This window comes from Acanthochromis polyacanthus, chromosome 17 (assembly GCF_021347895.1).
Source record: "Acanthochromis polyacanthus isolate Apoly-LR-REF ecotype Palm Island chromosome 17, KAUST_Apoly_ChrSc, whole genome shotgun sequence".
NCBI classification, from domain to species: Eukaryota; Metazoa; Chordata; class Actinopteri; family Pomacentridae; genus Acanthochromis; species Acanthochromis polyacanthus.
The window spans coordinates 14,531,431-14,818,568 of record NC_067129.1 but is presented as its reverse complement, the minus strand read 5'-3'; the positions used below and the strand labels follow the sequence as shown (position 1 = coordinate 14,818,568).

The 287,138-nt window shown below is 40.5% G+C and overlaps 14 protein-coding genes and 1 long non-coding RNA gene across 31 annotated transcripts in view; 8 read left to right on the top strand and 7 right to left on the bottom strand.

Moving 5' to 3' along the window:
* The window catches only part of LOC110947434 (sorting nexin-19-like), an 8,443-nt gene extending 5,187 nt beyond the window's left edge, over positions 1–3,256 (top strand). The window contains exons 9-12 of the mRNA XM_022188840.2: positions 1–91; positions 1,399–1,583; positions 1,676–1,763; positions 1,968–3,256. The exon at positions 1–91 is cut by the window's left edge and continues 33 nt beyond it. Coding sequence (XP_022044532.2) covers positions 1–91; positions 1,399–1,583; positions 1,676–1,763; positions 1,968–2,097 — 494 coding nt within the window. The 3' untranslated portion in view covers positions 2,098–3,256. The remainder of the gene's footprint in view (positions 92–1,398; positions 1,584–1,675; positions 1,764–1,967) is intronic.
* Positions 3,257–68,305: 65,049 nt separating this feature from the next.
* Positions 68,306–71,509, bottom strand: LOC127530533 (uncharacterized). Its single transcript, XR_007937117.1, has 4 exons — positions 71,385–71,509; positions 70,466–70,621; positions 69,866–69,955; positions 68,306–69,039 (listed from the first exon to the last, which is right to left on the bottom strand). It is a non-coding gene; the product is annotated as an uncharacterized LOC127530533 (long non-coding RNA).
* An 18,549-nt stretch (positions 71,510–90,058) lies between these two features.
* On the bottom strand, positions 90,059–103,178 carry LOC110947455 (A disintegrin and metalloproteinase with thrombospondin motifs 15-like). The gene is made up of 8 exons (XM_022188857.2): positions 101,956–103,178; positions 96,762–96,894; positions 96,503–96,670; positions 94,439–94,722; positions 94,166–94,343; positions 93,903–94,075; positions 92,867–93,042; positions 90,059–92,286 (listed from the first exon to the last, which is right to left on the bottom strand). The coding sequence occupies exons 1-8, from the start codon at positions 102,883–102,885 to the stop codon at positions 91,500–91,502; spliced, it is 2,829 nt and encodes a 942-aa protein (XP_022044549.1). The 5' UTR covers positions 102,886–103,178; the 3' UTR covers positions 90,059–91,499.
* A 1,586-nt stretch (positions 103,179–104,764) lies between these two features.
* stk36 (serine/threonine kinase 36 (fused homolog, Drosophila)) lies at positions 104,765–130,261 on the top strand. 5 transcript variants are annotated; one of them, XM_051938068.1, is made up of 22 exons: positions 104,765–105,054; positions 105,141–105,281; positions 105,409–105,486; positions 105,568–105,698; positions 105,793–106,042; positions 106,456–106,549; positions 106,653–106,840; positions 106,931–107,112; positions 107,202–107,265; positions 107,440–107,571; positions 107,662–107,838; positions 107,925–108,016; positions 108,133–108,196; positions 108,323–108,433; positions 108,514–108,588; positions 108,690–108,807; positions 108,905–109,031; positions 109,142–109,322; positions 109,530–110,447; positions 110,765–110,833; positions 128,459–128,535; positions 129,358–130,261. In XM_051938068.1, exons 1-21 carry the CDS (start codon positions 104,971–104,973, stop codon positions 128,513–128,515), a joined length of 3,333 nt encoding a protein of 1,110 aa, XP_051794028.1. In that variant the 5' UTR covers positions 104,765–104,970; the 3' UTR covers positions 128,516–128,535; positions 129,358–130,261. The 5 variants fall into 5 exon arrangements, with proteins under 5 accessions (XP_051794028.1, XP_051794029.1, XP_051794030.1 ...); XM_051938069.1 differs by lacking the exon at positions 129,358–130,261 and adding an exon at positions 128,960–129,336; XM_051938070.1 differs by lacking the exon at positions 110,765–110,833.
* atf5a (activating transcription factor 5a) lies at positions 111,794–116,753 on the bottom strand. 2 transcript variants are annotated; one of them, XM_051938072.1, is made up of 4 exons: positions 116,499–116,753; positions 115,298–115,630; positions 113,910–115,098; positions 111,794–113,824 (listed from the first exon to the last, which is right to left on the bottom strand). In XM_051938072.1, the coding sequence occupies exons 2-4, from the start codon at positions 115,521–115,523 to the stop codon at positions 113,638–113,640; spliced, it is 1,602 nt and encodes a 533-aa protein (XP_051794032.1). In that variant the 5' UTR covers positions 115,524–115,630; positions 116,499–116,753; the 3' UTR covers positions 111,794–113,637. The 2 variants fall into 2 exon arrangements, with proteins under 2 accessions (XP_051794032.1, XP_022044579.1); XM_022188887.2 differs by having other exon boundaries at positions 115,382–115,630; positions 116,499–116,749.
* On the bottom strand, positions 122,230–150,300 carry phldb1a (pleckstrin homology-like domain, family B, member 1a). 2 transcript variants are annotated; one of them, XM_051938066.1, is made up of 25 exons: positions 150,159–150,300; positions 147,384–147,482; positions 146,487–146,610; positions 145,340–145,510; positions 143,787–143,912; positions 141,678–142,747; positions 137,087–137,314; positions 136,874–137,005; positions 136,574–136,711; positions 135,889–136,017; positions 134,722–134,877; positions 134,533–134,643; positions 134,336–134,425; positions 134,096–134,230; positions 133,708–133,830; positions 133,380–133,538; positions 133,023–133,163; positions 131,873–131,983; positions 131,720–131,798; positions 131,319–131,463; positions 130,894–130,984; positions 129,495–129,641; positions 127,954–128,173; positions 123,942–124,027; positions 122,230–123,228 (listed from the first exon to the last, which is right to left on the bottom strand). In XM_051938066.1, the coding sequence occupies exons 1-25, from the start codon at positions 150,159–150,161 to the stop codon at positions 123,088–123,090; spliced, it is 4,155 nt and encodes a 1,384-aa protein (XP_051794026.1). In that variant the 5' UTR covers positions 150,162–150,300; the 3' UTR covers positions 122,230–123,087. The 2 variants fall into 2 exon arrangements, with proteins under 2 accessions (XP_051794026.1, XP_051794027.1); XM_051938067.1 differs by lacking the exon at positions 135,889–136,017 and having other exon boundaries at positions 150,159–150,299.
* Positions 150,301–156,082: 5,782 nt separating this feature from the next.
* LOC110963787 (histone H2AX) lies at positions 156,083–157,948 on the bottom strand. The gene has a single exon (XM_022212275.2). The coding sequence runs from the start codon at positions 157,831–157,833 to the stop codon at positions 157,405–157,407; it is 429 nt and encodes a 142-aa protein (XP_022067967.1). The 5' UTR covers positions 157,834–157,948; the 3' UTR covers positions 156,083–157,404.
* Positions 157,949–160,950: 3,002 nt separating this feature from the next.
* Positions 160,951–184,440, bottom strand: c2cd2l (c2cd2 like). 2 transcript variants are annotated; one of them, XM_022212273.2, is made up of 15 exons: positions 184,149–184,440; positions 183,473–183,904; positions 172,053–172,148; positions 171,804–171,923; positions 168,402–168,512; positions 167,657–167,770; positions 167,427–167,526; positions 167,207–167,339; positions 166,101–166,165; positions 165,735–165,856; positions 165,013–165,184; positions 164,802–164,900; positions 164,356–164,444; positions 163,552–163,765; positions 160,951–162,941 (listed from the first exon to the last, which is right to left on the bottom strand). In XM_022212273.2, the coding sequence occupies exons 2-15, from the start codon at positions 183,827–183,829 to the stop codon at positions 162,691–162,693; spliced, it is 2,043 nt and encodes a 680-aa protein (XP_022067965.2). In that variant the 5' UTR covers positions 183,830–183,904; positions 184,149–184,440; the 3' UTR covers positions 160,951–162,690. The 2 variants fall into 2 exon arrangements, with proteins under 2 accessions (XP_022067965.2, XP_022067964.2); XM_022212272.2 differs by having other exon boundaries at positions 164,356–164,483; positions 184,149–184,439.
* Positions 184,441–185,664: 1,224 nt separating this feature from the next.
* Positions 185,665–190,909, top strand: dpagt1 (dolichyl-phosphate (UDP-N-acetylglucosamine) N-acetylglucosaminephosphotransferase 1 (GlcNAc-1-P transferase)). Its single transcript, XM_022212274.2, has 9 exons — positions 185,665–186,236; positions 186,345–186,465; positions 186,549–186,762; positions 187,425–187,571; positions 187,997–188,081; positions 188,155–188,343; positions 188,460–188,547; positions 189,541–189,696; positions 189,784–190,909. Exons 1-9 carry the CDS (start codon positions 186,082–186,084, stop codon positions 189,847–189,849), a joined length of 1,221 nt encoding a protein of 406 aa, XP_022067966.1. The 5' UTR covers positions 185,665–186,081; the 3' UTR covers positions 189,850–190,909.
* Positions 190,910–191,907: 998 nt separating this feature from the next.
* Positions 191,908–198,216, top strand: hinfp (histone H4 transcription factor). The gene is made up of 9 exons (XM_051937613.1): positions 191,908–192,393; positions 193,278–193,504; positions 193,861–193,972; positions 194,058–194,210; positions 194,342–194,419; positions 196,373–196,493; positions 196,580–196,718; positions 196,811–196,935; positions 197,015–198,216. The coding sequence occupies exons 1-9, from the start codon at positions 192,234–192,236 to the stop codon at positions 197,388–197,390; spliced, it is 1,491 nt and encodes a 496-aa protein (XP_051793573.1). The 5' UTR covers positions 191,908–192,233; the 3' UTR covers positions 197,391–198,216.
* Positions 198,217–198,339: 123 nt separating this feature from the next.
* si:ch211-117m20.4 (CUB and sushi domain-containing protein 1) lies at positions 198,340–201,632 on the top strand. 2 transcript variants are annotated; one of them, XM_022212281.2, is made up of 5 exons: positions 198,340–199,577; positions 199,839–200,003; positions 200,128–200,295; positions 200,374–200,574; positions 200,771–201,632. In XM_022212281.2, the coding sequence occupies exons 1-5, from the start codon at positions 199,469–199,471 to the stop codon at positions 200,782–200,784; spliced, it is 657 nt and encodes a 218-aa protein (XP_022067973.1). In that variant the 5' UTR covers positions 198,340–199,468; the 3' UTR covers positions 200,785–201,632. The 2 variants fall into 2 exon arrangements, with proteins under 2 accessions (XP_022067973.1, XP_022067972.1); XM_022212280.2 differs by having other exon boundaries at positions 198,340–199,583.
* Positions 201,633–201,694: 62 nt separating this feature from the next.
* On the bottom strand, positions 201,695–203,044 carry tcnba (transcobalamin beta a). The gene is made up of 4 exons (XM_051937614.1): positions 202,938–203,044; positions 202,715–202,856; positions 202,458–202,591; positions 201,695–202,152 (listed from the first exon to the last, which is right to left on the bottom strand). The coding sequence occupies exons 1-4, from the start codon at positions 203,014–203,016 to the stop codon at positions 202,073–202,075; spliced, it is 435 nt and encodes a 144-aa protein (XP_051793574.1). The 5' UTR covers positions 203,017–203,044; the 3' UTR covers positions 201,695–202,072.
* A 1,335-nt stretch (positions 203,045–204,379) lies between these two features.
* Positions 204,380–224,648, top strand: abcg4a (ATP-binding cassette, sub-family G (WHITE), member 4a). 2 transcript variants are annotated; one of them, XM_022212267.2, is made up of 15 exons: positions 204,380–204,952; positions 208,018–208,255; positions 213,340–213,457; positions 213,610–213,742; positions 213,837–213,887; positions 214,987–215,132; positions 215,224–215,347; positions 215,565–215,679; positions 215,778–215,917; positions 217,381–217,479; positions 217,591–217,759; positions 217,863–217,963; positions 218,051–218,209; positions 220,892–221,010; positions 221,109–224,648. In XM_022212267.2, the coding sequence occupies exons 1-15, from the start codon at positions 204,851–204,853 to the stop codon at positions 221,332–221,334; spliced, it is 2,040 nt and encodes a 679-aa protein (XP_022067959.1). In that variant the 5' UTR covers positions 204,380–204,850; the 3' UTR covers positions 221,335–224,648. The 2 variants fall into 2 exon arrangements, with proteins under 2 accessions (XP_022067959.1, XP_022067960.1); XM_022212268.2 differs by having other exon boundaries at positions 204,381–205,133.
* A 2,858-nt stretch (positions 224,649–227,506) lies between these two features.
* Positions 227,507–237,333, top strand: LOC110963781 (histone acetyltransferase KAT5). Of its 5 annotated transcripts, none has more exons than XM_022212263.2 (15): positions 227,507–227,568; positions 227,649–227,715; positions 228,808–228,876; positions 229,211–229,347; positions 230,114–230,182; positions 231,024–231,194; positions 231,288–231,362; positions 232,815–232,877; positions 233,172–233,420; positions 233,524–233,613; positions 233,713–233,853; positions 233,981–234,074; positions 234,180–234,339; positions 234,421–234,502; positions 235,697–237,333. In XM_022212263.2, exons 1-15 carry the CDS (start codon positions 227,539–227,541, stop codon positions 235,829–235,831), a joined length of 1,632 nt encoding a protein of 543 aa, XP_022067955.1. In that variant the 5' UTR covers positions 227,507–227,538; the 3' UTR covers positions 235,832–237,333. The 5 variants fall into 5 exon arrangements, with proteins under 5 accessions (XP_022067955.1, XP_022067954.1, XP_022067957.1 ...); XM_022212262.2 differs by having other exon boundaries at positions 230,114–230,188; XM_022212265.2 differs by lacking the exon at positions 230,114–230,182.
* Positions 237,334–239,542: 2,209 nt separating this feature from the next.
* zmp:0000001168 (signal-induced proliferation-associated 1-like protein 2) lies at positions 239,543–279,272 on the top strand. Of its 4 annotated transcripts, none has more exons than XM_022212284.2 (16): positions 239,543–239,679; positions 257,809–259,448; positions 260,175–260,299; positions 260,397–260,585; positions 261,891–262,065; positions 262,397–262,500; positions 264,104–264,261; positions 265,163–265,769; positions 265,855–266,129; positions 266,749–267,144; positions 268,810–268,933; positions 269,039–269,171; positions 270,805–270,903; positions 272,337–272,409; positions 274,884–274,962; positions 276,327–279,272. In XM_022212284.2, exons 2-16 carry the CDS (start codon positions 258,335–258,337, stop codon positions 276,468–276,470), a joined length of 3,795 nt encoding a protein of 1,264 aa, XP_022067976.1. In that variant the 5' UTR covers positions 239,543–239,679; positions 257,809–258,334; the 3' UTR covers positions 276,471–279,272. The 4 variants fall into 4 exon arrangements, with proteins under 4 accessions (XP_022067976.1, XP_022067977.1, XP_022067978.1 ...); XM_022212285.2 differs by lacking the exon at positions 239,543–239,679 and adding an exon at positions 240,312–240,649 and having other exon boundaries at positions 274,895–274,962; positions 276,327–276,451; XM_022212283.2 differs by lacking the exon at positions 239,543–239,679 and adding an exon at positions 240,313–240,649.
* Positions 279,273–287,138: the final 7,866 nt, after the last annotated feature.

Below are 287,138 nucleotides of genomic sequence, written 5' to 3'. Positions count from 1 at the left end.
TGTGTCTGCTGATGAAGGACCAGTGGAGCTGGCTGTGCACTGAGAACATACAGAAAACCATCAGACTGCTCTTTGGCACTTTCATTGAAAGGTAAAAGAGTTCTGCACCCTCTGTTGCTTTCTCCATACGGTATATGTTAACAAGGAAGCAGTTACTCAGACACCCTATGGGCAAAGTGTATGCTCACGGGAGCTTGTTATTCTTTTTTAAGATTAAGTATAATCCTCAAGTTTGGATTGCAACTGTTACGGCTTTTTATTCTTGAATATCTATTTCTTTTAAATGTCTGTGATTTATTGGTTATGAAGAAAAAGGCAAAGACAAAGTAGTGCCACAACAGTTAAGTGTACTGCTCAGTGGTGGAAGACATATTCAGATCATACACAAAGATGCTCCATTACAGATAAAAATTCTGTATTTGAACCACTTTATTGTTTTCTATACAGAGACAGCAGATTAATTATCAGATTAGATGAAAAATGGGAGAAAAAAATAGAAAAAAACAAGGTTCTTTTCCACAGGGGAAAGTAACACTATTTGATTGAGCTTTTTACAATCACAGACCTCTGAAATGTGACTCACACTACACACTGCTTTTAGGAAAACACCAGGAGACTGGAAATCACTGGTTTAATCTTTACCAATGTGTCATATTTGTCACAAAGATAAAATAATTTTGATGTAAACATCTGCATTAATTGTAAATGTTCAAGAGATGCACAAGTACCTCGAAACTATACTTGACTACAGTATATGAGTAAATGTATTTAGTTACTAGTGCTGTTGCAGCTACAATTACAAATCTATTTTGCTAATATGTAACATTGTTGCATGCAATATTTGTCCTCCATTCAGCTGGACATCCAGACACCATAGCCTTCTCTAGTATGAAGGACAGTTTTATGAGGTATTAAGTGGTTGGTTGCATGTGACTGCTGCATTTCTGTCTTGAAATTCAATACTTAGGCCTTACTGGGTACACAGATTTAAACAAAGGCTTTTTTTAAAATTAGCTCTGGACTCCCTTTACCATATTGTCTGTGAGAACTGGGCTTTTCTACTCTCTGCTGTCCTGCTCTCATGAGCTGATTACACTGGCCTTCAGTTTTCAACTTTACGTTTTCCTGTGAGACTTAATTTAGGGTTTAAGGTTTACTTAGTTTGTCAGTAAAGGATCTTCATTCTTTGCGCTGGCTTACAGAATGCTTATTTGGCTTTCTCTTGTGTGCATGTTTTTCTCCTCTCCTAGTCAAATGAAGCATGTTTGCATATCTATGTGCTTTTGTTCACTTGTTTATTATCTTCACTGGCTGATAACTTGCAGATAAATATAATAAGTGTAGTTAAAGGATGCACAGATGAACACTGTTGCACTAAACTACAGATTTGTGTCTCAGATGGTTGGATGTCGGGGTTGCCCATCTGACCAGTGCCCCCTGCTGGGTGATTTACCTCCAAGTGCTGCAGGAGGCTGTCTGGCCAGGCGGCACGCTGCCTACTCAGCCACGGCCAGAGCGAAGTGTCGCAGAAAGAGAGGAAACGAAGGGGCGATGTTTGGATTGTCTAACGCAGCTGTTACCAGGTGTGCAGCAGCTGTTTCATTCAGATTAAAACTGTCCAACACTGTTCCGATTTGCTTGGCTTCTTCTGAAGATCTTTCTTGTCCCTGAACAGAACTCATCACTGACATGCTGGGCAGCGAGAAGTACAGACTGAGCTTAGAGACCTTGCTGGAGTCTTTACAGGACCATCAGATAAACAAGTGAGTCAGCAACCAAGCTGCTGAGTAAATCTGTCTGAGCTCAGAAACTAGCAGTAGTCATCTCACTAAACAGTAGAACTCTACCAGGTCGGTGTTTTAGATAGATCTGAACACTGTGTTTGCTGCATTTCATCCATATAATCAGCTGCCTTAAAGTTAATGTCAGTTTCTTGATGTCTTAACCCTGTTTGTGATGATCTGCAGACATCTGCTTTACTGCATCTGTGACCTGCTGCTGGAGTTTCTGATCCCTGAGTCGTGTGACGAGGTCTTCCAGAAGTCTCTCCTGCAGAGTTTGGCTAAAAACACAGAGAGAGACAGTCCTCACATGTGATCTACACATAATATACTTACAGATGGATGCACAATGTGCAGTATACTGTATGTGTGACCTGGAGTTCACAGCATAATAGCACTAAATAGTAGCAGTCACTTCTTTTGATTAGCAGGAGAAATGTCTTCTCTTAGCTTCACGCATTTTTAATAAGCTTCCCTTCCTTGTGATCAACTGTAGCACAAAGAAGTGGGAATGTGAGAAATGTGTGTGTATCAGAAGGTAACTACTATGGTGTCATATAAAATATGAGTTGAGGAATATTTATTACTAAAGTAATATTGTGAGTGAGTATTGGTGGGACCTTCCCAGCCACATTAAAAAAGTATTTTGGCCACATTATGGTTTGGATCTTTGCCTTGGCTGGCGAGTCTCCCCTTGTGATTTTACTGCATTTCTGGCTGATACACTTCCCAAGAGAGGCAGGTCTAGTGGTCAGAAAACCCACAACTATAGCCAGAGCTGCTTCGATCCATGACGCTTTCTTTCAAAGTATAAATTATGATTGATGTCCATGTTTGAGCTGAGAATATGGGAACGGTCCCTGGAGTCAAGGTCGTGACACAGTGGGCTGGGAAACGGTTTTGGGGAATGGATTTGCTTAATTAAAAACTCTGAATTCCAATAAACAACATTCCAGCTACATGGTCTGGCTTGCCACAAGGACCAGTGTGCCGTTTGCAGACCCAAGTGCACAAGAGATGTAGCAACTGTATCAAAAAAGCTAGTTTTACAATTAGAAACATGATTTTTGTATTACTTGAAGAATTGGCGTGACTGTCAAACATGGCTTAATGGCATTTAAAGCGACTGTTTACCTCATGAATTTATTCTGGTACATTTTGGTGGCTTATGGGTTTTAAAGCCTGTCCAAAGAAATCAACAAGATTTCTGATATTCACTGTATTCGTCACAGAAATGATGAGTGTCCACCGATAACAATCTGTTTTGTTTCCTCCCAGCCTGTGTTATATTATAAGAAATGAAGCAGAAGGTTGTATATACTGTTCCTGCTGTGCTGTGGAAATACTGTGATAAATTAGATTTCAGTGGCCTTAACCCAGAAATAAATTAAAGTTCCTTGTTATTGCATTTTTTCTCAATAATACTAATGTAATTGTATTGACATAAGAGGAATGAATACAACTACTTAATTAGATTTTGCTGATTTCTTTTTAATTATTTGCAAATTTCAACACAGAATATTTTCATGTTGTGCACATTGATAGAAAATGCGAAAGGTTATATTTGTGAGTTGATCTATGAATCTACCCTGTGCTGAATTGAACACAAATGACTGATAATCACAACTAAACACTGAACAGCATGTCATTAACTTCTTAATTACATCAAATGTCGTTAAAAGTCATCACATGCTTATGAATAAAGTTCTTGTTTCAGATAAAAATATATAAAAAAATGTTTCTTTCTAGCATGAAATCTTTCAAAAAAAAGACTCCCTTTGCAGTGCAGGTCTGTTTAGTTATAGAAAAGAGAAACATTTTTCAACTTTGACTAGAATCCTCAAGGACTAAATATCAGTCAACACAACCTTTTTCTGATTTGCCCTGTTGAACTTCACCCCACATAAAAGCTAAACTGGATGCCACGATGTCTCTTCTGCCGCTCACCCAAGAAAACACAGACAGGAGGAGCAGAAATGAACTAAAGTATTGTTACAGTAAGTGAGGACTGTCTGTGGAGGAGGTCTGCGGCTCTGGATTTCATCAGTTCCTGAAAGAGAAATGCTGAAATGTAGAGCGCAGGGAGACCTGACTCACAGTGATCAATGATCAACGTCTTCCTCCTCTTCCTCCTCGTGAAAGCATGCTGGACTGTAGCTTGATTAATATGAATTCTTACTCAGGCAGCCAGAAAAATCAGCAAGAAAAATCGAGCATAACAGTAAGATAGTGTAGTTATGCTGCATTTTGTCCCATTAGGAAAAATGGGTTCAATATTATTGGGGTCTGCACATTTACAGCTCCGTAAGGAAAAATATACTTACTGGCCTGTGGATACTTTTCTATTAGTACTTCATTTTTAGTACAGCATGAAAAGGCTTTCATTTTTTTAATCTAGTGCCAACCTATTCCTGCTTTACCCCTTACAGCTGTGGAGGCATCAACCAGTAGTAGCTTTGTAGGTTTATACGCGTTTTGCATAAAATATGAACCAGAAAAGAAATAACTGAAATAGAGTATATGATCATAGTTGTACTTGTTTATTGGTTTGACTCAGAAACCTTCTTCAGGATCACTTATAGAGCAACAAGTATTCTCAGTATTTTCATTTTATTTAGTACAGAGACCTTAGAGATAGGGTGAGAAGCTTGGACATCTGTAGAGAGCTCGGAGTAGAGTCACTGCTCTTTCGCATTGAAAGAAACCAGTTCAGAAGGTTCGGACATCTGATTCTGAGGTTTTCTGAGCCCGTCTGCCTGGGAGGAGACCGTAGGGTCGAACCAGAATTCATGTGGAGGGATTATATATCTCACTTGGCCTGGGAACGCCTTGGGATCCCCAAGGAAAAAGTGGAAAGCATCGCCGTGAGGAGTGGGGGCGTCTGGAATGACCTGCTTCGTCTGCTGCCTCTGCAACCTGACCCCAGATAAACGGAAGAAAATGGACGGATGGATGGACTATTACAGAGGTAGTCTTTCCAAAATAACTACAAAGAAAGTCACATCTGTGGGCAGGCTTCTCTGTTTCAAACACAAAACAGGCACCACACGTGCGAGAGGTGTCGTCACTATAGTGGGGTTGAAGCAGACTGTGTTTGTATAGCTTTACCTTTATAACACAATCTGGCTTAATGTTAGTTGATTTGAAATGGGATTTCATGTGGCCAATGCACACATGAACAGTACTTCATTTCATTGTTTTGGTTGTGGCTGCATGTAGCAACCTTACTTATTCAGAAATGCTGTCATCTAAAGGCATCAGGGTAACCACAGTAGAAAGGGAGGATAGTAAAGCTAATCTGTGACGTTTCAGACAAAGCTGGCATTTGGAATCAGCAGAGTAACAGTGAGAAAAAACAGATCTGAGTATAAAGGCAACCTTGTATGAATTTGTCTGGATACAGTCAAGTGGTAGCGGAAAAAAAAAAAAAAAGATGCCTTAATGAGGAGATGATATTGTGCATAAGTGAGACTATTTACACTGACATGACCACAGCTTCAGTGCTGCTCCTGAACTACTGCCACATAAAGCCCCATTACATCCTCACAAATAAATTAGGATCAAGCATCACTCAGTGGAGCTGCTGCCCCACTTCTCAGATTGTGAAACAGACCAGACTACAAACATGTCTGTCAATTGCAAAAGCTGCTTTCTGAAAATATGGACCCACATAAATACTGCATGTTACCTCAACTTTTCCCAAATTTGTCATACCAGGCAGGAGTTACTGAAAAAAATCTCTCCTTAAACACATTTTTTTTTCTTAGTTTTCAGGATATTCTTCAGTTAACCATGAACTCATCAACTATAAAAATATCCTTTAATCATCATATTAAAACATAAAAACATCGATGAAAAGCTGCATGCTGTGTCCTTTAGAAGTGTAAATTACAGAGCAGGCCAGTTGAAACACCTTATCAAGTGCAGACATGTCTGGCAGGATATTCATCTCTTTTGTGTCCTTCACTCGACACCTCTGCAGCACCTTGACCCACAGGCTCTGCTCTGCCAGAGGCGTCAGTCAGAAAGATTCGGCTTCATCCAAAACGGATGTGGATGTCTTCATTACGGCTGTCACAGCAGCTCAGGGCCCACCAACTATTTGGTCTTCTTCCTTAATGCAGGTGTGATTCTGGGTCTGAGCCAATGTGCCACATAAAGGGATGATGTCAGGGTATGAGTTCATGTCAACACAGGAAGTCTCGGTCTTCACTGACTCTCAATATCTGATATTCTCTGATTGGATTTTCTGTGCTCATTCAGTTCTTTGCTGTCAGTTGTTTTGTTTAAATACAGTAGGTATATGATGCTTTTATATGAACCATGTGGTGGAGGTGGTGGACAGATGAACTAGAAGGTCTTTGCCTGGAAGCTCAAGAAGAATACATCCAAGAGTATTAACAATAAGCCAGAATTACATGTTTAAAAGTAAACCTGACAAAGGTAGACAGGGTAGATATGGAAAGCAATAGAGAACTTCAATAATTTAATGTATTGTTCAAGATGGTAATCTCACTTACACATTGTGTTGTCAATTCTTATGCAAGTGAAATGTCAGTAGGATTTTAAATAAACACTTTGTTTTCAGTGAGAGCTCCATGCAGACAAATCAATAACACAAAAACACAAAAGAGCAGCTACAGTATAAAAAAGCCACTGCTGACCACCAAACAGGTAAACAGCTGTTATCTATGGAGTCCCAAGAACCTCTCAATAAAGAGCCCGGTCACTGTGCATAAAACTGAATTTCATCACTTCCTAGCTGGAAATGTTTGCAGTGAACTCAGAAATACAGGAAGTCAAATGTTCAGACTGTTTCGTCTATCTATGAGCGCTCTGCTGAATGCTGCAGATGGATCTAGATCTGAATGACCCAGGCGTAAACTAACCGTGACGTCACCCGTTGGTTTCAACGCCGAGAAAATGAAGCCCGGATTTTGCTACTTCCTGGTCGCCGTTTTGGATTTTTTGGAGCCAGTGACGTAAAAAGCGTCATCAAACAGACTGGACCGGAGAGCAACTAGGGGCAGGATTGGCTGAGGACTCTCTTATCCCGCCCACGTTTTACCGCAGAGGCTTCTGTTGCTGTCCATCAAGTATAGCCACGCCCCCTGGCTCCGCCAACTTTAATGATTTATTTAAAATTCAGTATTGATTTATTTTAAGATCGGCCACCTGATCTCTTATTTTGACCATGAAAACTAACGGGACAAAAATCCTGAGCTGTAGAAAATCAGTCTATCAAATTTTATTTTCTCCAAAAATGAATTGGGGTCTATGGAGAAAAAGCTTCTTGGAGCCAACCCTAGCGGACGGCGTGATATTGCAAGTTTTTGACACTTCCGGGTTGGCTTCAATTCTGGAGCCAGATGCTACGTCTACTATATATACAGTCTATGGAATGACCGTCCTGTTACAAAAAACTGCAACATCAGCAAGGAGGTGACTGAGGGGTGGTCTGTGTTGGAATATTCAAAAGTGACATAACAGGTGCCCCTGAGGGGAAAAAATGAGTTTCACATGATATAATGAGCTCCTAATGTTGGGCGAACACTATTTTCAGACTGATTTACCCTAGTTTCACCCCTCTCAACCACTGGAGGTAAAATCTGGTGCAGTATCATGGTCTGAACAAATATACAGCGCAGATTGTTTGGTAACGTGAAGGGTTTATAGATTCAGTCCAAAACCTTTCAAATTGCTTGCAAACTCATCGGAGCAGATGCCATAATGTCAAACATGTTGGATATTAGCAAGTTAAAATTGGGATGGTTACAATTATCATGGAAGCACCCGGAGCAGTGGACACTGTGCCAAGCAACACTAAGCATTCCAGCCTTTGATGCTGAAATTAGCTACAGACATTAAACCTGACAACTGAAATTTTACCTTCAGTATTCACTGAAGAATAGACAATCCATGTTGACCACACCTTGCCAACCATTTTCTCATTATTTAGCCTTCTGATTTTGTTTTTTCCCCCTTCACTGCTAAGTGTTGTTAGCATGCAAACAAGTCGGTTCTCCACACTCTGCATTTTGTTCAGATCTGCCTCCTGTACTGCTTCCTGTAGGCATCAATCTTGCACCAAAATCTATATAGCAGAACCTCATGTAAACCACAGACAGATGAAATGAAAAACTAACTAATAATGGGGCATGTCAAAAAGCAGGGTGTGTGGTCAACAAATGAAGACTGCTGCAACTGATGTGCTGAAGAGGAAAATGGACAAATGTAAGGATTTGTGTGTGATTCTGACAAGGGCTAGTTTGTGATGGGTATAGATGACTGGGTGAGAACATCTACAAAACAGCAGGTGTTGTGGGGCATTCCTAGCCTCGCCACGCTAGACAACCCACGGCAACGAATTTAATTCTCTGCCAGGGTCGGTCTAGTTACCCTCGGTAAGCCTCAAGGTTGGATGCTCCTAAAACTGGCCAATGAATCACCATGAAGTGTAGAGTCACTAAGTGACTAAGTGACGACAGAGGCGCGACGATTCTGACAGAAACAACCGGAAACAACCATAGAAACAAGGATAGACAAGAAGATGACTGTGCACAATAAACAGTTATCTTTAGACTTGGCTTTGGCAACAGCCCTTAAAGATTTGAAGCTAACATGTCTGTAATATACTTGAGCTTCACCCATTGACTGTATAAATAAGGCTTCACCGAACTCCCGCATCCTCTGATTTCCAGCGCTCTAGGAACTACGTCAGCCTATTCGTAGCGCTGATTGGTTGTATACCTACCCAATTGCTGCAGAGTGATTTGAAAGACAACCTTTTAGCCCGCCTCCCTACCTGTCGAGAGTTCCTAGACCCTTGCGTCTTCAGACCTGGGTCTAGTGCGGCTAGGCTAGGGCATTCCTAGTATGCAGTGGGTATCAGAAACACTCCAAGGACGGAGAATCAACAGAGACAAGGTCAGGGCACCAAGGTCTCAGTGATGCACCTGGGAAACAAAGGCTGGACTGTTTGATTCGATCATACAGAGACTACTGTAGCACAAACTGCTGAAAACTAGCTTTGATAGTAAGATAGAATTTGATGGAAGCAATGGTTTTCTGGGTATACCATTTACGAGGACGTTACTCTGACGTTTACCACCTATCAAAACTAGAGCTGGACCCGAATATCCCGAATATCTGAATATTCGTTCGCTACGGCGGTATCCGGATATTAATTTTGAAATCCGAATATTCACGCCCGTGCGGAAAGAATATGCAGCGTTACTGTCTTCCCTCCGCCTTTCCTCCGGCTCATCCTGTCGTGTGATCACATAAACATATACACATATGTCTATGTGATCACCCCTTCCTCCCCCAGACAAAAATAGGAATATTCGGAGCTCGTGTCTTCCCTTCGCCTTCGGCCCACTGTGTTCGGCTCATCTCGGCTCATTCATTCGTGTTTGTTACCACCACCCGAATGGCCGGGTGGCTGCCGACTCTGACGTCACGCTTCACTTCGTTGCATAAACACAAGAGAAGATGCTGAAGACCTCCGCTGTTTGGGAATTTTTCAGTTTAACTGAAGACAAAACGAAGGCAAAATTTGGACCCGGGAGACCAGATGAACGGATCCGAATATTCGGGTCGTCTCCGCCACAAGCCTCGAAAGACAGTGATTATGGCAGTTCAAGAGAAAGTCATTGATTTAGTCTTCGAGGCGAATTAGTTACACATGTTAGCTTTGGTTTTAGGTGATATGTAGCAATTCACTTCATCCAAAAGTCCTAAAGAATAGCTGTTTGATACCTGCACTGTAAGACAGAGTTGAACACTCCTGCAAACTGAAGTATAGCTGAGCAGAAGACTGAGTAAACTGTAGTGACAGTTGGTAGCTGGTTCTCTGTTTAGCAAATATTCAGTTTCAGCCAGGTGTGACGACATTATTTGCAAATTTTCTGCAAGAGGAAAATCAGTTCAAACCGGAGCCAGATGAAGAAGAAAGAGGTCAATCCAGGCAACAGTTGAAGTACGGCAATTAGGAGTAGAGTAGCAATGGAATTTAAAGGCAACGGCGGGACAGAGATTAGGATGTCATCGGGCTTCCTCTCAAAGATGACAAGAGGATTTAAGCAGAAAGAGAGCAGAGTAAAGTGGTTAAGGGGTTTGAGAGGCTGAAAACCAAGTTCTTGTGGGTAGAAACAAACTGTTCCTGGTTGTTTTACAGAGTTCCTTACCACATTTGAAAAGAAGTGGGTCACTTGAGAAGTGACTCATTGACTACACTTGCAGTGGGACCTCAAAATGAATTAACCATTCAAACCCACAATAGCATAAAAAACATGATATTGTTCTAGGTCTTGTTTTGGCAGTCGTCTCTATGCCTACAGCACAATTACCACCTTGGAGGATATCCTGCTTTTAGTGTCTTCCTTTTAGTCATTGATAGCAAATAGTAACGCCCAATGTTCATGCTGCCAACAGTACGTGATGTTTTGATGTGTTTGAATTTGTTCTGTGGTTTGGTTTTATATCGTCAGTCATTTTTTGGATTAGCTCTTTTCAACAGAACTCCAATATTCACGGTATGAAAATGATAGCTAAGTCACCACACTACCGTGCAACAAGTTTATGAAATGCAGCTGTTTTATTGACCTGGTTCACAGAGGGGATTTTTCCTCAGCTGAGATGTAGTGTTTCTGTAAAAGGTTTTTTAATCTGGTTTGGGTCTCGTGTTTCAGAGAAAATGTTAAACAGACAATGATGGATTTCACAGATTTACTTCCTCTTGCATCCTCGGGCCACACGGACCACAATATGTGTCCACAGAGATTAATACGAGTGTCAGAGTTTGAACCAGGTGCTTCTGATTATGAAGACTGCTACTGATTTTGAGCTGTTTGGCTTTTCTTCTGTTTGGCTACCTGTCTAGTGCAGCATAAACGCTGCCTGATGACAATCTCTTTTATGCATGCAAATCCTGAGAGTCAAAATTGACTTTCTGTGCTGCTCCAGATCTGTCTTCAGAAATTGTGCTCCTATACAACTAAACTGCCTTGTCAGTTTCAAACAATTATATTTTCTCCCAGTAAGGTAGAAATGTTTCCACTTCAAATTCAACCCAGAGCTTTTACCCAGCAGACTTGGGTCTCTGTCTTGTATAGGACCATGATTCATAGACTGAAGTTTAGTTTTTACTAGCAGTTGGGTTAGGTGTAGCCACAGGAAGTACTTGGTTGTGTTAAGGAAAATATCATGGTTTGGGTTAAAATGAAATCGTTTACAAGTCAATAACCTACTTTAAAAATGTGCTACTCCGCCTCCATACAGCCACCACTTCCTATCCAACTCTGTCTCCACAGATTACATTCCTTTCCAGCTAAGCTGCAATCTCATTCCTGTTTTAAAAGAAGTCTTAGGTCATTCTGAAACAAAAGTAATTTTAAGAGCCACAAAGTCTGTGTAAGGAGGCGGTAGGAGAGAATGGAGGTATAGGTCAGTGACCAAAACAAGAGATCTGGTTTATATGATGGATCATTTCCTGAGGTTTCATTTTCACTTGTGCACTTTTGCTTGTGACTCACCACGACTACGTGGTTAGGTTTAGGAACCAACTGGTTGGTTGGTTGGTTGGTTGGTGCTTTCACAATGATAGTTGCTTGTTAAAAGCATGGTTGAGTTTAGGCACAAACCCTTTCTAAAAACAGTTATACACACATAAAACAGGAGGTAAAGGCTTTTCAACGTAGTTTTGTGTAGTGTCTAAATTTTGACACTAAGATTTTCAGTTTTACTGCAAGTTTATATCCTTTCCAAATATCCTTGATTACTCATAATGGGTATCGGCTGTGAAATAACCATATTGGCTAACCTGTAATTGTGACCAATTTAAAATAATTTCTTGTACACAGACAAATGATCCTCCAGGGACAGGTTTCACATGTTGCACACTCTTGGTTTTTAACAGTTACTGTATTTACTTAATGCTTACCAACTAGCATTTCCCTTCATAGTCCCTGTCACACCAGTAGCCAGGTATAAATAACTTATCAACTGTTAACTTATTAACTAAATATATAATTTGCAGAATTAAATGTACAATTTGTGGAATAGTTGTATAGTTCAGCAGCTCTGCAGAGCTTTAAGCTGCTTTTAGCCCATTTTATAGACATCACTTTCTTAATAATAGTGTTTTTGTTCAGTCTCCCATCAACCTGAATGCAGTGGCAGGAACACAGCTGTTTTCAGAATGAATACCTCCAACAAACCAACCGTACACTTCCTGCCCTGTTGGTGAAAACCAATCCAGAGTTAAACATAGAAGTAAGTCTAGAGAGTACCAGTCCTCCACCAAGGCCAATTTTCTGTCTTGCAATGTTAGAGAAAGTAATCAAGATCAACAACTAAATTTAATGGGCTCTTCTCTTCCCTATGGTCCACCCCTACGCCAATTTAGATGAAATGCACTCAGGTTGTTTTAGTGTAATCTTGCTGACAGATGGACAGACAAACTGAAAACATACCTCCACTTCAACTCCATCTGGCAGAGGGACATTTTGAAAATTAGACTCTAAATGTATCTTGTCTGCTCCGTCTCTGCTATTGTGTAAATGGACAGTTGTTTGCTAAAACATGTTCAAAGATTGTCAGGTTTCATCAGTAAAACTACCAGCTACACCTGAGTTTTTCCTGCCATGACAACCTGCAGACACAGAAAAATCACAAGTGAGCCACTTACTGTTGGGATGTTAAGTCAGTGTTACAGCAGCAGATTTATATGTTTTTGCCATCTTGATTTTTATAGGACATCGATAAATGTGTCAGTATCATTAACTGGACCGACGTGCTCTCTGTTTGCTCTCCTGCCAGTAAACTGACATTCTCCACTTTATAAACACACAGATCTGCATCAGCTGAAATGAACTTATTTGAGGCTAAAAGGGAAAAAAAACACACAGATTTTTTTCCTGAAACGTCCTTAAAATCTGATAGTCTAGAAGTTAAACTGGTCCTCACAAAGATTGCTGGAAAAGGCACACACTGACACATATACATGGTGATGCCAGAGCTGTAATTTATTCTGCAACTTCCTGAACAGTTGAATTACCCATCAGGCATCTGGCTGAGCCGCCCTCAGCCAGCTGACACCAAGCCACAGTTGGACATGAATTTCAGTCAAGCAAAGTCAGAAAAAAAGCACTTTCCCTGCGCACCTCAAGACAGTGTTAAAGAGTGCCTTTGAATTAAACGAAATGTATTTTGACAGGAGTGCAGCGCTGACGGTGTGCGTTACAACAAGCTCATATGTGAGAGCGCTGTGGCTTTGACATGATTCGTTTCCACACAGTTTAACCTACTAACGAGGAGCTGCACATGATTTATGGTGGGTGGTCTTCTCTAAACATTTATCACAGTATACAGCAGTGATGTAGTTACAGATATATTAAAAGTAAATGAAGGACAGATCTGTTTAATCAGGGGGAGCATTGTAATCAGGGTCCGCTCATTTGTTACGGTGAGGAGTGACCCCAGACTGAGGACAAATGAAGCTGTGCAGTCTGCAGATGACGACAAACGAGCTCCAAAAAGCGAGTGCAGTTCATTTCATTTTATTCTTTACGAGCATGCATGAGGTTGTTGTGTGCATGCATGTGTGTCGGCCCGTTTTCAGAACAACAGCTTGGGTCCAGAAGGCCCCAGTGATCCTCACGGTGCCCCTCCACCCTCCACCCCCAACAAACACACACTGTCTCTCAGCTGTGAAGACTGGGCCGGCATCACTCCGCCCTTCACCCAGTGACTCATCTGCAGAATATTCTATTTTCCCCTTCTTATTTCTCTTCTCTCTCCCCAAGGCTGAAGCTATCCATTTTATTTTGCAATGGCTCTCCAACAGCTGTGGTGTAACCTAATTTTTTTCATCAGAAACGTCACAGTTGCAGTTTATCACTCGTGTGCATATATAAAACACTGTTCAGACATTATATTTCTACTGTATCCAGCTGCTGTAATATACAGACAGAGACAGCAGCAGTGTTTCTCTTCAAACTCAGGATTCTTGTTAAAATTCAACATCGCTAATGAAATTTGGATGCAAATGAAAATATCACACGTGTGATGTTTAGTTTTCAGCACCTGCTCCCAACAGGGAGTTTAAAGAAAACATCTGATCGTAAAAATTGTCATCAAAAGTAAACAACCTAATACGCCTGTGTCCTCAGTAACAACACAGGCAACGGTTACCTCAGCCAAACTACACTATCTGCTCTCTGTTTCCGACTACAGTGTAGCACGCAACAAGTCCAGCCACCTGTGAAACTCATTAGCTCACAGCAAATTGGTTCCACATGTAGAGATTCTCTCCCACAAATGGTGTGTCACATAAAATGGAAATCTTGGCATGAAATTGTGTAAAGGGAAAAAAAAGCTGTGAGAAACATAGTTAGACAGAAGCTCAGTGAAAAGAGCTAGTTTGGTAGGCTTGGTTGTGGTAGTTTTGTAGCTTTTCTGTGGAGATTTCCTGAAATATCATAGGAAACATGGTAAAACACGATCTACACCAGCCTTCAATGCAGCATTTTGATCTATGGGATCAGTGGCTCAACAACCAGCCTTTGGAAAAAAAAATAATGAAGTGTTTCTACTCATCGGCACATATTGTACGGTACAGGTGTGGTAGCTACACTGAGTTGTCCTCTAATTTTTCCTATAGAGAAACCTGCAATTACCTCAATAAAGTCATTCTATAGACCTTTCTTAAATCTTTCATCTGTCTATGTGGGAGGTTTGTCCTACTCAAGATGACAGCCTCGATTGCAGTTAAAGACTTCCAAGCTGCTGACTGGTTTTGGGGTCTGGGGAAAGTTTCACCTCCACTATCTATTTATCTGCAGGTGTGGATTTACCGTCAGGTCCTACGAGCTTCTTTAAGCGAAAATTCAGGCTGAAAACAGCACGAGCAGCAGGCTGCAGAGGTTTGGAAACCACACTTCTTGCTAGCAACAGAACACCAGATTTTCTTCGTCAAACTTGTAGTTTTCAGCCCCGACAAGGTGACATCACTTTAGGCAATTTATCAGACTTCGTTCAGCTCCAGCTGGAAGCATAAAAGACTAAATACTGTATGATTTTTTTTCTTTACATATGCACCTGTAAACAGACAGAGTTCCCCTCTAACTGACCAAATCTTCTGGTTCATTATTTACCTCATCTTTGTTAGGTTATATTGTATTATTTTCCATCCAAACACCCGCACGGCCCACAGAAACTGTTGACACACAGCTACATTTATTCTCCGACTAATGAACGTTTGGCAGCGAACAGCCTCCACAGATGATGTTAGTATGATCAACAATGTCTATGGTAACTGTTCTTAGTCAGGATGTGACACATCAGCACAGATAAATAATGAACTTCTTGTGGTTGGAAAGAAAATTATATTCCAACAGCTGCAGCAAATTCTTCCTTTTACACAAACATTAAGTAAAACAGTCACACTAAGTTTATCCTCAGACAAGTTAGGGAAAATATGAATGACAAAGTAGATGATAATACATTCTTCATGTGATGTTTATGCTGTTTTCTTGTTCAATTTTAGACTTAATTGTTTCTCTTATTAATGTTTTCATGACTTTTAAGTGAGGTGAAGTCTGCTGTATTGCATTGTGTAACTGTGTGTGTGAGGGCAGTAACTTTAAACCATATGGAAATGACTGTTAACAGCAGGGATGGTTGTGCCAAATGTAACCCAGCAGGGCTTTTAAAAATGTAAATTACATCAAGTTTGTTTGAAAGAGCGACTCTCCTCACCTGGGAAACTGTAAATGTTACAGTTTGTGTAAAGTGTTTTTACTGTTTTCTTTTTCTTTTTTTTTTTTTTTTTGGGGGGGGGGGGGGGGGGGGGGGGGGGGGGGGGGGGGGGGGGGGGGGGTTAGCCTACAGAGCCAAACTTTAGCTCCTGCCTGCAAATCATTAACAGAAAGCTTACAGCCTTAAAATGAAATTATGCACAAAGGGGAATGGGTACCAAGTTAGTTTTGACTTTATTCTAGTTTATTCATTTAACCTTTACGTAACGAGATAAAAGACCTCTTTCACAAAGGTGGCCTGGCCAAGAGAGGCAGCAACAAACGTCAAAGTAAACAAATAACAGGCAGATAACAATAACAACAAACATTAAAATATTAAATACAAGCAATTACATAGATAAAATACAGAAGTTATTTTAACAATTTAAGAACACAGGCACTGTTTGAAGGATTTCTGTTGTCGATATCTTAAGATAGAGTGGAAGGCTTCCAAAGAAACAAATTTTAATATTTTCAGTTCAGATTGGAGGGCATTCCAGGCAGAGGGGGCAGAGTAACTGAAAGCTTTTTTACCCGTTTCGGTTCGAACATGAGGAGCAGAGAGATACAAAATGTCGTGTAATCGTAGGGCATAACGACTTCCAGTTCTCTGAAGAAAAGTGCATCTTATAATGTGGCACTTTAGGAGTTTTCTGCCTACAGTGTACAAATGCACTGCAAATGCAATGTACACACAAGGCGCTTAACCCTCGTGATGTCCTGCGAGTCAAAACTGACCCGTTTCAAAGTTTGAAAAAGTGAGGGAAAAAAATATATTTTCACAGTAAAAATTCTGATGTCCACATTTTCAAAATTTTGGGAAATCTTTGAACATTTTTTTGGTGGAAAACAGAAATGTTAAAAATGTTTCTTAAGAACATTCACAAAAAAATCAAACAAAATCCAGTGAATTTTGATGGATTTTGGTTGATTTTTTTTGTGAATGTTCTTAAAGAAAATATTAGAAGTTTTACTGATATATATGTAATCACTTTAGATATTTTTAGAATTTTTTTGGAAGATTTTTACTCATTTTTTAAAAAATATTTACAAGAATTTTCTTGCCAAATTTGGGGGATATTTTTAAAATAAAACTTTTAAGGAATTATTGGAATTTTCTTACTGAAGGTTTTGCAAATTTTCAGAAATTTGGGGAATTTTGTTTTTGCTGAATTTTTGGATTTTTTCAGGCAAAGAAACACTATTTTTTGTTGCCCGTAAATGAGGACGACAGGAGGGTTAAAATGGAGTTTAAAAAAATCTCCACTACCTCCAGAAGAATCACAGCAGCTTCGTAAAAATACTAGATTCGGTCACTTTCCCAGTCATCGGTCCATGTAACTACATTTAGAAAACAGAGCTGACAGTAAGCTGACAGATGTTGCTCTTCATCCTTCTTAGGAGACATCATCTTTTCTCTTTCTTTGTGGTCTTGCACAGAGCAGAGCTCGGATGGTAACTGAACTCTTTCCCATTAATCCCAATTCCCACATCAGAATACGCCTCTGGATGGCGGTGACACTGACCACAGCTGTAACGAGAACAGCTGTACCGAACAGACCTCTCTCTCTCTCTCTCACAAAGATTCTTCCACTGAAGTAAAACCACATCTAGGGATGATCTGGATAGGAGAAACATGGGTAATGTCAGATGCAAAGGAGGCCTGAACTCATCACCATCAGCAGCAATCAGTCAGAGTCGACCGTAATCATTTTCTGGTTGCTTCCTTTCGGGCAGAGCGGATGCAGAAACATGTGGTACACTAGGTGGTGACTTGCTCTGGTATTATTATTGATATTCATGTCAAATAAATGTAAAGTGTCCAACGTTTCCACACACTCTGCTGTCCTGGAGTTCAAATGTTTTCTCTGAGGAGTATTCCTGGGTTTATTAGTTCATAATGCGGAATTACACTCCCTGCAAACAGCCCAATCTGCAGAGCTGGCAGAAAATAATAGATGTGGAGCTTTTCCAAGAATCTCTATTCTGATATATCCCAGAGCAATGGTTAAAGCAGCGAGAAAGTTTTACAATATGAAGGATAGCTGTGAGGCACAATGAAGGGAAGGCCCCGAGAACATGAAGTGAGGCAGCAAACATTTTAATAAGTCCATGTTGGATATTCTAACCAGGGAGAAGCTGCTGTTGTCTTGATGGCTCTGTGTGTTGCTTACGCTGATCTAAAACAGGCAACATTTTGAAAAGCTTTTCAAGGTAAGAAGATGTATGAAGAATAGCATCTACAATATGAAGCTACAGCCAGCAGCTATTTAGTGTAACATAAACGCTGGAAACAGAAGGAACTGCTGTTGCTGGTTGTGCAAAAATTCTGAAAAGTGAGACAAAACCAGAAGTAACTTATACCTGCATTTTCTTTACCGAACATTAGAGGGCGACTGAACTGATTACAAAAACAAGTTTCATCATATAGTGTTTTCATCAAAGTTTTTTTAAGAAAAAGTTCACAGAAACAGCAAGATTTTTTGGGGGGGAAATGTAATTTCACAAAAACGTTTTCAAGAGTTAATTTGCTTCATAGCTGATCAGTTGCGTCGTCTTCTTCACCATGAAACCCACTTGCCGTATTTTGTTTTGTTTGTTTATTTTTTTGAGTTTTTTTTGGCAGTTGGCAAGGAATTGGTTTTGTTTCTGGCTTCTTCTACTGTGTCAAAAGTGCGTAATATAACTTATACTACAATACAATACTTTATTAATCCCCGAAGGGAAATTCAATTGTCTGGTCTCATCTGTTTACTTTTGAATTAAATAGTCTGATTGCTGATGGCAAGAAAGACTTTCTGAATCCTTCAGTCCTGCAGCGCAGGGATAGGAGCCGTCCACTGATGTTTTGTTGTTCACTGAGGCAGATGTGAAGTGGATGATCCAGGTTTGTCAGAATGACCTCCATCTTTCTAAATGCCTGACTATCTAACATCTTGTTGGTTTAGATACTATCACCTTCTGACAATACTGTGAAACCTAATTTCAAAGCTTACTCCAAAGCTTGTGTTTTTCATTTTTTGGAAGATTTTAAAAGGTTGAATCAAATTTGCTTGATAATCACGAGGTAACGCAGCTTATTAGAAAGTGATCCTGACCTTCACTTGATTGGCTTGCTTAGTAAACACTTTCTATTGAGTTCATGGTCTCAGTCCGTAGTTTCAAGTCCTTTCAATAGAGCAGAACGCTCACTTTGTAAATATGTTTCCATTTAGAGTAATTTAGAATAATTTCAGGACAAGGCTACATATGCGTGTGTGTGTTGTCTTCAGGTTCTCAGTGTCACTCTTGTGACGTACGGTTTCAAAAGACCAAGATGCCAAATTCCAAACTTGAGGCCCTCAAATGGTAGTCCACAAAGCTGTGGGTAATGTTACGGGGACTATTCCTTCTTTTATATACACTCTATGGTTACTTTCACTGGAGTTGTTTATATGGTGTGGATGGTTTCTTAGCTGGCAGCAATGACTTCTTAAGTCTCATTCTTTTGGTATAAAAAAGTCTTCATTAAAAATATTTCAGTTTGTTAAATGAGCAGTTCCATGTAAATTCCTGAGTCTTTTGTATAAGTGGTTTGAATGCATGAAAGCTGTGCAAATGAAGTTTTTATGGTCATTTAACCTTAAGCGTAAACCACATTTAACTCCAGTTTAAGTACCAAATCCACAAATATAAAACCCTACTTGCCTCTTTAATGTGGACGGATCAAAAATGATGTCCTGAATCCGAAGCATGTTTTCGGTTTGGACTGGGATGGTTTTATAGTCATGTTTATAGAAAAACACATTTGTAATTGAAATTGAACAATAATTACGGTTTTTGCATATGTGTCTTTCGAGATGTGGTTGTTGAATGCTCCAATGGCAGTGAAGCAGCGGGAGGATTTTCAGTCTTTGGAAGATTTGTATGAAGAGCAGTTGGGTTGGGGTAAACATTCACACTTAGACAAGCAACAGACTGCGTGCCTCAAGGTCAGAGACTCCATGTCGGATGACGGAGCCAAGTTACAGCTCCGATAACGAAGCTGAAGAGGTTGGAGGCATGTAAACAGAAATGATGGACATCAGCTCTATTTGGCTCAAACACCACCGGAAATACTGTAAGCAGCAACAACCAGTGACATCCAAACGATGGTATATATCAGAGACTGTTTTGTTTGTTTTTACCGTTTCCACTAAGCTCGAAATACATGCATATGACATTTATCTTCTGCATAATCTAATGAGGCTCTGTAAACAACTTCTCATGCTGACAGACCAACAGCAGCTGCAATCAGCAACTTAAACAGTGTAGTTTATTTAAGACAGATCCAGAGTAAATTCAGTCAGAGGATGCAAAGCTGCAAGAGGTCCAAATGTCCCCAAAGAACCTGATAGAACAGAGGTTTGTCACGGAAAACACACCAGAGCCAGCAGAGTTCACTGAAAATGCCCTCGAGCCTTGGAACAATAAAATACCCTTAAGCTGTGGATATAAAACAGTGTTTGGACATGAAAGCCAGAAATACCTGATGCTGTTCTTCAGAATCAGGGAGGACTACAGTGACCTTAAATGACTGAGGGTTGACGACTGCCAAGTCTTCCTAAAAAGCTTTCTGGAGATCTTCAAGGCAGCTTCATGGGACTAATTTGTTTCATAGCTTTATTATTCTCTGGAACATCATGTCATGAAGCCACGAAATTGATTTTACACCATGTGCTAATAAAACATCAGGTATGACAGTGAATGACGGGAATTTGACTGGTAAAGATAGATTCGTCTTTGGTGCCTCATTTTAAAGTTCCACACAAACTCAGAGCAGTTGGAGCTGTTTGATCCGGCATTTCATTTCGTATATAATCAGACATGGTTCTATATTTTGACCGATCTAGCCGATGTAAAGAGGATTACATCTGGCAGCAATACCACAGAGATGACTGTATGTCTTTTTACTTCTCTGCAAACTGCTGCCACAAATGATAATCAGCTATAAAACATGTAAAAAAAAATAAGAAAAAAGCACTAAAAACAAATGATCTACTCCATGCTCTATATTAAAAGCTGCTGGTTCTTGATAATGTGACGACCACGCTTACGTCGGCATTTGATGATTTGTGTAATTGTGCATGTTTTGTAGACGTGTCCAATGATGCCTCCAGCATTAACTGGAGAAGCCTGCATTCAATATTGTGCACTATCAAACTACATCTTCCCTTCCTGATTTCATTTGTGTCGAAATAAAAACACGTTTCGCAACTGGCATCATGGAGGTACAAAAACATATATTCACAATCAGATCTTGTTTTCTGAAATCACAGACTGTTCTCTTCCAGTTCTGAGAAACACGGTCTGCTATCAAGATGCAATTTCAAAAACAATGTTGAACAGAACGATTATAAAACAGAACACTTTGTCATATGGAGAGCTTAAGACCCAACGAAGCAGAGGCATGATTTATCGCTGTCGTTCTGAGACATTGGGCAATAATTGTCACTACTCTATCAGCACTGTGGAGAAGAGATAAGGCTTCCCAATCTGTGTAATTCACTAACACAAACTGCGAAAAGGCCCAGGAGTGGAGACCACCGACATGGAGCGTACTTGATGATTTAAGTAGAAACACCTGATGGTATTTGTACAGATTTTTAAAAAAAACTTGCATTTTACAGCTTTCTAGGTCGCAGCCATGCTGAATCAGGAAAGATGGGGGATTTGTTTACAAAGGAAGAGGAGTTCAAGCTGTAAACAAACATGTCTTAGGTCACCACATGGTGCTTCAATGAAACCATATGATACAATGAGGCAACACTCATTCATAAAGCCGTCGCATTCTTTCACTTAGGAAAAACATGGGATACTTTTTCTGCCAACATCCCCAACGCAATGTCAGTGTCGTCTTCCAGTACGATCATTCATATTACTGTAAATCTACATTCTTTGCCTCTGATTAACACATATACAGGTACTAAGGCTTCAGTGATTTATACCTCCAAAGAAGCTTTGACATAAATCGACGTGGTGTCCGTCCTGAGAGCAGAGTGGCTTTAATTAGAACCAAAAGGCTTGAAAGCTGCCAGTGTTGTAAAGCTCTGGCTTGCCAAACCTTGGCGCCTGTGAGCTCAGCACAGCCCTGCAATTTGTGTTTTATCTGCACCATCAGAGCAAAATGAAAAACATCAGTTCAGGCATGTCACATGAAGAAAATATAAAAGCTGGCTAGTAAAAAAAAAAAAAAGCTCCACTTGAAAAGGCGTGCAAAAGGTGGAGTGATGACTCAATCAAGTTCCACAGTGGATCCTTTGGATAGCGTGTAATTAATCCTCCGAATGAAAATTAGATCTTTCTTATGGATGTATAACGTACATGCACGTGCAGTGTGTCATTAAAGTGCAATAATGTCATTTTAAGAGCGGTTAAAGCACATAATGGTGCAGTTTATAATCATGCAACTTTCAAGAGTATTCATGACTCATATTCAACACATGGCTTCTATTAACACAGGTGGGGGGTCCAGCTCTTTTTCTCTGATCCTGCTGGTTTTTCAGAGGTGTAACACAAAAACAAATATCCTAAAACAACTAATCTGCAAGTCTTAACTCCCCAAATCAACAGGAAAATGCATTTCCTGTCATAAACAAGCGCATCATGGTGATGTTGGAGGATTTGGGATAATGTCGTATGTATAACAAATAAACTGCAACAACGTATTTATACAGTGTAAAGCGGCGGTCACGGTGTGTCAAAATGTTTTCATTCACTGCAGGATGAAGCTGTTTTGGATACAGTGCGATACAGAAACGGCACAAACATCAGCCAGATTGGCACATAGTCATGTTTCATATATGGACTTTTCTGTTTGATAAACTGTCAAACTAACTGTTCACTTGAGGCCTTAAACAACAGATGACGGCTGACGCTGCCTTAAGCTTTGGCTTCATTTAGTTTTCGTAAATCATGAACGAGGATACACATATTTTTAGTTCAAGCATTGCAAAATTGTTTTGTCTTGAGGTATTTACCATTAAGGTGCAAAAGGTCGACCCGCTGAGTCCGAGTCCTAACATGTTGTCTGAAATATGTTCTGCAGCGACTGACCCCTCGGCCTGCGCAAAGCTTCCTGCTTTGTAAAGGGCAACACCACACATGTCTGAGTCAGTTTTACTGTGTATGAGAGCAAGCCCCTCAGGTGATGCTCTGGAGGTGACCTGATGGAGCCAGTGGAAATTTACTCTGTGGACATGCTGGCTCACCGCTGACTACTGACACCGCTGATCCTGCTTTGAATTTGGGATTTAAAAAGACAACGATAGACATGCTGAGGAGGCTTCTGCAATCAGTTTAAAACGAAAAGCAGCGAATTTTGCTGGATTTTGGTTGATTCTTTGTAAATTTTCTAAAAGAAAATATTAGAATTTTTACAGATATGTATGTAATCATTTTAGATAGTTTAAGGATTTTTTGGAAGATTCTGATTCATTTTTGAAACAAAGAATTCTGTTGCCAAATTTGGTGGATTTTTTTAAACAAAACTTTTAAGGAATTATTGGAATTTTCTTCCTGAACGTTTTGCAAATTTTCAGAAATTTTGGGAATTTGTTTTGCTGGATTTTTGGATTTTTTTCGGACTAGGAAACAATATTTTTTGATGCCCATAAATGAAGACAACAAGAGGGTTAAAAACTTCATATTAGTTTTTATTCTAGAGTCTGGATTACATTTAGGTCTGTTGCAGCAAAGCTTGATATGATCCAGTATTAACTTACACTTGAGGAGATTAAACTCGTTAAAAGGCCTCCACTTTAAGGTGGATTTAGCAAAAATAATAAACCATTTATCAGAGTAAGAAACTGTAAAAACAGAAAAAACAAGTCAATTTTCTAATAATCCTTGAACTAATCATCTCTGATGGGAAGTTTCAAATTGTGATGTTTCATCAAAAGCACTTTATTCTACACGTCTCAATTAAATTCCCTAAAAACAAACCATTTGCTCCAAACAAAAATTCAGTAAAAGACAAAAAAATAAAAACAATGCACCCCTCAACACAACCCCGAAACTATTCAAAGTAACCATGAGTCACATGGCAAAAATTCAGGGATTTCAGGGTTGAACTGGGTTGAACTGCACGCTGTGTTTAGACAAAGCAGACAAGTACACAAACAACTAGAAAATGTAAGAAATAAAACAATATGTACGGTATGTAGAGTCTCTATTTATTTTTACAGTGTCAATAACATCACTGGACAATTGAAAAAAAATGTTGCATATGTTGATTCCAGGCTTTTTCACTTTCTGTAAAATAAATAATCAGAGATTCAACTTGATTTTTTCTTTAATTTATAGCATTAAAACTATGTCATATTGCAAAGAAGACCTCTAGCCATGATTATGCTGCTTCTATGGCGGTGCAGGATTTAATATTGCAGTGACAGATGAGCCAATAGCAGACAAAAGGTGACAGAAGCAGAAAACATTTAACCTAGTTTTACAAAACTGTGGTAGAACGAACCCCAGACTGAATAAATCTTTGTTGATGCAGCTCCTGCTTAGAGTTTGTTAACAAAAGAAACGCAGTATGTCATCATTCATTTTTAGTATTTTAGTCTGACATTTGAATCCAAACAAACGATGCCTCACTTCAGTAGATTATCGCCTGAAATAAATCACAAGACTCTGCTCTCATTCACAACAACTCCGTGTGTGTTTGTGCAGCAGCTCAAACCCAACAGACGACCAACGCTGCCAGTTTTTATCCCAAACACAGCCACCACCCTGCATGCCATTTCCTGAATTACCTTGGTAACCGAGTCAAGTGTGTAAAATCTGCTGCCAACCTCTGGCACTAATTGATCCCTGACAGTCAGGAAGAAGAGAAAGCCAGCGAGGCCCTTCATGTGCGGAAACCTGCAGCATCTGAGCCACTTGTTGACACCGTTTTGAATTTCTTTTAACAGCCATTGTGCGGTCTATGAATGCAGCTCATGCGTGTTTAGCCGCGGTTGCTCCACTTACAGATATAACTTGAGCAATGGAAAATATAAACGCCTGCAGTGGTGCTCCCTGACCTACATCCTCTCCCTCCTACACGTCCTGTGAGGAAAAGCGAGCGAGCAGCCAGACTCAGCTGCAGGAGGGAAGTGAACGCTCTCACAGGTGTTGACAGAGCTTTGTGCGGGGATTACATGAGACAGAAAAAACAGAGCGCTTCGCACTTTATTGCGGAACCTCAGCGTCGCAGTGTGACGAGTTCATGAGCTCAGGAAAAGGAGAGCAAACTGTGTTAAGAGCTTTCAAATTTAGATTAAGCTTTTGATGACATATATAGTTAAAATAAGGAAGAACAGGATGCAGACAAGGTGAGAAGTGGAAGATTTTTTGATGTTATTGGTGTTGTAAGGGGCCCAGAAATCACGGTAGCAGGAAATAGGAGGCCTCAAAGATAAAGACCATGGCAGGTGTGATCTCAATAGCCCACCCACAATGGATTCACTTCTCTAGGTCAGAGTGTAGAGCAAAACAATGGCAACCCTTCACGCAGGCATGTTGTTGTAAGGAAACAGCTGTAAAATCCATTAAATTACACTCAATGACTCAAGCTGAAGTTGTCTGAATGTCAATTATAAAAAGGAAAAATTCACTGCTGACAGTTTAAGCACAAGAAAAAACTAAAATATTACATTTTTCATCATTTGAATGAAAATAGGAACTAGAAAAGTGCTTGTAAGATCTTTGAAAACTGGAAACTGTAGGCCTGAAATAAAGATCAGACAAGTAATTCATTCAAAATGTGGTTTTCTGAAGTCCTCTACGTGGGTTTAATGGGTTTGTGTAAGCAAAAGAAATCGCTGTGCTTCTGTGGGTGATGCAGTGCAGCGGTGGGAAAGATTTTTTAAGGTCAGTGCCACTGTGAAACAAGATTTATACACTCGTGTTGGTGGAAATCATGGAGCGTATGACAACCGAACAATAGGCCTTAAGGACTTGTACAAACACAGTAATTCCTAAGTGGCACAAACTACATTTTCAAGTGGTCCAGACATGTGCAAGTGATGTAAAAATAGTTTGCTTCTCACTACAGGAGGAAAAAACACTTGTTTGATGTCAGAAATACAACATCAGGCTGTGAAAAATTTACATTCTGTTCACTATATCATCTTAATAATGGCTTGCCGATCATTTTTAATGTTTATTAGTTTATTCCGGTACAACTGCTATATTTCCATTTCAACATGTCAAGTACTGATGCTTGGTTCCAACCTCTTTATGTCATTTTCCTCCAAAAGACTTGTAAAGGACTTCATTAATGTCACAAAGAGACAAAATAGTGATTATATAAAGAGTCACTCATCAGAATATATTTTAACTGTAATTATCTGGTGTTTGTATCTGTACGCTTGTGTCTTTACTCGGCTGTTCCTTTCTAGTCATTTCTGTGGTAGTAATAGAGATATAGTTGAGATTTATTGGGATTTTTATATGCAAACTCTCAAAACCCAAAGAGCTAAAGTGAATAATGGAAACTATGATTTGTTTTTTGCTTTTGCTCTGAAATGAAATTGTGACTCGTGTAAATCTATATAAAAAAAAAAGCTCTTCTTTTCTTTGGTAAACCTTTATTCAGCAATTGTCTGATAACATCAATCTACTTAAAGGTAAATTGAGGAAAATGGTGCATATCAATGAAAGCAAAGTCTTATTGTGCAGTAAATTTATCCCAAAATCCATAGAATTCTTACTAGGTTTTATTATCATTATTTTACCTTTTTAAGGAAGACATTGTGAACAGAAACTTGAAGTTGCTTCTAAATGTTTGGCCTGTAGCAGACATGGTTAACATTTAAATCAAACCAGGATCTTTTCCTAACCAAGTACTTTTGGTGCATAAATTTAATCCAAATCGTGACTAATAATGGAAATAATGGGATTATTATGAAAAAAAAAGCCAAGTAATAAGTAAAAGAAATAATAGTCCCACATGGGATGTGAAGCCTGTTATCCTGGATGAGAACCTCATGTCTGATTCCAGCCTCTCTGTCTGTCTTTATACAACCTTGAAAAACGATGCCAATGGAGCATAAAGTGCATCTAATATTGATGAGAAGTGGTCGTGACTAAACCTCCACATGTGACGAATTAAGAGTGAGATTGTGTTGATATTGCAGTAGCTGGTCTTTCATTCCAGCAGATGTCTCTGAATCTAATGCAGCTCCATGTGCTGTATTATCCTTTCTAAAATCACCTTATGCAGGCCATTATATTTTCGATTATATCGTCCAGTGTCACTCATGGACCACTTTACTTTAGACAGATGGTATTTAATGTATGTTAAACCACTGTAATCATTTTCTGAACCACACTCTTATACAAGTCTTCTTTTGTAGTTTAATAATATTTTTGTGAATCAAACTTTCCCACTAATGTAGTGGAACAAGTCGCCTCAGACAGAAACCTGATGAGGGCTTTACGACTTTCTTTCTTCCGTCTCAAGAGAGTTTCGTGAATCTCATATAAGATAATTCCCCGATAAAACACAACAACGCTCTTGCATGAGGCCCATAATCTGCTTTGGAAACATCTGTTTGCCTCCATGCTGTTTGCACATGATGTCACTCTTTTGGCCACATCTGTAATCTCTGATGTGCACTAAAGACGTTTTACTGCAGAGTGTGAAGTCAGGATCACAATCACAGAATCCACATGTTTCTCCATAATTATTACAGCCTCATTGAGGTGCAGAATAAACAAAGGCAGCAGCAGTTATCTGCTTGTTCTGTCACTTGTGGTGGTAAAGAGTGAGTCAGTCACCTTTTTTATAAGGCTTGTTTCTCCCCAGGCTGACTTAGAAAACAACATATTTTTATATATTTTACTTCATGTTAAATTATGGTGAACTGTTTCACATGTGTTGATCGCTTCTTTATTGGCAATGAGTCAACAGGTTGTAGCCGTGGACTGATTTCTATTAAAGGACTTGGGAGGAATTTTCTGGTTAAAACTAAAGCTGGCTTATGAATGGAGTCCACCAACGTTCACAGGACAATGTAAACATAACAGAACTTCAAATAAGCACAAAAAAACAGCAACAAAAAGGTTTATCTCGTAAAATCCACCTGGTCAACAGGAGACACAATCCACACTGTAAAAAAAAATCAAAAAATTAAAAAATAAAAAGTACAATTATGACAGCTAGGGTTCCAGAAAACATACTGTAATGCTCAAAAATATCTGTAGAATATATTTTTTTGTTGATCATTTAAATACAGTAAAATTGTAAAACACCAAATATTGTCTGTAAAAATACCATTTTTTAATGTACATATTATGTACAATATTGGTCTTATTGTTTTAAGTCAGTATGTAAGTTAATTTAAAAAACAATTCCGCAAGATGTTATCTGTAATTGAACAAAATATGGAACATCTGTGAAATAGCAATTTAAAAATACATTTAATTTAATAATAACAAATATCTGCAAACTCCTATTTATTTTTACTGAATTAAATACAACAATCTTTTCTTTTTTTGCATATCTCTGGTCAAACATCGTTAAAGGAACAAATTATTTGTGGAAATACTGATTTTCACTGTGGATATTGTTTACAGTTTTGACATGTTTTCTAATGGTAAACATTAATATTAAATCCATACTTCTTGTCTGTGATTTCACTTATTTGTTTTTAACCCTCGTGTTGTCCTTACCAAAAAATGTTGTTGCCTTGTCAGAAAAATAGTCCAAAAATTCAGAAAAAACTACTGAAAAATTACTGAAAAGTTTCCCTCAAAAGTTTTAATTTTTTAAATAAAAAATCTCCACATTTGACAATGAAATTCACTGGATTTTGGTAGATTTTTTTTCTGAATGTTTTTAAACATTTTTAATTAGCTTTTTTCCACCAAAAAATATTCAAAAATTTCCTATAAAGATTTTGAAAATGTGGAACTTTTCACTGTGAAAATAAATTTTTTCCCACCTTTTTAAAATTTTAAAATGGGTCAATTTGACCCAACGATGACAGGAGGGTTAAAAAACAGGTAAAATCTGTAAAATTGCAGTAAACTGTTTTGCTAAAAAAAAAAATCACTTCTTTGGTATACATCAGGGGGAAAACTAGGATCAAAAACTTCATGACGTTTGATTCAAGGAGGAAGAAATCTGAGAGAAAAAAAACAAAGTCAGGCTCGTCTTACATAATCACAACTACCTCTGTACTTTGCTCGGCTACTGTGCCAGATTTAGAGTTTCAAATACAGTCCAGAGTCTGAAATAGTGATTATGATTACAGTCATTATAGTGAAACTGCTGTGTAATAACAGAACAACATTTGTTAACTCATCTATCAACAGAATACAAGTGAGGTACATTCAGTCTCATGTTTATGACATCACTGTTTTGGCCGACGCCCAGGATGTAGACTGTAGTTCACTTAACAGCGCCTGGTGTCATTAATAACACGAGTTTCCTGAATGTTATATCCTTCGACTCTTCCAACCAGACTAGGAGGGCTACCAGGTCTCTGAAACCTCTGAAATGAACATTGAGAGTTTAACTCAGGGTTCCACCTTTACTGACTTCTGACCTGGTTATTAAAACCAAAATAAAACCTGAGCAGATGTTTCACGGTAGGCTAATGAGACTAGTCTGTGTCCATGTCATCAGAATGGTTTGTGTATTCAGCGTTTGCATCATTATTTCTCCACCAATTTGCTTTTATTTCAAGCCTACTGCAGTGATTAAAATGTTTATGTGCTGTACCGAGGAGCTCTGAAATCTGTCAGACAGATGGGCACTGAGAGAGCTGGGTCTCATAAATCTCCTTCATCTGAATGTAACGCTTTTGTCTCAGAAAAGATTTGTTTTCGTTTGTTTATGAGCAAAGTAAACCACATATCTAACGCCAGCCTTATAAAGCTGGGTAGAATTTCATTATTTCTTCCCTCTCAGCTCAAAGTGCTGGGCAGTGAGTGAAATATTTTGTAGTCTAACATGTTGGGGTTTGATTTGCATGTTAAACCAGAAAGTCAGGTCCCATAAAGTCAGAGGACTCGTGATGAAAAATCCATTTTACTTTGCTATTTTGGAAGGAAAACAAATAGTACAAAAGTAATGTTTGGACTGAGCAGAGCACCATGTAAGGATATTTCAGGCTGAGGGAAGCTGATTAAAAGCACCTGGTTGGACATCCAGCAGACAGACAGGAGAAGAAGAGGCCTCTGTGAATGAAGGAAATACATACATTTACTCCACGAACGTTTGTCTGTGAATCTGTCTGTCTGTCCGTGTGCAACATTACTTAAAAACAGACCAACGGATTTGAATGACATTTTCAGAGGTCAGAAATGACACAAGGCAAAAGTGATTTGATTTTGGCAGTGATGCGACTTAAAATCTGGATCCACAGATTTGTTCAGGATTTCCCATTGTGAGATAGCGGCCGGCACGGCGTCACTGTAACCATGACAACAAGTGAACGCTACATCAGTTGCCTACTGATGATCACATGATTGCGATCCTACAACTGACTTATCTAGATTTATCCGTCAGAAATGATACAAGAAACAACTGATTTAATTGTGAGGGTGTTTCTGAGTTTTCCTTTCCATCCTGAATTTTCGTACTTTTCAGCAGTCTTCCTCATGCCAAAAAAACGCTTCTTAAACACTTCCTGTGCTGCAGGAATGGTACCAAAAATAAAAACAAGTACCATTAAAAAAGAGGCCTTCAAAATAAAAGCATGAAGAGAGTGGTTAATTTAACACTAGCTAAACAAAGGCTTGCAAAAAGTAATGAACTGATCAACAGACATTTAAGAGTAATTTACACACATGTGGATTCAGTATCCGCACATAACGTACACATGCATAACACGCATTTCTAGAAAAATAAGCTGCATTTCTGACAATGCCACATGAGGGAATGAATGGCCTTGGTGGAGTGCTGCGCTCTCTGAGTGCTTTCCTTGTTTATCCTGTGATACTGAAAAAAACAATCCAGGATGTGTCTCATTTCTAATATCTGTAATATCTGTTTATGAATCTCATCTGTTTTGTGATTTTGTAATGTAAAGAAACTCATCAGAAATTGTGTAATTCTGTCTAAACTAACATTCCTGTAACTAACATTTTACAGGAACAAATATTAAAATATTAAATCACATGGCCACTTCTCTGATTATTTTGAATCTAATCATGTGATGAGCAAGTAGAACCTCATCATTTTCATCTTTACCAGGCTGCATTCATGTTTAAAATCAAAACCGGCATGGGGCGGCATGGATCAGTGGGTAAAGTGGCCGTCTTGCAACCGGAGGGTTGCCGGATCAATCCTTGGCCCTTCGTGTTCATGTCGAAGTGTCTCTGAGCAAGACACCTAACTACTACTGGTGGTTGTGGTTAGCGCCTTGCATGGCAGCTTCTGCCATCAATGTGTGTGTGAATGGTTGAATGTGACGCATCTTGTAAAGCACTTTGGGTACCTTGCAGGTACTGTAAAGCATTATATAAATACAGAACAATATTTGCAATAACAGCTAAATTAGACATTTTTTAGTTACTATGCTAAATTAATTCCAACCGGTCTGTCTTTTTACAGTTGATCTTCCATCATTGTGTTTGATGGATTTCACAAATAGTCTGTGTGATCAGTATTACAATGTCAGACAATTATACAATACATGCAACCACACAATGACAAAACACACACACACACACACACACACACACACACACACACACACACACACACACACACACACACACACACACACACACACACACACACACACACAGCTGCAGTATGTTAATGTTAAACATGTTGATCATGTTTCTGTCTGGTTTGTTTTGTCAGTGTAGGTTGCTGTGATTGTTGGAAGCATATGGACCCTAAAATGAACTAACTGATGCTTGTATGTTCTGCACTAACAAACACAGCACATATGACTCCAGGTTACAAATGAATAGAGAATAAGATTTCTTTTTTTTCCAAGTAAAAAAAGGAAAACCACATCAGGAAAGTACAGAACGCACATGACGGTTGTGTGCAGGATGTCTTTGGAGGCAATCTCTGTTTATTCTCTCCCATGGAACACAATAGTAAAAAGGGGGATTGTGTTGTATTTAACGCAATAAAACATAGAAACATACCTGCCAAAGAGGTAAATAACAGAATCCTCCCGTCAATTATGGTCACAAGTGTGTACACAGTAAGGTTAGGTTAACAAATAAACTTCAGCATGTGATTTACCTAAAAGATTAAACATGGGAATTTCTGTGACCACAGTGTTGTTAACCTCTCCCATGGAATACAACAATAAAAGGGGGGGATGGAAGTCAGGGGCATTGGAGGATACAAACTCAAACATGATTCTTGAAGTCTAACATGTTAAAAACTACATCAATTGTGCGAAATTATAACGCTACATATTACTTATGGACATTTTTATACATATGGTTGCTGCATAATTGACTCCGTTACACACATACTGTGAATCCAGATCAGAATTGGAGGTAAACTGCTACCTATTCCAGCTGACTTTAGACCAGAGGCAGGGAACACTCTAGAGAGGTCACCAGTCCATAAAAGGCAGGTTGGAAAACATAACCATCATACTGTGAGGCAGCAGTGTTAAGTACTGCACCGCCGGACCTCTAAATCATCGTCTTCAACATTATGTTCCTGCATTCTGACCTACTCAGAACAAGGCATCGCATTGAAGGTGTGTAACTTGGTTTTCTTCCACTTGGATTAACTCACTCTGACTGACTTGAAGGTCATAGGCGTCGGGCTGAACAAGTTGACCTTTTTATTTTTTATTAACCCTGAAGTGTGGAAAATGGGCCTCGTCCTTCAAGCAGTGAGAATAATTACACGAACACTTCTGACATGGGGTTTTAAGCTACACCTCGCTGTTACTCGCTTTCTTTTTTAGACTGGCATCCTTTCGCTGAACACTAAATATTTTGTTTTAAATGTTTTTTTTCACCATAGGCTCAGCATGATTTATCCGTTTTCACTTCTGAAAACCAGTCATGTAAAATGCATCGTTATTGGTGCGCCAGTACAGGAATGTCACCACAGAAAACAGATTTAAAACTGTTGTGCTGTGAAATACAAAGAGATTTACGTGGCCCTGATAGCCTTAACCACCTCTAGGTTGAAGACATTAGTTACATACATTTTATAATACATTATTTAGCAATTTTCCAAGCAAGCATCTGCATGAACTAATCATTTTTGGTGAAAAACAACCAAAAAAGTAGCTGTTTTCAACCCATATGCAAAATAGAGATACAAGAGTCTACAGCTATACAGGCAGCTCTGTGCATTTGCCATTTGGGAAGTAGAGAGAAACACGAAGAATAAGTTGATGGGAATGTCAGGGTATTGCCAAATGTTTTACAGTTCGTCCAATGAGGAACATAAATGTCAGTGATCAATAGCAAGTCTTATGCCAATCCATCTGGGCAAGCCATGGATGTATTTCACAATCACTAAATGTAACCCTGTGGTGATGCTGTAACAAAAGTCAGAGGACCAAAGAGATTGCGGTTTCTCCTCTGTGGACCGTGAATTTCTGCATTAATCCAATAGCTGCTGAGCAGTATTAGTCAGAACCAGTGTGGTGGAGCATCTCTATAGAGACATGGCAAATACTGAGGCTAAAAAAACAGGTACTGAATCTCATGTTGTCCCTACGTGCTGTAAAAGTGCAGCTGCAAGCTTTTGAAATTTTATTCACTGTCATCCCTGAAGCAAAAACTGTGTGTGTGCGCTTATGTGTGTGTCTGTGTGATTGAGATTCCTGGAAGAATTCACAGACGGGATGACCACGAGTCCACTCCTTCACTTCAAAGAACAGGGTGTCTCAGGATTAAGTGTTTTTTCAATGAAGTAAGGGAGGACTCATAAAACCACGGCACCCTGCAGTGTGTTACTCAACCCTCTCTGCTGGTTGTCTTCATAAAGCCCTGCTGTCTGGCTGCATGCGCTGATTAATGTGCCACAACAACTCTGGGATCATGTGAAAAGGTCAGCCGGGTGTCAGGATATTTTATGGACACCTTTACAGTGTGATCCATCATTCAAATACTATATACCTCGCTGTAAAATCATGTGTAAATGGTCATTAGGGCAAATAAATGCAGACCTCTAACTTGTTTGCTTCGTTTGTGAGCCATACGACCTGCTGGCGGCAAAAAAATACACGAGGAGCTTATTTTAATTCACCAATATAACAGTTAATGGTATTAATCTCTGTGTTTTGCTATGATTAATGTAACATCAAAGCCATGTGAGCATTTTCCCCACTCAAACTATAAACTCCTACTCACTGAACGCCATCATTTTTGTAAAGACATAATAATATACAAAAGTTTCTACTGAGATGTATAGAGTCAAAGAAAACCAATGACACCATCCATGTTCCATACTGCTGTTCACTTGTTCCAGTACGTGTGGCCTCTGATCTCTTCAACATTTCCACTGCTATCTCTCAGGGGAAAATAACGGCGGAGGCAAACTAACCTCTTCAATCAAATGTTGTGTTGCTCAGCCATCAGTGTGTTGTAGTTACAGATTGATGGGCCTCAGGCTTCCCGGAGGTTTACTCACAGCCCTATGGTAATGGAGTCAGCATCACATCACAGCAAACTCCCCACACCCTCCACCTCACAACAGCACGTTTCCATGACTTGGCAGAAAAACAACCACCAAAGCAGGAAAACCACACTTGCTCTCTTGAGTGTTCCAGTATCTCTGAAAAAAAAAAACAACTGGAGGTTCCCTTCCAAACTACACCCCTGGAAAGTCTGGGGAAGACTGTTAAAAGAAGGAGAAAATAAGGATGAGGTGTTACTGGGAGCAAAAATACAGACTGGAGGTGAAACATCACTACTGGGACACCATCTGGACTTCGAGTTTCTTCGTTCTGGCGACAGTTATTCAGACAACTGCACCTCTGAGTAATATGTAGTGTCAGGGTGTCAGGGATTACAATTTAACATTTTAGTCCACTACTTGGAGGTCACTGGTTGCTGTCCTACTGGGAATGGAGGCTTCATATCAGTTCTTTCAGTGGCTGGAGGTGTGGGGAGGATATGAACATCTACCAACTCACCAGGCATCTTAAGTTTAGGTTAAACCTGATGACCAGCTCAAGAGTCTATAAAGAAAAGATCACATGAAGGTCATCTGATGAATAAATAAACCAGATAAGAGACCGAGTGACTGCTCAGTAATGACTGTAGTTCTGAGGGTAAACAATCCCGCAAGTCCTGCAAAAACAAGAGTCGTCCAGCTTGATCCCACGGCTCCAGCATGCAACCAAAAATCTGTCAAGTAAAACTAAACATTTTCATTTGTTGTCCCCTGTGGGCCTCACATATAGCAGGTTTACTTGTACGCCTGCCCAGGTAGATAAAATCAGTTAGATTCATTGAAATCAGTTGGATCGGATGTGGCTAAATCCTATTTCAGCACCTTATTTCATTCTTTTAAACGGACATATTTTTTGTTTTGCAGTTCTGTGTTTGAACTGTGCTCACTGCAGTACAGTAACTGCAGTGGAGACTAGAGGCTTCTCTACGCACAGCTACGATTGAGGCGTTTAGGGAACTTTTTTCAACTGTAGTGTCTACAAAAGCCTGCATATGAGGTATTTATAGAATATCACATAAAAAACAAGCAATTTATGAAATTACAGCTTCAGTAATGACCCAGAGTTACACTCCCACTCTCTACACTGTATGAATCTCTGCATGCACACCAGTTGTGCCACTGGGTACCAATAGGAAATTCTCAGCCTGTAGGAAGCATTGAGACACAATGAAATAGTTTATTGCAGCATCCAGTCAAAGCATGACTGTGGTTAGCACTTGTACATCAATGTTCTGAACTAAAATGTTATAAAAGTACATTGGCTCTAAGAAACTTGTTCTGCATGAGGCAGCAAAATCAATAAGGAGTGAGAAACTGCAATGAAATGGAACACTTTAATACAGACAAATAAGAGCTACGTTTCACTAACTTTAACTTCCAGATCATCCAAATGAAAAAGAAAAGATTTTATGTACAAACGTATATCTGCACCTTTATTCCTGTTTAAAAAATACATTATGCATTCAGAAATTAACAATGTTTATGGAAACTAACAACAAAATGTAATTACTATGATGGAGCATTCAGCTGCAAAAACTGCAGCGACCAATTTTTTTATGCACCTAGATTATGTGCCACCACACCTAATTGAAACAGTTTCATGTGCTTGTGCTACAAATGTAAAGTTAGCCTGGGGTCCTGCTTGGTCAGATTGGTCGCTGTGCCTAAATAATTTCATAACATCAGCTACCGGTATGGCTGTATTCATGAATCACCAGGTTTTGTTCAGAGTTGAACAATGTGTAAGACCAGTAATGACATTCTGAGGATGGGACCTCTGAGAAGCTGTCAGCCGATGGTCCAGCCCGATCTCACGAGGATTCGTGAAACTGCTACGTAAATTTTTGTTTCGGTTTCGTGCGCACCAACACGATTTCGTCATGTTTTTCGTGCCGCTCACCACGAAATGCACACCAATGTATTTTAAACGGCGGACTTTTCATGCCACCCAGAACGTATTTCAAACGAATGTGTGTATTATATTTTTAATGTAAAACCATGGCGAATCCAACGCTATATTTTGCATGACATCGTCCCTAACCATAACCCTAACCATAACCCTAACCATAACCTAACCATAACCTAACCATAACCCGGTGGTACACTTACCAATTTGCATAGGAATTTAAAGAATGTCCGGCGGCCGGTGGCCGCAAACGCGATCACACAAGCAGTATACGCCGATGGACAGCTTAGATCGTCATGAATCCGCCGGTATAATCCACTTTCAGATGTGATTACCACAGCAGGTTTCGTTGTGAGCAACACGAAAAACATTTCGTGGTGAGCGGCACGAAAAACATGACGAAATCGTGTTGGTGCGCACGAAAAAGAAACAAAAAATTTACGTAACAGTTTCACGAATCCCCGTGAGACCGTGTTGGATGGTCAGTAAGCTAACTCTGTGTTAGTTTCTATTCATACACGTGTTAAATGGAGAGTGTGTTAGCTGTGGATAGAAGAAAGTTATTTAAAGGCAACTTTGATGCAACAATCCTAAGTAACAAACTAATGTAATGAGTGATGCAAGTATTTACATCATGCATTATTAGGTAATTACAACAATCCAGCAAGCAGCACCTCTGAATTTTGCTATTAAACACAATACTTCCTCTGTGTTTCATCTACAAAAGTATAAAAATTGTGAACTATTTGCCAGACAGTTCATTGGCATTAATAAAACTGTATTTAATGTGTCAATCATTAAAGCTGCTGTCCGGAGTTTCCGTTTGTTTTCAATTTATGTATCATTTTTTAACAAAGCTTAAATGTGTTAGTCTAGTTCGACACTATAATATAAAGTTAGTATAACGCGATATGAAAATTTATTCCTGAGCTCCGCCTTCCTCTCATAGACCCCCATGTTATTCCAAAAAGCGCCGGTCGCTGCCGACCAATCAAGTTCGAGCTTCAGCTTTGTCATGCTGTCAATCAATGGTTACGCGCACAGCAAGCAAGCCCATGCAGAGGTGGGCGAGCTACGCACTACGCAACCGCGCGCACATTTGTTTTGCTTGTGGAGGAGAGAGCATCAGGGATCAGCAACTTCCAGAAAAGTTACCAATCCCACGGCTTGTCAGGCCAAGAAACTGCAGGACGTTTTTTGGCTCGGGGTGCTCGTGTCGCTCCTCGACCACGGCCTCCATAGCCCGCCTGACGGCTTCGTTTAGATGCCCGACCTCTGGAGGAAGATGTTGGGGCGTCTGGGACATACTCTTCGTCAGAGGAGTCATGCAATTCTGAACTCTAGATAGAAATAAATAAACAATGTAACACATATACACGCGTAAATGCACTAAGTTTGATAAACAACGTCATCGAGAGGGATACACGAGTGTAATCACATATTGAAACTTTACTCGTTCGTCCTAGCAGATTCATGTTATTTTGGTATTAGGACAAGCTAGACTCAATACAGCATTCTAACGTAATTCCTTTATTATTTACTAAATGTACTAAATGTAGAAGAGGGGAAAACAGCAAAACAGGCAAGATGCTGCAGCACTCCGGGCACTCCTCTCATGTACTGCGTGCGTGCACAAATAAAGGGGCGAAATCAGAGGGAGGGAGGGTGGGACCAACAGTGTTTTGGGAGACGCTGCGATTCAAACTCCGGACAGCAGCTTTAAGTTTAAGAAGATTTTGTAGTTTTAAGAAAGACTCAAACACAGTCATTGTTTCCCCCATCACCGGTATTTGTGCTAAGCTAAACTAACTGGAAAACACACTTTGCAAATTAAATTTGCAAAGTTTGTAGCTTGTTTTGTTAAGTGAATATCCAAGCTGTGGTTAATACTAATGAAACACTTGCTTGTGACCATAAGTCAAATCTGGTTCACTGATGATGTTTTTTTTTGTTCTTCTGATAAAAGTGCAGTGACTGTAACCATCCTTACGTCAGCACTCGCTCTCACTTCTTTGAACAAGCAAAATGATTTATTCATATGTCCTTACATCAAAGAGCACATAGCCACATACACACTGTTATGTTTTCCAGACTTTTGGTGAGAAAAAGGCCGTAACATGACTGAACCCTGTTCAAGAGTACGTTCATGTCTAAATTTTAAGGCACCAAAGATCCATTCATTAGTCCCAACTGCACGTCTCAGTCATACAGAGGACAATGTTGTTCACTGGCATTATTCTGACAAAGAGTTTGAAGTTTCACATGAGCTCGGTTACCGTTACACTATAATCACAAACAGACACATTGCCTGAGGGCCTTTACTAAGTACAAGGGCAGTTCTAAGGGACACTGAGCTATTTAGAGCAATAATCAGAGTTCCATCAATAACAAAATTACCTGCACAGCTGTAACTATTTTCTTTATATAAACTATCAAAATGTGAGTTTATTCACAAAGTCAAAAATAATTATACCCTTGACTGTTGCAGAGTCAGGACATCAAAATAAAATTAGAAAAGATTAAATATATTAAATGCAGGATTTTCCTAAGAAAGAAAGTATAGATAATAGAAGTCCCTGCCTAAATGTTCTTTGTCTATTCCTTTTTTGCTGTGTTTGGGGATTTCTGGCCTGCAACATTTGGGCAGAGGGTGTGTAGCCACCAGTCCATTAGTCAATAATGGTGTACAGATGATGTTGGGTCTTGCTGTGTCAGCACTGCAGAACGCTCCGACTGCACCTCATTATCATTCAGCTATTGGGGGTTAAAAAAAATGACTCTGGCTTTAAACTAATCACAATCATCTTGGGTCGTTCTAAGCCTAGAATGTAGCAGGTTCTGCAAAATAGTGACAAAGGGACATTTGCATGCAGGAAGGTGTTAGCAAAGTCATGAAAATGGATAATTCACAGGAAAGAACAACTGCTTGGAGGTTGTTCTTGTTGTTTTGATTCTGAAAGCTGTAATGATGAATAAGACTACGACTGGGTGCCAGACTGTGAGCAGCCAATAAGCCAAGTGAACAAAGTTTGTTCCAAGACAAGAGTGAATCTGTGATTGTCTTTCATTCACTGATGAGCACTGAAGGACTGGGGATGCTGAGTGGCATGGAGTTGGCCTGTTTTCTGTTTATCGGGCAGGTGCTGGTGGTTAACTTAGCTCTCTTGCTAAACTATCGACCTTTCGATTGTAACAAATGTAAAGGTAAGTGTCCACTAGATCCGGCGATTTCCCACATCTCATTCACTGTCTACGTGAAAAGTACCATGCTGCATGCTGGTCCGTTTGCGGTGCATTTCGAGCTGTGATTCGGTGCATCTCCCTGGAGTGGGCCGCAACTCCTTTGCATAGAGTTGGCTCGAATTCTATTTGATGCAAATTCAATGTGGCATGCAGAGGTCTGATGCATTACGAAACTTTCATCAAACGTCTAAACTAGCCATCAGTGAACTAAAACGAAGACAAATTCAGCTACTGTACAGCTTATTACTTGCCTCAAATGCTCTCAGAAATGCTTTGTTTTCATAATAAAAGAGAAAGTTTGCGACCTAGCCGCCATATTGGTCCAGCTTGAAATCAAGGAGCATCTCATTTTTCAGATGCGGCACGTTTACATGCGGGAAAAACGCACATAGTGGCCCCGTAGCAGAACATTGCTACAACAGGAGCTTGCAGTACACATCACCAAAACTTAAGGGTTGAGAAATAAAACCAAAGCAGAAACTGGAACGGCCTCTTGAGGCTGAATCCAAAAGCGAGTCAGTCACTAGACCCCCATGTTAAAATGTCCAACATTACAACAGAAAAAAATATGTTTAAAGGTTGGTGCAAAAACTGTTTTAGTCTCTGTTTCTAATTTCCCAATTCATAATGACTGTACAGGTGGTGGATTTTTTTTATAACTCACCCGATTAAATCGTATCAAAGCTTAAAGTTACACATGAATAAGGACTTGGCTACTTTAAGTGACAGACTGTCACGGTTTCTGAGGGTGGACCCGAACAGAGAGCCACACTACCAGGGCTGGTGGAACTGAGAAGGATTTTTATTGTAGGGGATGAACAATGGCTGGGATGGGGAAACCAGGATGCAGGAGCGGGGAAACGGCTGAGGGAGTGGGGTTTGGCCGGGTGGGTCTGGAGCCAGGGATCGACAGTCGACGATGGGCCAGGGAGGACCAGAGTGTCGCAGATGGAGGTGGGGGATCCCTGGCGGCCAGTCGTTGGTGGGGAATGGGGATCCAGCGGGTGACGAGGGGTTCGGAGGAGACAGAACGTTGGACTCTGACCATCCAGGGGGCCGAGGTGTTGCCTCGGTCGTCTTGCCGGTGGTGTTCTGGGAGGTTCCAGAAGGCGACAAGCAGCCGGCTTGCTGCTGTGGGTTCTGGGCGAGCGGGAGGGAAGCAGGTCGGGGTTCCAGGGAGGGGTCCGGGTGGAATGGGGGATCCAGATGGGAGAACACCGGTGCCGAATGGGTTGGAGAAGACAGGTAAGGATTCCGGATGGAGGAGATCCTGGACAGCTGGGTCTAGACGAAGGCAGGAGAGAAAAAACACCTTAAAGCTTAACTGACTTCACGAGGCTAGAGAGCGAACTGACTGTGTAGTCTTATTCAACAATCTGGCAGGGAGTGGAAGGATGAGCCAGTTCTTATTGCAGTGGAGTGTAATCAGGGTGATGTCTCTCAGCTGTCCGGGACCCGTGGATGTGGTTGATTACCTGAGCGGAGTCAGCTGAGAAGCCGAACTCCACTCAGGTGCCATGCTGCAGGGGGAGATCAAGGTAGAGGAGCGGATGGGAGACAGAGGAGACAGAGGGAGAGACAGGGGTAGATGAGCGGATGGGAGACCGAGAGGGAGACAGAGAGAGGCAGAGGAATGGATGGAAGACCGGGAGGGAGACACAGAGACAGAGGAACAGAGAGGCAGAGAGGCAGAGGAACAGAAGGAGAGAGAGGAGCATGATAGGGAGAGGAGCAGGAGAGGGAGAGAGAAGCATGAGAGGGAGAGGAAGAGATGAAACAGATGGGAAAAAGGGGTATTTGGGATGCCAGGTGGGAAGGACAGGGGTGAGGAGGGAGCCCTGACACAGACGGCGATTATTGGAGAAACCCAGAGATCATCACACATCTTTGCTCATTGTTGTCCATGAGTTATTAGGAGTCAGACATTGCAAGGAAAAAGATCAACTAATGCAAGTAACTACATTTTGAAAAAAATCTCGAGGTCTGTAAAGTTGCGTTTGAGCACTGAATCTTTTTGTCTAGCTGTGATACTGTAATTCTCATCTACTAATCACACACAATTTATCTTCTGTACCTCCCTGCAGAGATGGGGAAAAATGCTATATGAGCTGTTGTAGCAGGAATTTGCAGGCTGAGTTTTAATGTGTTGAAGCTCTGCACTAGCTGCAGAACACATTTCATAGAATAGGAAGCCAAAGTAATGTCCCACAGAAACTTTGGTAAATGATGTTACCATTCCAATTAAAACTGTCAATATCTTGTATTCTGTTACTTTTTACATTTTGTAAAGGCTGGAGAAAATGTGACAGGTAATTTTTTTTTCGGTAATTTGCACATGACAATTCCCAGTTATTGTGAAACTCTGAATGTTTTCAGATCATATTCACGTAACTTTTATGTAAGATACTCACAGTAGTTGCATTATTTATGTATTACAATCAGTTTCATATTGAAAGAGTTTATCTGGTTGATTCTGAGCAAACCATTTTGTTTGAAACAAGTGGACTCAAACATACATCTTGTTGATATATTCAGTTTTTATGCATTTTTACACAATGGCAAACCTCAGGGAAAGAAGTGAAAGTCTGAACCTGGTTAGCAGACATTCTTGTAGAAGTCAGACTTGTGTACAAGATAATCTATTCTCCCTCTAACCCAGAACAAAAAAATAAAAAGTCAAGCTCAAGAACTGGCACTGAGGGTGTAACAAACCAGAAAAAAAGGTTTGTTCTCCTAAAACACAGAGAGTTAGAGGAGGGATGAAAGAGCTTTTCTCTGTCAAGAGCTGAGGCATAGATGACGTCAGCGTCAGCTCTGCACAGTTGTTTCACTTTCCACTCGATACACAGAGCTCTACTCTTTCCAACGTTAATATCAGTCTGACACCATCTTATCCCCGATATCGCCTCCCTCTAATCCCTTTTACTTTAAATCCACAGATTTTCCAATTTTGACTCAGCTGCGGCTAGAACATTTTTGCACAATTGCACAATATTTTGCACCATGTCCACATGTGCAAATGGAGAAAATATGATGTTACACAACTCATTGTGCCCTAAATTATCTGTGAAAATAGACTGTGTGTGCTCCAGAGCGATTTGTGGGCCTCTAATGTTGCTGGAGAATTCCAGCAATATTTCCAGTTTACACTTTGCTTCCATTTCGGGATATTTTTGAGAGTAGTGATAACACTGAAAGTGAAATATGTCCACTTAGCCCTGACAAATGGGACTCGGCACCAGAATATATAAAGTAAATTTCTAAAGAAGAATGACCTGTGTGTGATTAAAATTAGATCGGAAACCTAAAGCAAAACTCTAAGTATCAAAACATTCCTAGCTGAGTATCAGATACATCACAAATCACCATCTGCTCCAGAAGACATTTGTTTACGTCTGTGAAGGCACATCTGCTGTGCACTGACGAAAAGCCTTTAAAATCCATCATTGGAGATCAGGACACTTTATCACCCTTTAAACAACCTTTGAAAATACACAACTCTTCCAAGAGGAATCGAGAGTCCATCCTCTACCCAATCCAGAGACCCCTCCTTTTAACTTCAACTAAACTGCAAACATCTGACTTACAGTTTTGTGACCAAAGAAGAGAGAATATTTATCTTCAGCACCATCAACTACATTTGTGATCAAGGAACTTGGCTGTTACTGAAACAACTCATGTTTAGGTAATGAGCATTGCATCATACAAGAAGTTAAAACAATCGCTTCACTTTATTCATTGGCAGCCTCTCTTTCTTATAGATTTATGGCTGCATATTCATGGATGGCAATTGTCTACAGCACTGATGTCTTCTAGTTAAATTCTAGACAATATTGTTCAACTAAATGCAGTAAATGCAGTCAAAACATGCAAAATGTTGTAAACTCCATCTCGACACCGATTCAACCCCTAAAATAGACCTCTGCGTTACAGTTTTAAAAATGTGCATGCCTTTCAGTGAGTTCCCACTGCTGTTTCCTCCAGAATATGCAGATCTTTGACCCCATAGGTCTGAATGCATGTTTTATATCATTATTATACTGCAGTTTTAAATGCTCAGCCATAGTGTTTACTGCTTCTTTTGCTCATGATGTGTCATCTAGCATAGAAAAAAACACCACATGGAACAGATAGAAAAACTTGATTTGAACACAGAGGGTCTTTAATTAGAACAAGGAGAGCGTTAAGAGTTTAATTTTATTATTGATGGATGATTCATTACTTATTTGTAGTGCCACATAGTCACATCTATCTCCAGAGCACCATGTCAGCAATGGAGAACAGAATGATAATGGGAACACTATCAAACTATGGGTTTTTGTACCATCTTTCTTTCTCTGTCGTCGCTGGCTCACAGAAGGCTATCAGCTAGGTTTACAAAATCAAACCTTTCCATATTTAGTAGGCAAACATGCATAAACAATCCCTGTTTGACAGCAAATTTTGTAAGCATGTTATTGTAGTTCTTTCCAGCCATTCCTAAAAAGAGCCAAACAGGCCTGCCTTATTGCACGATCCAATCCTTCAGCAAAACTTGTCATCACCAGCATGCAAGTCGCTGCTTAAAGCTGCTGTCCGGAGTTTCCGTTTGTTTTCAATTTATGTATCATTTTTTAACAAAGCTTAAATGTGTTAGTCTAGTTCGATACTATAATATAAAGTTAGTATAACGCGATATGAAAATTTATTCCTGAGCTCCGCCTTCCTCTCATAGACCCCCATGTTATTCCAAAAAGCGCCGGTTGCTGCCGACCAATCAAGTTCGAGCTTCAGCTTTGTCATGCTGTCAATCAACGGTTACGCGCACAGCAAGCAAGCCCATGCAGAGGTGGGCGAGCTACGCACTACGCAACCGCGCGCACATTTGTTTTGCTTGTGGAGGAGAGAGCATCAGGGATCAGCAACTTCCAGAAAAGTTACCAATCCCACGGCTTGTCAGGCCAAGAGACTGCAGGACGTTTTTTGGCTCGGGGTGCTCGTGTCGCTCCCCGACCACGGCCTCCATAGCCCGGCTGACGGCTTCGTTTAGATGCCGTGGTCGGGGTGCTCGCCTCGCTCCCCGACCACGGCCTCCATAGCCCGCCTGACGGCTTCGTTTACATGCCATGGTCGGGGTGCTCGCCTCGCTCCCCGACCACGGCCTCCATAGCCCGCCTGACGGCTTCGTTTAGATGCCCGACCTCTGGAGGAAGATGTTGGGGCGTCTGGGACATACTCTTCGTCAGAGGAGTCATGCAATTCTGAACTCTAGATAGAAATAAATTAACAATGTAACACATATACACGCGTAAATGCACTAAGTTTGATAAACAACGTCATCGAGAGGGATACACGAGTGTAATCACATATTGAAACTTTACTCGTTCGTCCTAGCAGATTCATGTTATTTTGGTATTAGGACAAGTTAGACTCAATACAGCATTCTAACGTAATTCCTTTATTATTTACTAAATGTACTAAATGTAGAAGAGTGGAAAACAGCAAAACAGGCAAGATGCTGCAGCACTCCGGGCACTCCTCTCATGTACTGCGCGTGTGCACAAATAAAGGGGCGAAATCAGAGGGAGGGAGGGTGGGACCAACAGTGTTTTGGGAGACGCTGCGATTCAAACTCCGGACAGCAGCTTTAAAGCTCATAGTGAAGAAGACTTTGAAAATGGTGCCACAGATTGCTGAAGTGAGGAGAATGCTGTGTGAGAAAAGCAGGTTCTGTAAGATAATTGTCGGTCTGTCTTTCTCACGTTGGAGTTACAGGGCATGTGGCATGCATATGAACCAGAGAATCTCAGGAAATGACACATGCATTTAATGGATGAAATATAAAGGAGAAGGGTCAGTTTACAGACACATATGTCATGTAATTGCGTAACACTGAGCTCAACCACATTCAAGAGGAAACAAATTTGCATCGATTACAGTTGTGTAAGTTCTTCTGTCACAGCATAAATAACAAACTGTATTTTTTGTATTATTAAGATGATCTCAGGATTACAACCAGTAGTCACATGTGTTGGCAAATCAAGCAGAAAAGAGCTCCTTAAATTTATGATTTCGAATAAAGGAGGAACTGTCATGATAACCGTAACTGAATGTTATGGATGCGACATATGGATAATTCAGTATGTGTGAACGATACACATAGTCCTCTAAGTTGTGGAAAATGTCAAATGGAAGCAGTGCTTCAAATGCACCTTTCCTCTAAAAACCTCCTAAAACGTCTGAATCCTCCGTGGACCATAAAGACAATATATGACACAATGATTTCAAACAAACCTCTATTTGAAGCCCCAGGCCTCCTGTGCCTTTCATTAAATGCACACACACACATTCGTCTTCATACCAACACACCACCTGGCTCTAGAACACTGAGTACAAGAAGATAACCAGAGAGAGATTAAGTCCTTGATGTAATTGACAAATAGATGTGTGTGCATGTATGAAATTCTGTAAACTTCTGCATAAGAATGAAGACCAATGCGCGTTTCCACCTGTCCACATGTGTATCTTGACCCTGCTAGTCAGTGAACATGCCCCTAGCATTGTTTTATGACTGCAGCTCCACAAGCTCCGAGCCTCCCAACACCTGTACAATAAATCACCAGCTCGCTCCTGTAGGCGTTACATAACCCAGCAGGAGTTTACTGACGCCAAATGCAGGCCTGCCTGAGGTGGAGGCCTGACACGGGGGCTGCCGGAGTCGACTCGTCTTCTACATGAGGTGGTTCAGTGGCCCGTGGATGTTATCAAGGAAAAAACATGTTGTTTGGGACCACAGAGGTTGTTCTAAAGAAGAGATTAATGTTCTTGTGCATGGTTTCTATCGAATTAGTGAGCCAAGGTAATCTCTGTGAACTGTATGAATTACTGGAAGCACAAAATATAGATGCTGAGTATGACATCAGTCTTGGCACTGAATATGGCTGATGGATTCTGATACATGACTGACATGAACAAACATTCATGATATTAACCTAGGGCTGGGCGATAAATCGAATTAATTTGATTAATTCGACTTTTTTAAACCTGACGATTTGAAAATTTGCCAAATCTTAAAATTGAGGCTAGCTTAAATATATAACAATGCAATGATTCTTCTTCTGCCTTTTACGACTTGTGCACTGGCGTTTGCTTCCACCTCTCATCTCCTTCCGCCAAAACACTCACACCCCCACCCCTGTCATGGCAGACACAACAGCAGATGAAGAGTTGGTTGTGAGAAAAGGTCCTCATGTTACATCGATTATATGGAGGTGGTTCAGCTTTGACAAGACTGACACAGAGCAAGCTATAGTCATGTGCAAGGTTTGCAAAAGCACTGTGAAAACGAAGAGTAGCAGCACAACTAACCTCTTTAATCACCTCCGACAGAGGCATCCTAAAGAATGGGAAGAGTGCTGGCAGCTACGGGAGTGCGGCATTGCTAGCACTAGCGATAGCAAACAGACTGCAAAGAAACAACAAAAATCGATTAAAATCGTAATCGTCCAAGATGACTAAAAAAAATTAAGATTTTATTTTTTTGCCATATCACCCAGCCCTATATTAACCAATATTTTACAAAAACAATGGATCACAATACTGCTTATCTATGAGGCATCAAACCAATGAGCACAGTTAGCAACTAAACAATGAACATATTGAAGCATGCCAGACTAGATTTAAGTAAGAAATATTTCCCTCAGGACTTGTCCAGTTTGAAGCTCACCTCTTGCCAAATGGCAGCTTGGATAAACTCCAGACCCTACAACCATCTACAGGACACAGTGGGTTTAGCTGACAAAAAAGATCAGTCATATCAGTACTTATATAGAAAACGTGTTTTAGTCTTCCGTGGAGCACACTTTTTTTTTAAAAAGTGAAAGACAAACATCAAGCTCGTAATTTTTTTATGAAATTGGAGAAGTTTTTTCAAATTTTATCATTTCCACTAACTTTTCTAATGCGATATTTTAAAATGTGCATAAGATGTGCTGTGGAAACAAGGCTCGATGTGGGTTCACAGGTTGTTTTTGCGGCACCTATGTGGCCAAAGGGAGCGCTAAAGCTTGTTTATGTCCTTGGTTTGGCTCTAAGTTTCTGAATACACTGCATAGCTGAAATTAAACCAATAAAACTCCAACAATCAATAACAGATTGAATCTGAAAGGTGGAAACAACTATTAACCAACTGCAGTTCTTCATAACCTCTTTGAAGATACCAAGATTCTTTTAGTTTATGCCTTTTTGTCTTAATACCCACAAATTGTGCTGTCATCTGTGTTGTTCAATGCTTTTTTTAGTGCCACTTTGTGCGCAGCATCAAACTGATGTCAGGTTAGAGGAGAGTGTATTTTCAAGTCACAAGAAGCCACTGAATGATGATATTCACAGGTTGTTACGTTGCGCTGTAACTGCTGAATGTGTAAATAAATCACTGTTGGTATATTTACAGCTTGGCTAAAAACTTAAAGATGTAAAGAACAATGACTGTGTTGTTCCCCGAATGAACAATATATCACATTTAGCGAATATGATTTTCATATGTTGGACTGTCAGATGTAGATATGGAAACCTTTTGGGTCCAGCTGTGATTCCAGTTCCACAGCTGGAACGTAAACCAGATCCAATTTTCATATGAACAAAGTAAACATGTGAAATGCAGATTAAAAAAGTGACAGGCGCATGAACGTAAATAAATAAGCGAGAACATGCCAGTTCTGCTATGAGATCATGAAGCTCCATCCCAACAAACACAGTCCAATCAGGATTGTTCGATAACATGAGGGGAAACACCATTCCACTCTGAACTCATGTTCCTGAGTGTTTAGGCCTTGTTTTTGCAGAGCCCCTCACTTTCTGCTCAGACTGTTCTGAGCCGAGCCAAGTTTCAGAAAATCCGGCTGTGTGGAGCCAATTGTGGATGAAAACCCTTTGACTCTACAGGAAGGAGAACAGAGGAGGTGAAACCAAATGGAGCTCAAAAGCAGCGCAGATGACTGATATCACTTCCCTCTTCATCAACGCTGCATGAGATGTATATGATGTCATTGTAAAGCAAAAGCAAGAAGTGTTTCATTTCAGCATACTTGCATACATTTGCCACACAGACCTTCACTAAAGCAAATGGTAAGAAATAACTGAAGGATCATTTGGCTCACTTGTTATTAGTGTTGTCAAACCATTAAAATGTTTAATCAGATTAATCACAAGTTTGCTGTGATTTATTTTGAATAATCATGATTAAATATCGCAAGCTGGGCCATGCATTAGCTGAAGTGCTAGCAGAATCCAAAGCTAATGTATGCTTAGTGTTAATGTGGTACTTTAAGCGGGAAGTGCTTCAGTGAAAAGTCCTTCCTGTAGAGTGTGTATATTACTGTTTGTCAACTGTTCTGTCTTGGAGTTTTTTGTATTCAAATATCCCACCAAGAAGGCCAACGCACTGTTTAGTATCTTCCATTTCAAGTTGGTTGGTTCTACCACTACCAGATCACCTGCAGTATGCGCGACAGTAAGTCCACTTAGACAAACTGCCCAAAATGTGTTGCCAGAGACTTTTCAGGGATTTTGAGTCATTCTGCGCTGCAGATGGGTTAATTGCGTTAAAATTTTTAATCAGATCAATCACGATTATGGATTATTCCACATTATTGCATTAATTTTGACAGCCCTACTTGTTATATTACTTTTACACTCAGCACATTCTATATTGGGTGGCACAGTGATGCAGTGGTTAGCACTGTCGCCTCACAGCTAGGAAGTCCTGGGTTCGAATCTCTCCTTTCTGTGTGGAGTTTGCATGTTCTCCCTTTGCAGCGTGGGTTCTTACCGGGCGCTTTGTCTTCCTCTCACAGTCCAAAGGCATGCTGAGATGAAATGGCGATTCTAAATTGTCCGTAAGTGTGAATGTGAGTGTGACTGGGGCTGTGATAGACTGATGACCTGTAAGTGACCCCTGCCTTCACCTTAAGTCAGCTGGCATAGACTGCAGCTACACTGCTACACTACAGAAGATATAGATAATTGATGAATGGACATTTTGTATGTTCTTACTTCAGAACTGACCTAAAATTCATAAGGTCTGTACTTTACTGTGCTAAACACTATGAGATGACATGTTGCTAATTGGCGCTACATTAATAAAATAAATTGGAATCAGCTTTACTTCAAAACTCCATCAGTTTAATCAGATATAAATAGTCATTAATGTGTCTCATCTATGTTTGAGTGCTTCCTGAGCATAAGAAAATAAGTTGTAAATAGATGCATGCATTATAATGTCTTAGTTTATTAGAACATTTAAACAAAGCAGGTATAAATATTTCATTTCAACTCTCTTTCCTTCGGGTCGTGTTTCAATAACATAAAGGAAAATTTCATGGAAATTGCAAAATTTCAAAAGACTTCCATAGTTTCAAAATATTTGAAACCTTGCTTGAGGTGTTTTTTTTTTTTGCCTTTTTTGGAGAAGAGTCAATTGATTTCATTGGAGAGGTAAACACATTTTCTGGAGAAATTTTGACGTAACAAACTTGAGTTTGTTATGTCAGAGAGACTGAATAGCATGAAACAACGATGAATAACTATGAAAGAATAATTACAACTTGCCCATTTGAACAAAATTCCTGAAGACTCTCCATTTTTCTGTCATATATGACCAAGATAGTTTCTTTCTTCTTTTTATCAGATTGTTAAATGGCGGTTAGCAACAAATTTTGCACAGTTTTGCAGTATTTACTTTTTCTACTCTGTTTATTCCAGTCATACGTAATATTGCCACCTTCTGCGAACACTGTGCAGCTCCAAGAAACAGTTTATGAAAACAAGCCATATTTGTGTTTGACAATGATATAGAAACAGTCAAAATATGGGGGTGAGCAAACTGTACATACATTAAAAAAGAAATAAGCAATCAGTGGACACTAAGTGTATATTTCTATTTCTATGTAAGTGTTGAAGGAGTTTTTTAAAATATATTTTTATTATGTTAAGTTTTCGGTTAAACAGATTTTACCATTTCCTCTGTGGCCATAGTCTTTCAAAAGAATATTTAATCCTCCACAAACGGCTTTCCAAATCCATCAGTAAAGATCGTTGGAGTGATTTAAAGGGGATTAAACCCTGACAGACAATGAGGTGACTGCCGTGCTACGTCAGCTTTGGCTTTAGTGTGGCCTTTAGTGTGGTAATGTGGTCTGTCAGCTTGGTGGTTGTATGTTTTGTCCTGTTTTACGTGATACAGCAGTAGTTCCTCACCCATTTCCTCCCTTGACACTCTGCTGCCTCATTTTGAAATCGCAGCAATCACACACATCCCCTGTAGTCAACAAAGATAAACACGCTCCCCCTCTGTTTATCACTGAACACACACAGATCTGATTTACAGCCCGAATGATTGAGCAGTGGGTGTAAGAATATGAATAACTTGCATTTTGATTGCATTGTACACTGTAAATAAATGAAAAAATGGCTCATATAGACATCTTTTAGCTATTAACCTGATCCAAATATAACAAAAACGGCTTAAACAGGATTCTTCTATCTTTCATTAATATTGTTCGAAATTGCATTTTCACCATGTTTACCTGCAGTACCTTTGCTGAAACATGTTTGCAACCTGATTTCTGGCATTTCATAGCTTTCGTGTCACACCTCAGGAGAGCAGTCACAGTCTAAATCCAATTACTGCCATTTCCAAGAAGTCCCAAAGCCCCCATAAAGCCATCAGACCTCATTTCACCCAGGTCACTTCACAAACAGAAGAGTTGAGAACTGACTGCAAGACTTTCACTCAGAGGTTGATAAAACTGCTCTCAGTCTTTTTATTTTTCTTGCAAATATTGCAGATGGGTGAGTAGGGCAAGATCTACAGGCTCAACCTCTCATTCAGCTTCTCCTATGGTGCTTTTACAGCTGCTTTTTAGAGGGCAGTTTATGTTGATGGAGTCCAAATAGTAGCAATCAGATTATATAGGGGTTTTGTCAGCAGGATCAGTCAGCGTACAGTAAAGGCAATGGGGCTGTACTTCCTGATTTGACAGAAATTTATACATTTTCCTGTAATTTCTGCCCATTTGATCAACATAAATGTCTACTGTGGTTGAGTAAATGAAACCCCAACTGCTACACTGGTAAAAACATAAATGACTGTGAATTCTGTTCCTTTGGCTCCAGCTAAAACCTCTTTAGAGGGCTGCCAAAAATTCCTCTTTGCAGGAAAATTCCTGAGCGACACTCATTGACTTGAGTGATATAAAACTTACCTCATTTCTGCTGTGCAGTTTTGATGCTGATTCGTCTCGTTGAAATGCCATCTGGGGACTGCTCAGCTAAGACATCAAGCGTACCTGGGGAGCAACGCAAATGACTGACGTTATTCAGATGAGACGAAACCCAAAGGGAGCATCTGTTTTGTAGCCGTTTCATTTGACTGATGACATCAAATGAAACTCTTAGTTGCACCACTGGGGTTACAGTCTTCCTGCAAAAGAACGGATAAGTACAAAAGTTTATGTCTTTGTAACTTGATGTCTGCGCAGCCGGTGCAGTGCTCAGTTCAGTTCAATTATTACTCCTCCAAGGAACGTGGCAGAGTTATGTGACGACTGCCGTATGTTTGTCTGTATGTAACATTTCTCAAAATCGGAATAACAGATTTGGATGAAATGTACAGGGAAGGTCAGAAATGACACAAGGACCATGTGATCAGTTTTTGGCAGTGATGCAGCTTATAGTCTGGATCCACCGATTTGTAAAAGATTTCTGTATCATTGCAAGATAGCGGCATGGCATCACTGTAACTATGACAACAAGTGAACACTACGTCAGCCGCCTGTTGACAATTACATGACTGCGATCCTACTACAAATCCACCGATGTGGACTTACTGAGACTTATCCGCCGAAAATCATACGACTGAGCATCTTTGGTGGAGTACTGCACTCTCTGAGTGCTTTTCTTGTTTATATAGCACCAGTTCTTGCTATAACCCCTGGCAAAAATTCTGGAATCACCAGTCTGGGAGGATGTTCGTTCAGTTGTTTAATTTTGTAGAAAAAATCAAATCACAGACATGCCACAAATTTACAGGGTGATTCCATACTTTTTTCCCTTTGCTTGATGAAAAAGCAATTGTTATTGAACACCACAAGTTTTTTTCTTGATTTCTTTTGGTGTATCTTAAAGCCAGAAAGTTGCCATATTAATTGACTTTAGTTTTATGGCATGTCTGTGATCTTTTTTTACTACAAAATTAAACAACTGAATAAACATCCTTCAAGACTGGTGATTCCATAATTTTTGCCAGGGTTTGTATATAAAGGTGTCTTCTCGAGGTGCTTCAAACAGTAAGATGAATCCAATCAAATTTAATATTATAGAAAGAAACACAACAAACTTCAGGGATTCTCAAAAGTTTAAAGTGAAAAAACCTCCATTTAATGCTAAAACCTCTGGCAGAACCAGGCTTAGGGAGGGCGGTCGTCTGCCTAGACCAGATGGGGTGAGGGTGAAGTTGAGGGAGAACAGGATAGTACAACACTGTCAAAGACAAGACTTGACTACAACATCACCACATACCAGAGCCACAACTCTCTATACCGCAATTAAGGTGTATTTCACCATAAAACCAAACTGTGCATTTCTCAACTTTAGCCAACATGTAGCAAAATTCATTTCATCAAATCCAATCCTGCACCACATGTTGCTCCATTCAGCTGGTTAAATCACTGAAAACCTCTTTGAGGCTCTTTATATGATATTTCTAATTTGTTTCTTTAAATGCTGACATACGTACACACGTGGACAAAATTGTTGGCACCCCTCAGTTAAAGAAGGAAAAACCCACAATTCTCACTGAAATCACTTGAAACTCACAAAAGTAACAATAAATAAAAATTTATTGAAAATTAAATAATCAAAAACAGCCATTACTTTTGAATTGTTGATTCACATAATTATTTAAAAAAACAAACTAATGAAACAGGCCTGGACAAAAATGATGGTACCTCTATAAAAGATTGAAAACTATTTGACCAGAGTGACATGATTAACTCAGGTGTGTCATTTAATTGACATCACAGGTGTTTCCAAACTCATAATCAGTCAGTCTGCCTATTTGAAGGGAGACAAGTAGTCACCCTGCTGTTTGGTGAAAAGGTGTGTACCACACTGAACATGGACAACAGAAAGCGAAGGAGAGAATTGTCCCAGGACATCCGAAAAAAAATTATAGACAAACATCTTAAAGGTAAAGGCTATAAGACCATCTCTAAACAGCTTGAAGTTCCTGTGACAACAGTGGCTCATATTATTCAGAAGTTCAAGACCCACAGGACAGTAGCCAACCTCCCTGGACGTGGCCGCAAGAGGAAAATTGATGACAAATTGAAGAGACGGATCGTTGGAATTGTATCCAAAGAGCCCAGAGCAACCTCCAAAGAAATTAAAGGTGAACTCCAAGGCCAAGGTACATCAGTGTCAGATCGCACCATTCGTCGTTGTTTGAGCCAAAGTGGACTTCATGGGAGACGACCAAGGAGGACACCACTGCTGAAAAAAACTCATAAAAAAGCCAGACTGGAATTTGCAAAAATGCATGTTGACAAGCCACAAAGCTTCTGGGAGAATGTCCTTTGGACAGATGAGACCAAACTGGAGCTTTTTGGTAAGGCACATCAACTCTATGTTCATAGACTCAAAAACCAAGCATACGAAGAAAAGAACACTGTCCCTACGGTGAAACATGGAGGAGGCTCAGTAATGTTTTGGGGCTGCTTTGCTGCATCTGGCACAGGGTGTCTTGAAAGTGTGCAAGGTACGATGAAATCTGAAGACTATCAAGGCATTCTGGAGAGAAATGTGCTGCCTAGTGTCAGAAAGCTTGGTCTCAGTCGCAGGTCATGGGTCTTCCAACAGGACAACGATCCAAAACACACAGCCAAAAACACCCAAGAATGGCTGAGAGAAAAGCGTTGGACTATTCTAAAGTGGCCTTCTATGAACCCAGATCTGAATCCCATTGAACATATGTGGAAGGAGCTGAAACATGCCATTTGGAGAAGACATCCATCAAACCTGAGACAACTGGAGCTGTTTGCTCATGAGGAGTGGGCCAAAATACCTGTTGACAGCTGCAGAACGCTCATTGACAAATACAGAAATCGTTTAATTGCAGTGATTGCCTCAAAAGGTTGTGCAACAAAATATGAAGTTATGGGTACCATCATTTTTGTCCAGCCCTATTTCATTAGTTTGTTTTTTTTAAATAATTATGTTAATCAACAATTCAAAAGTGATGGCTGATTTTGATTATTTAATTTTCAATAAATTTTTATTTATTGTTACTTTTGTGAGTTTCAAGTGATTTCAGTGAGAATTGTGTCTTTTTCCTTCTTTAACTGAGGGATACCAACAATTTTGTCCACGTGTGTAGCTGTTTAAATGGGCTGATCCCCTTCTTAGGAAGCAAATACATCAACCAAACACAGAAACACTAGGATTGCATCCCTGAGGCGCCAGACAACCTTCGCCAAGTATAAAAATATCTCATAACAAACCATACTGGAGAACAAAAAATACACAACATCAATAAACTATTAAATATTATAAAATATATTTCATAAGGGTTGAGATGAATTTTCCCCAAAAATATTCTTTTGGTTTGATAAAGCTCAGAAGGCAGCATGATTATTCAAGGTGGAAAGATTGTCTTACATTGACCCATTCAGCTGGTACAAAACCACACTCTTCTATAATGTTTCCCTGAATCCCCCTGGTCTGATTTAGATAAAACATTGTTCACATACCTCCGTCTGCGTACAGATCAGAGTAAGTAATGACAACTTGATGTAATTCCTGGATACAAGTGAAATATGGCTGCAGTTCCAGCGTCTGATACACCATCAGTTTATGCAAAGCTCCTCATGCAGTGAACTTATACATCCTCACACATGGATGGAGAAATAACCTAACACGGACTTCTAAATGCATATTTGGTAAGTGTAACAAAGTGCAGTATATTGTCTACAAGTATTTACTGTAGACACTTACTTGTGTCTTTTCTAATCTGGATTCTCCTGAATCATTTGGCTGTTTTTTGCTACTTGGACTTATTAGTAGAAATCAAACCAAGGTTCTGTGTGGACACCTGATCACCAAGTTAGTCCTATTTAAGCATAGAAGAGTATAAGGCTGGCCTTTGCCCAGGGCTTACAAAAACTAGTTATTAAAATGACAGGTGATGTCACTTTTTACACTTGCTTTGATTTACAGCTTGTAACGACTGTCATGTAAAGAAAGTATACAGAGGAAGAGGAAAAAAAAACTTTTACAAGCCTGTTGCATAATGTTCAGTTTGGAGGGGCACTTCTCTTCTCCATCGCTGCCACCTAGAAACTGCAATACAATCTCTGCATGCTAGCTACTTCTCCTTAACGCTGCTCTGATATTGTCAGCAGCTGTAAAAATAGTCATAATGTGCGACATATGAGAAACAAGTGCCAGCAAACACAGAAAAAGCAGATCTAACCTTATATGGCCCAATGAATTACTGGAAACACACACACACACACACACACAAAAGCTTTTTTTCCCACTCAGATTCAGGGAATTTAACTCAGAGTTAAAATATTACTTGTTGAGCTTGAAAAAATGTAATTCCTTCCCTCCCAGAGTACTGATCTCCTTAGAAGAGCAATAAAGCTGCTCGGGAGAAAGAAAAACCAAAAGAAATAACTCTGTCCAGCATATTCTGTGTCCATTTTTCCCCATACTTGTAACTTAATATGACAAATAAAATCTGTTTTAAAAAGAAACACAAGTGATCTAGATACTTGGGAGCTTAACTTATTCAGAGCTCTTTAGAAAAACTGTCAATCCAGGAAGTATATATCACTCTTTCTTTAAAAAGCACACCGATTATTGGCCTGCATAACCTCGCCACGTGTGGCACTTACGTACATAAACATACACAGATGGCAACAAAAACTACGAACCAGTAGTTTCTTGAAGGTGTTTTCCCCCCCAAACAACAAAACAAAACAAAACACCTGCAGTCGGGCCCTGGCACATGCCTCTAATAAAAAAAAGTAGCAGTTGTTGGACCGTGCAAGTGTGTGCAATCTTTAAATATTTTTACCAAACTCGCAGTAACTTGCTTTTTATTTTGAAAATCACTGACATGGTAATTTGTGGCAGAGACAGGCTTTCAAATACATCGCAGCCTGGAAACACATACCGAACAGAGCACCTTGACCTCAGCAAGACACGTCTGTCAAAATGTTCCGTTGTAAAGGCAAGTCGTGTCACCTAATGACAGTCAGCATGATGTTAGCGTCTTGGAGGCAAAGTCTTTCTGAGCAAACAGGGGCTACAGTTTAAAATACAGTACAGTTATGTACTCATATCCAAGAATTTCTGTCTCTCCTGACAGTTAGTAGCAGCAGCACTCGTATATTTGGTGTGAGCATGCAAGAAAACAGACACTTATAACGACTTAAATTAATGTTGTAGCTGGTTTGTTTCATATGTTGCTGGTCAATTTAAACACAATAACGTAACAGTCACTCAATTTTTTCCCCCCATATGTATAGAAATACACTATATATGAAAGCACAGATGTCTGGAAAAAGATAATTCAAATTGATGAAAACCTTTTTTTTGTGTTTGCATGTGTCATGTATGAGAAGCAAGGACAGTCTTCAGAGGAAATACTGACGCCTTCCAAAGAGGTTTTTGCAGTCAGAAAACAGATTTTAAGTAGCAGCAAAGGAAAAGTACGAGCATCAAAATAAGAATTGAATAAATCAAAAACAGAGTACGTTTTTTTTCTAACTAGTTTTGTTAATTGTGGTTTCATTGACTCACAGAAAATAGCCATATTTATAACAGGAAAATATATAGATTCCTGTCAAACAAGGCAACATAGACTTCAGAGCATAGACTGATCTAATTGTTGTTTGTTTTTATCTCCAAAAGACCCACTATAAACCAAAAAAAAATCCTGATATGGCTGACCAAAGCGTAATATGACTTCTGCGGATTCTGATAAATGTTTACATCAGTAGTGGCTTAGGATATTTTATTGAAACAGGCTCATATTTCAATTTCTGATTGAGTGATAGTTGTTTCAAAAACACAAACTCTGCTATGTTTAGATTATGTCAATATATTACTAATTTTCATGGACCAACAAACTCAAGTTCACCGTTTGTGTTGAAGTGCTGGTAGAAAAGACAAGTCCTTTACTTTAGTCTTTTATGTAAACATAACTTTGTGTTACATAAATTATTCCAAAACACTGTGCATCTGTGGAATTTTCCATCAGTGCAACAGGCTTTAAAACTTTACGTTTACCCAACAGAAACTCCTGATAAACTTCTACATGAACCTTGAAGCAGGTCAAGAGTCATCGGAGGCAGACAGTTACCAGAACTGAGAGTGATGGATGGCTGACACCGCTTGTCTTTGACCTTCACTTTCGGTCAAACAGTCAAATAAATTAAGACAGAGGTGGAGCGTAGGAGGGAGGACTAGAATTGGATATAGTCATATTGCATTTAAAATTAGCTGTCTTCCAGAAAATTGAGTTTTGTTCCAGGATAAGTGGATGGAAGTAGGGCACTGAGGCGGGGTGTCAAAGTTCCTTAAAGGCCTCGCTGCACATGTGCACCATTCAGCAGAGGACACACCGCTAACAGGAACCAGATTCGCTTCATTGAAAGGTCAGATGCCAGAATCAGTGGTTAGGTATGCTTACACCAAGAGATGCTGGTGCGATTCTGCGTCACACTCAATCACATTCTGACATTATTGTTGGATGGTATTGGAAATTACGACACCAACGATCTGCAAAAATCTGAGTATACTATTCCACTCTGTGATAATCACAGGATGGAAAAATTGGGGTTTACCTCAAAAATGAGATGCAGTGCATGATTGTTAACCTCAACTGGTGATACTCCCCTGCTCTGAGTAATGACTACATCTGGAGGGTTTGCGCAAATGTGCGTGAGTATGTACATTCATCTTTTAAATATGGAATTGTGCCATAAAACTTACTCACTTCATGATACTTCAGCTGTTGGTTTGCTTTTCTTGGACTGTCTGTGCGGTGGTGGGGCTCGCTGGGGTTGGTGAGCAAACCGTCACCTATTGCAAACAAATGCAGCATCTGTTGTTTGGCAGCACGAGAGACCAGTTTAACATCCTCATCATATTAATGACACGTCTCTGTCAGCACCACCAAGGGCAGCACCTTGTTTCATCTCCAGAGCAGGCATGTGGGATGTTGTGAGCCTCATCCAGAAGACAGTCAATTTAAAAAGTCCCAACAGGCAGAACATCTGCTCCAGGGGCTTTCGCTAATTAATACACCAAATCTCTTGAATCAGTAGCAAAAAACAATATTTTCTGTGGCCTGAAAACAGACTGCAAATAAACCGCGTTGACATGTGTCTGGATCAGGGGTCAAGTACACATCTTGCAGCACTTGAGACGAGTGCCTCATTAACAAACATCTGCACAACAATGAGATTTGACATTGTATGAAACAAATAATAACAGCAACAGGGCCTTGGTTACAGTCATGGTATTTTAAAAAGGCATTTTACTTCTTGATTAATATGTGGACAGATGTATGATGAGAGATTTTGAAAGTTGAAAAGGAAATAAAGTAGAGCAAAGCCAACAGGACGCAAATGGAACTTTGTGCTAGTTCATACCAGCACAGAGTGAGGGTGTCACAAGACCCTTTCTGTCCAGTCGTTTTCTACTTCAGCACTTACCATGCTTTATAACCGAACCAGTGTCCATTCATTCTGCCCGCTCCACAAGACTACACCAGCCTCTAAAGAGCCATAAATATCCCTCTCCTCCCCAACCTCCTCCTTTTTTAAGGTTTGATATCGTAACTCACAGGGCTGCAGCACTCACCTCTATGCCCCGCTTAAACAATTCGGCTCCATCTGGCACTGAGAAGCTCTTACAAATCTCTAGTACACCATATTCAAACCAAAAAAAATCTCAGAATGCTTTGTCTTCCAACCCTCAGTTTGCCACAGAGACCAGTCTAGTCACAATCTGATCATGATTCCTCTTCCACTTTGAGAAAGTCCTGATGGCATCCAGAATCCTTGCATGTTCTCTGGCCACTCCGTCCATATTGATGCAGATTCCTGTCGAGGGGTTCAGGGCCACCTATCCACCAATGAAAATACGACGAACCATTTGTCCTGTATCATAGCTACATGTATGACGTTTGCAGCAAAAAAATGAAATAAAAACGCATGAAAATCAGTTTAATATTCAGAGTTAAGATGGATTAAATGCGCTGTCAAACTATCTATATATATCTATATATATCTATATCTATATATATATATATATATATATATATATATATATATATATATATGCATGGACATGTAGACCTACAATATATGCAGCTTTATAAAGTAGTTTGTGGAATATTGTAATACTGTAAACACTGTAAACATATTAAACTTTACGCTTTAGTATGTTGTCCGACAATGGACAAAAAACGTCATAGTTTAGTATGTCGTCCGAAAATGGACAAAAAACGTCATAGTTTAGTAGGCCTTCTGAAAATGGACTAAAAATCATTTTTTGTCAGAAAATGGACAAAAAAAGTCGAAAATGGACAAAAACGTCATAGTTTAGCATGTCGTTCGGAAATGGACAAAAAAGTCATTTGTGGTCCGAAAATGGACAAAGAAGTCATTTTTTGTCCGAAAATGGACAAAAACGTCATAGCGTAGTATGCCGTCCGAAAATGTTTTCCTCAACTCCAGTCCGGTCCACTTTTTGGAGAAATCCAGTCCACGTTTTCCTCAACCCCAGTCCGGTCCACTTTTTGGAGAAATCCGGTCCACGTTTTCCTCAACTCCAGTCCGGTCCACTTTTTGGAGAAATCCAGTCCACGTTTTCCTCAACCCCAGTCCGGTCCACTTTTTGGAGAAATCCGGTCCACGTTTTCCTCAACTCCAGTCCGGTCCACTTTATGGAGTGATCCGGTCCACGTTTTCCTCAACTCCAGTCCGGTCCACTTTTTGGAGCGATCCAGTCCACGTTTTCCTGCAGTCCGGTCCACGTTTTCCTCAACTCCAGTCCAGTCCACTTGTTGGAGCGATACGATCTGGAAAAAGGCATAGTTCAGTATGTCACCCAAAAATGGACAAAAAATGTCATAGTATGTCGTCCGAAAATTGACTAAAAACGTCAGTTGTCCATCAGTGAACAAAAACGTCATAGTTTAGTATGTCGTCCAAAAATGATCAAAAAATGTCATAGTATGTCGTCCGAAAATGGACAAAGAGCGTCATTTTTTTGTACGAAACAGGAAAAAAACGGTTTGGTATGTCATCCGAAAATTAACAAAAAATGTAATTATTTTTCCAAAAATGGACAAAAAAGTCATACCTTAGTATGTCATCCAAAAACGGACAAAAAATTTCAAAATGTAGAATGCTGTATGAAAAGGGACAAAAAACGTCATAGTTTAGTATGTCGACTGAAAATGGACAAAAACGTCATAGTTTTAGTATGTCATCCAAAAATGGACAAAAAACGTTATAGTTTAGTAGGTTGTCCGAAAATGGACTAAAAAGTCATTTTTTGTCAGAAAATGGACAAAAAAGTGATTTTTTTGTCTGAAAATGGACAAAAACGTCATAGTTTAGTATGTCATCCAAAAATGGACAAAAAAGTTATAGTTTAGTATGTCGTCCGAAAATGGACAAAAAACGTCATAGTTTAGTAGGTTGTCCGAAATGGACTAAAAATTCATTTTTTTGTCAGAAAATGGACAAAAAAGTCATTTTTTTGTCCGTAAATGGACAAAAAAGTCATAGTTTAGTATGTCGTCCAAAAATGATCAAAAAATGTCATAGTATGTCATCTGAAAATGGACAAAGAGTGTAATTTTTTGTACAAAATGGGGGGAAAAAACGGTTTGGTATGTCATCTGAAAATTAACAAAAAAGTAATTATTTTTCTGAAAATGGACAAAAACGTCATACCTTAGTATGTCATCTAAAAATGGACAAAAAATTTCAAAATGTAGAATGCTGTACGAAAAGGGACAAAAAACGTCATAGTTTAGTATGTCAACTGAAAATGGACAAAAAATGTCAGTTTTAGTATGTCGCTTGAAAATGGACAAAAAACGTCATAGTTTAGTAGGTCGTCCGAAAATGGACTAAAAAGTCATTTTTTTGTCAGAAAATGGACAAAAACGTCATAGCTTAGTATGTCATCCGAAAATGGACAAAAAACGTCCACGTAAAGTTTTAATATGTTAAGTTTAATGCATAACAAAAATAAAATATTATTTCAATTTTAAACAAATCTGTTATTATTCATTTTGCATAACCAGAAAAAAAGTTTCATTGTGCATATAGTACTGTACAGTACTGATTACTGTAACTAAAGCAAGTGTCTAGTTTTTTATAGTCTAAGTAGTTTGTTAATTTTTTTGCCTAAAGTTGAAGACATCTCTAATTCTCCCCTCTATATTATAGACATAATTATAATAAGCTAAAGACACGCAGAATTTATTTATAAGAAATAATAGTTGAGGCTGTTATTAAGTAGGCCTTCACATAAAACTATATGCTTAAGCCAAAGCCCGGGACTCTGCACTACTGCTTATTGGGGCCCACAATATGGCTGCTAGCCCAGCCCCGCTTACCTCAAAGTTTAGCTGCCCGCTTAGTCGGATGCAACATCCAGGGTTTATTTATAGATCAGTGGCTCCTATGCTCTCGATAGATGCTCTGACGTCACTTCACACCAAATCTCCGACCAGACTGTCACGAGTCTTCAGAAAGCGAGGAGAAAGACTTTACCTGCCACCGAGCTCAAAACAAAGTTAAATGACACCAACTTCTGACAAACTCCCGGAGCTTAGATCACGTGATAAACCACAACAATCCTCAAGCCCACAGAGGCTGACACTGTGCGCCAGAGCGTGACGTCATTGCGCTAGCTGGAGTTCCGCCCAGTTAAAAAAAAGACACATTGAGCCTCCGAAGAAGCTGAATAACTTTCTCAATGCACCGAGAAACACTCATCACACCCCTGCATTCCTGACATTTCTCCTGATAATGTCCCTCCACATGAGATCTCAACCAGATCACCGTTGGTTCAGACAGCTTAAGACAAAGTCTTCACCTGCCATCCTGACAGCAAAGTCAAACCACTTTGACTTCTGACAAGCTCTTGGAGCTTTCAGCACATGATAAACCACAACAATCTTCTCATACAGACATTGCGGCCGTATACCAAGCATGACATTACCACATTCTCCATAGCTCCACCCGGGTTGCCAAGTATGATTCATGGCTGCTGACATGAGGGGATGTGTTTGGTCTGCAACAATGTTGAGGTGAGTGGTACTTGTCGAAGATTTTCAAGGAGAACGTTCTATTGCAATAAAAAGAGCAATATTATTCATTTAACGTCAATGGTAGTAATGGTATGACTTTTTGATGTAAATGTGTGCACCAATTTCCATTTCAATCCATCCAACAGTTGTTCAGACGCTGCAGTGAAAACTAATGGTGCCTTTCCACTAGCACCTACTCGACTTAACTCAACTCGACTCTACTTGGTCTGTGAGGTTTCCATTAGGACGTAGTAGGTAATATTTTAGTACTATTTTAGTACCTACTTGGCCTGGGTTCCAAGCGATCTGAGTCAAGCAGACAATGTAATGTCTACAGACTGCAGGCCACTGATTGGATAGGGAGCGGTGACACTACACAGCAAATATATTTTAATGCCTCACAGAGACAAATTGCAGCTATTACCGCGTTGTACATGGGACTGATATACGATAACTGTAGAGAACTAGCATTAGCTTACCTTCATACATCATCTAGTTCGTTTTCTCTTGTCTTCGACTTAATACTGCTGTATCGCCTCCCAAACTCTCCTGTTCTCCAGACTGTTTCGACTCGCAGCCCTCAGCTTTCTGCGACTCTCTTCTTTTACTCTGAATCTGACGAAAAGCCATAGATCGAGTTTCAGGTATACTATCGCATCGTTGGTCGGGCCGCCGTGCTATGACGTCTCCACCCATGATGAGGTGGTACTTAACTGTAATGGAAAATGACCTAAATGGAGTCGAGTCGAATAGAGTCAAGCCGAGTAGATGCTAGTGAAAAAGCGCCTTAAGAATGTAAACCTAATGGTGCTGCTAAACGAAATGACACTAGAGTTCAGATAGATTCACTGTTGGGGAATCATGAATGTCTGTTCAAAAATACCATCAGTTCATCTTGTCCAGTGGATTCTGGGATATTTTGTTTGATACTTGAAAACTTTTCCACAGCTGGTGGCACTGAAGGGTAAGTCAGGGGATGCAACACCACTTGTGGATAATGTCACGCTCTTGCTCCCATTTGGTTTGAACTAGGGCTGGGCAATTTGGTGAAAATATCCAATGGTGATTTTTGTGACAGATTTTGTAAATGGATTTGCAATATAAATTTATAAAAGTAAAGCTTTAGTTCAGTATCCGCTATCCAAAAGATATGAGGTGTGGCTATTAAATAACAAGACTGGTCTGCTGTCAGCTGAACCACTGTGTGCATGCCTGAACCACACAGCATACATTGATCAAAGCGCAAGAACAAAGAAAACCTGAACCTTTTAATCTCCTTCAATTAAATTAAATTATAACGTCAGTGTCATTATTTATTGCCCCTAAATCATATTGTTTCATATAATTGCGATTTTGAGTTGTAAATTGTTTTGAACAAAGGTGTCTACCAAATTGATATACACACAATATGCACAATGTAGCACAAGATCTTTAATATGTGCTTAGAAGTTAGTGGGTTAGTTAGGTCTTTGTTGCTTGTAGGCTGCCGTCCACCATTAAAATCCAGTTTTGCCAATGTCACATTTATTTATATAGCACTTTTAAAGGCCTACGGCCAGTCAAAGCGCTTTACAGTACTATAAATAAACAACAATATGAGAACAATAAAAGCAAAACAATAAAACAGTAAAATAAAAAAGAGAAAAGATTCATTAAAGGTGACTCTGCTCAGTCAAAGGCCGGGGTGAACAAGTGGGTCTTAAGACAAGTTTTAAAAATGGAGAGGCGATCCGCAGACCATGTAGAGAGGGGAAATGCGTTCCACAGCGTGGGAGCCACAACTGCAAAGGCTCGATCTCCTCTGGTTTTCATGAGAGATCGAGGAATGTCCAGGACCATCTGGTCAGCTGACCTCAGGGCTCTGGAGAGTTGATGCACCTTAACAAGGTCAGACAAAGTTTTGGTAGTTTAGTCATTGTAGGGTTGCGGGAATCCTCTGTGACCACAGAGAGTTCATCTTTACTCATCTTGCTGGGAAAGTACCACATTATTGCATAAAACTGTTTGAAACACTGATAATACATTTGTAAATGCAGTTGAAATGAGTCATCAGAACTTTAATACCTGATGATGTATCTCAGTTGTGAAATTTCACAGATGTTTGTTGCACTTAGTAGTTTCTAGTGAAAATACAGCTGCTCGGACTTCCAGACTAATGTGGCCACCATCAATGCAGTTTGAGCGTTTTGTCTCCTCTGGTTGCCAACGATGTCCCAAAGCACAGGACAGGAGGTGGGAGTGGGCCAGTATCAGCCCATGATCTCATGAGAAAGGAAGTGATGATCTGCTTTGTTCCCAACATCAAATTGATGAAATCCTCCATCTGACTATCAAGTGGAAACAAAGGAAACAGATTTACAGCCAGACATCTGACACGATGGGTATATTTGAACGTGTGTGTCAGGAAACAACAAGGACAGTTTGTTGTTTGGTTTTTCTGTTATTGTGCCCATCCCATCTACACCTTTTACACACACTTTATTAAAGGACTCCTGCTCTGAATTGTACAGATTGAATTTTATTGCATGTTTTGGGTATTTTTGCTACAAACCACTTACAAGTTGAATCCTACTTCCTAAACACAACTGGAAAAACAATAAACTGCTGTGCTTTGAACTGGTTCTAATTATTTCAGCTCTTTGTGAGCTTCTTTGTATTAAAAGGACTTACTGATATTGGTGGGAGCATCAATTGTCCTACATCATATGCTGGGAGCCTGGAATATTCCTTTTTAAGTGATTCACATACACTATCTCATCTGTAAAGAGAAGTTTTTGCCTGCAGGTGCACCTGCAACAAAGAAAGGGTTACACTTCCTCACCAAGTTAACCTCTACTGAAATCTTCAATGCACAGAGAAGTCAGAACAGAGGGGAATTTGGCACATTTCAGTCTAATGAAAATTCAGTCTGAATTCAATCCAATTAATCAGTTTTGGAGAATGTCTCACTCCATGTCTCCAGGGTCGAATCCTCTGGTCAGTATAAACAGGACATCTGTGCACCAAACAGGGAAGAGGAGTGAGAAAATGGTCTTCCTGATTGTACCTTGGTTAAGTTTCATTTCTACTTGCCTATGATAATGTTAAACTTGTGGAACATTGCTTTAAAATGAACAATATGTTTTACAAGGAGTAAAGAGTTGCTCTACTGATCACATCTATAAGTTGATCACTTTTACATTCTTTTATTTTATTCTTGTAAAAACATTCAACACACAAGTGTCACAAGAAAAAAAGGTGCTTCTTATTATATGGGACATTTTTCACTTGAAATGGAGTTAAGTTGACATGTGAAAGAAAATGTTTGGAATCTTGCTCCTTGTTTTTCTTAACACCTACGTCAAATTAAAAAGAAACCTTTTGACTGTGGTTTTATAAGTCATACAGTAAATTGTAAATCAAAGTCTCATCAAAGATACAATAATAATTTTTCAAAATGTTGTCAGGATCAAAAGCTCATGGTAAGACTGTAGCACACTGTCTGGATACTTTTAAGAACAAAATATCTGTCTGGAGTGCACGTGTCAAATATTAAAGTCTTTTCACACACACAGTGCTCTTAATATTAAGGTCTAAATAATTTAGTGGTTTAAAGACCCCACAAAGCTCGAACAGATGGCTGGGTGAAAGCGATCCCAGATTTTTAAGATCAAACATGAAGCATCAGTGCTTTGGGAGCAGCGATACGGATGGTTGCATTCAGTTTCCTACGTTAGTCATCATCAGTGAGAGTGTCTGTGCAGCTTCTTATGAAAACTGCACCAAATGGAAAATACTCATAATTTGATGGGTACAAAGAAGTAAATGCAGATAAAACACATCCACTAACACAATAACATGACAGTGAGGGAGGAGACAAATATAAAGTCTTAAAATCTGTGTGCAAAGCTGGAAGAAAGGGGAATTCCCACACAATACTCATAGACTAAAGACATTTAATGCTTCAGTAAATCAGTCTTTGAATTAGTCCACCAAACTTATGCTCAGCCCTGACTTTCATCTGAGCTCTCTGTGACAGAAACTAAAATATAAGAAAGCTGATTTCACTAATGGATGTCATAGCTATCAGCTGAAGGCACTAATTGCACTGAGAAGCGTAAATTTCCATCATCGGATTACAGGGAATAAAGGACAGAAATGAAAGTTCATTTACAATCCAGGATATACAGGGTGTCCCAAAAAATTTGACATCATTTCGCAGGCCAATAATTTTGGCAATTCCTGATGAAATAACCTCAAATTTTCACAGAATGTATAGAAACAGATCAAGATTTTATATTTAATGTTTTACTTTTGTTCTGTTTTCAGGGTGAGCCATGCTACCCTGAGAAGTCCCAAAGAGAAGTCATATTGCGTCTTGGAATATGTCGCACACAGTCGCCCAGGACCGTGCAGCGTGACGTGTGCCGTGTCACAGGCGGTGCACATATCGAACACTTATGAAATCGGTCCCATAATAAACTTATGATGTTCAACACCTAAACTGTTCAATTTCATTAAGCTAGACTTAGTAGTTTTCAAGGTAATTGCTTTTAAAATGATGTCAGTTTTTTTTTTTTTGGGACAGCCTGTATTTTAAAGCCCTTGTATCAAATCAATTCAATGCATCAGCTGGTGATTTAAAAATACATTTGTTAAAATGTAATATTTCATATGGAACATATAAACTGATGTTAGGTGTCAGTCTCTATGGAAATCATGTGTACACCACACCTGAGTGAATGAATAAATGCATTCAGAAAAACAGTGAACAAGCACAAGTTAGAGAGATCATGGCTGTTAGCCTGTAGCTAAAAAAAAAAAAGACCCATTTATTTATACCATTGTACATAGTCTGCATTATGAGTTAGAACATTTGTCAATACTTGGCTGATACTTCATCTTTGGCTTCAGTGTTAATTCCCTGTGGATAGTGGATTTTTTACTGCCGACAACTCAGATAAGTCGAGTGAAATAAGGTTATCTGTATAATCTTTTCATTATTAGCCACCCTGGAATAATACAGAATAATTAACAGGAATCTTCCTGTCTCATGAGATGAAAACAGCCATTTTGGACCATGTTCTTACTCCCTGCTTTCGAGAAAAACAAACATTCAGAGGCCTGTGGGTCAGGAGATTTCTTGAGATAAAACAGAACATACACCCTAAAAAATGATGTGCTGGCTCAACATAAAAAAATTGATGTAACTATTTGCATCAATTTTTTTAAGTTGTTTCAACTTAGTCATTAATGTAAATGCCACAAGACTACTCTAGTTAGGCACTCTATTTCTTTAGTACAAACAACATAATTTGCTTTACACCCTAAAACTTTAATTAGGTTGAGCCAACTTAATTTTAATTGTGCAAAAACTACTCCAGCTAGTTATTCTAACTTATTTCTTTACTTTCATTCTATTCAAAAAAGTCAAAGTCATGCAAATTGTTACCTTAATTTTTTTAGTACGACTAACTTATTTTTCTATGTTGGAATAAATAACACATTACAATTCCAGTTATATAATCAATATGTTTATTGAAAAATAACACATAACACATATTTCTGTGTGTAATACTCATTTTGAAAATGTCATACAACCCAAATAAAAAACAAAACAAAATAAATTATAACAAAGTTACTTGCATTTTTGTGCCAAACTTGCAATATGTTTATTGAAAAATAACACATAAAAAAGTGTAAAAAAAAAAAAAAGTAAACTCAAAAAGACTTTTGCTTCTGCTTCTCCATAGGTGAAGCGAGCTGAACACTGTTTTCTGTGTGTAATACACTCATTTTGAAAATGTCATATAACCCAAAAAAAACAAACAAAATAAATTATAACAAAGTCACTTGCATTTTTGTGCCAAACTTGCAAAAAGTGCACTATTTTAAGCTACATGCATTTTAAGCTCAATGAACTTAGCTTTACTCCTTCTGTAGGGTATGTAACACAAGGTACTGTAAACAACATTCAACTTTGCAAACAACTCTTTGATGGATAACTTCACCCTTCACATTTATTTTAGAACAGCAGTTTACTTTTCAGTGAAATTACCTTTGGGCTTGCTTTGAGATCATCCAGCTCGAGGAATATCTTTTGAAACACTTCAAAGGTATTTTTCAGTTCTTTTGGGTAGCTGAGATTAAGAGCGTATATCAGCCCCATGAGCAAGGCACAGGCCCTGGGTACATTCCAGGTCCGCCAGGACTTCTGTTCCCTCAAGAATTATTGTTGCGGTGGCTGGATTAGACACCATGGCACCTCTGGTTACCACAATCTTCATTACATCGTTTGTAATGTCCTCGTCACCATCCTGGTAGGTCAGAACCAAGAAAAATGTTTTAAGTAATCATACTTAAACATGAGACTAACAAAGTAGGGCAGCAATTTAGGATTATTTTCAAGATCAATTAATCCAGTGGTTCTCCACCCTGTTCCTCAGGACCCCATGTCCTGCATGTTTTAGATGCTTCCCTGCTCCAACACACCTGATTCAAATGATCAGCTCGTCATCAAGCCTCTGCAGAAGACTGATAATGAGCTGATCATTTGAATCAGGTGTGTTGGAGCAGGGAAGCATCTAAAACATGCAGGACATGGGGTCCTGAGGAACGGGGTTGAGAACCACTGCTCTAAATGAACAGCAGCTGCATCAAATACTGCAGTCCAGGAGAAAAAAGTGACTCAATTAATCAAATTCTGAACTCAAACTGACAAAGATAAAGCTCTGAACATTTCCAAAATGTATTATTATCATTAAAAAAATACATCTATGGGTCACCTTAAACTTGTACCAAAAATAATAAAAATATTAACTCTGATGGACCCCTCTTTGGCCCACAAAATGTCAGAAAATGTTGAAAAATGTCAATGTTTCTCAGAGTTAAAGATGACATCATCGAATGTCTTGTTTTGTCCACAAACCAAAGATATTCAGTACCGTCATAGAGAATCAAGAAAAACTGAAAATATTTATATTTATGAAGCTGAAATCGGAGAATTTTGACCTTTTTCTAAATGACTACTTAAACCAATTGATTTATCAAAACAACTGACAAGTAATATAGTTATCATTTGATAATTGATTAGTTGATTAACTGTTGCAGTTATAACACAAAGTTCAGTAGTGTCTGATTTACCTGTTCTCTGAAGAGATCCTCCTCCTTTTCCCTAAGGTACACCACCAAGCCACGGATAGCAGCCTCTCTCCTTGTCTCCACAGACTCATCCTATGAATTAAAAAAAAATGTACAAGTGCTCTTTCAGGAGGATTGGTTTTTGATAATTACACCCAAAAAAGAAAATGACAGAAGGATGAGGTTTATGAAGCCTGAACTGAACCAATTCCAGTGATAATCAAAATAAATACATCATTTCAAAGAGGGGCAATATCTTGAAAAATCAAAGTGGGAAAAAAAAACACTGCCTTGTCTCTGTTTTGTTATTCCATATTCATAGGTTCAATATATATTATACTAAGCCCTAAAAAATAATCCAACACATTATTCTCTTAATCTAATGCTGTAAACAGCTACCATGTACAACATCAAAGAGACAATGAACAATCTTTGTGAAATTGCATTTTTAGCAACCTGTAAAATTTAGGTCCATCATTCACTCAAGTTACACCAAACAGCAAAGGACTATGGATAGCCTGAGAAGTAAAAGTTTTGATTAAATAAATATTACTTTTTGAAAAAAAAAGAAGAAGAAATGAAGTACATTTTATTCATTCACACCTCTAGCAGCATGTTACAGATGCGCTGAATCTTCGTTTTTGCAGTCCCCCCCCTTGAGAACAGCAAGGACATCAATTTCGGAGAGTAATGGTCCAGCTTTGCCATAAATGTGGTTTCCAGGGCAACAGTGGTGATCCTTCTGAATTCTTGGTTTATCTGTAAAGAAAAAGGCATAAATAGACACAACATGTTAATGTTTTCAACACTTCAAATATGCCACATGAGCATTACTGTAAACTTTTACTGTTTTAAACTGTGAAAAAATGCTTTCAAAGTGCTGTAAGAACTGGGCAAACAATGAAATATTTTAAGGTTTTTAACTATAGTCTTATCAAAAACTGATGTGATCTTTATGAAATCAAAAGTCAAAAATATGTGTAGGTTTTATTAGTAGTCTTAACTTATCTTAAACTCTGAATGAAAAAGACCTTTTTACTCATTGCTATCTAAAAATGATTTTCAAATCAAAGATATTTTCCCAAAGTGACTGTGCTGTTTGTAATTAACACCCAAAATGGCAAAAAATATTTTACATGCCAATGCACCCTTAATGACCATGTCATTAAAAAAAGCTTTGCACACGATGACGTTCGCTTCCACTCCCGCATTCTTTGACTGCACTTTGACACAGACTGTTCATGGATCAAGTAACGAACCTAAAACTCACATGAAAATAATTCGAGCTCTGTAACATCAAAAGACGTTGACTTTAAACAACACGGTAAACTACATTCATTTAGACGTCATGTAAAACGGTCCAGCGATGCAGCTTCTGCCGCGGTTAAATTTTCATCACATCAACTCACATCAACGTGTCTTCTGTCTTTGCAGGGCTAAAACAACTGCTACTGAAATTCTATGCAAATTAATAACAATTAACGCGACCCTGCTGCTGTAAAACAAGCAAAATTGTACTTACCAAGCCTTAAAGTTTCACAATTTTATGAACGACGTTTCTTTCTGCTCCTCTGCGTGTCGAGTCTGGTGTGGTCGAAAAACAAAACATGCCCAGGCATGTCATCCCTTGTACTCAGCTTTTTAAGGAAGACTACAAAATTTTTAAGCTGTGCTAACTGATTACACATCTATGTTAAGCTAAGGCAGAAATGTCTGTTCAAAATCAATATATTATTTAGTTAAGACAGTTTCTTGTATTTTCATTTAGAGCAACTTATTAAAATAAGTTATCAACTAATTATAATGTGTTTATGTAGCAAACTTAATTTCTTATGCAGAAAAAGCTGTTAATTTTAAGCTCTACCTACTAACCCCATGAATCATTTCTTAGAGTGTATGGTTGATATTTCTGTCCGTATCACCTTAGAGCTGGCTTTGGGACGGAGGGATAAAAGCCTGTCCAAGTGATCTCTGAACACTTTCTCATGGAGCTTTATCTCCACTGTATCCACCCACAACAGATATGCAACCGCTGAGCTCTGCTTTATGTCATCTGCATCACTGATGTACAAACTTTACGGCCAGAGAAAATGCAGTTTAGCTCAAGAATCCCGTCAGATACTGTATTTGCTGTGATTCGTGGTTGCACTGCAAGTGTTTCTTTTGCTTAAATACATGAAATATTTATATAGTCTGAAGTAAGAACTGGAAAAATTACAAATGATCTTGAGGATAACAGGAAACATTAACAAAACATCCATGTAATTTTGGAAATTAGTGTAGCGGTTTCTCCAGTTTTTCTCTAAAATGTATTTCATAATCAAAATTCTTGACTCAAGTATGAATAACAATGAGGCTGTGATTAGATACAGATGTAATCAGTTCATCATTATACTTACAAACAGCGACTGAGTAATAACGGAATTAAAATGGGCCAGAATTCTGAGAAGGCATGCTATGAAATCAGACGTCACTATGCAGCTCACAAGCAGTAATTTGACTTATTTCAGTTCAGACTTTCCTGCATGTTTTATCATCAAAACATTCTTTGGTGTTTGAACATACTAAACAAGAACCCAACTAATACATGAACAACAACGTATAGATCCAACAAGTGACATCAAAATAGTAGATTATGGAATACTTTGAATAGTTTTTAAAATATTTATCTATTCCATTTCAGACTTTATCCATCTGATTACTTGACCTGAAGGAAAGTTTCTGGAGTGCTGGAGGCAAATCAACAGATTTCCACTCATTAATCTTCATATCCAACATAACTGCTGTATGAATCCAGTCCAGGTAGGTCACTTAGCGAGGATGGATCACCCAGAACATACACACTAACTGTGCAGGAAAACTCTTTACCTATGATCTGCCTTGTATTATCATTAATAACACAGAATACAGCCTGTACGTTGGAACATACACAAAAGAAATGAATAAATGTACAATGATCATCTCCACATCTGAAGCAGTTCTCTAAGTTGAACTCTGTGTAGTCATGTATCCAGTATAGTTAATTAAATGTGAAAGTTCAGTCAGTGTTTAGTTATAAAAAGCCTCCTAAAGCATCAAGTCAATGAAACATTTGACACCTAAGAAAAATGAAGTCAGTTTTAGTGAAGTGGCAAACTAGTCTGAACACTACTAAATAAAAACATCAGGAACAAATCTGTATAAGAGACAAAAAAATGTGCCAAAGCAACAAAAAATATTTTGCAAAAGTCATTCCCATTTTCACCCAGTTCAAGTATTTTTCAATAATGTTCTATGCATGAATGTGAACACTTTCCCAAGTGAGTCATCGTAGATGGTTTGTGGGAGCAAACAACCAGGGGGATTCTTTCATTCTTCATGTTTTTTTGTTCTCTGGGAACAAAGAAAGAAGCAGTTATTCACCAGTAAACATCCCAGTATGTTGCCTCGGGGCAACAGTGAAATGCTGGTCACACAAAAACCACTGTGCCGATTGGAAAAAGAAAACAAAGCAATAAATACTGTTTTTAAAAGTGAACTTTGTGAGATCTGAGAACTGATTCTAACAACACCAACAAAAAATCTTTGGTTCAGTGGTATAATCAGCTAATTTTACAAATTCCTTGCATCAGTTGGAATTATCAAGAGTGGGACTCACTTGCCCACTGATGTGTGCTTTATTCTTCCTTAGGCCTTCCTCTCGCACGCTAACAAGCTAAACTTAGATGATGAACATTGCACCTTTGCCAATGTTGCTGCAGCAGCACGCTCATCATGAGCATTGGGCAGAAAGCACCACTATGCAGATACATATAGCCTTTAGCATGGCTGTATATTTTTAGATTTAATGAGCAGCAGTTCGTGCTCATGACCTGACTTATACACAGTTCAGGTCTTTGTACATAGTTGTGATCATCAGCATGTGAGCTGGTCATTGATGTTGAAAGAAAGCCGAAGAGAGACACAAAGAAAGAACAGTCCATCCTGCCAGATGTCTTTTTTTCTCCCTCTAATGGCAGGATACTTCCCATCACAACAAATGAATGGCGTCTCTTCGGCCTCTCAATGGTCCCCTGAGCTGTAGCTGAGCCGCCTCATCCATGCCAACTGACATTTGGCTCCACAGTGTTCAATATACGGCATCAACGTCAGCAAGTACGCTGCCGAATCCTGTTTTGCCAGGACTGTTCTTTATTGCTTTCCGTTTCTGTGATCAGTATGACTACAACAGTCTGCTGCTGCCCTGCTTGAAGTGTTTAAACCCCGTATTTATCATAAATTGCCCTGTTCTTAAAGCTAGCAGACAATTCTAAAGCTTTTCGACGACGAAATGCAACCCTTTCCTCAATTTTCTTGTATTCAGTGCATCATACATCATCTTGCAGATTTATTCCTGTCTAGTCATTAAATGTGGAAAACCAGAAAAGCCCTTCCAGTCTTTCATTTGCAATTTTGTGCATGCAACATTTGCAAAACATGGAGAGTACAGGCTTATATTCTGTGCAGTTTGGCGATACATTTGGCAGTCCAGCCTCCACTTCTGACAGCCTTTTGAGCAATACACTCATAATGTATAATGTCTGGGCCCGTGTTCAGTTGGCGTTACTCAGCACAGCTTCATCCACATGTGGGAGTGACTGACAAATGGACATAGCTCGGTGTTGTTCTGCCCATAACATAATAGAATAATGGGAATGTTATTGTCTTGTGACCATCTTAAGGGAATTTAGTGTTCTGATTTATTTTTCTCATCACTCTGCCACTCCTGACCTGCTGAGTTTGTGGTTCAGACCGGAACATTTAAAGGCAAACTTTTTTCTGCTTATGGGAACATACCAACCTGACTGCTGTCAAAGTCCTTTTAGGCAGGCCTTGCCGCTCAGCAGCCATCTTGGCAACAGTCCTGGGTAGTTTTTGGGGCTAACAACACCAGGCTTCTAACTAAATGAATACAGAGAGCGCCATAACTGTAATGTTAATGTTGCCTGTAGCATAAAACTGCTTGTATAGAATCACTGGTATAAAAATCGTTTCCCCACAGGTTACACTTCTACTACACATGTGCAGAGTTTCATGACACTTTGCTGGCATCAGAGCCACAACACCATTTACTGTATGTTCCCTCAATTGACTTTTGCAAAGCAGATGATTGGTTCTTTGGGCAGAGGGGCGGGGCATGTGTTGTGCAACTGCCATCTTTTGCATTATGTAATTCTTTCATGGATTTCTATTCAGAATTCTTTAAGCGACTGGTCTTATGGTGTTTCTGCTGGTTTCTCTGTTAAACCAAAGCTACAATATGTACAGAATTTGCAACTGATCTGATATTTGTAAATTCTGCAACTTTTCTTAAAATTGTCTTGTTCTTTTTACACTTTGTTGATGTGTCTTGAGTCTTTTGTGTGCTTCATAATTACAACTTTAGTGATTTACAATTTGTTTACACCAACGGTTTGACAGTAAAGTTCATGACAAACATAAAGAGTCTAACAGTGATATGGCGCTGTGAAGTGATAACAGACAAAACTAGAAAAGCACTCAGAGAGTGCAGACCTCCGCCAAGGATAGAAAGGAAAACAGGAAACCCATGCAGTAAAGGATCATGAGCTGGAATTGAACCTGCATCTCCGACACAGTTCTTTTTACAAATCACCTTCTTAACCAGTTGAGCTATCTGGACACCTTGCTCCAATTTGTTGGACGACATACGAACCTATGATGTTTTTTTGTCATATTTTGGACCACATACTTAAACATACTAAAAAATTCAAAGTGATCCAGAATCCAGGATCCTTTTTGGATTGCCACCAAAATTAAATCAGCTCTTCCTCTTACCATAGTCTACATCCCCTCAAAATTTCATGTGAATCTGCCCAGGCATTTTTGAGTTATCTTGCTAATAGACAGACAGACAGACAGACAGACAGATCGACAGATGGACATACAAACGCCGGGTGTCACATAACCTCCTTGGCGGAGGTAATAATCACTGGCAGTGTGAAGTGAGCGGGTGCTGAGTTAAATTTATATCAACTTTGAAGCAAAGACATTGAAGCGACTGCTTGTGGGATACTAATGACTGACATATGACAGCATCCCTGAGCGCCATAAACATTTACAAGGATATAACACACATGGCTCCGCTTCTGCCACTTCACATCACAACATCAAAAAGAAAGAGCAGCTAATTATTGCACAGAAACCAATTTCTGCCAAACATGCATTGTAGAATTAAACTCAAAACAATCAATTTGCAACACAATATATTTCAGTATTGGTAAAAAATAAAATAGAAAAATGCAGTTTTGATCTATAAACTGTAGTCTACTATGTGTTGACTAAAAGAAAACATAAGTTAGGAGTATTGTCACTGTTGAATTTAACCTGTTTCACTCACAATATACAACAGGGTCACCAAAGCAACTGGAGCCTTAAATGTCTGTTAGTAACCAAGTGTCAGCTGCCAAACGATGGGTGCCAAACAAACTGCTTCATATGTAGATGGAGGTTTAGCTTCATTTGGGATTATAGAATTCTTCATTAAACCGGTTAGGGTGTGGAATACCAATATATACTTTAAAATAGTTTCTTGAGCTTAAAACAATAAACTGGCATCTTTACCTGAAGTCTCTGTTCAAGGTTTAAGTCACTGAATTCCACAGCTTGCTTTCTGGGTCTTTCAACATTTGTGATTCAAAGCCACAGTTTCAGATCAGCTCTCAGCATAAAGAATCGTTGTTTCACCATTTGACTACTCGATATATCAAACCTCGATTTTGCTGCATTCAAAACATCAGTGCTTTAGTGGCTCTGGCGTCCTCTGCAAAAATATTACATAAAATTGCTTTAAGACATAATTTCCTTCAGAAACCACAAGTGCTCACTAAACTGGCAAATGACTGTTGGACACTTCATTAAATGAGTGGTGCAGTCAGGAAAATAAATGAGAGGTTCTCATTTCCATGTTTTATTCCATTTTGTTTTTCATCAACAGTAAATGATTCCTTCAAGGAGTGACTCCATGTGTTTTAGTGTTTTTCCTGAAACTGTTCAATAATTAGAGTGAAAACATTTGCTTTACAACATAAACTCTAAAATTATAACGAGTGAGGAATTCTGCCTTTATGAGCGCTGCGCTTTAGTCTGCTTTATGTTCAATAGCAATAATTCTTTGTTAGTCTCAGATAGGACTTTATCTTCTGCAGCTGTATTAAGTTCTCTTGTTTTTGTTGGAGTTTTTCCCATGCTAGCTACATGGCTGTAGGGGGATAATGTCAGTCTGTTAATCTACCACATGATCCAGAGTGAAAAATCTCGACAACGGTTGAATGAATTGATACAAACGTATCTGCAAACATTCACTATACAGGTTAATGTGTCTTAATGATTTAATGTCCAGAATTTATGGTTCTTTGTGAAATATGGTAACAAGTTTTCCATGAATTTTGGTTCACTCATTCATGTTCTTCTGAGGGGGATTTCTACTAACTTTGGTGATCATTCTACTTTTCATCAAGTGCCATTGTCAACTTAGAGTTCAGTTTGAATCTTGTAAAGATGAACAAACATTCAGTGACATCATCCAAGTGCCTGAAACCTCTAAACTCCCAGTTAATCCAAAAATTAGTACAGAGGTGAAGAGTGAGTGAAGCTGAGGCAGGCCAGGAAAGTTTCTCTGGGTCATGGACTGTCCTGTGACAGCAAACACCTGTTACTCAAAGTGGTCCTTTACATAATTTTGCAAAAAAAAAAAATTAGGCCTTCATACAATTCCAAAGGGTGAGGTACAGAAACATTAACCTCCGTAAAGTCATCACAAATAGAGAAATTGTCTATAAAGACAAAAACCAGGCTGTAAACGTGTTTATTTCTGCTGTTAAGTTTTACATTTTAACATTGGGCTCTAAGGGAAATGTGGATCCAGCCTCAAATGGCCATTTGAGGAACTGCAGTTTTTGGCATTTAAACATTGACATCATCTCTCAGCTTGTGGTAAATACCAGGAAAACTGATTCTAGTCAACATCAGGTATACTTTGTGTTTAGTGCTCATTATCAAAGGTTTGCATGACATTACATGAGCATTTAGCTCAAGGTCTTTTTGCACCACTAGCTATATTTGACTGAAAAGTATCAGTTCAAACCTTTCCATTTCAGGAATAAAAGCTCATTTTATCACTTGACAACATGTTCTCAAACTCTTCCAAAATAATGGAAAGATGAACTTCATACTTTAAAGCCCTGTTACACATGGCTTTATTAAACTTTATGTTGATGAACATTCAGTCACAGGAGCTTGTCTTTAGTCCTGAAAATAAAGACAAGATATAAAAGGAATTAATGCTTATTTAATTCATGTAGGAGCCCTGATTCTCAAGGATATGAAGAGTTAAACTCTGCTTTTCCTTAAATATGTCACCCAGGAATTCAGCACATAAACAACTGTGTCTTCTCATAAAACCTGTCTTCCCCTTCCTCTCCTTTCCCCCTGGAAATGAGCTTTTACAGGTTGTTTTTAACCTGCCGTCTGGCAGTGATGCGCTTCTTGGTCTCCGTCAGCTCAACAGGATCCTTAGAAAGTGAAAAAAATGCATTAATAATTATCATAGTCTCAATCATTACTCATGTTGATCTTCACAGCTGCACCGCGATGATCTGTGGCTGGTTTGATAAATAAGACTCACAGGACTAAATACTCAGACTGAGCCACCAAGAAAGAGGCGCACCTGAAAATAATTTATCAACCTCGCGTCTGGTTTGCACCATTTGCACTTAAAAAAAATACACCCCTTAATGTGGTGGGCTTTATGAAGAAGGTTTTACAGCTTTACTCGTCATTGATTTCCTCTATGTGGCTGAAGCTGATCAAAAAATACAACTAAACAAATGAGACTGGAAACATTGTGACTCTTGCCATACACCCTGGCAGAACATGACACAGGCCTGCAGCGACATTCGCCATTTATCCCCTACTGCGATTAATGACTTCGCTTGCGCTGCTTTTCTGATATGAATTCCAGTCCACCCCATGCTGACATTTAGAAGCCAACAGGAAGGCTAAGCTCTGCTGCTTTTTCCCATTGTTCTCCTGGAAATGCTCTTAGTTCTCCTTCATGATAAAACATCTACTCACACATCTGCATGTGCTGTGTAGGTAACAAACAGCTCAAAATGAATATGCAAAGTACACAAAACTACGGAGAAGTTTGAACCTCTTTCAGCGTATTATCTCTCTGACATGACCTTGCATCTGCAGCCACTTACATGAGTATTATGCTCTCTGCAGTGTATGACCTTACTGTGAGTCTTTCGAGCAGGTCCAATGCATTTTCCAGACATGTTTTAGGGTGTTTTGCTCACAGCAGTTTCAGATTAGTGGGCTTCTGGCCTTGATTGCTCTTGTTCATAAATCAGGATTTATAATTAAAGCTCTCAACTGCTCATTTCGAGATTAGAGAGTTTAAGGTTTGGGCAACTAATGTTTATAATGCCACGTTGTCTGTTTTTACAATGTAGTCTAAGTTTTAATTTGAACAGAGGTCCAGTAGAATAAAATGGCCTTACTCCTGTTAAATACTCAGTTTTATAGGTTTATAGCATCACCATATGACTTCATCCTCTCGGTTCTCCCTTCAGGAGGCTCAACCAATGAGAGGAGAGCTCTGTCTTTTGGGACTGGCAGGGCCGACTGATGTGGACGAAATCCAAACACATGCTAACCGCAGGCAGCAGGACTTTAATTCTCAACTGAGCCAAGGTTAAAGGCATAACTGGATGTTTTGAAATTCAGCAGATTATTTGTCTCGGCCAGAAACTTGTCACATTATAGGAAAAAACTTGCCATTTAGTTTCCCTAAAATGGTTTGCTAGCATAATTAGCTTTCCCTGTTGAAACCAGAAGGCACGGCCGGCTAGAAACAGCATTAGAGAGAAAAGGACAGCTTGCTTCGTGCTGCTGCAAATAAAACCTTCATTTGATATACACGTGCAATATTTTTCCCCTTTTCACCTCACATGGGTTACAGATTGCATTTATTTGCAGAAAGGTAAGTGTTTGTCATTTTCTGGCCTGCTACCACCGGACTATTCCTGGCCACATTATAGGCAAGTCTAAGTTGCTTTGATTCTGGATTAAACAAAAGAACCAAAGACCACCCAAAACATCCATGAGTAAGACAATGAGTGACCAGGCAGGCAGTGTGTGTCCTGTTCCTTCAGCGTTGTGTATAGTCTCCTGATTGATGCCATATTTTTCATTTTCCAGGGTTTGCCTTTGTGTTCCAAATTATAGTGTGAAGAATAAATGTCAGAACTCTAAAACAAGCCTCCCACTTTTGGGTACTTACCATATCCCCTCTCATAAAGACACACATGGTTCTACTTAATCTCTCTCTTCATTCTGGGACCTTAAAAACCCCTTGATTGGAGTAAATGGAATTTGAAACCCCAGATTTAGGGGCTGATGCCGTGCCTTTTGATGAGCAACTTGAACGAAACATTAAATTATTTCTTATACAGCCAAAGAAGTTCAGCTGGCTCCAAAACATGACTTTTTGTACTCAACTTAACATCAACATATGGACGGTTGCATACTGGTCACTGTTGTTCTCAAGTTTGTGTTAATTTCCAATTCAACTGCTTTATACTCACAGAAAATTGCATTACATGCATTGCTACAACAAATAAACATAAACTAAACTCATCTACCAGCTCCAAATGCATCAAAAATACAAAATGAATAGAGAACAATTGCTTTGGTTCAGATGGAGAGCGGATGAGTGAAGCTTCAGGGTAAATTCTATTGAATGTGACTGTAACATTCATAAAATTACAGCAAGGCCAAGACAAACCAAAGAAAATAAGAAAAGAGAATTGCTGTTATCAGTACTATAATAACTCGTGAGGTAAAAAAAAAAGCCACATCTGCTTTGAATTTTGTGTTGTATTTGTATTATCTTTGTGTTTATCTGATGTCAACACAGCCTTTTATATCTTTCTGGATATAAAAGTCAACCAAAAGCATGGGCCAAAATGTTCCCTCAGATCTACAGGAATTGCTTAAATTGTGAAATAGATTTAGGGAGGTCTGAGTTTACAAATTACAGACAAAATGGGACAAATCATAAAAATGAAGGAATTTCACTTCAGACACAATAAACCAACAAAATTTGAAGTCCTCAAACTCGTCACTACCTATCAAAATGACACATTTAGAAGCTTTTTCCCTCCAAAATACACCTTTCCAGCCTTAAAATGCCCCAGATGTAATCGCTCTCCACTCATCCCTCCTCACTCCCTGCAGCTCAGCACACCAGCTCACCCACAACTCTGCTCAAACTTTGTAAAACTACTTTATGCTACACAATAACAAGTTGTAATATCTGAGTAAATAAGATGTGTAGGTTGAAAATGGAAAGCGATTCTGTATAATACCACACAAGTCTCACCCAAGCAAGTTAGATCGGTTTCCTTAGGTTTGTATCAAAAGTCTAATGTGTCTTCTAGCATGTAAATAACATCATATGGGCTTATTAGTAAGGTCAAACAAGTAGATTTTCATCAAAGAGGATTAAACAGCAAACGGTAGCCTGGATGTAAAGGCCTACTGAATGAAACCAAAATTGTTTACTGATTTTGTTTATCTCCATTTCCTTTCACATTTTTATTTTCAGAACAAAATCAGAACTTAACACTGTTCAGAAACAAGAATAGATTGCACTGCATTCCTTCTACTCACATCCACCTTCTAGCCAAGAGAAAAAGTTCACATTTTTTACATAAAATTGCACATTGCGACTCAACATTGGAAGCGGATAATGAAGCTGATCATTGACCAGTTGCTGAAAACGAGACATTAAAAGCATTAGAGGAGATTTAATTTCCTACGACTTTGAACCGAGCATGCGCATGCGCACATACAACCTCTCCCTCAGCCTCCTGTAACCTCCCCCCTCTTAACATTTGCGAAGAAACACCCCCCTCCAGAAACTATCGTTGGACTCGTGAGGTTGCCTACAGCCGCAGGATAATACAATAATACATTTTACCTGTCCAGAAGGAATTTAGGCATCTGTCTTTAGGTCCATTTGTTGCTTGAGCTGACGCCATCGCCCAAATGACTTGCCAATAATCACTTTTGTTTTTGCATTCTCACGATCCAGTTGTCTTTTATTTTCTCTGACCTCAAAAAATGGCTGTCTTTTACGGCTGGGTCCCCCTGGATCTTTATCTGCCATTATGTAAAAAAAAGATGAGCAAAACAAGTCGCCAGCTAACTACGAAGCTATACCAAAGCAACACATACACAAAACACGTAAGTCCAAGGCGTACGTAATCTACGTAACTAGGCCTGAGCCGGAAGATTTTTGATTGACAGGAAAGGGAGCAAACCAAACGCCTCGGTCTGAGCGCGTTGATTGGCTGATGTTTTTCAGGTCCTGCCATGTCCACAGTTTTTTTTTTTTTTTTTTAAATTCTTTTAGAAACCATACATACAAGTCCACTAAAGGTCAGTATATTCATTTTATGTGAATCAGACAAATTAAACAACAAAAACATCCTCCATAATGCCTTTAAGTGAAATACTTTAGCGCATCTCAAAGCGTATTCGGGCCGCTGAACTTCCATCTTTTCCTCCAAAGACATTGAGGAAAATGGACATGAAAGCAAATAATCCACCTCGTTCATGCTAACGCCCGCCATATCTTAACCTTTTCTCGCTGCGTCACAGGCCTGTGGGCTGACCAAAGTTAGCCCAAATGATCAGTAAATCACGGGGGCGGGACATGACACCTGTCAATCACTTACAAGAACGAAACGAATGAAAGCGGACTGTATCTGCTGGGGCTATAAAAAATAAGCCCATTTAGAGATATTCTATGTTTTTCTTTTGACTGATTGGTGCTGCTGCTACCCTTGTTTTTACCTAAACTTAAAACAATCTGTTGTAAGTTATTTGAAAAATAATTTTCTCATCTTTTTTGTGTTGGCCTGGGAGGGCTTAGCCCTGTTAGCCCATTTATACCAGCCGTCCCTGCCTGTACCTGACCATATTTCAGAAACATGGTGGATAAAGTCATAAAATGTCTGCATAGTGTAACCTGCTATCAAAGCTGCATACTCACTCGCTGACACCAAATGCTGAGTTCAGAAAGTGGTTGTTACTCCTCTTTAATGCTCTGAGATTCAGTAAATATTAAGCTCTGGCCAAAGGAATGTCCTCACTGACCTGATCACGCACAGACAAGCCACACAAACGAGCTCACACTGAAGAGATGTTTATGTCTTTACACATCTACAAAATACTCCCAACAGCAGGCTGTTTCTTATCGTTTTTGTGTTTTCTTTTTCAAGAAGCCATTACAAATCAGACACTCAGACTCAACCCAATGTCCACCTCTAAACTAGGCTACACTCGTTTTTACGAAACCGCCTGATTGCAAATATTCAAATTGATTGCCTGCATTTTACATAATTGTGAGCGTCATTTCCAATTAATTCATCCAAAACAACAAAATGAAACTAACAAAAATTGTACATTTCAAACATTATTTTCGTCATGCTATAATACTTGACTGACTGCATTTCACTGAGCATCTGTTGACATCAACATCATGGGTTTTGTTGCAAAGTCAAAAGCAACAGCACTGCTGTGTTTTGGTTTTAAACCAAATGAAAAAGGAGAGCCCAATAACTTTGAGGTCATTTGCCAGATTTGTCACGAAAAAGTAATCTAAAATTATTAGATGTATGAAACGAAGAGAAAAAAAGACAATTACTAAATACTATAAGTCACAATTATTTGAAAGATAATCTTCATTTAATGATGATCATGACAGTCATACAACGATGGTATGATGGAAAGTGGAGCAGATTTTGGAATGTGTGTTACCTTCTTGTTCCCACTCATCCTTGTACATGTTTCCCCTCAAGCAAGGTCAAAGGTCAAGGTACAGCAACAGATGATTAAAGCATTTTTGTTCCGGGTTGAGCTGAACCTTGGTGCTGCAGTCAAAGTAGGTTATCTGAGTTGAGTCTTGCTGTAGTTTGGGCATCAGAAAACTTTCCTGTCGAGTTTCCACACAAGTAGCGTGGAAGCCAGGAAGACTAGCTGTGCTTCGGGGCACAACTAATGGAGATCTTAACAAATAAATAGTGTTATGTGAAGCACAAATCCAACTGTTACCCATGAGCATCAAACAAGTGAATTCCCAACTGTGCCATTAATTGTTAGAAATGAAAACACATGGGATCTTTTATGAGAGTCAGTTAATGGAATTGTTTTTTTTGGAAAATACACTTATTTAAGAGTTAGATAAGAAGACTGGCTCCCCTTTCCTGCCATAGCCTTTATTCACTGCCACTTTAACAGAAGTAGGTCAGACAAGCAGCAGTCTAAGTAAAATATCCCATGTTTCCTTATCAGTCTCCAACTCCTCCTGGAGGATCCTAAGGCCTTACTGAACCAGAACGGATATATAGTATCTTCAGTCTAGTACTGATCTGACCCTGTGGTGTCCTCACACTAGGATATGCACAGAATATTTCTGTAGAGTGGATCCAGGTGTATCTCAGTGAGATGACTGAACCACATCTACTCAGCTCCCCACATGTTCCAGACACACCTTCATCCACGGTCTTGTTTTTTCGGTCAGAACCCAGAGCACATGACCGTATGTGGAGTGTAGACAGACTGAAACAACCCAACCACGCAACCACAACACAACAGACAAGTATAGCATCTGCATTACTGCTGACGTATCTTCACTCAACACCCCGAGATACTTCAACTCCTTCACTAGGGGCAGCAAATCTTTCCCCATCTGCAGGGGGCAGTCCTTGTTTTCCATCAGGGCACTACAGTCTCAGATTTGTAGGTGCGGATTGTCGTCCCAGCCGCTTCTACACTCAGCTGCAAACCACTCTAGTGCACATTAAAGCTGCTGTCCGGAGTTTCCGTTTGTTTTCAATTTATGTATCATTTTTTAACAAAGCTTAAATGTGTTAGTCTAGTTCGATACTATAATATAAAGTTAGTATAACGCGATATGAAAATTTATTCCTGAGCTCCGCCTTCCTCTCATAGACCCCCATGTTATTCCAAAAAGCGCCGGTTGCTGCCGACCAATCAAGTTCGAGCTTCAGCTTTGTCATGCTGTCAATCAACGGTTACGCGCACAGCAAGCAAGCCCATGCAGAGGTGGGCGAGCTACGCACTACACAACCGCGCGCACATTTGTTTTGCTTGTGGAGGAGAGAGCATCAGGGCTCAGCAACTTCCAGAAAAGTTACCAGTCCCACGGCTTGTCAGGCCAAGAGACTGCAGGATGTTTTTTGGCTCGGGGTGCTCGCGTCGCTCCCCGACCACGGCCTCCATAGCCCGGCTGACGGCTTCGTTTAGATGCCCGACCTCTGGAGGAAGATGTTGGGGCGTCTGGGACATACTCTTCGTCAGAGGAGTCATGCAATTCTGAACTCTAGATAGAAATAAATAAACAATGTAACACATATACACGCGTAAATGCACTAAGTTTGATAAACAACGTCATCGAGAGGGATACACGAGTGTAATCACATATTGAAACTTTACTCGTTAGTCCTAGCAGATTCATGTTATTTTGGTACTAGGACAAGTTAGACTCAATACAGCATTCTAACGTAATTCCTTTATTATTTACTAAATGTACTAAATGCAGAAGAGGGGAAAACAGCAAAACAGGCCATATGCTGCAGCACTCCGGGCACTTCTCTCATGTACTGCGCGCGTGCACAAATAAAGGGGCGAAATCAGAAGGAGGGAGGGTGGGACCACCAGTGTTTTGGGAGACGCTGCGATTCAAACTCCGGACAGCAGCTTTAAAGGTCACAGCCTGATGAAACCAGCAGGACCACATCATCTGCAAATAGCAGGGATGCAATCCTGAGGTTACCAAACTGGACAAACTCCAGCCCTCTGCACCGCTTTGAGGTCCTGCCCATGAAGATCAGGAAAAGAATGAGGCGCAGCCCTGGCAGCATCCAGCATGCACAGGAAACATGCTAGAATTACTGCAGAGAATGAAGACATAGCTCACGCTTTGGTTATACAGAGACAACCCCATACTTTTACAGCAAAATTCTGAGAGGGACACAATCACAGGCTTTCTCCATGTCTACAAACACATGTAGACTGACCAGGCAAATTCAAAGACAAAGGTCTGACAAGTGGTTGGGCAGATATAGACTTTTCCAGGGAGGCTGAACAGTGCAGTTTCCAAGAGTTGGAACACAGTTTTGGATAATCTTTTAAACAATTTGGGACCACCACCCAAGTCTGTCAGTCCCTAAGCACAGCTCTGAACCTCCATGCAACAAATGATCTGTCAGCCAAGACAGCTCTTCAACATCCAAATCTCATCCACACTTGGTGCCCTGCCATCATAAAGTTTTTAAACCATCTTGAAAGCCATCAGGGAAATAGACAAAACTTCCCCCAAGCTCCCAGATTCCTTCAAGCACACATCAGCTGGTTTCAGTCACTTGAGTCAGTGCATTTCCGAAAATGTTGAACTTTTAAGTTTGTTTTTATTTGCCTTTTAGTTCGACAAGGCACCAGACGACTGAAGGATGTGTTTAGACAATTGCTTTCAAAATATTATAAGGTCTTGACCGTGAGTGTTTTGCAGCTAATGAAGAAGCGCCCACATAACCTGAATGTGTCACAAAAGCGGCATGCAGTTCAACTCAGCCACACTGAGCTGAATCATGAGAATAGTTTTCCATGAGCAGAGGTCAGCTGGAGCTCTGTCATCACTATTGTTTGCAGACTGATCCTGTTCCTGCTGCAGTCAGCAGACCTCCTCAGAGATGTGCATTAATGAGGCACATTTGGCCTCTGCGTGTACCCGTTCACAATCACATGAACTGTGTACAAAGCGCTTCTTTGAGACGCCTTTAAACTTGTCTGTGGTGTGCAGTCCATCTGACTCAGCTGTAGCTGCAAACACAAAAAAATGTGCAGCTGATGAGACAGAAGACACCACAATTTGTCACTGGGTTCCTCGTCCTAATTGCTCACAGAGGCTCTCAGCTCTTCACCAGTTTTTAATGGCTTCGCTAATTATGGGTTGACTCTTCCTTGGTTACTAGCGACGTACAAAAAAGGAGCTGAAGAATGCCGAGTAATGGGTTATTTTTTAAACAAGAAATGCATAATGTGCTGCTGGCTGACAGCTAGTGAAGTTTGTGGTTTCATTCATGTCAAGTCATTGCAGCGGCAGAGAGAAATAAAATGTAAAAACTACACGGAAAGCAATGCCTTTGTCTGCACGTCTAATCATATAAGTTCCTCTGTGCACACTGCAGGAACAGATCATTTGGCAAAGGTTGCTTTTGGCAGGTTTGGTAACATTTTATTCTGCTTAATGTAAGTTAAAAATTAAATACAGAAGAGCTGTGAAGTCAGCATCAGTGGTTTGGAAGAATTTTCGCCTAAGTTCGCCTTTTCAGGAAAGTTTGTCTCACCTTTTGCAACAACATTTTTAACAGTTTTCCTAATTCGCAATGAACTTTCTGAGCACAGCGCTATAATTGCTAATAGGAATGAGGACTAAAACTACACCATTATGACCAGTGGCTCAGATCCAAGTTGTGAATTGAGGTCATGTAACAATGTCTCTGTCTATTATCCCTTTATCTTGTTCCTTGAGAATCCATGCTGCAAATGTTCTAATCTTCTCTACAAGTCAGTGTTGCTCTAATGAAAGTGTGTTTTATTTAAACTGCACACTGTTTTAAAAACTGAGCTCAATAATCCCTGGTCTTAAGTTCAGATATAAAACAGGCCTCCTGAATTATAAGACATATTTTTGCGAATCAAAAATGTGATTTGAGGGAAGCTTTTATAACCAAACATTCTTTTGATAAGGAGTCTGGCTCAATTAAAGCCATCAAACCTGCAACTAGATATGACCATAAACCCAGACAAGAGGCAACTAGGGGAACAAATAAATATTTCCATTGGCTCCTCTCCAGCTTTTCCTCTATCTGCTCTTATGTAGGTCAGACATTTTTTGACATATCGCTTCCTTCTCAATAAGTTTGAAAAAAATGTCTGAAACAAGACTGCCCGCAGACTCGGGCCTTTTTCTCAAAGTCAGACACCAGACATGCGTAAGTCGTCATGTCAGATCACACAATTCAAAATTTCCACCTCGACACACAGCTGCCGCCTTGGACTGGTCACAGACAGAGAGAATGAGTTCACATCGCTGCACAACCGGTGGAAAATATTTGTAGTTGCATGTCTGAAATGTTGACCGTGAAACAAATGCATGACAAAGCGTGAGTTTATAGGTTACAGTGAAATGCTACAAGGCATCCAGGCCACCCATACCCTACACTTACACTTACTGTAGGTGCAGATGTGGAAGCGTCTAATTAATGCAGAGATTTCCCAGAGAAGAAGCAGAGAGTTTAAGCAAATGTACTGATGTGTTTTTTTATAGTCCACACCTCATCTGCTACCGCTTCCTTTGGTTTAATTTTAATGCTGACCTATAAATTCACTCAGCATGGTTTCTGTAATCTTTCTTCCTCTGGCAGGATTCTTGGGGAAACTAAGGAAAGGCTTGTTTGTGCTTTTGGTACAATGATTGTTGAGCTGTAACATGGTCTCACACCGACATGTGTTATAGCCAAGTTGCTCCACAGCACAAAAATAGACTAGTTTTAAAGTAAAGACGGTATAATCTGGAGATGCTTACCGTTTTTCTGGCTAATCCTGTTCAATTGGCCACTGACCATCGTGTGACTCGAACATTTCATGTCATGTGATTTGAGAATATACCATTGGGGCCATTCTCACTTTCAATTACAGTTGGTATTTTCTGTCATTTTAATCCACTGTTTGTTTTTGTTAATGCTGCAACGCTGGTTCATGTAGGCACCAATATTGGTTAGGTTTAAGACAAGATCATCTTTAAAATGGAAATAAACCGCACATCACTTTTCATTATCCAACTATTTTCTGTCATTTTCATTCACTCTGCCTTCTACAAAAGTTCAAGGATCATGGTGTTGGTTAAATTACATCCATGCAACCACTAAACACAAACAGCTTTGGTTTCTTTCCATGTTGTGAAGTCCTGCCCCATGAATAGCCCCTTTTTTGAAAATAATACGTTTTGCGGTGTGGGCCAATGCAGTTCTTGCACATTTTTTTGGTGACACTTTTATTGTCAAAATTTCTAGAGTAGATTTAGAGGGTTCAGAAATACTTGATATTTAGGAATTGAATGAAAAAATCTAACAACTTTGCGTTTTTTGAAGTCTGCTCTATACCAAAAAAATTTTTTTTTAAAAATCCACGGCCCTTGTTCTGTGCAAAACATGAACTCTTAAATTCAGCTTAGGTTAATATGAGGCTGAGTCAAATCAAGTTACAGTATTTTCATTGTGAAAAATGTGACTTTTTGTGCTTCCAGGGACAATGTGTCCTTGCTTTGCCACAGTAGAAGAAGACAAACAGTTATTAGGTAGTAAAAATCTAAAAGATATTTGCTTTTTAGCTCTGCAATGCCTATGATATTGAGGGGATTCACTTTTTAGTAGACTCCATTTGTGTTGATTTTCCTTTGGCAGGATGAAAAACTTAAGTTGTGCTTCAGGAAAGGAACATTCTGTTGTACCAAAATCTTATTTGCCAAGACTGGAAGAGAAGGCAGAATGATTTGTTTAAGACCAAGCAGTAAAATAGCCTGTAATTTTGTAATGAAATGGAATGAATTGTTTTGACCACTGTGGCTGTGCTGAGGGTTGGGCGCTTTGTGTGCATGACATGAAAAAACTAAAAACTGTTAATCTAACTCAGACTGCTGAGGCATCATTTTAACCCCAGCTAAAATTTAAACGGCATGTTTGCATGGATCATAAGTAAGTTTTATCACCCAAACTTATGTAAAATTTGCTGCAGAAAAGGTCTGATTTCAGCCACTAGCTCTTTAAATGCCTGTACCGTATGAGCATTTGTACAACTGCTTTTTAAAAATGTCAGTACATCACCCAAAGCACTCCTTTTTTATAATAACAATATATGTATTACTGAATGTTGAAGAAATGTAAATGTGAAAAACTGTAAAAAAAAAAAAAGAAAAAAAAAAAGAAAAAAAAAAGCATAAAATGAGAGTTTATGCTGGCATTCTATCATTATTAAACAGAAAAAAGTCAAATTATCACTTACAACTGTTAAGTAATGGCTTTATTTTGGAATAAATATACTGAAGTCAAAGACAATTACAAATGCCTGTGTAAAAAAAAAAGGTTAAAAAAAGTATTTACATTTTTTTTTTTTTTGCACAGAGCTGAGTAAATGTATACATAGTATACAGTACAGCCCATGTAGGTCACTGGTGTCTTTTGCTGTACAAAGTGCAAAAGCTGATAAAAAAACAAACGTAAAACTAAAATAATAATCCAACTACAGGATTAACCCTTTAGCTGGATGTTGGACTGGTCAACATGGCCCCTTAAAATAAAGCAAGAACGTAATGGATTACAGGATTTCATCGACTCTGTAGAAAACAGCAGCTTGGCTCAGGCTGAGGGGGCCGCTGACGAGGAGATCCAGGAAAACACATTCCCTCTCCGCCTTATCGTTTCATTGATAATAAATTATCGGGGGTAGCTGTGCCAGACAGGCGTTATTTAAAAGGCTCCATGAGTGGCTGAACGCTGTGAACTGAGAGGACAATTGTGAAGGTCAGACCAAGGAAACGATCAAAGATGTTGAACACAGGAGGCAGGAATTGATTCCAGTTTCAATCACTGCACATGTATGTGTGTGAAATCAGGCTTAGAAAATGTTGCAGGTAAATTCTTCCTGGTTTAGAAGGAGAAATGCTGCCTGCTTGTTATCATAAAGCATGTTAAAAAAAATGACACTGTAGCTCTTACAGAAAGTTTTCCAGCTGTTAACCAGTCGGTTAAAAAAACACTGGGATCAGCAAAACAGTGCAGCAGCAGAAACGTGCAAATTATGAGATCTGTTTCATTTCAAAATATCAAAAGGGTAAAAGATCCCAAAAGATGCCCAATAAAGCACAAAAACCTCTTTTGCATGATGTATTGGAGCACATGGATGTTACATTTTAGTCCAGTTCTATTTATCCATGTCGGTCCTGGTGCATTTGCTATTTGAAAAATGACTGGAGTTAGTTTTTGGGCTACTAAGTAAGCTTCTCAGATCTATTCGCAGACTCAACTAAAACTTTAAAGCCTGCACTGTTAAAATATTACGACATAAATTGGTTCCAGATTCATAAGGTAAACTCGATTGATTGCTTGCAAATGGGCATTCTGTATCTGCTGACACTACAAGGGATTCAACTACATTTTATTTGACCTTCTATTATGTTATTGTGCCATCAGACTTACACCTGGATAATGTCTTTTGAAGTCAAAGTAATGGCAGTGAAAAATATCTTCCAGCATTCATCCTCCGGCTTTAACTCTACTGCCAATATTCTTGATGTTTTTCCAAACGAATGTCTGTCATCCTCTAACAGTCCAGTGATGCAGACGGAAAAATCTACATCTGACAGACATGGTGTGAAATGTGCAGGTGGATTAATTCAGTCCATTTTAAAACATGAAAAACATTTGTAGTCTATAGGTTTTAGTCACTAGCAGGGCCTTAGGTTACAGAAGTCCAGCTCCTGTGGTTTACGAAGGCCAGTGCAGTGATCTCTTGGGAGAAGGTGCCCAGTTTGGGTTTTGCAGTGCAGCGGTCGTCTCTTGAAGCCCTTCCCACAGGTTCTGGAGCAGGGCGACCACTGCCCAAGAAACCACTCAGGACATGGGTCTCCACACACCCTGGTGGCTGCGGGTCTTTGTGAAGAACCACAGTCCATCCCCGGCTTCCCGTCTGGTGTCAGACACTGCACCATCCTCCTCTGGATCCCACGGCCGCAGGACACTGAGCATGTGTCCCAGGCGTTGGATATCCATTTTCCTATAGCAGAATCCTCCTTGCTGTAAGACCTCTTCAGGATGTCTCTTTCATTCTCCTTGATGCCATCCTCAGCCAGGACACTGTTGTGTGAGTGACCCTCCTTCTTTGGAGCCTTGTCCTCCTTGGTCTGACGGGCGAGGTAGAAGGAGTAGCGGATTCGAGGAGGTGTCATCTTTCCCGCACACAGCACCTCCACAGTCAGGGCTTCTCCCAAAGGCTTCACAGCCAGCAGCGTCTCTGAGAGTCCAGATGTACCGCTGTAGCGCAGCAGGCTACTTTTTACAGTGATGTCCCTCTCTCCAGCTGACACTACGTAGTTCCCATTGAGCAGGTAATGGCCCTCACTGTTCTTCACCGCCAAATAGTTGTCATCACTCATCAATCCCTTGTAGCCTCGCTGTCTGATGTCTACATTGGCTGCACCCACTGGCAACATGACAACGAAGTTGTAGCCATGCCTGCATGCCAAAACATTTTACAGTCAGTGGGGGTTTATACAAGTGGAGAGAAGATGATAAAGCTATCATATTTCAGTAAGAATGGAATAAAAGAATAGTGTCAGAAATACTGGCTACGATGTGGTGGGTTTTACCAGAGATATTATAAGAAAAAGACTCATCATTTAAGAATCCTGAATAGAAATTCATGGGAGAATTTTGCCAAAGATAGTATTGGTTTGACATATGTGTTACACTCCCTCAAAAAGCCAATCATCTGCTTTCTTACAACTGAAGCTGGAAACATAATGCCAATTGTACCGACACCAACACAGTGTAGTGAAACTGTGTGCATGCGCAAACTGCAGGGCAACTTTTGAAAGCGTAAACTGACAAAGTTACCACACTTGTATCAGATTTAACTGCTAATTCTATACATGCAGTTTTCATGTCCTGATGGCCTTTGAAACTGCAGTTCAGCCTCTCTCCATTCATTTAGATAGAAGTCTGGTATTGTCAGCCTAAAATAATTGTTCAGCTGTGCTACTAACATGGTTACCAAGTGGTGAGACTCGCCTATTAGGGTTTTAGTTTTACTCACACAGGCTTTGTGAAGAGTCCTGACACCTTCTTGCAGCCCTTGTTGTCACCTCCACAGATTCCACACTTATCAAACTTCTTGGCGGAGCCAATTTTGCCATCACAGCCAGCCTTAATGCACTTCCCTTGGACGCACACTCCTGTGGAGTCTGGTGAGCATGGAGTCCCATCAACAACCTAAAGTATTTAAAAAAAAACTTTGAGGTCAGCTTCATTCATCATATATGCCTTGCTCATGAAAAATCTTAAATCAGAGGAAGCAAACATAACACATCATGTAACACACTTTGCAGCATATTCCACAACGGAAGCTCTACTCTAATATAATATAATATTTTGGGTTTTTTTACGTGCTATATTTATTTATTTGAAGTCAACATACATTTTGAAAATATCCCTCACGAACATAAATAGCACTGAACACACAGATACTAGGATGATGTAAGACACTCTATACTCTGTGGAGACCAGCTCCTCTGTCTGTCTGCAAACCTGACTGCTAAGTTTACTTAATGTTGATGTTAACACCAAAAAAACAGGCATTCTTTCATCCTTTACATGAATGTAATACCTTAGAGAAAGGACATCAAATAAACCAAACTCAAGCTCATGTTTTGAAGTAAACTGTACAAAGATTTGAACTAATTTGTGTTTCAAAGTCATGGAGTGAAAATACACAGCTGCTCTGTGATTCAGAGCTCCGTGTCCCCTGAGTGCTCCTATCTACTCCTCCTCAGTCTGCATGATGAAGTGAAGTGTGAACTCCATCTCACTGCTGTGCAAGCTCACTCCACACCCTGCTATCTGAAAGTGATAAACTGCCCTCCTCCTCTCCTTCATTCTTTGCTTCACTCTTTGCACTGAGACCAAGAACAGCTGGCTGGTAAATATTCATCTTCTACGAGGACTCGTTGCTATCTTGACCTCTCAAGATAATATATCTCAACCTAACCCTACTGCAATCGCACTTTTGTCTAATCCCCAATCTGATTAATTAAAGCTTTCTTCAGGGAGAGAAAAGTACACTTGCTGTTTACCTTGGGTGCCAAGACATAGAAGTAGCCGGTGCCATTCGCTCTGCAGATGAGTTTACACTTGTCTTCAGGGACCACTCCAGAGTACTTTGGCACCCACACCACAGAGTGACCAATACGGTTACTGTTGAAACTGTGGCCGCTGGTCTCACACTGCTCCTCACGGTAAGTCTTGCCTGTGCAGGGAGGAGAGAGGGAACAGAAGGTAAGAAGGGAATGCTCGAGGGTTGAAAATGCCATAGCTGTCTGTTTTGAGTGACTCATACCTGTGTCAGGACAGCGGTTCAGGTTGCAGGAGCGGTATTTGACCCGAACCCCTTGGCAGTATTTACCCCCATTTGATGGAACTGGGTTGTTACACTCCCTTTTAGATAACTGGACGCCGCCTCCACAAGTGCGAGAGCAGGAACCGAACAGACCCCACTTTCCCCAGCGGCCGTCCACCTGGAAATACAAAAAAATACAGAAACCGTCATCAATCACATGGTAGCCGAGGTGTGTGACATGAAGTGATATGAAGAACCAGATGTTAGTCTTACCTTGTCATTTTGGACCTGTTTGTCAGAACAGACCCCTCGGTCACAGACCTGTCCATCCCCACAGTGGGTGCCATCTGCCCAGGGGAAGTGTCGAGTCATACACACCAAGTGGCCACTGGACTTTCCAGTGCACCACAAGCGGCTGCATGGAGGTTGCATGAAGGGGCATGGCTTGGAGCCTTCTCCAAAGGCGAGCTCACACTGCCGATCGAGGCTGTAGGAAGCTCCAGGCAGCACGTCAGGAAGGACTAGTGGCTTCTGAGGCTGATCAAGCAAACATTCCCCTAAAAGAAGAAGACAAAGTCAGCAACACTGAAGTAAAACCAGCTGTCTTCTCTGGTTTTGTGACTTCTCTTTACCGGTTAAGAACAGTCACACCCATTTATTAAAGATGTTCCATGTAAAATTCCACTGAAATATTCATATACACACAAAAAACATGAAAAACAATGCAATCTTTATTTATGCTTAAATATTTATACTATCCTTTTGTGTGTGTTGTGGGTGGGATTGTGGGTTGGCTACGGTAAGCAGCCTTTGCCCTTGTGATTTGGGCTCTTTGAAATGAAATCACAGCTTGATGCAGTGTATGCCACATACCACACACAGACACACACACACACACAAACACACATCCCAGATACAGCCATCCCCACCCCAGCCCATCCTCAAAATCTGCCCCAAAACCCACAAGCTCATCCTCTTTTGTTTCATCCCAACCTTCTTGCGTGACTTAGAGGGATAAAGTTATACAAGAATAATGATAAACATTTTATTTTGAGCCTGAAATAGTATGCAGCTAGTAAGCACTGCAAGAGTCAAAGACACAGACTCCATTTAACACACAAACATACAGAACATTTCCAGGAACCGGGTAATAATAGGAAGAGTTTGACGAGTAGGTGCTGAATGGAAACATGAATGATCAGTGGATGAAAAGGTTCCCAGGAGAAGGATTTTCTCCCTCAGAAACACACACAGTTTTTCACTCTTGTGGGGACTTTTCACATCCAAAAGAAGTCATGTGCATTGGGAAAACCTGGATTCCCAGACTTTGAGCTGTTTATTATACCATTTGTGTTGCGGTGGATTCACAACAAATAATAAGGCAGTGAGTGAATGAGCTGTAACTGGTGGCAGATTTGTTTCCTCCCATTTCACCACACATTTGGCAGAAGAAACATAGTGATTAACTGCTGATAGCATGATGCTCTATAAACAAGCCAGTCTACACCGCCTGGGCAAAACCTCACCTCTTCCTTCCTATTCTCTCTCTAAAGAGCAATCATGGAAAACAATAGCTGGTCTGTGTGTGTGTGCGTGTAGATGAATTGACTGGTTGCAAATCATGTGCCCCACTCCCACTTCTTTTTGAAGTTGAGATTTATGACAGGAGAAGCCAGGATACAAGATTTGAACATACAAATCACTTCCTGTCAAGTCAGAAAATGTTTTCATGCTTCCCTCTGAACTAGATTGTGTTATTTTGCTCTCGGACTCTAAAATACACAGACAGAAGCAAAAAGGTTAGTCTATTTGGAGTAAACCTGCATGGGAAACAGTGGGCAGATACACCTCGCAGTCCAAACCACTGTGGCGACTCTCCCCAGAACGAGCCCTGTAATTTGGGACAGATGTGGGGCAGTTTTAAAATAAAAGTTGAGCATTGCTCCAAGGCCAAGTCCTGTGGTCTGTCCTGTTTGGCAAACAATCTGCATCCAAATGAATGAATTTCTTTGAGTATTCTGGTATGAGTGTGCCACTGCAGGAGGTTCAGCAGATGTCAGATTTGAAAGCACAGATGAGCAGTTAAATTAAACAAATCTGACAAATGATTTTAGTTATAATAAGACTTGAGGGGATGCTTTTCGACAACGGTACTATTGAAGTCATTTCCTAATGCACTGACAAACATAATAGACAAGTTTCTAATTGCAGTATGTGACCAGCACAATGAGGATGTGCATCCACTACTCTTTGATAACGGTGTCTTCAGTGTTGCTTCAGAAGCCTTCAAAGACACTGTGCGACTGAAACTCTGAGTTCAGGAGTCATAAAACTCACCATGCCCACTGTCCAGAAACTCAGTGATTATGGCGGCGCTGCAGGGGGACCATGGGCTGGTGCGGTTGATCTGAATAAGTGTGGGAGACATCATGTGGTTGTCCTGTAGTTTCCCGAACACGTCCTCACAGGCCTTCACATTGTCGTGTGGCATGTTGAACACGTGTCCTGTCAAGAAGGATTGAGACGTCTGGCATGATTTTTTTTTCTCTGAGATTATGCACAGGCATGAATGAAGGATGGTGCTGAGTGGGCGTACCCAGCTCATGAGCAGTGGTAAAGGCTGAAGGCAGGCCATCGTCTTCGATCACAGAGCAGCTCCTCTTGGGGTCGCACATGGTGCCCACATCTGCCATGCCAAGAGTGTCACAGGTGGAGGCTCCACACAGGTCCTACACAGAACACATTTACAACAGTACATTTTAGATGACTAGAATTAAAGTAAAACCCAGTGTGTTAAACCTGGAATTAGTGTTTTTGGCTACTTGGGACAGGTGGAAATCCGTTCTAAATACAACACTGATATATGATATTTTATGTTGAGTTGGAAACCTTGATAGCAAACAGCTGCCTCTTTGCACAACTAGCAGCTATGGGGAAACATTATCATTTATGTGGAGTTTCTAGTTGTCTGTTGAAAGCCAGACTCCTCTTCTGTCTATTTTAGTTCTATTTTGGTCTGAATATCTGTGTTTTGAGCCACTACATACACATGTTCACCAGTCAGTTGCTATCTGTGTGTTTGCTGTTAGGAGCTGAGAAACAAATGGGTCTTTAAGACCTTTTCACTAAAAACAGCCACCTGCTGCAACAGTAAAATAGTGGCCTGAACAGCTAAACAACATGAAATTCTGTAAAACTGAAAGAAATTGCAAGTATTGATGACAATTCTCTGTATGTTCATCACTATGATGGCCCCCGACACATTGTCAGACTATTTTGATATCGTCATCTGATACATTGTTAATATCAAAACGTATAGAAGGCCACATCAAAGAATAAATTGAAGTATATTAGAAGTTAATGATAATTATGGTTCGGATTCAAGCACAATTTCAATGCATTATTATAACATTGTACTCATTGTAAAGCAAAGTTTAATGGGGAAAGAAATTTGGTATTTATATAGTTTAAATACCAACCAAACCATCTTAGGTAACAGTTTTGCTGGATTAATTAAACAACTCCTTTTGGAGATAGAAATATTACAGAGAAAATATTCCCTCGCCGCAAAAGGAGCCTGGGTCATAATTTTATCAACGGTTTCTGTTTTCTCTGAAAATTTGAGTCTGAAACCATTCTGCAACTTTTCCGGTGTCGTGCCCTGTCTGACTTTTTGTAGTGATGTCACTTTGTTCCCAGACCTCAGCAACTAACTTGTCTGAGGATGGTGTCATTATTCCAATAGAAACAATGTCCAATTTCTGCAATAAAGATTATTAAATTATCCTCAGTGTTGTCATTACAGTTAGATTTGTTTTCTACAGTTTGGGAAAAGATTTACTAGCATTCAGCAATGCTTTCCACCACCCAGTTTTTAAATCTTTTTAGTGGGCAGCAGTGTTTAGAGCACACCTTCTTCTATGAGGTAATGTAACTGTCCCCAACCATAACATTTCCATGCCAGAGCAGAGTTTCCAGATGACCTATTTCTCTACCACAGGGTTTTAAAACCAATCTTAGTGACTATCCATTTGGAGCTGAACCTCCTAATCACAGGAAAACTTAGACAGTAACCACTGCAAAGAACCACCCATCTGCTTCGACCCTAAACAGCACTGTCTCTACATACCCCAAAAACACAGAAAACCAGTGGCGGTCAATTATTACAGATAAAGAACAGCTCTGGTTTAATGTCGCACAGCCCCTTCGATCCTCTGCTGCGCTGAATGTAATCATAAAACACAGTGCCAAGTGAAGACCTCGAGTGCTATGACAAATCATTCCTAGAATAAACCACAAAACCACAATTGTTGGCCGGTGCAAATCTAGTCCAGATGTGCTCATGTGAGCAGACGACATCTGAATGTTTGGGCCATTTGAGTATAAAATAAGACCTGCAAGATGAACGGAGGAGAGAAAACAGCCGTGTCAATGAGTTTGTTCTTTGCCATGACCTACTTCCCACATCTGTCATCTATCTCTGCATTTTTTGTGTTTCTGCAATTATAAAACAATAGTTACCTCAGCAAAGAAATATTTCCATTTTATTTTCTGTTCAGATTTCCATGCCTCAACTCCTGTCTAGCCTACTACCTTCTCTGCTTTGGGTGCAATATTCAAGAGCTATTTTAAAAAGTATTGCTCAGTGTTTTTTGTCTGATGAAGCAGTATCACAGACAGGGTTTATGACATCCCAACATACTTGGGTGAGCTCCCTTCTTTCTCAGCCCATTATCTATCATGTAAAGAAAAGCAAACAAGCTGTGAGCTACAGTACAGCAACCTCCTGTCTCCAGGGGGAAACACACATTTGAACAGATTTATGGTTAATCTTTTGGCTGCTCTCATCCAATAAACAGTCTGTGTAACTTAATGAACTGAGTAAACTTGCAACATTCTTTACACAACAATCATGCTGACTGTAGAGTTTAAAAGACAACCACAGTTGCCTCTGGTCAACACTGAGTTGGTCTTCATAAAACCTGCAAAATTACTCTGTGGGCTGTTAAACAGCAGACAATGGATGTGCCTAAATGCCTACTGAAAGCCAGGATAGTGAGAAAAAAAACTCACTAAGCTGACTTTTGAGTCATGAAGTTTGAGTCATGAATCCACAGAAGATGGGCTGTTGTCTGACTTTTTGACCTTTGTTGGTTTGCTGAGCAGAATGAGCCATGATTAGTAGACATGTGTGCAGCACAGACTGTGTTTAAAGATGGACAAACCCTCCGTAACATCAACCAGAGGTTTCCTAAAGCAAGGTTTTGAAACTCCTCCTAACTCTTGGCTAATTAAAAAATGAACAAAGAGGCGGAGCATGAGGGGAGCTGAGGTGGGCCATGCCCTGTCTTGTCATGGCAACTGTCTGTCGCTCAAAGTAAAAATATAACTTTAAGCCTCGATACCATTTAAATGGCTGAGTTATACATAGAATCACCCCCATTTAGCCATAGAGAGCAAAACAGTTGTTGTACTAGTATGTAAATATGTTTATTTCTTCTGTAAAGTTGGGTATTTGAACATGGACATTATGGGGATTGACTTGTTTTTGGATCAGGCCTCAAGTGTACATTTGAGGAACTGCAGTTTGTGGCACTTCCACCTCGGCTTAATTTTTCACCCATGGGTGTTGCTGCTTGATGTGAAGAGACACTGTTTGCTATTTGAAGCTCAAATGTTAAATATTCTTGCAGTAACTTGAGGGGACTTTGTCTGTATACACAGAAAAGACATAAATGACAAAAAAAATTTGGTAAAGAAATAATTTCATCAGTCAGTCCTGGCAGTTTTACATACAATTTCGTGTTCCTATTAGCTCATATTGTGCTGGAGCACTTTGTGCTAAAACTGTCGACAGCTTGGATATTTTGCACATGATGTTAGAGAGGCCAAAACAATTTTGCAGATTGCTTTATGATGTTAGAGATCACTCTTGTGGATTCAAAATTAGCCCTGCGACAGACTGGCGACCTGTCCAGGGTGTCCCCTGCCTTCGCCCGAGTCAGCTGAGATAGGCTCCAGCACCCCCCGCGACCCTAGTGAGGATGAAGTGGTGTATAGAGAATGGATTGATGGATGGATTCAAAATTATGGGAAGTAAAAGGCCCTTACAGGCTGTTATGCTGTAAGTTATCAATGTTGCTAAACAGAAGCTTTGTTTAAAGGATGGTGTTATATGAAGTGCTGAGGCTTTGCTTAAACATTTCCATTTTTTTGTTTGTTGTATACTCTGACTGCTGCTTTGTACTTTCACACAGTGACAGTATTTACCCAGTAACAGACATTCTGTGTATCTTGAATAAGAATTAAAGCCACTGACAAGAAATTTTCTTTCAACTAAATGCAGCTTTTCTCGAAATACAGAACTTGTTACAGTTAGTCAGACCTCTGATTAAAGCAGATTAGGTCACTCTTTTGGTGCAATATGTTAAGTGAAACAGTAACAGAGTCCCTTCACTCCTCTTTTCTTGCTTTATATAGCAGATTACATCCTCATGACTCACTGTAAGCAGGTCCAGTACAGTCGAATGAGGTGATCCAAACTGGCTGCAGAACGTATAACATCATCTTTGCATGTGAAGCAGAGACCTGGTAAGACTCTAGATGGTGTATTTGAAATACGTTTTTGGAAGATAACGACCATCTTAGAGGTCAGTACGGCTTACAGCACAAAGGATGAATGATAGAGGAAGTGTGTGACAGGGTGAGGAATGTGCTGTAAAGACACAACTGTGCAGGCAGACTGCAGCTGTGCAGCGCTGACCCTCTGGAGCAGCTTGTTTCAGACTTGGAGTAAGCAGGTGGGGCGAAAACATGGAGGGATGTGACTCTGACATACATAGAAGCCCACCACCACCACACCCCTCCGCATCCCTCCACCTCTCTCTTAAGGGGCTAGCTTAATGAGGAGCAGGCAAGGACGTGGGTTGGGCTGGATAACCCACAGACAGAGGAGAATGACTGAGAGAAACAAGACAGTTCTGACTAGTGCATCCCCGGAGGCTGTGACGGTCATTATATTTGGTAAAGCTGCAGGTATAACAATATTCTTTTGATGTTAGTGACACTGGCCCGAGGTAACATTGCTGATGACGCTTTAAATCTGGTGGACGAGGGTTTGAGTTTACACTCTTTGCAGACTGGAAAAGCACCCAAACAATAACTTTCTCAGTGAACATGAATCTGCTGGGCGGATTTGTCAACTTTAAGGTTTTCAAACAATGAAATGAAAGCCCATTCATCACACTGACCAGTGGACATAAGCAGTGACTTCATCTCTGACCCTGTGTCAAATATTTAGGAGTGCAGAGAGGAATCAGAGGTGGATTCCAAGTCCATAAAACTACTCTCCAAGGATCCATGAAGAGCAATCAAGCCTTGAGCTCAAGTAATTTCCTTTGTGACCCAACCCCAGTGTCAAAGCTGTGATGCTATTGGTGGACTGAGTTCCTGCTGCCTGAGTTCACCAGAGGTGGAGAGTTGTGTTTTTAGAGCGAACCAATTAACTGACAACGGGAGTTTTTTTGAGGGGAAGCCTTAAATATAAAGTCTGCAGAATCGCGTCCTGTCAAATACTTGCGAAAACGTGACTATAAATGTTATATTTTAATCCTCACTATCATGGTTTTCTTCATATGTGACTTATTAAGCTGATAAAATGTATTCGCAAATAAAAAAAAGCACTACATTTTTACGCGTGGCTGTGTGTAATTACGCGTCTGAAAATAGTGCATCTCCTCTGCTGTTACTCCAAACTCTGTTATATAAACGCCAATAACGTTCATTTTTACCTGTCTGGTGAAAAGAATTGCCGTGTCCCAGTAGTCTGGATGCTTGTCGTTGTTTTTGTTCATCTTTTTCTGCCAAGTGCAAAAGTTTCGCAGCGTCATGGCTGCGTTCCCGGACACCTTTGGTCCTTTGTCCTCCTCGGATATAATCACAATCTTCACAACTGTGATGCTGATGGAGTTGAGGATGCTGGGATGCTTGTAGAGCCTCGCTGCGACGGACATCAGTGTCAAGAGGTAGTGTTTCAGGTCATCTCCATGGAACTGCGCCATGGACTCGTCCGCCACCACGAGCGTCTCCACGTATCTGGGGACCGAGGCGAACCTTTTGGCTCTCCCCATCCTCTTCAGCATCGTTTCGGTCACGTTGTTGTAGTCTGTCAGATGCTTGTATTTCTCCAACGATTGCGCAACCTGGACACTAATGTCACTGTCCACTGCGCACCTAGAGGTTGAACTGAGCTTCAGGTTGTTGCTGGTTCTGCGCCGGATGATGTGCGCACTCTCTGCGCTTCTGGTGTCATTTTGTACCGGGTTGATGAAATATTCCCAACCTTGGAAGCCGAATGCACCTTGTAAACCCTTGCAGAGGCTCAAAGCAGCATAAGAATACCGGTCACCGTTCACATATCCGGAGTAGAAACACCGGCTCAAGTCAGTGGTGACATCGGTGTTGGGGAGCCACAGTGCGTCTTGGTTAGAAATGGAAGGGGCAATGAAATTAGAGTCTTGGTGCAGATCGATCACTAATTCCTGCTGGAACGCTCGTATTTTTATGACACAATTTCCACTAAGGATTTCCACGTCGTTGTCAAAATCCCTCCTGTCATCGTTATCCAACCTAACCGGGAAGCAAAGTTCACTTTCCATGCAACGGACCAGCTGTAGGAGAGAGACCAGAAAGCAGAGGAGAGAAGTTGTTCTGATAAACATGACGATATTTGCATTCAGCAAAGAATGCAATGACAAGCAGAGAAAACAAAACGATTGTGAATCTGCAAGCTCAGTGGAAGCCGTGCGAGCCACAGATCAGGGTGAGGAGCATAATCCAGAAGCGCAGAACTCTAAAACAATGCAGGTCGTACAAGTCCACTCAGAGAAAACTCCTCCTGGCATGACCCATTCCCATCCTCCACCTGAGTGTGCTGAGTCGACTGCTGCCTTCTGCGGACTTTATGCATTTTGGTCATGTGTAAAAATATGGAAACACAATCTTCCTTTGCGGGGGGGGGGGGGGGGGGGGGGACGACGACTGTGGAGCTGCTCATTGGATGCGCCTTTCAGCTCAAAACTTTCTCTGCCTCCACTTGAAGCTGAGCAAACAGCAGGCCTGTCATCACGTCTCAACACAACGTGAAGAAAAAGTAGATCTTCCACCGAGACGTTGCCTGACTTCACATTATCTGCATTACTCTATTAATTCAGTACTGAACTGATTTTTTTTTGCCACACTGTGAAGATGAAATGAATAAAATAACTTAATTTCACGTGAAATGCTGTGTGTTAAACAGAAATATTAACTACATTCTCAGTTTTTTTTTAGAAAGATATTTGCAAAAAAATATGCCATCTTTAATTCAGCATCAGTGTCAGCAGGAATATAAATAAAATATTAGTAAAGTAAAACAAGTATAATATTGCAGCTGAAGCCCCATAGAGGCAAACTTTGCTGTCATGGTCAGATCTGTCTCTGTGCCTGAATCACACACGACATCTGGTGGACAAATTAATAACTGTGACATCCCTTAGTTTACAGATCCACTATCATACTGTATGTTGTAATGAAATAAGTGAAAAGCAGAGGTGGAAAGTAACTAAGTATATTTACTCAAGTACTCTACTGTGGTAACATTTGGAAGTAACCTTCCTTTATGTGAAGGGAGAGTGTTTTTAAATTTCTTTTCTGGTCAAATTTACTTCCCTGTTTACCACTATATTGTTGTTGTACATTTTTATTTATATTGCCCTTGTGTTAGCCATAGCCCTTTGATGTTAATAATTTCAACCAAAAACATTACTTTACTGCCTTTTGAATTTCTTTTTCCCCAACGTTGTCGTTCTAACAACATTTAAAAAGGAACTGTTTATGTAGCTATCCATCTGTATCAAACAATTATAAAATACAATGCAAATAGATACAGATAACTCTAAGGATTTATCAAGAATGGGACACTTTATATCTTGGATATTATGCCCCTCAGGACACAATCCCTCACCATTGCTTTAAAAAAATAAAATGATACAAAGGAACAAATAATAACTTATTGTGTTATGAAACCTTTCAACTGTAAATAGCTGAAGAAGAGATTGTGAGATATGTTTTTTTTTTTTTTTTTTTTTTGCTATTTCTTAAAATTCCATCAACTATTTACTGACTGAATTATAAAATGATTTGGTGATTGCTGATCCTTTTTCTAACAATGGTATATTTGTTTTCCTTTAAACCTTTTTCTAACATAAGCTGAGTACAAAAAAAAAGTTATTGTCTGATCCAGAGAGAGTCTCTCAGAGCTTCTCTGGTGAAGCCACCACCTATTTTGTTTTCAGTTCTCAGCCGGTTGCTAGGAACGCAACGGCTGTTGCTAGGCTAAGGACCCTTGCTCACGTGTGTCCACAGAAAAGCCAGTTTTGAAGTTAGCATTAAATTCCAAAGAAATTATTCACAAACAAATCATTGTTTAAAATAAGCTACTAAAATGTCGCACTTAAAAATAATAAATAAATATGTGTGGTAAGTCAAACTTTACCGTGCCTTTTGTTGCTTTTGTGAATTGGCAGTTAAACGCGCGAGCTCGTATCGTATATGCTGATGAGAACCTAAAAAGCAGTTGTTGAACTTTGCCGCTCGACATTATCAGCTTTCAGTAAGCTACAGCCTGTAATTTTTTCGTTGTGTTGTTAAAAGTTTCTCTTACAAGTATACTCATCCGTTGTGTTGTACACGAGCGCCAAAACTACAGCTTGCTGACCGCCCTGTGAGAGAAAACTTACGGATGCTAACAGCTTGCTGCCGTCCAGATGAACTCATATCATGTTTTGGAGCTGGTGGGAGAAGGCTCGTTTGGGCGCGTTCACAAGGGAAGGAAAAGATTTACTGGCCAAGTAAGTTTTTTTTAACAGGAGGATAGTTTGGTTAAATGTTTGTTTAAACACACAGTTTCACCGTTTGTTAATGTGTGTCCCTGCAGGTTGTGGCTCTAAAGTTCATGCCAAAGCTAGGTCGCTCTGAAAAGGAGCTGCGAAGCCTCAAGAGGGAAATACACATCATGAGGGATCTTCAACACCCGAATATTGTCCAGCTCTTTGACAGCTTTGAGACTGAAACTGAGGTGGGCTTTAAATCTTCTGTTTACAACTACCCAAATCTATTTAAAATTCCAAAAGAAGTTGCCATCTCAAACAAAAAGTCTGTTTGCACATGAGTTGACAATCCAATGTCTTCTGTGTTTGTAACAGGTTGTGGTTGTAACTGAGTATGCAGAGGGCCAGTTGTTCCAGATTCTAGAGGATGATGGGAGCTTACCAGAGAACCAAGTATGCACTTTCCCCACACAGTTATACCAGACATTAGTCTAATTTCCCATGATTTACATTTGATTCTTTCCTTTCTACAAGGTCCGTGAGATTGCCTGCCAGCTGGTCTCAGCTCTATATTATTTACACTCCCACCGCATCCTTCATCGTGACATGAAACCACAAAATATCCTACTGGGAAAAAGTGGTGTGGTGAAGCTGTGTGACTTTGGGTAGGCTGATGGTGATTATTTTAAAGGATAAAGCAGCTGTATTGATCATTAATCATTCCCAGAAGCATACATTTCATGATTATTCTTCCTGTAGGTTTGCCAGAGCCATGAGCGTCTCCACCTTGGTGCTGACTTCTATTAAGGGAACACCACTGTACATGTCTCCTGAGCTGGTGGAGGAGAAACCATATGATCACACTGCTGATCTTTGGTCTCTGGGCTGCATCCTCTATGAGCTCCACACGGGGGCGCCGCCGTTCTACACTAACTCCATCTTCCACCTGGTGCAGCTCATTGTGAGGGACCCAGTCAAATGGCCCGAGACTATGAGCGACACCTGCATGGTACTTTACAGCTACAGTCTTGGCATGTTGTGTTATGTTTAGGTCAATGCCAGCATCTTTACTGTATAAGGATGTGATTTCTATCAGTGCAAGCTGATTGAATACTGAAAACGTGAAGTCTTTTCACTAAATTTCACAACCAGGTGATTCTAAACTGTGCTTAAGGGGATGAGGTTTAGAAACACTGGGGTTTAGAGTCAACCCATGTACACACCACGCCAGTGAAAATCATTTTTGAGCATACACTAACATCAAGTTTCATGTTATTTCTTAGCTTAAATAACAGCTCCAGGCCTACCAAAGGGGTCAATGGATGCAAAGCTGTTTTTGTTTGATGTATGACATACATCATATGTTGCTTTAATTGTTCTATCCATATTACTATTATTATTATCAAATGATTGCCCTTACAGAGTTTCCTGAAAGGTTTGTTGACCAAAGACCCTCAGAAACGGTTGTCGTGGCCAGACCTCCTTCACCATCCGTTTGTTGCCGATGGCGTTCTAGGTGATTCTTAATACTCTTGACTTCATTGTGAAATTTGCACATATGTATGACATCGGACTGTTTGAGGTTATTCTAATGTCTGCCCTTTTTGATGTGTTCCCAGTGCTGTCAGACACAAGCCTTTTCAGTCCACTGACAGTCACGCCCAGCCCAGACGTGCTGGCGCAGAAACTTAAGCAAGTGGCAGAAAAGTCTGTACCAACTTCTAGCGGGAGCAGATTGCTGCGAAGGGCGAGGGAACAGAGGGAGAACGGTAACAAAAGGGAACCTTCAGGCACTGACAGTACCAAAGTGAGTCTTAGATTGATTTTTTTATTTGTGTAATTGGTGGCACGGAAACTCATGAAGGAGATTTAACTGTTCTTTGTGCCATAACAAAAGAAGAAGGATGGAGTGGGGAATGAAAAGGTCACCTCTACGATGGCGGCAGCAGCATCCCCTAGAGTGAAAACCCCCAGCAGCATCCCTAAGCCCCCCTCCAGTGATGGCTTTGTTATGTCAGGTCCAATGATCGCCAGGCAGAGCATCAAAAAGACTCAAGCCAGCACAACACCGAAACCCAGGTTTTTATGGAAGCTCAGTGTAAAGATAAAATGCACCACAAAACAGAGATGGAGGTATGTGTTCACCATTATGAACATTTCCTCTGCAGGACTCAGATCAGCAGAGACTACGAACAGGAATTCCCCTCTGTAGAGGTGCGGAGATGCAATAAGGTCAGTCAGATCCAAATGCTCAGGCAGGTCAGTCAGTAAGAGCAAATTTTTCCAGTGATGCAAAGAAATTGTCAGTTTAGAAAATGTTTACATATTCTCTGCTTTTGTAACAATAAATGTTTTTGTCATAAAGGAGATGTGTCTGAGAGTGTTCATCATTTTTCATTCTTTTAGGATTATGACAGCGAGGAGTTTTGGGAGAATCTGGTCCAACAGTCAGATCCAAGCAGACAGCAGAAAGAGCTGTTAAACTATGGTGTCATCATACCTCAACTTAAATCCAAGATCCTGGCATTTAAAGCTCAGGTATTTAGTTTTGTTTTTTTAGTTTTTTTTTCACAAAGGATAAATTGGCATTTCAGGCATTTACTTCTTTTTTTTCTTTTGTTTTACCAGCTAACAGATGGCACTGTCAAAGGAATGCAGCAGATTCACCAACCACTGAAGGTCCTGCATAATCTCATCCTGATGTCTGACCTCGAGAAGTCGTACAACATCGGCAGTGAACTTGGACTACCCCATGTCCTCTTTGACCTGATCCGCGACACTGTAGAAAACTCAGATTTAATGAAGGTTATTGCTTAGAAATGGAATTATTCAACATTGTGTTGCTTTTGCAGCAGCGTTCCTGACTTTTCTGTACTTTTTCTCCTGCTCAGCAACAGTGGAGCGTGCCTGCCCTTGGAGAAATGATTGCAGTGCTCATAGTCTACTGGGAGAAGCACTGCGACTGGGTGGAAGAAGAACACAGGTTTGATCAGCCTTTTTTCGTCACTGAAGCTGGTTTAGTTTATTTGTTGAATACTGTATGTATGCAGGCAGACTGTCACACATCACAGTCAGCTGTCATCTCCTTTCATACTCTAGACTGGAAGAGTTCACTAAGCCTTTCAACACAATCCTTAGTCAACCAAATCTCAGTTCTTGGGCAGTAAGTATCCACTGAACTTTTGACTGTATTCACAATGCATCACAGACCATGTTTTGTGCCATAGGTTTTGCAATGCAATAAACTGGTCTACTGTGTGACACAGTTGATTTTATATCTCTTTCTTAGCCTTTGGCTGCCTCGATTTTGTCTCTCTTCACACAACATGATGTTGATGTTGGAGTTGATATGGAGAGTCTTACCTCCTTACTGAAAAATCTGGTTTTGGACTCATACGAGGTACTTATAAGCAATAAATTGAAAGTTTTCGTGAAAGTTTTATGTGATTTATAATTATATGAGCTGTTTCTTTTCCTCAGCCCCAGATTAAACTCCCCTCTGGTTGGGGACTGTGTGATGGCCTCTTCACTTTACTCCTCTTCACACTTTCAGAAGTGAGACAGCAATTAAAATGTGAATAAACATCTGCTTGAATTAATTTCATAGACAGACCCCTACCTAATGTGTGTACTCTGTCTGTTTCTTCCTTTAATAGCATGAAAATAGCACTGTAACTTCCAATGAAAATCCAGTGATGTTTCTGGATCTGTGGAGGAAGATTGGTGCTTCACTAGCAAATGAAACACCAGACTTGGACTTCTGTTCAGGGAATGGTAAATATCTGCTTTCTATGAAACCTACTCTATCAAAAATAATAAATAGAAAAATCACTTTTATTTATTTAAAAAATTCCTTTTTTTTTCATTTCAGGGCTGCATTCCTTTTTGTCTGCGGTGCTGTTTATCTTTACCAAGGATCCGTACTCATGCATTCCTCTGTTTTCTGAGAACGGATCAAAATGTGTATACACTCTTGGCCTGCTGCTGGGCACTGACTGGTTAGTGTTCATATGTCTTCATTAATCTGCTGTTTCATTTGTACCACAAGTCTTAGAACCACACAGCTACAACGCCTGGAGCTAACGGCGGCATCTTTTATACCCCACAGTCCTCATTTGTTTGCCAAAGGCAATCCTGGGAGACCTGAGGTGGATCTGAGTCGCGACAGCTTATCTGCATTGAGCTGCCACTTATTATGTTTTCCGTTTGCTCTGGACCTGCCTTCACACAGCATGTCCACAATTCTCCAGCTGTATGACAGCTGTGGTATTGCTCCAAACCTCCTGCAGGTTCGGGCCCTCTCATGCTCCAATAAAGACCTTGCTGACAAACATAATTTTCTGATGCAACCCAGGATAACTCTTGCACTCGTCTGGCATGTAGTACTGTACATCCTAATGTCTCTGTACTTTTGGGAGAGCACTGTGTTGTTTTGTTGTCGGCTGTTTGATGTGTGACGAGTTGTCTGTGTGATTATGTTTTTCATGCTTTGGCAGGTAATTCAAACTCTTCCCCCTCCACTGCTAGAGCTGCCTCTCTCCCTGCTGAGCCGCTTGCTCCTGTGTGATCCCCAGCGCTCTGTTGCCCACCTCAGAAAAGCTGCTTCTGGCTTTTTCTCAGCACCACAGGACAGCCAGCTCACAGCCGCCGGGCATCAGGCTCCTCTAGCCAGAACTGCCAGATCTCTGCTCTGTGAGTTACTGCAGCTGGAGGAGCTGTGGGACTCTGCCGTGGAGCTCCTGACTCTGCTGTCCCAAGTCGCCCGTTGTTCCCCTTCGCCTGCCTCCCTTCAGCTTAATGTGGAAGCCTCAGTGCTGCAACAGGCTCTGACTCACTCTTACGACCAGATCAGGGCAGCCACATGCAGACTTTTGGGAAATCTGCACCCATTCAGGCCTCCTGTGCCAGACATGCTGCCGCTTAACATTTTCAAAGGCATGATAGGCTGTCTGCGAGATTCCTTCATGCCTGTCCGAAGAATGGCTTGCAGGGCAGTCGGAAACTGGTTGGGCTATATAGCAGCAGAGTTTGAAGAGGGCAGTGGCAGTCCAGGTTGGGGAAAAGAGAAGGCGCCAGATAAACTCAGGTGTTTAGATCTGGAGGAAGCATGTGATTTGGAGGCAATAGCAGAGCAGACAGTTGATGATGAGGAGGTGAGAAGGTGGACCGAGGAAGCCAGGAGGACGGCGACCTTGCTGGCCGCTCTGATCACTGACCCCGACGCCATCACACGCCGTCACTGCTGCGCAGCCCTGGGAAACCTGGTAAAAGTCGACGCCGCCGTACCCCTGTTGTTGGAGGAAGATGTGCCCAGCTTACTTCTGAGAGCCGCATGCTCCGACTCCCATAATGCAGTGAGACAAGCTGCCATAGCAACTCTGAGCCTGTACACCCAGCAGGACGCAATACGACAGGTAATGGAGGGATCAGTTCACATAGGGCAGACGTTACAAGTTTCTGCTTTTAGAGGGGGGAACTTTGTGTAACTGTTACCAAAGCGGAAAAGAAAAAATAAACTTCACAATTTCCCTCAATGCCTTCTAGGCTTGCCTCTTAATTATGGTTAGTTGTACTGCCTTGAGCTTGTTCTTCCTTTATATGAATTTGTTCTCTGGATATTCTTTCATGAATCAGTAAAATACTTTAAACTTGTATAAAAATGAATTTAAGTCAGTCCCTCTCTTTTTTTTTAAATTAATTTGATGGTCTTGGTATCTCTGGATGCCACTAGAAACTCCTCCAGGCTTCACATCAGGCTCCTCCACAGTGTGACCTCCATCAGCTCATTGGACAGCTGCAAGTGAGTCCAGTTCACCACAAATGAAAGCAGATTCAGATCTTTCTCCTCCTCTCTTTATAATACTTTCTCCTCTATGAACCAATGTGTTAAAGAACTACTGTACATAATCATCCTCCCTTTCCTCCCTCATAATAAATAATAACAGGCTTGGTTTTTTTTATATTGTTAGAGTTTTGTAGACAAAAATGACTTAGTGTAATCGAAATTCCATGCAAAAGACTGTTTTCCCCTCCTTTTTAATTAATGAGGATTTATTTAGTTTTTTTCTGAGGCGTTTTTCTGCATTTCTTGATCACTAGAATCTACTAATATTAACAAATAGTCGTTACAATAGAAAGAAATGTGTAGATGATTTTACTTTAGATTAGAAATGTGTTTCCACTCTGACAGCGTTTTGGCTGCATTTCGCGCACATACTGAATTTTCGGAGAATTTGTTCCTCATCCGAATCCACCGTAAGGATAGAGGGACACTGTACAGAATTTCAAGTTCTTTAGGGTAAATTTGTGATTTTGGCCTGTAAACCAGGACTTGATTTATTGAGTTGTTGGGCCACAGCAAGCGGCCAAAATGGCATTGCGGAAGATTGGACGTTGAATTCACAGTTAATTCATCCTTAAATGGTTTTAAATTGCATTTGCAGTTTATTATGGCCACTAGTTATAATAAATTAAGTTCCCATTCCTCTCTGTAATTGTGTAAGAAGCGTCTGTTCCGCCGGAGTTGGATGAGAAAAGGAGCGCATGTGCGTCCATCAGGCCCCGGTGGCTGGAACTTTGCTTTGCCTAATAAAAATGATTTATTACATCCAAAAAAAGAAAGAAGAAGAACTGCGTTAAAATGTTAGCAAATTGTAATGTTGGATTATAACAGTCGATGCAGGAAAAGGGGATTTGCAGTCAGCTTCCAGAATCGGGGGAAAAAAAAACATTAAGATTAAAACGCACGCAGACGACGGGCCAAGTTAATGACACACTTTATTTTTTAAAAGGAAAAAGAAAAAAGTCGACATCACACAAAGGAAATATGCAAATTTGATTAAATTAGCTTGAAATTACAAAGCGCTGTAATGTGCTTTCGGTACACATTTTTTGGTTTTAACATTCGGAGTTGATAGTACACCGCAGGGGGCTCAAACAACATGACATGAATTTATAGGCAAATAAACAGTACAAATAAATGACAATAAATAAATTAGCGCTCATATTAAGGATTGTCTCAAATTAAATATGCATAGAAAAAAAAACTATCCTTGGTAGTGACATGTATAACAGTAACAGTGGTTATTTGCTTAGAATACCAACAAATGAAGTGGAAAATTCAGTCAGTATCCTCTTGCACCAAATCTAACGCTGCAAAAGCCTCGACAAATAATCTAATGAGATTTTTTTTCTCTGTTTAATTTCTAGAAAGAAAATGCTAATACACTCCACTCCCTGAACATATAAAAGTTGTTACAAATTAGTGCAGAACAGCCAGAGGCCTAGAAAACTTATTGCCTTAACAAGCAGTTTAGAGAAAGATTCCCCGACTTATTTCAGAAACCCTACATTTTCTATTCCAGAGACAGAGAAGGAGTACATTAATGTAAAGGCATGCAGAGGGAGGCTGCTAAAACGCCACTAGTTACAATATTTGTACATATGGAGATCCCATTTTTACATTAGGAAAACCTGTGTGCCAGTGAAGTCTTCGCCTGGAAAAGGCGACCAGAAGAACAGAAGAGCTTCTGCTATGATTATCTACTGATGTTTTCAGGACTGGAGGATAAATGTTATATCCTGAGCTGCAAAACAGATTGTAAAAATTGCAATATGCAAGAGAAGGAAACTTTACTGTCACCACACACTTCAAAACTGTAAGTTAGTTCTCTTTTGGTCACACAATGTAGGCTATAATTTGGGCATTATTTGCAACCATTGCTTTAAAAGACAATGGATTGTTACATTGAAAGGAATGTAAAATCAGAAAAAAACAAACAAATGTAAAAACTTAAGACAAAGTAATGTTTTCAACACAGCAGGGTAAAATGCTCAAGACATACAAATCCCATAAATAATGAATATTGGGGCTAACTACACCTGAAGTCAATCGTGTGCTTCTTCTTCAAAAAAAATAATCGCAACAATAATCAAAAGATAAAAATTTTGACAATTTTTTTTTCCTTATTTGTAGGCTGTATCCGCGGTTCTTTCCGCTTTTCTAAAAGTCAATGCATAATCAACAGCAGTTCTAATATTTTAAAATATTCATACCGATGGAAATATTTGCTGTTCGAGGAAGGGTAGAAATTAAATTACAGAAGCATTTGATTTGAAAGATGTGCACAAACTGAAATGTTGACACCAACAAAACATTTGACAACTCCATCTATTGAAAACGCTGATAGTTATTGCAAATAAAATTCAAAAATAGAAAAAAAACATTCAGTTCTATTGCTGACATCAATTTTAATGTAAGGCTATTAAAAATATAAAACCCGCATTGTGACTAACATTACTTCTTCAGATATTAACCCTATTTCAATTATCTCGAGGTGCGAGCTCTTTTAAAAATGATTGTCATTTAAAGCATTACAATGCCACAGTGCAGGCTCAAGTGATTTGACTGCAAAAGCAATGGAAGCATTGGATAGAGTGTTGAGTTAAAATGTAAAAAATAATTCGCATTAGCCAAACATGCACTTACCCTCTTTTCATAATAAAAAAAAACTAAACATTCATTGTTGGACAAACTTAAAGACACAAAGAGCTCCACGTTTTCCCTGTTACACTCTCTGTAAGTGTACTTGCAGCAGTGTGGTGTTATGCTGTTGTGTCCTGCTTGAGCCTTTGGCTACGGGCCTTGTAAACTTCAATCAGCAGGTCTTTGACATACTGGATTTCACGTTCTACGGACTCTGCCTTGTCCCGGAGCTCGCGGTTCCTCCCTTCAAGGCAATGCAGCTGTTCCTCCAAAGAATCTAGCTCCGCCCTTTTTCGCTGGCGATACCTGCATTACGCAAAACAAAGATTCAGTGAAGGTGTTGACTTGTGAAATCAACAATCGCATTTGTCAAGCGGAAACAAAAACGTACCTGTGAGCGGCAGTTTTGTTTTGGTCTCGCTTCTTTTGTTTGCGTTCCCCGCCTTCAGCTGGAATGATGTCCACCTCGTATTTCACAGCACAGTGGTCTTCTTTCAGCCTGCACGCTTGTCTGTGTCCTGAAGTTTCCAGGTTCAGACTCTCCCTAGCCATTAAAAGACATTCGGGGCCCTGATCTTCAAGGAAATTACAGTGTATATCATGCTGACCTATCTGCAGACTCTCTGATTTCACTTGTTCGTTGATGTTGCCCAAGAAGCTATGATAGGCCTCAGACTGTGGCGTGGTTGGAAGATAACAACCTTCGCTGCTCTCGCTTTTCCAAGAAACGGTGGCTTTTGTCACCTCCACACTAGTTTTGATACTGTTGAGCACTTCGTTGCTACCAGCGCCTCCGCTGACCTCCCTCATGCTATACATCAACAGATCCTCTTTCTTGTGTGGAACATCCAGTGAGCCACCAAAACCAAATCCGCCACCAACTACCTTTGCACCACCTATCACATCTTGAGTGAAGCAACAATTTTTCTCTTCTTTGGATAAAACACCACATCTTCTAACCTCGACTGCACTACCCAGGCAGTAGCTTTTCCCTAGCAGCTGATCGTCCTCTACGCAGCCATAATTACCTGTAAGGGTCACAGCGGCATTACCTGAGTTACTTCCTTTGGAACTCAGCAAACTGGTGTCATAGCCTTCACTGAACCTCGCACCATCAGGAACTCTTTTCCTACCACACCCACTGGGGCGACTGCAGCTGTACGGGGCGTGTCTTGGAATTTTGGATCGCCCAATGGGCCCGCCACAGATGCTCAGCAGGTCCAGTTCACCGGTTGCCAGGGTAACAAGAAGTGGGCTGGTTTCCGATTGGTTGGATGTGGAGTATGATGCATATGGCAGCTGGCTGAATGGCGGAGGACCCGCTGGCAGTGGACCCCTGTCGCATTTTCCCAGCCTCGGCCCTTTCTCTGGCAGTGGTTCAGACAGGAAGTAGTCCTCTAGTTGTGCGAGTTCCTCTTGCAGCAGAGAGGTCATGACCTCCAAGTCAGAGGGCACCTGGATATCATTCTGAAGAGGTGAAGGGGGAAGGGAGGCATTGGTGGAGGAGGGAGGGGAAGGAGGGTTTGGGAGGTACGAGGAGAAATCCACTTCTTCCGTCATCCAGTCAGTGAGACCATCACCTATTGAGGAGCGGCATTCGTTACAAGCTGTTCGGTGGAGGAAAATATTACAGCTAAAAAAAAAATAGCATTCATGCAAAAGTAAAAATATCACGTAAAGCACGTAAAGCATAACCTAATCGGCATTAGCAATTGCAAAGCAAAATTTTTCAAAAATAAAGTTGCAGCTAATATTAGACGTAGCTAGTTTATTACTTACTGTTCAAGAAGGACGAATGTGCTGCAGTGCCGAGCCCACCTGAAATGGGGAAAAATATAAAAAAGCGTACTCGCTGCAACTCACCAATTAAGTGCTGACTCTCCTCTGACACCTCCCCCCTGCACCCCTGTGATTGGCTGTGGTTAGCCTGTGGGTGAGAGAGAGCGAGGGGGTCTGCCGGGCAGACACGAAGAGTCTTCCAAACAGGAGCTGATGTTGCCATCATTTTGTCTGTTGGTGCTGTGATTCAGTCCAAGTCCAAGCATATGCTGAGAGCAAGCAAGGTCTGACAGATGGGCCACAGAGAGCAGGGCTGGGTGAGCATAATGAAACCTGGAGGGTAAACAGAGAGACAGATCAGAAATGTGTGCGCCTGAAAACATCCCGCGCGTTCAGTCGACTGATGGAATCTGGAATATCAGTCGCTGCTGCCCTCAGCAAGTTTTCCAATGTGACTCAGAGTGTTTTGATGAGAGGCTACAATGAAGAAATCACCTTCAAACTATGCAAGTCTTGCATATTTGGAGAATAAACAACCATTCTCCTAAGCAAGCAGCTTTTTAGCAAACACCAATAAGCAAAAAACTAACTCTTCTAAAGACCACCCCTCACATTTGGCACAGTGGGTGATACAGAAATGGAAGCAGGGTCCTTTGGGCTTTGAACTGCCTCAAAGCAAAATGCACTCCACGTCCTGAAAACACGTGGGACCATGTGATGCTGTCAGGGGCCCAGTTATTGACAAGAAGCTGCACAGTAATTATGTCTCTCTAAGTGAGAGGCATCCTGCTGGCTCAGTCGGATTAATGCAGATGAGCTGCTTCAAAATCGCATGTTCCTTTTAAATTAATCACCTCTGATCACTTAAGCAGTTTAGGTTACAACAATGAGGCATCTAAATGAAAATCTGGCAAGATATAAAACTGAAAGTGACAAATGTATCTTCATTGTAGAGTCCCTACAGTTACAGTGCATGTATGATTTCCCATTGTGCTAACAAAGCTGCCACACTGTTGTAAACAACTACAAACCGTGGCATGAACGTTGATTTGTTTTTTAAAGGATTAAATTGGACAAATAGTCAAAATAAAATGGAATAAAAAGTGTAAAGTAAAAACATTCAGCAACTGGTGACAACAAAGTGATAACAACAACAACAACAACAAACTTATGGACATCGAGTACAGAGAGTTGCACTTACTCCATTCTTGCAGAAAAAAATTGTAGAGCACTTGGGGGTGCGTTGCTGAAGCAAAGCACGGCTTGTTTTCGGGTCCAACAACTGAGCGAAATTAAAGAGCCATAATGTAGCTCGGAATATCCGGGACAAGGCGAAAGGACGAGATGTTGCTTTGTTGTGGTCGACCTGTAAACTGAGCAGCGTCTTAATTGCGACAAAGCACCAGTTCATTCACACCTAGCAACCGACTGCGTCACCAGGATAAACCGTGCCGCTCGGTGCAGATCCCTCCGCCCCCTCCCTCCGCCGCTCACCGAGACGTGGCCCACACTCAGAGCCTGGCTCCGTTACTACAACTGGGAGGTACTTTTTTTTACTTGTTGTTTACCTCAAAAGTAACGCAGTGTGCCATTATTGGGTGTAACATTCGGCGTAAATACTATCATTGGCGTTATAATACAACAACAAAGTGGCACTACACGTCGACAAAGTAAAATGAATGTGTTGTTTAGCTCTACAGAGTTAGCAAAAATGTTTAATAAAACGATAATTACTAGTAGGGGCAATATTGCAAATTCTGTCAGGAATTTAGAAGAAATAACAAGTGGTCCCGACTTGAGTTGAAAACCGAAAAGTAATGACATTACTGTAACGGGTTACACTTGTCATTGTTTTCCGGTAACCCTCTGTTGCTATAGAGACGAGGCGGTGCCACAGTCTCTGAGCAGGACAGGGCGTCACCGCTGCTTATCGTCCACAGCCTGCTGAGAGCTTTAATTCACCTGAACGCGGCTCTCCAGCACACAGCACCGCAGAGGCCGCGCGTTACCACCAGGCATGGTATTGTTTTGTAGAGGGACTATTTGATCCACAACACACTTTGTTGTTTGGTACAAGTCTGTTGCATCTCCGTTGCATCAGTGGTCCACGCTCAGAGCGATTGGCTGCGCGGGTCCAGGCTGCCGCTCTGCTATTGGTCCGCAGCGGCAGCATGTGAAATATGATTGGTCGTTGGTCGGCAAGGCAAAGCATCACTGTGTTGTTATCTTTTTTTCTGCACTGCAGACTGTGCACATGTTTCAGGTAAACAAACCGGGTGTGGAGAAAGGTGCAGCAGTTTTTAAAGCTTTGTGTTACAGTTTTGCCCAAATCATTTATATAGCGTGTGAAAATGTCTGATTATATAATTGAGAAGCCTAATGACATTGATTTTGAAGATTATTAACATTGTTATTCTAATAGTAATGTATGCTGACACTGCAGGGATGCTGTCTCTTTGTATTATAATTTTGCAATTACTTTAGTGTCATTATGAAAAATGTCACTTGTTTATTCAATAGCTGTCAGCTCGTGTGTCAGCTGTCTGCTCAGCTTCACCGGGCACTGTCAGATGAAATGACAGTGGAAGATAAATAATTCACTCTGTGTTGCAGACTGCTATCCTTTGAGAATCCTTATTTTGGGGGGATAATTTAACAAGACATGAATGGCGGAACCAAGTGAACTTACTGGAAATGACAATTATGTGAGGAATAAAGCTGTGTTTTCTCCTTTCAGCAAATCCCGAAGCTGAGCGAATGTGCTGTTCTCCTGTTGCTATAGTAATAGCGGACACTGCCCCCTATTTTAGACTTGTTTTCTGGTTGCTGTTGCCATGGGATTTGCATCTCTATCTCTCCCTCTCTCTCTCTTTCTCTCTATACCTACTGTTTCCCTTTTACCTCACCGTTGTTTCGGCACCCCTCCCTGTCCAACCATTACTCCATCTCATTTGCTGAGTTGCATCTCTGTGACATTATCATTTTGCCAAAACAAATGGGCTTGTTTCCAGTTCTGCTGAATTTACATGTTGATGGGACAGTGATGGGACTAGCCTGTAATAGATTGTCTACTGAGAGGCATGTCTGTATTTTGAGTGAAAGTCTGAAAACATCTAATTTGAATTGATTGCTCCTAATCGCACTATCCAGAATGACTTCAGAGGAGTTGTTTCAACACAAAGTGAAACATGTTTTTGAAAGGAGACATTAGATTATAGAGAATTTGATTAAAATGTCCCATGTAGGACTCTGTGTCCATATGTGTTAATCTCACACATTTAAAGGGGCAGCCGCATTACAGAGGAGCTATTCAGCAAAAATGCCCACCGTGTGGTAGCTTCCATATCAGCCAAGCTTTGAGAGATTTGTAGAAAGGGAGCCTGATGCAATCTCGATAAATGTGGTCGTAATGGATACCAGATTGAGATAGTAGTAGCTGGTGAAGTTGGCGGGTCTCCCAGGAAATCGCTGACTGCTCTCTCCTGTCTGTATTAATTGGTCCACTGAGAGCCTCCTGTTTGCGCACCATAAGAGAAATCCAAGGTGCTCCTCATGACAGCCGACTGCATTTCCCTGTTGTCTCCACTATTAAGTGGAAAATTCTTTGTCATAGTTGAGAAGAAACGTAATAGCAAAGTGTGTCAATTACACAGCAAGGAACCTTTATGTCTCCGTCTACCTTTAAATAATCTGAGTGGGCTCAGTGTTGAAAACTTGATTACAGAAATCTGTTAAAACAACTTGTTACAACAGTACGGCCAAACTTAACAAGCCAACGTCAACAAGTTTGGATCAAACCAGACTTCAGCTGTCTTTGAGATACATATTATTATTATTTTTTCCACAACAAGACAAAGCTGTCCATCAGTTGATACCCAGATTCATTGTGTGAATATTGTGTATGAGCCGAGAAGTCAGAAAAGTCGATGCTGCATGCCAAGTGCACGTATGGCACGTTAGTAAGGGTTACACCATCATTTCATCATCATCTCTCTCAGAATTTATTGTCCTCAACTTTTGCCCCTCTTTGAACATATGAAGAAAACATGGAATTCAGTTAGGTCTTGTGAATGGAAACCTCTCAGAGGGGATTTGAGGGTGTTTCTGTGTGTGTTCAGCCTGCAGATCACTTCCATTTGTTTCCATGTTTGGTATGAAAACAGGTAATCAAGTCCCAGAAAGTGACGAACAGAACGTAATTTGTATTCATGAATATTTAAACTAAACTAACTTCCATTGCGTTCAGCCGTGACAGACGGGAAGCAGTCAGTGTACAGAGTATTTTATTTACTGTTACTCAAGGACTTTATGATAAATTAGAGGTGTTTGATATAATGGACTACAGTGTCTGTTTAGTGCGCCTTTGGGATGTCACAGGTTTCAGTAGATCACCCTTAACTGGCTCTAACTCGTATCTTGAAAGACACACCGTGGCAGACAAAGCTCAGCCTACACTGACCTGCCGCAATCTGTAAAAGCTTACTTAAATATCAGCAGAGTGATATATTCACACATATTTTGGATGGAAAACTGCATGTTAGAATAAAAGTCTTGTAGGATAAAGTCTGTAGAAATTCCAGATCGTGTGCACAAAAGCAGAATAATCGAGATTACAGAATGACAGTGAAATGTCACAGATTGTTCGTGCATCACTGGTGTTCTGCAAACTTTTAGCTCTTTAAGCAAACACGTCCCAAATGGTTCCTCAGTGTCATTTACGGCACTCAGGCTGTGCGATGCCGCTCAGCAGAAACACTGAAACCCAAGAGGCTCAGCGTCTATCACCTCTGAGCTTTACACAGCCGATATTTATTCAAGCCATATGTTTCACAGCCATCATAATGGAACTTACACCATTTCCTTATCGCAGCCTAACTTAACTGCCATTCTGCTTTATTTCTAATCTAAATGCTACTTTGCTTGACATTTATAACTCCTGGCTTTATTGTACATTATTATCATTCAGCACTTTATTTTAGTGAGGCTTTCAGTCAGAGTGACTTTATATTCATTTAAATCTAATTCCTAGATCACCAAACTTGCAAGTGAACAAATACACTGAGGACAAAGGTCAAGGACACGATGCTCCAAAATGATCCCGTAGTGCACAGGAACAAATGTCAAAGCAGAGATATGTAGAAATAAAGCAATAATTTCAGATTCATACAGTGTCTTTTATATGTAATGGTTAACTATTATTACTATTTTATTGTCTAAAAATCACCAAACGTGTTGCGTGATACACAGTGAAATAAATAAAATAACATCCCACAGAGGAGTGCAGTCATGGTTTTCACAATCTATGTTTTTGTTGCCCTCATTAGGTCAACACTGGCGCTTTCCCCCTCTGGATGTTTTTCACATATCATTGTTGTGCTTGCCATGAAATCCGAAAACATTGTAATTTAACGATTTGTATGTCGTGTGCCCCGCTATGAATGAACGACTGTCATTTTACGTCCCCTTCAAAGAAAGTGAAGATGATTTGTTCAAAGCCGTAAACATTAGGAGTGGAACTTTCGCGGGTGTATCGGATGCATTTAGTGAAAGATGCTTTCATCTGTGATGTCTGTGTGCATGTGTGTGTGGAAGGGGAGCATGTTCGGGGTTGGGCGCGAGAATTTTCTCTTTAATCTTCTAAATTAATCTGAACCCACATGTGGATATGAAAAGTTATAGATTCCAAATGCTCTGAAATGTTGTGAAGGATGTGGGAGTGGAGCTCTTTGACAGGTGATGATATAAAGTTTCCCCCTGTGCTGAGAGATGTCTCCATTTCATCAGAATGTTTGAGGTTGTTTTCAGACAAGGTTAATATCTCCCATTAATATTGACAAAATCATGTGAGACCTTTTGCTAATTCACAGCCCGACTATCCTATTTGTGTGATAAAGGCCTGGGGAAAAGGCCAGTCTGTGTGTGTGAAAGTGAGGGGAGATCACCCTGGGCTCATTAATATTTCACCAACAATAAGGCTGGGTGTCACTCACGCTCATCACCACGGTAATGAGCTCACACTGCCCCCTTAAAGATCTGTTTATTATTCAGCTGGGCACACCAGAGGCTCAAAGATACTGAATGGCACACTATGTGAAAACCTCTCCCAAGGTCAAAGAAACGCAAACAGTGTGTGCAGCCGCATGTAGCATCTGAGTTATAAGTAGGAACCGTTACCTGCCCTGAACTGAAGGAGGGAGGATGCTCCTTTTAATAAATATCACTAAACATAACATGTTTTTTCACTTCAAAACCAGGAAATTAAAAATTAAAATTTCAAATGCTGGATCTAATTGGTACCTGTCAGTAGCAAGGTGTGTTTCCTTGATTACCTGCATGTCTGCTAAATATTCCTCTGATCCCCGCAGCAAATTAATCACATGGCCCGGTCGTACATTATTATTATTAATCTGCACATTTTTCACTGATATGTTTTTAACCGAGGACATAAGAGATACGCTGCGTGCATATATATTTTTACTGAGGAGTTTCTTTCAGCGCTTGTTTGTGAGAACTTCATGCATGTGATTCCAAATTTCTTGATATTGAATCATGCATGTTAAGTTGCATGTAATTTCACTTCGTGTTTTTTTTTTTTTTTTTTTTTTTATGTGGCCCACCTCGTGCAGAAGAGCCATATAATTAACTACGCTGCCCCAGAAATACATATGCGAGGTCTGATTTGAGTGGGATTCTAGTTTACAAGCCAATTAACTCATTAAACCACCTGACTGTTCTTATGTAAATAGACATCTTGTAGTGTTTTAAAGCACCTTTGTGAAAGCTTGCAACTCATTAGGGCGCATGAGATCATTTAAAGAAAGCTGGTAATTAATGCTTTGCTGGTGAGGAGCACTAATTAAGGAAATGTTTTAACTGCATGTATTCAGTTTAGCCCATTTGTCAGCAACAAACACACAAAACACACCAACCGATGCATCATATAGTTTTATTTATTAGATGTACATGGTATTTTTAGAATATCATTATAGGACTATAATTTAGAATTTTTATTAAAATGCTAATTTTCTCTGGCATATTTCTGTAAAATAAAGACACAATAATGCTGTGTTATTAGCCCGAATAGAAAGCTCTTGGTAGAATAGTGATATTAACATTTGTATTATAAAAATCTGACAAAATATTACAAGTATTTGGCACCAAATAACATAAAACGTAACACATAACATAATGCTTTAGAAATATGTCAGGAATAGTTGCTTGTGAATTTTGTTCACTTTATAGTGTTTTGATTTTTTTTTTTTTATCTGAGAAAAAACTGAAGGCATAAAGTAGAAATGTATCAAAAAAGGTTAGAGCGATAACGCTGCATGCATAGATCGGCTTCAGAGGTGTAAACAGTTTGAGCTTATAGAAAGTAAGAAATTTTCAAAGTATTGCTCCTGAAATGTCCAAAGTCATATTGCAGTTATTAACAGTATATTTTGGTGACAGAATGTGATTGGTGCAGTTGAGAGCTCCCTTCATAAATCCACTGGCAGGCGGCTCAAGCTGATTTTTTTTTTTTGTCCTATTCATACTCACAGCTGAAAGATAAATACAACTCAGAAATTCTTTGAAATGCACCTCTGTCCCGACTGAACCCTCATTTGCTCGAAGGCATCGGGCTTTTTTACGAGAGCCCCAGATTATTCATCTCCTCAGATGTCCATCCGTTACACGCCATCAGGCCGCTGACTGCAGCTCTGGCAGGCAGCGAGCAGCTCGGGTTGGCTGTGCAGGTGTCTGGGCGCTCGCCGAGTCCCCGTCATCCTCCAGATCTCAGTGGTCCCTCAGCTCATAAACTGTGTGTAGCCCTCTGCACCCGTTACTATGACATCCATCCAGATCCTCATGGCCTCCGGGGACGGGGCCACCATGTAGTAAAGCCGGTCATGAGTTTTCACACAGAAGGTCAACGATGGGTTGGGGCTCTTAGGAATCACAGGAAGAAAGAGAGGGAGACTTTTTACTGAAACTACATGCAGCACCTGTTGCATCTTTTTTCCTTCTGACACATGTTTCTTTAGATTAGTTATAGGTATTAAAAAAGCATCCAGCGGATTTTTCAAAATGACAGACATGCACTTTTTTAAGTTAAGGTGAATGCTTTATTTTTCAAAATGGCAAATATCTGATCAGACGGATCGGATTCCAGTCTGATCTCCACGTCTCTGAAAATGTCTCTTAAATAAAATGATTCAGGTTTAAATGTAAACACCATTACTCATGTTGGAAGCAGTTTTTTTTATTTTGTTTTAAATATGTTTTAAGTATTTCATTCTGCTCTCAATCAGCCAACTCTGTGACAATATTTTCACAGTTGCAGTTTCATGCTAAAATGATTATATCTACATTTTAAAACACCCAGCATACTTGTTAAAATGCGGTTCATTACAAGCATTTCTAACCTTAAAAGCTGCTTCAAAACCTTCACTTATAATCCTGCTCTGAGTGCAGAGAGATTTCAAAATGCAGCATAAAATTCTTCCAATGTGAATGAACAGCATTTTCGAATTAAACCCATCACATTTTATGCCACCCAGTCAATTAAGGAATTTAAAAAATGCTAATCATGCAGGCTAATTATTCTAAAATAGTCAAGTTCAGAAGTTAAGAAGTGTAAGAAAAGAAAAGCAGTGTTTACCTTGGCGGCGCTGCGCAGGTGATCATAGTAAACCTCTTCAATTGCCTGAAAGTAAATGAGCCCTTTCAGCTTGGTCTCATGCTTGTCTGAGAGGAGAAAAAGAAAATAAATATATTAAGATACATTTCATTACATCTTGTACTGATGCAAGACCTCTGCCAGCCAAAGCACCAGACAGTAGAATCCACCAGTGATGTGGGGAGACATAATAATAATGGATGGATTGAAAGCGTGTTTATTTTTACCTGTAGAGCGCAAAAAGATATTTGGTTACACTTTACATTTTACATTATAACCTCTGGTTTCACAGCATACTTACTTTTTGAATTAATTTTAAACTGAAATAGACCCAACAAAGAATCATCTGAAATAACAAAAAAGGAGGACATTTCTTGAAATCCTTTAAAGGGGAATAAAAAAATGTTTCAGAAAAAGAACCAGTCGCTAAAAAAAAAGATGTCCTAGCAGAAATCAAAATGAGGGAAATTTGAATCAAATCGTAACCTATTCAGGGTGAGACTGACGAGTAAAGAAGCTCCACAAATGTAACTTTGTAAAATGTGACTTGTTTCATCTTTATCAACAATCAACTTAGCTTTTTTTTTTTTTTTTTAATCGCTGTTTTTTGTTAATTCTTGTGCTTATCTGTCCTTAGTTGTATTGTGTCTGTGTGGTGATTGTGTGCTTGTCTTATTATGAAAACATCATGTTTTCAGATCTTGAAAAAAAGATTTCACTCTGAAAAGGTCTATTGATTATGTAAAGTTTATATCTTATAGCGATGTTTGACTCTCCGTCACTCTTTTTAAATTTTAAGATCAAGCACTGCAACAATTTTTCTGCCTTTTTCATTAACAATGACTTCACTAGATACAAATTCAATGAGCCCCAGGATCAGAGCCGTTCACAAGTGAATAGTTGATGTATTTAAATTAATGAGGATTGTTTGTTGTAGCTTAATCTGATTCTTTTAGATCATTATGCATCTTGTTGTGATTCTTTTTCTTAACTTTGTGTAGAAGCTGAAACAAATGAACAATGACTTAAATCTAGATGGAGAAGCAGACACGAAACAGGAAAAAGGTGTGAGCTCTTTTTTTCCCAGCAGCGCACAATCCATGAATAGGTATGAGCAGCAGTGAATCAGAGTAAAAGTTAATTAAAAGTGCAAGTCTATTTCAAGCTATGCCTCAAGTCTTTACCATCCTATTAATTTGACTTGTTTTCTTCAGTCGTACTTTCTGGATTTGCCTCTGAAGGGTTTTTTTTGTAGCCTTTTTCCTGCCGGCGAGGTTGAGAATTTTTGTACGTCTTAAAAAGAAATGCCTCTTTTGAATATCACATTTGATCTTTCAGTTCAACATTTCCCTTCAAGGAGGTAGGACCTTTTGTCCAGTGCTTCAGATGGTTGTTCTCTATCCACAGGACATCTTTAAAATACTTCATAGTGAAGAGTTTGGTAGTTGTGTTTCAGTGAAACCTACAGATGAAACTCATCGGATGCAGTCAGTGAACTAAAGTGTTTTTATAGTTTGAGGCTAAACTAAAGGCATTTAAGTGAGAAGGAGAATCTCTCAGACTTCTTGCTTAAAGATGTTCTGGATTCCGATCTTGTTCAAATAAACAGTGGTCTTTTCTTTTAGTCTCTTCAATGCACACTGGAGCGCCCAGCCAAGAAATAAACATCCACCAACAATTAAAAGCAGTCTTTTGAAATACGTCCGACACTTTTTCCTGCTCTCCCTTTTTCCATAAGTCAAATCTGCTTAGTAATGAGATAAATGTTTTTGAAATGTGAGTTTCGTTTTATTAGTCACGAACAAGCCAGGAGCTAGCCTCCTCCCCAAGAAAAACACATCTAGAGAAAGTATTGCATCTTATTTCATCACCGTCATCACCATCATCTTCGTCAGGAGTGAGGGGGTGAAAAGGCTAGGCAAGTGAGTGGAGAGAGAGGAGCAAAGAGAACAGGGGCGTCAGTAATGAAAATATACTCGGGTTCTATTTTGAACTTGATTGTAAAATAATGTCTCCAAACACGCTTGTGAACTGTTCTCATTTCAAATTCAGGGGACAGTCTGATGGACGTGAAGTACAAACTGACTTTAGTTTCACGAAAACAAGGAGGAAAATTCCACTTAGGGTCGCTTTAATTAGAATTTGCTTTGAGATGAAAAAATGGCTGGGACAGAAGTAGTTTTTTTTGGTGAAAAAGAGTAAGACAGCAAAGTGTACATTCCCCAGAGGAGCATCAGAACTGCTGTCGGTTGAAGTGAATAAATCAGGTCTGGGCCTGATGTTCAGTAAGAAGCCTTTCTACGGAAACTTCATTGGTTTGATCACTTTAATCCAAAAGTCTTTCTGTAAACCAGGACAAAGGTTTAAACTGGACAAGCAGAATACAATAGAGGATCCTTTATAGAGTTCATTAAAAGTAATTATTTTAGTCTGTCACACTATAAAGTCTTGTTGGTGCAGACAGTATGAAGTAGTACGAAGTGAAGCTGTAACTTTTAGGCCTCAAAGGCATGTGGAGGGGAGGAGGGAGGACAAACAGAGGCAAGTTTTTCACTGAAGTTGCTCTGTGCTGTTTGCACATTTGCAGATTCTAAATTGGACTTTAATAGAGTCTCAGCGTGTGACACAAGACAGATCCTATGAGCTTAATGTTGTTTCTGCAGTTCTAAACAAAGACAAGTATACAAAGAAAGTCAACAGGTCCAAAAATCCCAAAAGACACACTAACAAAAGGTCTGGTATGTACTGCATGTACTGATATGTAATATATGAGAAAGCTACTTCACCTAAAAAATAAAAGTTAAAAAAGGCCCACGATCATGTAGTTGTAAAGACTTATTTGTTTGTTTGAACATCACATACTGTGTGCAGAGAATCCCCTCAATGTTTCTATATTGAATGCACCTCAGGACAACTGAAAGACAGCATGAGTGAGAAAACTATACTTTCATAACTAGAAATCTTGATTTTCCAATATCACAACATATGGCTGAACATCATAATGCAGCCTTAGAGAGCAGGAGGAATATGGTGTGTTTGAACTGTCTGTCAGACAGTGTGACTGTATAAAAAATTGCTACAGAGGAAAAGCTTTGCACATCCAGGCCTGAATGAAACCTTTCTCAAGTAGTGATGGGTCTCATTCTGAGGAATAAAATATTTATGGACGTTTTCAGTACTTTGATACTATTATTTTCGCTGTGGTTTCTGTCATCGTCTGTTAATTTACTGTGTGGTGCCGTGTTGTCTATTTCTGGAGTATTTCTGTGTCTATTTTGAGTATCAGGTGTAGTCAGTCTGTTCTCATTTCAACTTAAATGACGACCCTGTGAAGTTAAAACCAGTCTACATATTAATGACTAAATAGTCTTTTTCTGTTCTCATTTTTTTGCAATACAAATTTCTCATCATCTTCTGTTTAACTGCACCTGAATGATGTCTGTCCTGTGATCAGTTTTTCATCTTTACCACCTTAATATTTGTGTTCACTGCTTGTGTGAAATTAAGTTTCATGCAACTCCACACACATTTTTATTACTACTGGCAAATGTTTTGTTTTAGCTGTGTCATTTCTACAGTTACATATCAACTGAATCATCATCTTAATTGGATAGTTGAGTTCTAATCTAATAAAGAGGCTTCAGATTCACTGTAGCAACTCTGAACAGGCAAGAACTGATTGTCAGTGCTTTCCACTTAATGTAATGGAACGAAATGCTGCACAGCTTGAACTTAAACACACCCTGAGGAATTTTTCATCTTTACTGTGAATGTTTTCAATCATTTTTATGATTTTTTTTTCGTATTTGCTGTGTGAGGATGATTATTTGTGATTGATTTTGTTGTCATCTTAAATAGATTTATTCGTAGGTCTCTCTTGCAAAAGCCTTGAATAAATACGGCTCAACTAACCAATTAGCCATTAGCGATATTAATTAATTAAATAAATAAATACACCCTTGTTTCATTGAAAAATCATAATGATGATCCTTACCAACGTAATAACAGAAGTTCCTCTTGAGGCGATCAAAAACGAACCAGCGTTTCTTCCACGACTTGATTTTGCCGCCCATCTTCACCAGGTGGCCTTTGCACATTTTCTCTGTGAGGATGACGAAGGCGCAGGTGTCAATGTTGTGGCCGGATGACTCCACGTGGGCACGCAGGTCAAACTCCTCCTTACGGTTGGGCAGATAGCGAGTCATGGGACGAGCCTGTGAAGACAAAGTATTATACTGCTTTAATGCAGCCTACTAAAATGTGTGAGATATGGGAATGATCAGCAGAAAGGTTTTATGTCCTTTTTATTGTGGGGTTTAAATCAAGCTGCAGGCCTTCATGAGCAATTTACAGGCCATTAAATTTCCATAGTAATGAACATTTTCTTTCAAAGCTGTTAACTGTGTTCTTTACACAGTGTCCTTTCACTGAATAGGCTTATCAATTAAATATTAAGTGTGAGGCTGTGCAAGTGAAGTGTTTCTGTCTCCTCTTTATAGATCCTGACTTCAGACATCTGCTTCCCAACAAGTTCAATGGAGGGACTGAAACCTTGAATGAGTCAAGTCTGAAAACTGTGAGTTTTATTTTTTTGTGTTTAAATCCTTAGATTTTATCCTATGAAAATGCTTTTTGGGGGGAGATTTTGCTTAACTGAATCAAGGTAATTGTATGCAAATGTGTGATACTGGTTCATGTAAATAACGTTGGCTAAAATTTGTGAGCATATAGTTGCAAGTAGATAGAGCAATCATTTATCCATCTGGTAGATCCACTATTAGAGTCCACTATTTACACTACTGTTGACTCTTTTGCAGTCTCTGCCAACTCCTGAGAGGAATATCAGACTACATAGCTACTAAATGTTTTACTATGTTCAGCAGCTAGTTGCCAATGTTGTCTATTTACTGTCTGGTGCTGGACAGGTAGCATACGGTTTCCAAAACAGCTGTCTTCTTTTTTCTTTTTTTTGCATCTGAATCCAATGCTGATGAGATCAGTGAAGTAAAACTGGTAAATTATCGAGTGTGAAAGCTGAAAGGCACTAAATACTCCACTGAGCTGAGGAGAACTGTGAAGGTGGGCCATAATTGTCTGTGGATTTGATGCTACAAGCAACCTATTTCATCTTACACAGTCATTTCATGTATTGTTCATTTAAATGTATTGACTACAGCAGCTTTACGTCTGACCCTGGAACAAAGCCTTACACCAAACAATAGGCCGACCTTGGCGTGTTCCTCACTGAGCGTACTATTTGTTTTCTATGACAGATGCTGGGAAAAACAATCAGCCAGAATTAAAAGTTGAATTATGTGTATATTATATGCTTTGTACCCACCTCCCTCACTAATTTCCCCTCTTTTCTTGCCCTCACTCTCTTCACCCTCCCCTCCAGTCTCTCCCCTCCTTGACAATCTTTGATCTTCCCCTACACCCAGCCTCTCTTTAGAGTCTCGTCTCTCATCCTCTCCCCCAAGTCTCCACTCCCCTCCCCTCTCCCCGCCGCTCGTCTCCTCCTGCTGTTCCACTGACCTGGGAGAAGTGTTTCTCTCTCATCTTCACCTCCTCCTCCACCAGCCTCTGCCTGTGGGCCGTCTCGTCCTGAAGCCTCCTCTCGGCCTCCTCTCGCCTCCTCCGCTCCTCCTCCAACATCTGCCGCCGAGCCTGCACCTCCCTCTCCTGGGAGCGTCGGGACAGGAGAAAGAGGAACAGATGGAGGAGGAGAGAAGAAAAAATAATGGGGAAAAAGGGAGACGGGGAGAATATGTTAATGGTAGGCAAATATTGCAATACAAAGCAAATGACTGTCAGAAGACGCACATGAGAATTCAAGTCCCAATCCAGGGTTTTGTAAAATATATCCCTTAAGTCTGTGTGTGGAAGAGGGGAGCTTTGCTGATGTAAAATGATCCTTTGCAGCTTTCAGATACTTACATACTCCTGTGTTTTGTTTCAACACGAAGAAATAATACAAAGGTAAACAAAATAATTACAACTTCATTTCACCACATCTTGAGCTCACTGATCACTTTGATCGCTTACACAGTTTTTATCCATTGAACAGGAGAAACACAGGGTTTGAAATAACTCAAAGTTAGAGATTTGAAGACTCTCAGTGGAAGTGGAACATTTGGGGATTATTCCATCATATCCTGACTGACATACATGATTTCACATAAAATGGAAATGAAGAGTAACTAAATTTGTTATTAGCTAGTTTTTATTATATGTGAAAAAGTTTTTGTGATGGAATGTGCAACAGTGGAATTATTTTGCATTAAACATCACTTTGAATTTGACTAGCAGTGACCATATCATTCATTTATACAACACTGCCCTGACTCCTTCAACCTACTATCTTTATGAGTGTCTTTGGCTACAGAGTGATTCTTTGATATTTGCCACAAACATGAATATTACTTTAATAGTAGAGATAAATCCCATGCTTAGTACTGAAAACAGCATAAATGCACACAAAGTATTGCTTCGCTGTGCTAGAATTGAGACAAAATCTTTACATTTAGCAGCTAGAACTAGAGATGTAACTAAAAGTTGTTTCACTTTCATCAGTTGCATTTTTTTAACAGTTTTTCATTTTATTTACAGAATGTTTGAAGTAATGTCTGGCATTATTTTCCATATCCCAAGAAGAAGTACTGAAATTGCTTCTTTTATTTAAACAACAGTCAAAACCCCAAAGATTTTTAGTTTACTATCATACACGACGCAGAAAACCAGCAAAACTTAAAGCTGTAATTGTCATTTTTTTGTCCCTTTTGCTTGGATAAAGACAAAAAAACAATCCATTATCCTAATTATAATCAAGTGGACTGATGAATTATTTAATTGCGTCATGGTTGCAGCTCTGTGAACTTGAAGGAGAAAAAGTTGAGGAAGTGATGGGACATGCAGCAGCAGAGTTGGAACTCACTCGGTTCTCTATGAGTCTGGCTTTCTCCTGCTGCGCTTCCTTCAGCATCTTTTCCATCTCCTCTATCCTCTGGGCCTCCAGCCCGCAGGCACTACAACACACAGAGGGAGGCAGCGTCTGATGACACGGCTGTGACAAGGGTTTGGATGAAAACAAGTAAACAGGCATGCATGGAAACCAAACACTGGAAGCAGCAGGAGAGCAAGACACGGTGCTCATCATTAACACCAGAAAACTTAACTTCACCAAATAACTTCAATAGGTTGGCATGGCAACAGCCAGTGTACCTAACCGTCACGTGAGCAGGCATGTAACAAAACATGTTGTCACGGGAACAAAGCGCGGTGACCCTTCTCCTAAGAGATGGGGCAGACTTGAGTGTTCCCATGGAAACAGAGCCAACTGCTCATTTTCAAGTCTCTCACCTTTCTGGGGTACAGGCGGAGTTGCCGGTGGATACGCTGGTCTCCAGGCTGTCTGAGCTCTCCAGGCTCAGGGTGTCATACGCCTGGGTGCCACTTGGGGGCGACTGATGATGCAAGATGGAGTGGTGGACTGTGGGAGAGGGATCTGTGAGCAGAGAGGCACAGAGTCAGCTGTCACAGACTCACATCGCCCTCTACTGAGGCTGCCAAGTCACTGCTACCATTTGAAGAAAACCTCATCCAGTCCACAAACTTCAAAGAGCAAGAGGATATCATCTTTCCCCATGTTCCAGAAGAAGTGATGACAGCTGTAGATTTATCAGTTTAAAGTTATGTGGTCATGTCAGTTTAAGGCCTACAGTGTGGTGCATAGATGTGAAGGGACCGAATAACTCGAGTACCTTTGCTTTGCAGAGCCGCCTGCCTCCTGGATTCCATGTCTAATGGATTTGACATCTCTCTCAGCAGTAACTGTAAACCCTGAGAAACACGAAAAGCATCATGCAGTGAGCCGCTTTACAGATTTGATTTTTGTTTTGTTTTGGGAAACTGACCTTGATGGATGTGTTTTTCTCCAGAGAAATGGCGCTGGAGTGTGGCAGGGCTGCAGCGCTGATGCTGGATGATCCCTGACCAACCTCACCATCTGATTTAGACTTCAACAGCTGAGAGAGGAAAGACACATTATTTTATCATCTTTTAAAATGAGGTTCGATTTTCACTTTTGCATCATGCCCTGCACATGAATGAGAATATAGCCTTCATGGTGAATTTTAACATTTTCTATACATGAATACGTGTACTTTTTAGTCTGGTATTAGCAGTGAACATCCTGGTTGAGTGTGTGGAAATTGCTGCCTTTAGGTTAAAGCCTGCAGTATCAACAATCCATATAGCTTCTGTACGGACATGCCACTAAAAAAAAGTAGATACCGATACATACTTGTATAATGAACCAAAGATGAGAAGTTTAGGGAATAAAAGGGGAATGCTAAAAAGAACGCAAAAGAACAAAGTGGATGCTTAAAAGACATCCAGTGTAGTTATTTTTTTTAGGGTTGTTCATTAATTAACCACAGGGAACATGTGTATTTGTACTTTTGGAGCAGGGAAAGCCCTCAGAAAACAGACTCAGCTGCTGTTCCCTTGACCAGTAAACTCTATGGTGGATGCTCATTTATGGCCTCTTAGGATGGTCATGCAGTCAATATTCTCCTAACCGGCAAAAACATTCTATCTTTGGAACACGCGATGAGAATTTGAAAAATTATTTAAGTGTGAGTAATCTCTCTTGTAATTTTGATTGATGCACCAGGTTGGAAACAAATTTACTGTTAATCAGTACTAGTAAAAGATGACTGTTCTACTTCTTCGTCCCCTATTCATAAGATCTTTTTTTGTGTGTGCCTCCACTAGTACAATAATCTCACACACTTAATCTGGGTTAGTTATACTGTATGTTGCAGGCTGTAATCTAAAACATTTCTGGTTTTTGTTCGGTCTTAATTTAGCCTCAAATGCATGGAGGTTCATAGACTTTTTACCCACTAGAGGGCCTCCTCATTCTAAAAATATGGATGGCTGAGAGACTAATGAGAAGATCACCTGAGGGGGAGAATGTGTTTAAAGTACCTCTTCATCACTGTTAGTGCCCTTTAGCCAGACACTAAAAACTAGCTACCAGGAGCGCATGAGTGAATTTACCTGCCCATGTCTGCGTGTGGACAAAGACTTTGCAGGCAGCGGTGGAGGACATGACTGAGGCTCTCCAGCAGCCATGATGTCCTGGTACCAGCGCTCGAGATTAATAGGAGGCAATGCATTCCTGCTCAGCTCAGTCTGGCTCTGAGGTGATGAAAAGCATCCAGCCAAAGAAGAAAATGGAGCAGTGAGGGGTAACAGAAGCATCAGGCAGGTGGGAAAGATAAACACGGACCAGTCATTGTGATAACATCAAGCAAAGAACATCACAGAAATTCAGGGGATGCCTGCAATCGTGGGAAAATTGAATGGAGCCAGTTGTCATTTGCAAAAATATATGCATAGCTGGGAAGCACAAACCTGTGCAGAGAGAAAGGAGGAAGGACCGCATGCAGTCGAGTGGTACGAGAAGGCGGATTCAGAGGAGGCAAGCTGGAATGATGGAAGAGAGGAGGAAGAGGAGGAATCCACTCTCTGCATCCCAAAGATCTGGCTTAACTGGCTGACTGTGATGTAGTCCTTCACGCAGACAATATAGATACACATTAACATCACAGGGAGAGAGCAGAAAGTGGGATCTATAAGACATTTAAAGATATTGTTAATGTGCTTTGGTGGGTTCAGCAGTTTAGTACATTGACTAGTCAGAGAAACAGAGTTTGGAAAAATAAGCAGAATGGGTGTCTACCTCACATGGCAGACCTGGAGATACAGTGAGGGAGAGGCAGTGGAGAGCAGCGGGGGAGGAAGAGTGAGGCTGCATAGAAGCATTCCCATACATCCTATAGACATCAGACAGCCTGAGGTACTCCTGCGTTGACAGCCACAACACAGGGATAGGAAGGCTGGTGACAGCAGTACTCCAACACAACTCACTATCTTTGAAATCATTATCGATGGCTGTGACTTTACAGTTGAATTATTTTGAACAAACCTCAAACAACAACAGAAAGGTAGAAACTTGACCACACTGCAAGCTTGCTGTTTATCAGCATATGCTGACACACCATCATGCCCATTTTACATTCTAGAAGCACAGTATTTGTTGTTACAAAGAGGATTTTGTTGAGATTTACCTCTTGTAGCCTGACAGGATAGAGTTCAGGGGAAGGGATGTGAGAGGAGGAGGAGAAGGAGTCAGAGGAGGGACGGGGGCTATGAGGAGGACCGTCCAGATAAACAAGGTCAGGCTCGCTGATGTGAAGCAATTCCTGTTTAAAAAGTTCACCTAAGTAAAACAAAATCCACCTTTGCAGTAATTTTCCTCCAGCTCAGACACCACGGGCCGTTGTGATATCTCACATGTACCTGCTCACCTCTTTCATGCCGCTGTTGGTCTTTGGAAAGTTCCTCCCTCCTGTCAGGATTTGGTACTTCTTCTCCAGCGCACACAACCTGTCTTGCTCCTAAAAGGCAACATGCACATGCTAGTGGCCCTCAAGCAGTTTTAGCTACCAGCATTTCTTGAATCACGGCATAAGTAAAGACGAGGCCCATAAAGTGAGATCCTAACCTTGTGTAGCAGCTGCAGAGTCACTGTCCTGTCCCTCGCCATCCTCTCACAGTCCTGAGATGCTTGTAATCCCAGCTGCTTCACCTGAGCTTCCAGTGTGGCCATCTTCTCCTGCGAGGCAACATGTTCACTTTCTTGACGTCACAAAGACATTTATTCTGATGCTGCTCATCAGATTGCTCTCCTCACCTTCCTCTTGGCCACGCTGCAGTGATACTCGGCTCGCTCTTGGAGGAGCTGTGAGCTCTGAGCTTCCTTCTTCTCCTCTAGACTGCTCTCCTCCTCCAGCTGACAGAACTCTAGCTCTTCAAACTGCTTGGTCCCAGACTCCAGAGCCTCAGCTTTCTGTCCACATACACATACACATGCAGGTTATTCACACTGTTGGAAACCAGTGGAATATGGATATTAAATGATAGAGCTGGTGATATTCTATAATGTTCTTATTGGAAATCTGATGAAAAAAACAAAAACAATTGTATTGTCTGTATTGCTTGATGAATGTTATTCCCCTAAAACACAGGAACTATTTTTCATTTTGAGTCAATCCAACATGCACTGGTTGCAATTAGTTCTCACTAGTCATTCCACAGTATAAATAGTCCCAATAAATTCAGTGTTTATTCCAATTTGAGTAACATTTGCTAAAAAAAAAACTACAGTGCACAGCTTTTTTTTAAGGAAATTTCTTTGCCTTTTTCAAAAATTGAACTGTTACCTGTATTTAAATGTTTATTTCCCTGTAAGTGATGATTCCTATTCCCACAGACAAGGGCAGGAAAGCCAGATTTGCTGAGATATGGACATAGTGCTGCTTTTTTTTAATCTTTTCATAGGATTTATTATCAATAAGAAATACCATCCTTCAAAGTGTATGATGACGTACTTAAGATCTAAAACCATCAAATCTGGCAGTGCTTTAGCTAAAATCATTAAGTGTGTGTGGGTGATTTGAATCATTCATGGTAAAAGGCATGCAAATTTTTAGAGCAAAGCTGTTAATGACATAATTATGAATTACGTATTACTAATTGCAACTGACAATGTCAAGCATCCAGGATGAGGGAACAGCAGCGATTAAGCAGCAATAAAGCTGCTGCTGGAGTAGCAAGTGCATTTCCTGCTCTGTAGTTACACTTGGAAATGGGGCTGACACAATAAACCTTGTATGTTTATGTAATTAAGCAGAAAATGAGGAAACGCACAGGATGCAGATTTATGAGTAGTCCTGAGAGCTCTAAAACAGAGTCAGTGTCATGTCTGCGGCTGTTCCGGTGCAGATCATACAGCGCTGCAGCATATTCAGTATAATATAACTCACTGTTGCCAGCCAGTGGGCTGTGTGAGAACACTGACCCTGCTGAGCTGCTCCTGTAACTGTTCCCTTAGAGACAAGGGGCACTTATCAAACTGCCTCTTCAGCTCATTGTACTCATTCCTCTGCTTTTCCAGGACCTTCCGCTCAGCCGACACATTAGCCCTCCCCTAAAAACACACAGAAACACACATACGTACACACAGTTGTGTACGCATTCAGACACACACGCACACACCACGCCAGGGAGAAACAAAATAAAAAAAAGAAAAAAATTCACGGACAACTCAAATCCATGCAGTCAAGCTGTAAGGCAGTTAAAGAAGCAATTAGTTAGGCTGGTAGAGGTGTTAGGGGTTGCAGTGCTCCACATGTTTGGTAGTGTTAAAGTGTGGGACAGATAAAAATGCTTAGGCATGTCCAAAGCAGGTTTTAGTAATTTTGGTCACATAGCTAGATTTAGCAGTTTTTATACTGTTGCACACAGAAGACAGATTGCTCTTTGTGTTTTAGAACAGTGGGTGGATAAATAAGCAGTGCAAGTCAGTTGAGATCTGAGAAAATGATCTATAGTGTGTCCAGACTGTTTGCACATTCAGGAAGGAGTGAGATTTGTGTATTCAAACACAGATGTTTAGGAACATGTCATTTACGTGCAATAGACCAAAGGCTATTGGCAAATTGACAGTATTTATTGTGTCTCATTGCTTTGTCCTGGGTGCCCACCTTGTCTTTCTCTTTCTGGGTGGCCTTATCCAGCTGGCTGAGTTTGAGCTGCAGCTGAGAGATGACTTCACTTTCAGCCTCCACCTGCTCCTGCTCGGCCCTCCTCTCCGCCTGCAGCAGGGCCTGCTCCATCTCCACCTACAGACACATACACAAACCACACAACTACTGTCAAGCGAAATAAATGCTTGAAGGTGAAAGAGCCACCACTCCTCTCAGTATGAGGGTGAGCGTGAAAGCCAAAATGCCACAGCAACATTCATGAGCTGCTGCTGCTGATATGTGTTTGTTTGTGCTGACCTCCTGTTTGGTCTCTTGTAGCTGCTGCTCCAGTTCACTGACTCGGTGCTTCAAGTCATCAACCCTGGCCAAGATCCTGTTCCTCTCCTCCTCCAGGTAGGCCTGCTCCTGTCCAGCTAGCAGCTCCTCACACTGAGAGTAGATTTATATCTAAATGTAAATCTAACACACTTTTCTGTCCATGTTTGCATGAAACAAGAATGCATTTTTTACCTCTTGATGTGTGCTCTCTGTGCTGCTCGACTCCTCTCTCTGAATTTCCTCTTCATTCTCTCTCAGTTTCTGGACTCTATCTACCCCCTGCAGAGACATCCCCACTCCTGTGTCCGAGCAGGTTCCGCTAGCAGCTCCCAGCAACCCGCTCCTCACCAGCTCAGCAGCTCCGTCCTCAGGATTATACTCTGCACACAGGTTCAGGATGGTCTCCAGTCTCTGTCGCTCCTGTGGAAGAGATATGAGACGTAAGCATGAGCTCTGATATTATGGATCGTATTGCAGATTTGCTTCACGTGTCCTTGTGTGACATTGTCCCATTTAGGCAGCTGTCCCTCTGCCACTGGCACGGGACAACGGTAACCTGATAGCAGGAGGTCCAAAGCTAATGTAGTCCGTCTCTCAGGAGGGGCTTCGTAGTAAAATCTGTCAGAGCTCGACTTGTTTCTGAACAGAAAACTGTGATAACTGTTAAGTGTTTTGTAGCTGAAAGTATCTCAGTTTACTTCACATTAGCTGACATTGACTTTTACACTCTGATCAGAGACGCTGCAGTTTTATATCCTTGTTTTGTTTTTCTCTATGGTACCCTGTATTTGTTTGATAGGCCACATGGTTGTAGCTTGCGGGCATTCAGTTGTCTCTCATTACACCAAACAATGGCATGCTTGCTTTAATCTACCAAAATAGTGCAGAATATATAATCATCATTCCAGTCTGACAATAATTAGGAGTCTGGCAAGTCTAGGACCTATTGTGTCTGATGTACCCCTCTCTGCACTTCACATTTGTCTGGGATGTGAATTATTGAGGCTCCAACACTGTGATGAGTGTTGATTTTAACTGCAAGAATTACACCACAGACTGTTGCTTACTCTACCTGAGGAAGAGCAGCAGTACCACTGAAAGTGAAACCTTATTTATTAACAGATTAAGTAAAAGGCACAATGGCTCGATATTACGATTTAAAACAGTGAAATGTTAAAGATTTAAAGCTGTCTCTCCATAAAGTCCTGTATAAAACTACAGACCACAGTAAAGCTGATTTTAAGCTGGATATTCAACAGACATTCAATCTTCTTATTGTGTTTCATCATCTGTATACAGAAGTCAGCACCCTTAATAAATTAGTTCAATCACGGTATACTCTTATTTGGATACCTCCAGGCTGATTTGACAATATTAGTGAAATTATGACAAGAAAATGACTCTAGATTGTTTCATGTAGCACACTTATTTTGATTGTTGATGTCTAATGAATTAATTTCACATCAGTTTTTTCATAAAAATAGGTATGATTCTAATTTTTGCTGTTATTTAATTTAGTTCATCGTGTTTGTTTTTTTAAATACATTAACCTACTACAACAAATTGTCCTCGTAAGCATTACAGTTTTTTGAACACTAATCTTTGTCAAAAATTGAAAATTAGTAGTCTGCCTTATATCATATATAAATGTTTCTATTAACTCTGTATGCAGTCTTTATGAAAAGCTAAGCTATCCAGCTGCTAGCTGTTGCCTCAATAACTTCTAATATCTAATAGATAAATTATTATTAAGAAGTGTCAGTTTTCTTAGCAAATAAAATATTTAATGTATGATAAAAAGAAATCTCAATTAAATCCCATTGTTTCAAAAATAGTTATATTTGTTTTGCAAAACAGCATTTTGGCAACTTCCCAGTCGACATAATGCTAAAATTAACTTTTCTATCACGTTGCTTGCTCCCTGACTTTGCCCTTTACTTTTTCTGACTGATAAATTGGAGCATTGGCTTTTAAAGTGCAGGAATATCCACGTGTGTAGGTTGGCTTTGGCATGTCGCTGCCAAGTGTGCCAAGAGAGCGGTGTGCCAAATATAGGGAATTCATTTCTCTGAGAGGAAATCCTCTCTTTGTCTCTCTCTACAGGTCTGAAACTTATGTTTTTGGATACTTTATTCAAGGCTCAGACCTCAAACATGGTCTGCCACATGCCAGCTGGTTTGTCATTAAATGTATTTTGTTTGGGCATGTGCACCATTTAGCCTAAACACAACTGCAGCAGAGAAAAACAAGAAGCTTAGGGGTGCTTTGGTATAGATTAATGCAGCAGCCCTTTTAGAAGAATAGTTAACCCTTTTAGGAAATACTTTTACTGGCTTTATTTATTGAGAGTTAACTGAAAAGACGCATGTAAAGGTGTCAAAATAAGAAGCTAACTTCAACGGCAGGCGACATTAGCATAGTGTAGCATAGACTGGAAACAAGAAAAATCCTAGCCAACTTACAACCAGCACCTCTAAAGGTCACATTTTAACACACCATATCTTTTTCAAGTTTTACGCTTCAGTAGTTTAGCTTAGCAGGGACTCTGTTGAGCTAAACTAACAATTAACTTTAGTGAAATGGTAATTATTTATGTTAGTACGTTAGTTTTTGTTGTTTTGTTTTTACCCCCAACGAGAGCTATGCTAGCTGTCTGCCTCTAACTCAGTCTATTTGCTAAACTAAGCTAAGCTTACCACAGTAGCTTCAAGCTTCTTCATTTAACCCTTTAAAGAATGTGTAATGTACTTATTGTTTCACCAATTGTCTATGTAGTCCTTTAACAGGGGCCCTCTGTCAGGATCTCTGTATTTTTATACCACTCATCACTGTGTCATTGACATATTTCTACATCCAGTAACCAAGAGTGCATATATTATTGTAAAATAAACTGTATCACGAGCATCGCATAGCCAAAGAGCACTGTAAACCTTTAACCATCATTGAACACATTCCACATTTTGCTTGTATATTTGGATGACCTACCAAGCTAGATTGTTAGAGAAGAGGTGTGATAAAACAAGCAGCTGATCCTGTTTATGTTCAGATTCACCAACCACAACATGAATGCATCACTAGTGCCCACAAGAGTAAAGCCTTGTACGTTAAGAAAAAGTAAAAACAATAATCAACACATCCTTGGGCTGAGACATATCTGATCCTTATATGTTTATGTATTGGCAGAGACAACAACTGACATTGTCCACCCATATTCAGTGACTCGACACAAGGCTAGAGCAGCTCAGTTCGTAACTATCTTATTTGTTACCAGAAACCTTTTGGTTCCTGAAATAGTCTGTGGACGTGGAAGGCCAGCAGTGACCACCCGCCTCTGTGGTCGCTTCAGCTGTCAGTATGCAGGCTGGGGAGGGGGCTGAAGAATGGGAGTATTGCAGTGGGGGTAGTGGGAGGTGGGTTTCGGGGAGGCTGGACTGAAGATGGATAACAAGTATGCGGCCTATGGTCAACTGTGGGCATGAGTAAGAAAGAGTTTGAATCAAGCGGAGGCAGCTTTGAAAGTAAATGCCACTCATCGTTCTTATAAATATAGTGTTGAGCAATAAGCAGCCGCGCCCTCCGCTCTGGACCCCAAGACTTCTGGAGGAATGTTCACCCCGTGTCACTCAGGCCACATGGGCTGACGATGCCAGTAATGCTCAGAGTAGATGAGCTACTGGCCATAGGCCAGAGAGTTTCGAGAAGATATCTGAAAACAGACATGCAGTCTGCCATGTCCTCTCCACTGAACTGTGTTATGTCCTTTGAAATCAGACAGTGTCAGTCCTCGTCAATTGATCTGTTTGTTGAGGTGTAGTGATGCCAAAGATTTATTCACACTGGAAAATAAAATTTGTAGCTAACCAAAAAGCTATCAGCATACATAAATGACTTTTAAAGAAACACTTTAATGGGCAAAAGTCAATATGTTTTCATTTTAATTGTGTTGTTCACATAGTTTCCAGAAATATTTTTGTTTCCTTTTTTGTGCAGGGTTTGATACCACTCTTCTGAATGACTGTTAAATATGTCCCTATTTACTTTCCACCGCCATACAGTAGGATACACTGAGAGATCAAAAGACAACTAATAACAGAAGAACACTGGATTTACACCTGATACCAGAATTCCAACTCCAAATCAGTGTGAATGTGGCTGCTTGGCCAAAAATGGATATTTGCACATTTAAAGTAACAGATTCCACTCATGCTTAGAATAAAGAGTAAACAAACAATTTGTATAAACCAAAGCAGCAAATATTTTCTTTATGAATTCCTGAGTAAAGTTCACATAATATTAGGTGCGAAGAATGGAGAGCTGAAACCCAATAAGATTATATTGAATTCAGTCTGACTGTCCATATGTAGGCTGTGGGTATAAGCCTACCATTGTATGTGTATGTCACATAAATGTCGCCTACCCTACTGCTATTTACATGGTATCGTTTTCCAAATCCCCTTCATTATGGGAAAAAACAACAACCTCCAGACAAGGCCTCAATTTGGATACAATGTTAATGCAATTTGGATCTTACAGTAAAGCAGTCTTGCCATTTTTTTCAGTAAACTGTCCATTTAATGACTCTCTGCAAATGTTGCACCGAAACAAATTCTCTGTCAAATTTTGAGGGGACACTATTACTGCATCCATTCCCTCAATGTGTTCGTGATTGATTTATAGAAATACAAACAAGTCAGAGTGTTAACAGAATGATAATTAGTGCAGCCAGAATATTCTGAATTCAATATTTCATATATCTACTCTTACATCAAAGCTGATCACTTACCAGTTTCTCCATTTCCTGCTCTCGCAGCCTCTCCTCTCTCTGCCAGCGGTGGTATTCTAGCAACTCGTCCTCGTTGTCACTAATCTCAGAGATGCTGTTTTTGCGTTCCCGGGTATATGGTTTCGTGAGATTCTGTTCCTTGCTGGAGGATCCTTTCACAGTCATGCAAGAGGTTTTTCTTTGGCTACGAGGACTAGCGAGAGGAGACAAACCTGATACAGAACCCAATCCCGACATGATAGCACCTCCTGTGCCAGGCCTTAACTGCCTGTTTCCTGACTCCTTCTCCACCCCAGGCAGTGGTGTTGGACTCTGTGCATACAGGGCCCTCATGGCTTCTGCTTTTGAAGGGGCTGTGAGTTTACGGTGGCTCTGGGGGCTTTCTGGGACGGGTTTAACAGTCAAGCCCTGTGGTCCTGGAGTCCCTCTGCCGGACATGTAAGGGCTGAGAGGAGGGAGCTCTCTCAGGCTGGTGGACCCACTCGGCTCTACATGGGAGAGAAACTGACCGTGCTCCCGCATGGGGCTGTGGGATCTCCTCTGTAGGGAGGAGCCTTTTAATCGAGGGCTGGATGGAGCTGTTGAGGAAAGCTTAATGGAGGACGGTTTGTGAGTTAAGTTTTCTGTGCTCTGTCCTGACCCTCTGATTTGTGGTGTGGGACTTGGTGTGGCGTCCACCCTTTTGCTCCTAAGAGGCTTTGGACTCCCCTGACCCCTCTGATCTCCACTGGTACCACCCGAGGCCACAGAGAGGGAGCTCCGTGGATGGGGGACAGGGGTGTGATTGGTATGCAAGGACCTAGCAGGTACCGGAGGAGTTTTGTTGCCAAGTTTCGGGCCCAGAGAGCTGCTACTGCTGTTCTCATAAATGGAGTTTCCTGCTGTGGATCCGTTTCTCCCATTTAGTATTTCTTTAGGACATGGTTGCGAAACAGGCTGTTTACCAAACTCTGAAGATGATGTATTCTTTAGCACCAATGAGTCCTGCAGGTTTTTTGCCATGTTGTTGATTTTGGAGTCATGGTTGCTCAAAAAAGACTCATGATTCCCATTCTGGACACTGCGGGGGTCTGCAAAGGGAGACAAACACACTTGTGCTTTAAAGGACAGTTGCAAAAACACAAACAAACACACAATGTGAAGGATCTGTCCTGCGCCACCTTTGTCCTTTCGACATCCACCACACTTCAGGTCAGCTGTAGGACAGAGAAGGGAGTCCATAAAAGGACTAATACACACACTCAGGCAGTGTCTCAGTGGCCCACTTTAAATAGTGATAAATGTGTGTCATGGAGCTCATAGTCTCCTGCATGGACCAAACCCAGTGGTCGGGATGCTCCTTAGATGTGTTGTAATCCTACAGGGATCTGGAGCGGCTAAATATAAAGACTGCAGCCGTGTACCTCATTCAGAGCAGATGAAATCAGGGCTTGGTCAGGAAAGAGTGGGCCGTAACACACTAGGCAGGGTGTGGCGACTCTTACTGTTTAGGCACTGACAGCCTAACCACTAAGGTCAGAGGAGAATGGATTCCAAATATCACAGGAGTTACAGTAGGCAGTGAGCCAAATAATATAACATCACACATATATAACCGCACACACAGGAAAAAAATAGGCGGCAAAGATTACAACAGTCCTTTTACACAATGGGGTCACACAGGGAGTGAAAATCACAGATTTAAGTGAAGTAGATCACAATGTAGGCCACAGATAATTAGTTCTGAGGGAGCTATTTCTGCATCCTGTCAAGGATATTAATAACCAATATTTCAGACAAACCTAATGTGAGTTTTACGTAATTCATCGCCAGTCAAGTGTTGTTGCTGCATATTTTCTCAGTAACCACGTGTGAAAACTTAGATAATGTCATCAGCTTTTATCATTTTACCCAAATTATCTGTAACTTAAAGCATTAAACTGCAACTGATTGATTTTTACAATTAAGAAGTAACAATCCAAAGTGGTGCGAGTGCCTAAAGCAGAACAGCTGCTGAGGAAACAGTGAAATCTTTGTACACAACAAGCTTATCTGCAGGTCACAGGAATTGTTCAGTCTGGAGTTCGATTGTTTTATAGCACATAATAATTATCAAAGCAGGGTCTTTACCAGAGGGAAGAGTTTTCATGGTGTTCGGTCCGTGGCTCCCTCCAGGCAGCATGCTCTTCATCCTCTGAGCTTCTTCTGGATGGTTGAAGCGGAAAAAGGCCGACTGACCAAAACACAGCATGCAGCCTGTCAGGAGAGAAGAGCGTGTCCGTAGAAAGCTGTCAGTGATGTGTTAGTTATCAGTTTGGTTGATGCTATTCACATTACCATTAAACCCTAAGCACAGCTCTCAAAAAAAATAAGCAGGCTAATGGTTAATACATAGTTGTTTGTTATTTCTTTATTGTTAAGTTTAGTTCTAAGTTTTCTCACATAAACTAAACAGTAATGTCAGGTGTCTGTCAGGTTTGTTAGCTTTAAATAATTTAAAAACAGGGAGGGGTGAGTGAAGACCAGTGCATTAGTACGGTTTAGTTTGTTTTCACTGCAAACAACCATTCAGCCTGGAGAGTATCTTCTCTTGCTGTTGATTTGTCTTGATACAGAACTCAGTCACAGTCTTTGAAAAAGTTTCCATCTTATTTGATTATTCCTGCTGTCATGTCTTCATGTTCCCAAACAGTAGGCAGTGTGTTGACTAAGTAATTAACATAAGCAAACCGACTAGTTTAACTTACGTGTCATTAACCAGTGAATGGCATCAGCTCCTTATCATTTCCCTGCATTTCTGGTGTCTTTGAAGTGTGTCTGATACAGTATTTCCACACACTTAACTTTAATTTCCAAGTATTCCACAAGTGGTTTATTTCATCCTTTAGAGTCCAAAATGCTGCAACATCGATCCGTTAGACATAAACGAAACAGTTTCCTTCATTCCTTGGTAGTTTCTCTCAGAATGTTGATTGTCCTTTGAATGCAGCAAAGTCTGAAGTATTCCTGTTCAGCAGCTGCTGTCTCCACACACACCGGCTTCAAATGACATTTTGCTGTAGCTGCTGGCTGGAATCCCATAGAGAGGGGACTGAAGGGGGGCAGGACTCTTATGGCTTTTTTACATCCGGTACACATGTTACTGGAAGGACACGAGACTGTTGCTATTGTGAAGCTGGACAGTGTTTTTGTTGACTTTGCCTCCAGTTAGGGCTGTCATGATGTCAGATTTTCATTACACAATTATGGTGGCCTAACAAGTTAATGATAGTGATATCACCGTGATATTTATAGAGAATTTGAAAAAAAAATAAAACAATATAATATTGAATTACATACAAAATACCAATGTAGGAAACCCAATACTCACTGGTGCTGGATTATTTCCAATTATATCACATTATTAACATTATATCAGTATGAGATTTTCAGAATGTCAATATACTGCAACAGTTGTACCTCCAATTTAGACTTTTTAATACTCAGCAGTGTATTTTTAAGTTCTGTGTGAATACAGTGGGCTACATTTCATCAATATGGCTTGAGTGTTTTTTTCGATCATGCTGTCCTCCAGATCACTTGCAATCATTTAGTAAGACAAAACTGCTAACTGTAATTAAATATGCGAGTCAAGACGAGCTGTCTTTAGCACCGGCAGTCATTTAATCCTGTGTCTGTGCTACCTTGTGTAAGGCGATAGGGCTTGGTGACAGGAAGGCCGTCCACAGAACACCGGTTCCCACATGGGTACAAGGTGATGCTGCCTGCCTGGTTGTCGATGTAGCAGTGGTGAGCTGCGATGCCGGGGCCCTGCAGGGGGATGTCTGTCCCCTCACTGCCCAGTGTGGTTTTCCCTGCAACCAGAGAAAACATTTTCTCAGTACTCGAGAGCCGCATGGTCCTGAATACTTTTGTGAAGCATAGTTATGTCTGAGGTTCAAAGCCGGTGGGGTCTCAGATCAAGGTCTCATGGGCGGAGTCACGAACAGAGTCAGCATGTGAGTGAATATTGAACAACAGGTGTTAGTCTACAGAGATGTGCTTAGCCAGGCAGATGACAGGCATGTTGTCAGGGGAATTAATACAACCATCTGCACCTATTATATATATACTGTGCTGTAATTTGATTATCTGTTGTATTCTGTCACTGACTTAGAGCGAGAGATTTGTCTCGACATAAACATGTACTATTTATTCTTATTTGATAGCACAGAGGAGGTACAGCACAAAGAACAATCCCAGAAGGCTTTTCTCTGGGGCGCCGCTGTCACACCCTCTGCTCTCTCTTTCTCTGTGATGTTAAGGCTCAGTGAAAGACAAATGGTGCAAGAAAATCACAGGCAGATGTGCAGATAGTTGCCACTGTGGCTCGGTATGAGAAACAACAAAATGGTTAGGAGGTGATGTGTCATCAGTTTTTGTCAGTACATCACTGTTGACAGGTTGTACCACATCTTAATTAAAGAACAACTGACTTATTTTGTATTTCTTATGGTGCTAAGATTATAGTGTCTATGGTCAGTACAGAGAGGATGTCTGGGTTTTTACACAATCTGCAGTTTACAATATAGACCTAAAAGCAGGCTGAGCTTCCTGATGTAAAGCACCACTTACAGTTATAGTCACTGTAAATGGTGGCTCATAATTAGGATTTAACATGCTGCTGGAGAAGTTTTATGAATGTATAAAATGAATAGCGAATAACTTTTACTTCTTTGGAGAGAATTACCATCATTTTAAATTAGTACTCTGTCATCAGCAGTTTAATGAACCCAAAAACATACTCATTCCCCTCTACACACAAACCCACAAACACAAACATGTCGTCACCTTCCAGCAGTGGCAGCAAAGTGATGGCTGTGCTCAGGCGTCCGCTTCCCAAACTAACCAGGTGGGGGCGTTCTGCCTGGACTTTCAGGGACTTGCCTGTTTCAATCAGGTCTAAAGGAGTGTTCTGTCCAAACAAAATCAATTGAAAAACATCATTACATGATCCTGAAACCATTAAGTTGCTTTAAACACACTGCATACGGATTGATTTTACACATCTGAAAAGTCTCGGTGATGTGGACAACACTTTGTACTAGACCTTGACACAGTAAAAACTACACATACAAACAGCTAATATGACATAGAGCACCGTCAAGATGCACAAGTACTCAACTGAAACTACAGGCCTTCACTCAGAAATGTGTTTTTTTCTTTCTTTCTTTTTAACAAATAAATAAGATACACATTATAGATATAGATATATGATACAACTCTGATGATGCAACGCAGTTAAAATATTAAATATACAAAATTTTGCCATGGAAGTACGCAGTGTGTCTGTATTAGTCACTACAACTGCTGCCAAATGCCTGTTAACATTCAGTAAATACAGTTTATGGTCCTTGAAACAGTACATCTTTGCAACCCAGATGTCTGTCTGCTGCAGAAAATTGTATGATGTTAATGAAAGATTCGTTATTTAAAAGTCAAAGGTATTTGCTAAAAATGAAGACACATGCAATAATAATTCAGTGGCAGAACTATGGATTAAACTACCATTACCCTTTACATTTAAAAGCTGTAGAATTAACATGAGCTATAAATATGTATGTAAAAATACAACGTGGCAGACTCTTTTGCTATTTGATTTGAAGGTGATGAAATTGCTAAAATATAGCTTTCATAATCATGCACTTCTCACAGCAGATGCTAGTGGTAATAAAAAAAGCGACTCACCTGTAAGACCTGGTGCATCTGTCGCCCATGCTCCCCTTTAGCCCTGCTCACGCGCTCCATGTCTGCAGAACTGTCAGAATTATCTGACACATGAAGGTCCTGAAGCACAGAGAGAGAGAGAGAGAGAGAGAGACAGAGCAGCAGGGCATGAATGGGAGCTCTGGGAATACTGCTACTACAGTTGTACTACAATGGGAACAGTGCTTTCCTTAGAAACTCTTCTGCCCCAGTTGTAAGCCCATGTGACCAAACCGTTGTACAGAGTAATTGTTTCTCCAGAACTATAGACAAAACGGTCCGTCAAGAAAGCTGTCATTCATTTATACCTCAGCCTAGCACTGATTTTACAAGTTAGAGAATGAACACAACAATTACAAGATATAATATGAGCATCACAAAAGTGGCTTTGATCCGCAGTATAGCAGGAGGTGTGAAGGCTATGCAGGTGTGATGGGGTCAGATCTCCGCCTCCTCTGACCGCCATGAGTCACTGTGACTCACACAGATCTTAGAGACAGACATGTTTGCAGACAGATGCTGCAGATTAGGTCCAGCTGTCTGCTCATCGAGAGGGAAACAACCGAGGAGCAGACGTGCCTCAAACAATCACCAGCAGCCTGCATGACTCACCGTATTTTTCTGCTTCTCCTTCCAGTATCACACACATGGGTTGTTTGTTGCCTCTGCCTACCAAGCAAAACTGGGGTAGACACAACTGCCCACTATCTGGTGTCTGTTATGTCTACCAAGAATGAAACTTAGACCTTACTGCGTGTCATAATTTACATGTCTGAGGAGAGCTGTGTGACACTGGTGCCAATGATTTTGGCATACGGTCTCTGAAACTCTACTGATGGGATTCAAACTGCAAAAACTCAAAATCTTACCAAGTCTATTTGTCTTATTTTTAGTCAAAATGTCTCATCCCACTCGATTTATGATAAATTCACTTAAATGACATTTCAGCAAGATGGAGGGACTTGTTTTAAGATGGTGCATCTTAAATAGCCTGCTAAGTCAAACAATCTTGAAATGATCTTGTTTTGAGTTGAATTTTAGGAGAAAACTCAAAATAAGTTTAGCCCTCGTGTCATCCTGTGGGTCAAACTAACCAGTTTTCAAAAAAAAAAAAATTTCACAGTGAAACTTCTGATGCTGATGATTGGGAAATCTTTGAAGATTTTTTTGGTGGAAAAAAAGAAACGTGTTTCTTAAGAACATTCACAAAAAAAAAAAAACGCTGGATTTTGGTTGATTTTTTTTGCAAATGTTCTCAAAGAAAATATTAGAAGTTTTACTGATATCTATTTAATCACTTTAGATATTTTTAGGATTTTTTTTGGAAGATTTTTGCTCATGTTTTGAAAATATTTGCAAGAATTTTCTTGCCAAATTTGGGTAATTTTTTTTCAAATAAAGCAAATAAATTAATTTTTTTCAGACAAGGAAACAATATTTTTTGGTCCCCATAAATGAAGACAACAGGAGTGTTAATACATTTTATATTGGGAGGTTACATGAAAGGGAAAATCTATTTTTGAGTGAAAAACTGCTATTTTTTTTAACATGTCTGACTTATTTTCAGACACCTAAGCTTGACAGTCCTGGTAAAATAAAGCTTAAAATAAGTTTTCCCAGCTAATTTTAAGATCTCAGTATTCTCAATATCATCGCTTACTTCAAGAAATCTTACCAAGCCATTTTTCACTTGTTCTACTGGCAATTTTTTTCACTTATTTCAAGGTAAAAGTTCTTTGAAATAAGTTTTTTTCTTGTTTTGAGAAGGGCATTTTTTCCAGTGCACATTCCCTGTTTGCAGATGATTTATGTTATTTTTATTCTCATCAGCCCATTTAGTGGGATGTCTCGCTCTGTGTTTTTATATGTCAGCTTTTTTCCCACCAGTCTGTATGTCAGGAAATGACAACTCATTCACACACGGGCCCATCAAGTCTTATATCATAAACAAATGCTCGAGCTCTTTGTCGCTCCACGTTGTCATCACCGATCAGTCATAATTCTTGAAAAACCAGCCAAAAACCCTCCCCAGCTGGCGCACTCTCAGTTTAGTTCATGGCGTTTGAGACAAACGGGGCGTTCAGTCTGCGTCTGATGTCACTCCAGACGAGGCTGCCGAGGCGAAACCACACATATCTGACAATCATATCCAGTGTGTGAGTCTCAGAGGACCCAGTGACACAGAGAACAGACCGTCCCCTCTGTTCCGGCTCTGACACTGGACCCCTCACGCCTCTGCTGTCAGCCCACCGGCTGTCAACACTGGCCCTCTTTGAGCCATGCACTCAGAAACAGGACAGCAGAGTGGGCAGGCTAATGTGTCTCTGTCTGTCTGACTCACACACACATGCAAACACACACATATGCACACATATGCTGCTGCTCCCACAAGCCTCAGTGATTTAACGTACACACCCAGGCCGGAGAACGGTTTTTAATGCTTGCAAATGCAGGGCCTTGCACTGTAACCTGTCATTACGGAGGCAGTTTTGCCCTTCAGAGTTGCCATGAGCTTCTGAAAATAGATCCCGCCAGCTCCACAGTCTGAGCTGCTGCTTTTAAAGAGAAGTCACTTCCACAGAGAGTGAACACTGACAAAAAAAACAAATAAAAAGAAAGTACATTTCAAACTATCGCTAAATTTAAAAAAAGACAAGTCCTTACTTTATGAGGGACAACATAAACTTGTAAACACAACAGTGCTGCCAAACTCAAGCCCTAGTTCAGTTCCTCTGCTGACAGACATGCAGCTCTTACCATCTTTCTGCTGTCACTGAGTCCACACAGCTACATCCATGGGTCTGACTGAAGATTATTAATACACAGAACAGTGTCCACATTATTGTGTATGTCTTGTGCCGTGCTTTTTTCATTCACTCTCTGGGTTCCTCTGCTATTTCCCTCCTCCCAGCCCCTTCTCCTCCCCATCCCGGTGCAGAATTACATCCCACAGTTACACGCAGCAGAAGTAGACCAGGCATCGGTTCTGCCCTCCCAAACCTTTATTGATTCCCTTTCTCTCTTTTAGACAAATAAATCCCATGAGTGGAAAACATCCTGCTCAACTCCTACTGGGTTGATTGAAAGTTCAGATGGACCACACCAGGTGATCAGGGAGGGCTGGGCCGCCTCCTCCGGTCTGTCTATGGGTAAAGCAGGTGTTAACAGTTTGATCCATGAGGGAAATAACACGTGGTGTAGGAGTAGGAGATGGAAAAGACCTTGTGTCCTCTGACTTCCTGCTCTTAGCTGTGATGTAACAAACTGGGAAAGGGGTATTTCCACTCAGAAACAATTTATGCCTATAGGACAGAGTGGTTTACAAAGCATCCACTGTCCTCATTGCAACAGTCATGATTGGACAGAGAAATACTACGTTCCACAGGAAGAGAGCGAACACATGTGAGCATCTTCTCAGACGTCCCACAGGAACTATTTGGATTTCAGACAAACACAGAGAGAGTAGGAGAGAGTGGGAGAAAGACTCCACTATTGATCTCTCAAGGCTTTTCCCATGGTCGGGGGCCAGAGAGGAGAGGGAGGAAGTGAAGCAGATGATGACTCACAAAGGAAAATAAAAACAAACAAACAGAGGCAGCTAAGTAACCAGATGGACTGTAGACTGCAAAGTCTGCAGAGAAGGTCGAAGCTGTGAGTCAGTTGTTCTTGGAGATGATGTGGAGACTCCAGCTGAGTGGACAACATTTACTGACGGACCTTTAAATGGGGATTACGCATGAAGATTAGTCACTATAGCACACAAATAAGGAACCAGAGCAGATGAGAGGGAATAGTCGTCAGTGTCTACTTTACAAAACTTAACAATCAATTAATTCAGTTATTTTTAGGTTTATGGTGATATAACATCATATTTAATTTTCTGGAGAACATACTGTGTATTAGCAATGACTGAAAGTAAAATTGCGAATATTACTATATAATAGTAATACTAAAAAGTAAAAAAAATCTAACTATAGAAAGACACAAAACTCAGTACACTGTTAAAAAAATATGAAATTTTATGTAATTTTTCCTTTTTAATTTTATTATTTTTAGATACACAAATAACAAAGAATACAAAAACAGACTAGATTTACATGTCTAATGTGAAATAACATTTAAAACATGTAAAGGTGAATAACCATTAAATTTACATTACGTTGAAAACTTAACTTTGTGACATAAAAAGACTGATCATTATACATATATTTATACATTTATCATGAATTCTAAAATATTTTATTTTTATTTTTTTCGGTAAGTTGTTAAATACTTGATAACTTTTATGCAAAGATAAGAAATAAGTACTGAAACAGGAACTTAACGAAAGTTTAAAAAATGTCTCATATATATCATTATATATTTTTAGGTAGTTTTTATACATTTAAAGATCCTTCATTAAACATTTATGCAAAATTAATGTCTTCTCACAAACATATCTTTGATGCCCCAGTTGCCAGAGAATTTTAGTTTTTGTTTTGTCTTTTACAGTTGTTTTTTGTTTGTTTTTCTTTCAATGTTTTAAAAAATTGTCTGAAAAAAAGTCATCAGAAAGAAATATATACACTGACGTTCAAAAGTTTGGGGTTACCCAGACATTTCCATGTTTTTCCATGAAAACTCACACTTTTATTCATGTGCTAACATAATTGCACAAAGGTTTTCTCATCATCAATTAGCCTCTCAACACCATTAGCTAACACAATGTAGCATTAGAACACAGGGGTGATGGTTGCTGGAAATGTTCCTCTGTACCCCTATGTAGATATTCCATTAAAAATCAGACGTTTCCAGCTAGAATAGTCATTTACCACATTAACAATGTCTAGACAGTATTTCTGATTAATTTAATGTTATCTTCATTGAAAAAAAAATGCTTTTCTTTCAAAAATAAGGACATTTCTAAGTGACCCCAAACTTTTGAACGGTAGTGCATGTTTATATATATATTTCTTTATATTAACTATATATGTATAAGAACTTCATCTTCCTTTCAGTGTTTCAGATAAAAGGTCTTGGCTGAGAGCCTGAACTGAAGGTGGAGATGCCTCAGTTAGGTTATGAGTGCTCTGGGATCATGATGAAAGTTCAAAGCTGTAGAGGATGGGACACCTGCTAGCTGCAGTCAGTGGCCCCAGATATGTGGATGATATTTCTTCAGGCTTGATCTTAAAATCATTCTGATCAGAGATTCCAACTTAACTGTTTATATGGACGCTAAATAGAGGACAGAATGTGCAGTTTACATGCCGCAGTTTACATTTATTTATAAATGTTTACATGGTTTTTTAGGCGCTAACATTTCCTGTTTACATCGCTCTGCTCAACCTGATTGAAAATTCCTTCTGATAAGGGCGGCCTGTTCCGACTGAGGTGGTAACATGAGGCATTTTTATTCAGACTGGACTCATATTCTGATTCTGAATATTGGGGTTCATGTAAACATAGATTGTGTGGACGTTTCTTCTTTGCATCGGTCAGGTTGTGTGTTCTGCAGTTACACACTAATGCTGTGCAGCAGATGTGTGCAGGTCTGTGCAGTGTGTCTGGGAATGGCAGTGGGCAGGCGGAAGAATGGAGGATGGTAACAATTATGCAAGTGGTGGCTCACCCCTAGAGATCAGCATGCATTCAGGCGGTTGATGACTGATGAGAAACAGCTCAATGCTCACCTCTCTGCTCATATGACAACAGGGACTTCCTTGAACTAAACTGAGGCTCTCAGTCAGCGTTTCCTCTCACAAATCCAGCCTCTTCCGCTGACACTGACAGGTCAAAATGCGACCTTTGCCCAAACCCTGGACTACATTTAAATTTGATTCAAGCTTGTTGTGATGGGACGCAGGCTGCCGGAGAGGCAGGAAAGACCATCTTAAAGGAGGAATGATAGCAGACTGATTTACAGATGGGTTAGAGAGAATCTCATCTGCAGCACAGACACAGAGACTTTTTGCAATATTGTCCTAGCCTTTCTTGTTATATAGCAACAAATTAACAATATTCACACATTAGTGGGATTTAAATCTGCCCATTTAGCTTTTATTCTCATAAAATGCAACAATAATGTGTATAGAAAGTACCAACTCACATCATGTGATCAGTCAGACAAACCAGAATGAACAACAGGAAACCGCTGATATTCCCCCAAAAATTTTTCCTTTGAGTCGCCCACCAAAACAGATGTTCTCCCTCTCTCACATCTGTCTCTCATAGCTTATCAATATTTCAACACCAGCAAAGTAAAGCATACACACAAACAAGTTGTACTCCCCAGTCACATGAAAATTAAATGCACTATAATTTTTATTTTAGCATTTTGAAGATTAAAATATACTCACTCAGACACATGTGCACCTCACAATCCTGTCAGAGAAATACTTCATCAACTCCCGTAATTCCAAAAAGTCCATTATCTAACATACACGTAAAAGTGTCCATTCACAAAGCCAGCTGGGTTTGGCTCCTAATCTTTACTCTCTGCAACCAGATGACTTCCACCTGCTCCCTCTCTAAGTTGGAAATGGCTGCGATTTAAGATTCTAAAGCTGATAATGATAGCATGTGAACTCTCTCACACACACGCAACGTGGTGGGCGAAGAATAACTGGGTCATATTAGGCTCCCAAACAGCCACAATAGCCCCATTATCTCCTTCTCTCTCCCACTTTCTATCCCCTTGCAACACACACACACACACACACACACACACACACACACAATCAAGCAAATATTTTTGTTTCTCATTACCCGGGCTGGCGAGGAACCCTGTCTTGTCTGTGGAACGATTCAGTCCGAAGATTGAAAACACAAGATGTGGCATCCTCCCAAACTTTTATATGTGAAAAGTCTCCCAGTTTTCCTCTCAGGATGGAAATGTGCGTCTCTGTCTTTGCTGCTGCTGAGTTACTTTCAAAGTGAATGTTTTCGGTGCATCTTTCTGCCAGGTCCACCCATCTTTCCAGCCCGCTCTCTCTCTTCCCACTTATCATTCCTTTTCCCACTCATCTGCGTCCCTGCATCGCTCTGTGTTCCTCACAGAGAAGATTTGTTCTTCAGATCTCCAGGTTTTTTTAGATAAGTGTCTACTCTGGTTGCTTGACTCAAAACTCTGCTTCATTTTTCTTGTGAGACTGACTTCACTAAAGAGGGGTGCACTTGATTTTCATTCATTTATAGCATAGCGACCACAAAAACCTACTGGTGAACTTGTAAAACTTTCCTCTTAGTGTCCCTGATTTCGTTTAACTGGCACTTTTTTGTTCCATTCACTGCCTCACCAGGCTGTAATTAACTAAATACAAAAAAGGTGTCTTCTGGATGACATCATTTCAGACACCATTGAACACTTGCAGAGTTATAGCCGACGTTTGTTTGCACCTCGAAAGAAGCGCGAGTGTCCCAGACACGCCATCAACCCAGAAATTCCTCACATCTCTGCTTTATGCCTGCAATCACAGAAATGCCATGAAATGACTAAAACTGCTGTTAACCAAGTGGTTTCCTTCGCCACAAACAGCTGAAAAGAACCGAGCTGGTAAATTTAGAGCCTTTGACAGTGTTGAATCAGGAAATTATAGTTATCACACAGCCAGTGGACACTCATGTTTTCCCTTTCTGGCTGGAATTTTTAGCCTGGATGTTGGTGTTGGACACGTTGTCAAGGCCTGAGTAATTGGTTCAGCCTGTCCTGGGCTCGGTTCAAATCTGTTGCGTCATGCTGCCTTTTGCCACTAATAAAACACCCAAAGCAGACAGAAATAACTGCGCGAACCCCTCCTATGGAAAGGTTACGGGTGATTTTAGATGTCTGTGTGTCGGTGTGACGAGAAAACAAGTTATCTGCCTCTACAGATGATTTAAAACTAAAACTGTTGTCATTTACTGTGACACTGGTGGTACTAATGCATTGTTTAGACAGTTTTTCAGATATTTTACCTTCTGCTTTTAGTGACGACCTGACATTATTTGTTTACACAAGGAAACAATTTCATCAGCGTGCATTAAATGCAAATATGTTGGAACAAAAGGTGCAGTGAACCGTCCTCACGTGGTATTAAATGGAAACGCACATGGGCATCATAACATGTGTATATCCAATATTTTCAGACATGAAACAGTCGACCCCTGCTGGTGAAACAAACAAATAGCACTCTGTTATCATGACCACCATGACTGCTGGGTCTTTTGAGGTGTAATTTCTGCTGGATGCTATCATTTCTGTAGAAAAGTTTCAAGATAATGGGAGAAATGTGATAAGTGAAGGCTGAATTACCTTTCTTTGCTAGCAACTATTGGTTGGCTTATTATTTTGCATCTTTAATGTTCTGTCAACTTCTTTTAAGAGTATTTACGCCCTTTTGCTACCTGTCGCCACTTCTTAATGTGTATATCACCTAGCAAAGTGAAGGTTAGGTGTAATTTGCCAGCCTTTTCTGATTTATATGGTAATGGCCTATAAATTGTCAGTTTAATATGAATATATATTCATTCTATTTATAAAGACAAACTGCCAGTAAAGAGGTGTTTTGGTGGGTTGTGTATATTTAAAAATGTTTTCTACATTTTTTAAAAAAATTTGCTGCATGCTTTGCCAGTTATAAGATGTGGGTGAAATCAGGTCATTGAATTATGTATCTGTGTGGTCAGGTGTGGGATGTCAGCATATGATTTTATGCAATAAATTCCAGACATGAATGGCAGTTTTATTCTCTTTTAGAACATTTTAGTCAACTGATGGTTAAGGATTTGCCCTGATCCTCTGAACCTCACCACTTTCAGATTTAACAAAATATTTCAAATGTGATGCAATAGTTTGAACTGAGGCAAAATGGTAATTAACTGTAGACCCAATCATCTCCCAGATTGACACAAAATGATATACTGCAACTTTAAATGCTGCTTAGGGCCTTTCAACAGTTGCTCCAAAATGTAAACGCATATCTTCTTTTCGACAGTGTAATTAACTAAATGACTTAAATTCCTTCTCAGTGGTAAGAACAGCGCCCACATGTCTTTGTGTGAGATGATTGTTTCATCACATGAAACAAGGAAACACCTGCAGCTCCATGCAGCAAAAACCGTTAACATGTTGTGTAGGCTTTAACCACACATGTGAACAAACAAACACTATATTCAGGTCACTGTTACTTCAAGACAGCCTTTTTTTAACAAATACAGTCCCAAAATGCTCATTATTTGGCAGTTTGCCTCATCTCTAAATAGAGGTTACCCCATCTTCAATTTAACAGGAACATTCAACTTAGATTAATACCACATATTTCATCAGCCCATCGATAAGATCTACTCTCAAGTGGATTAGGATTAGGTTTCAGTGTTTGTTGAAATTACTTTAGAGATGTGTTGATGCAGTATTGTGATGACTACACTGCAGAAGTAAAAATGTGCATTCAATCAGAACTACTAAATTAAGGTACTATGTTTTAGATTAAATTGGTCATGGCTAGGTACACACAACTGGGAACCTAAGCATTTTTTTCAGCCTAACAAAATTTGCATTTCAGGTTTTATTTCCACTAAACAGAAATTTGAGGCAGCTTGCACAGTCATGCTACAAAGAACCAGATGACCATCAAGCCATGCTGCAGCCTCTGGCCCACGAACCAGCCGTGCATGTTAAGTTGAGGCCAGGCTCCCCCGAGGCATGCAGCTTAAAGGCCTGGAAAGCAGACATTTAATCAATAGCAACCCAGAAATTCTTAACTCACGTTTTGTAGTCAGTAAGGCCTGTGAAGGTCTGCCCAATCAGCTAAATACAAATGCACCGGCCTGACTAGCAAACCCTCCTTTACAAAACTAGCAAGTAGCATCTGTTAGCCCGAGTCAACGAACAATAAGAACAGTTTTTATAAAACAAGCGTTTATTAAATTAAAAAAAAAAACATGCCAAAAGTCAAGACAGCCGGGAAGATGAACAGTTGCTCTTTCAATGAACAGTGGGTGGCCCTTAAAAGGGCCTTTGGGTTTAAAGTTATTAGCCAGAAAGCTAATACTCCTGAGACTGAGAGGAGGCCTTCTTTCCCGCCTTGCCGGAGCTCGGTGCAGACTGGCCGGTCTTCTTGGGCAGCAGGACGGCCTGGATGTTGGGCAGGACGCCGCCCTGAGCGATGGTCACTCCGCCGAGCAGCTTGTTCAGCTCCTCGTCGTTGCGGACAGCCAGCTGGAGGTGGCGGGGGATGATACGGGTCTTCTTGTTGTCCCTGGCGGCGTTGCCGGCCAGCTCCAGGATCTCAGCGGTGAGGTACTCGAGGACAGCGGCCAGGTAGACCGGGGCCCCGGCGCCCACTCTCTCAGCGTAGTTACCCTTGCGGAGCAGACGGTGGACACGACCCACGGGGAACTGCAGTCCGGCGCGGGAGCTGCGGGTCTTGGCCTTGGCGCGGGCCTTTGCTCCGGTTTTGCCTCTTCCAGACATGTTTGGTTGTTCAAATGAATTTTTCGGTCACACTCCTTCAATGGTAGAACCACGGACGATGAGAAGTAACAGGCAGCTACACAACCTGGTTATAAACCCAACGCGTTGTCCCGCCCTAAACCACGATTGGTTTTTGGAACAAAAGTAGCTTGATTTGATTGGCTGTTAGAAGGCAAAGTGAACAGGAAGACGTTGGTTATTGGTGTTGCTGCTCTGGCCTTCGACCAATCACATCGGCCTCTAAGAAACCAACGAAGATGATTGGTTGTTGTGTTTCCTGCTTGCGGTGAATGGATCACACAGAAAATGGCGAACAAAGAAGACCAATCCGCTGTCTTCCCCCCAGCTTTAAATTTTGGCGCTTGTTGTACAAGTCCTGCAGCAAAAGTTAAAAAGATTAAATTCTGACTTTACTTTCCATTGCTGTCACTTGAGAAAGCTGCTTTAAATAATTCATCATGTACTAACAACGTGGATCAATAGAAAAAGACATGAATTGAAAACACACATAAAGCACAAAAGAAAAACAATTAAAAGGTAATTTTAAATATTTTTAAATCATTTTCTTCTGTTATGTTTAAAAGTTTTATTGCATTTTTATTCTTCACAACCTCAGTGACTTTGGCATATGAAAAAAATAAATTCATTATGAAAAACCCAGGGTTCATCTTCATACTCTTTGTGTACATAAAGCGCAACAATATAATTAATCAACCATAAAGTCATATCTGCTACAGAGGTTTTTCAAAAATTGATACCTTTAAGTAAAGCTAATCATGTACAACAAACCATAAAGCTATGCAGATGAAAAACATTAAATGAATCAGCAGTTTTTGTGTCATCACAAAATACACAGTCGCTGGTTTCAAATTCCAAATCTTTGTCATAGCAATCCACTGGATGGATTTATTCCATTTAAAATTTGAAATGGATTCAATTATTCATCTGCAGTGAAGTGTCCCCGCTGCAAACATCACACCCTCCATCTCTTATTATCATCTCAGGGGAGTTCAATCATACATCACTCTCTGCCACTCTCCCCCACATTTAACCAGTATATGTGACCTGCCACACCAGAGACAGTAAAACCTTGGACCTACTGTATGCAAGCATCAAGGATGCATATATCTCCTTACCTCTCCCCGTGCTGGGCCATTCAGATTACAATCTGGTCAGACTGCAGCCCATTTACATACCTATGGTGAAGAAACAACCCCCCACCATATGGTATGTAAAGAAGTGGTCTGATGAGGCCACTGAAAGAGGAGCTGAGGAGGGTGCAGAAGGAAATAAAGAAGATCAGGGAGGACAAGTCCTGCTGCAGGACCAAGATGGAAACTTACTTGCAGAAAAATAACACAAGGGATATCTGGAGAGACCTGAGATCTATCTCTGGTTACAGCCGAGGCCATGAGAGGGGAGCTGCAGCAGGGCCAACCAACTGAATCTGTTCTTTAACAGATTTGACTCTGCTCCCACCCCTCCTCCATCTCATCAAAGCAATCATTCTTCACACTACCCCTCCTCCACTCTCCCTCCACCACCCCTGGACTCTACATAGCATTCCTATCTCAAAGACAATGAACCCCAGAGAGCCCAACCACTTCAGGCTTGTGGCCCTCGCTTCTCATCTGTTGAGGACCATGGAGAGGATCATTCTCAGGAACCTCTGTCCCCAGGTGAGCCCACATCTGGATCTACTCCAGTTCGCATCACCAACCGAACACTGGAATGACTCACCTGGAGAACATCGGCAGCACTGTGAGGGTCATGTTCTTCTCCAGTGCTTTCAACACAATGCAGCCTTCTCGGCTCAGGGTGAAGCTTGAAAGGGTGTGAGTAGACTGTCTCCTGGCTGCATGGACCATCGACTACCTCACCAACAGACGACAGTACATGAGGCTTCAGGACTGTGTCTAATGTGGTAGTCAGCAGCATGGGGGCCCCACAAAAGACAGTGCTCTCTCCCCCTTTCTCTTCACCCTGTATACATCAGACTTCCACTGCAACTCTGGGAGCTGTCACCTCCAGAAGTTCTCTGATGATACAGCCATTGTTGGGTGTGTATCTGAGGAGGACGAGTGAAAGTACAGGACGTTCATCTCTGAGTTCATTGAGTGGTGTGAGCTAAACACCTGCAGCTCAGCGCCAGCAAGACAAAGGAGATGATCATCGATTTCCGCAGGATGACACCTCAGACTGCACTAGTGAACATTAAGGGTTTGGAACTTGAGGTGGTGGATTCATACAAATACCTGGATGTTCACCTCAATAATAAACTGGACTGGACACACAATACAGAGGTGCATTGTGTGGGGTGAAACTATGAGGAAATTATAAGATTATATGTCACAATACCACTTGTTTATGACCGAATAGTGAAACCACATCTAAAGAAAAAAAAAAGCTTACCATTAGGCTAGCCACTCCAGATAATTTTTTCTGTGGTTAAAAAAACAAACAAACACTGCTTTTAATGGTGTAAAAATGACATTAAAAGCATAAAAGGTGACATGTTCTTAAATGATGATGATCCTTTCCTTTTAGTTTCCCAGCCACTGAAAGGTCATATAAGGCTGCTTTTGGCATTTTTGATGGCGTATAAAAGAACAATTTATTACTGTACATCTTACCATAATGCCATGAAAACCTGATACTGACAGTTTTTGATGGGATGAAAAGCTACAATGTTCTTAGAACATTGCAAAAAGTGTTGCTTTTCTTTATGATTATGACAAAGCAAAAAATGCATTTTAACTTGAAGTGCATGCAAACAAGTGATTTATGGCACTTTTGATTTTCCATTTTCTCTTAAACAAAAATCTTCGCTCAGACTTGTGGAGGAGACATTTCATTTCCTGATTCTGAATCACAAAATATGAAGACAAAGAAAGAGCCACACAAAACTCAAGAGAATATTTAAAATTATCTGCATATACACATTCAGGAAGTAGTTTGGTACATTTTCAATATAGGTTCATTTTAACCCAAATATCTCTACATAGACGCATTTTACGGCATAAAACAAAAGGCCTTATGATGATTTCAAAATGATCTTACCCCCTAAAAGAAATAAAATAGTCAAAAGTAATTCAGATTCAAGAACACAAGACTAGGTGATGCTTCAAAAATAATTTATTAGCAATAAATTAAATATTTAAAATATAACAACAGAAGTCATATCTTAAATTTTGTAGCCACTTTTTGTTTCACATTAGAGCCCGTGTTTCACATATATACATTTTTTTCCAATGTGCCTTTAGACAGTGAAGAGGCTTTGTTCTTTTATTCAGCATCTGAATTCGTAGTAGTTTTGTAAAGCATGTGGTTTGACTGCAGGGGCTCCACCTGTGCAATCCCTTTATTATGTGTGTCTTTTCATTGATACAAAAAAAATAGTAAATCAGTTAATTTGGTTGTTCTGAAGCCCCATAGCTAATGCAGTCAGGTAAAAGATTTTTCATGTTCCCAGACACGACACAAATGGCAAAAATGTATGTACATTTTTACATACTGGTTCTATTTGCCTTTGAAGGATGCAGCAGGTTTCTTCATATCTCTAGTTGCTATTAGTGATTTCGTTGCTAGCCCTGAGTACAGTACATCCGCTCTGTCCTAAACTTCACTCACTTTGCCTGAGCAGAGCATCTCTGAGCACTTCTTTGAGACACTCGATTTCAGAAATATTGCAATATTCATTTAAAAATATTACATCACAATAATGCTCCTAAATGTTAATACAAGGTTCTGTTATGTTTAGTGTGTGATTAAGAACTACATGTCAGCATTTCCTACAAATGATTTTCTCTGCAATCCCTGCAAGGCATTTAACACAATATATTCAAATTTACTCAACAGCAATGATAGTTATTATAATAATGAAATCAATATAAAGTCACTTTAAGCATCAACATGACTCAGGCTGCATCTGAACAGAGGAGAGCAGTACCTGATCACGTTGCTCTTTTTTTATCCGACAGAATAATGTAAGAATTTAATAAGTTTAAACTCATTGGCCAGCTTAAAAAGTCTGGCTGAATTCTCAAAAAGCAAACCGAAGTTATGATAGTCCACAAAAAAGTACCTTTATAAAATAAGAGTACAATAAATATGTTTTTTTCTGCTTCTTATATAAGATACAACATTAAACAACTTTCTTAAACCAATGTTTAAGCAATTAAGAATGGACATTACAGCGAGATTCAGACAGATTTTTCTTAACTTACTTAAATTATGTCTTAAAATTACATCTGCATGGAAAAACACACAGCATTATCTTTATTTTACAGTGTAATGCAACTATGATGACTAGTTTTTGGAGGGGCAAAATAAATAGCACTGTATTTGTTTCATGATCTCCACATAATAATAAATTACAACCAACAAATTTTTTACATGTGCTGTAAAAAAAAAGCTTCTAAAGTCCAAAAGTGCAACCAACAGCATCATACTGGCATTTTACTTCATTAAATAGTTTAAGAACATTTTCCACCACCAGCCACAATTAAACCGTCCATCCATGGTTAGTGTTCAAACACGGCACAAAACATTTTACTGTAGCTCTTCCTTTGTCCTCGGCGAGCAGGAGGTTTCTCCTCAAAGAAAATAGATTTGGTAGTCATATTTTAGATTTAGTGATGTGATTAAACATGACTTCTGTCCTGAAGGTGCAATAATTTCTCTCCATAGAGGAGCCCTTCCAGAGGTTTCCTCTTTTCTAGATGTACAGGTGATAACCCACCTGGGGTGCTCAGCCTGTCTAAGACCAGACTCGAGTTTAGTTGTTCCTCTGACAGCGATAACAAAGGTCTCATAACAAGGTCTGGATGATGCGTGTCCTACCCAAAGCAATGAGAATTAGTTATCCAGTGAGCTCGCTCCTCCGTTGGTAGCAGCAGCCTTGGATTTTGATTTGCCTGATGAGCGGAAGGAGAAGCGTTTGATGAGACGCCGGGAAAAACTGCCAGACGTTTTACGACTACTGTTGGAAGCAGCGGCGAAGTTATTGCCCATGTTGGAGATGTCTTCGTGGGACTGGCTGAGGCAGGACTCCTTCTCTCGATGTCTTCTGCGGAACAACAGCTTCGTGCCGCTCTGTAGAAAACTCACTGCAGGAAACAGACAGCACACATCCCAGAGTTAGTGGCAGTCCATTATTAGAACAATTTAACTACGTACCAGTTTTACAAATTAAATGCGTGATTTGCTGACATAGCTCCCTAATCAAAGTGAATTATTGCTCCTTGGCACTACATCCAATGACAACCACTTTATACTGGTCTTGTATGTGCTGCAGTTTGGCCTCTAGAGGGCACCATACACAGCCGTCAGTAACTGCTGCTAAATCTGTAGATGCTGAATTGATGCTTTGTGGTTACGTAAGACCATACAACATTTGTTCGTATGTAAATGATACCATTCTATTTAAAAGAATAGCAGTGAGAGTTAAACATGACAACTAAAATTTATATTTATTATTCACCTAGGTAGCTCAATTGGTTGAGCGGGTGACTCATAAACAGTGGCTATAGTCCCTGACGCAGCTGGTTGTCGATTCCAGCTCACAGCCCTTTACTGTCTGCCTCTCTACTAACCTATGTAATAAAGGCCAAAAATATAAGTTAAAAAAGTTTATCTATTCTTTCATTTACATTTGAATGAATGAATCTCTGCCTCTGATGATTTTAGTGCACCGACCAAACATTGAACTATCAGGACCTTTATGATCCTTGAGGCTGCGGGTTTCCAAGGCACCAGTGGAACCAGTGTCTGATTCCACGTCATCCACAGATGGACGCTCTGACACGTCAGACGGTGTGGTTTCGTCTTGGTCCGGGTGATGTCCCGCCCCGTAATGGTTGCCATGCATGGCTGCGTCCATGGCTGCAGCGTAGCCGCTCGATATTGCACAGTTCTCCTCTGATAGTGGAACCTGACGAGGGAGTGAAGCAGAGTATATGAATGTATGTTAGTAGTGAATGAAATTCCAAGCTAAAAAAACACTCCTTGAGATCAGCATTTTTCTGACTATTACACTATATTAACAGCTCACTCTTAGAGGGTCACAATAGTCAGCCTCCTTAGATTTCATTCTAATGTGACCTGAATGTTGCACTGATTAGCGTGTCAAGTGCGCTGACTTGCACTCAGTATGTTTCTACAGATTTCGAGGCAAAAATGAGGTCAGAAGATTCTCATTCTGCTACAAAGTGGTCCAGAGGGGGGCTGTGGACTAAATATAGATCACACTCATTTTGCCTGGCTACATGTCATTGTATTTTGGATACCTAGTGGTAGTTGAAGGCTTACTGCTTATGAAACCTGAACAAAGTCTGAACATTTTTTTATCATTTGTGACTGTAAATAACTGATATTGTAATGACGGCAACACAGTCACTGAAAATGAAGTTTTCAAATCAAAGTATTTGCACTTAAATAAATACAAGTACAAAGTAGGGAGGGACGGTTTAGTTTTAGCAGTTACTGTATAAATTCTACAAGACACAGAGTCGGTTCTCTGACCTTTGACACACCCGAGATGATTAGTGTGCTTCTTTTTGTCGGAGTCTTCCGAACTACTTTGGACTCTGTCAGCTGCCGGATGGCGGTCTCTGCAACAGGATCCAGGCCATTAGACAGGCGGCTGCTCTCTGAGCAACAAAAACATAAATATGTAAATAAGAACTATACTACTAAAGTGCAATGTACTGTTTGTCAAACACATACACATGCAGATCTTTATGAAAACACTCTGTTGTGTTTATCATGCTTCTTTTGTTCGTTGCTTTGCGTAAGCTAGTAGTTTCCCTGTGTAAACCTGTTGTAGAGATATGCGAGGAACCTGCACAGACCCATGATGAGTACCGAAAAGAGCATTTCTCTCAACTCATGTTACACTGCTGCTTGTTGTTTAGCCTACTTTGCATCTCTTATGTAAAACAATGTCTGGGTTTCAGTCTACAACTCACTGCTGGGGTTTGGGCTGCTGCTGCCTCTGCCGTCAGACAGGATAGTGGGCTTCTTCTCAACCACCTCCACTTTGGATGGAGAACGCATGGGGGAATCACCTGAAAGACAGCACAGCTATTAAATTCCATTGTTAAGATTATTTCAACACTCTGCTATCTGTTGTTGAGCACCTACACTGGCACAATGAAATACTTTACACTGTAAACTTACCTGGGCTGCGATCAAGCTTAAGTCGAGACTGGACGGTTGTGACAGTAGTGACGATGGTTCCATCCGGCATAATGGTTCGGTCCACGTCAACTTTCTTGGTGGGTGTGAGTAAAGACCGAAGTGGTAAAGCACTATGGGCACTGCGAGGCTCCTCTGTTTCCAGATAGAGCAGCTGGAAGAGTAGAAACAGACACAAAATGAATCCCTGCATGCAATTACACAGAATCCCACATTTAACAGTGCAAAAAAATCTTTAGATTGGGTGGAGACGTCGTTAAAAAATAAAGCACTTTAGTTAAATTCACATTTGGGCCTGCAGGGAATGTTAGATGATTACTCAGTAGGCAGGAGGGATCCAGTAGAATATTTAATGCATCTTTTGAAAGAGAAAAACAAATGACACCAATGTGAAATGTAACCCTGCAGAGATTAAGCAGATGTTCGCGTTGTCTTTGAAGACATGTACCATGTAGATTGCAAAACAGAAAAAAAGGCAACAAGTTGGCTGCTGAAAAGACATCTGCACAACAACAGGCATGACAACAGGCTGTATCGGCTGGTACACAGCACTCCCTCTGCTTTTGTTGTGAATCTCTGATACATTCCAGCTTGCCTGATGATAGATAATAAACTGTGTTGTAACTGTATGTTTCAAAGCATGACGCTCTCTTTGAAACAGTTTTGTCGATTTTTACAGGAATGCAACCCATCTCATCACTCACTTCAGCAGTGATGGTAGCGTTCGGTGCCAAGCCGTGGCCGGGGCTTATAGACAGTTTGTGTTGTCCAGTAGGAACCTGTCTGTGGAGGTCCAAGGCGATGGAGGCGTGACCAGGCAGGAACTCTATCAGGTTTAACACAAAAAGAAACTCTTAGCATATTTGTATGAACAGCAGGAAAGCATGAGGCCATAATAGGAGCTTGACATTTTATACACCTTTAAAAAAACGCTAACAGAGAGCATTACAGCCAGTCTGCCAGCAGTGCATTTTAGGCAACGATGATTTTGCTTAAGCAGTCTAAACATTCCTGCTGATCAGGTTTCTGAACAGCAGCCAGTAGTAAATTGGTATTGAGCTATGCCTTACGTTCCCTTTTGCCATTCCGCTCCAGAAGTCTTATTCTGAGCTCCTTGGTGTCTGGGCCCAGCTCCCTTCAACACAAAGGACACAACTGTGTTACAGTTAAAATGACACACCACTATGCAAAAGTTAAATTACATTAACCCCAAAACCTGCTGGGGGGATTGAAAGGCATGTACTCATACAATATGCATATGTGCAGTGATATTTCATCAAAATCACTTTGTCTTATTTAAAAAAAATGCCAGAAATAGAGCATTTGCCCTTACCAGATTCTGTAAAAACCATAAATTATGTGCTGCTTCTTGCAACTAAACAAGCATTAGAGACTCAGCTGTGATCAACAGCCATGTTGCAAAAATTCAGGGATTTTTCAGTTGAACTGGATTGAACTGCAGGATGTGTTTACACAGAACATAAAGACAAGTATGAAAACATACAATAACAAACCTGCAGAATGTAAAGTCACCATTTTATTTTCTAGTACTGGCAATGCCTGGAACACTTGGAAAGATGTATGAATGTTTTGCAAGTTGATTCCGTGTTTTTTAAAAACAAATTCAATATGCCTTTTTCTTTTCTTTCTATTTATGGCATTATAAATTTATTAGACATTTTAGTGTTTTCTCTACTTCTAGCCATGATTGTACTGTTTCCAGCAGAGGGGTTAACTGAAACAATGCTGCTTTTTTCCTTTAAAGCCACAAAAACCCATAAAACTTCACTTCAGATCTTTAGTACTGCTTATGATTATACAAGCCATAGTCAAGTTAAAAAGTAGAGTTTGATGTATTTACCACTCTGCTTCGTCTTGACTGTGTGGGAGCAGTTTAAACATATCTGACCCACCAACTGTCACATTCTGGTTCTCATGTTGCTAAATCTAATTCTGTACATTGAAGAGCAAAGAGATGAAAAATACAAAAACGTCTCATTTGAAATGACCAAAACTGTTGCAGCTTGTAACTTAACACAAAGCAGTGTGATCCTGAAAAAAACTGTTCCGTCAAAGTAAGAAGCTGACTGAGAAAATACATTTTTGGACATTTATTACTGGCGAGTAAAGACAATCATTACACATTAACATGACTGCATTACACACAGCACCTTACATTGTAATTTCTTCACTCCATTCGAGTGCGGCGTTGGGGTTGCCGGGTGCAGACAGGAAGCGGGTTGTCCTCTCCGCCGAGGGTTGATCCAGGTTAAGGACGCAGCACACCTCCCCCGATCGAGACCACTGACCTGCGAACACACAGTGACGCAGTGAGACCTCGGCAATCAGCAGGAAGCTGGGCGGAAATGATCCGGCGCTGAGGGAAAATACCTGACCTTTACTTAAGGTCGCCCTGAGCTGCCGGAGGAGCAGTCGTCTCACTAAGACAGTCTGGGATACAGAGTTCAAACCCACTGAGAGATGGTCCATGGGGGCCTGGGGGTGTCAAGGAAAAAGGGTGCAGAGCTCAACGGCATTGTCACTTTAAGCACATGATCTATCACACAGCATCCAGTCAGAGTAACTCAATTGTTTCAGAAAGGGTAGCGACAAACATATTTCTCACCGAAGGACTGGGCGCACATGTTTTGAGGTTGAGCACCATCGCTGGGTGAGTGCTGAATAGAGTATCCTCGATCAGCCCCTTAATCATGTCCACATCTACCTCACTGTCAGCGCCCTGAGAAAAGAAATAAGCAACCGATTACTCACTGATGTGTTTTGAACTGAACTCGCTGCAGACACAATCATCTCAATCCTAGTGAAACAGAATGTAAGTGTTTAATGTGGCTTTAATCTAAAAACTAGTTTGTTTAAAAAAGCATCACATCTTTGGGGAATTAAACCAATCTCTTCATATTTATATTTTTACATCATCCTTTCATTCCTTGTTTATAAACTCAGTGTGTGCCCCTGCAGAGCTGTCTACAGCAGGGAAAACAATTTATTGTGCTAATTATTCCGTTAATTCTCAGTTTATTAACTTTGGTGCTGCCTCCGACACAAGGCTATAAATGCCACACACATTTACATAACGATATTCAAGGCATCACAGCATTTCCTTCATGACTCATAATAAGTTAAATGGGATGGAAAGTGACTCACATGCAAAACACGACGTGCTGACAGATTTATGAAAAGAATGTGACAGAAAGCATGAGCAGTAAAACATTGCATAATTTCCTTTCTCTGTTTTTTTTTTGCAATGCATGCACGCTTTTGGATCGTAAACAACTGAACGGCTTGGGAAATGTGACCTTAATTGACTGCAGGCATATCAAATTAGTGGTGTCGGTTTTAAATGTTCTCACCTGTCTCTGCAGCTTGCACGGAGACACGGTCAGAGAAAATGACGGCTGCTTGGAAAGATTCCAGGATATCAGCAGACCCTCGTCCTCTACCTCCTCCAGGCTGGCCGTCACCTGATGCAGACAGACAGGGGAAGACAAGGTTGGAGAACACTTTAGATGTAGAAGCAGACAGCAAGTTAACAGGCATGCAGAGACAATAGTAAGGACTCTGTGTGAAGCCTGTTCCAGCTGATAAATAATTAACACACAGTTTCATTTTGATAATTTAGTACAAACAGTCCTCCTAGAAGAGGACACCTTTTGTCAGCTACTTCTATAATTCATTTCACATGTAACCCTCCTGTTGTCCTCATTTATGGGCACAAAAAATATTGTTCCCTTGTCTGAAGAAAATTCAAAAATTCTGCAAAAAAATTCCCCAGATTTATAAAAAAAAATTGCAAAATATTCAGGAAGAAAATTCCAAAAATTCCTTAAAAGTTTCCCTTAAAAGTTTTATTTAAGAAAAAAATCACCAAATTTGGCAAGAAATAAAAATTTTAAAAATAAAAAAATTGCAAATATTTTGAAAAAATAAATAAAAATCTTCCAAAAAATCCTTAAAATATCTAAAGTGCTCACATATATATCAGTTCAAGTTCTAATATTTTCTTTAAGAACGTTCAGAAAAAATCAACCAAAATCCACCGAATTTTGCTGGATTTTGGTTGATTTTTTTGAGAATGTTCTTAAAGAAACATTTTTTTTTCAACATTTCTTTTTTCCACCAAAAAAATTTCAAAAATTTCCCAAAAATGTTGAAAATTAGGACGTTTTCACTGTGAAAATCTAGATTTTTTTCCCCCCCACATTTTCAAACTTTAAAACGGGTCAATTTGACCCGCATGATGATACGAGGGTTAAAGAGCAATGCATAAGTTGAATTTTTCACTCATTAAAAATTGGCAGTGATGCAGCTTATAGTCTGGATTCACGGATTTGTTAAAGATTTCTGTATCATTGCAAGATAGCGGCATGGTGTCACTGTAACTAAGACAACAAGTGAACACTACGTCAGCTGCCTGCCGACGATCACATGACTGCGACTTCAAATCGACCCCAACGGACTTATCGGGACTTATCTGCCGGGAATGATACAAGGAGCAATTGATCAAATTGTGGGGGTGTTTCCGAATCTCCTCAATACCCGCCGCCCGCTACATATTTAGGTCACAAGATTTGGTATGTACACATGCATACACACACCTGTGCTCAACGCGAGGTCATTTCATCTGTGGGTACATTGACATTCAATGGCCAAATTCTATGTTGCCGTGATTTTTTTGAAATTTGAATGTTATGAATTTTTTCAAGATTTCATCTGTCAGAGATGATACAATGACTGAGCAGCCCTGGCGGAGTACGGCATTCTCTGAGTGCTTTTCTTGTTACCAGATATTACAGAGTTTTCTCCGCCTCATCGCCCTGTGTAAAAGTAAGTGGTAGTGAGTCTGAGCAGCTGTGACTGGAAAACTTTGTCTTTTTGCTGTTTTTTTGTATTACACAGTTTGCATCATAGTGAATTACTGCGTTTGTGCATGTCCCACGAACTCCACCTTGTCAACACATTGAGGCTGCACTTTCTTAGCTACTTTTTATATCTTGTGCATTTTGTGCAGGTGAACAGACTTCAGTACTGCATCTGTAATGAAAAGTGTGTGCAGTGTGCAGTGTGCTCGGAGGATCATTTTCCCAGAGAGAGATAATGGAGTTCTGAAAGAATGTCAAAGTCAGGCCATGTGAGACTGATTGCGGGTTTTAGCTTCTGGGTCACACAACTTCTTCAGCTCCACAATCAGCAGCAGCGTCTGGTACAGCTGTCGATGTGAGCAATAGTTGTAGAGCCGTAAAAGACTGTGCTTGACAAAAATGCAAACAGTGCACTCTAAGTCTTCTTTAATGGTTGCAAACATAAATTAGTGAGCACTCTTCCAACTTCTCTTAAGTGGCATCGTAAAACAGTCAGTTTACATTGGAGAAGTGAGATATGACTGACACCAGCTGATCCTTGTTGATTAGTTTCTGGTACGTAAGTATTAAAAGACCCATACTGTTGCCCTTTTTCAGCAAATTAAACAAAGTCTCACTTATCCAGAGGATGTGTCTTTAAATTTTCAACTCAAAATACAGCAAAGAACGCAAATGTCACCATGACTATATAATCCCTGGTTTTAGGTCTGCTCTAAACAGGTCTGTAGCTTTAAATGCAACTGAGCTGCCGCTGTACATGCACCCGCCAGGAAAGAGACCCTCTCTGCTTCTGTGATTGACAGTGCAGAGCAAAACAGCTAATACGTAAATGTATATAATATCAAATGTGCACAGCTTTATTGAGAATTTTATGGTATTTTCGTGCAGTTTAATGTGAGCACAGAGAGCAGGAGAGAGTGAATAGAATTAAACTCTGGCTGAAGTTTAAACACAGCTGTCAACATTAAACACAGAAACCCACCCAGTCCTTGTTTTTTGGTTTCAAAATGGTCTTAAAGTTTCCATCCTCTCTATTGTCCCTTGGCTTTACATTTTCCACAGAGCTCTGACTTGTGGGCATGTAATCAAAGCGACTGGTAATGCTAGCCACATTAGCCACACAGCCTGCTAACACTTAGGTTTTCCTGATTGTTGTGGTGACACTGCCAGCAGTAGTAAAAATAAGCTTCAGTTGCAAGAAGTGCATGAAGAATTTTGTATTCACTCCTACAGCCAACAGCAGAACATTTAATGAGCTTTACTCAACACTGAGACATTTCACAGTTAGCAGAAGCATCAGCAGAATGTAAATAAACCTGGCAGACTGAGAGGCGGCTGCACTTTCTGGTTGACATCGGAAGCAATTAGAGGGCAGGATTATACCAAGTCTGATCTAAACAATTATTGGTTCGTTTGATGGTATGTAGCAGTTCAGTAAATTTTTTACTGACTTTTTAAGCTAGGAGACCTGCTTTTGAGAAGCTTCAGAAATGGCAGAAGTAAACAACCACAAGATACAATCAAATTATTTTTTCACCATATGAGATATTTAATCCTCCCGCCACTATTAAACTAGCTTTTTCTCCCTTTTGTGATGTCACTACTAAGTCATGTTTTTTTCAGACAGGTAAAAAACTCCACTATAAAAACTACTAAAAATATAGTTGCCCATTCATTTCCCCCACCCATCAGTTCATGAGGGTTTCCAACCTGCAAGTTGCTCTTTAACAACAGTTGCAGTGGTGGTGAAAGGGCGAGATTTTTGTGTAAAATTACACATTTGAATAACAATGCAAATGACGCACTGACCCTCTCATTTGTTTTGTCCTGTTGTCTGTGAGGTCTGACCTCACATGTACAAACTGCAAAAATCCAGGTGATTTGCTTTAGTACCTTTGCCACCATTGGTGCAATAGTGATCTGATAGGTGTCCATGGAAACGGCAGCATGTGACTGCTGGGTGACCGTCACAGGAAATGTCACCGTGTCGACGCAGCATTTACAGTGTAAAACCTGCAAAACAAGAAGAGGACAAAACTCATCAAACACACTCCAATTAATTGCTCCAATTTAAATTTTCTGGATGACTGAGTGAAGATGGCAGCATTGGAAGTTTTTACATAAACTCCAGAGATTACTTACCATTCTGTTGGCCGACTGGTCAGTGCAGGTCACACTATCTATCGCAGAGGCTGTGGTTAACTGGAGGCCACTGTCAAAAGTGATCTGGATTGAGCTCTGGTCGAGACACAGGAAAGAAAAATTTCCTAAATATTACATAAGAGAGAGCAGAGACACTTGGGGATGACATGAAAGATTGTGCACTGCACTGATAAAGCCCTTAAAGCAGATTGCTAGCAGCTTGGCATAATTATTATGGACTTTTAGTCAATTAACAAATGGAACATATGCTGTATAATACAAAATAAAATGCAAATTAACGATGCCATTTAATGAATTTTAAGCATGTTTGGAATTTCTGATTTACTCTGAGATTTACTGATCATGTCATTCATATACTGATCACAAAATGCAATACTTAAAATTTAAAAATCACATTGGTACTCTTCCCTGGGACAATAACCACATGATCTGTGCAGAAACTGGGATGTTCTAGTAGGCTGCACGAAAGAGCCGGTTTTATTAATGTGCGATCAGTTTTTCACATTAAATGTTCAATATTACGTGTTAAGTCTGATGCCGAAAATTTACACAGATCAGCAAACAATCTTGCTGTTGCTGGCAAACGCAAACTCACTGAATTTACAATGCATGGCAAAGAACTACAGGGATTTAAAACCATGCAGCTCTGTGGATTAGTGGACTCAGATGAGTACTGCCTGAAGATACTGGCAAACGCATTACAACATATGTTTGACCAAAGGGTGGTATGGACAAACTAATATGAGCTTTTGCATTGCTGCAGAAACTATAGGCTGCTTTTCATTGAACTGGAACTGGTTCAGGCAGCTCAGGCAACCCCACGCCTCAGACCTGACAGCAGCAACCATTATCAAAACTGCAACAGTCAATGCTTAGTCATGCTTGCAGGCAAGGCAGCTTTTCCTGCGTGAGCGTGAGACTTGGAGGACAACAAGAGAATCTCCGCTTTAAGAAGAAGATTCACCAGAATCACGGAGACACCAGTGGCCTACTGTCACTGTGTGAGTGTGCCAGACGGATCGGTTTTATTGGACGGCTTTAACTGGCTCAGGAGATGCAAGTGAGAGAAAACAAATCCCCTATTGTCAGGGCATATGTTCCACTAGGTCCAAGTCCAATCTGCATCAAACACAACAGTGGAGGCGGGGCAGAGGTGGGAGGATGATATAACAAAGTTTGTGGTGATGTGTGAGCGTGTGTGCGTATGTGTGTGTATGTCAGTGTTCCAGCCAGAAGGGCAGGAAGCCAAGTGCAATGCTGCAAGCTTACGTAGGCTCCCTGGACTAACACTGCAGTCACATGACTACAGCGTACAACCGGCTGTGTTTACTTCGGTCGGCTGGAGCTTCTAAAACTGCTCAGTCACCCAACCGTTCATTGCATCTGAAGTGCAGAACAAATGTGATGTATTTCAGATTGGGATTTTTACTAGTCATGTGGTTCTCATTATGTGCAATAATAAGATTTTTGTGTCACTACACCAACTGGATCTTTGCAACAGACTAGTGAGTCATTCTGCAAAAATGAGTTTGACAAACGCAAAACAATATTTCATTTTTAGATTTTTAATTTTTTTTACATTCATTCATTAGACAGCTGCTGGTGCAGAATTAGACAAAATATGTGGAAACGTCCAAAAAATATGCCTTATAAGAGTCAAATGAGGGCATCACATTTACAAGGTATGTCTCTAAACCGCTCGACCACCAGAAAACAAAAGCACCCTCAAATCCACATCCAGAAAGAGGAAATGTCAGACTGCATTTACAGCAAATATTTGCAGGTTTTTTTTTGTGCCCATGATAAAAAGAAACTGACATTTTTCTATTTTTGCAATTTTTTAGGAAACACAGCAGAATCACCAAGATCTGCAATCATTGTCTGCTATTTCAATCTAATAGCTAAGGTCTAGACTGTTAAACTAGTCGTAGATTTAAGGTTTGAATTCATTCAAGGGAGTTTGTGTAGATCATTGGCTTTATTGGTAGCCATCTGGTGCACTGTGGTGTTGTATATCGTCCTGGCAGACGCTACACAGCCCATTTTGTCATGGAGAGGGTGACGCTGGTAATGTAGTCACTGATTTGTCCTTGTAACCACCGCTATTCAACAGTGTGTGCATGTGAGGGGTATTTCTGGAAAGAGACAGTTCCTGAGGACATCCACGGTGTCACTTCAGGTTTATCAGCGTCACCCCCTTTGGGTCCAGCTGGCTGAACGCCTCTGAAGAGCATGTGGGTCAACCAGAAATACACTCCCCCTGTGGCTTTTCATGACCCTCATCCTCGTTTCCCGTATTTCCTGTTAGTTGTGCATATTTCAGATTCAGCCTACAAGATGGTGCACAGTTTGTGACGTTGAAAAATCATCTCTTATGTATTCTTTTTCAATTGAGCACAACCACACATAATGTTGACGCTTAGGCATTTTTAAAAGTAAAAATTAGCCTTCATTAAAAACACACTGGTTTAAGAACTTGAAATGACAAAAATGCTAGCATGAGGGCACATGCTAGCCCTTGGAAGCCAGCACATGCCTTCATGCTAGCATGGCTGAAAAACAAAGAACTTGTACAGTATTTATTTGTCATTTTATGTTGTTAAACCAGTGTGTTTTTTAATGAAGGTCAAATTTTCTTGCCCATTTGCTTCACATATTAGCATGCTATTGTTATAATTTAGTTTCACAGTGCTGTTAGCAGAATTATAAACTTTTGTAAACTGCAATTAGCCAGAGACAATCTTGCTACACTCGCTGGCTAACTGAAGTGCCTTCTTCCAGTAGGTGTAGATTTCAGGATCGACACAGGGGATAAATATTTCAATAATTAATACACATGCATTTGTGAAAAACAAACCAAAAAAAACATGAAAGAATCAGACAACTTTTGTTTTTAACATTAGCTTCTGTATAATAGTGCTAATGGATATAATAATGCCTTGACATTACTGCCAAAACATAAATAAGAATTATAAGCTTATATAATCACTGCACCTTGGAGAAATCTGAATTATGTAGAGGCTTTAATAAAGTTTGATTCTGTAATTCATTTGAATAATGTCTCAGCCAGTTATAGTCCAAATGTGTCAATTTTTTCAGTCTGCTTCTACAACATAGTTTAGACTTTTACTGTTCAAAGAATCATAATAAAATATGTTTTGAATTTGCATTGAGTTTATGACAGAAGCTATTAAAGTGTAGAAGGTTTCAAATGACCTCAAATAAATTAATCTATCATTAATTAATGGGTGCCACAGGTACATTTAAAGAGGTTATCTCCCTAAACAAAAGACACAAAAGAGGGCAAAAGAGATCACGCCTATATGTGTGTTGACTCAGCAGGGATAATATTACATAAGAAAAGTTGATCTACAGGAAAATATCTGAAAGCAGTACAAAAAGAGTGAGAGCCATATTGTAATCGCCACCTGTTCCTGAATATTATGTATTCACACAAAAAAGCATTTCATAAACTGTTGCAGTATGATGTGTCTCATACTTAGAATTTCCTGGGGATGACCTCTTGACCCTTGCTTAATGTGCCCCACCCCAATGTTCAAATGAAACCTCTACACCTATGCCTTCTCCTTCTTGTAAAGTATTTTGAACCATCCTCCCATCAGCTATTAACCATTCATTACTGGATAAGATTAAGTGTGTGTTGTCTGAATATAAAGTGGTTTTATATTTCCAAATAGATATTCATTATAATGTTTTGAGAACTGTTCTTCTAGCTATGCATAAAACCACTAAAAGTAATCTACCAAATACATTAAAACTGAAACAAAACTGCAAAGATACTACGATGTTAACCATTTACAATCTTGCTTGACTTCACAATCTGTTCAGGTACTACACAAAATCAAAATAATGCAAAAAGTCTGTCTCCTTGTAAATGCTGAGTCAAATGCTGAGTCAAAGCAGCCTTCCTCGTAGATTAATCCCTGCCACAGAAAGAAATTACCCCTCTAGTAACATTTGGCTGTTAAAGTAAAACTGGCTGGTGAAGTTGAATCTCATCAGCAGCTGCGACTGAGGGATAAAAAGGTTAGTTTCCTGCGCTATCATATGAAATGAGCGCTGAGTGCTTAATGTCCCCTGTCGTTAAGAAGGAACCTACTTGAGCATAATCACAGGGCATTAATCATCTACCAGCAGCTCGCAGGCAGGGAGGGAAGAAACTAACTGTGTCCTCGAGCTATTCAACAGACTCTTTATAATTGCAGATTGTGAATGGACAGGGAGCTTCCTTTCCTGCAGATGCACATGTTTTGTTCTCCACTACCACCCAGTAACGACGGCTTGACATCATGTGTCAGCTGCAGATGCACGCGCAGTCTGCTGATGCGTTATGATCTGCAGTTCTGGGGAGACTGACCACTCCAGTCCTTCAAGCCTCATCTACAAACTAATCCAGCCGGAGATGCCTGACGAGCTCCATATCAAGTCATTCCTTCTACGGCAAGATTATATCCAGAGGTTCACCCAGTAATACTTCAGCAGACAGACATTTTTGCTGGATAAACAACTGAGTCATGAAATGAGCTGCATCGCGTGGGGACTCGCCAAGGGTGCAGGAAGAGGCAGAGAAGAGTGCGGATGATGTTTAAATGAAACGAAACCACGCCGAGCAACACATATCAGATGAAGTTATGACTGGGGTGACAAGTGAGCATTTGATATTATTGCACCTAATCCTACTTCATAAAGTATTTCCAAGTGGAAGCGCAATTGAAACTAGAAAAGCACTCAGAGAGTGCAGACCTCCGCCAAGGATAGAAAGGAAAACAGGAAACCCATGCAGTAAAGGATCATGAGCTGGAAATGAACCTGCGTCTCTGACACAGTTCTGTTTAAGAATCACCTTCTTAACCTGTTGAGCTATATGGACACCTTGTTCCAATTTGTTGGACGACATACTAACCTATGATGTTTATTTGTCATATTTTGGACCACATACTAAAAAAAACAAAAACATACTATACTAAAAAATTCAAAGTGATCCAGAATCCAGGATCCTTTCCGGATTGCCACCAAAATTAAATCAGCTCTTCCTCTTACCATAGTCTACATCCCCTCAAAATTTCATGTGAATCTGCCCAGGTGTTTTTGAGTTATCTTGCTAACAGACAGACAGACAGACAGACAGACAGACAGACAGACAGACAGACAGACAGACAGACAGACAGACAGACGCCGAGTGTCACATGCATCAAGAAGACATCCTTCTGTATATATCACTACATGTAACCAGCTGTGATGAAGCCTGGGGCCAATCCTTGGTGTACAAGGACACAGAGAGAATGAGGAGGGGGTTGGTGGTGGTAACTATAGGTCTTCGCAAGTGCAAGTTATCATGTGACTAGAAGTTGACTTGATGTATCTTAATCCTGCAATGCCAGCGATGACCCTCCTACTCTGCTTTTTATCCTGGGTTGGCAGTTGTTTTCTCTAATCTATATCTGAGACAGATACTGTATATCAGAGAGAAAAATCTAAGCTTATGACTTGAAGTTTCTCAGAGGAAGAGGCCAGATGGGGCTCTGTCACGAGTCAAGTCAAATCAAGTTATTTAAATAGCACACTTGAAACAACAGATGTCGGCCCAAATGTTTTACAATAGACCAATAAGAACAATGTTACAAATTTACTTTACTATTTTTAATATTAAAGTTAGGCCCCTACAATATTGTGCATATTGTGTATTTAAATATAACTAGCTCCTTATCTCCCCACAACACTCTGTTTGGCGAGCTCATACACACTGAGCTAAATCCCTCTGCAGCACCAGTGTCCTTTGATAGCCAGCAAAGAACACACATATTACATCTTTCTGAGTTGCCGTTTCCCTTTCCTACTTCAATATCAAGTAAATCCCGCTACAATCAAATCTAGACACCTAAACAAGGATGCATTTGTAGGAAGCATTTGGTGCCGTTTATGTAACAACCCTAAATCCTGTGTCGGTATTCAGCCCTCTGAATCATTTTTTAGTCTCATCTTGTTCTTTCAAATACTGAACTTTGGGGGGGTCAGGGTCAGGCCTACCCTCGGGAGTGTTTTGCAACAAGGACACAGCATTCTGACAACACTGAAAATCAGTGAGACAGCATGAGGATCCCTGACTGATATCACCGGCTGCTGCGGTGGACAGAATATCGATGAGCACAGCCATATGAGACGTCTGAAATCAGTGGTTTTTAGAACTACAGACAGGGGCCCACTATTGCTTATGAAATCTTCATGAAAAAAAAGATTATTAAAACTTGCTATCTCTATAAATAAAAGCACACCCTCCTGCACCCTTTGTCTTGGGGACTTTGTTTCGACATGACAATGAATACCAAATTCCCACAGTGAGAGGTGCAAAAAGCTTTCTTTTCTGATTACATAATGTTGACACACATTACTGTGATCAGCTAGCCTAGCCGCGCTAGACAACCCACGGCAGCGAATTTAATTCTCTGCCAGGGTGGGTCTAGTTACCCTCCATAAGGCTCGAGGCTGGATTCTCCTAAAACTGGCCGGACGAATCACCATGAAGTGTAGAGTCAGAAGGCGGGCGTAACTAAGTGACGACAGAGGCGTGACGATTCTGACAGAAACAACCGGAAACAACTAGCCTAGCCACGCTAGACAACCCATGGCAACGAATTTAATTCTCTGCCAGGGTCGACATCAAAAACGTCAACAGTCGTTGAGCTCCATTAGCACCGACTCTGAATAATCTTTCTGTTAACATGTCTGTAATATACTTGAGCTTCACCCATTGACTGTATAAATAAGGCTTCACCGAACGACCGCATCCTCTGATTTCTGGCGCTCTAGGAGCCTATTCGTTGCGCTGATTGGTTGTATACCTACCCAATTGCTGCAGAGGGATTTGATAGACAACCTTTTAGCCCGCCTCCCTCCCTGTCAAGCGTCCCTAGACCCTTGTGCCTTCAGAACATGGGTCTAGCAGGGCTAGGCTCGTGATCAGCTACACTTACTAACTGGAATACAATGGTATGTGTTATGCATGTAGAGTCCTGTAATAAATATCACGTTTCACAATGACCTTAAGAACAACATGGCCTTAAAACCATTATGTGATAAGCCACACAGTCTGCAAGTTATATTAGCTCTTTTCTCACGCCACGTGTGAATAAACAGCCAGTTGTCTGTGTAATATGTTGTGGCACATTGCCAAACCGAGGGAAGACCTTCAGAATTTATTTCTTCCACAGGTCTTGTAGAAAAGCAAGCAAAATCTGTCACAACAGACTAAAGCTGGTGGTAAATAATAGTCTAATCTACCGTCAACGTTTGTGTCATGTAAAAATGCAATAGGTGCTTGTAACATGAATAAAATTCTTAAATTCATACACCTTTATATTAATCATTGGAAACTGCTGAGTAAAACAATCTTACAGAAATGTTTCAGCGCTCATCCAGAGAATTCAATCCTGACATTCATCCTCATTCATCTACAAAATTCCCTAAAATGGTCAAATACCTCCAGAGATGTGAAGGACATAATATGATGGTATAAATAGCATGAATCTCTGGTGGCAGACAAATGTGCACTATTTATATCATTTTCATGTAATATATCATTTATTTTATCTATTAAATGAATAGTTCAATACAACCATGCTCACATGTTAATCGACTTTGTTGCCAAGACTTACATAAAACGCAAATCTCTTGGAGGAGCTTGTCATTTTTACTCGTAGTTTTTGTATGAAATAAGTAAATAATATGTAATGTGTAACTTAGTAAGCTATAGAAGTGTTACTACCAAGGACTGTACATAAGACATGGACCTAGTGACTGTGGCCATCTTGCTCTTTTGAAGCTGTAGGGTTTGAGTAAGCAGTGATCTGAGATGTAAGAACACTACACTCAGCAACCTATCACTCACAAGGCCCTTCCCTAAAACATACACTGCTTTAATGCCTATTTTACTCTAAATGGGACCACCATGTACGTATAAATATCACACTGTATATGTAAAGGCTTGAAACAATTGATTGAGGCCATCAGAAAAATGTTTGCTACAGTAACAAATTAAGTAAGACGTGGGGTCTTTTCTAATATACTTTAATACAATCTCAAACCAGAGGAGTCGCCTCCTGCTGGCTGTTTGAAGGAATGCAAGTTTAAGGCAATTCTGTGTTGGTTTGACGTTTCAGATCTTGAAGCTATGTCCATTACTAATACAGATAATTAATCCAGAAACAGCTTGGCAAGCTGTTTTCATCTACTTTCGGTCTCTATGCTAAGCTAAGCTAAACAGCTGCTGTTTGTAGCTTTACTACAGCATGCAAACAGGATCAATTGTTTTTTTTTACTAAAAATGTCAGAAAATAGGTAAGAATGTCCATCACTTACAGCCACAAGAACTAAACCCCAAGATATTTATTTTACCCTTATATGTTTGCTTTATGTTATATATAGATACCATATATTATGTAAAGACATTTCTATTTGAGAAGTCTTTTTGTTCATATGTGCTAAAAAAAAAATAGCAAAAAATAATTCTAACATACTCAGTAAAAAGAAGACTCTGCTGGATGACCATACTGGGTTCTGCAGAGGAAAATACTTTGCTGAACCCTGAGTGTTGCTTCAACTTACCCATGCAGGCTCATTCAACTTGCCTTTATTTGGGTAAATTTCAGAATAATTATTTAAAGACTTCTGTCAGCACCAACCTTAAATTCTGAAGAGGTACTTAGGTTAATGCTATAAAGGATTTGTGTACTAATCCCCACATGATGACATTGAAGCCGTATCTTCATCGTGCTGCGTTCCTCCAGGGTAGCTCATGTTTTGCCTGATGTAGAAACATAATCATGAATTGCAGGCTAGAGGACAACGTGAGTCTTCAGGACCGTAGTATGGGCGATCAGCTGCCCTCGTGTCTGTTTTCAAAGTGGCCACAGAAACCTGCCTGGCGGGTGGCAGATGCTTATTGTATGTGAATCTATAGAATGCGATGCCACTCGCTTCCTGCCACTTAATACTTTCCATATCTGCACAGAGCCATACAGCAGGTTTTTCCAGTCAGGTTTTCAGAGAGGAGGTGAAAAGCCAGAACATAAAATGAACAACATTACAACTGGGACGCAGTTACCTGGCTATTACAGCATGATACAGCTCAATAGTAAACACAGATACTTACTATCACAGCTGATGCTTGTGTGGTTCATGCTAGGAGGACACTATAGAGATGTGACCTTTACATTTTAAGACAAGGATATAGAAACTCAAAGCTCTTAGATTACACACTGCAGGTACGACTATTTAATAAGACATGTTTGTCTTTTTTTATCTACCATAAGTATAGTATTCAAAGGTTCATTAAGAATCTTTCAGTTGATTAGCATATGCCCCAGACACATTTAGAATAACAGATTGCTCTGCACGCTGACACAGCGGCTAGCAGATATTTTATTGTGATGAGCAAACTCACAAAGCTTTGGCTCACACACTCGGTTCACAAACTAAACACCACATGGGCAAACAGACGCAGGCAGCTTGCCTCTGTCTCTTCCACCACTGATGCACATGCACAGTCTGGAAAATTATCTCGCAATGAACATCAAACACCTTGTTTCAACTTCTTTCTGTTATAGCAGTTAGTTTAAAGTCTTTTTACTGGGGTTTGAAAGGATCTCATAAACCTAAAGGTCGTATACGTAGTCATCACATAATTAACCGACAGAGAAGCAAGCATTAGTTATCCACTTACAAAAAGTATCCATAGCTACCTCCTTCTTAAAAAACAAAACCCTTCAAAAGCGCCCCATCTAATATCCTAAAAGCTTCCCTCTTGTTTTATTGCTGCCAAATGGTTATGTAGTGTTTTGTATTGTGGTTTACTTTATATGACTTAAAAATCACTACATTCGAAGGTAAATACAGTGTAGCTGCCACCTGAGATCTCCATTAAACAAAGTGTCATTAAAGACTCCAAGGTTTACTCAAGGTTCACTCCAGTGTTGTGGAGTTTCTTGGTAGCTGACAGCCACAAAGGTCACAATGGATCAACTAATTAGGCCGTTGGAAGATAACTAAGCTGGCAGCCTCCCAGTTACTACAGTGCATTAAAGAGAGGGATTTCCAAAGGGCCAACACAAAATGAGTCTAGATGAAAACAGATACAGGGAAAGCTCACGAGGCTTAATGCTGCATAGCAACACATATGTGGAATGCAGAGAAAATTCAAAACAGCACTGTAGAGTCACACGAAGCAAACAGTGTTCAAAGCCATGTGCTGCACTTTAGATGACTCCAAACACACAGACAGTCACAAAGAAATAATTTCAGCAACAAGGAGAACGAGGGATTGTGAAACAGACTGTCTGATCTCAGTATCATTGAGTCAGTTTGTGGTCACACTGACAGACAGAAGCAAATGAGGAAATACCTTGAAATAATGTGTGTATCTGAGAGAACTGGTGCTGCATCCTCACTTGGCCTATTAGTGCTGAGTCTTCTATTTCAACTTCACTGCTGTCTTTTGGTAGCTTGTCTTTCCTTTTGGATGCTAAAAACAGGTAACGTCCCTGAATAAATACTTCTCTGGTGTCGAACATCTGAGGGCAGGCTTTCAATCAGCAAAAGGTGAAGTGACCCCTATGAATCAGAATCGAGTGTCGTTTGTTGTGTACCTTCACCAAACGGATTGATCTGACCCCTTTAAACTCTCGTCCAACTCATCTTTCACCCAACACACACACAATCGGTTCATAAGCGGGGGATTGGAGGATTCATCTCCTCTTCCACTGCTCACAGGAAACACCTGACTGTGTGGCAGACTTTGATTTGCACACATCAAAAGGAGCTATTTAAAAGCAGAAAGACCTTTAGAAACTCGCAATAAGCCTCTAACAAGTGGTAAGTGTCTGCAGAGCTGACCACAATGAATCAATCATTAATGTGTGAGGCCATGCTGCAACTTTCTCTGATACCAAAAGTAAAGGTTATGAGCTGCGGGAAAGGTCACTCCACCATTTTTCTGTCTTGAACGACAACATTCCCAAAGTGATGGAGCACACGCATCCATTTTCCCCCCATCAGACTATTTTTATGAGGAGTGGGTGTAACTGAGGCTGTGCTGACTGGTCTTGCCTCTCGACTCTTTTGTGCATTGATTCAGAGCTGTTACGCAAGGCTCTGCCCCCCCATCCTCTCACCGATTAGAGACACTCTAACTCCCACACCTCCACCTCCCTGCCCACACGTACTTCAAGCGCACATGGGCACACCAACTGTATCAGCTCCTGCTTAAGAATTAATGCCTCTGATTAGTGGAGTAACCTTAAGCGTACTATTCCACACGCTGCCATCATGTTTGTTCAGCTTTGATCTGCAGCATGATGTGTGATGCACCTCCTTTGATTACTCACCCCATGTCTGCAAGCCTGCTCATTCAGAGCTTTGACCCAGGTCCTCTGCCAGTGCTCCCTGAAGGACTTGAAGGAGAACAGAGAGGTCAACAAGCCTTTAACCCCGGCCTCAGATGCGGTTCCTCCATCCCGGCAGGCGCGCAGCTTCAGGAGGAAGCTCCACACACCTCCAGCCAGGCTCTGAGGAGGCTGTCTGAGCTGCCAGGCTGCCTCTGTCCTGACCTGCTTAGCTGCCTTCCTGGATCTCCACAGCCGCAGCACAGTCAGCGAGTACTGGAACAGCCATCCCAGCACAATGAGCAAGGAGGCGAGGAAGAGACCAACCAGACACAGCCAGCTCAACTCCTGGAGCTCCATCAGCGCCTCCTGGAGCCTCTCATACCATCAGGTCCAGATGGAAATATCAGCTGGAGCAGATCAGCTGCCTCTAACCTGTGAGTGGCAGCAAACACAGTCAGCCTGGTTAATGGGGCTCTGATACATCCCCAGGATGCAAAGACACTGCGAGCACCTTAACTTGCTTATTTCAGATGATGACAATAAAACGGCTTGAGTGTGCTTGAAGCAGGAGCGCGGTGCGTAAACGCTGCGCAGATCTACAGAAATGAACCATGCACGGAGCGCGATGCTGCGCAGGTTAATTTAGAAAACTCAACAACTGCAGCTTCATACCAACCTGAAGTTTAATTTAAACGCTCCGAGCTGTGGGCTGCAGGTGATCAAAAGAAGCTGGCTTCATGGCGAAACGGAGCGGCTCCAACAACAAATGTGTTTGTCCCATGTCCGAGTGTTCAGCGAGGTTTCGGCTGGTGTCTCTCTGCGGTCACGGATCGGTTCAAAAACAAGCCCGGTGTCTCTGTTACTGCATTACAGGCTCCAGAAGGTTTAAAATCTGCGCTGATCGTACCCTCCTACCTCCGCAGCCCCTCCAACAGCGACGATCTGACAAAGAGCAGCAGAGACCGGCAGGAGGCGCTGCAGCGAGAAGGAAGCGGCCTTCAAAACAAAAGCACAAAACATGGATCCAAAAATGAGAATATTATTTTTAGCCCAATATCAGCTGAATGTTGGCGATGTTTTTTGCTTTCTGGTTTATGTTGTGAATTTTCACCACTTAAATACAACATCCTCTGCAGTTTTACAAAAGTTTTACGTTTCTGTCTCACAGAAGGAAGGTCACAATCCAATTCAACAGAGTTATTTTTGTATTTGTTTATGTTGTGCCTACATGATGCACAGTTTTTCTTAAATACATATGTCATCTCCAGGTATTTCACATACTAAGGTGAAGATCTCACAAAATTATAGCTAAATATTCCTTTGGTTTCCATTTGAGTAAGCATTTGACAACCATAAAAAGAAAAACTCCCCTTTATTAGGAAGAAATTTCCAGTAGAGCCAGGCTCAGAAAGGGCGACGAAATATGATCTAATTAAATGTAATAAACCATAGTTGCAAAGTACTCAGTCATTTTAATAAATTCCTATCTAAGTAAAAGTATAGAATTACTATGATAATAATCTATCCATCCATTTTCTATACACCGCTTTTTCCTCTGTAGGGTTGTGGAATTAAGAGAAAAATGTTGTACTAATAACCAGATGTGACATGTTCTGCATTAAATGCCACCTGTAGCTGATATAGTGGACTTTATTCAATTATTAATATTCATTAATTGCTATTGATTGCTATTTTAAATACTTTATATATGGCCATTGTGTACCATTGTAGATAAGCTGGTGCGCTTGCAAATAGTAGCTGCTTCTTAAGATGTCAGATAAATTTATTGGGATAATATTTTCATCTGAATTGTAGTGTAATTACAAATGTCTCAAAATTTTACTTAAGTACAGTATTTAAAACTTGGTTAGTTTCCACCAGTGCACACTCTCTAAGAAAGAAAGAAAGAAAGAAAGAAAGAAAGAAAGAAAGAAAGAAAGAGCGCTACAAAAACAATACGTTTTGTCGAGAGATGGCAGAATTTCCTTCTACCGAGGACAAGCCAAAGAAGAAGACATTACTTCCGTGTTTAGTAAACGTCATGACGTCACTGCGTTTTGTCAGGTGCCGGAAGGGTATCGTAAAATGCTTCCTTACAATCGTGTAGTACGAACAACAAAGCCGTACAGAAATAGCTGTTTTTAAAGCTGATCTAGTAATGTGTCGTTCTTTAAAGGCAGAAAAGACACATTACATGCATTCATCTTAAATTTCCTTTATTAAAGTCTAGTTTTCACAGAAAGAAGCGCTGCACAATTTAATCACACTTTACTTTGAAATGTTTTGCCGGAAGTGTTACCTCGTTGTAACCCTAGGATTTGACGGTTTAAAACAGACGTGGAGTTAGTGCAGGAGGGAGTGTGGAGCTTATAGCATCAATAAACCCGGAATGAAACATGGTATGGATTTCCACTATGACTTACGGACTCATTTTTGTTTGACCACGGAGCTACGGAGACATATTTTGCTCTAAAGTGACGGCATGACATGTTTTTACCTCCGTGAAAACAGCCAAAGCTCGCTCATCGATCGCCCGGAGAGGCAACGTCAGATTAGCCAGAAACCTGATTTGATCTGTCAGACACAAACCCACCAGAACGCCTGAAAACATGTCACCGATCCCCGTCCTCCCGCTTGTGATCAACGGGTTCATGTCCGTGCTGGGCTGCATGGCCACACTGAAGCTCATTCCTGCTTTCAAAGATCACTTCATTTCAGCCAGATTATACGGAATGGACCTAAACAAAACCACCAAAAAGGAAATGTGAGTCTTTTTCACACCTGTCTTTTCATTTCATATCCTCCTGCTATTTATTTTCAATAATGTGTCACAAATGTGCTCTTTTGTTCTTCTTGATTTCCCTCATCATAGCCCTGAGTCTCAAGGAGTGATCAGTGGGACGGTCTTCCTCATCATCCTCTTCTGCTTCATCCCAGTGCCTTTTGTCAGCTGCTTTGTAGGAGATCAGTGCATGGGCTTCCCACATGATGAGGTGGGTCCACTTTCCTGTATTAAACCTGTGTTTCCCACAAGTCTGACCCACTAGTGCTGACCTTTATGTGACTTGTTGTCCAGTTTGTACAGCTGATTGGTGCACTTCTGGCCATCTGTTGCATGATCTTCCTGGGCTTTGCGGATGATGTGCTGAACTTGCGGTGGAGACACAAGCTCCTGCTTCCCACTATGGCATCCCTCCCTCTGCTCATGGTCTATTTCACCAACTTTGGCAACACGGTCATTGTGGTGCCGAAGCCGTTCAGAGCCCTGCTTGGGCTGCACTTGGATCTGGGTGAGTTGTTTGCGGCTGTTTGCGGCATTGTTTGGGTGGCGAGAAGCTAAGAAAGGTAGACCAGAAAGCTCTGTTACTTCCTGCAGCTCCTCCCAAGATTTTCCAAAGCCATGTGGGATTCATAATGCATCTACTGTTTTCTTTATGTGCAGTGTTTCTCTTGCAATATGAACAGAGACCTATGACTATGGAAGACAAAATCAGCTTTTCCGTTCAATTGTTGTTTGGGCAACCATATACATTTTGAGAAAATATATCATAAATATAATGCACCTAATGCAGGAAATGACTCTCCCATTAAGGGTCATATGTTACAGATATTGCATTTGCCATTTAAGTCACAATTTTATTGGGAATGGCAATTTTCCCATTTTCTTTTACCCCAAAAATTGTTAGAAAAATAATGAGTCTGTACTAAGCAAGCATTTCCCTTATGTCAGTAAAAATCCTATTTATAGGCTAAGGGTATCTTAGTAGAAACCCAAAGATTTATTTATAATGTTGTGACACATTTTACTGTTTTCTAAAATTCTATAATAAAAAAATGTGTCTCCTACAGTTTGGATATTGCCCTTCCATTTTTATATTCTAATAATATATCAAGTAGTTCTTTAGTCTTGCTTGTGTTGCATGTAAATGATGTGAGTTCTGATCCTCTGTAGGTATCCTCTACTATGTCTACATGGGAATGCTTGCAGTTTTCTGCACAAATGCCATCAACATCTTAGCAGGCATCAACGGCATCGAGTCAGGTCAAGCCCTGTTTATCTCCGGCTCAATCATCATCTTCAACCTGCTGGAGCTCAATGGTGCGTGGTTGTTTTCTTCATCATTACAGATCACACCCTCTACGCTGCTAGTCATGAGTACATTGAATATGGATTTGTTAAAAGTCGCTGACATTAGTACAGTCAGTTTGAACATCCATCATCCATATACCGCTTAATCCTCATTAGAGCTGCAGGGGGGCTGGAGTCTTTCCCAGCTGACTTAAAGTGAAGGTAGGGGACACAGTGGACAGGTCACCAGTCCACTGAACCACTGTGCAGCCCCAGTTTGAACACGAGTGGGGAATTATCCCGCCACAATGGGACTCATTCAAAGGAAAAAAAACTGATGCTACATGATTCATAACTGAGAATATTTAGCATTTTTTGTCTTTTCTGACATACGAAAAATATCTATATCATGCATGAAGCTGATGTTTGGTTTGTTGTGTTTTCTTTTTTCTCAGGAGATTTTCATGATGACCATGTTTTCTCCCTCTACTTCATGATGCCATTCTTCTTCACCACATTAGCACTTTTTTACCACAACTGGTAAGTTAAACCTGTGACCCGACGCAGTTTTATACATTTTGGAATGCTGACTTGTTTCTTGTCTTCATCACAGGTATCCCTCATCTGTGTTTGTGGGCGACACTTTCTGCTACTTTGCCGGCATGACGTTCGCTGTGGTCGGCATCCTGGGACACTTCAGCAAAACAATGCTGCTGTTCTTCATTCCTCAAGTGGTTAACTTTGTCTACTCTTTGCCTCAGCTTTTTCACATAATCCCCTGTCCCAGACACCGGCTCCCCAGGTAACCAACTGAATATGTCCTCAGGTTTGTTTTTTTCCCAGTGTCATTCATTATTTATGCTCATTGTATATTTATTTCTCAACTTTTTCTTCTCCTAATGTCACTGATAACAAAAGACTGAATCCAGAAACTGGCAAACTGGGGATGAGCTACTCTAAATTCAAAATAAGGGACCTCTCTAAACTAGGACACCTCATTCTGAAGGTAAAGCTCTGCTTTTTGTGTATTTTATGTCTATATATACTCGTTGTTTTGGTTGAAATCCAGCTAATTAGGCTCTGGGGAATGTCGGCTGCTTGGCTTGTCTGATCAGCAGTCCACAAGCCTCACTTTTGCGAAAGTAAAATTAGACAATGTTGGTGAATATTACTTGCTAATTGCATTGAATGACTAAGCTGATTGTTTCTGCTCTACTTCACTGGCATTGTCGGTGTGCAGCGTTAGAATGCAGAAGCACCATTTGGTTTTGATGGAATACACATTTGCTCATATACTGTATGCAAATCTTGCATGTTATACATACACAAACTTTTTTTTCTGGCTTAGAATAGAGGGCAGCTGAAGAGAGCAATTAGCTAAATCAGTCCACCTACAATAAAGGCAGTATATCTACCTTATTTGATATAAATATAGACATTTTGCAGTTATTTCTGACCCTTCCATAAGCAAAAAATCTCTATTATGCTTCAGTAAGCAAAACCATGATTAGCAAAACAGGTTAAAAATTGAATTATGATTATTATTGTCTAATCTTATAGCTTTGGGGCTGCTGATTTCCTTTGGCACAGCCTAAAATTTATTTTAAGCAAGCCAAAAACTCCTAAAAAAAATCCTGCCAATGTGGAGCGTGCACTTGCTGTGCCCACACAACTGGAAGCATTATCTTCAATGCTTTAAAGATGTGATGAAACCAGAAATAGCTGATATCACACAGCAGTGTCTGACCCAAATACTCAGCCTGATCATTACATGGAATTGTCATTTTATTTCTCTTTATTATTAAATCCTGAAGCGCTGCAAAAAAAAACAAAAAAAACTGGAGAAATGGACAAAATTTCAGACATCTGGATACCAAGTTGCCTCTTAATAAAATGCATGCAGTGACAGTTGGTGTAGGTGGGTAAACACGCGTGTGAGGCAGAGCAGTGTCAGCTGTGTTTATTGGCTGATAATAATAATGTCTCTGATCCTCAACAGGTGGCGGAGTTATTGAAGCTGCTCGAGGTGCGGAGGGGCCACGATGGAGACGGCGATTTTATTGAGTGCAACAACATGACCTTAATAAATCTGGTGCTGAAATTCCTCGGGCCCATCCACGAGAGAAATCTCACAGTCATCATGCTCATCATACAGGTAGAACAAAGCGCCTGCTGTATACAGATACACTGGAATAGCCTCCGTTAAAGGGTAATGTTTGACTTATTTCTGTGTCTCGCTCAGGTGATGGGCAGTGCAGTGGCTTTCGGGATCCGTTACCATCTGGTGCGTCTGTTCTATGATGTCTAGACACTCTGCGAGGAGAGAGGAGCGACTGCTGCCTGAGAAGAAATGATGTTGCGGAACTGTTTTACAGGGTGGTGGTTCATCTGCCTTTAATAGATTGCATCTCCTCACTGTTATTTTATTTTTCTGCCTCAGTTTATACCTGCAGTAAAAACCCAGCGCAAGGTTTAAATTATCAGTGTATTGGACTTTGGTGAATGATTTTTTTTTCATTCATGAGCATTAAGCGGCTAATGGTCTGATATCAGGAGAAGCACTGTTTGAATTGTCTTGAATTTCAGTAATTACAGGCTTGAAATTGTAACCGGGTCTTAATTATCTTGTGTGTCCACCCTAAAAGTATATTTTTGTACTCGCATTTTTTAAAGGAACGTACAGTAAGTGAGGTTGACTTTGGATCTCCAAAGCAGCCAACATTACTGGCTGTATTGCTCTTAAATTGTGACTATTTGATATCAGATTACTGAACCACAAAAATCCTCTAAACAAACGGGGAAAAAAAGTCATGTAGTGATGCTTTGCTTGAATCTTATGTTGAGTCAAAAATTACTTCAGGAAAATGTAGCCACTCACACTTTCCACTTTACGTCATGACATATCCATGCGATGTGGGTTGGAAAGAAAAGATCAGTTCGTGTTTTTGTTTTTTGTTTTTTTTACCTCTGAACAAACGCACACAGAATGGCTATTGTGAAGAAAAAGATCTGAAGGCTTTAATCAGTCGGAAGACTATCACGGGAAAAAATGGTAGAGACAGATGAGTAGTGGGGATGTTAGATAGGATGGTGTCTGGAGATTGTAACTTAAGGTTTATGAAGAGTGATGGGTGTTCTGACCAATGAGAATTAATTGTTTCTACCCTTCTTGTTACTATTGGATACAGGATTGCATTATTTTTTTGACTGATATGCATTTTTCCCCTCAAGGGCTCAGTAAACATTAATGTGAAGACAACTGGCACTGGACTATTTTGTTTAGGAATGTAACTACAAGCGATAAGCTGTTTACTGTTGAGATTATAGACGTTAATGACGAAATAAAAGCTGGGAAAATTCAAATATAAGCTTGTGCCGTCATTATTATTATAGAATAAGTGTAATAAATATCCAATTCCTTAATTACAAGAAGCAATACCACAGTGTGAAAAGTTTTAGCTTATCATACAGTGTTGCAGTGTTCAATTCAGTAGATAAAGGACAAGATATTGTTATTTATTAACTAATTGTTTAACCCTTGTGTCGTCCTGCGGGTCAAAACTGACCCGGTTTAAAGTTTGAAAATGTGGAAAAAAAAATCTTCACTTTCACAGTGAAACTTCTGATGTCCACATTTTCAACATTTTTAGGAAATCTTTAAACATTTTCTGGTGGAAAGAAAGAAATGTTTCAAATGTTTCTTAAGAACATTACCAAAAAAATCAACCAAAATCCAGCAAATTTAACCGGATTTTGGTTGATTTTTTTCTAAATGTTCTCAAAGAAAATATTAGAAGTTTTACTGATATATATCTGTAATCACTTTAGATATTTTTAGGATTTTTTTTGGAAGATTTGTACTCATTTTTTGAAAATATTTACAAGACTTTTCTTGCCAAATTTGGGGAATTTTTCAAAGTAAAACTTTTAAAAGAGACTTTTAAGGAATTATTGGAAATTTCTTCCTGAAGTTTTGCAAATTTTCCAAAATTTTGGGAATTTCTTTGAATTTTTGAATTTTTTTCGGACACGGAAACAACAGGAGGGTTAAAGGGACAAAATTATGTTGCGTTCAGGGTCTATGAAACTATCTTTTTAATTCCCAAACATTGACATTTGCCTTACAAATAATCTTACTTATATAGTGTGTTCTGATAAATAATATTTGATAAACAGCTTTTAAAATGTGGTGCAGCAGAAATATAGAGTAACATAGAATGAAAATGTAATGTAAGTAAATTACAAATACGTCAAAAAATACGATTGAAAATTACTTTAAGTTGCTTTATAACATTGATTGTTTAATACAGAAATTCCTGGCGGAACGCTTGATCTGCGCTAAGTTTCAGGGGGGGAACATCTATGTTGCACACAACTTGCGTTTTGTGACCATAGATATCTATGCTTGTGACCGTAGCAATTCTGTCTACATCATTGCTGTGCTCGTTACTTACGTTTCCTCGCCGTTGTGTTAAAGTTTGAACTAATTTGTCACTTTTTATGCATTTTTCTGCGGACCAGTGTGTTTCCAGTGACGTTAGTAAAGTTTTATTAGAGCTGCTGGATGTTTCAGAGAGCCGTTAACCGTGTTTAGCTAGCAGCTGGTGGATGGCAGGTGACGGTCTGCCGCTGGAAATAACGTCCGTAGCTTCAGTCTGGAGGTAAAACACGCATTTAACGCAACTCGGGCAGATGCCTCCTAACAAGAGAATACAGAAGAAAGCGCTGAAGTTGGAGTGTGAATGGGGTTCGTGCCAGGAGTCGTTCAGTCGCATGGAAAACTTTTGCAAACATGCAGAGGGTCATCTTACTGCTCTGAACATGGCGGAGGAGGAGGAAGACGAAGCAGAAGGTGAGACGAAAACTAGCATTGTAGTTTAAGTGTTTATTCGGACATTTGGTTGTGGAAAGAAATCTAATATTGACATGAGTGCACCTATGACATGGACGTGTATCACTGATTTTTATATGTGCTGCTGTGTAGTGGATATGAATGAACAGTGTAATGTCTTTAACTCATCAGATCTCTTGATTAACCTCAGTGTCACCTATAGGCACCCAAAGTAAATCTGTAGTGAATATGTCTGTAGATTGGACCTGAACATCCAAAGTTGCTATTTGAAGCTGTGCACTTAATAAAATTGCCGGACTCAGAGGTTATTTTAATTTACTTATCTAACTAGATTGAAGATTTTGCAAGTGCTCATTCCAAGCAGTGAATGCAATGGACTTCTTTCAGTGTCAGGGATTGTTTACAGAAAGACCCTATTATCATACATACCTTCTATTTTTCACATACTGAACCTGAACACATGTTTACATACAGCTATGCTTTGAAAGTACCTTTACACTGCTTTAGGTCATTACTTACTTTTTTATATAAGCTCAGCACTGTGATATTATATACAGATGTGCATGTTTTCAATCTCATCTTTCATTTCATCTCAAATCTTGATCTGAAGCTGCACTTTAAATTGTATCATAATTTCAATTAGATATTTTCCCCAAATCATTCAGCACTACTGTGGACCAGAAAGGAAGGACATGCTGATGTTTTCTGCTTTTAGACATCAACGTTTTGCAGCTGTATCTTCAATTTGATAACTTAATACATCTCTATTTACATCTAATGTGCTCTCCTGCTTTAAATCAAAAGGTAGCAAGTAGTATTGCTGCAGTGTAAAGTCCTGAAAGAGTGACATTTCCTCATGTCATGTCTTTGTTTTCCGTTCCAAGAGGAGAGAAACTGTCTCTGGAGAGACTGTGGCTTCTGCTCTGTTGAGGGCTCTGAAGAACTGCGTCGGCATGTGTTCTTTCACTGCTACCACACCAAGCTGAAGCAGTTGGGTCAGCAGGTCCTCAATGCCCAGCCAGAAATTGGCAGCTGCTCCATCGCCTACCACAATCGCAACATCATCCCCGAAATCCCAGACAATTTTATCTGTCTGTGGGAGGATTGTGAGGTAAGACTAAGAAAAGGCCTGGAGAAGCTGCTGTTGCTGTGTTTGACCATCTGATTTCAGAACATGTAGATGTGATACTGAGTATGCTTCAGCTAATTCGAGACTGCTCTGTGAAGCCACACGCCAACAAATAGTTGCATTTTGCCATCATTTTTATATTTAACTCAATATGCTGTATATACAGGATAAAACAGCTTGTGCGACTGAGGTGCAAAGTGACTTGAACTCCAAGTGCACTCAGCTGAGAAAAATCGAGCGTTTTTGCCTTTTGAGTGTCTGTGAAGTAGAATTAAAGCCTTTTCTTATTAAACTCTAAACATTGGTGTGTCTCTTCTTTCTATGCACATTTGTTAAAGCAACCGCCGTATGAAAACCCAGAGTGGTTCTACCGACATGTGGAGATGCACAGCCAGTGCATAGATTTACCGACAGGAGACTGTGAACTGCCAATACGCTGTGGATGGAAGGGTGCGTTATTTAGCATGACGGCGTACGTTCTCTGTGCAACAGTATTTGATTATTAAGTCTAACATCTGCGCCTGTCGTTCTCCAGATTGTGAAGCCACTGCTAAAGGGCGTCCGAAGCTGCGGGAGCACCTGCGCAGCCACACCCAGGAGAAGGTCGTAGCGTGTCCAGCTTGTGGAGGGATGTACGCCAACAACACCAAGCTCTTTGACCACATCATACGACAGAGCGCCATGGAAGGTAAATCCCGTCAAAATAATGGCAGGAAGACGAATAGCCATTAGTGCTCATTTGCTACATTTAAATGTAACTGTCTAGTAATTTAAGCAATTCTTCCTTTGTGTGTTTGTTTGTATGTGTGTGCGCTGCAGGTCAGAGGTTCCAGTGTTCTCACTGTTCCAAACGCTTTGCAACAGAAAGACTACTGAGAGACCACATGAGGACTCACGGTCAGTGCCTCCCTCATCATGTTGTCAGTATCACAAGGTTCAAGGATACTTTATTTTTGTGCCCGTGGGTAGATTTGTTTTGCAGAAAAAATGATTGCGTTTGGCATTCTGTTATAAAACAGACACTGAACCTGACAGTCTAGTCATTTCCTCTTATAACCACAGGATCCCACTGAGCTCTAGCTCTATTGGAAACACTTTGTTGACATTCTCTGAGTTTTACAGGATGTGTAATGTGTTTCTGAGGTTCATATAGATGTTTTGTGGCTGTACTTGAATATCCCTAGCCTCTATGCTTCTAACCCTGGCTGTCATAGTCTCAAATTATAGTTGGCTTTAGCCGACACACCTGCTGTCATTAGTCTGTCATAAAATCAAGCTTTAATGTGTAGTACTTCATCTTGGTAATGTCTGTCAGTTAACAGCATTTTTCTGAGTGTGTGAGCATATTTTTCCACTTAGTTCAAATATTTACCCACAGAATTAGATATATAAGTAAATATAATGACTATATTATGAATTCAGCTTCATTAAAACACAGTAAAGATGATCTATGAGAGTAGGATGGGCCGGAATAATACTGCTTGTGTCCCTCGAAACTCAAAACCCGACAGATTGGTTTTGTAAACCACTTCTTACAGTAACTAAACTGCTCAAAACATTTAAGGGAAAACTTAAATCATTCATATGCACTGTGTAACTTATTGAGAACAAAATGACATAATAATAGGCAGTGAAAACCCCAATTATGAACACACTGAGGAGGAGATTCACAATCACTTACACTTCCTAACTGAACAGATCGATATCCCGGTAGTTTAGTTGAATTGGTGTCGTACTGTGATGATTAAGTGTTGCCTTAATTTTTTGAGCAGTGTGTTAAATCGGCATATTTGATCCACAATGGTTCCTTTTTTTCTGTTTTTGAGTTTCCATCCCGTGTTGCCTTTAAATGTATTAATTTTGGTATTGAAATAAAAAAATTGTTCCCAGCTGGGAAAGTTGAGATGACAACTTCTGATTAATTGTGAAAATACACATATTGCATAACAATTTTGTTAGCTATCATTTCATTTGTAATATTAGATGGTAAACATTAGTTGCTGTCCTTGTAGAATGAACTACATTAGTTAAAAAAAGTATATAGGCCTTAACTCTGAAGACTAGTTTCCTTTCCTTATCATTGTCACTCATACTTTAAACAGAGTTTAAAGTATTGTCCATGTTGTCTTTATGCTCTTGACTTCCAAGCCCATGATCACACCAGGGTTCCACTGTTAGATTGCAGTATTAAATCCTTACATACATTGCAGTTCAGTTTCAGCACATTCACTTTAATAAACAACATACAGCCTCAGTTCTCTAGACCCCTGCATCCTGTCAGCGATAAACATTGCAAAGAAAACTCAGTAATAGATGTTTCTGTTGTTATAACAACAGTGTCAAGTTTTGAAATAAATTATTTCACAACCAGAAGTAAAAATAGGCTTTATGATGTCTATTTTTGAGCAGCTCTGTAAGGGAGTGAAGGAATCTTGTTGACAACAAATAGCTCTGCAGTATTATTAGACGCATACACAAGACCGTTCTAAAGCTTTCCATGAAAACTCACACATTTATTCATGTGCTAACATAATTGCGCAAGGGTTTTCTAATCATCAATTAGCCTTTCAACACCATTAGCTAACACAATGTAGCATTAGAACACAGGAGTGATGGTTGCTGGAAATGTTCCTCTGTACCTCTATGTAGATATTCTATTAAAAATCAGCCGTTTCCAGCTAGAATAGTCATTTACCACATTAACAATGTCTGGACTGGATTTCTGAGTAATTGTTCATTGTAAAGAACAGATTTTCTTTCAAAACTAAGGACGTTTCTAAGTTGAACTGTAGTGTACATAGAAGTATAATTGAATGACTCTACTCATTTGTCTTTTTCTCATTGGAACAGTGAGCCACTACAAATGTCCGTTGTGTGACATGACTTGCCCGTCACCCTCTTCACTGCGCAGCCATATCAAGTTTCGCCACAGTAATGAGAAGCCGTACAGCTGTGACTACTGTGAATACAGGTAGCGCAGCTCGTGAAGCTGCAACAGTTCAAATCAAGTTGAAGCTGTTGAACAAACAATGATGTTGTCTTTTTCTGTATTTGTAGCTGTAAGAATCTGATTGACTTGCGCAAACACCTGGATACCCACAGCAGCGAGCCGGCTTTCCACTGTGACTTTCCCGGCTGTGGCTTCACCTCTCGCACTCTTGGCACCATGAAGACTCACCACAAGAGAGAGCATGAGGTGATTTTTGACACAACTGCTGACTTTCACTTCAATAGGAAGGTTTAATCTCATGTATTTATGGCTTTTTAATGCCCTCTTTGCATAATCAGGGGAGTTTTGTAGCTCGCTACAAGTGCCATGTGTGTGGCCAGTGTTTCACCAGGGGCAACAACCTAACTGTCCATCTGCACAAAAAGCACCAGTTCAAGTGGCCCTCTGGACACCCCAGGTTCAGGTTAGTGTTGCATTGATGAAAGTGAAGTGATTCTGATATGTGGAATATTGCAGCACTGATCGTCTGTTATTTCTGTCAGGTACAAAGAACACGAAGACGGTTTCTTGCGCCTGCAGCTGATTCGCTATGAGAGTGTGGAACTGACAGAGCAGCTGATGAGGGAAAGACAAAACAGGCAGGCGGAGGATGACGACGACGACGACGGTGACCAGACTGAAGGTCAGGAGCTGGAGGAGGAATCTGCAGGAGCAGCTCCTTCAGAGGTCCAGGTGGAACTGAGAGGGGTGCTGCTGGAGGAGCAGAGGACTGAGGAACCGACCATCAACACAGAGGAGGGCGGTCAGGAGGAGGGCATGTTTTACGTCCTCACTGGAGGTTTGTCACAGGGAGGGGAGGACTCTGTCATGCTGCAGCTGCAGGACGCTGCTCAGCAACAAGGAATGCAGGTGGTTTGACTCAACACACGTCCTGTGCATAGCAGGAAGGTCTACAGAAATACAGCTTAGAAATCTGTATTTTCTCTCCTGCTGCAGGGACACATACTGGCCTTGAGCGGTCTACACTAACTTAATATGGCTGTTAGCCTTTTGAAAGGAGCAGCTTCAGACATGTGGAGGATAAAGAAGAGGAGGAGGTTCGTCCTGCTGCTTCTGTCTGATCATGGATCGGGATCAGGAGTGTTTCACTGCTCGTCTGCATAAGGCTGATGCTGGAGAAGCTGTACAATATGGAGTGGTGCAGCGTCACTGATCTGCACAGCTCTGCCTTTAGGACAAACATGGATTATGACTTTTTGCTTGTGCTGCTTCTTCTGTGGAGGACGTTAGTGTCTAATGTTGGCTGGTACCAAGATGTTGCTTAGATTTTAATATAAAGTGAAAACTTTGAAGGAAATTCTAACATTCAAATGAAGATATACACGCTCTATTGCATCTGATCTGGACGATAAGCCTATATTAGGTTACAAATCTGTTTGGCTGTGTTTTGTTTGCGAATGTTGAGCATCCTGTTTGCCTGTGTTTTTAAATTATTTTCAGTTCATTCACTGTATCACGCTGTAACATCTTAACAGTTGGATGCTAATCCTGCGCTGCTCACTGGGTTTTCATTCATTCAAATTTAGAAATACATCAGCCACAACCCTTAAAGGATATGAGTCACAGGAACGGAGCGTTAGCCTTAATATTCATTAAAATGTGTGAAATCCAGCAGAGAGGCGGCTTTGGAAATGTGTTGATTCTTAATCTGCAACTTGAATAAACACGTGAAGCTTTTGGTTTATTTAGATGTTGTTACTTTTACACAGAAAATTTTTTTGTTGAATGTTTGATTTTAACAAGTTATTTAAAGAAGATTATTTATCGTTCATGTTTATTATGCATTACTTGCAGGTCATTATGTAGTGCTGCCGTTATGGCGCCCCCTGCTGAACGTAAGTGTTGCACTGCAGCTCTGATTAGTTATTAGCTGGGACTGTAACAAAAACGGGCATTTTATTTATCTAAAACAAATAACAGTCTTTAGGTGTAAGTTCAGATATTGTCTTTCCAAATTACTGACTCATATGGTCATTAAACTGGACTCATTGCTCAGTCACAAGGACACTAATCAGCAACTGTTTAAACAAGTTCATTTTTTTTAAAATAATGACAGTAAATATTTGTGGCCCTAATTGTCAAATTTCTTGCAAATGATTTCAAACGTTTTTTTTTTGTGCAAATGGTTAAGCCCATGGCTGGTTAGCCTGTGAGGATAAACACCTAGTGTGACTTATTTGAATCCAATAACAGGATCTCAGTAGTTTTATAAATGGTAGTTTGTTCTTTTACAACATTTGGCCATCAAAGTACATTTTTTTATTCTATTGAAATTATTATTTTAAGATATTTGCTGTTGTTTGATAGAAAATTTCCGTTTACTAAGAATTGAAATTTGGTAAATATATATTTAAAGCTTGTTTTGCTTTTTTTTTTTACTGTTATTTACATTTGCAGTTATATTCACTGTTTGAAAATGTTAGTTTTCCACCATTTTTAACATATTCTGCCATCCTTGCTGCCAGATTTTCACTTTCTTAATGCTTTTTTTGTTTGTTTTAAAGGGTACATATAGTGTGCTGTGGTTGTAAGTAACCCTTCATCTTTATCATAGCTTTTATTCTCTGTGCCTTTCAGTATAATTTTCTTCTCCTCTTTCTGCTTTGATCTTGTATAAAGCTTTGACCAGGTGACTTAATTCATGACAAACCTCCTCTAAAGCCATGGCTCCAGTCACAGCTTGACATACAGCACGCAGCATTAGCTGTGTGTAGAAGATTAGGCAGCACACAGAGCTTAGTTTGAGTGTTACTTAAACTCTCTGCTTCCTCGTTCTGCAGTCGGTATACTCAGCTCTACTGGGACAGCGTCTAATGGCTTCATGTCTGGATTTTGCAAGGTTGATGATGTAGTATAGTATAATGTGTAGTATAATGTTGCCGCTCAGTCCCCAGATGCATCCGCAGTTTTTCCACAGAAACTAATTGCATCAGAAGATGGGCACCATGAGGTTAAATGCACTGCTGCTGCTGCTGCTGCTGTTGTTGTTTGGGTCCTTCCAGAGGGGGATTTCTCAGTTGCCTGAGTGGAATGGAGAGCTGGAAGGTAGTGGTAAGATCTCCTTTTCTGGCAATATAGTAGCTTTCAATCACGTTCTGGCCTCTAAGACATAGAACAAGACTCTGTATTATGTAAGGAGTTATTATGAAACTGTACATTGCAATAATAATGTTGGCCTCATAGTCTGAAGAGCATTTCCATGTTGGGGTTTCCATTAGGAAACTTCAAGAATCATATTTTAGTGATTGTATAGATGTTTGTCCTGCTCTAACATATGAAGAAGTCAATATAATTGCTTTACTGTAGGTGAGATAGAGTGGATTCCCCAACCGGACTACGTAGACGACACATACTGGTCCGGGTCGGCACCTCTTTGTTTAGGAGGCTGTAAGTCACGGCATGAGGAGCTGAGGAAGGATCGCTGTGGAGACTCGAGCTGCTGCTGGCTCGGCTCCAAGTCCCTGTGCAGAGGTGAGACCCAGACTGATGTTCTGTTCATATTCCATTGAGCCACTCAGATGCAGAGAGTCACTGTGTTCTGTAGCTGAGCTTAACGGGATGCTGTCCTTTGCATTTTCTCTCCTCTGTGTGCCAGTGAACTGTGGGAGGCCAGATGTGGACTATAATGGAGTTGTGTACGGTAATGACTGGTGGGTGGGCTCTGTGGTGAGGTACTCCTGTCGCTCTGGTTTCATGCTCGTGGGAAACCCAACCAGGTCGTGTCAGTCTAACGGCCTGTGGACCCCGAAACCCACCTGCCTCCGTGAGTGAACGCTCACTGCAATGACGAAAGGTTTAATGACCCTGTGTGAACCTTTTACTTCTTTTACCTTCCTGTCAGGAATGTGTCAGCGGGGACGCATTGAAATCAGCGAGAGGGAACTAAACGGCACGTGCAACTCCACCTGCGAATACAAGAGCTACTTTGGCCCGCCCAAACAAGGCTGCAGTCGGATAGACAACTGTAAGAAGAAGGAGACTGGCTGGAAGCGGTTCTTTGCACAGTGTGTCCCTTGCATTTGCGACTGCGCTTTATCATGTGGTGAGTAGCTTCTCCACCACACTGCTCAGCTTTTTGACCACTTGACTTGATGAACAGATGCAATGTGAGCATGTTGCACTGTTTTCTCAGTGCAAATACACTTGAATGTTGTTAATTCATTGCTTTGCATATGAATTTGCTGCCCTGCTGTCAGAAAGTCCATACGAAGAACACTTTTTTGTCTTTTTATCTTTAGCATCTGCAGGCTAACACAGAGAAGATGTTGATACTGTACAGAGAAGCTACAGACAAAGAAGAGACACAAACCAGCTGTGAATCAGAGTCACACTATGTTTTTGCTGCTTAATCCAATTGTGGGGACTAAAATCTGGATGTTTTGAGGCGCTAATTCAATCTTTCCGGCACACTGACGCCAACAGTTTCCTCTTGTTTTCTTTATTTAGGATTATACACGATGACAAGAGGATTTCTGTGCCTGAGGTTGAGTTCAGTCAGTGTGTGTGATGTTTGGTGTCGAGTGGATCAGAAAATAGTGTCTGAGGTGAAATCAGACTTGGGACAAGAAATTATTTCAAATGCAGAGTGACTTCAACCGACTCCAGTCTAATGATAAAAAACAGTCTTTTGTGTAGACAGACAGCATTCTTCAACTGGTTGATTTAATCTGGTGCTAAATATTTCTTGTCACAAATTTCATCTACCAGCAATAGCTTACATGCTCTGTTTAACACGCATGTCTGTAAACATGTGTGCATGTTTGAACAATATTAAAAGCGAGTTGAGGGAAGTGAAACCACAGAGATTAGCGTCACTGCCTCATCGCTCCTCCTCTCAGTCCATCTGTCCTGGAAGGAGCTGAAACCATAATCTTGTTACAAAGGGAGCAGCTTTGGTCAGGGGTCAGAGTTAGCATGAAGAGTGTTGTGAACCATGTTAACAAAGTGTATTTATTCTATTGTATTATATTTAGTTCACAAATATAGAGCAAAAATATATTTGTTGTACAATTAAAACTTTATTTTTATATTTTGTAGATGGATTATAGAGATGTAAAATGATTTGTGGTGCATTTGTAATGAATAAAAAGAACAAAAATACTTCTGGTGCAAGTATAATCCGGTTAATTTCTGAAGCATTCAGTCACACAATCCATCAGAGCTCGAAACTAAACTCAATTTACATCAAGTATGCATCCACTCTAAACAACTCCGCTAAGCAGTAGTCTTCCTGGATTGTGATGTTTCTTATATTCTTTGGAATGCTTTTTTTAAGAGTTCATTACCGATACCCAGCATAGTAGTTACAGAAATACAGACCACACAAGTCTAATATTCACAAAACATTATGTATTTGACAGATGATGTTGCTGCTGAAAACCACTAGATGTTGCTGTTTTATTTACTGTCACATAGCAGGTCACAACCCTGAGCACTATTTTGCACTTTACTAGAACTTTACAATCAACAGACAACCATAATACAAAAAAGATAAAGAAAATAAGGTTCAGTTCTCCTCCACTTCTGGTCCTGAAGAGCTGCTACTGAACGCTCATCATTGTTGTGGAATCCAACCTGAGGATGATGTGCTCATCTGGTTTAGGTGTGTAGCAGCTGATTCCTGCAAAGAGAGAGACATGAAACACTGATGTTTGAGTTCACTCTTAGATACAGGTGGTGTTCCTACAGAAATCACAATTACAAGATAAAAACTACATTCTATGTGTGGCATCCTCTCTCAAAAGAATTACTTGTTGTGCAATAGCAGTGGCTCCTCCTTAAGCAAAAGTAATGCTATTTTAGAATACTCACACTCAAGGGCATCCTGAGGCAATAAGTGAAAGAATAACCAAATCTCCTGCCTCATTACAGCTCATTAAGTCTTCCTCAGATATGTTGTACCGAATCTCTGAGGAGGATACTCACCCACATCCAATCTGCTGAACTCTCCAGAGTTTTCCGACCAGATCTCCCAGTATGTCTGCGCGCGCTCATTTCCAGCTACTCCATTCACACTCTCCAGCAACAGGCCAAAGTCTGGGTCCTCCTTCACCATGAACCTGGAGGCATACAAGACAGGAGCTTCTTTCAAAGCAGAAATGGGTCACCATCGGCTTAAAAAATGCAGGAGAGACAGCTGAGCCCCCTCTAAGAGTAAAAGGGAACATCATGGGTGATCTTACTCGAAGCCCTGCTGTGCTTCCTGCAGCCTCCTCAGAGCTCCCAGCAGCACTCCTCCCTCCACCACAGAGCCGGCGTAGGACTCAGGGGTCATGTTCGACGGGTCATTCTCCACAGACACTCTGATATGAAGAGATGCTGGACCTGCACAGAAAGTCACGTTCCCAAATGATGCATTGCATGACATAAATCCACAAAGCCAAGGTTACATTGCAGCAGATTTACCTTTAGCTGTGAGCGCTCCTGGTGTCAGCAGCAGAAAAAGGCCCACAGAGAGCAGAGCAGCTGTTCTGAGCGCTATCATGTGTGAACCTTTCCTTCAGTACTTATTCACATGCCAAGCCCACCTTCACAGCTCCGCAAAGACGCCCTTTGTTGGGTTTAAATATTCACGCCAACACTGAAGCACAAGTGCTCTCATGTCAGAAAAGTCAGGCCTTAGCGATGTGCGCTTTATGAATAGAGAAACACCATAATCTCTGAAGTGACTTAATCATGATCATTAAGTTGATTAATGATCTGCCTTGAGGTCCTGAGGTTGATTTTTTTTTCAGATGGAAAGAATGAAGAAAGGGTTTGTTGCCTTTAGATAATTAAAGCTACGCAAACCTGAGCTTATTCCATAGAGATTGTTAGAAAGGTCACCTGCCCCCATCCCCCCCACCCCACCCCCCCGCCCCAAGACAAATATTCTATTATGCAATCAGGATTTGGCCTTTGAAGCAGAATAATAGATGGAAGAACTGCAATCTTATAAATGAGACTTTGAAAATGGTCGTGCAACATGGAGCCTCGAAACTAATGATGCACCTTTATGTTGTAATATGTTTGTTTGCATTACAGTAAAGCTGAAATACAGGAAAAAAAATAGAAAGAAGAAAACATGGGTCTGCAAATAGTGCAAACTTATGGACCTAAATTATTGCATACTTTCATGTTTGCATGCGTATGTGTCTAAGAATATGGCCCTAGCTGGTAATATTAGCCACAATAAGGAGGCAAACCACTCAGAGAGATGTGCTCTGAAATTGCTCATGTGGCGACGAGAGAGTTGGTTTTAAATTAGTCTGATTAAGAGGCAGGTGCGATTGGCTAAAAATGGTTTTGATTTCCTCTCAGGGGTGATGTAAGGCATGTAGGGCCCGCTTGAACGCGAGTAACCCCGGCTGTTTTACCGAAAATAACCCGGGCACTGCAGCATCAGCACCAGGCAGCTGCGCAGGTGCGGCCTTTAAAGAGACAGAGGGGCCGAAATTTCACCAAAAACCTTCCTCGGTGTTTACTTCCGAGTATCCAGAGCAGTGAGAGGACAGCAGTGGAGCCCGGTTGATGAGCACTGTGTGACATAAGCCTCCACAGCACTGTTATAATTTAATTTGATTATTCCCATTTCCCTTATTAACCCAGATACAACAATCCAAAGTAGCTCCAGAGGAGAAATTTAAATGCGTAAAATGTTTAAGCTGGCACCTGACAGGCTAAATGGATGAAACCGGCTGTAACAATCAATCTGATCTGAATTAATTCAATTAACTGTGAAGCTATTCCAACTTTTAGGGTCGGTGTCCCGGCTTTCAATCACCACAAAAGCCCTAAAATCTCCTCACACTCACTTGGAAATGTTTCTATTATTAATCAGTATAGCCCAGCATGTTGTGCTTTGGTCTGGGATGTTTCTGGAGGGGGTGGGTTTCTACGAGGCTTGATGCATCCCTTTAACATGAGATCAGCATGAGAACAATCAGAACCAAAACAGCCTCTCCTCCAGCAGCATCTTGCCAGCAACGCCCTGCATCCCAGACCGGCGTGCGCACCACACAGACGCACTAACCGGCGAGAGGAGGACGGAGACTGCTATCGAGCTGATGCTGCTGAAGCATCTGCAGCGCTGTTTGGCTGTCTTTTTCCTCAGTGTGTGTGTGCGTGCGTGTGTGTGTGTTTGCTTCCAGATGTCAGGGGAGACTGAAGATTGCCATCAACGCCGCTGCTGAGGATGTATATGAGCAGGCTGCTTCGACGGACGGATGGAATAATCTTTGCGAGGGAAAACATGACAGGCACCCCCCCGGCGGTTCTCCGGGACGCAGTGATAGTTTGAGGGCCGGACATGATTTTAATCTCAGGGGTTGCTGTAGTGGATGCGGGATGATGCGCGCCGCACCCCGAGAGATATTGATAAGGAGAACACAGCTCGGTCCTTCAGTGTCCCACAAAAGATCTTTCCTGGACTGTGGCGCACAGTGAGCATCTTCATTGTTTCTCTTTTTTGTTCTTTCTTTCGTTTGTTTTTGGGGACTGATGTGGAAGGATTGGGCTGTTTTGACTAAAGGGATCCGCTGAGCACTGTTGCTCTCACCGGGAGAGGGGAAAGAGAACCAGGGCTGAGCTGCTCACCTGGTCATTTCAACACACTGATAATAAGTATGTCCCATGTTTGCTTGTGTGTGCCTGTGCATGTGCAAACGCAACACACTGTAGGACATCTAGTGCAAACGATGTCCTCAGAACCTACATGACTCATCCACTTAAAGAAGTCTCCCTTTTTTTTTGCTCTGTTAAAATTGTGTTTTCATTCCCATCAGTTTGCTGGTAACAGGTGCTTTTTTTTTTAGGAAGAGCCGGGAGCATCCCCTCATCACTCAGCAGTCATTGCAGAGCGCAGACCCACCACACCACTGCAAAGCTATACGGACACGTTTAATAACCATATTTCATCCCCTTACAGGAGAGTTTTACTATGGCTGTGTGTGTGTGCTCACGTGTCCTGCCTTTGGGGCTGCACATGACAGAACATGGAGGCCTTCCTCCAGAGTGAGAGGCCATTAAAGTCTGTCAGTGTTTTACATGACTCATATGCAGGCTGGTAATGGAAATACACTAATGGCAGGATGATCAATAGAAGCCATGGTCAGTTTTCATCAGTGGTCCTCTTCACGTGTAGATATTTTATTACACATACAGCAGGTCATGGATAGTAGACAGGAGAGTACCACAGGACTGCAGCAGGCGGTAGCTCATGTGTGCATTTGGGATTTGAAAAGTTGCACACATGTGACTTTAAATCCGTATTTTCTGTGCTCCGTAATGTTTCCTGCAGTGTTGGCTGTATCATATTTATCAGGATTTACTACAGTAGCCTTGTTTCTGATGCGAGTGGTGTCACAAAATGATCTCTTTATGGAGATAAATGTGCCTCAGCTAATCGCAGCTCGGAGATGGCTGGCTGGATGATATGACATTGTTTATACAGTTTGAGTGTATGTGTTACCACGTACTGTGTATTTGTATTCACCCAGGAATGTTAAAAGCAGTCTTAAAGGTGTTGTTTACAAGGTGTGGATTACCCGGCCTGAATTATTGGACACGATATTAGTGGTACTTCTCAAAAAATTTGGACAGAATCATGTTGTTTTGTGTTGTATGTTGGTTTACTGGACATAAATTAGACTATACCAATTTAAAGAATAGTGATGGCATTTTTTAATACTTGTTAATTTGTTGATACAAAAATGCCTTGAACCCAGCTCATATAGCTTGATGTGTTTGGAGTTTAGTTTCTCTAAGATTAGTCGGTAAAAATTTAATGAACGCTTACAGAAAACATTGGTTTAGGTTCTGTTTCTTTACTCTAAAGCAGTTTTTTTCCCTCTCAGACCCATATTTGCCTAAAAAATACCAGTGGAAGCATATTTACCTGTGCACTGTGGATATTTGGACACCATGTTGTTATGTAGGTTGGTTTATTTGACACAATTTGGACTATATGAATGAAAAGAATACTGATGTGTTTTCTAAAAAATTGTTTGTTTGTTGATGTAAAATAACTTGATGAGTTTGAATTTGAGCTCATTGAGATGGTCTTTTTTAGTTTAGTTTCTCTAGGATTGACGTGAGTCAGTGCAATTTAATGGATGTTAACATAAAATGTTGGTTTTAATTATGATTGTCTATTTCAAAAGCAGTTTTGTTTACACTCGAATTTACATTCACCTAAAAATCCCAGTGCGACCAAATTTACCAGTGTACTGCAGCTTGTAAAAGTTTACCTTAGGAAAAAAACTACCTCAGATCATTTATTTCTATAGAAAAGGATTTATCAAAGTTTCCACATTAGTCTGAAGGAGTCATGTTGCTGCCAGTAAACCACAATGTTAACGAGCAAGAACATTTTGAGGTGAAGGTCCCACTTTGAAGCTTAGTTATTCATAAATGTAAAGTACTTTCTATGTGATGTATTTTTTTCTAATTCTATAATGTTTTTATACATTATAGGCCCTCATACTATGCATTTACTGTATAATATGCTGAAATCTGCCTTGAACTTGACTATAGGTTCAATATGTAGAGAGCAGAAGAGGAATAATTCATCTCCAATGAAACAAACATCCCTTTAGTTGTCCTTGCAGCATGTAAACATAGAGATCCATAAACCTTCAACTGAAAAATATGAGACTGTTTCTGTACAGCTGACATGAATTTAAAAAAGGCCACTTAAGTACCTTCTTAAAATGCATTTGAATCAATTAAAGAGTGGCTTTTAGCTGATTAATTCAATATTATTTACATAATTCTGAAGATGCCACGAGCACTGACGCACTGTCACCACGCCGATATCAGTGACACAACGTGTTGTTTCAGTCTCAAATTATCGGACAGCTTATGGATCTTCAGCCACTACATGGTTTTTAAACTTCAGACAGGCTACCTAGTCCAGGAGGAAATCTCTGTGAATCAGCAGTACTGTAAGTGTGCTGCAATACTGAAACCAGATCCCAACTCCTCACCCTCACAATCTCATTCCCTTCAAGCAGCCAGTCCATAGAATAAAGTGTAATCAGATCATGTCCAGCACCTACTTTTTAGATGATGTCTGCAGACGAGCTAAAATCATTCCTGGGACACACCTTTGTGTCCACACGTCTCCTGAGGTGGTGGTTAATGGAGGCCTATTAGTCAGTAGAAAATAATTTGAATTAATTGGAACCAATCAGCTGGCCAGAGGTCAATTAGATTTCATCATCTGGTTTATTGCGGTGTCAGTCATATTAGTTTTAACTAAATGTGAGACGAAATACCACTTCATATAAAAACTGACACACTAACTTGATATTTTTCCGCTTTTTCTCACAGTTTGTGGTTTTAATGTAGCCTAAATAGCTATTTCCATATGCATCTGTGATGTATTTTTTTTTTACCAAACTTTAATGAGGATTATAATGTGATGAAATAAATTGTTCTTCACATATTATAATGTGTAAACCCTCTTATTATGAAGCAGGGCCTGATGTCTGTCCTCTTCTTGCAGCCTTTCAGCATGGCCGAGAGGACGATGGAGCAGGGCTCGGTCAGCATCCCCATGGAGGAGACCAAGCTTCACGGCGGTGCTCCCCAGGAGGCGCCGCTTCTCACCCACCTGAAGAAAGTGGAGAACCACATAACCGAGGCCCAGCGCTTCTCCCACCTCCCACGCCGCTCTGCCGTGGACCTGGAGTTCAATGAGCTCTCATACACCATCCGAGAGGGTCCCTGGTGGAGGAGGAGAGGTACTGCAGGCTCAGTTCACATAGTAACCATGACAGATGAGGAGGCAAACACCACCCATGGCAATCAATATCTGGAGTGCAGAAATTTCAAGGGAGGCTTTTAAAAGCTTTCATGGCATTTAAGGAAAAAAAACTTGCTTTTTTGTGTGTTTTTCCGCCTTCGTCTGCGTTGTTCTCGCACAGGTAGCCCGGCCCTGTTGTTGTACACACACTTACAGACTTCCACCATGTTGTAGCAGCCAGTGTGCCTTCAAGCTTTGCTGCGCTCAGCAGAGTTTAGACATAGTAAATAATTTACAGTCTCAGGTTGGCACAGTGCTCGGCTCTCTTCTCCCCGTGTTGTGTGGCGATAGGCGGTGGCAGTGTGTCAAGCCCCTGATTGATCTGCTCATGAAAAATGAACAGCATTTAAACTCACCAACCTTAATAATGATGAGCCTCCAGCCTTCGGTCATCCCTGCTTGTCAAACAAACCACCCTGTGCAAACTGGTACATCCAGCTGCTCTTGTAACATGCTGTATATTCAGCAGGGTGGGGACATCACAGGAATCCTTTTATTTACGTTCTCCACATGGTATCCGAGGAAAGGCCCCGCATGATGCATTGCAGTCTGTGTTATTTTCAGCCTTGTGTAATATTGATGTGCATTATGAAAGCCTGGCAGAGGAGCGCACTTTGTTCCATTGTGAAACCTGAATGTATGGAGAGCATTAATGAGGGGGATCATGGCTAGAAGGAGGAACAGCAAGGGTCTCTTGAGCTGAGATCAATACATGAGCTTTTGTATGGCATCGATGCACATAATTTTCTCCACTGGTCTCATCAAAATCAACCTGTGGTTTGTGCTTTTGTTTGTGTTGTCTCTTCGGGATGCTTGCCTCAGCTCACCAGGCTGATCATGTGTGAACTGGAAGTGTCTTTCTTTCTCTCAGCTTTTACAAATTAAGCAGCGGCTTTTATAAAAGAGGCTTTCTTGCCATTTAGCTCTCCGTCCAATTTCACTAAACCCATCTCATACAAAGCCTTATAATGCCTTTCTGCCTCTCCAATTATCTCCTATAAAATAACAAGCTACTACCATCTTTAGAATCAGCGAGTTCTTTGTATTTGACATGCGCTGCAGTTCATTCGGAGAGGGTTGTCAGTGTTTGCGTCCCATTTAAAAAGCTCAGAGCTGATTCTCTGACTGCCTGATCAAAGCTAGTGCAATCACACTGGGCTGTGAACATTGTTGTTTTGCAGTTTTCTCCTTCGAAAAGCAGCCTTTTAAGCCTTTTCTGCAAACTTACATGCATTTGGTAGAGAGGAGAGAGGAGATAAAGGATGAACCTCGAGCCCATGATGTCATTTAATGTGTTTTAGTCTTTGAGTCACCGACACACTGCTCATGAGTCATCTCTTAGGATGTCTGTGACGAATGTGAAGTGATTAGATAAAGATATTGTAAATGCAGCAAATGTAAGGTTCCTTCTTTTACTGTAAAAGGGTTCCGGGAGGTTATCCGCCGTGCGTCTGCTGCTGTCGTTGTTGTGGGCTCTCCTTGGTGAGGCCAGACATTTATCGCTGCTGGGATGAAGCTGCTGTGACCTGCTTTCGTGTTGAGGGTATTCTCCTCCCCAGGGAGATAACTGGTGAAACACTAGACCAGCCTTGAAAGGGAAGGGCGAGGGGGGAGGAAAGGAAGAGCAAGAAGTGTTTACATGCTTCTGGGTGATTTACTGTGAGTTGCTTCTTTGCACCTGCCCTCATAATCTGGGTTTGTTGGGAAGAAAAGGAAAGTTGACTTGAAATCACTGTTTATTTAGCATTTCTGTCCCTTCTAGATGCTGTTTCTTTTAAAATTCATCATTATGCCCATCAAATTTATGACTGTGATGGAGATAATCTGGTAATTCAGTACATGCAGGTCACAATATGTATGAACTATATGTTCAGCAAAGGATAAAGTAGATGCTACTGTGTTGCACTGTGTGTTTGTTTGTCATATGAAGGATGCTAGTGAGGAGTCTGATGCCGTTATCTGCTAAATCTTGTGATGTGAGGAGGATGGGCCACAGAAAAATGATCAAGGACAGATCTTATTTTTTCATTTTGACTTTGTCATTCGCTCCTTTTCTATTCTTCCAGCAATTTAATTTATTATTATCTTCAACAGTTTAACAGACATGCTTCCTGAATTAAATCTGCTTACATAATAATCTCAAGACATCAAACTTAAAAATGAAAAAAAATATTATGGGAATGTAGAACGCTGTGTTGCACCCCTCGTCTACTTTCGCAGCTCAAGGTGTCAGGTGTCTGACTGAACTGTGGTATTGTGGAAGGTGTAGATAGCAGATTTTGACAATGAAGAGGAATGCATGAAATAAAAAAAAGAAGATACTTCTGATTCAGTTGCATCTGTCTTTTAGACTGAGTCCAACAATGTTATAGAAGTACAATGATGAATTAATGGAATACTCTTTTTAAATGTGAATTTTCTTCTTATTTGTTTAGAATTTATTATATGCAGGCTGTTTTTCTGACATTTAATCATCCAGAAAGGCTACCACTGCCTGGCGGTGTGCAGTGTGTGTGTAGACCAGAATGAAATTAGATAAGACACAAAAATTGACTAAGTGTGAGGAAAACAATTATTAAAAAATTAATTATATTCAGTCTGTGAGAGCTGACTTGGCATTGATGTCATGCACTTCAGCTGTAGACATGTGATGATCTCACCTCATAATAATTTGTCAATTAATTACTCTGAGATCATCTATAAGGTCAGATTGGAATCACTGAGCAAATACTGTCACTCGCTGTTAATTTTTCTGTATCCTTGTGGAGTGGACAGTGAGGTGAGCTGGTTTCACTCTGCGGCTCTCATGAGACCACAGGATGTGAGCGCAGACCCACACAGATGAGCCTTTATTATGCAGGACCTACAGCACCCGGTTAGATCATCAGTATGCACCACATGCCAGGGCATGGCTGCTTCACTGACAGCAGGCAGCTCTGCTGTCTGAGTGCAGCCTGTCTGATGTAATAACTCTGTGAGGGAAGAGGGGGCGCTGCCATCAGGCTGCTTTACTCTTAGAGGCCTTCAGGGGGCTGGCAGCTCCACTGAGACCCTAATTACACAGCTCAAGACAGGACGCAGGGTTGTGTGGCCACTAAGGCGAGAGAGACACTGGTGACAACAAGACGAGTTACTTACCCCCCTTTTTAGCTTTCCATTTCTAGAGGCTTTCACAATCTATGCCAGCTCCAACACTGGTTGTTTTACTGTTCCCAGTGTGCGTCAAGAACTACGAAGGTTGGGAAATGCATCACAAAAACATGAGCTGTCTTCATTTGCAGGCCACACCACAGCAACAATTTCTAAAACTGCTGCAGGGAAGTAATACCTGTGGTTCTTCAGCTTGTGCCAGCGAGGGCATCAGGATCTTAAATCTTTCTGTAGTGTTGTTTCTCCTTTATTTCTTCTTTTCTTTTCCTCACTGCTCTGGAGTGCACCTGATGCCCAGCTCTCCTAAAATGCAGTAAAATCTTCTTGTTGTTATGTTTTGCAGGCTTCACTGCCAGCTTCACCTTGAATTTGTTCTTTTCCCCAGATACACTGATAACAGCTTGTGCATCTTTGTCTAACTCCCCATCACTGGCATTTCTAGAATTCTGTAATCTGTCCTCTGCTTCCTGCTGATTAGAACACTGTGGATGGTACATTTGCTTGACCACTTATGCTGGACAGTGTTGTTGCCTCTGCCTGAGGGTTCATTCAGATTTAGTACCCTGTGACTTCTCCTGATGGAGTGAAATGAGCCTCGCTGTCTGCATAACCATCTGTTGAAACGTTTAGGAATCACTGAACCGAGTTTCTCAGAGCAACGCTGCTCAGTAAATTCCAACAGCGGAGACAGGATACGAGAGTGTACCAGAACTGCTGCTCCATCTGATTCACTTTTACACTGTCAGGAGGTTATAAAGCTGTTTAAAAAAGTGAGCACGCTCATAATGGACCGAGTGGATGGGCCATGACTTTATAATTACCACAGAGTAAAGACATCTGAATACAGAATGTAAAATAATTTTAATCTTTGTAACACCGCACGCCAGTTCTGTCTGTTACTTTGCATTGGCTTTTTCTACAATACATTTTCCACATGAGTACTGAACATCTTTGGCAGAGGACACTGTAGAATATAAATGGATGAAAAATGTAATTTCCTCCCTCAATAGCTGACCTGTTCTCCCCTTGTGTTGCCTCAGGATAGTGAAACATGCATTCAGTTACATTTTTACAGCTTGCTTTAAGCCCTTTGTTTGTGAGAAAAACACCAATCAAATGAACTTGGAACTCATCTGTAGCTCTTCTGGCAAATTTTGCAGATAAGCTCACTTTTCTACTCTTGGTATTTGACTTTTGTGCTATTATTTTTCCATCTTTGCTCAGTTTTCTTTTTCTTCTACCATTTATTTCCTCTCTTTGTATGCTTTTCATTCCTTGCAACGCATAAAATAAAAGATTCCTTCATGTTATTGTTACAGACGTACATACATTTGCAGTAAAAGAATTTCATCTTGGTGTCAAAATTCTGAAAAAAACCCCACAAATTCCAACATACAACTCTGTTGAAATGTCTGTTTATTTCCATTTTATGTATCTTGAATTGATAAGACAATTTTTCAACATTTATTCTTCGATGGAGGTTTTTACATGTGGTATGTAACTAACTAATACTGCCTTGGCATAGGACATTGCTTGAGATCACAGCATGGTGACTACATTTAGAGAAATGCAACTGTATTAGAGCCAAAATGGTACATTTTTAAATGAAGTCATCATCAGGATCAGGAGTTGGTTAAAAGAAGAGCGATACTGATAACTGGATCCAATAATCAGCCATTCTGATTACTGATCAACCTCTAGTTAAATCTAGATGTTCAAAATATTTCTTAAACACTGAGAGTCACAATGTCACCTCAGGGGTAGAAATGAACGTTCTGTTTAGGCTTTGTAGCATGAATGTAAACTTTTGAGTCAGTGGATGGCTGATAAGAGCATTTTTAGACTATACCTGAGCTTTTTTTTTCTCGTCAGGTTACAAAGCTCTCCTCAAGTGTCTGTCGGGAAGATTCAACAGCAGAGAGCTGATTGGCATCATGGGGCCTTCTGGAGCTGGAAAATCCACTTTGATGAATATTCTGGCGGGTTACAGGTGAGAGCTGGACGTGTGCAAAGTCAGTGAGGATGCCTGAACAGAATATATTCTCCCATATCTTCTTATAAGATCTTGTTCTACTTAATTTACTGATGTACGCATGAGCAGGCCTCATCCGGCTTCTAAAATGTCCATCTGTGTGGGAACAGGGAGACGGGCATGAAGGGCACCATCCTGGTGAACGGCCGGCCGAGGGACCTGAGGACGTTCAGGAAGATGTCCTGCTACATCATGCAGGATGACATGCTGCTGCCGCACCTCACTGCGAGGGAAGCCATGATGGTGAGGTCACCGTGGGGGGAAAAAAGACAAACTACCGACACCTCATTGAATCCTAACGTTTAATACTGAGTGCTGAGTTCTGTTTGTCTTTCAGGTTTCTGCGAATCTGAAACTGAACGAGAGCATGCAGGTCAAAAAAGAACTTGTGAGTATGAATATATTGATTGTATCACAATTACACAGACACAGTTAGTCGTCAGCTTGACAGATAATAGATAAAAGAAATTTGTCTCACTTCAGAGATTTATCAGTGCCGTTATTACGGATATTTCTGGTCGTAGTAGAGCGTTGTGGGTAAAATTGCAAATTAATGAACAGGATTATTTTACGACAATATTAAATTACAAGATCCTTACATCAGTGTAATGAAATACCTTAATTCTTCAGGAATTTAATTCACTACATTAGCTCTGAACATTTTCATCATACCCAGAATCATCCTCAGTTCCTTTTCTTGACTTCTCTCCTTCCTGTGCTTGCATCTGCAGAGATGCAAGCAGAGGAGGCAGGAAAAAGACACTAAAATCGAGGCAACAAGCATTTAATAAAATTAGACATCCTTGCCCAAGAGCGATTGTTTTAAAGCAACATCAATTTTATATGACATTTGGCACAGCTGCATTGTCTGTCTGTTGTTTTGTGAGAAGCTACCGCTGTATTTTATGATTTCTGTGAGACGATCAGAGCAGTGTTCAAGATACCTTGCAGTGTATGTTTACTTATAATTCAGTTCGCTAATGTGAATGTGACAAGAATGTATGCATGTCACAGGTGTGAAAAAAGACTTCTGAAAAGGATACATCAAGGATACACCTGTGTGTCTTTACTCATAGCTGGATAGATGGATTTTAGGAACTGAGACATCGTTCAAGATGAAGTGCTAAGATTGATTTCTGGGTCACGGGCAGGATGATGGAGGACAGAGGAGACCTCGCAGGCTCAAAATAGAGAAATAAGGCGAGCCTAAGATGGAGGAAGCCAACCACAAAAGTCACGTGATATAAAAGAAGTCACGTGATATAAATGGCTATAGGTGTTTTTCGGCTAACCTGAGCTACGTATTCACAAAGAAACCGAAGAAAAAGCAGATTAATGAACACTGTCTTGTCTGCATCCTGATTCTTCTACATCACATCCCAACATTCATCCAGATTAGGGTTTAAGGTTACCACTGTAGAAGATATTCTCTGCATTGCCCATCCATATTTTTTGTGTTCCAACACTTCTGTTTGTTTGTGTTCCAGGTGGATGAGATCCTGACAGCTCTGGGCCTCCAAGAATGTGCTCAGACACGCACCATCTCCCTGTCTGGAGGCCAGTGTAAAAGACTGGCCATCGCCTTGGAGCTGGTCAACAATCCACCTGTCATGTTCTTCGATGAGCCCACCAGGTTTGACATCACACATCTAGTCTGAATCTGTGTCATTTTACCTTAGATCTGGACTAAACGCTGCATCTGTTCATCTGTTTTTCCATCCTAGCGGGCTGGACAGTGCGTCCTGCTTCCAGGTTGTTTCCCTCATGAAGTCTCTGGCTCAGGGAGGACGGACAATCATCTGCACCATTCATCAGCCCAGTGCCAAGCTCTTTGAGATGTTTGATAAGGTAACTTAAGTGCTTTTACTGTTGGACACCATTAGCAGCTGCTCAGATCAGGACGCTGCAGGTTAGCAGGATTCACTTTGTGCAGCTGAAGCAGAGCAGCAGCAGCAGCAGTCGATATCCAGCCCTGTTGTTTTGTCAGTTTTTTATGTATTACTCAGGGACTCTGTGTGTTGGAAGCTATGTTGATTACTCTCTACCTGTGTTCTTCATCCTCCAGCTGTACATCCTCAGTCAGGGTCAGTGCATATACAAGGGCACAGTCCCTTACCTCATCCCTTATCTGAAGAACCTGGGCCTCCACTGCCCGACGTATCACAATCCTGCTGATTTCAGTGAGTTGCTCAGCTCTTTCAGTGCAAGTGTATGCATGCGTGGGCCTTTTTTTCCCCCGGTGTATTTGTTCGTACTAGCTTGTCCTCTGTGTTTCCAGTCATTGAGGTGGCGTCAGGGGAATATGGAGACCTGAACCCAGTGCTGTTTGAGGCGGTGCAGGGTGGTCTGTGCTCAGAGGAGGGCAAGAAGAACTCCAGAGATAAAAGTGACTCCTCCTGTCCCTCTCAGTGTCACAGTGTAAGTCATGCACAACACTGTGTCTCATATTATGCATATATATATATATATATATATATATATATATATATATATATATATAGTACATACACTGAAGTAAGCAACAAAACACACCTTGAAAATGCCTGTACTGATCTCAAAGAGTTGTTCAGTCACAAAAAATGCATAAGATTTTAACTGTATTCAATAAACAAAAAGCAATCTACCTATTTACATGAAATATGCAGGAAGATATTTCAAAACTACACAGTGTGAACAAATACTAATCTCGGAGTCTTGGAGCCGCTTTTGAACCTAAAGTCCCCCTACTACATATGTAAACTGTAAAACAACAACTTATAATAGCCAGTGAAAATAATCAGAACCACTACACTGAAACAAAATGCTGCTTTCCTGTCCGCATTACTGCTTATTACATTTCAGTGATCAGTTTCCTCAGTATCTATATCATCTTATTCTACACCCTGCCTTTCTAAACCTCATGAATTGCTTTTGATAAGCGCATCAGCTTAATGCTTAAACTGTAAATGTAAACCACCTCATTATTCCCATACTGTGCATAGCCCAGTTTTTCCTACTGCTCCTTCAAATATTGCCAGGTTATTGATTTTTCTCTGTTATTCTCGGTTATACACTTATTCACTTTGGGGTGGAGAGTAAGAGAAGACCGATAACGCTCTCAGATCACTTCTTTAAATACAAGGCAACAGCCAGTTGGCAGTTAGCTTAGCACAATTACTGGGGACAGCTAGTTGAACAGCATTGTGGCTTTTACACTGTAGTTTTTGTGTGGATTCAACAAAAAAGATAGAACAGTTAATTGCAGCCTAATGTTTAACAGAAAGCGTGGCATCAGTCGGCCGTTCTTCAGGTGGTGGAGCAGGTTGTCTGTTAACAGCAGGGCTGGTGGTTGGAAGCCCGGCACCGTCAATGTTGAAGCATCCTTGGCCAAGACTCTGAACCCTGTGTTACTGCCATTAATGTGTGCGAGTGTGTGTGAATGGGTGAATGAGAAACGCATTATAAAGCACTTTATAGAACTCGGCATAGGTGAAAAGGTGCTACATACATGCAGACTATTTACCATTCATTCAGCTTTTAATCTAACTCAGTCAGTATGAGTCACTGACGTTCTGAATCGCAATACACCTTGAGCTAAGGCTGTTTTTGTGACACGTTATTTTACCAAAATTACAAAGGGTCAAGTGTGAAAATAATGTCCCATCAGCCTGTAATTCCAGGTCCGACTCAGGGTCAAGCACATTTCTTGCATGACATAAAATACAGTCAAAAGCTGCCTGAGAAAGCTTTTTAATTTCATACTGAATTGATAACATTTGCATTCATCTCCTGCTGCTGAATCCAATTAAAGAGTTAGTTTGGAGCATGACAGCGAGACAATGTTTTGTGTCTATGTGGAATATATATCTGACTCTTGGCTGTCACTGTCTGTTTTCACACAGGACACAGGAACCCTTGAGAAGCATAGCTTTGCCACCAGTACCTTCACACAGTTCTGCATCCTCTTCAAAAGAACTTTCATTACGATATGCAGGGACATGGTAAAGTAATCATTCCTGCATGATTTTGTTGAACATGTTTTAAACTGATAATTAAAAAAAAAAATCTTCAATTGATTCTTTATATGAATTATGCCAATTTTGTTTTTCAAGGTGCTGACCCACCTCAGGGTGATGTCACATCTGTCTATCGGAGTGCTGATCGGCCTGCTGTATCTCAAAATTGGAAACGATGCCAGCAAAGTGTTCAACAACACCGGCTTCCTCTTCTTCTCCATGCTGTTCCTCATGTTTGCTGCTCTGATGCCCACAGTACTAACGTGTAAGATGCCAAGTCTAGCGAGAGACTGGAAACATTGATTCAGTGTGTTGTTTTTTCCGACTGAAGTGGAAAGTCTTTTAACACTGCTGCTGTTGTTCCACAGTTCCTCTGGAGATGTCTGTGTTTGTGAGGGAACATCTCAACTACTGGTACAGTCTGAAGGCCTATTACTTGGCCAAAACCATGGCAGACATACCATTCCAGGTGATGTTTCTATTATTTAGTCACTCAGTGTTTTGGTGTGCATAAAGTACAGTTTCAATTAATGACACTAAATAATCTCCTTTGCAGGTGATTTGTCCAATCATGTACTGTAGTATAGTGTACTGGATGACTGAACAGCCTCCAGAGGCAGGTCGCTATCTGCTCTTTATGGCCTTGTCCACGTCCACGGCCCTGGTAGCTCAGTCTCTAGGTCTGCTTATAGGAGCTGCATCCACATCTCTGCAGGTAGGCCAACTTATCTTAACAGCTTTCTGCAGCAGCTGTTTTTAGCCAACAGTATTTCCAGCTGATGGCATGCTAAAGTTTTATGCAGAATTATAACTCATGTCAACATTAATGGCTCAAACTGAGCAGAGCATTTCAACCAGTATGAGCATGAATTACTTTATTTATCTGATGAAAATGTCGGACACTGAATATATTTTGGAACAACAAAAAGCAAAAGACATTTTATGCTTTCATTCAATGTGTTATCGATGTATATTATGGTGTGAACATTGTTTATTTTCCTTTTCTCTTTGGCACAACTGTGTGTAATTTTTTGGTGTTTAATGAAGAGAGTTACATACTTGAATACCCACATAAAGCACTTGGTTTTAATAGAAGGAGTAGTGGAGGATAGATTTTTTTAAATACATCAGCAGAACTTACATTTCTATTTTCATATAGTCATAACTTATACGTTGCTAATAAATCTAGAACTGCAGGTTTGTGCTTGAAACTTCAGTTTAGTCTAAGTTTAAGTTAAAACCACACATCATAGAGTGCTGCAGAATGGTGTTAAAACCCTCCTCTACTATAAAATGTGTTTTGCTTTTTTGTTGTTTTACTGTGAAAAACGACAAACGATGTATATGCAGAGTTTGCACTGGAAGGCTTTTTTTTGCGTTTATTTGTGGACAGAGGACAGTTTCTCTAGCCTAGCCGCGCTAGACAACCCACGGCAACGAATTTAATTCCCTGCCAGGGTGGGTCTAGTTACCCTCCATAAGGCTTGAGGCTGGATTCTCCTAAAACTGGCCGGACCAATCACCATGAAGTGTAGAGTCAGAAGGCGGGCGTAACGAAGTGACGACAGAGGCGCGACGATTCTGACAGAAACAACCGGCGCACAATAAACAGTTATCTTTCGACTGGGCTTTGGCCACAGCCCTTAAAGATTTGAAGCTAAAATTCAACTTGAAAGATAAACAAAGGACGGCACTGAAGTGTTTCATTGAGAAGAAAGACGTATTTGGACTTATGCCGACGGGATATGGCAAATCCTTAATATACCAGTTGGCTCCGCGGCTCCGCTGGTTGGGAAGCTAATGGGACTTAGCCACAATCCGCCGGCGCTCTTGGAACTACATCAGCCTATTCGTTGCACTGATTGGTTGTATACCTACCCAATTGCTGCAGAGTGATTTGAAAGACAACCTTTTAGCCCGCCTCCCTCCCTGTCGAGCGGCCCTAGACCCTTGTGCCTTCAGAACATGGGTCTAGCGCGGCTAGGCTACAGTTTCTATGCACTTCCCAGGTTTTTCAGCATAGACTCCACCAGCTCCTGTAGCTGCTGTTCCTGCTCTGTCTCTGTGCTCATGATTACTTATGTCTTCATTTCTGGAAAATGAATTATGATAGTTGATGTAAAACGCATCGTTACAAGTGGAAATTCTGGACCTTATGTGTCTCCAGAGGGAACTGGAAGTTTAAAAATGAAAAAAAAAAGTCTGGGTGTGTATCGTGGTGTTGGGCAGTAATCTGGTACTAAGTAACATGTTTTATGAAATCTTCATTTTTTTCACTATAAAATAATGTCAGAGATTTCGTTTTTACTTTTAAATACCGCATTGTCAGTTGTGAAATCTGGTTAAGTGCTGTTAGTCTGATGTTTGCGTGTCAGCTGTTGTGCTGGACTGAGCTAGATGAAGATCTGATGTTACTTGGGATTTTTCTGTGTTCAGTGGACATACCAGTCCTGCGTCATGAGGTAGATAATTTGTAGAAAATGGGTAAAATGCATTTCTGGAATTCTAAAGTTGCTTCATTAAAACATTGTATCAACTAAGGAAGCATAAAATTGCTAACTTAAATCTAGTACTATGTCTATAATCAGGAATTCCCATTTTGTTTTAAGTTGAAAGATGCATAACATTTCTGTAAAGCCACGTGTTGTCTCAGACTGAGCTGTTGCTTGCTTATTAAACAACAATGTTTCATTTTCTATTCTTGCACTTGCTGAACACCAAAGTTGCCACATGTGGATAACGAGGATGGTGGATTTTGTAGATGTAGTTCAAAGGCAACTTTGAAAGAGGTGACAACCCTGTAATTAATGTAAAATAACAAATAATACAACGGCAAAATGATTGCAGTTTTCAAGTTACTCTTTACCTAACACTGGTGTGGATCTAGAAATTCCAGATTTAGGAAACCCAGTCTTCATTTCTGTTTGCTGCCAGTAGCTTTGATGTGTTATACACTGTTACCATAACACATGGTTTCCTCCAATGGAGTGCATAGTGTGTACCGTATTTCCAATAAAAAATGCACCGGGCAAAGCACCACATTTTATAAGATACAATAAACTTAACTGATCCTTCACCACAAAACAAACAGGTCCCAGCAGTTAGATACAGATGACGCATGGAAGAAGCATTATAGATGCTAAAATAGCTGTTGCATGACTCAGCAGTGGATGGGGATTATGCAAAATGTGTCTGAAATCTGAATTTGCTGGTCTCTACTGAGTGAACAATGAACGATCATTGGGAGCAGTGAATGAGTGAACAAGGGTCTGTTTTAACCCTTTTTATCCAAGTATAATTCTAAAATGCAGTACTCTTTTAAGTACCTGCTTATAAGATATTTAATTATGATTCTTTTATGCTTTTTTTAAATGGATGCTGCCAATTTATTACACAGGTAGCAACATTCGTGGGTCCTGTCACAGCCATACCTGTCCTCCTCTTCTCCGGCTTCTTTGTCAATTTTGACACCATTCCCAAATACCTGCAGTGGAGCTCTTACGTGTCCTATGTCAGGTATTGTCCCAATTCAAATGTCTGAGACCATTCACAACGTAACATATAACTTACAGTGGCTAATGATTCTTGAGTTCATGAGTTTTGTCTGCTTTCAGGTATGGCTTTGAGGGTGTCATACTCTCCATCTATGGGATGAACCGGTCTGAACTGGAGTGTCCGGACCCAGTGTGTAAATTTCAAAAGCCAGAGGAGGTCCTGCAGCTGCTGGATGTGGAGGATGCAAAGCTTTACGTGGACTTCATGGTGCTGGGGGTTTTCTTCCTGATCCTCAGACTGGCCACTTACCTGGTTCTGCGCTACAAAGTCAAATCGGAGCGTTAAAAGGCCACCACCGTTGGATCTGGATACTCGTGCATATCCCGGCAGTGTGAGATAGCAAGAAAACATATAGTGTCTCTTCCTCTGTCTCTACTTCACACACATGTAGAAAGACATACACAAACCCGGCACATACAATCAGAAGGCTGTGCTACACCATTACCCAAACTGTACAGTAAAAACAGACTGAAACAGTTTGTTGTTGAAGAAGTTCAGATTGTAAAGTGTTGTTCTGTCTACCAGGTAATAGTACTTCTTAAACCACTATTACCTTCCAAAAATAAAATATAGTAAAATACAAATATTGTGTAATTGCACCATAAATGAGCAAAATACCCAACAAAAGTAACAGAAAGCATGTTTCATTAAACTGAGAAATTTGGATTTGTATTCTTTGGCCACTCCAGGAGCATTTCATTTGACTCATGAGCTTATGAGGAGCCATAAGAACCATCTTGGTGCAGGAGTGTCCAGTAACTTGTAGCTTCTCAATCCAGTGCCTAAAAAGGTTCAGAATCCCGATAATCGATACCTAATTGGACAGCATCAAACACAAGCGGTTCCCTTTTATTGCCATCGGAGAAGGGGAACTTTCCATTCCAGATCGTGTGGATTATCTCTCTCTGCTGACGATCTTATCAGGTATCTTTACTAAGATGCTGAACATGCTGACTTGTCTTTATGGAATACAACCCAAACAAACCGACTGCCAGTGGATGACGTTCCTTGCTTTCCATCTCTAGTGTGGATCATTTTTGCAGGCCTTCTGCCCGACCACCGATGGCTGCAGAACATTTGGATGAAGCGCTTGTAAAAATGTGCAGTGTGTCTTATACAGCGGCTGATGTGGACTCACCCTGCGACCAGGCCTACAAGTCCTTACCCGTCCCTTATTACTATGTGTTTGTTTCTGCCATAACTGAGGGAACATTCAGTGAACTGGGAGCAAAATGTGAAAACGAGTAAGCATTTTCCAACCTGAGGCAGAGGGTGGTGAGAGAGTGGTGTTTTAGGTGAAGTGCAATAGCATTATACTACGGTGAAAAAAAAGTGGTGTTTGTCCAATCGGTGTCGCTCTTTTGACACAAATTCTTTAAAATGCTTGTTTCCACTCGTTGTATGACTCTTTAGCTGCCTCCTCCCTGAGCTACGAAAGGAAGTAACCTGGTTCTTTCCTTCCCTCTCTCTGCTTTGCTGATGTCTGACAGATGTGTGTCGTCCAAAACAATGCTAGATACTTGAAGTGCTGGCTGGGCAGTTTTTGTGCCTCTGAACTAGAATGATTTGAGTTTCCTCTGCTTTATTGTTTGCACATACACCTTATGTCTACATACATATGCTCTTTCTAACACACACATACACGCACACCTACACACACACAAACACACATTCACCTTGGCAATGTTTAGAAGAGCCTCTCCTAGTCACAAGGCAATGCAAATATTTTCCAATAGACTTGCTATGAAATATTTCTTACTCAAACTATGCTACTTAGTAATCCTTATTATAATGCATAAAATAATGTGAGTATATAATCAATGATTGTACAGTGAATATGTCATGCTGTAAACAAATGTACATTTGCACTTTTCAGTGTACGTTTCTTCTTTTTTTATTTATTTGTATTTAATTTTATTTTTATATATCTACGAGACGAGTGCTGCTTGAGAGTTTAACGGGAAAAACAGCAACTGAATGTTGCATGTTCACTTTAGGAATGAAAATTCAGAGTATAACATAATGACTTTAGTTCCTCATCCAAATGCATTGTGTGCATCCTGCCTTGTTTGAGGAGATGCAGGTCCTCTGCTCTCCGCTGAACGGAAGTGTGTATCTGGAATCAAGCGTGCGTCACTGATGTAGATTAAAAAAGGAGAGAAACAAGAGCGGGAAGGTAGCTGAGTGTGAAAGGTGACAGATGGAAGAAGGCAAGGATAAACAACAGTCAACCAAATGTGTCATCATGTAGCTGAAGGGAGCAGTTTGATCAATAATCTATGATCAACTTCACTGTCAGAGAGAAAACTGCAGCAGCTGAGGTTGGGATTCTGTCATTAATAGCAATAGTCAACACTGCAATGTTTTACTGTTATACCTCCCACTTCTGCTGCATCAATCAGTTTGTACACTGAAATAATTTGAGTCCTTTTGTTCCTATTATGTGCAATAACCATCCAAAGGTATTCCAACTCTATGAGACCAACGTCATGGAGGGAAATTGTGACACTGCAATCAGAACTTTTTAGTTGTGTTTTTGTTGCTCCTGTTCAGTAACATAAGCTAATGTAGTCTACTGGATTGTCGTAATGATTTCATTTGAGAGACGAAAGAGGGGAATAACGCCATCGGGCCAATGTTGCCATATTCGTCAAGATAATTGGTTCCCAAGTTAGTGCAGGAAAAATTGTAGTACGGGGGAAAACGTTGCATAAGTCAGTTTTTCTGCCGTCACAGAGGATGTGTTGTTTCAAGCTCCCCCGACTTCGATCAAAAGCCATGAGTTGTAAGCTGACCTGTGGGTATGACTGAATTTGAATAAAACTGCAGGAAAACAAACGGCTCCAGCCCACGAACAAAGCAGGGATAATTAGCAACACTGAAGTCATTAAGCAGTCTGGAGAAAGTCTTTGGCCTGAGGTCTAAAGGCCTGTGTTACCAAAGAAGAAAGCAAATCATCCTTCTCTTGCCGCAAAATGTGGAAAATGCCGGGTGAAATGCCCAATGTTCTAATTCATTTTCTGACCAAAGAAAGTGCTCTGAAAACTCAAAGTTTGTAGCCATTCAGGTCCCACTAGTTTTCCTCATTTCTGAGATTTGTTTGCCAGTGTCTCTTCCAGGTCTAAACATTGACAGTTATTGATGGTCACGATTTGGCTCCAGTGGAGATACTAAATAACTGAATCTTGATCAAATGTAACCATGGATATACATTACGAAGAAGCCTTGCAAGTAATACTCCAGGATGCAGCTGGTGAGCGCATGTTCAATTCAAAAAGGTTTTTTCAGTCTCTCTTGTTTTATTCATCATTTCACTGTCTCATCTGTCTCTCATAATAAGCCACCAGACTTAAGTGCACTCTATCATGCATGGTAAGTAACAATATCCAGGCTATCCCTGCAGAAAGATTTGATTTTCTGATTGAAAATTAATGATGGAATTAAGGCTGTATTACACAGATTGTTCTTTTTTCTTGTTTGTTTTATCTAATATAATTTGTTTATCATTTGCAGTTTGATTTACGACAACTAAAAAAAATGCAAGTTCTGTATACTGAACACTGTTTCAAGGATTATAATAAAGATAATTTATAACCTTTGCCCTGCTCATTGAGATGATTTGCTCAAACACTGCTTGTTGTCAGTTCACATTATTTAAGTTATATATGAGAACGTGGTTATTTATTGTTTGCTAACTCACTTTGTCCATGACAGTTTGTTGCATACTTTTCTGTGGACAAGAATTTTGAGGGTTAGTGCTTGAGGTTGTGTGAAATTTGAACATTTAGGGCACCTTTTTGTCCATTGTGTGTGTATATTTCTACAAAATTCACTATAAAATCATATTAAAGACATTTCAAAAACAACTAAAAGTGGCTGACATAAATGTTATTAGCTGAGCCAGTGTTTCATGTTGTGTATTAATAAAAGAAACCTCTTGAGAACCCAAATACCTCCAACTTAGAGCAGCTTTTTCAGTCATTGTCCACAAAATAAAGGCTTTATTAGAGAAGGTATTGTTTTTACAAAAGCTGAGTATAAATATCACGAAGAACCAGAAAATTGATGTCTACACTTTGTTGCTTAAAAGCACCATTGAGAACAGTAATTACAGGCAGACACAGTGTAGCATGAGAGGAACTGAAGTGCTTCCACAATTATATATATACTGACATCACAGACACTCATTCCACTTTGAAAACATCCAAAATCCAGCTGTTGAAAGACAAACAGATTCTGCAAACTTTGATTAATTTGTGCGCCACATTGCAACTTAATAGCCGCCTGATGTGATTCTTTTAAAAGTGTTCACTCACCACTCAGGTTGTTTGTGAGTGCTGCATAGTAATCAAATGGACTTTAATAAGGTAAAGCCTAATAAGGCTCTGCTGCAGCACCCTGAGACAGATCGATGTGCTCGCTGTCTAATCAGGCGGGAGTAAAGCCAGTAAAGGTGCTGCATGACTGCCACTTAGCTCACCTTACATTCAGCTAAGTGAGAACACGAGCCCAGCAAGGCCTGCACTCAGAACGTGATGCGTGTACTCATGAGTCATTTCAGGTAGTTTGCAAATTCTCTTCCATTAATGAGCTTCCCTGCTGGTTAAAAAAACAGAGGTGAAGGCCGGGTTATGACAACACAACTCTCTGCTGTCAGACTCTTATAATATCCAGCTGACTTTGCAATGTCCCCAGTGGAGCACCCTGAGTGCTCTCCATCACCGCACAGTGGAAGAGAAACTCTAAAACAACAGTTTGTTTAAGAGCTGGTCCTGCATGTGGATGAGGTCTGTACATTAAGGCGGAAAGACAGCTTCACTTTCAGGGGAGTAATCAGGTCTGAGTATCGGTGCCTTTGGCCCCAACGTAGCTCAGATATTACCCAGCAGAAAACTCTGTGTATTATGAATAATTGCCACTAGGGGACTTAGTTTTTCCTCTACAGCATCATGACCATAAAGCACTGCCCCAAAACTGAATCACTTTGCTCTGGAGGCTGCCTGTCATGCTGTCATTTACAATGAAATAACAGCTACCTTTCTGAAGGATTTTTTTTCATGGTATGCAGCCATTTCCTAACACTGAAGATAAGAAATAAGCAAGAGCCTGGTCCTGGGCAGGTGAGACAAGAGTGTGGCAAAAGACAGCTCTTCAACCACAGATGAAAAGGCAAAGAAGTGAAAAAGCTGCAGCAGATTTAGTTCTTTGAGACAGTTAGTGACACTGAAGGGTGAAAGTGATCACTGAAAGTCTTAGTATACAGATGTGTCACTGACAAGGAAGGCGTAGCTTGATACTACTTTATTGGACTCTTGAAGCTGACAAAGCACAGAAGTTGACTTGAAGATTAGACACACATTTTTTATGTAATTATTTATAATGTGTGTTCATGTATTTATTGTTATTTAGCCCATTAACATAGACAGTATAATAAAGATTATTATATTATATTATTATACAATCTATGTCTATTACATGAGTATAGTGTTTGTATTTTTACTTTCCATTGTGTCTAACATGCTCAGGGAGATGGAAATCAGTTAGCATCTACATATGGTATAATGCATTTATTGCCCTGTGAGATTCTATTTAATTTTTTTTAATTGCATGTTTTCTGAAAAGTAAATAAAATAGTATAAGCACAATATTTTTAAATGGAGAAAATTGTAGTGACAAAAATATGCTACATCTGTATAAAGTATATGTCAAATCATAACAATAATAAAATCATGAAACCAAATCTTACAGCACTTTGAGCAATGATTAAATTTTCACATGCACTATAAAGCACTTTTTCCGTGGAATATCAGTGTTTCTCTACTTCTATATAACCCTATGCAATTGCTATTTTCCACATTATTATTGTTCCCTATTATTGTTAGTGTAACCCTGCAAATGTATGCTGTATTACAGATCTTGGCCTGACTGATTATTGCAGCTGATATTTAGCTTTTTTCAAATTACAGATTTACAAAAGTAATTCCTGATCAAATAAATTATTTTTAAAATGAGATATATTGACTTAGATGCGCAAAACATTTCGGTAGACTCAACTGTCTACTGTCACGCTTGTTCTGCAAAGTGTACGTGGATGTAACCACCAAGTTGGTAATTTTTTGGATAATTCATTGTTGTTAGTTATTATCGTTGAAATGTGGTTAAATTACTGTATCCCAGATGTATAAAAGTTTAGCCCTACAACCAAATTTAATCTGTTTATTGCTCAGTGGAATCATCTAGCCACTGTCATTTACAGATAAATGGATGATTTATGAGTGTTTAAAAATACTGAGATTCACAAGGCAAACCTGTGGATTAAAGAATAAGACAAACACCGATGTAGGTTGTAGACGCTTGTGTAGTTATCTTGCACTTTATTTCATCTTTGATGTGGGCGTCGTAGAAATTTCTAGAGATTCATCTTGGTGTCTGTTTCGTCTTTGACGCGGACCGGCATTTTCCCACAACACCCCGCTCCTGCTCTCACAGATGACGAAAATGGCGGACAACGGCTCATCGGTAGGTTTTCGAAAGATATAATGATATTTTGGAGACATAGACCAGTTCTGGGACGCAAATTGACACTCTGTCTTTTACAGGTCGAAATTGTGGAGGGCTGTCGCCTTCCGGTTCTTCGCAAAAACCAAGAACACGAAGACGAGTGGCGTAAGTATTGTCCGTTTGTTTTTCCAGTGCTAAGCTAATGCTTAGCAGCTAACCTCAGCTGTTGTTAACCGAAGCCACGGCCTCCAGTTAAAGCGCTGTAAACACCGTCACTCACACGGGACACATGCAGCTGGAGAGCGAGACTGGGTTTAATGTGAAGGCTTGCAAAAGCCGGTGTCATTCATTCAGATATTAACAAGGCTACTCTGAGTGACATTTTAATAAAATACATATTATAAGCGATAAACGAGGCAAAACCCCGACACCCGGCACATGCGTACAAACCATAAACCGAATTGTTCAGGTTAAATATATGTTTTCCCTAAACTTAGACTGCAACTCCCCTAAATAAGAAGTTTGGACAGATGCGGTCATAGTTGACCCTACTCGTTTGAAGATGAAAACATACAATATTAGTGAGACGTTACAGTGACACTTTCTCAGTTAAACCGTTACTTTCATTTCTACAAATTATATTGTGGCAGCGTTTCTATTCCGACACCTCAGTACAAATACTCATATTTGATGACACTATTAGCTTCGTATCCAAATATATTGTGTGCACTAATTCAGTTTGATCCTGGAGATAGAAGCAGTAAGTTATTGTAAACCCACTATTACACATCCAATGGGTCTACAATGAGTAAAGAGATACTCTCATGATAGTTTGCCTGTTTAAACCCATTTTAGAGATCTATGCCCATCATGCCACAGTATATAACCTAGAGATAAGCTAAAAGATTTCTGTTGGATTTTTTGTTTTGATTGAATTGTTCAATGTTTCTAAAATTTTGGTAAAACATGGCCTTTCACACTTTCCCGAGCTGCATAACCTCCTCAAATCACTCGTGTTGTTCATCCAAAATTCTCAAAGATGCTCAGTTTTCGATGACCGTATTTTACATTGATTTTTCTGTTGCCTTTTAAATGAATGCATTACTTTTGACCAAAGTGTACCTACCTCAATGTCTGTTCACATTTGTAAAGCCTAGAAAATCTGTTTGCAGCTGTTTCATAGAAGTGCATCATCGTATATTTGTTTCTTTAAGTACAGTTCAGTTCAAATTTGACTTCTTGGCTTTTTTTCTACAGCTTTGGCTGAAATTCTAAGTGTGAAGGAGGTCTCTTCCAGAAAGCTCTTCTATGTTCACTACATTGACTGTGAGTATAGTTAGATGCCTCTTGTTGTTTGTGTTTGACATTTTGGCTGTTGCTGTTAAAGTTAAATCTTTCGCCTTTTGATTTAAAATGCGCCCACACGTGTGCCATGTATGCTGATTTTCATTGTGTTCATGTAATGGTATTAACTCATCAACTGCATTTTTGTGTGACGTTTGTGGATCGATGCAAAATCAGAGGATAGCAATTGCAATACTTTTGTGAATAGATATCTTCTCCCATCCCTGGTTATTGTCACTTTGTAAACCGATTTACGGCACACAGAAACATCACAGCAATTGTGTACTTATTTGTGGGAAATTGCTTGTGTTAACAGTCAACAAGCGCCTGGATGAGTGGGTCACAGGGGACCGACTGGACATGAAGAAGCTCCAGTTCCCTAAGAAAGAAGCTAAAACGCCAACCAAGAATGGACTTCCGGGTTCCCGTCCCAGTTCTCCAGAGAGAGAAGTGGTAAGCATGCAATGCACAGTTTGGACATTGATGTCACAACCTAAAACACTGCAAAAGTATGATTAAAGTTAATGGCATCATTTTGATATTTTTGAAGCAGGAATCTATGCAGCATGAGCCTGCATTTTACATCACATTGTGTTTGGAAGCTGCAAAACTGCTAACTGTAAATAAAGGGGTGCCAGTAAGACTAGAGAATGTGAAGTTAGTCTTTTGCTTTACTGTGCTTAGTGGGTATAAAATCCTTTTTTGGTGTCCATTAGTATTTGTAATCATTGGTCAATACTACAACTGCTCAACACTTTGAATAATGAAGAAAAAGCATGTTGTTAGCTTCTGTTGATGTTTGATTTGCTAGGCAGAAACCTCAGTCCGACTGCATGATATTAACAGCTATTTGGATGATCGGTTTAGTAATAATATACATTATGTTGGATAGAGGTTGGTCAGTGATTTGTTAAAATGTGTCTTTACACTTAGATAATTTCAGTAATATGTATAAGGAGTGTGTTACTGCGAACATCGATATCCTCCAATTTCACTCTTAAATGATTGTGTTCCTGCTTCTTCAGGTCTAACTTTGTTCCAAATGACTGTCACAGAAACTTTTGAGAGTATCTGTTGCAGTATCTTTTCTCATAATGTGTTCATGTTTATTCAAGTCCATATTTAGATTGTGTGTGCAGTGAATATCTGAGTATTTACCGTTGGGTCAATATGAATGTCAGTTAATCCCCTTCCTTCTCTTCCTTTCTGTTCAATTCAGAGGAAGAGTCTAGATCTCAACCTACAAACTGCCACAGCTCCTTCCAGAGGCAAAACCCTCCCCACGCCGGTACAAGTTGAATTTACCAATTCTAGGAATGACTGACGCCTTTTTTAAACCTGGTGTTAACATGGGTCTCATGTGATTGTACAGCTGTCGGCTCAGGTATATAGAGTTGTGACATAATAAAAGAAGATGATGATCTCGTCATGTAGCTCCCATGTGGAAATAGTTTGAACAGTTTAACCAAATGTTTGTCAGGTTTATAGATTTGATTCCTCAATCTACATTTCAGCATTATAGCTAGCATGTGTTGTCTTTGTTGTAGTGTGGTGCAGAAAGTGTATTATACTTTGTGCTTTTATTATCAACACGCCTTGAATGAATTAGAAAAAACACCACATGCCCTAAGCAGCTAACATATTGAATGGCACAGCAGAGAAAAAAAACAAGTTGTTGATTTCTGCCTGTTGGCACTTCAGAAAATAAATAGTAAACAGTTTTATCTGTCTCCTGAAGACATTTCTAATTGCAGTTGCAGCTCTCTATTACATGTTAATACCAGGTTTAAATACGGTGTAATTTACATTGGACTATTTTAACCTGGAGATAACCACAAATTGGACAAATCTGTTTCATTTGATTTGCTGTGGCTACTAAACAGACACAGTCTTAGCTCTGTCGGTGCTCAATTTGCTGCTAATGCACCTTGATACTTAATCTCCTCCTAAAGTAAAACTGGACCCAGCTTTTTAATCATGACATTGGTGTGTATTTAGAAAACTTGAACACATACCTCTGGTCAGGCTGGAATAGAAACCGATTTTGTTTGGAAAAACAAAAATTCAGACTCAGTTAAGTGTCTGTACCTATTTTGGGCCAGATGTCTAACAAGGTTTGTTTGCTGCAGAAGAGGAAAGTGGAGACCGTCCCCTTGGCGACTCAGGTACCCCCTGCCACCCCCGTGCCCTCCCTGCCAAGTTCAGCTGAAGCCTCTCAGGCATCTGTTTTTCCTGCTGTGAGAGAGACCACCACCTTTAAGGCCCGCGAAGACCATGAACCGATCTCTTCACTCACAACGGTAAATAAGTGCTCTGGATTCTTCAATGTTTCAGTTAAAGTCTTTCATATTTTTTTGTTTCATAAACACACGATCATTTCTGCCTGACAATAGAACGGCACTGCTCGACGACTAATCCCCCCTCAGCCTGGCAGGAAGAGGAAAGCTAATTGTGGTGGAACTGACGAGGTATGTGACTTTATTATATTTCACCATGAGTCAGTTTATTGTTGACATTTTAGATGTACACCTTGTGTGTCTGTATCTTTTGGGTTTGGTGGATGTGTGGTTTTATTGTCATTTATTCTGAGCTGAAAACTGACAGAAATGCACAGTTTGCTTGAGTTCACTTACGGTAGCCTTCTTTGATTCGACAGGTGATAAATTCCTTATAATTGGTGCACAGTTAACGCACAAATTCTACATGTTAATCAGAAGTACTGCCTGCAGCATTGCAGTAATTTACACAAATCTCAAATGTAATAATAGTAACGAAAGTAGAAAAACAAACACGACGACTTTGCTTTTAAAGGAGAGAATTGGTTCCCTTTTCAGTTTGTCCATGCTCTTTTCTAACCATTTTGACAAAGATATTATACAGTTAGTACTTATAGTTAATTTTTTGCTTGTATCTTGTTTTTGTCCAGTTGTTTGAAGCAGGCTATTTCATTTATATTTACATTGTCCTGTTACAATTTGTTTATTTTTCACTCTAACATCAATTCTTAACTCTGTGCTCTTTAGTGTTTGATTATTGTATCATAATTGTCAGACTAACAAACACACTTAATTACCTACTTTATTTAATTTGTTATGCTTTCATAAATTTTCCCTTTTCAACATCCACTCTGGTTATTTTCAGTGAATATAATTATTGTCTATAATATTTCCACATAGGAAGCTAAGTTGATTTTGCATTGGTCTTATGTTTAGCTGCTTGTGGAAATTCAGTCTGAGTATTTATGCAAATTCCGACGCTAGTAATGTTTTAATGTATTACACCGAACTAAAACCTGTTTCTACATTGTCTGTGGATTCCACGGTAATCATTCTATTTTTACCAATCTTTATTTTTGACAGTGTTAAATGTGCTGTTCTTGCAGGTGTACCACAGCAGAAGAGCTGATTGTAACTAGGTCCATTTTGATTACGTACATGTTTTTGCAATTCTGTGCTTAAAAAATGGCTGAAAAAATGACCAAATCTGGCACGTCAGACCTCCCCTGGAATTTCAGAAATTCAGTTTACTCCTTCAAACTACTGGCACAGGAGCAGCTCAGCTTTTCAACTGCTGCAGCAGACCTCCCACATTTTCACATTGTCTTCATTGAGAGTGGATAGTGGGTTCTCTGTATACATGAACAAAACTGGTAAACCCACATAAAGTGAACTTCTGTGTTTGCTCCTTCCCCCACTTTTCATTTACACTCTAACATCTCTGTCCCATCTTCTGATTGCCAGTGTACCTGGCTGGCTCCTGATGAACCCATCCTGAAATGTACTAAAACAACAAATGTTATACTGAAATTCAATATTGTTTTCAATCTGCCCCCTTAACCAAGCTGTTCAGTGCAAATAAGAATCATTTTATTCCCCTCTTTAGTTTCCAAAAGCCCGTGTTTTTGTGTCTTTTTCTGCTAGATGATAAAGGTTTTGCAGTATAACAACCCTCAAAGTGCCAGTGTCTTTCTACCACCACCAGAGGTCTGTTTTATTTCCTATTATTGCCCGTTGATTGTGTGTTGCTCTCCAAATTCAGCTGTGCCTTAGTGGGTCCAATAAAACCGAGGTGCTGCTTACCTCAGACCCAAGTTTAGTCCCTCTAGCAACATGTACAACAACTATGATTAATCATGTTACCTACTTAAAGAAATGTGTGAAAAAAATCAGTGCATATGATCAAGCAGCTTTTTGTTTTAAAAATAATTTTTTTATCAACTTAAAGTCTCTGCAACATGAGGTTCTAATGTGTGTAATGTCTGCATTGTTCACCAACAGGATTCCCAGGACAGTTCGGATGGCATCCCGACTGCACCCCGTATGACAGGCAGTCTGGTGTCCGATCGCAGCCATGACGACATCGTCACACGCATGAAAAACATCGAGTGTATAGAGCTGGGACGGCACAGACTGAAACCCTGGTACTTCTCACCGTACCCACAGGAACTCACCGCATTGCCCATCCTCTACCTCTGTGAATTCTGTCTCAAGTACCTCAAAAGCCTCAAATGTCTGCAGAGACATTTGGTAAGAATCTCATCTTCAATCTTAAATACCCTAAAAATGTCACCACCTCAAGTTTAACTTGTTTCACATTCCTCTGTTGGTCTTTTCCCATCATCTTTTACAGACCAAGTGTAATCTAAGACATCCTCCAGGCAACGAGATCTACCGTAAAGGCACCATCTCATTCTTTGAGATTGATGGCAGGAAAAACAAAGTTAGTGAGAGGATGTGTTATTCTGTCCTCAGTTTTACAGCGTTTTTTGGTTGTTGTCATTTATTTGCAATTGATTCATGTCTGTTTTTATTTTTCCAGACTTATTCCCAGAACCTGTGTTTACTTGCTAAGTGTTTCCTGGACCACAAAACGTTGTATTACGACACAGACCCTTTCCTCTTCTATGTAATGACAGAGTATGACTCCAAAGGCTTCCACATAGTGGGCTACTTCTCTAAGGTAAACAGATTATACAAAGAATTTTAAACTACTGGTACAGTGTGTATTTGCAGTCAGTCAATAATCGCTTAGAGTCGGTCCTGTATCAAAACTGAAGGTAAACTTCATTTTTATTCCCTGTGTGCAGGAAAAAGAGTCGACTGAAGATTATAACGTCGCCTGCATTCTAACCTTACCCCCCTACCAGAGGAGAGGTTATGGCAAGCTGCTCATTGAGTTCAGTAAGTTCTGAACGCGGTCACACTGTGGTCACTCAATTTATCTGTTTGAATTTTTACATGTCTTCATTTTACCTGTGATAATCTTTGGCTCACTGTATCGGTCAGGTTATGAACTGTCCAAGGTAGAAGGGAAGACCGGCACTCCTGAGAAGCCGCTTTCTGACCTCGGTCTCTTGTCCTATCGCTCCTACTGGTCACAGACCATCTTGGAAATTCTCATGGACCTTAAACCTGACAATGGAGAAAGGCCACAAATTACCATCAAGTATGTGACTGTTCATCTCCACCTTTTTACTGTCTACAAAGAATCATTTTCTAATGTATCTTCTTTTATTTGTACCCACAGTGAGATCAGTGAAATCACAAGTGTAAAGAAAGAAGACGTTATTTCTACGCTTCAGTACCTCAACCTAATCAACTATTACAAGGTGAGAGACCAGCGCTGGGTGTAATTCACTGTTTACACTCCCATCGATCAAAAGTAACTCCCAAGTAATTTAAATGAAAACTGATGCACGGCAGAGTTTGATAAATGGAGCCTTGTCCAAAAAATGGGATTTACAAACTCTAAACCTGAACTGTAAGCTGACAAATAGTTTTTGTTTTCAGTGAGGTGATCACAGTTGGTTTAACCAGCTCTAAATTCTGTATGTGATGAATGAAAAAAGTCTTTAAACTGTAAAGAAATGGCGAAACCTCAATTTTAATACTATAAAGCTAGAAACAGGATTGCATACAAGAGCCACAGACGGTGATGGAGCGTGAGCTGTCAGTACAAATGATCACACTATTAAGTTTTATTCAGCATTGCTGATCATTCATCATTTGCAACCCTTAGACTACTGTGGAATCTTACTGCACGGAGACTAAAAGATAAAACAATAAAATAATCCATCACATAGATATGAGTGATTTATAGGCATCCAGTTTTAGCTACAGAAAATCAACCCAGTAATAATGATGTTGATGATTTGCCATTGAGACGGTGGCATTTAACACCGAGCTCCGACAGTCATTAGGCCACAAATTGCTGCAGACTTTCCCTTTTAAGAGAGCTACCAAATCCTGGTTAATTCACTGGCATTCCTGTACTTGTTTGGTTTTTAAGTATGGATTTAAATGTGTAACTTTTTGTATTCTGCTGCACTCACACTTATCTATATTCTTAGGCTCAAATGTCAGTTTGCACTAGATAAATGTTTTCAGTTTATCTCTGTACGGTGTATCTGTCCATACTCAATAAACTGTGAATATATACTTCTCAGTTGTATTATCATGCAGCATGGAAGTTATCTTAGTTCATGGAACAGTGGAACCTGAGATTCTTGCACTTCCAGTCGTAGTGTTTTCACTAAACCCACTCTGTCCCAGATGCCATCCACTGAGCCTCCTTCCCTTTTACACTCATAATTGTGAGGAAGATGATCTCAAAAATACTTCTCCCCGTTGAAACAAAAAGATTTGCTATGTCCAATGATGAACAGAGTTTGACAGATGTGATTGTGGATAAAATGGTTCAAAGCTGCCATCGCTGTTTAAATAATGTCCGCTTGCTCCCAAAATTTATGCTACATAGTACTGCAGAGACTTTGAGGTAACTTCTTCTTGTTTCTTAAATCCAGGGTCAGTACATCCTGACGCTCTCAGAGGACATTGTGGAAGGACACGAGAGAGCGATGCAGAAAAGGCACTTGCGCATAGATCCTAAATGCCTTCATTTCACTCCGAAGGACTGGAGCAAAAGGGGCAAGTGGTAGAGTCCTGCTGGGGTCCTCGGATATTCTCATCGAACCGGGACAGCAGACGTTCAGCAGACTGTGGCTCAGATAAAGGTTTTTGTTGAGCGGTCTCACCGAGCACCTTTTTGAACCCAGGACTTCTCTTCAGATACAGTTACTGAGACTCTGCATTACATCTTGTGAATTAAATAAGCTGTCAAACCTGGGTCAAACGAAAGACTGGTAACAATAACACCGCCAAAAATACCGCACACCTTCTACTGTGTAAAAGATCCTGTTTATGACCAAAACAGTGCATTAAAAGTGACATAAGGTGTCTGTTTAATAGTGTAGATTAAAGCCTATTGCAAACATGCAAACCACCTAATAGTGGGTTTTATAGATAAGATTTTTAGTTTGAAAGTGAATTGCACCATCTGTCCACATTTTGTAAAACCTAGAAAGTGACTTTATTTTTCTTTTGTTGTTGTTGCATCGGCCAACACAAACAAAAGCGTCTTTTTGTCTACATCTTTTGCATCTGCCATTTTAAAATGTTGAATATCAGAATTATTTATGTATCCTGAAAAGGTTTGATCGTGGAAAGAGTCAAACAGAAATCCTTGCGTGACTCAAAGGAAGTCATATTTATGAAAAATGTTCTGGACCTGTAGCGCTCAACTGATGCCTGACGTACGCTCAAAAAATGTTGACATTTTCTACTTTAAATAGAGATTTTTGTTCGTCTTGTTCAGGCTTCAACATCCTTGAAAAGAATCTTGCTGGGTACCATGAGGTTCACGTGTTTCTGCAGTAAGATTCTAATTCTCATCTCAGCACAGTAAATTTCAATTTCTTTCTCTTCTAGTGCCTGAATTTTAATGTCTCAACAGATCAGAAATGTTCTGGTTGGTTTTTTTTCTTACCATACACTTCAGGCTGTTTTTAGTGCCAGCTAGTAAATAAAATACGTCTCGCACGTACAGACAAAAAGCCGCAAGAATCGTTTGGATTCGTACTCAAAGCTTACACCCAGACGTCAGAAAACCTTTTCGTTTCTATTGTTGCTTTAGAACCACCATGGTCAATTCAGGTTTATCTTCTACAGAAGTCGCTCTGCTTTTAATTTCACTCGTTTCAAGTGGTTGAAACCATTTACCTGTCCAGTAGTGCCGCTGTCACGATCATTGAGACAAATCACCTTCCCCGAGTGAAACATATGTTCCCTGTGACTGTACATACTGAAGACAGAAGCCATGTTGAACTGTTAGAGGAATGTAAATTTAGTGTACAGCTCTTTCTTTCTTTTTTTTTTTTTTACTTAATGTTATCTAAAAGACTGCACAAATATTAACAGGAAAAGACCTAAAAGTGATATCTTACCTTCAGTTTGTGTTTTATGTTTACATGTCAAAAAGGATGTTGAATTTACCCTGTTGAAATGATTTAGTATATCTTTATGTGAAACACAGTTGAGAGTATCATTTGAACGTTTGATATGAAAAGCTTGTTGAATTGATAAAAAAAATTCTTAAAAACCATTTTAAGTGTTTTTAATATGTATTTCAATGTATTTCTACTGGTAAAGAAGCCTGAGAAGCGGATCCAGGTGAGTATATAGTTAAAATATTTACTGTTGAACCACTTGAGAAGATCCATTGGTGTAATTAACTGATCTAGAGGTGCCTGAATATTTTCCAGCTTCTCTGATTATTGCAAGGCTCCCACTGGATTTATAAAATATGTTTTAATGAGTATGTTTCCCCCAAAGTATGTGAAAGAAGTAAGTTTTACATAATGCAATCCAGGTAAAACACTATCTGCACTGCTAAGGTGTTGTCACTGAGTATATTTCGAATTTAGCCACCAGGGGGCAGCAGTATATTTTTCTTGTGTAGGAAATTGCAATACCAAAGTTGAAACCACACATAAAGGCTTATTTAACGCAACTATTAATGCATAGTATTTCTGTTACAGCACAGTGAGTAAGTCTGAACAACACATGGACGACCGCAAAGCATCAAAAATCTGTAAAGCTGTACGATTAAATATCAAACAAAATGTGAACTTAAACTGGAAGCAGCTTGGATATCCTGGAGCGTGTGTGAGATAATTACACTTTCTATTTAGTCTACTTCATGCTTGGTGATGACTTTTACAGCTAGACAGGACAAGATAAGTAAAGATTTGATATCTGGGCCCCTTTAACCATTGAAATAAAAATCTTAATGGTGGCTTTTGCTGTTATTTTGTGTTTTTTTCCCCCCCTTCTACAGGAGGCATCACTCGTTAGCGGGTCAACACGTTTCCCTAACAGCTGCAGCAGACAGGTCACTGATCTCCATGTTGGAGGAGCTCTGGTCTGATGCTGGTTCATTTCTGTAAGTCAGGTTTGAGTTATCAGCTTCTTCTCTGTCACTTGGTTGCATCACATCACACCCATTTATGTGTCTGCACCTGGCAGAGCCACACCGGTCCTCAGGAGGGCTGAGAGGAATTTCACACCCATCTAATATCCTCCTCACATTTTTCATCTGGGCAGCTTTCCTGACGTCTGGATTTCCTCATTCTGATTCTTGGACACCATCCATTAATAGGTGTCACTTCAGAGGATAGACTGTAATGCATGGCATGAATCATTAATGGGAGTTAATGCACAAGAACTCAAAAGCACCCAGCTTTCTGGTTGTCTTTCACTTAGCTTGAATTTTAAGTGTCAGTTTAGGTCTTTGTTATGATAATGATTGGAGGAGAGGGCATTATTTGTTTTTGTTATTTCACATCACAAAATTATGCTGCAAGAGGTACAAAACTTTTAGGAAAGATAATTGTGTTTTTCTGCAGAGCTGTAAGCAGATCTTGTTCTTGATGGTGACTTTCCACATGGTGTCACTGTAGCACTGAGTGTTGAGGTTCTATTTAGTGGATTCACACCAAACTACATCATGCTTCAAAACTGAAATATATATATTTTTGTACACAAGGATGTAAAGCTGTTGAGTGGTTATCATCTGTTGAATGTATTGCCAACAGTTTTAATAATTAGCTAGAGTAATTTTTTAAACCAAAAACAATCTAAATCTTCTGATTCCAGCTTCGAAAATGTGAATATTTTCTCTTTTTTTTTCACCATTTGTGACAATTAACTGAGTAGCTTTGGTTTGTGGACTAAGCAAGACATTTCAGGATGTCAACAGAGATTTTTTACCCTTTTTTCTGACATTTTATAGGCCTAACAACCAATAGATTGACTCAGAAAATAACCCACAGATTAACTAACAATGAAACTGATCATTGGTTGCAGGCCTAATAGAATGTAAAGAGCAGTTGTTTTTAGACTACGGTGTATTCTAGTGTGTTGATCAAAATTTTATTAGCATTATTAACTTCATACTGTTTGATATTCATTCATTCCTCTTTGTTACAGCGAAAGTAAACCACTATTTTTTCCTCATGTGAATGGCTGACCTTCCTACCTCATCCGTGTGCGAGGTAGTGAATAGTTTAGACATTTGTTATTGGCTTATCCATGAGCTGGTTAAAACAGACACTGACTGATGCAACCGACTCCCAGCACACCTTCACACCACAGACGAACCCTCAGAGAGTTTGTTTGTAAGAAAACCGCTGCAACTGCTATCAACTCCTGCCTCTGTTTCTATTTCTCTTATCTCCAGGAGACACACGCTGCCATCAACGCAGGCCTCTCCCCCTCCCTGCCCCCCAGACCCAGACCCGAGCCGCTGACCTCATAGTGCACACGGCCATATGGTACGACCAGGGCGAAAAACTCGGCGCAGTAATTAGGGGGATGGTGCCGGACACAGCCTAGGTTAAGCAGCATGGTTCATCTTGGGCATCACCGAATGGTTCGTCCAGATTCACAGGTATGTGGGGCTTTAAAAAGTGGGGAAGCAGAAGCAGAGCTGTGTTTTTTACACTCCTGTGCTCTCATTGTTCTTAAGCAGGTTGACTGTTTGTTATGATCTCGACCCACACTGACTACGTTTGGGGAGCACACAGAGGTCTCTACAAATAAACACTCTGTCACACACACATGCTGCCATTTTCACCTTTGCCCTCGAGCTTTTGTGTCTTTATCTCTCTTGTGCAGAAATGTCGGTTTTGGCACAGAAGAATGAAGCTTCAGATGAGTGTGTTTGATGTCATGGGCGCCTGTTTCCATCAGTAATTAGCAAAAAAAAAGAGAGAGAGAGAGAGAGATGGGGAAATTGTAGGATCTTGATGCAACATTGCATCAGAGTCTAATCTGCCACATTTGTGCTCGGTCGTGTCATGTTGTCAAGGCAGGATCTTGAGGGTTTCATTCAGCGAGTGTTTAAATTAAAGCAAAGGAAGTCTGTAGGTTTCAGTGTGTGACACAGAGAGCTCTCCTCTCTGCTGTCCGTCCGTTGCTGCTTCAACCTCTCTGACAAGGAGATGAGGAGGGGGGAGGAGAGAGAGAGAGAGAGGCTGGGTGAAGCTCTATGAGAGAGAGAGGAGGAGGAGGAGAAAGAGGGGGTTGGCTTTAGTGTGATGTGAATGGAATAGAATCAGCGCGAGAGGGAGAAAGAGGGAGGAGGACAGCACAAATCAACCTGCCTCTTGACTTTAGCAACAGAATAGAGGAGCCGGCAGACACCGAGATCGGGAAGTGTGCGTGCGCCGTGCGGCTTTATTTTATTTTTGGAGAGAGGAAGAGAACATCAGACAGGAGGAACTGAAGGAGGAGGAGAAAAGAGCCTCACCGGGGAGATAGATAGCAGAAAAATGCTGTCATGGGGAGAGAAGGGGAGGGAGTCGGCAGAGAGGAACAGGATGAAACAAGGCAGGGTCGAGCAGAACTGAAATGTGGAGGTAAGGCTTTTCTTATTGTACTGTGGATTCACATTCCAGCCTCCCCGTGTTCTTCTTTCTGATGATAATGAATTCAGATAGACGGATCTGTACCCCGTGTTGTGCCACATACCTCTCTACAGACATACATATGCTCTTATGGTCATACAATCCAGGCAGAGACAATGTATGAGAGCGAGAGAGGGATATGAAATAATGGCTTGGCATTATCACATCATGCAGCTTGTCCTCCCTCTGCCTCTCTGCCCATTGTGCTGTTGTCACCTCCTTTAAAATGCATTTTCTCCAGTCAAGCTGAGGCGCCCTGGACATGCCATTTACACACGACATTGTAGGTTTGAATCCAGCTCGCAACCTTTGTCGCATTTCATCCCAGGCCTGCCCTCCTCCCCTCCTCCTCCTCCTCCTCCTCTCCCGACACTAACCCCCCTCTGCCTCCTCATCATCTTTCCTGTCTCTCCCCATTGTGAGCTCTCCAACGAGGCGAGATTGTCTCAAAAAACTGTGTTATGACATTGTCAAGAAGGCACTGCGAAACCTTGCCGTAGAGCACTCGTGGCTGCAGGACTCAGAGATGAGGGCAAGGTGGTGGAGGAGGAGGGGGAGGAGGGGAGAGGGGATGGCTAGATGGAGGGACACTGTGATAGAGAATGAAAGAGACACAGAAAGAAAGAAGATGCAGGAACAAAAAGAGGATCAGGATTTATTCCTGATACATAATTTTTAAAGGCTGCAAAAAAAAAAAAAAAAAGAAAAAGCCATCAGTCTGCAGTGTGCTGGGATTTGAGAGGATAAAGAGGATTGTGTGATGTGCACAGACAATGATGGAATGGAGAACCACAACCGGAATTGGGGTGGTGTTTTCAAGGTGGCAGAGAAAATGAGGGAGTCAGGCTCCCGATCCCCTCCTCACCCTCCTCACCACCACCACCACCGCTGCCACCCCCCGTGCTCTCTCATTTAAGATGGGGCTGTGTGTTTACGAGACGTTTGGGTTTCAGGGGCTGGATAGGCTGCTGGAGGCAAAGAAAAGCAGGGGATGAAGGGCTGAGCGAGGGGGGAAGACGAGCAGCAGCAGCAGCAGCTTACATAAGCCAGTGCACTCAAAGGATGGGCCATTTAATTTACATTGAGCTGCATGATTCCTCATCCAGTGTGGTATTCACTGTGGTTGGTATTAGCATTCCAAATGATAAAATGCAGTTTGACCTGGCGAGGATGGAAGGACGGATGTGTGATGGTAACTGGATGTGACTTAACAGCGTTGTGTTTGTGCACCGGGAGGATGTGAGGTTTCTCATCAGGGTCAACTTTAAGTGGACGGTTTCGGTGTGTGTATGAGAATCCAGCTGACAATTGGTCGTTATGGCGAATGATGAGTATATCTGCATGAAGAGCACTGACATAATGGTGCTCACAGTGTGCAGCCTGATCATCCAACTCAGCTGCTGTCGACTTTTGTTCTGCTGCCGTCCACTGCGCTGCTTTTACAGTATGTATCAAAACAGTCGAACCCTCAGGCTGTGGCCTTGTCCGAACGATGCAACTAAAAAGAAGCACAGCGTTTTTTGAGAGAGCAGGTGCACAGACCCAACATGTAATTGAAAAGAATGCCAGAATAACTGAAAGCTTTGTAGTCTTTAATTTTCTTTCAGTTTTCACCGAATAGTTTTTTTGGGGGAGCCAAACAAAACCGCTTTATTAATTACCTTCTCTCCTGGAAACATGTTTTGTAGGTGAAACTAATGGAAATTCATTCTACTGGTAAAGCAGTGTAGCAATTAGCGGCAGTCGGTTTTCATTACTTTCCATAATCAAATCACGTCCAACGGTTACACGTCTTTCTGCTATTACTTAAGAGTTAGAGCTTCGTATGCAAGTGATGATGAGAGAGATAAAACAGGCGTTTGAGTTAGCGCTGCGACGAGTGATTGATGAATCTGTGGGTTATTTTTTTTCAGTTAATTGATTGCTTAGCTTATACAATGTCAAAAAAAGAGGAATATAGAGTACTGATGTATTCAAATTGCTTGCTTCATGTAGCCAAACCAAAAATATTTAGTTCGTGGAAAATTAGGAGATTATGACATCGCTCGAAGGCCTTCTCCAGTGTAAATTAAGTTTTCACCTTAACATGTTCAGTTTAATAAGTAGTCAGTTTAATAAGTAGTCAGTGCTATGGTGAAGTATTTCCACCTTGAAGCTATGGTGACAGTCTCAAAAACACGGATTCAGACTTCCAGGGTTTCATTCATAACAAATCTAAGAAACCAAAACTGTCAGCAACAGACTGAGACTTTCTGAATCATTATTCTACTTCAGAATCAGTTTCTGTCCCAAATATATGAGGAGGTAAGAAGCAGAGTGAAATCTGAACTGAGTTTTGTATCATTTCTGTAATATTTTATGTCTAGATTTTAGTGGTCACAACCCAAATATCGCATTACAGCTGCGTTTCAGATGTTAGGCCATTCTTGAAGACACAAAACTTTAAACCCATTCTTCTCCAAAACTACAGAAAGTGGATTAGACCACTCTGCTTCCAAACACTTTATATATGGCTCAGTATAGCAACCTGTCGTGTTTTGTAGAGTAGTTTTGCAGTGTTCGAGCAGAGTTGTAGGTGAGCTGGTGTGCTGAAGCTGCAGCAAGTAGTTGAGGAATGAGTGGAAACAGAGGTGGGGACTTTTAGATCCTCACATTCTAGCTGAAGCAAAGGTGGAGAATTACATCTGAGCTCATTTAACACAGACTTTTATGGGTTTGATCAATGACTTGGAGCAACTTTAATTGATTATTCAGTGAATGAAATTGCTGCAGTTTATTAATTGACAAATTGTCTCAGCTCCAGAGCCTCATCAAACTTGTCAGTCGTCTTGCAGTTTCTGTGTGGATTTTATTGGACTCGCTGAATAGAACCAAAAAGTCTCCTGTAAACTTTTGAATACAGAAAGAAAGCCCTCAACATGAACATTCTGCTTTATGTGAGCGTTCACCAACCCAGGGGTGTCTTTTCTCTCAGGAGGCTTTACTCTGTGGGACTCCAGGCAGAGTAGGAGGGAAGCAGTCTTGAATCAGTCGGCCCGCTTTTTTATTTCCTGCACCAAACAAGAACCAGGAGAGCTGGGCTGTGCACATGTGAATGTCATGTGGATTTAGATTAAGCTGTTAGCTCTCATTTTTTTTACTGGCAATGGCACAAAACAATCCTGTGCTTCCTCAGTCACTGTTTATACCGACCATAACCTCTGGTACCCGAATCCATGTTGCCAGTAGATCCAGCTAATATCCTTCAAAGCTGTTTGTCTGCCGGGGTTTAAACTTTAGCTTTCATTTGTTTTCATGATTGAAACTCCTGCAAATGACAAACAGTACACAATCAGCAATATTCACTTAATAATTTGATGAAAATGTTAAATTACAATACAAGAGAGTCCATGTATGCATATTTAAACAGAAGTTGTCCAAAATGTAGCATCGATTTGTGTAAACTGACTTTGATCTGATCCTGCAGTCATTCAGTGAGATTTAGATGAGCATGTCATGAGGTTACCAGGCAGATTTTGTGCTGTTCTGAGTCAGCATCATATCATCCCTCTCATTTGGAGCCATTTTGCATGGCTACACCCCGGCAGGCTCCCAGTAGGGGCTCAGTGAGGCAGGCAGTTGGACAGGCAGAGCCTTCCCCTCATCGGATGGCAGGATGCCGGCAGTGTAAGCCACTGGGTGGATCCTCTTAGCTCGTGCTCTCTGTTGTCACCTGTCCCCTGCTGACCAGTGATCCTGATGGAAGATCAGAGCTCGCTGGTTTAGTCCGAGGCTGCTGCTCTTTTGTAGCCATCCAGTAGTACTCAGCAGAGAGCATAAAACATTGAAAAATGTCAGCGAATGACTCAGGATTCAGAGTGTCAGCTAAAGTAGGGCTGCGCAGTTGAGATAAATTAGTATGACAAATATTCTGTGAGATTTTTGTCATTTGGGGAGTCGATTCCCTAGATGAATACACAATTGTCTTTTTTTTTTTTTAAATGCATTCAAAGACTTCTTAAAAGTTCCCCAGTGATCACTGTCTGCACAAGACAATTTTGTTGTATTTTCCAAATTACACATGAGAATAATAGTCATTAATATTATTTCTGAAGCCGCTCATAAAATCTATCAGCTGCGCCTGTATGAAATCAAGGATGAACACAGAAATAGGTCCTTCATGTACAAAGAACTTAATTGTTTTTGGTGAATGAGGTTTTAGGCCTATTTAAATAAATGATGTTGTAATTGGTTTGCTAACTATTTGGCTTTCAATGCACAGAGAGATCGTAACTGAGCCAGGTATGTGTAACAACAAAACCCTGATGTAATAATCCTAAAATATGTGGAAGCTACTGTCTTCATGAGACATATTTATGTAAGCATCTGCTGCGAGTACAACCCACATAAAAACATTTATAAAAATCTCTCAACCTCGGTCACGTTGTAAAATGCCCCCTTCCAGTAATTCAAGCTTATTGACCTTAATCACAATGTCCCTCTCTGTTATGTCATACATACATTAAACCATTAAGCGGTGCAGTGGCTCCTTCTCATTGTTCTCGTTGCTATTACAGGAGAAGTGCACTCAAGGGTATTCAGAGCCACTGAAAGCCGACCAGGACCAACAATTCAGGCTCGCGCCACGTCACTCCATCGCCATACTTGGTAGATGGAGATCAAAAAGGCAGAAAACATCTCAGTGCCGATAGGAGTGTAAAAATACCCTCGTGAAGTAGTCTATTCTGGGGATAATGCGCAAAATGTTACACATCATCGCTGTATTTATTTCAGACTGAAGAGCCTCTGTTCTGACACAACTATGAGTGGGGGAAGTTGCTTCATCGACTGTTTCATGTACATGTCACAGGCGTCGCTAATAAAGAAGTGAGAGCAGATACCTGCCACTGCATGTGTCGTCTGTTTTACCCATGTGGGACCAAACAGCGACCACATACAGGAAACTGACTGAGAGATGTGATCTTAGTGGCACAGAAGAGAACAGGGTTGGACTGGTGTCTCACATTCGCCTTATTCTTAGTCATTTTTATTCATGTCACACAAATATGTGCCTCGCAATCAGAGAGGTTTTGTGTCAATTTCTTACTGAAGAGAGCATTAGCAGCAGGAACAGTGGCGTTGCTCCGGGCGTACACTGATAAACTTTACATTTGAGTAGGTTGTCTGTACTGGCTCAGTAAATCAGCATGCAGGCATTGGTGCACACAAAGAGTTCACAGAATGCATATTAGCGGCCTGCTTGTGTTTTTACTCGCAAGTGTAAAGCCACAGATGTACCGAACCTGTTCCCTTTTATGACCATAGTATGTACAGACAGCATCATGGAGAAGCTCGATCAGCCGCTGTCTACGTCAGCATGGTTAGCATATCGCCGTGTGAGCTGCCGTTGTTATGTAGGTCAGAAGGTGCAGAGCTGCTGGTGTAAATGACACAGGGTCACCAGGCGGAGGAGAAGCTGCAAACTGCAGCAAGAACTAAGTGCAGACGTAGAATGAAATCCATAATAGTTGGTTGATGATTTTTTAAAAACTTTTATTTCTAACTGGTAGCTTCAAGATGAAATTCCGATTTGCGTTTGAGGTGCCGGTTGGATCCAACTCAGCTCTACTGCTGCTGATTCCCTCCCCATTATTTTAAAAACTGTGTGTTACATAGATTTAATTATAATGGTATTCATAATTGCAGATTTCCTACAATATTTGTATGTTTTACCATAAAAAATAGGAATAGAAATTGCAAGAATGAGACAACATAAGAGGGGGGAAATGCAAAAAGACAAGAAACACCACATACACAGTCTTCTCTTGTAGTAGCAGCTGTGATCTCCTCTCCAACATGGATAGACCTTGACTTCTGCGTGAAAGGTGTGTGGGCTACAAAGGCAGAAAGAATCACCTGATGGGAGACTTTACAGATGTCTGTGCTGTGAAAGTCAACAAGAGGCATTGGTGTATTTCTCCAAATAATGATGGTTTTTGAGATCACAGTGGACATCAAGGCTGCATAATGTATATCGTTTACATCAGTGTGTGCAGTAGCACCATCACGGGAAGTGTGATGTGAACGCAGATGACCTCAAAGATATCATGCTGCAACTTTGCCTGCTGCTTGATTTAAATAAGTCATTTTCTCTGACTAACCTCCAAGAGAAGTCAGTTTTTCTGATTCTTGGATACACTGAGATTTTTGAAAAAGCCTTTAATCACAAGAGAGTGAGTTTTTGGATGTGCAAAAGGAAGATTTCATTGCAAAAAAGAAATGTATAATCAGTTTTAGGAAAAAAATTAGCTACAGAAAAAATGATGTTGACTGAAAATAACTTTGTTTGCAGTTTTGTTGCCACCACACAATTCAACACGACTGATATGTTTGATCATTTAAAGTAGCACCACAAGGCACTATAAGATGAGTGCAAACTACCATCGATAAATACTATTATCGATGCCTTTGTCATTCTCACACTATATTAGAAAGGTTACAAATACTTTTTTGTGGCTTTTTTCCAAGTTATTTTGAATTTTCTATGCAGAAATGGATTCCTTTATGAAATCATTCAAGAATGATTCATTCTGTAGAAATGTTATCTGGTGAAAATTCAATCAAAATATCGCTTTTTTCCCCCCCCCCACAGTATTGTGCAGGCCTAGTCTAGTTTATATGTTTGGCAGCTATTTAGACACGACCCTACCCTGCTGATTTACCCAGAACTCATGAGCAACACCGATTGAGCTTTCGGCTCTGTTTGCTCCCATAAACAGAGATTTTAGGCTCCGCTACATTTCAGTGGACAGCAGGGACAGTGAGAAAGCACAGGAGGTCAGCAGTGTGTCTTCCTCTCATAGCAGACGAGGTGGACTTCAGAATGCTATTCAAGCAATATTGAGCAATCTCTTTTCCTCTGCCTTAGAGCTGGTTGCACACATGACGCAGGGCTAACAGTGAACCGTTGAGCTCAACATAATAGATACAGTCATGAAGCTGAGGGTCAGTTCCTTTCGCTGTCTCTCTGCACACACACACACACACACACACACACACACACACACACACACACACACACACACACACACACACACACACACACAGAGAGGGCGGTCACAGAGGGACAGCTGCTCTTCCTGTCGCTGTGTGGACAGTGTGCCACATCTATAAGGCCTGGACACCGTTTCCTAGAGTCAGCAAAGACACACACACTCTCCAAACATCTCTCACATCGAGGCCTGAAGTCTCTCCGTCACATTCAGGGTCTTCTACAGGGTGTATTTTCAGATACACCGGAAGTGGCAGTACTCTGCCAACACACAGCGTTGATGTCATGGCAAATAACATGTCAAACAATAGCGGGAGTTACGGTGCCTTCTTTTGACTGCAGCAGAGCAGCACGTAGGTTACTGTAGGAACAATAGTGCTGAAATTTGTACCTGAGCAAATCAGTTTTAGATTGTGCTATTTATTACAAGAGGAAGTGAGGTTTTATTATGGACAATACTATAGAAGGAGCTTTTCTGAGCATACTTCCTCTTTACATTAACTGCAGGGGGAGGTTCACCGAGTAGAAACAATACAAAGCCATGCCCACATGCGTTGATTTGTTACATGTTCTGCTTTGACTTACAGTTGAGATGTCCTGTGCATTTTAGCAGCTTGTTTGCTAGGTAAAACCTTTTCTAAAAGCAGTCAAAAACAAACTGAAACTCGACCACACACCACTGAAGTCACACAATACGTGACTTTAAGCATGTCGGTGTTCTGTCAGACATGTGGCGCACATCCACGCAGAGGTCAGACACAGACTTAAATCATAACAAATCAGCTCCAACGTGCATCTTCAGTGATACGAGAGTGGACAAGGGAGCAACCAACTGATGAATAATTAACAGCATGGTAACCCTCGTCCCCTTTCGCCCAGCCTTATTTATAATATATTAGGCAGAAGATTTATTTTTCAATTTTTGAAGGACACGTCTAAAGAAGGTGCAGCGCTCTTTGGAATTAGAGATATTTGATGATGTGTGGAGATGATACTTCATCCTAGAGGAAGTCTTGCTCTCCACATATAACCATAATGGTGTCATAGAGCAGAGCTGAAGCAGACAAAGCCTGCATTTTACTCACTCTCTTTGCTGATTGGTCCTCTCTGCAGGAAAAGGCACGCTTCTTTGAAACCGTAAAAAAAGATGCAGATCGTGTTAATATGCTTGAACATAATGGACATGGGAGCAAATGAATGAGGACAGTCGTCATGATTGCTTTACATTTTTATACTGATGCCTCAGCTGTCATATTTAAAGAAAATAATCACCAGCAATTTCTTTAAGTAATGTAGCCGCCCCTCTGATGTCTGTCAGTGTCACCTTGAAGTGCCGTGGAAACATCATTAGGCCAAGTATTCAAAAACCACTCAAAGTCACTCCATTAGTGATGATACATGTGGAATATTAAAGGCAAGAGGAGAATCGCTTGCATGTATCACTGACAGGATCACACTGCTCATACTTGCTGGCCTGAGTGTCAGTTTCTGTCACTTGAAAATAGCGCTCCAAGTAATGGCAGGCAATTTTTTTGAAATTCTTCAAAAGCGTGCTCTTTTTCTTGTCACCTTGACAGTTATCCTCTTCTCTTTTTTTGTGCTTTAAATCGCCCCATTGAGCACCAGGTGCTCGAGATGCAGGCTTATGTGTCTTTGGGGACCAATAGCTCAGACTGACGTTTGCAAAACAGTGTGAATGAAAAAGAGAGATAAAATGCATTACAAAAAGGGAGAGTGCAGTAGTACCATCCACTTAGAAGCCTCTGGACTTGGCCCAGTTCACTGTCCGCAGTGTGGCGGCGGTCGGAGGGAGGGAGGGGGCTGGCTTAGCGGGGAAGATTGAAGATGCCTGGAGCAAGTGTTGGGCATTAGAATGAACTCATTTTCTGAATCAGATCCAGCCACATTAATACACATTTACTCTCTTAAAAGCTTTGCAGCTGCTTCACTTCAGTGTCACATATTCAGAAGCAAAGCAGGAATGCAACCTGATCTGAAATGTAGCAGGGTTGTGTAGATCAATAGCAAGAGTGAGACTGAGCCTGGCTTTAAATTTCCCAAAATCAATCACTATTAGGAGTTGATTTAGACCTTGTGGTTAAGAATCGGCAAGGCAGCTTTTAACTATGAGGATAGAGAGTGACACCGAAGCGGCTGGTCCTAAGACTGTGAAAGTGGAGCGATTTTTAAAATATACCTGAGCTGAAACACAAAGTCTCTGAAGTACAGTGTGTGTTGCCAGATGTTACTTCTGGTTTCTGTATCTGCATCTATCATTTTAATGTCGTGTCAAAACAGTTGCTGCCTTGAGAGAGTGATATATTTCACAACTTCAGACATCGGTTTTCGAATGAAGCAAGGCATTACTTTGCAGGTCTAAACAACTGCTGCAACCTGATGTGATGGAGTTGATAAAACCTGCAGCAAGAGCACAACTTTTGTCACTGACCAGATCTAATTGCTGCTAAGCTGTTAAGCCGATTGCAGCAGCTTCACCTGAAGGGAAATCAGATCAAATCTCAATCGTGTAGATCAGGACGCTATCTTTCTTTTACCATTAAACACTTAAAGTGACGGCCCACGTCCACCGTAATTATGATAAAAGCAGACGAGCTGAAGGTTGACTTGACTTCAGTAACTGGCAAAAAGCAAATAAAAAAAATCTGCTCATTCATGCTGCAGTGAGGCGACCGTCTCTTGTAGGTGTGGAAGTGTTGAGCAGAAACGATGACGACACCCATCCTCTCGGAGTTCAAAAGTCAGCTGTCTCTTCCTGTTTCACAGGACACAGACTCGCATGAGCGGGTGCAGAATAAGTCAAGCGGCCATGACTTCCCCAAAACGGTGCGTGTTTGATACAACTCTGCTGTGACTTCCGCTTGTGTCCTGACGTTGTACACCAGAGAACCATTAACCTTGTCCTGGACTTAACGTGGAAGTGGGACTCACTGACTGTCATCAGCTAAACCGAACATTTACCCTGAGCAGCAGTGGTCCTTCGAAGTGAATCTGTTGCGAAAAACAAAGAAAAAAGTGAAGTTGTGTTAGCAAGAACGAGCTTTAATCCTTTAAGATTTACTCAAAGATAGGTTTGGAAACAATTTAGTATGACTAATAATTTGCGTGTGATATGATTTTTCCATTAAGAAGTTAAATTATCTGTTAAAAATTCTTCAAATAACTGCTATGCCTCCAGCTATGCTAATATTTGTAATTTGAAATATTTAACCATTGAAAATAATGATATGTCGCCTACATTACTTAGAGTTATAAGCTCTCTGTTAGGTCAAGACTGGCTTCTAAATAGCTCTAGTGTGGCCAGTGCTGCTTAGGTAAAGGCCTTAAACTCAGATTTTAGGTGAAATCAGAGAAACAGCAGATGCATTGGAAGTCAGTCTTCTAATGCTAAACCCTGAACATGCTTCATTCAGTGCAGTGAAGCTCAAATATCCAGAAGAAACCACATTTTTGAGTATAATTTTACATTTCCCTGTCTTCTTAAATGGTTTCTGAGAGACCTCTAGCATTCAGTGATGTGATAACATCAAGACCCTGATATCGTCATTGCTTCTGATGGACACAAGAGCTTGGCACTAAAATCAGCAGAGCATGTGAGCATATTACCAAGATCCACGGCCCGAGTTTGAAGTTTAGGAGACACAGGAATAAGCACTGCTGTCTACATGCATTATTGAGTTTCTCAGGGACGGAGACTGTCTCTGGTACCATGAGGAAATCTGCCGAGTGCAGCAGGCAGAAGTCTCCCAGTGGTCTGCTCCAGATCTTAAAAAAAAAAAAAAAATCCTGGAGAGCGTCAGTTGCATGTCTGGGTCATTCCTTCTGGACGGAAACAGTGGTGGAAGAGACAGACAAAGAAAATTCAGTGTGGTTGAAAGGCAGAAGAATGAATGAGACACAGATGGCATATGGAAATATCTGTGTATACGGTGAAACAGCCAGATCACAGAGATGTAAGTCATAACACAAAATCGCTCATTTGAATTCTGTGTGGCTTCTTACCAAAGCCATTTAATGCAAAGTGGCTTTTGGGTCAAGTCATATCTGGTGACATGATGGTGGAGTTGTGGGTCAGAGAGCAACAGGGGTCACACGTGGTTTCCATCAACTGTTACTGTGACTGACACAAAGGAATACACTGTGGATGTGTCCACGCAGCCACTACTGTATGGAGCATTTGCTTCCTCGTGCAGCTGAAAGGCGAGTTGATGTGTGCTGCTGCTACCTGATATCTCTCTGCAGTCGTCTCTGCATGGGCAGCAACCTCCTGTGCTATGTTTAGGCAGTATGGTCTTATTGTGTTAGAAAAGGATGCACCAGTCTTCTTCCACTCCAAAGAAGACATAAACATCTGCAAAATTGCACTGTTTGGTTCATTGCAGCATTTGAAGAGATTCAGACTAAACCAGTTCATTCGTGTGATATTGTGTGTCGTTCTGGAAACAGTTTTTAAAACCACTGAGATACATAATCATGTTTTCAATCAGAGTACAGTCAGCCGTACTGAAAGCTTTTGAAAAAAAAAAATCCCATTTCTGTTTATTGTCTCAAGCCTCCATAATAACCTTAAGTTATTTTTTATGGCCTCTCAGTCAGTCCTGCTGTTATGATATGATCCATTTATGATTATATTGGGGTTTGGTTTAAGCCAGACTGATATTTGCTCATAAGATGGTTCGGTTAGAAATATCCTGGGAAGACATTAAGCTGGTTATTAATAATTTGTGTGTGTGTTTTTCAAGGGTAGCAGCTTTTTTTTGTGTTGATCAAGACGTATCTGTTTAAATGACAGAGCGTTGTTGATTTTGTGTTGGGAGGCTGCCCTGCACAGTGATATTTAAATTGTCAGATTAATGCATGCAGCAGGAAATACAGAGGAATTACAAACAATGGCTTCCCAAAGAAACTGAGCAGAAACTTGAGGGGGAAGGGACAGAACACATCAGTTCCTCTTCACTTTGTACTTCTACGTAAGGTGTTTCACACACTTCTCCATCGTGGTACCACAGAGGACAGTTTCTGTTCGTAGGACTGGTTGCTCATATTTATTTAGACACTAGTCTGGATCTCATTGAAGACATCGCGTGTCACAGAGGGTGAGAACATGACTTGCTTTTTTAAAACATTTGGCTCCTTTGCTTGAATGAAGTTCTTTTAGAGAGAATAGTTTCATGTTCTTGTAACTGACTTTGATTCAAAGGGAATCTGTTTGTATCTCTAACAAACATGGATGAAAAATATCTTAACACTGGGCACCTGGTGGATGCTGAAACACCCGTCAGATTATGTAGCTATGAATCATGCAAATAACTTGGTGATCCAAGTTTTGTGTGATTCCTTTTCAGAGCTGGTTACAGTTTAGTCCAAGCGAATTAAAGACCTAAAACATCACAACAGCTGAGGACATTTACGCCTCCGTTTTCTTCTGGAACCACTACTCAGGTGTGTTATGCAGCTTTTTGATCAGTTTCAGTTCCTGAGATGCCACAGGAACAAATAAAGAACAAACTGCTCAAATAAAATAGCCCCAATATGAATATTCTTATTATGAGGCTTTGAGACAACTAGTTAATATCACCGGTGTAAAGGAAATCAGCATTAAATAAACAGAAACCTTGGCTCTGTTTGACAGTTTCTGGCATATTTTTGGCTCTAGTAGCCATAGATATACAGTCTGTGTAGGTAAAGGACTGACTTCATACCATGGAGGAACCCTTCGTGATCTGACTACTAATTTTTACAGTCTTTATAAAAGATGGATGTGGGGACTCTGACATCACACATTGGTTTGTGGACTACTGTTTTGAAACCTCAAATTTTTAAAATCAGCTGTCGTCATCTTTGTCCTTTGAAAGCAGACATATTGAGCAAGTAGTTAATCTGACTGAGACCTCAAGGACACTCCGCATACCAATACATCAACAATGAATCATGGTCAAACATCAGTCACAGGGTAGACCCACCTCTAAACACATTTTGATTCATCATTTTCTATGTAACGAGTCCCGAAACTTGCGATCGAGACCATAAACTCATCAGTAGAATGTTTACTCAGGCAGCAAATTAAGGAAGAAGAGGGGTAATTTTCACCTAGACTTCTCCACGATTAGATTTTTTTTTTTTTTTTTTTTTTACAGCCAGAGGAGTTACCTCCTGTTGGCTGTTAGAATGAAGGTTTAAGGCATTTTGCTGCTTACACCGTTGGCTTGAATGAAGAAGCTAAGTAGAGGCCCAAACTGTTTTTGTACCAGTCTTTCAACATATTCTGCTCTAAAGTTGTACATTTTGACATGAGGACCTTTGGGGATTGACTTGTTTTGGAGGCAGCCTCTAGTGGTCATTCAAGGTGTTTCAGTTTTTGTCACTTGTGCGTTGGCTTCTTTTTTCTGCTTTAGATGCTGCAACTTGCGATAAAATTAAACAGGTATGCATAGTAACTATATACATATGCTAATGTGAGAGTGCCACTTTAACATTTTACCATGTTTTTAAGGCTCGGCATCCAAATAGAATGTGTTTTCTTTCTGTACAAACTAGGTTATTACATTCCTGCAACCACCTGATCCCTGTAGATCTATGAATACAGCATCTATACTGTTAATTTATGATTGTGACTGGTGTTCAAGAGCTGTGAAATTTGATGAAATGAAAGATTACACAGTCAACCATCATCAGCTTGTGTTTCAGATTGAAGCAGGTAAATTACACAATCATTTTCTTGCCTTGTTTGTCCTTGTCGTCCTCTTTTTTGTAGTTTGACCAAGGTCAGTGACACAAGCATCATCCGTCGAAGGCTTGTTTGACAAAGTGGAGCCGTTTCAGTAGAGTAAACAGGGTTATTATAAAGCTCTGGTGGACTGGATAACACATCGAGAGGGTGGCACCAGACATGTTGCTATGGAAACAGGAACTGATTCACGGGTTGGGGGTCTTAAGAAGCTCGGGAACATGTGATTTTTACAAAGGCAGTGAGTGATAAGTGTCCAAGTTCAACCTGCACTCTGTGTTGGTGGAGAGCAGGAGTGTTTCTGGCCAACCAGCGGAGTTCAGTTTGTTGTTGGAACAACATGAAGGCAATCTGTGATGTTGGAAAAAGAACCTGCTGCCAATAATCCGCACTCCCACTTTGAGACAGTGGAGAAAATTGATTGCTCACACTTTTTCAAGACATTGTGAAACATGCAGGAGATGGTGCACCGAGTGATGGCAGATAGGCACACATCAATTGTACCCACATGAGTAAGGATGTTTGAAAGTTCCCAGAAAGAAACATGAGTAGATTTTTAATGTCGGAAGCCTTGGCACTATATAGACGCCGCACAGAGGCTGCTCTATGTGAAGCAGGGCTTGTGTCAGATGAGAACCGCACATGGCTGGAAATGTCCTGGATTGTCAGGGAGAAAGAAGCCTGCATCTATCTAAGGTGCTGAAAACAAAATGGATTTTCTTCAGCATTTAATGCAGACAGAATAGCAGGCCTCACATTCGTCAAAGTAATTTTATAGCTGAGTGTTACACATATCATTCAATCTTATGGAACCGCGGCGTGTTTGTAACCTTAGCCATCAAGATAAACATTTTCATGCACAAAGGACCAGAGTCACACTCAGAGCACCAAGGTCGTGTCCTTTGTGTTGTTTATGGAAATCAGTGCATTAAATGACCTGAATGACATTTACATTCTGCAATAATTACAGACGGCTAGTGATTGTTTGAAGGTCATTTTGCTTGTTTTTTTTTTAGCAGACTCACAGCACCAAGTTAAAATGCATTATATTGTTGATGTGAATTGTTTAAAGTGGTCCAGCAGTGTAAAGTACATTTATTCAAGTACTGTACTGAAGTGCAGTTCTAAGTTACTTGTACTTGAGTACTGCTTTATTCTTGCTATATTATTCCAATACAATTCAGAGGCAAATATTCTACTTTTTGCTGCACTGCATTTATTTTATAACTTTAATTACTTTGTAGATTCAATTTAATACAAAATGCAATGAGTAAATAACTGATGGTATTATACTATAGATTAACTTTTTTGCTCGTGAAAGGGAAATTCACAAGAGATTACATAAAATGGTTATATCACTTTACCAGCTACAGCATTGAAGTGATGAACACATTAATGCATCAATAATCATATTCCAATAATATCTTCTGAGTAATGAGGAGTTTAATTTTTATTCTAAAGCTGTAACTTAAGTAAAAACATACATGCATGACAAATACTTGCAACACAGTATTTCTCCACTGTAATGCTTGTAATTTTGTGTAAGCACAGTGTCTCCTTTCACTTAGTTTAAAACCACAGACTAAAAGATGCTTTTCGTTGGGAGGTAAATCCGCACAGCATCAGACTCTTGCAGTCTCTCCAGAATGCAAGCATTTATGCATTTTTTACTGCTCCAAAACAAGAACTTGGGTGACTGTCGTTCTTTAACCCTATGACTGACAAAAATAGAAAAACAAGCCCAGACGACATTGTTTAAAGTGATCCAGTGGAGGATCAGTTAGAATAAAAACAATGACAGACAAGTCTAATACGAGCCTTGCTTCCTCTTTCTGATAATCACCGCCTTCAGTATTACCAGCACTCCCTGCTGACAGCGAGCGCCAAATGTCACCAAGTCTCATAGTCGATATAATGTAAACACCGCGGCGCTTGTTTAGCATATCTCGACACACCGTCGAAGCTGCTGATAAACTTTGATCCTGACGAGAGTAGCTCGGCGTCCATGTTTTTTTAAAAAGGCATTTCACTGCAAAATTTAAGCCGATAGTTTCTTTCGCCGTGAGGAAATGGAGAGAGTGTGAGAGCAGGCGAGGAGGGGGGAAACAAAGATTTCTTGTCACTTCCTCACTTTACTGTGTGTGTGTGTGTGTGTGTGTGTGTGTGTGTGTGTGTGTGTGTGTGTGTGTGTGTGTACTTGACTTACTCATGTTGTGAGGACATAAATCTGTTTACATTCTGGGGACTCGCCTCCTATTTGGGGAACAAAACACAAAACCTCATAACATAAGTCACAAAATTTTAAGGTGACTCCCGATGTAACATTTAGGGAAAGTAGTGGTTTTAGTTAGACTGCAGGAAATGATTGTGAGTCATTGCGATGTCCTCTGAAGTGATGGAAACATGACTGTCTGTGTGTGTCGAGCTTTTTCTGGTAGCTGCTCTGCACCACTGCACCTGCTCTTTAGGCTGCAAGCACGAGAGGGAAGATGCATGTGAAAAAGCTAGACAGGAAGAAGCCTCATACCTTATTGAGAACAACAAAAGGTTTCAGCTCGAGTTGATTGACGTCAATTTGGTCAAAGACAGGGCACGGGTGACAAATGATGACAGTAAGTGGCTGATCTGTTCTATAACAACATCCAGTTTGTGGGTAAGTCGCTATCAAAACTTAAAGCAATGAATTCTGTTAGGCCTTAGAAAAAAGGGAAGCACTCTGCTTTTAAGTCTTAAACCGTGAAGCTGTTGCTTGTAAATGACTCTAAATCTCTTGAGTTAATGAAGATAATGACTTCACTCGATCTGTATTTATTGCCAAAGTTTCTGTTGTTGCTACTTATACATGCTTTTAAATTCTTGTGCAGGAGTAAACGGCTAAACTTTCTGTTTGTGTGTGAACCCGCGTTAAGCTGAGAGACACACTCATTTCTCCTGTACGCTGGCACACTGTCAGTAAGCCAGGAAGGCACCCTCCCCTTTGTTAATACTGTCTATTGTGAGCGTGTGCAGGGTGGATGTGGTGAGCATTAGGTTTGCTATGGAACTATTTAGGGAAACTTTGGAGCGGAAAGTGTTTAAAGGAAAGAATAATAATGAGACAAAACAGAAAACAGAGGTACAAGGCATTACTCAACAATAAAACTCACGTCAGACCTGCTTGCTGCTTTGTTGTTAGAGTTCAGTACTTGTTTATCAAAGCCATTCTCCCCCACAGAATGCTTCTGGATACTCACCGACAAGCTGCTATGGGCTGAATATAAAGCTGTCGATTAAGGTGATTGCAATGCAGGTGAACGATTAAGAAAATGAAGTTTCTTTCTGTCTTTTTCTATGCAGGTGGCAAGTGGAGGAGACCAAAACGGAGGCTGCAGGCACTGAAGAGTGCAAACGAACGGCTGCCATGTTAGAAGGGTCGATACAGACAGAACCTCTCCAACACAGAGGACAGAGAGTCGGGCTCCAGTGATGATCCTCTCATCCTCACGCCACAGGAAGGAGCACCCCGCAACTGGAGAACCACCCAACCACACATCTGCACCCCTTGATGGACCTGTGCAGCGAGCAACAGCTGCATTTTCTCCTCTGTCTTCATCATTCACACTCAAGAACTCATTGACAACGTGCAGCATTTCAGGGGCCTCTGTGAGCGCCTTGAGGGTCGAGAAGGTGCAAGCATCTTAAGTGGTGTGAATGAGGACTACATTTGTTGCTTTCACTCAGCTGGATTTTTCATCTTCGTGCACAGTGTTCCCACTTCACACCAGCACTGTAGAGACCAAGATAGAAATTTAACTGGAAAGCAGAAAGCTCTGGAACAGAGTGGAGAAAACATCACTGGAACGGAGTCGGTTTCTCGAGCACCATGCAGTCAGATGACCTCTTCATCCGCAAGTTTCGCCGTCAGAATGTGCGGCCGCCTATCGCCACCGTCAGCTTTGACCCCAAGCGGGAGGCGGGTGTTGTGGAGTGGCCCCCCAGGAGGGACGGTGACGGGGCCGAAGCAGACAGCCTCACTCCGAGCCGGGTGGGGTTGAACCTGCGGGCGGTGGGCCGGGGCCACATCATGCAGAGGAGCAACAGCGATGTAACCTTAGGAGACCTGGACTCCTCCGGGAAGGCGGGGGGGAAGGCAGCTCGGGCGGTGGGTGAGAAGGTGGGTGCGGGGGCTCAGGGGGACTCAGGGGTGCTGCTACACAGGGAATACGGCAGCTTGTCGTCATTGGAAAGACAGACTCAAGTGCAGGAGCCAATCGCAGATGACCAGGGGCCCTTGAGCCCCAATGCCCTCCGCTTCAAAGACCCTTTCCTGCTTTTAGGCCTGCAGGGCAACCCTCCAGAGCCCGACGGATTCTTCCGGGGTCTGTCCGTTTCATCAGGAGACTCCCCAAAACCTGCGAAGCCTCCAAAGCCTGAAGGTCTCAGTAAAAAGTCCAAACCTGTCCCCCCTCAGATCCCTCAACCAGGTCCGTATGACAACATCGGGGGTGGAGCCTGGGTGAGGAACTTTGCCCACTACGATGTTCAGAGCATCCTCTTTGACCTCACAGAGGCGGCCACAAACAGAGACAGCATCGGACGGAAAAAGAACATCACCTCAGGGGCTTCAGCTGCCTCCCAGCTGCGCCCGCTCTCCCAGTCCACCCCGTCCTCACCTGCACAAGGCGGGGGAAGCAACGGGGGCAACGCAGATGACCCTGAGCAGTCGCTGCTGCTGGACGAAGGTGACGGCAACGATAATGAGCTCCTCCTCAGCTGCCCACACTTCCGAAATGAGACGGGAGGAGAAGAGCAGGTGGGTCTGGGTCGGTCCCAGGGCAGACGAGGACTCTGGTCCAGTCTCAGGACCCCCAACGATGCAGTTTCGGTGCTGGAGGAGCCCAGAGAAAGTCACGTCCAGCTGCAGGGCAAGAGCAACTACTTTATAGAACATGCCGACCTGGGAGCCCATTACTACCGCAAATATTTCTACATGAAAGGTAGGTGAACTCTGCAATGTCGCACAGGTCAACTTTCATTTTTGCTGATTTTGTTACTCCCCAGGGAACGGAGATAATAGAAGCAGAAGAATAAAAATCTGTTACTTTCTAACTTAACAAAACATGGAAGTACACAAGGTTGCAAATTAATCTAAGACACAATTTTTTTCATAATCATCTTATCATTCAGGGACTTCAGGGATTTTCGGGAGGAGCAGGAAGGCAGAAAATGGGAGAGTTATGTGTTTTTTATTCCAAAGGGAGTGTGTAGAGGCTAAGGAGGTTTATAATTTACCTTATCCTTCCCTTGGGAAGTTTTGCTGTACAAAGAAACGGGAAAAAAGCAGTTGTGTGTGCTGTGGATAATAAACATGCTCTTTGGCCATGTGCACAGGACAATAGTTCAACAGCCATAGTAGGGATTTATTTTTCTCACCAGAATTCGAATCAATTGTTCTTGAGTAACTGAATCTGTGGCTGTAGTAGACATTTGTTTAGAAGCTTTTAAGTTTATTATAGTGTCTGTATTTCCAACATGTTGCTATGTTTTACAACATAAGTATATCATCTTGCTCTTTTTTGTAAAATCAAATATAGCATTCAACCCCACTTTACATGTTAAGAATTTTTGGACACTCATTATAAGCCTCATATTTTAACCCCAACATGCTCACAATTTTCATTATTGCTCCTCACTGTATTTACTCGACTCTAATATTCTCACAGAACACCAGAACTTCTTTGGAATGGATGATCGCCTCGGCCCGGTGGCCATCAGTTTCCGTCGAGAGGAGAAGGAAGGAACCAGCGGAGCTCAGTACAATTACAGAATCATCTTTCGCACCACAGAGGTAAAACGGTCGCTCTTCTCTCTTCAGAGCTCTCCTCGGGTTAAATGCGTGTAGAATGGATTCGACTGGATGTGTTGAATGTGAATCCTCTCCTCAGATGAAGACACTGCGAGGTTCCATCCTGGAGGAGTCGGTGCCCTCTGCTGCCCGTCACACGACCCCCAGAGGTCTGTCTCCCAAGAGGCTGCTGGAGTTCATCATGCCTGAACTGAATCTGCACTGTCTTCGCTTGGCCTCCAACTCCCCCAAGGTCCGGGACACCCTACTGAAGCTGGACGAACAGGGGGTGAGTAATGCCACATCTGCGATATTAAAGACGGCCGCTTGTGTCAGGAAGACGGGTTCTCAGGATACTGAACGGTGACAATAGCATCAGAAAGCTATTTTTCAAAGGTCAGACTGGAGCATCTGGCACATTTATTTGTTGAAAAGCTGACATTTAGAGTCCACCCCTACCGTCCACAGCACTCTATCAGGTGTGTTTGGGTGTGAAAGCCCAGCTACACTTTCCCCCTGCACCATGTTGATTCACACTATAGGAATGCAGCTAGTTTTGTCCACAGCAGTTACAATAAGTTCTCACTTAATTATTTTTCACTCTAATGTTTTAAAGGGAAAATTGCCATTCACTGTGTTTCTTCTCTGATATCTCTTGTGTAATTATTTACTGACTAAAATACATTATAATTTCAATTTTGGTGTTTTCCTCTAGCAAAAATTCCCTCATCAAAATGTTCAACATGATGACATAATACTAAGATTTAACAATAAAATGGAAAAAGCAAGCAAGCTTTTAAATTAAAGACTAACAAATGGCCCAAACAAACATATAATTAATCAGACTCTAAAATTATCTTGAATTATTTTCTGTTGATTGCTGGATAGTTTAATTACCGTCACCATGATTACAAACTTTATTTTTATTACAGTGCAGGACTTGCTATTTATATTAAAACGTACTCTGTGTTCTGTTGGAAGCTTCTCGCTCCACTGTCCACTCCACTGTTCTAAGTTTTCTATCCATTAGATATAAACACTTTATCCTATAGAGAGTCAAGATCGAGGCCTATCCCAGCTGACTTAGGGTAAGAGGTGGGTTACACCCTGGACTGGGATAACACAAAGAGATACACAACAATGCACTCTTACATTCACACCTACGGCCAGTTCACATAAAATTCATGTCACTGAACTGTGGGAGAAAGCAAGAACGGCTAGAAAAAACTCACACAGGATACGTTACACCATGCAAACTTCACACAGAAAGAAAGGCCACAGCCGACCAGCCAGTTCAAACCCTTAAACTTCTTGCTATGAGGCAACAGTGCTAACTGCTGAATCACTGTGCGGCCCTTCTGTGAGGTTAACCAGTTCAAAAAAGGAACCGGTTAAATAAACTGTCTTGTGTGCTTGCATAAACCTTATTAACATTCAGTGGCTGGAACTTGTGTAGAAATGAGCAAAATTGAAGTGTCAAGTAAGATGTCAAATTAAGAGTCCAAATTACCAAAGTAGTTCAAGGTTGTGTGAAAAATTTAGATAAAGTTGCAAATGTGCATTGAGCTCTGTGTTTGTCTCTCTTCAATTGTAGCTGAACTTTCAGAGAAAGGTCGGGGTGATGTATTGCCGGGCCGGGCAGAGCTCTGAGGAGGACATGTACAACAACGAGAGCTCCGGACCGGCGTTTGAGGAGTTCCTGGATCTGCTCGGGGAGCGGGTGCGGCTGAAGGGCTGGGAAAAATACCGAGCTCAGCTGGACAACAAGAGTGAGTTGAAAACATACGCTACACCCCGGATCTATTGGCTGCATCTCACCTTGTCGCAGTACCATTATCTGAAGGGCATCAGTGCACCACTGAAAGCCTAAGATAACTCCTATCTGCCACATGTAATCTGAGCAATGCCTGCAAAATAGCATAGTCACTGCTGATTATCTCCGAGCTGTTTTCCCTTCAGTGAGCAGCAGAGAACGGCAAATGGGACAGGTTTCAGGCTGGCTGTGACAGTTTGAGTTCAGTTTCTCACTCAGAGACATGGACTGATTTTGCTAAATCTCTACCTGTCTGTCTCTTTGCATGACTTTGTGTGTTTCTGCAGCGGATTCAACTGGAACACATTCCCTCTACACGCGCTACCAGGACTACGAGATTATGTTTCATGTGTCCACCATGCTGCCCTACACAGCCAACAACACGCAGCAGGTAAAACAAACCCAACAGAGATAGCACATATAGTTTGCCTGGTCTTTGTGTTGCCGTTTTTCCAGCTTCATCCCTTGAAGTTCACGGTATTACAGTTCCCCTCAAATGCTCCTTCTCCGTTCTTCAAAAGATTGCATCAGCCTCAGAACAAGCTTCACTCCTCATCTCTGTTCAGACTGTCATGCTTTGGTAAAAGCTTTAGAAAAAAAGCTTCTGTACTCTGCAACAAGCATGACATAAAAATCCTGCCCCCCAGTGTTCACTCCCACCATAAAGGTATTCACAGGCAGCCTTCGTGTTCAGCTGCTGTCACGTCTTAATGTGCCGCCTGTGCTTTAAGCCTGTTTGCTGTCATTTACAAAGAAACTGGACATGGCATGCTAATATAGATTAAAGGTTTACATAAAACAAAACATGGTAGTGACAAAGCCCTGAAATGCCTCTTTTAAACCGTCTGCTCGTTATGCAGCGGCGGTTTGAGTTTCGGTGGTTTTAGTTACATAATCTGCTCTTAAGTCGATCTTGTGCTTTTTTCCCATCTGAATTCATATTTGGTTTCTTATTTTATTCTGAAGGACGTGCTATTTTTCAAGTCATAAAAATGTCCTATTACGTAATCAATGAAATCGAAGTTAGAAGACGCGAGACTGCTTACCTTTCATGAGGTAACCTTGATTTCAGGTAACATCATAGATTTATTTATTTTTTTAAAAATCGTCCTTTTTACTGTCTCACATTTTTGAATGCTGGACAATAGCTACTCTCTTTAGGGTATATATTCAAACAAAATACACATATTCAACTAATATTTAAACTTGCACTACAGTAAATGATAAAAATACAGCATAATATGGGCATGTCATTGGTATTAAAGGCTTTCAATCTAAATATCAATATAAGCCCAAAATGAACACTGACAGACAGAAAACCCATTTCAGGCTAAATTTTTTTTAATTTATTTTTTTAAATGAAAATGTTACATGTGGCAAGTTTTACCTGTTAGTTACTTTTCTTATTTTTCCCAGAGAATGTGTAAATTTGAAAAGCACTGTCTTTTACATCTGCACCTGCCAGTGGACTTTCACAATAAGAGGAGGTGTTATAATATGCTGATGCCACTACAGAAGAGACTTGATGTTCTCTGCAGTTTGGTGGGAAAAAAATGTGAGCATGTATTAGTATTAACAGAGACCAAAATGAATTGGAAAATGTCAGCGTATTAGCAGCCACCAAAACCCCAATGTTATTTAAATTGAAACCGGGCATGATTAGTAAAAATGCAGTAATAAGAAAATATAAAGCTTGGAAAGCTGTTTTAGCTGAGAACAAAGCATTCAGGAATGTATGCTGGCGTCTCTACGTCATCCAAATGTTTGTGCATGACTCATATTTCAGTATTTTGGTGCTAAAGTAACTCTGAAGCCACTGAAACAGAATGAAAACCACAAAAGTGCTGCATCATCTGCTCCATGTGATTAAGATTAAGAAAATACAGTTGGGTTATTCCATCTGAAATCAAGCTTTTTGTGCTCTTTGGTTTGAGTTTATTCTACTGAATGCTAGTTTAATTAATTTCTCTGTGTTTCTGTTTTGTCCCTGGCAGCTGCTGAGGAAGCGACACATAGGTAACGACATCGTGACGATCGTGTTCCAGGAGCCCGGCGCGTTGCCCTTCACTCCAAAGTCCATCCGCTCCCATTTCCAACATGTCTTCATCATCGTTCAGGTTCATGAACCCTGCACTGACAACACCTATTACAGGTCTGACTTCATCCTATCTGGTATTCTCCTACTATTACCGCTACATTCGTTGATGTTGTGTTGCAAAACATCGTTACGCCCTCCAAAATGACGATGAAATCTCCTTAGACGATGATTTCTAGCTTTAGTTTTGTATACCGAGTAGTTAGATTTAACCGTCGTGTCGTCCTACGTGTCAAATCGACCCGTTTTAAAGTTTGAAAATGTGGGAAAAAATTGTATTTTTACAGTAAAACTTCTGATGTCCTCGTTTTCAACATTTTTATAAATTTTTGACATTTTTTGGTGAAAAAACAACCAAAAAAAATCAACCAAAATCCAGCGAAATTCGCTGGATTTTGGTTGATTTTTTTTGTCAATGTTCTTAAGAAAATATTCGAAGGTTTGCTGATATATGTGTAATCACTATAGATATTTATGCTATTTTTTGGAAGATTTTTACTCATTTTTTGAAAATATTTACAAGATTTTTTTTGCCAAATTTGGAGGATTTTTTAAAATAAAAATTTTATGGGAAGCTATTAAGAAATTATTGGAATTGTCTTCCTGAAGGTTTAGCAAATTTTCAGAAATTTTTTTTTGGTGGGGGGGGGGTTGCTGGATTTTTGGACTTTTTTCAGACAAGAAAACAATATTTTCTGGTGTCTGAAGACAGCAGGAGGGTTAAGCAGAGACTATTTAATGTCTTATGATTTACAGTATATCCATCTAAATCAGTGTAAACACAGGTGTTTATTATGGGTGTTATGGACACTTCTTGTTTGTTTTTGACAGCTTTGGGCTTAAAATCTGTGCACTGCTGCAGAGTATCTCCTGCACAGAAAACAAGACATAGATTGAATGTTTCTGCTGTAGCCTCTCTCTCACTCTGTCGTCTCTGTTTTTGCTTTGTCCCTCTCAGGGTGGCCGTGACACGCTCTAAAGACATGCCATTATTTGGCCCTCTGTTCCCTAAGGGCGCCCGCTTCCCGCGCTCGCCGGCCTTCAGAGACTTCCTCCTGGCGAAGGCCGTGAATGCTGAAAACGCCGCAGAGAAGTCTGAGAAGTTTCGCTCCATGGCCACTCGCACGCGGCAGGAATACCTGAAGGACCTGGCGGAGAACTACGTGACCACCACGCCCATCGACTCCTCCACCAAGTTCCCTCTGCTCTCTCTGGGCGGCAAGCGCAAAGACAAGCTGAAGGGAGCCAAGGGGGCCGAGCTGCACAGTGCCGGGGCGCTGGTCTGGGCCGTGATGGTCAACAGCAGGGATGAGTGGGAGGCAGGGGAGCACAAACTCCCTTGTCTGCTCGGGGTGTCGGCTGAGTCGGTGGTGCTCATTGAGAGGTGCACTCGCAGGGTGGTGTTTAACTGCTCCTGCAGGGACGTCATCGGCTGGAAGGCAGTGACAGAGACTAAAGAGGGGGGGCCCTGCTTGGATATCTTCTATGAGCGAGGGGAGTCGGTGTCGATCACAGTGATGGAGAGCCAGGCAGAGGAGATACGAGAGGTGGTGCAGAGGCTGGAGGTGGGTGATTGTGGTCTGATGTGAAATCTCGCTGTCGGCTTTTAGTGTCTTTCTGGTTCCTTCATCCCGATGTGCTCTTCTGCAGTTGGTCACAAGGGGCTGCGAGGCTCTGGAGGTCACCCCCCTGCGTGACGGAGTGGGGCAGCCGGGCTTCCTGATGAACGAGGAGGGCTTCGTGACGGAGCTGCAGAGGTTCTGCTACGCCGAGAGCGGAGGCCTGCAGCTGTGGGCTCGCGTGGTGAGGCTGTGCGGACACTCGCTGGTTCACCTGAGCCCCGAGGAGAGAACTAGGCTGCTCCGCACTGCGCACAAGATCCACATCACTGTCATCCCACCGGACGAGAACGGGAAGCCTCGCAGGTGGGTGAGGCTGCAGAACGGGGGCGCAGGAGTGGCTCGTTTGATATGAAGCAAAACAGCAGAAAACGAGGAGATGTGGTGGGTGTTCAGAACACAAGTGCCACTCAGGGGTCTCTGTTTTGTTGATGCTGCCATCAGTGTCACACCAGCTGGCTAGCAACCAATCAATCCCCCTTAATGATCTTTAATCACATTGACACCGGCAGCTTTTCCATTCAGCCGAAATCAGAGCGGCGGCAGAAATAGCTGTGGACAGAGCTGTTCCCGTTAAACCAGACACCTCTGCAGCTCTCAGTTAACTTAAACAACATTTCAAAGCTGACAACAGAAGGATCCTCAGAGAACCCCCCCTGCTTTATTTATATTTCAGCGCTGAAATGCTTGTTCAGTGACAACAAAGCACAAATTGTCTCAAAGATGTCATAATTCGTGAGGGGAAAATGGAGGCTCTGTGATTTCAAAGGAGTGTAATAGAGGCCTAGACAAATGCTGCGCTCTGTTTTTTTTTCCATCTTGTGATAGTTTTTGGCTTCTTCTGGATTAATTTATGACTCATGGTGCAACGGAAAAACAGAGGCGTGATGGTTTTATTCCAACAAATTGTGTTGTTGTTATGCAGGAGTTTCTCTGAGCTGTACCTGAAGGCCATCAAGGACGCAGAGTGCAAACCCGGTGAGGATCAGTCCGGAGAGGCCTGGGTGCTGGATGAGAGGGAAGAAGAGGAGGAGGAGGAAGAGGAGGAGGCGAAGGAGGACGAGCAGAAGGCGGGTGGGGTCGACGAGTTGGACACGATGGAGGTGCAGGTGGAGGCTGAAGAGGGCGAAGATCAGCCGTGTGATAAAGAGCAAAGCGACAGAGGTCAGGGCTCCCTCCTCACGCCGCCCAGCTTACCTTTGTTGCGGGCCACGTCTCTGCAGGACCAACCGGCCAATCAGAGCCAGGAGGGCAGCACCTCGCAGCTCACGCGCAGCTTCTCTCTGGAGCGACAGCCGTCCTACAGCGACACGTGTGACGGGTGAGTTAGTGAAGCTGACATCAGTGTTCAATGAAGCGAGTCCGATGGAGGCGTCATCGAGAAATAACATGAAAAAAAAAAACCCAACAACAACAAGAGAGACTGCTTGTTGGATGTTGTTGGGTGTTTAGACGCGCTGTACTGCTGATGCAACACAATTCAATCTCAGCCAGCGCGTCACTTTTTATTCTTTAAAAGAACGAGGTGTTCAGGAAGGACAGTGTGTCACTGTTTTTGGCACTGCAGTGTGTAAACTTCGTGTCTCACGTTAGAGACCCACTTCGATGATCCTCTTTTAATTTTATTGCTTTTCCCATTGATGGAAAAGTAATTAAGTACATTTACTCAAACATTTTAGTGCAAATTAGACTTTTAACAGTTCATACTTCACCAGGAATACTGTACTTTTTGATTGATTTTATGTCATTTTGAGCTCTAGGTGATATGGGGTAGATATTTGTCACAGTTTTCTTACTTTTTACAATTAATTAATAAATTAATTTATCGATATTTGATCCAGAACAAAAATAATCATTAGTTTCAGCCCTGTATGAGCCTCAGCCAACAAGAACTGAATGCTTTTGGTAACAGTATGACACATGAAGAGGCCATTTCTCAGCAGTCTATGTTTATCCTGTAGAATTCAAGTACATTTTTCCATAATACATTGATACAATTTAGAAGGGGAAGTTTTAATTAAAAGTACTTATAATAGTGCGTTGGGGAAGAAACTGAAAGCTGCATCTACCACTTCTCTTTTCTTTAAATGGTTTAGTTGTTTGAACAAAAAATCATCAACCGTTCAGTAGTAAAAACATTCAAGTGAAAATGGGTTTTGCTTTTTTGCTGTTTTAGAGCCATTATGACTGACAGCATGTTTTAAATAAAATGATTACCTACAGAGTGGTCTGTGCTGTGGGGCTGCCAGCAGCAATTTTTTTTCATTGTTGATTAATCGGTTGATTGTTTTCTTGATTAGTCAATTAGTTGTTGACATAAAATGATGAAAAATCAGTGTTTTCTTTTGTCCACTGTCAAAGATATTCAGCTTCCTGTCACAGAGGAGAAAAGAAATCAGAAAACATTCAAATTTAAGAAGCTGAATCAGATCATTTATTGTTTTGGTTGCATCAATATCAAAATAGGTGACAGTTACTTTGATAGTTCACAACAAGTCAATTAATTGCTGCAGCTCTATTGCGCCATGCATTATTTCATCATCCACTGGAGCGTCAAGCCTCTCGTCTGACAGCCGTCAGTCACAGCGGCGTCTCTGTTTTCCCGCTCAATCACTTTCAGCACACTGGTCAGTTTGAGGAAGACACCGAGCAAAAAGGAAATATTCATGAGGATTGTATTAAATTCTGCTGCTAACCAAATTGAATTTCACTTCTTTTTATCATCACACAAAGCAGAACTGAATGATTTGACTTGGACTACATCACATGATATTTTTGACAGATAATTTTCTGAGTGCAGGACAGCAAATGTCAGTCAGGCCTCAAATCTAAGCCATCCTGGAGATTACTTATCTGAGCGCTCCAATTTCTGATCTGACCTCTGGATTGGATAAAAAAAAGCCATCAAGCAAGAGCAGATTTGCTTTGTGTTCTTTTTTTCCCTCCCCTCCACCACCACATCTCACTCTGTCTCCTCAATGGACAGGCATGTGTACGACAACGTGGGGGTGAAGGAACGCCACATCTATGAGAACGTCGGGGAGCTGAGGGACGCCACACCTGATCTCATCCTGGCTGTCAAACCCAAGGTTCCCTTAGAGGACGAACAGGTGACAGAGACGCGACGACATCTGAGTGGCTTTTCCACCAACGCTCTGTCCAATGTCTGACAGCGTTGTTTCCCCTTTATCTCCAACTCTGTCCTCCTCCTGCAGTTCATGGCGGCTGAGTTTGGCGATGACAAAGCTTCGGCGAGTGACTCCTCTCTCTCATCCTCGAGGCTGTCATGTGTGGATCGAGCTGAAAGAAATTCACGAGCTCTTAGTCTTCACAACTCCATCACCAAGAGTAAGTACTTCCTCATTCTGGCTGAATTTTTTTTTAATTATGTCATGAAATGAATACAATATATGCATTAAAATGTTGTAATTTCAAATATTTAAACAGCTTTCTTCAACAAAAACACTGGCTGATATGTGGAAATTATACAAACTAGGTAAATAAACAATAATGAGGAGTCATAGCAATATTGTGACCCCGATTATGGCCTCAAAGCAAAGCTCCTTTCTCAGACACAACAGCTGACACAACTGCTCAAATGATGCCAGAATGGAACAATTACACATGTTTGCAAATCATTTCTGGCTGATTTGAGCCTCAAATTCCTTTTTCCAGATTTTTTTTTCCTGCCTTAAACCCCTCTTTTCATTATCCTCCCTCTAGTCCCCACTGCATCCCCTTTGTTCCTCCTCTTTCATCCACGCTGCCCCCTGTTCCGCTAATCTAATATCACCCCTGCTCTGCTGCCACCCCCTGCCAGGGCCGGGATAAAAAGGGGACAGATGGGTAGTGGGAGGGGTGGAGTTTTAGGCAGCCCCAAATCAAGGAACCCCTCTTACACCATCTGCTCGGCCTCCACTGAGACTATGAGACTCATCGTTTAGCCGCCATAAGAGCACACTAGCTCATCCTCTCATCAGATTCTTCTGATTTTTGTGGGGGCGGCTTCTGAGTCCTCTGATTGTTTTGCATTACATTCTTCCACAGGAGGTCGTTAGGTCTTTCAAAGCAGCTTTTTAAGCCGAATAATGAAATTTGAGACCATTAAAAAGGCAAAAACATCTTAAATGTCATGTTTAAATGTCATTTCGAAAATGTTTTTGCTAAACTTGGCCATAATAATTTACCAAAACTTGATGATATCAAGCTCATTTTCTTGCATCTTGACTTTCATCGACTCTGTTTTGATGGCGCTGCCGTAAATTTCAACTAAACTGGTGTCAAAGATGTCTCAGAAGGTCAGAAGTATACAGTACAGTGCAAAGCTGCAGGCGTGCTGTGTACTCTGACCCAGAATCTGACCAGCTTTAGCACAGCAGCATCCCCCAGTGGGAACTCTTTGTTACTGCAGAACCGGGGGGAATCTGGCTGTGAACAAAATCTGCAGTCCCACTGTTCTTCTGTATTGTTGCAGATACGGTGAGACTCTGTTTCTTTTGAAAGTGGGATGCTGTGGGACACATCACTGCCTGCTATACCAAAAACCGGCCTTTCTGCTCTGTCAGTAAAGGAGATCAGCATTTGTTTTTATATATTTATGAAGCTATTTCACAACCTCTCAGCCTCTACTGTCATGCAGTTTCCATCGTACCTGCTCACAGACAAGGATCAAAAATTATACAGAGTTAGCAACATGCTTGGAATATCGGCAAAACTTTAGGTTGACCACATTAAATTGATGTTTGTAGCTGTTATTGTTTTATTCAATCCTTCTTATTGTTCTTATTTGTGATATTTAATCCTGCCATTGTTAATTCCAACAGTTATTTCCTTGGTTAAATATTGCATATATCTGATACAACCAGGTATTCTTCATTTTGCTGTTACATTTTAGGTGCGTCTGCATTAATTATTTCTGCCACTGCACCATTTTAAGTAAAACAAATGAATAATAAAGGTCGGCCTCTTTTTTTCCCCCCAGTTCTCTCGGAGACCACAGATTCCACTGAGGAGGAGTGGCAGTCCATCGCTGACCTGGCCACAGCCTGCCGCAGCATCCTGGAGGCTTTGTCACGAGAGGGTGAGGAGCTGTTTGCGTATGCACACCTCACTGCCTGCGTATTCACACGTGATTAATGCCACAGGCTGCTCTAGTGGTTAGTGCAGTCGTAAACACAGGCAGAAACCTGGAGTTGTTCTTCTCAGATTCATGTTGAAAAGACTCTGTTTATTTTTATAGGTTAATAAATAGTGTTTACCCTCTGGTGAACTAACTGCATTTACGTTATGTGACCAGAAGTATGCTGACACCTCTAGTAGTGGAGGTTGTTTATTGCTACAGATTAATAGCAGTGGATTTAAAGTGTTCAGGTGTCTGTATGCTTCTGACCATGTAGGGTATATAAAGAATTATTTTTTGTGTGCACTTTACAGGAAGAAATGTTTCTTTAGGAAGTAATTAAGCAGGCTTATTAGAGGTGAAGTATGCCTCACCTAAAAAGGGACAGCAAGTGACGGTGTTAAAGGACAGCTGTCAAGAGAGACAGTTTTAAGTCTGTACAGAAACACACTAATTTGATAATTGTCATCAGACAGAAGTTTATATGCAACGTTAGGGTTAGTCTAATTATGACAGACTGGCCTGTTCTCTGATTTCATGCTTCAGCCTCAGTTTTACATGAATTCTAATATAATTCAGCATTAGGTCAGTTTGTATATAATCAGCTGAGCAGGACTGTCTCTCTCAAACTACATAAACAAACTAAATACATTAATAATTAGTCAGAATATACAGAGGATAGAATTGCAAGTCAAAATGTTTAATATTGATATATCAGATATTCAAACTGTCAGGGCTAAGACACCAGGGCAGATGTTATTTTTCAAGATCCACACATCCCTTACTAGAAGTTTTGATGCCTCTAAATACTTAAAGAAATAAGTCAGTCCTGCATTAACACTGCATGCTGACTTCTGAGAGTATTCAGCTTCTCTGACTGATAATCGTCATCATCAACCACATAACACGCATTCTGTTACCAGAATAAACCTTTAATGCCAGACAAATAAAAAGTAAATTATTCCCAATTCAACCACAGTGAAAAGTTTCTATCAAACACCGGTTTGTTGAGTCAACATCTAAATCATTCAGCTGTTAGTTTAGGTGACAACCAGGCATTTCCCATCATGCCCTGAGGCCATGCAGTCAGTAAAGAGCAAGTACGGATCCTGGCTCAGAAAACTGCAGCCACCTTGATGTCACAGTATTATCATTTCCTACATCATCGTGACATCAGAGCAAGTCAGAATCAGATCAGACAGATCCCTAACTGCTTATATTGTGCAACGGTCGCCGGTGAATGATTCTGATCTGACTCATCTCCAGTGAGCCTAATGACTCCATGATCTCTTCTGAGAAGTCGTCTCCCATCTCCATCTCCTTCATATTTAATTTAGATCATTGTATGTTGCTGTTTGAAATGATAATAATATAGATGATGTTGCTCATCACAGATCGCAAAGCCGGAGACCCCTCCCAAGGAGGAGCAGACCAGACGGATGGCAAGCTGAAAGACCCAAAGGAGAGGTGGGTTGCTATAAAGTGTATACACAATGAAACAGCTCAATATCCATGTAGGTAGTCTGAATCATTGCACACATGGCTTTTCTCAATTCAATCAGGCCTGCTCCTTTATTCTCTCTCAATTATTTAGGCTTTATCGGCTACATCCAACTGTTTGAGTCAGTCAGATGGCCTCTCTCCCCCATAAAGAGTGGCCTCTTGCTGACTCAGTGATGCACATATAAGCGATGTGTGCTCAGCATGTCGGCCACACTGCTATGGCTATTTTCTGTCAAACTGCAGCACCAATCCATTTTATTTTTCATTTAAACTCGTCCTGTGCTTGCCCTATTTTCCTACTTCTTGCTGCAACTGAATATAGAAGCGTAAAACTGTTGTCCAAAAGCAAAATATAAGATGAGTCAGTAGAAAATAAACAAACCTCGGTGTAAAGCTGTTTTCTCCATCCAAGTCTCTAGTATTAGAAGGTACAGTGTGTGTCCACGATGTGTCGCAAAGGTCAGCGCTGATTACTGTTCCTCTGTTCAAAATGACATCTGTTATCGTCTCTAAATTGCCTCACTGTAAATTCTAGTAAGTTAAGTTTATCTAAGCAAAATGAGGGCACTGATTAGCTTGGGAAAAATAAGTGTTAAAAAAATGTAGCTGTCAAGTTGTGTGAAATGATCAACGATTTAGAATAAATGTATTATTTCAGTAAGCAGTACTTTTTTCAGTGTAGTGAAATCTAATCAAGCTGTTACAGCTCCAAAACTGAGCTGCATGAGCTTTTCATACTTTGCCAAAGTAACTGAGCTAAACTTTAAATTAAGAACACTTAACATATTTAGTTTTGGCAACTTGAAATTAAATTAACTTACAAGCTGTGATTATGGGAAGCCAGGTTTGTCCTTTTAGAAAGTACACGGTATTGACATTTTATGTCAAGGCCCCACACACTGCAGCGCTGCAGGACTGCTGCAGTAATTAACATTTGAACAACAACCCTGTACATGAACACTGACCCGAAGTCATTAATCACTACAGGAGTCTCGGTCATGGTGGTCTGGACCTCACAAACACTGAAAACCACATCACACATCGACAGCAATCAAAGTCTGGACACGACATAACTGAATAAATGATCATAAGACTAATAAACATTAACATTCCTATGAGTGTTTGTGCTCGAAATGAGAAACTGAGCAGAGGAAATAAAAAAAGCTCAAAATGAAATGACTAGTATGAACTAAGTTGAATGCGCTGTTTAATTTAAGTAAGGACAGTGTTTGCATTCATGGTGCACCAGAATTGTTTATTATGACTTGTTCACAAACATCCATGAATGTGAACTTACATATTTTGATAATTATCACATCATAACACGGCAAATGTATATATTTTTCATGGCAGATTATACTCGGCAACCGTGTTGAATAGCAAATTGTAAATTGATGATTTCTAAAACCTCTTGATGCCTGTGAGTTTTAACCCGATAGAGCCCAACGTAGCGCCGGCGCTACGATTGCATATGAATTTTTGATCGGTGATAGAAACCAGATAAGTTAAAGCAATCATTCTTTTTGCATATAAAATCTGGAGAGTTACACTGACATTTTACACATTCTCCATGTCTGAGTGTTTTTTGTTGCAGTGATGGATTTGTATAAATACACAATAAAGCACACATATAAATCTTTTTAAATAGGACACACTATATTGTGCAACTTTTTTTGTTTTTTTTACAAATTTGTGGGATACAGCTATGCTATTTCTGTATTTTGAAATATATGTAAAACATTTTTTTTTAGATGTATTGCACTTTTAAGCAACCCATTGTAGTAGTTAAGACATAAGTCAATACATGTTATTAAAACTTGGGATATAAGGATTATATTGGTGTAAAGCAGATAAAAATGCTCTTAAAAATTGCACTGCAGTATGTAAAAATGTAAGAATATGTCCTGGCGCGCAAAGGTAGATCTTAAAGGGTTAAGGTCAAACCTGCAGCCACACTGTGAAGTATGAGAATATTTAACCAGACCCATATAATTTAACAACGTACCACACTTTACATGCTTCACCAGGAGACCGCTTTTCCTTCGCTCTGTCATTTGTAGTCATTCTGTATAACAGCAGTTAGACGAAATGCGTCATGGGATGACTACATTCACTCAGAAGGGTTCTGCTCGTCAGACTTGGCAATTACTGTAAATTGATCTGGGAGTGTTATGGGTTTCATTAAAGGCAGCAGGGACAAAGTCTGCATCTTTGAGGCTGCCAGAGTGACAGACGGCTCCTCGACCAATCAGGCAAATTGAAAAGTTCACTCAGCCTGTGTGAGATGAAGGGAGGACCACTTCTACTTTCTATGAAATGCTTTTGTTGATTTGATTGCGCTAAAGTGTGCTGATACTCTGGGTTCCACTTGTGCATTTTCTGAGCGCAAACATCTGCACTTGCTTTTGACAAAGTGTCACTGCCTCTCTTTGTTGCAGTGACTCTCCAGGCCATCTAGAAGAGAAGGTGTCGCAGCTGGAGGCCATGCTGAAGAAGCTGCAGGATGACCTGCAAAAGGTGCTTTGACTTCCATGAATGTTTTTCTCTGTGGTAATATTTTCAGTGAGCTCCACCAGAGAGTCAGCAGGTAGGAGAAAGTATTTAAACTGCTGAGCCAGATGATTTCTATTTGTAGCCTCTTGTTTACTTGTGCATATCCTGTCATCCATGCAAACCATTTCCAGTCACAGTTGACACACTCTAAAGATGCATTAAATACAAAAAACACTCAAGAAGGCATTTATTTATTTATAATTTTGTGTACAGAAACATTTCCAGATTTCTTTGCAATATTCCAGTATCATACTTTTTTTTTATTTTAACATGTATTTATGACCGAAATGCTGTTATCTATACTTTGTTTCTGCACATTTGTGTCGCTCTGTTTATTTTTCATGTTGCTGCCACAGAATACTGTATATGTGATGAACTCAAAGGCTGCTTGACAGAAAACAATTCTCAACACAGACTCCACTTGTGTTTCCCGAGCTTTCAGCCGCACCTCATGGCCTTACTCAGCGGACGGAGTCGCTCGCACAAGAGGAGCCTGTGTTGAGGATTTTTTTTTGTTGATACTGTATATATGTCTCTGTGTGTACAAAGCATGATATATTCTCCCAATTATATGGCAAGTTTTCTATTTTTAAGTCCTTGATTAGGACTGCAACTATAACTATTTTCATAATTGATTAATCTAATGAATATTGATATAGTCGGTCAATCATCTCTGAAATCCCAAAAACATTTAGCGCTGAAGCAATTAGTTGATTGACAGATAGTTAATCAACAAAAATTTGATTTTAAATTGTGACAATTTGCTGCTTTTCTCTGTTTTATAACAAAACACATAATTTAAAGACATCACCATGGAATCTGGGAACTTGTGATTGTGTTTCCATCATTTCTGAACATTTTATTAATGAAGCAGTTGATTGAAAAATAATCATCAGACTATTCAATCACGAAAATAACGGTTAGTTGCAGCCCTATACCCATTGTAATTAATTAGGTGCTTGGTTATCTGACCAGCAGTCCTTAAAGCACTGATTTTAATGAATAAATGATATGCAACAGTGAAAAGTCAGCAAATGTTTGGTTGTTTTTACCTGATAAATCACTAAAGCAAAAGCAATCAGCTCTGTCAAACAAATGATCAGTTCGTTGACTAATTGTTTCTGCTGCTGTTTTTTGGATCAACTTTGCTCTTCCTCACTGCCGTGTGATGTGCTTCTCTACACCGTCTGCGTCGTTTTATGTCACATGTGTTCATGTGTGCCCACGAGTTTCCTTAAAGCCACCGCTGTACCTGTCGCTCTCCTCCCGTTCCTGCCACAGCGATCTGAGCGACAGCTTTTGTTTTGTTGTGTGCCGATGTCTTTCAGGAGAAAGAGGACAAGGCGGTGCTGCAGGCCGAGGTGCAGAGCCTCAGGCAGAACAACCAGCGGCTGCAGGAGGAGTCGCAGAGCACGGTGGCCCGCCTCATCAAAGTCACCGAGCTGCTGTGCAACGTCAACAAGCCCTGTTAGCTTCACGGCCGCACGCACAAACACAGAAATCCGCAGAATGATGCAAACCGTACGACGCGCTCTGTACGCTCAGCACACTGGTTTTTCTTCATACATATTTGCAAAACACACACAGCTATCCTCTTCAGACTCTGTCCTGAATCCTGGACCTGCCTGCCGGTGAGGGAGTATGCAAATCAATTCACAAAAGAGAGAAAAAAAATGACATTTTCCGCATCCCATGACGATCTTCACAGACTGACCAGCACAGGCTGCTGCATTGCTATGCCAGAGTGCTGTTCTTTGGTTGTGTGTGTGATCCGGTATGTGTGTGGATGTGCGTGGCGCATGTGTGCGTGTGTGTGTGTGTACCTTGCTTCAAATACTTGACAAGCTGGGCTGAATAGTACTTGCATAAAAAAAGTGGCAATTAAGACTGAGAGACACTGTATAGCATGTTTGGTGGTGTCTTATCCGAAATGACCAAAAGTGTATATATACAGTATATCACCAATAATATGTGTGAACAGTAGTATTGCTATCCTCCCTGCCAGACGTGTAGTTGCAATGTCTGAGTGTGGTTCTGCCTGGCGCTTGTAGTGTGGAAGGCCTTGATTTAAAAACACAAAAAAAGGAAGAAAAAAAAAGAAGGGAACATGACAATGAAGAGCCTGTAGGCAGCCTTCTACTTCAAAAGATGTAATGACGCTGACTGACTGGCCTCGGAGGAAGGTCTGTTATGTAAGGACATCATTCTTTGCCCTTTTCACTTCTCAGTAGTACTGTAATTTAAGAAATTCTGTTTTTAGGGAGAGACGATATAAAAAAAAAAACTAATTAAAGGGACGAAAACTGGGGGAAAAAAAGTGGACTGAGCATGCCTGGACGTATGTTTAAAAACCAGTATTAAAGGGATACTGAAAAAGGGTTATACCTCTCCTGAAGACACAGACTTATGGCAGGAAAGAACTGCTTCAGCTTCCTTTCATGATTGCCTGTAGCTGTTATCTTCTAACCTCACTATTGTAGCAGCCATACTGTAGAAGATCTCCTCCTGCTGGCTTGATCCACAGAATGCCAAAAGGCAGCTTTTCTTTCAGCTGGCAAAATAGCTTTAGGTGTCAGAATAAAACACCTTGAACTAATAGTGAAATACAGAATATTGTATTTAAATATGTTTTGTGTTTGGCGGATGTCTACAGTGACTATTTTGGGTAATTGTTTACTATGGCTTATGAGTGGTAGCGATAAGGACAATAGGTGAAATCTTACCATTCCCACCCCGGTGTGTGTTTGTGTGTGTTTCTGTGTTGTTCTTGCACTTTTTTTTTTATTATTTTATTTTTGTAAACTCAACACTGGACAGGGCACATACTGTACTTTATTCAGCCTGCCCAGGTTATGTATTGCTCAACATAAGAAGGTGGATAAGATCTCGTCCCCCTGACACCACCTTTACCTCACCTTTCTGTGTCTAGTGCCGGCGGCGCCAATAACAAAGTGCGTTCAGAGGAGTTGGACTGCTTCTCCACAGTGCCAACGAATAAAAATAGAGGGGAAAAAAAAAAGCCCAGGCAGCTCTCCTGAATCCCGCCGAAATCAAAACAGAACTGACCACAAACTAAAACTCTGAACTTGACACAAGAAGGGATGCCAAATGTTTGCCAGTCACTTAGACTCTGTTGTTTTCTTGTACAAACTTCCTCTTGTAATTTTATTTTAGAGTCACTGTGAATACCTGGTACCAGCATATTAAGATACGGTATATACAGATTAAATTATGAATCTAAACTTTATCAGTATGTGAAGATACTGTATGTACAGCTGAACTGTTCCATGTTAGCTCATCGGGTCGTGTACGCCCTCCTTTTGCAGGATGATTATGCAGAACAATTGTCAATCATGGCCATGCAGGCTCCTGTTTCATCTCCTCCACATGCGGAAGCCTCATGACTCAACAGGGAGACGCTGGTGTGAGAAGACCTGTTTTACTGTGTCTTGTACAGTATAGTTATTTAGATTGTAGGAGGTTGGTCAAGCATGAGAATGTGCCAAGCAACTTCCGAGCTCCCCCTCTGTATGTGTGTATGTATAAAAATGTAACTTATTAATCATGCAAATGTGGATTTTCTTGTAGCTGTTTAAACTGAAGGAGGGAAGTTGTGAGGATGAAAATGTGAAATAGGGGCAGACAGGAAAAAAAACGTGGGCTTGGTTATGAATTTTATTTTCTTTTGTAGAAATCCAACAACTATGATATAACATGACAAAAATGCTATCTGAAACTCTTAATGTAACTATTATTGTCATTCTGGTATTGAGCTATTTCAGCTGTAGCTCTTACATATTTAATAAGGTCTTAAAACACCATTAGGTACGCCTTAATGAGTGAATCTCACTCTTTCAGAGTGGATGGTCAAACTGGTCATACTGGTGTAATGTGAAGGCTTATTTCTCTGACTTTGTGCCTACCTGAAAATGTAATGTATGTTAACCCAGCTTAGTGATTTCATTTCTTTGTCTTCAGTTGCACTTACTGAGGTTTTTTTGTTGTTGTTGTTGTTGTTTTTTTATTATTATTTCTTTGTGGCAGATGAAGGATTTTATAAGGGACCGTTACAACATCTGGTCTTTCATCCGCTGTGTGAGGAAAAGTCATTGGCTGCCACGTGATCTGAAGATCAGATAATAATAATAGATGTGTGTTGTTAATCTCAAGCATCACCGAAGGTTCACAGCTCAACGAGTACCACAGATTGTTCAACGAACCGACAAATATATGATTTTTAAAAGTGAATTAAAAGGAAAAGGTGCTGAAAATGACTGATGATGCATTGAAGTCGAGTTTAAATTGTTGAATGCCGTATGCCTCCCTTGTAAGGGAGGATTATTTTGGTATTTAAATATTTTAAAATAACTGGTCTCACATAAATAATAACAATGACTTTAAAGATGAATTTAAAAGTGGAGGGGGGAAATCGGCAGTAACTTGGGCATCACGTGCAACATTACTTGACCGAATTTGGAAGTGCAACAGTCCAAACTCCATACAGATGTTTGACAAGTACCCCCAAAGCAGATTATGATGAGATATTCTTTTAGCTGACTTCATGTTGTGATGGAAGAAATGTGGAGGATGTTTGTCGTTCTGTTTTAGAAAAACTCGAAAATCTGAGGGATTTTGTGGATATTTAAAATTGTATATGATTTACTCACACACAGACCACATGGATCAGTTTTAAAAAATGGGCATAAAAGATTTACTTTATATCCAGCAGAGACTGATTAAAAGAGAAGTTGAAATAGTAACTAGTATTGATCTTAATTTGCATGATTGAAAACGGGGGAAGAAAGATGTTTCTGGTAAATCCTATTTTAAATTAATAGTGTTCGTGTGGCATTTATAACAATACCCTGATTTTACAGCCTTAGTCAGGAGGATTGTTAAAAGTCTAGGTGTGGTTTTTGGCGACTAAAGAGAGCTAGGTATTTGTCTGAAGCCGTGGATGAATTTCTCCAGGAGCAGAACATGTCGCGATGATCCCAGAAGAAGGTAAAGCAGAGCTGAAAGCAGCACAGGAACAAACAGTTTGAAGGTCTGACAGCAACAGAATGATTGGTGTCATACTGAGCTCACAGCCAAATCAGATTTGCTGAAAAGAATAGAACATAAAAGTCAACTCACTTGACAAAGTAGGAATAAAGCAGAAGAAATATGTATAAACATAAACTCACAGTGTCATCTGTGGTAAGCCTCAGGCTCCTGGAATCTTAAAGCAGGAGGCTCCTCCTGTATTTGAACTAGTCAAGGGACAAGTCGAATATAAAAATACCTGTCTATTTATATGAGTGAATAAAAGAATGTTTTTGTACAAAAGGTAAAGACTGAGATATTTTTAGAATTATTACTTTTTTATTTAATCCAAATTACATCTCAGAAAGAAGAATCTTGTATCATATAGTAAACAGTACAGAAAAAACAAAAAATGAATTTGGGATATTGGTAAATATTGGAGGCTGCACAGTGGATTAGTGGTTAGCATTTGTGCCTTGCAGCTAACAGATCCTCGATTCACATCCCTGCCTTCCTGGGATGTTTCTACATGGAGTTTGCATGTTCTCCCTGTGCATGTGTGGGTTTTCTCTGGGTACACTAGCTTCCTCCTACAATACAAAAACATGCTGATGTTAATTGGTAATTCTAAATTGTCCGTAGGTGTGAATGTGTGTGATTGTTTGTCTCTATATGTAGCCCTGTGACAGACTGGTGACCTTCGCCCTGAGTTAACTGAGATGGACTCAAACGCCCCCTGCAAACACCTAATGAGGATTAAGCGATGTATGGATTTATCCATCCACCGATGGATGGGTAAATCTTGGTCTTGTGCAGAATACTGCTTGTGTTTTCAGTGGGTCTCTGCAACCACACTGCTGCTGGGTTTCCATCATGCCAGCTGCTTATCTGCAGTATTATTCCAGGTGTAAATCCATCCCACGGCTGAAATGAAATCCAGCAACTCTTAGAGGCAGGATTAAAAAGCACCCACCTCTTCACAATCAAGTTCAAATTCTGATTTCTGGGTTCTAAGCAGGAGCCGACAAAACATTTGAATAAGCTTCTAATTGTTGCTGTTTCTCACCAATCAATAGCCAGTAACATCCCCTTGAACTAACTGTGCTTTTGAAGCAATGTGAGAATTGAGAGCTAATTTGAATAAGAAATCTATTTAGCTGGTGGGAATGTGGTTGTCTGAATGTTAGATTTTTATCTTGACCTGTGGTTAAAGCTGCAGCACTGTCAGCAAGAACTATAGATGTTGAGGTTTATGAGGTTCTCAGTATTCTACTGATGTTGCAGGAGTTTGGCAATATTTCAGACATGTTCTGTGACTATAACACAGACAGTTTAGCTCAGTGTTTGTCATGTAGATTAGCTGAGCGAGCATGGTGTGGAGCCACACTGCATATCTGACCCTTCAAAACTCCACAATATGAGCTGGCGAGTCATGACAGCTTTTTTTTTGTCAGGATTTTCTCTGTTGTTTATCATCTCACAGGGAACTGAAAAATGCTCACAAAAGAAAACACAGAACCCGCTGAGTTCAATCCAGTTCATATTTGATATTATTAGACCATAATTTCATAACCACGGTGCCTATAATTTCTACACCATAGGACATGCTCTCTGTCTATCCTTAAACTTAACTTTGACCATCTTTAAGGAAGAAGTAACAGCAAACAAGCAAACAAGACTATCAAGGGAAACATGTTTATCATGTTCATCTTAGTTTAGGGTGTTTGCAGGCATAATGCAGCTAAGGCTGATGGGAATTAGTTTTGCAGGTATAATGTCGAAACCAAAGTATACTATAAAACTGAGATTTGTGTCCTGTGGGTCAGGTTTGTTCCAGGGGATCAGAACGAGCTCAACAGAACTGGGATCTGGGGAGTCTGTAAATGGGGTTAACACTTTGGGCTCTTGGTCGTGTTCCTTGAGCAGTATTGTGGCCGGGTGCATTGTCCTGCTGGGGAAGGTTGCTCCCACTGGACTGTGCCTTTTCTTGGTTGGGTGTGTTTGAACTGCAATGATGTTTAGAGGAGTGTGTGTCAAAGTTACATGAACATGAATGCCTTGACTATATTAGACCAAAGTGGTGGACTGATCAGTACACTGACTTTGCCATCTCTAGTACCGCACTGTTGGGAGGAAGTCCAACAGCCTTACCTTATTTTAGTAGATACAGGTTGTGAATATAAGCCCTCCACTGGCTCTGCAATTCACACAGCTTTATCCTTCCTTTCTACTATATGTTACTCTTTTCAAAATCCCCTTCACTGCAGGAAACAAAAACATTAACCTACTACTTTAAAAATATAGACATGTGCGAATGTGTTGAATCGTGCAATAAGATAGCCCTGATCATTTGTTTCTGTGAATTATTCATTTTAATTACAGTGTTCACCTCCCTACTAGGAAAACTTCCACCAAAACAATTGTCCTATCACTATTTTGAGTGAACAGCGTTGCTGCAACCTGTTTTTATATCCAGCCAAGACAGTTATGATTGGTTTAGGGAAATGCAGAGCTTTTTTCCCCCATAACAGACTGATGAGGTGCAGTCAGACCATTTTACATAGTGCTGTTTCGGCACAAGAGAACGGTCTGGCAATGCACAACTACAAATTCACTAAACTCCCAAAATTCTCATGATTGACTGTCACTGCACTCATGTCTGCAACACAGTCATTTGTGCAACACACAAAACATCTTTGATAGAACACAACAACTTTAATTGAAACTTGGTGCCAGGATACAAGAACCAGCCTGTGGTCACATAAACACACAGAGATTCATAGTGAGATAATACAGTTTTAGAACATCTCGAAATCCTGTTTGGATGCACATTCCTATCTCGCGAATTGATACGGCATGAGGTAAGACAAATATATTTTCCAACGCTTACTCCATGATCAAAATACAGTTCAACAACATCATACAAACATTTCCCAGGACTTTGTCCTCTGGAAGGCTTTCCTAAACACCAGCCACAGAAAAGCCCTTTATCTTCCCTGTCCTGACACCAGGAGGAGGACTGATGAAAACAATGCGCCGGTCTATGTCTTTATTTGGGGTTGGAGTGCAGGAGTCTTCACTAGGGGCTGTGTGTCACACACAGCTCAAGGGCTTAACGCCAGTTTGACTCATCCGTGTTCTGTAAATACAGTGGCCATGTGCTGGTGTGTGCATGTTTAGACTCCTGTTTTTACAGGGTTGTATACTGGATTTTAAATGGTCAGGCCACTGTTGCTCCATACACAACAAGTAGATGAGGACTAATGTGATTCTGTTGTCTACAACATCCCGCCCTAAAAAGATAAAATAAAAAACATAACACCCAGTGAATCAGATTTCATAGTTTTGGTTATTAATGCACATTAACAAATTAATACAACAGCTAAATATTTTATCCAAGAGGTGTTTTAATCTTTAGAAATATACCCACTAATGTATTTATGTCAACCATCTTGAGTTAGACTAACACTACATCAATGATTTCCATCTTGGAAAATGCTAACATATGGTTTTAATGTATACTAAACTAAAAAATATGTACTTATGCATAAAGGATTCAAATAATTTTAAAAAACCAATACAAGGCCTATTTAAGCTCTGCAAAGAATTGTTTGAAATACACTCCAATACAAAAAAGAATACATGTTGGCCAAGTTTCTGGGAGGAAAACCAATACTTTTGTACAATAAGCCATCTGTTAATATACACCTCATACAACAAGCAATGAAAGTCAATAATAAACGAAGCAGAGAGTCTTGCCCTCACGCCATAAACTATGGAGTTAAAGATTAAAAATGATGAACACCGGGGCGCTAAAGGCTTACTGATATTTCTATGAGGCTGCTTTCACCTTTTTTTTGTCATTTTCCTGAAGTGAAAATGGGTCTACTTTGAGGTCTTAATTTTTATTAGAAGACATTAACCAGACAACTTCTATTATACAGCACTCACAGTTTTACGCAAAAAGTTTTGTGCACTTTCAAGGTCTTTCTGGGAAACTGGCAGGGTGGATTATTAGCAGACAGGAGTGCTGCAGTGTTTCTTAATCTTCACCCTGTTTCTGGAAGGTCTCCATGTGACAAGTACTCTTTGTTTCTCAAAGCACACATTGGTCTGCTCACTTTTAGCAGTTGTGTTTTGCTTTAGTTCAAGAGGTGGATGAGAAAATAAGACAGAAAAAGAAAAAATGAAACACAACTAGAAAACACAAGAGCAGAGAAATAAGTGTTGCAACATAACACATACATTTAAACATTGTTTTCTCTTTAAATCTGATTTTCCTTACTAGAACAGAAATTATTCTAAAGTTTCATGTGCTACAACTTCGAATATTTCTGAATAGAAACAACACATCTCACCCCGCTGGTAGATTGGCCACTTGTTACTGTTAATAATAACAGCACTCTATATTAAGAAAGCTGTTAGAATGGACGTTTCCTCTGAGAGGGAGCTCACAGGAGTAGGGAGGCTTCAAAATCTCCTCCTGCTGGGTGCAGCCTGCGGGGGTTGGACACAAAGAAAGCAACACCTGCAGCATGAAATGCAGTTCAACTCAATAAATACCTCTTATAAAGCCCTGATAACTAAACAGCTAAATTTACTTCTTTGACACATGTAATCAACATTAACGAAAACAAATGATGAAAATATAAACTGAAAAAATGTTATTGATTGCAGCTGTTGATCCCACAACTGAATGATTTGCATGACTGTGGCGATATCCCTTTTCAGTCCTCACCTCTTTTTGAGAGGGGCATGACCAGATGTATTAATATAGATGTATTACTGTCTGTCACTGGTATGGAAACTGTAGTGAATCATGCCATAAGACCCTGCAGTGAGGACAGCTGAGGGGATTATCTGGGTCTCCCTCCCCAGGACGTCTACAGAGAGCGTTTACAAAAGGCCTCCAACATCAAAATGAGCTGTTTTCTGCTCTCTCACTGACCATTCGACTCTATGTGGAGGTATCATAGTCATTGCAGAACACCAGAATGAACAACAGTGTCTTTCCCAGACTGTCAGGCTACTGAACACCTCACACCCACCCAACACTCAGCACACATCTTAGAAGCACATGCACCTACACTGTTTGTCTGGATGCTTTTATGTTTTGTCTTTTTCAATCCCTGTTCCTAGAGAAACAATATTTTACTCAAACTGTATTTTATAGTACACAAACTTGAACATGTTTTCTGATTCTGTGGAGGACTGTGAGGTCAAAACCTTTTAATATTTCAAACTATTAACAGTTTTCAACAGTTCAAAGGTACAATTTTAAATCTTAAAAGCTTTGAACACACACTTCTTCTCCTTCTTCTGTAACAAGTTTTTCCATCATCAGGAGCACCTTAAGCATCTCTTGTGGAGCTTTTGACCACTAGTGCTGCTACATATCAATGTTTTGTTTGTACTGGGTGACAAACATCAATGTTTTATATGGAGTGGAATGCAAACATTTGTTAAACCTCAGGCATACCTCAACCATACAAACATAACTTCAATCTGTTGACAAGATCTGTTGTCATTTCAAATTTGCCCATCATGAGGAGTTCTCTACTCAATCAGTCAGCCGGCTACAAGGCGTGACCTTGGTCACATGGAGGTGATGCAAAGCCAGCAGACAATTCAGAGCAGGCAGGCCTCCAGGCGATGGTTGAGTTGAATGCAGATGGCCTAGAGAGCACAGAAAATGAATGCATACTGCAGACAGCAATAGACCACAACAGCCCCAAAGCACAGCAGAGAAAGTGTGCAGTGATCCGAAGTTGTAGTTCTGGTTAAATCTATGCAAACTTCAAGCCAATTCTTAGGGACAATGACTAGTGAGGATGGTTCTGATCAAAGTTAAGACTGGATGCAGAGGGTAGACAGGGACCTACTAGGGAAATTAAAAGCCTAGATATACAAATACTGCCAATGTTGCTCCTGATGTACAAGTTTCCACTGACAACAGCTGAGTCATGAAGAAGATGGCTACTGTTTCACCTGTGTTAATCTCTACAGCACACAGATACCAGGTGACCAAAGCAAGGCAAGCACTTTTTTTGCAGAACTGCAATGACAAGGTGCAGCTAGTAGGGATAGAAGTTGGCACTGAAGCATCATCAGCCACAACAGCAGTCCAAGAGTCCAGATTACATCACAAGGACGCTGTTGGAGCTGCATACATGGGAGTTGGCTGGATTCCCAACCAAGATGGAGCAAAGCCAAGTCAAGTCAAGAGGAGGGAGATGATGGAGAGTGAGATCAGGGACATGGTGGAAGAAGGAATGCTAGCTTCTTATGAAGGTTTGTCTTGTGAGTCCGAGGCATAGCTGCTTAAGGCAGATCCAGATGGCATTCACTGCAAGGAGGACAATGAACCTGGGACACATCTGAGAGATCTAAAATCTCTGGCAACACCTGTGGGGGAAGTGGTACATGATGCTTGCAGAAAGTTGGAGGACACAATGCTTAAGATGTTTAAGATCATAGACCAGGAACACAGGAGGATCTGCAGATAACAGAGCAGGAAAGGACATCAAACTGACTGTGACTGAAGGAGGATGGAACCGGTATCTGGTTCCCGTTGGGCTGCATCAACCCAGCTGGCCTATCCTTCAGAAGACAACATGACAGCACCAAAACATCTAATCAAGAAGGGCTGTCACCCAAGGATCAGTCTTGGAGCAGGTACGCAGTTCTACGTAAGCAAACAGTGAAAACATAAGGTACTGATGCCACACTTGGTGCAGACAACTTGACGCAGCCTTTAGAAGTATAGCTCCACAATGTTTTGATGCCTTACTTTACTGCACCATGATCACCCCATACAGTCCCCAGTTAGGCCTGCATCACGATGGGATCAGAGATACCTTGTGCTGGTTTTGAATGTGTAATGTGCCTTTCATTTGGCTCCGGTGTTTTAACACAAGACTGTAAGCACTAATTAAGAGAGCAGTTCTTATAGTACAAGCTCTACCGAACAGGACAACACTAATGAAAGCATTAAGACCACATTTGCTCTGACTACCGTAATTTGTTCATCATGGTTTTAGATTTAATTTAATAATAGAAACGCAATACTGAGCTCTTGGCCAGAAGTATTTCATTGTCTTGACTACTCTGAGGAG

What these genes read in the sequence shown, in the direction of transcription:
- LOC110947455 (XM_022188857.2), bottom strand. Translation starts at nt 102,885, where the DNA reads ATGTTTATCAGAACAACTTCTCTCCTCTGCTTTCTGGTCTCTCTCCTA. An exon ending in CAATTCTTTTCACCAGACAG is followed by an intron (nt 96,895 to 101,955) that starts GTAAAAATGAAC and finishes TGTTCTGTGTAG; the next exon opens with GACCTGTGTGGAGCCTCCAC. An exon ending in GGACTCTTCACAAAGCCTGT is followed by an intron (nt 92,287 to 92,866) that starts GTGAGTAAAACT and finishes TTTGGCATGCAG; the next exon opens with GCATGGCTACAACTTCGTTG.
- stk36 (XM_051938068.1), top strand. Translation starts at nt 104,971, where the DNA reads ATGAACTCATATCATGTTTTGGAGCTGGTGGGAGAAGGCTCGTTTGGG. An exon ending in GCTTTGAGACTGAAACTGAG is followed by an intron (nt 105,282 to 105,408) that starts GTGGGCTTTAAA and finishes TGTTTGTAACAG; the next exon opens with GTTGTGGTTGTAACTGAGTA. An exon ending in GGAGCTTACCAGAGAACCAA is followed by an intron (nt 105,487 to 105,567) that starts GTATGCACTTTC and finishes CCTTTCTACAAG; the next exon opens with GTCCGTGAGATTGCCTGCCA.
- atf5a (XM_051938072.1), bottom strand. Translation starts at nt 115,523, where the DNA reads ATGATGGCAACATCAGCTCCTGTTTGGAAGACTCTTCGTGTCTGCCCG. An exon ending in ACATTCGTCCTTCTTGAACA is followed by an intron (nt 115,099 to 115,297) that starts GTAAGTAATAAA and finishes GCTCCTCAATAG; the next exon opens with GTGATGGTCTCACTGACTGG. An exon ending in AACAAAACTGCCGCTCACAG is followed by an intron (nt 113,825 to 113,909) that starts GTACGTTTTTGT and finishes TGCGTAATGCAG; the next exon opens with GTATCGCCAGCGAAAAAGGG.
- phldb1a (XM_051938066.1), bottom strand. An exon ending in CTCCAGGTCTGCCATGTGAG is followed by an intron (nt 133,539 to 133,707) that starts GTAGACACCCAT and finishes GTCTGCGTGAAG; the next exon opens with GACTACATCACAGTCAGCCA. An exon ending in GAGAGAAACACTTCTCCCAG is followed by an intron (nt 128,174 to 129,494) that starts GTCAGTGGAACA and finishes TTGTCTTCACAG; the next exon opens with GCTCGTCCCATGACTCGCTA.
- LOC110963787 (XM_022212275.2), bottom strand. Translation starts at nt 157,833, where the DNA reads ATGTCTGGAAGAGGCAAAACCGGAGCAAAGGCCCGCGCCAAGGCCAAG.
- c2cd2l (XM_022212272.2), bottom strand. Translation starts at nt 183,829, where the DNA reads ATGGAGCTCCAGGAGTTGAGCTGGCTGTGTCTGGTTGGTCTCTTCCTC. An exon ending in TAAGCTTGATCGCAGCCCAG is followed by an intron (nt 164,901 to 165,012) that starts GTAAGTTTACAG and finishes GCTGTCTTTCAG; the next exon opens with GTGATTCCCCCATGCGTTCT. An exon ending in CAGCCTCAAGGATCATAAAG is followed by an intron (nt 162,942 to 163,551) that starts GTCCTGATAGTT and finishes TGTTTCCTGCAG; the next exon opens with TGAGTTTTCTACAGAGCGGC.
- dpagt1 (XM_022212274.2), top strand. Translation starts at nt 186,082, where the DNA reads ATGTCACCGATCCCCGTCCTCCCGCTTGTGATCAACGGGTTCATGTCC. An exon ending in TGGGCTTCCCACATGATGAG is followed by an intron (nt 186,466 to 186,548) that starts GTGGGTCCACTT and finishes CTTGTTGTCCAG; the next exon opens with TTTGTACAGCTGATTGGTGC. An exon ending in GCACTTTTTTACCACAACTG is followed by an intron (nt 188,082 to 188,154) that starts GTAAGTTAAACC and finishes TCTTCATCACAG; the next exon opens with GTATCCCTCATCTGTGTTTG.
- hinfp (XM_051937613.1), top strand. Translation starts at nt 192,234, where the DNA reads ATGCCTCCTAACAAGAGAATACAGAAGAAAGCGCTGAAGTTGGAGTGT. An exon ending in ACGACAGAGCGCCATGGAAG is followed by an intron (nt 194,211 to 194,341) that starts GTAAATCCCGTC and finishes TGTGCGCTGCAG; the next exon opens with GTCAGAGGTTCCAGTGTTCT. An exon ending in TCTGGACACCCCAGGTTCAG is followed by an intron (nt 196,936 to 197,014) that starts GTTAGTGTTGCA and finishes TATTTCTGTCAG; the next exon opens with GTACAAAGAACACGAAGACG.
- si:ch211-117m20.4 (XM_022212280.2), top strand. Translation starts at nt 199,469, where the DNA reads ATGGGCACCATGAGGTTAAATGCACTGCTGCTGCTGCTGCTGCTGTTG. An exon ending in TGGAGAGCTGGAAGGTAGTG is followed by an intron (nt 199,584 to 199,838) that starts GTAAGATCTCCT and finishes GCTTTACTGTAG; the next exon opens with GTGAGATAGAGTGGATTCCC. An exon ending in CTCCAAGTCCCTGTGCAGAG is followed by an intron (nt 200,004 to 200,127) that starts GTGAGACCCAGA and finishes TCTGTGTGCCAG; the next exon opens with TGAACTGTGGGAGGCCAGAT.
- tcnba (XM_051937614.1), bottom strand. Translation starts at nt 203,016, where the DNA reads ATGATAGCGCTCAGAACAGCTGCTCTGCTCTCTGTGGGCCTTTTTCTG. An exon ending in AGGAGCGCTCACAGCTAAAG is followed by an intron (nt 202,857 to 202,937) that starts GTAAATCTGCTG and finishes CTTTCTGTGCAG; the next exon opens with GTCCAGCATCTCTTCATATC. An exon ending in GAAGCACAGCAGGGCTTCGA is followed by an intron (nt 202,592 to 202,714) that starts GTAAGATCACCC and finishes GTATGCCTCCAG; the next exon opens with GTTCATGGTGAAGGAGGACC.
- abcg4a (XM_022212267.2), top strand. Translation starts at nt 204,851, where the DNA reads ATGCGGGATGATGCGCGCCGCACCCCGAGAGATATTGATAAGGAGAAC. An exon ending in TCACAATCCTGCTGATTTCA is followed by an intron (nt 215,680 to 215,777) that starts GTGAGTTGCTCA and finishes CTGTGTTTCCAG; the next exon opens with TCATTGAGGTGGCGTCAGGG. An exon ending in GTCCCTCTCAGTGTCACAGT is followed by an intron (nt 215,918 to 217,380) that starts GTAAGTCATGCA and finishes GTTTTCACACAG; the next exon opens with GACACAGGAACCCTTGAGAA.
- LOC110963781 (XM_022212262.2), top strand. Translation starts at nt 227,539, where the DNA reads ATGACGAAAATGGCGGACAACGGCTCATCG. An exon ending in AGAACACGAAGACGAGTGGC is followed by an intron (nt 227,716 to 228,807) that starts GTAAGTATTGTC and finishes TTTTTTCTACAG; the next exon opens with CTTTGGCTGAAATTCTAAGT. An exon ending in TCTTTCTACCACCACCAGAG is followed by an intron (nt 232,878 to 233,171) that starts GTCTGTTTTATT and finishes GTTCACCAACAG; the next exon opens with GATTCCCAGGACAGTTCGGA.
- zmp:0000001168 (XM_022212284.2), top strand. Translation starts at nt 258,335, where the DNA reads ATGCAGTCAGATGACCTCTTCATCCGCAAGTTTCGCCGTCAGAATGTG. An exon ending in CAAATATTTCTACATGAAAG is followed by an intron (nt 259,449 to 260,174) that starts GTAGGTGAACTC and finishes ATATTCTCACAG; the next exon opens with AACACCAGAACTTCTTTGGA. An exon ending in TCATCTTTCGCACCACAGAG is followed by an intron (nt 260,300 to 260,396) that starts GTAAAACGGTCG and finishes TCCTCTCCTCAG; the next exon opens with ATGAAGACACTGCGAGGTTC.